This window comes from Apostichopus japonicus, chromosome 9 (genome assembly GCF_037975245.1).
Source record: "Apostichopus japonicus isolate 1M-3 chromosome 9, ASM3797524v1, whole genome shotgun sequence".
Taxonomy (NCBI): domain Eukaryota; kingdom Metazoa; phylum Echinodermata; class Holothuroidea; order Aspidochirotida; family Stichopodidae; genus Apostichopus; species Apostichopus japonicus.
Window position 1 is genome coordinate 26,110,252 of NC_092569.1, and position 246,916 is coordinate 26,357,167.

Here is a 246,916-nt window from a genome sequence, read left to right on the forward strand (position 1 = left end):
TTTCTACAGAACACGTGTTTTTTTCAAACGTGTTTGCATGGTTACGCATGTGTCCTTGTTTGTTTTGTAGAATTTCAAAAGCCGGGAAAACTGATAACGCATCAGAAATCGAGGCACTCAACCATATTAAAGTATTCAAACATGATAAAAAAATATTAAAAAAAAAATTGTTAATAGGTTGAAAGGTACTTGGTAGGTTTTAGTATGGCAACGTCCACCTTAGTTTATGTAAACCGTATTAAATTTCATCCTCATTTTTGTTTGTTTTTGTACTTGACACTGTTTCGAGAGTCATGCAATGGGGAAAATAACTAACTTATATAGCCTTAAAGTTAGAAAACATTACAAAACAAACATTTCTCAATATCAGTGTAATATTTTGGTCGCAGTGCACGTGTTGTTATATTGTGCAACCATGAAGTAAGAAACTATATGGTCAACTCTCTGATTGAAGTTATAGTTAAAAAAACTTGATCCAGATGAATAGTTTTGTCTCGAACAACAAAGAAATACTGTCGATGTATGTTTAGTGGAATTGGTGGTTCAAGGGAGGGGGGGGGGGTTGGGTAAGTTGGAAAGGGGCTTATCCTAAAAGAGACTACTAATGCGTCTTGGATATGCTTAACTTACCATCAGAACTTAAAGAAAATGTTGCAACAGAATCATAAACCTCTCTTTTGAAAATTGTTAAAACTGTTTATCAACCATTATGAATGAATTATATTCATAATATGTTATACAACCCTTTTTTAATAACCATACAGTGGCAAAGATTAAATAGTAGACTTTGATTGAGGTTTTATAACATTAAGGGACATTTTCTTTCAAGAAATTTAGGTTCCAACTTATTTTTCTCCCTGAAAGAAATCAAAGAATTCGACAAAATCATGTACCTTCATTGCAGTACCTCCTTTGGTCCACCCCCTCACTATCTCCCCACCCCTTCACTACATTTCCCGCCCCCTCCCTATCAGGTTCGATATTGTCGTTCGATTTTGTATGCATATACTTTAAGCCATCTAACATCAAAGAAAGACAGACGTCATAGAATTATATTGACCCTTTTTTTCTTTTAAATAAAACTTAAAACATAAAGAAAACAGTTTCGGTTTACTCTTTGATCGGCTTCCAATCTAAGGTTATAATTGAGATTCAAAAGTAGGCTATTACAACATCGAACTGAAAGGAACTATTTAACCGATGGTTTGTTACAACAATGAACTTGATGTAATTAACTATATCTTAATAATAGTGGAATGTTTTCATAGGTATTTTAAATCAAGTTTTATGAAGGTTTTGTTTTCAAAGTATAAATTAAAAGTAAAAGTAATAATGTGGGAGAACAAAACGAGACAGCGAAAACAGAGATGGACATTTTAACTATTACCAAACTGTTTCCCAAACTTAAAATTTCGACAGAATTGACGCATTTGTTTTTGTAGGTCGGGGCGAAGGGGTGGCAAAGGCGTAGCGTGGGACCGCGCAAACTTCTTCGTAAGTTTTAGTGTGCAACATGTGACTTCATTGCATAATAACACACTTCGCCCTAGTTTTAGTAATGACTTTGGGAATACACGATCTTTTCCAAGCATTTCCATTTTTCATATAGTTAACTATCAGTAGGGAATAACCTTAAAGAAAAAATTCAAACCCCAGTAGTAATTTCGGGAAAACCTCTCTTTTTACATCATCGCCCAGAGCAACCACCCACACCTACCCCTACCCTATCCCCACTAAGCACCATAATACATTTTACGCCATTAAAGGGATGTATAATAATTGTTCAAATAGATAACAGTGATAAACCACATTTTGCCATTACGGGAACCACAATTGCACGTGTCATTCACACCACACCACAGCACACACTTCATCAAATAAAAAAATAAAATAAAAACACCCAGACAAATACGCATTTTGATAGAAGGTTACATATTTTCCACTTCTTCTGAAAGTGCCATTCACTAGTACTTATATTTACGGAAGCAAAAAAAAAAAAGAACACTAAAAAGTCCCCCTTAAAAAGTATGATTTATGCGTTATCGTGTATCATTTCATTCAAATGAGATGTGTAATTCATTTATTTGTTTTATTGCCAAATTGTGTACAATGGGAAAGGAAGTCTCCCATAAAGTCTTAAAAAAGACTTTACAGTAGGAGACTCCCTGGAAGAAAAGGAAAAAAATGTACAACATGTTAAGCTTGTTTTGTTAAATTTCCGGTGGAATAGGAACACCCTATATATAGTGTGGAAAAGAAGGGGGAATTTATTGCGACCAAATACTTCCACAGAGGCCTGACAAAGGTCTACCTTGTGTCCGGGTTAATATCCCCACCTAGAAATAGTTATTGCATTACAACAAAAAACAAAAAACAAAAAATAAAATATACAAATACACAAGTATGCAATCCGCGGAGTTGGAGATATCGTATGGTAATTTGACTTTTAAATTAAAATTAAAAATGTATCTGTTATCACTGCTGATATATTGTCATTCCCCACTAAACAAAGTAACACATATATACATATAAAATTAAGTGGTTAATTCGGGATTTAAAAAAAAACATGTCGCAACACAATTTTCATTGATATGGTTTTTTTTTCACAGTTTTGGAACTTCTTTTAGCCTACAGTTTTCAAAATATTGTGACAATCTTTTTGATCACAACATTTTATTGTGTTAATAACTAAACGTGGGCTTCATCACTGAAGTTTAGTATCATCATATATGTGCGGAAGCAAGGGCAGGGGAAGGGGGAGAGGGAAATTAAGTAGTAAAACAATGAAAGACAGGAACCGTTAATTGTGATGTCTCATTAAAAATACGGTTAACCTGTTAATTATTGACTGTTAACCGGTGAAAAGGGTACTTCATTATTATTGTTATAAACCCGTTCACCGGTTAATTTTCCGGACGGTTAACCGATTAATGAAATATGAATCTTGCTTGCCACCAACCCACCGCTCCCCCCCCCCCCCCCCGTGTTATTTACCTCCATGACATCTAAAGCGATGTCTCTTTTATCTTTAATTTTACTGTCCTTTATCACAATGTATCACAAGATAAACGTTACACACCTTGATGTTACATAAGTAAGTAAACAACAATAGTGATATGTACATCTACCATGTGTGTTCTTTAAACAAGTAAAGATAAAAACCAACAAAGATCAAAGGTAAAACTTTAGTTCTTAAAGTTGGACATTCTTTCTGTCAAGACAGTTGATCTCTTATATTTTCATACAAACACGCACACACACACGTGCAAAGGTAAAGACCACAAGAAATTTGAAATTCCCAAATGAAGTTAAAATTAGTAACATTATTCTGTTGAAATAACTGACTAATGAAAATGTTAACTATACTTATTTTTTTTAATGATTATGCAACGACAAATCTGGAATTTTTGATTTCTAAGTACGGGAAGTTTATTGTTGTGACATGTTGACCAATAATTAAGTGACCACAATACTTGATAATAGAGAAAATAAAGGCGACTTTGAACTAAGTTGTGTTCTGTATTGTAAAAATAAGTTCCTGGTCAACTGTTACACTCCAAGGACGAAGTCATTGTTAAGGACAATGAAGAACAGACAAAACAACAACTAAGATATTGTTTTTTTTTTGTATTACCTGTATGGGTGCGTTTACGTATGAAAACACTATAACTCTATCATAATATATCCTCTGCCTTTTAAAAGAGCTCCTAGCTGTAGGAATACATACGAGCAAATGCATTTTGATGTTCTCTTGTTTAATGTCATAATAACGTATTTGTAGACTATTTGAAAAACAAAAACAAAACAAAAATCATTTGGGGTAATTGGTTGTTTCATTTATTTTTCATTTATTTTTCCATTTCCTCACAATGTTTATATAATAATAGGACTGTGAAGACAATACCATGCAAAGAAAATAATAAGTAATAAATCATATAAAAGAAAAATAATGGAAATTACGGAGAGAAAATGGTGGAAGGGATTGGAAGCCGTAGCTTGTACAAGAAGCCCACCAAAAATAAAGATAACAAGTATAAAGTATATGGGCATGATAATAAAGCCCCTTACAAAGAAGACCTATACCCCCCCCCCACCCCTAAATTAAACAAAAAAGGCATTTTGATAATGTGGGAAATTCTTAAATTCTTTATTCTTATACAACCTGAGAATTAATTGTCTTGATTAATAATTCTTTTATTCTTCCAATTTATATTCGGCTTGATATTGCCGCTTGTTTTATTTACTCTCACTTCTAAACCAACGAACCAATTTAAGAAAGGTTGGCATATTTGTTCTTTCCCAGACATTCGCTCATATATTCGCTCATAATTAATTAATTCAATCATTCATCTATTCATTCATTTAATTCTTCGTTCGTTCATTCATTTATTTATTTATTCATTCATTCATTCATTCATTTATTCATTCATTCATTCATTCATTCATTCATTCATTTATTCATTCATTCATTCATTCATTTATTTGCTCATTCCTTCCAGTTTCAACATCAATTACAATGTTGCTTAGAGTGATAATTTATTACTTTTAGATAAAAAAAAAACAAATGCCGACCATATCCTACTAAAAAGTCTGCTTTGTCATTAATTATTTCCCTTTACATTTTTTCTTAGTAGACAGTAAACTCCGAACAAAGAAGCCCTCCCCACCCTCACCCCACCCCTACACAGACCGTGACACGCACCACCTATTGTATTGGGTACAACATATGACGTTTCCCTTTATTCTGTATATATATATCCCTTTGCCTAAACAACCGATAACCAATGATTCTATATTGCTTGACAACTGGTGACAGGAATTTCCATTCGGCGTGCCATGATATCACTTGTGAGCATTCAACATGTAAACATCACACACCTAGGTAAGCTTATAAGTAAACATGTTGTTTCGTTATTTAAATCATTCAATACACTCCTTTAAAATTCGGAGACATATATGAACTTTGGACGTGCATACTCCAATTATATGAACGATCAGAGTTCTTATAATGGGGATATTCGCTTCTGTGTTACACGTGTGTTCGTTTTCTTGCAAGTGGTTACGCCGTAAGCTCGGGGGAAATCCCACCGCCTGTTTATAAATACAAAAGTGTGCATTCAACCATCCCATCTCTCTCTCTTTCTTCATATTTGTCTTTTAAATGATATTTAGGTCTCATATAAGGTTATACTTTTAATGACCTTATTAAACTGTCTTAAAAGTGTATACAAATTTGACGTCAGAGGTGGCATATGGGAGCGATTTAGGGCGTATTTTGTATGTGTTTTTGTGTATGAATATTCAAACAGGCGGTAAAAAGAAAAGAAAAAAAAGGGTTTTTTTTCTTCGAAAGGAAATGATCTGCAAATTCCCTTATATTATTATTGAAAAGAAAAAAAAACGTGAATTTCTTGAAATGAAAATCTTGTGGCTATGAAAACTTTTAAAAGGCATGAGGTCATTTCCGGTAACGGAAATCAAGTTACGGCTTTGATCAATAGTGATTTGGTCATTTGGTACCGCCATTGTCTGTCGTCATGGGCTACCATCTTACATGTAACCTTATTGTTATACCGTGTCATCCCACAATACCGTCATACTCTGTCGTCATGGGCTACCATCTTACATGTAACCTTATTGTTATACCGTGTCATCACACAATACCGTCATACTCTGTCGTCATGGGATACCACTTTAAATGTAACCTTATTGTTATACCGTGTCATCACACACTACCGTCATACTCTGTCGTCATGGGATACCGTCTTACATGTAACCTTATTGTTATACCGTGTCATCACACAATACCGTCATACTCTGTCGTCATGGGCTACCATCTTACATGTAACCTTCTTGTTATACCGTGTCATCACACAATACCGTCATACTCTGTCGTCATGGGATACCACTTTAAATGTAACCTTATTCTTATACCGTGTCGTCACACACTACCGTGGTCGTACACTAATGTAATACTCTGCTATTATTAACTACCACTATACTTATACTCTGTCATTTAATGCTCTACCATCAAACGATACCGCCGTATACTGCAGCCATACACTGAAGTCGTTGATTGCCTAATGCATTTACCTTGTGTTGTTCATATGTTACCGTGTCACACTCTGTCACTAGTAATGCACTACCATGGTATATCCCTCGACACCTACGTGGTTTCTATCTTGCGAATGCCTTCATTCATCAATGAATTTGAATAAAAGCGTCATGTTTGTATTCAGTAAGACCTGATTTAATAATCACCGCATGCGTCCCATGTTCAACCCACACACTCCATTTTCACCTTGTATCTGTTGCAGAAAAGCCTATATAGGCTATGTTACTTAAGTCGACTGACGGTTCACGTGGTACGGAATACGGTAACGGAGCTAAGATTGAACATGCACCTGGTTTTCAATTGAGTCATGAACTACTATACTATTTTGCAACTGCTTCCGCCAAAATTTTCAAATTTCCCTCCTATTGAAGAGTTCATATGCAACTCTCTTATGACGATTAAAGTTTGCATGCAACACTATGTACACATGCTAGGAGCAAAGCTAGGGCATATGAGGATGTGCTACTACAACTCCCCCCTCCCCTCCCCTCCCCTCCCCACAAACACACCCACCTCCACCGCCATCTGCGGTAACACCATCATTTGTATAAATCCTACTGAGGTTACAGGTTACAAGGTATTTGCTTTGCACCCCTCCGACAACTGTTTGTACCCCTCCATTAAACTGCTGGTGCCTCTCCTCAAGTTGTTGGTGCCCCTCCAACCTCTGAATTCCTGGCTACGCGCCTGCATGAATACCTTAAACCTAAGTGTCTCTTTGTCACCGTGTTCAACAAGAATTGTATGTAATACAATAGATCTTCATTCAGTAAATTGTCCTCAAAATATGGTAGAAGAAATAAACAAATTCTTTCATGAAATTGCAGTAAAGCTTAATCAAATCAAGTACATTTAGCTGCATTGGTAGGCTTTATGACTTTTGGCGTCGAATGAATGACATCCAAAATCAACCATTGAAAATAGAAACCCAGAAACTAAAGATGCTATGTCTCGTCTCAGCGGAATCCAACAATATACAGTAGATTTATTTTAGAAGGTATATCCAATGTTTGGTTATGAGGAAAGCTAACAAATAAGGAAACTTATTGACGTTTGTGATATTGTGGGATGGAGTGTGGTGGCACGCACCGAATGGTATAGGATAAGATGAGAGCACAGCCTATTGGCTATGAATATGGCGCAGAATATGCCGCTAGAATGTGGCGCTGAAATATATGAAGAGGGTATACATATTGGACCTTAACACTGGATGCCTCGTGAGCGCCCAGGCCGAACAAGCACCGACTAGAATTATCTCAGTCGTTTTGTGAATCTCCTAGGAGTAAATATCCGTAACTAGCCAACCCCTCCATCATACACTTTCTTTGAAAATTATAATAAATATGTTAAATTAAAAAAACAAAGAGTGACAAAATGATTAAAATATTATTAACAGTAAAAATTATCTCAACCGTTTAAGGACAACCAGGAAAGAATATTTCCGAAATGCGCAGCAAAAGGGGACTTCTTTGATTTTACCAACATTCAGGGAAGATTGTACTGCTTAGTATATGCCACTTTGAAGAATTTTTGGGTACAAAACATGTCACAGATTAATGCATATTATTCAAATAGAAACAGAGCCTGGAAGCGTGCCTCAAACACCCCCCCCCCCTTTCCTCCCTCTTCTCCAACTTCCAGTTTTTGAGAAAACCTCAAGGTGCAAAGTATATATATATATATATATAAATGAAAATCGTAATGAGTTGGAGAATCAAGAAGAGTGTAAAAAACTTCCAGCCTCCACCGGGATTCGAGCCCGGGCCTCCCGCTTTGTACGCGGACACCCTAACCAACTAGGCCATGGACGCTGATTGTATGTCCAGAGGTTCTAAACCGGTAAGGAAGGTCATAATTCCACTGTAGCGTTTCTCACCTGTATCGAACAATACTAGTTCTGTTTTTGGTGACAAAGTTTGCCTTACTCTAGAGATCAAACATGATGCTAACCAACTCGAAAATCATTTGTGATTCCTAAAGCCGGATCTCGAAAGATATACTTTGAACAGACTTAATGTTAATGAAATGGAGGTAAACGACAAAGGCAAATGAATATATATAAATGAAAATCGTAATGAGTTATATATATATATATATATATATATATACCAAACAAAATGGACTTTAAAGGTGCCATTTTTTGTGAACATTCAAATGTTAGAATTTGTGATACATACTGCACAACGGGACATTTTGAGGTGGCTGTGTGGACCCCCCCCCCCCCCGCCCCCAGGTCACATGTCCCACTGTTGCTAATAGTGTCAGAATCTATTTTTCATAATCTCTAACATAATAATTCTTAGATTTACTTGAATAAATTCGCTGAATCATTACACGTGGTCTCTTTTTTCTTGTGGGAAAAACGAGGGGAGCCTTGGCTAGTGACGTCATTTACGTTCTTCAAATGTTAAATTTCACACTTGCCATACCGATGCATAACTTGCAAACGGGAAGTACGACATAAGGAACTTGTAATAGAGGCGGTGCCTTTTGGTGCTGGGAATGATCAAGGTTGTGTATTGTCTTTCAGCATTAATTATATAACTGTTAGCTCAGGCACAAAATATATACAAAGTAATACAACTTAATGGTTAAGTTAGAGACCATTTCCAGAACGTACAACGGATTGTACACAAAGAACACAATTACCTTTTGATGTTTAAGAACAAGGGACAGAAACATGTACCGCGCGGGCAAGGAAGGACTAAAGTGAAAAGGAATTGGGGCATAATAGAGTTTTATCAGGCAGTTGTTAAGAAGTTCCGGGTTTAATTTAGTCTTGTTAAGACCCTATAGTATGAACAGCCTATTGCATCTTTTGTTTTTTCAGGCAAAGCTATTTTCCCCTATCTATTTGCTGTGCTGCCCAAAGAACGCCCCCGGCAACGCTTTCGATGTTACGGACAGTTTCCTTGGGCATGTAAAAAAGGCAGTAGGCAGACACATATTCCAGTTTGTGTCACCTAGGTCTTCAGGAATGAATAAACCTTTCTAATGGAGTGACTTCGTTACCGATCACCTGAAGCAAGCAATCTACTCAGTAGAAAAGGTATACATGATGTTACGTCATATGAAAACCCTCAACGGCAATTACAACCCCCCCCCCACCCCCGGCTCAAATTGATTGTCGTTTCATTTTACGAACTGGGAAGGGGTAAGGATGAAAGAATTACTTAAAAGTGTATTTTTTAACTTGTATTTGTTATCTTGATAAGTGTACCGTCTCTGTGAAGTCTGTTGGTGGGCTGAAAAGAAAAGTAGGTTGTTTTTCATTTCATCCTATGCTGTCATTATTGTATCACCATTTTACCTCCATGGCATTACTAATTATATTCATTGGCTTGACCAACTTGGTAAATATTTTCAATCGTTCGGTCTCAGACCAAACTGCAAATAACGAAGAAACTAAAAATAGAACGAATGAAAAGAGATAACCTGACAGACTGACAGACAGACAAAAAGATTGATGTGACAATGATGTAAAGATAGCGTGCTGGCTAGACAGACTCTACTGGCTCTACGCATGCGTATTCGAACCCCTTGAACGACCATCATAATCGTACAGCGTGCAGTCCTTCTCGCGTATCCGACCCTCCCCACCCCCTGTTACTGACCACAATGCATGGAGGGGGAACATACCACGTTAATGGAAGGGATGTGGAAGTGGGGGAAGGGGAGGGGGCTGAGACGTGTACACAGTGTATCAGCCTGTTGGCAAATACCAATTGATAGGATATACCAAATTAACTTAAAGAAATTTTATTAAGTATCGGTTAGACAATGCGTTTTGAATTCAAAAGTGACAATTCTCTTCAAAGAATATGCATTTTCATTTTTTTTTTATACAATTTTCTTAACACTGTCGTCTTTATCTCAATCTTACTTTGAATGCTTAAAATTAAATCTGAATGTTTACCTTGAAATCAGCGGAGTAACGTTAGGGGGTTAGGAGGGGTTAAGCTACCTGGCTAACTGGCATAGGGACTCCGACGGGCCCTGTCCCTTGGTTATTAAATTCCCCTTAAGTACTTGACCTCTGCGAGTAAAATGAGTTCAAGTTAGACATTTTACACAACAGAAAAAGTATTGGAAAGTGACGTTACAACAAACTTGTCACCTTAAACGATGGGTCTATTGTTAAAGGTGTTATATTTGTGTTCCACGAGTGTCCTTATAACTGACAGGTATAATCAGAAGAAAAAAAACAAGGGAAATAAATGCTGTTATTGTTGACTATCATCCCTTTAGTTAGAAACAAGTTGTCATTCAATTCTTAAATTAACAATACACCAGTCAAATGCAGTTAAAATAATTTCCACCGACTATTTCTACAGTGAAATGAATCAGGCTAAATAAATCAATAGATTTCGGGAAGTTAAAAACAAGTAACATTTAGTATAAGGGAATTTCCATGCAAAAGTGTACCTCGTGCAGGGGTATTGTTGCAGCAATCACGTGACGAAGTAGGAAATGAGGTACGATCTTTATGTTCACACGGTAGCTGATTTGAATCCCCCCTTCCCCTCCCTCCATATTCATGTGATGATGGTCTTGGATGAGCACGGCTTGTATAGTCAACCATCTGTTCGCAAGTTCAGAGAATAACGAGGCGGTCCTGTAGTTACCACAACCTTTCCTGCTTCTGGATCGCTACGTAATCTCCCCCCCCCCGACCCCCAGCCTCAATTCGAGGGCTGAGAGTATTAACATCAGCAAATCAACATCTGCTCTCTCAAATACTGACTGCAGTTTAAAGTGAAGGCAACTCATTAATATCATCACTGCAGTGTAGACACTGTGAACGAAGTTATTTCTCAGTTTCCATATTTATCACTGAAGTTGATATGGTCTGATCGAAGTGACGCACATTGCTGACCAATACAATAGCCCCCCCCCCCTACCCTCCACCCCACCTCTACCGCACCCCGTACAAACAAATTCAACCGGTTTGATCATTGAAGAACCAACTTATTTTGTTAGAAGGCGTGCCTCTATACTTGTTTATACTGTTTCTTTATATATAGTGCAACCCCCTCCCTCACCCCCCCCCCCTCAAGTGGTACATAGCTACTTGATCAAGAAAACAAACATCGTAACTAAAAAAGACATAAGCGTCATCACTTACGACAAAACTGGTGAGTTTTAAGTAATAAATTAACTGAAAATGCTTTGTATTATATGACAAAATTACGTAAATTATATAGGTAAAGGGCCAACGTATATTAATTGTAAATATAGAATAACGACGGTAAATTAATCAACAAGTACATCCTTGCATTAATTTAAAACTTCATATACCGATATCTATTTTAATATTTTGATTATTAAATCAATATTATTTCTGCATAACACTTTAAGGTAAACTAATTTATAATATCATTTTATATCCAGAATGCCAAAATGCCATCAGCTTTCCTTGTTCTGGATGATTAATTAATCTTAACCCCCCCTCACTTGACGTCATAGTATTCGCATTGTCCATATGAATGACGTCACACACACATATATATATGTATATAAATTATGTATATATATATATATACATATACATATATATATATATATTATATAAATATATATATATATTTATATATATATACATATATATATATATTTATATATATATACATTTATATATATATATATTTATATATATATATTTATAAATATATATATATTTATTTATATATATATATATATATATATATATATATTTATATATATATATATTTATATATATATATATATATATATATATATATATATATATATTTAAATATCTATATGAGCGTATGTATGTATATGTTTACATGACACGGTATTCCCAATTAACGGACAATACGTTTATGTTGCAACATATAGTCTTTGCTAAAACAATACAAGTATCGAGTTAGTCTCGATTGGAAACAATCATTTCCCCTGCATTGCTCCTCAAGAGATGTTAATGAACGCCCACTGTGACGTTGAAATATTTCTCTTTATAATTAGCCAAAACATACCACGCCGTTATTTGTTTTAGTTGTCAATTCCTGTATCTAATTACACTATTGAGAGGGAGATGTTAAAGACTATACTTTTAATGACCTTGAAATTTCATGTCTAAATTCCAGTTGTCATAACTTCAGATATTACCCTCATAATTATAGATAACGGTTTAACCAATCATATTATTTGAGATAAAGTTAGCTTAACTTGATGCTGGAAAAATGTCTTCCTCTAAATTCCGTACTACTAATAGGTTAAGGCTGATGTATGACCACGGTAACTGAGTAAGACGGAACTACCTAACTCGTAGGATATATATGATGAAGTGAGATAAACGATCGACCTGCAGTTACTGTACACACAGCGAATCCTGGTGGAGGCTGGAAGTTTTTTCACTGTTCTTGATTTTCCAACTCACTACGATTTCAATATATATATTCATTTGCCTTTGTCGTTTACCTCCATTTCATTAACAAAGTCTGTTCAAAGTATCTCTTTCGAGATCCGGCTTGAGGAATCACAAATGATTTCGAGTTGGTTTGATCTCTAGAATAAGGCAAATATGTCACCAAAACAGAACTAGTATGTTCGATACAGGTGACAAACGCCTACAGTGGAATTACGACCTTCCATACCGGTTTAGAACCTCTGGACATACAATCAGCGTCCATGGCCTAGTTGGTTAGGGTGTCCGCGTACAAAGCGGGAGGCCCGGGTTCGAATCCCGGTATGGAGGCTGGAAGTTGTTTCCCTGTTCTTAATTTTCCAACTCATTACGATTTTCATTTATATATATATATATATATATATATATATATATATATATATATATATATATCGTTATGGATACAGAATAACAACGAACAACCAAAATATACGTTATTCGGACTACAGCTCATCTTAAATTGGCAACTCGCTACCCTTCCACCCCTTTTCTCCTCCTCATCATCCTCACCCACCCACCCCTCTCCTTACAATATCTGCATATATTCTCAAAATTCAACTCTTGATTGACTAAGTCATTTCGAGTATCTTATGACGTAATTCTGCTGGAAATAAGTTTTGAAATGTCTAACAATTGGTTAGCGTACAAGTAGCCTACTACTACTGTCACACTTCAAGCGGGTACCTTAACATTGTTGTTTGTGATCTCGCTTCCAAACTGGGTTTTATTTTTGAGATTTTCTACGAATAGTTATAAACTCTGGTACAAAATCTATTTCTTGAAATATCAAATTGATCTCGATCCTCTGTTTTTCTTTAGCTCATTTTTCATTTATGTTTGTATATAATGTCATGTATCGCCCCCCCCCCCTCTCCCTCTCTCTCTCTTCTTTTGCACTTTAAAAGTTCGTGCAAATATCCGGTTCCTGTTGACACTTCTATCTGTAGATCTACAAAAAAAAAAAAAAAAAAAAAAAAATACGCGAAAGTGGCAATTAAACAACATTTGTCATAGCTTTTATTGATAATTAACTTTCGGTTGCTTTATTTAGATTTGGTTTAATAAGGTTGTTTTCCCTTTTACAGAGAGAATGAGCCCAGCATTAAACTCTGTTCTTTCTGGAATTATAATAAGACCAAAAGACGAAAAAGAAGTAACGGACTCATTGAAATAAATAATTTAAAAAACAAAATGTCCATTTAGGCCCTTACCGCGGAACCTAGATGTACGTTTTGGATGTTTTTATTATTTTTTTATTGATGTTTTTTATTTGCAATGTCTTAATTCAAATATAAAGAGTTCGTTTTAATGTGTAATTGTGCATCCTTCGCTTATCGAAGGAGAGATAGGCCTAAGTTTACAACATACCTAACTTTACACAGTGTGTTGCTGTTTGTTTTTATTTACAACACAACCAGAGGTCGATAACTGGTACAGCTACATATAGCCATTGGTGAGCTTTATTTGTCAACATTGCTGCCACGACCTTCGGTTGTTTAATTAGACGGAATCTTTTATGATCGTAAAAACAAATACACTTTGACAATATAAGGTGTACCCAGACAAAACAGTTTGAAAAGAACCAACTTAAAGTACTTGTATGCCACTGATGTTCTCTTTGCGAATGAATTATCAAAAATATGATTTGTCAGGCTGTTATTTTCTGTCATTTTTCTTGAAATATTTGAAAGGCAGTGAAGTTGTAACACTTTGGATGTGTTACGTTATCGATCGATGAGATAAAAATTAGTTCTAATCGAGTTATTTCTAGCACTTCTTAAACTCGCTGGCTGAAATAATTTGGTTTTGGGTAAAGTTTTCTTCGTTACTATAGTTCATCGACTTTTGGTTTTTCACAACAACAAAAAACATATTAATAATAATAATATTGTTCTAAGATCCTTTCTCAAGAATATGAAACCAAAACAAATTAACCACATAAAAATAGATGAAAAATATTTAAAGAGAGGAAAAGTCGACATATTAACATCATTCTTTTAGGTGATAACGTGCGATTTTTAATATGTAACGAAAACTACACAATGCGGTTGCAACTATATCTATTTCAAAACTGTGAATATCGCGAAATTGTGAAATTGAAAGTCTCAAAGAATTAAACAGTTGACTGGTACATGAAAGTTTAACTCACACACAAAGTGCGTTCAACCGTGGAAAGCTCGGATGATTCGTACCTGCTTTAGAAGTGTTCGACTGGTCTTAACGTCATCAAATCGCAGCAATTAGACACGGCCAAACGTAATCAATTCTCGGCTGAGTTCGGCAAACATAACGCTACCTACGTCACGCAGACGCAGTGATCATGCCTACCGTTTTTGTAATGATAGGAGTGGGAGGTTGGGGGGGGGGGGAGTTGGGCGGGACGTACGAGCTATTAAAATTGTTCAACTATACGGTCCCTTTACTTACCTACACCTCACTTGTCATTTTCCATTCATTCATATACATAAAATATTCTGCGACTTTTGCCGATGGCACTGTAGTAATTATATAATGGTATATGACGTGGTTTTATTTGTGTGTGTGTGCGTGAGAAGGCGGTGGAGTGGGGAGGAGGAGTGATCATTAAAGAGAAAAACAGGATTGCCCAGATTGCTCCCAGGCGCAACGAAGTGGGTGCAAATAGCAAATAACCAGGGTACAATTACAAATCCACGACAAAAACAATTTCGTCCCGATGCATAAATTACAATTAAAGTAAGATAATTAATATGCCTAGACCCATTTACTGTAAAGATGTGGTGTGGGCAGGGGATGATTAGCCTACTGGTTTACTCACTCGCAACCGGCGCCACGCGGGCATGCTGGGGTGACGGAGGTGAGGAGTCTTTCCTCTCGATCGCAACAGATACTTGTTTCCTCCGAGAGGATTATACATACGCACTCCGCGTTGCCTGTTGCAGGATCATTGCGCATACCGCTAGCGATTTAGGTATATAGGCAGTTCGAACCTGTGTATATTGGTGGAGGTCAACAACCTGATATTGTTCTCAAATTGAGCCAACGCTCTACTTTCTTTGCATTTCTTTGTTTTACAAGTTATTAAACACATGAATATGGCAGGTACCGTAAATTATTTTACCCCCCAAAAAAAAAAAAATTGAAGTCTATAACTTCAAAATCCACATTCAACAGACATTTGAAAAAGGAATTTATTAACTCGTACTAGTATTATATAATCTATTCACGTATCCATCTGAGCATCATTAAGATATTATTACTGTATATTTAATCCTTACGTATATTCTGTATTATATATATTTGTACATTTTGCTTTTCTTTTCTCCCAGGGAGTCTCCTACCTTGTTAAGTCTTTTTAAGACTCTATAGGAGACTTCCTTTCCCATTGTACACAATTAGCGATAAAACAAATAAATAAATGAAAACAAAGAGAAGACAAACAAAATTATTGACAAGAATGAGATTTAAATAAGTTACCTAGCTCGCGATCCTTCCATGGTATGAGAGGTGTTCTGTTTATTGATTGGCAGCAACCTTCTCACCATCCCCTCAGTAAAGAGATGGTTATATAGGGAGAGAATTGGGCGCACAAAAGGAAAGTCTACATTCATATTTAATATGGTGAGCAATGTTGTGATATGTAATTAGTACCTCTAAACCACCGCATATCATACTGCACTCAAATAAATGACATCATCTGATTTCTTAAACCTATTTCTTAATGATTCAAAGGGACCTTAAACAGGAGCCTATACATCGACAGCAGTTTAGATCAGACATTTTATCTAGGTATCAAGATGAATAAACAATTGAGCCCTAAAGGATATAAGCGGGGACCTATTTTGCTCACTGACCGGGATGCGGTCGGCGACCGGCTACAGCGGAAGAGTGTTCCCCCCCAAACCCACCCACCCCCACACACACCCTACCCACCCCAATCCCATCACACCCCTGCCCTTTATTTTCTTGCCAACGGACCTCCTGGGCTACGTTCCTCTTTCCCCCGGGTTGAGGCAGTACATACTTGAGGTCAAAGGATCAAATCCAGCGCTAGTCAATCATGTTTTGGCTCTTTTAAGTACAGGTTTAGCTCAAATTATATGTTTGTTGCAAACCATTCGGTTGGAAATTCACCGCTGTTTTAATTAGCAGTATTTATAACACACACGCTATCGTTTTTAATGAATAACTGAGTATTTATTTTTATTCTCCCATGACAAATTCTGTATTATTGAATGTGTTCTGTTTCAGAAACGATTTTGTTTTATCATACAGCCGCTATACTTACTCAGAATTTGGCTTGAACAAAATATATCCGCAGTTCATTGTTCATTTATGAACGACAAATTTAGGCCATTGCCATTTCGAGCATTTTGTTTTTCTTTGTCTGTTTCTTTGCAAAAACATGTTAAAGGGAATTATCAATTTGAGCGTTCGTGAGAAAACGAACGGCAATTGTATTAAGAATCTAAACCAGAAGCAACTATCTTCAAATGAACCCGTTCCCAATTACCTGAGGGTTTGGTTTCAAAATCCACGGTGTCACCAAAACTAGACTACATTGTAATTAATTATTACCTTGAAATTAGTCAATCTTTAAGTCTTCGAGTGGGTTTATCTATTGAGGAATGAACCAGGTAGTTAAAACTGAAACTATAACTATTACACTTTGTACCTAAAAGTCAGGTTGATTTTGTAGCCTTATTACGAAATAGGCAATGATATAAGTGTTACATTAATTGCACCATCATTAACCAAGGAAAACATTTTCTTGTTCACACCAGATTAAAATAGACTTTAGTTGAACCGGGAAAGACGATAATAATAACATCACGTAAATCTTCTTTCTTTCAACTTGGGGTTTGAAACTACGTCTTATTATTATTAGTATAGTTATGTCATATTTAACGTCCTGTAACCGACCTTAAGCTATGTATACAATGAAAACCAGAGCTGAAACTGACCACAGTAATTACCACATGTGCAGGTTGTCAAACAATGCTTATTGGTTTCCGCTTTGATGAGCTTTGTGGTAGTCATTCTCTTATTGCAACTTTTGTGTTGAACTGTATGTTTGACCCCGGAAAGAAAACCTTTCTATGTTGAAACTTAATTGGATATTTAGTTTAATGTTTTATGGTTCTGGTGAAATCTTAGTGCACAGCTAAAGACAATACGAGGAACCTTATAATCCATCGGGTGCCGGTGACTTATAGCAAACAATTCAAACGATTGAAACTCGAACAATGCAATCAAGTCTACCATCAAACAAAGCGTACAATTCTATTGTTTGCTGATTTTTTTTGTCTACCTTTAACTATGTGTTTTAAATAAAGGTTAAAATTCTGTTCTGAAGCGCTCACCTTTAATTAAACTGTGTTTGTTGCTAGTGACTTTTTGAACTCCAATTAAGAAAAGAATTTTATAAATTAAGAAGCAATGTTACCTGTCCATGTAAAATAGTTTATATTCTTGAGCGTGTGTCTTTGGATTGGGTATGGGAAGGGTAAGTGGAGGGGAGGAGGTGACAGGCGCGTAGCCAAGGGGGGGGGGGGGGAGGAGGGGGGCCAAGGGGACGACCGCCCCAAACCCCTTGAGCATATTTTTGTTCTATGTTTTTATGATATCGCTAGTAATTTCAAAAGAGAAAATGCTAAGCTGCGAAGTGCCATTTCCAGCGATCTGGGAGGCATTTTAGGCCAATTTTTTTTTTGGTACGCTTCGCGCTCACTTATGGTGGCGCTACGCTTAGATAGTTTGCAATGCCATATCTACGGCTCCGATAGTTTGCCTACATGTTCGCAAATTCCAAGCGCCTGGGACGTGGGGAATTCGAGGACTCTTCACAGTTTTAGTACTGCCGCTGATGGCGCTATGACCGTTTTTGTCAGGACTCAGATCACCGGCCGCCAGCCGTCCGCTACTGATTACCATCGAAACCAATCTGCAACTTTACACTACAACGAAGATAATACTGGCATTTTGACAGCATACATCAGAGAAATGAAACGAAAATAGCTGATGACATTTTCTAAGAAGCCGCATATTCTTAAAATAACTTGAATTTAAATGATTAGGAAATTTGTGTGATCTGTAAAACCAAGCCGTACAATTTTCCAATATCTTTGTAAGTAATATTCGGTTTACATTTTGCCAGTATTCGACTTATTAGTCACAGTTAAAGGTAACCAGAGCAAGCATTTACCTTACTTTCAATGCACCCCCACACTTTTTTTCCAATCAGTATAGACGTAATATCACGTTGCCACAAACAACCGAGGAAGATCTCAGGGGCAAGGAGTGTGGTATAAGGTACGGGACCACAATTAGAGTAGTGTTCATCCGCTCAAAAGGTTAACCATTGTTAGAGAAAAGAGGTAAAAGTACCTAAGGTAAAGCTTGTTTAAGCATGTTATCAGTTACTGTCATCGTTTGTTCTACGTGCCTTTATACGAAAGAGCATAATTTAAAAGACAGATGGTGTGAAAATAGGGAGGATCGAAGGTGATATAAACCATTTTAGAAAATCTTTGGTTAAATGTTGATATTACTCCGAGCGAGCAGATGGAAGGGCTCAGTATGCTAAACTTGCTCCTCTTCTAGCTCAAAATCTAAACGGTCATGATATAAAAGTTTGCAACTGCCAAGATCTCAGCTATCATGTGGTGGGTAGCATATACCAGTTGAAAACTTTTATCTATGCTTTGGTAGGTCTTGAAAGTGACGAGTATAGTGTGTAAGTCAATGGAACAATTAATTGTGGTGCGAGACCATAAGCCTCCACATGTGATGACATCACGAAGTGGTACGGTAGAATTATAAGAACTATTAACATGACATGACTCCTATGCTTGTCATTAAGAGGTTTGAGCAAGGGAGGTGTAACACTCCCCTGCATGTTTGTTCCAAGCAGTAGCGGCACGGGACTCCTCAACTTCCATAAATTTTACTTTTCTCTTAACGTGTTTTCCTTTTTTAGACAATAACATAAATATGACAGGTTAGGTTACGATTAAAATTCGATTGTTACTAAATATATATTATTGTCTGATTGTTTTCTATAAATAACGTTTTAATAATATTTTAGCACGGCTGTTTATTTTTGATAGTTTGTTCGTCGAGCTTTTCTATTAAGTTTCTACGCGAGTATTGAACCCAATATGAGTAGTGTCGATCACACTTTGACACCTATTTAGAGGCTTTTACCTTTATGAATATTCATGAGCGAGTAACTAATAATTACCTGTAGTATCACATGTAATTACAATCAAAATAAAAACATTCTGACTTTAATATCATTTTTTGAAATGAAAGTAGATTCAAGCTAAAGACATTGTTATGACATTTAAGTACGATCAAATATGGTTAAAAAATCATTAATATAAAATCTGCCCTTCCCATCCCTCACCCCTCTTTTTCCCAATAACATTGATCAATAAATTGACACATTTTTTTAAAAGTAAAATTACGACATTTGAACCAGTCTAATTGCCAATGAAAGTCAAGAAAATTGATCACAATGCTCTACAATATCTTTCAATTACATTTCTTCAATAAACACTGTCTTCTAGTATTTTATTATTAGCTAATGTTTGTAGCTTAAAATGTGATATATATTTCTCAGTTCTCTGAGCTGTCTGATGATCGCTCAATGCGTGAAACTCTGAAACAATTGCTAGTGTTCCACTAGTCTCAACTAATTCTCATCTATACTTCGCTCTGTCCACCGGACATAGAGCACTCTGCGCCAAGATAGACGCCACCCAACCAAACGTATATATATATATATATATAAAATATATAAAAATATATATATATGTGTATATGTATATATATATATATATATATATATATATATATACATCTATACAGTGACAAAACGTCCAGCCTCCACCGGGGTTCGAACCCAGGCCTCTCGCTTTATACGCGGACCCCCTAACCACTAGGCTATGAACGCTGATTGTATGTCCATTGGTTCGAAACCGGTTAGGAAGATCGTAATTCCACTGTAGGCGTTTGTCACCTGTATCGAACAATACTAGTTCTGTTTTGTTGACATGTTTGCCTTACTCTAGAGATCAAACATGATGCTAACCAACTCGAATATATATAGAGTATGACAAGTAAACTCAACAAAAGTGATGGCGCTACTTTGATACTACATCCATGGAGTTCCGTTATAGAGATACTACGTCATAGATAAGTTATAATTTGTCTACGTACTACGCATATAGTTTATTACAGCGGCTCTGATACAGTAAACAGTTTATACAACAATACCTAATTATAGTTATATATTGCAATTATCCCTTTATATATTACATATTTTGTTGTTGTTGTTGTAGTATTCCGATGGGGTTACCGAATTTCCATTTGAAGATATGGAAGAGATTGGAGAACGTTGTCTCTCTTAACAGAGTGAATATTACCCGGAAATGGGTTATCCACCTGGACACTCTGCAAAAGGGCATTCTCACTCTAAGCATGGAATTAAAAGTGAACAATACAACACAAAAGATCACAAAAGACTTGAATCAGAGGACACACATACTACTGTAGATCGAAGTCGGCTTCTGCGACCCAGCGCTACACCCCTCCCAGGGCTACAACTCTCCAAGGGCTACAACCCTCCCAGGGCTACAACCCTCCAAGGGAAACACCCATCCAATGGCTACACATCCATAGGGATTCACCCCTCCCAGGGATACAACCCTCCCATGCCTACACCCCTCCCAAGCTACACCCATCCCAAGGCTTCACAACTCTGAAGGGCAACATCCCCATACCTACACCCCTCCCAGGGCTTCACGACTCCGAAGGGCAACATCCCCATACCTACACCACTCCCAGGGCTACATTCCCCATGCCTAAGCCTCTCCCAGTGCTACAGCCCTCCCAGGGCTAACACCTCCCAGGGATACAACCCTCCTATGCCTACACCCCTCCCAAGCTACACCTCTCCCAGTGCTACACTCCACCCAGGGCTAACCTCTTCCATGGCGACACTTCCTTTGAACTTCATTGTCCATGTAACTAGGCAAACTCGGTGCAGTATCTATTCCTATTCAAACACTATGCTTACCCCATATTTTCCTAGGCCCCTAAATATTTACTGGCCATCTTTACTTCTGGACCACCCTGCTACCCTACGAAGACCCGGGACACGTAGGTGAAGCCATGAGAACATGAAGGTGTGAGACATTTTACCCCTCGCATGAACTTGAAGGAATGACAACAATACAAAGATAATCATTAATTTTAATTGCATATATTTTTTACTTCCGTTTTCTTTTTTTGAGACTGTCAATAAGTCTTTACAATTGAGCAAAAATACTACAGCATCTTTTGTCACATTTTACTTCAAAAAAAGGAGAAAAGAATATTAGAAAGACTGCACCCTCAGTGGAATAATTCCTGGAACAAACTTATTGATATCCACATGTAATCGCACCCCCCTCCCCCTCCTTCCCACCAAAGAAAGAATGAGATATTTAGATATTTCAAAAGAAACTAAACAAAGATTGATTATAAATTCATACAGTATACAATAAGAAGTGACAAACATCGTTGTAATCAATTTTGAAAAATACACCAACTTTTTATCAAAAAACTCTAAATCTACATATTAACAAATTTGCAAACGCTGTTAAAAAATATGCATCTATTTCTACATGAATCTATCCTTACCCCCCACCCCCCCCCCCACCAACCGTACGAAAAAAAAACCCCAGAAGAAATGAGATATTTATATGTTTCAAGATACACTAAACAAGGATTAATTATAAACTCATAGAAATATATTAGTTATATAACATATATAAACATTCTTGTTATAAACCTCGCATTTTGGTCATTTTGTTACAAAAATACACCAAAAATAAAGCTAAACTAACATTTAGTAACAGATATCGAAAGTACAAATAATGAAAGCATTTATCCATTTCACGTCAAGTCATAGTCCGATATTTAGTGACAGGTCACTCGAATTATAAAAGGAATTTGTAATAAGGCACAAGGCTATTTGAATAATACAAAGGGATTGGTCATGTGACCACCAATTTGACTAATCCATTTGCCTCACCACTATTGTACATAATATCAGTTTGACAGATTGGTGGCTTATACCTTGTAGAGAAACGTAACCATGAACTCATATACAATCGGATTATGCAAATCCATTCAAGTATATCAATATATATCTATATATATTGGAATTTTGGAGCTTAAGTATAACCGATATTGCTATATTATAAAGTACTGATACTCACGATTAGATCCTTGTACTCATACCAAGGAGAATTCTACTTGTACTCATACCCATGCTGTTGTACTTGTACTCATACCAAGGAGAATTCTACTTGTACTCATACCCATGCTGTTCTACTTGAATACCAAGGAGAATTCTACTTGTACTCATACCCATGCTGTTCTACTTGAATACCAAGGAGAATTCTACTTGTACTCATACCCATGCTGTTGTAGTTGTACTCATACCAAGGAGAATTCTACTTGTACTCATACCCATGCTGTTGTACTCATACCAAGGAGAATTCTACTTGTACTCATACCCATGCTGTTGTACTTGTACTCATACCAAGGAGAATTCTACTTGTACTCATACCCATGCTGCTGTACTTGAATACCAAGGGGAATTCTACTTGTACTCATACCCATGCTGTTGTACTCATACCAAGGAGAATTCTACTTGTACTCATACCCATGCTGTTGTACTTGTACTCATACCAAGGAGAATTCTACTTGTACTCATACCCATGCTGCTGTACTTGAATACCAAGGGGAATTCTACTTGTACTCATACCCATGCTGTTGTACTTGAATACCAAGGAGAATTCTACTTGTACTCATACCCATGCTGTTGTAGTTGTACTCATACCAAGGAGAATTCTACTTGTACTCATACCCATGCTGTTGTACTCATACCAAGGAGAATTCTACTTGTACTCATACCCATGCTGTTGTACTTGTACTCATACCAAGGAGAATTCTACTTGTACTCATACCCATGCTGTTCTACTTGAATACCAAGGGGAATTCTACTTGTACTCATACCCATGCTGTTGTACTTGAATACCAAGGAGAATTCTACTTGTACTCATACCCATGCTGTTGTACTTGAATACCAAGGAGAATTCTACTTGTACTCATACCCATGCTGTTGTACTTGAATACCAAGGAGAATTCTACTTGTACTCATACCCATGCTGTTCTACTTGAATACCAAGGGGAATTCTACTTGTACTCATACCAAGGAGAATTCTACTTGTACACTATTTTTGCTGTTGTACTCCACCTGAAAGTCTGTTAGCAGTATTTTCCCGAATACACTACCAGCTCAAATCATGCCCTTTCATTGCTTGTTTTCTTAGATTTTAAGTGCCACCCACAAACTATATATATATATATATATACATTCCCCCCCCCTCTTGCAGACATCGTATGGTCTATTTGTCACACTTCGCAACGTCTAGGAATAATTCAGAATATCTCAAAACCAGTACTTGGGAAAGCACTTAAGCAAATGTTTGGCATTCTCAAATTTGCTGATAGTACTGATGACATTTATGATATTTTTTTTATGATGAATTATTAAATTGTTCATATCTGAGATGAAGTTAAACAATTTCTATTCTAATATCAATTGTGATGAAAGACAGAAAGGGACTGTCAAAAAAAAAAAAAACAAGAAAAAAACTCCATAGCAAGCACCACTGACTTACAAGACAGGTTTACATTGAAAGCACGACACAAAGGCTACATAAGTACTGGGATGATAAAAACAATCAATTTACAAGCCCCATTTGATTTAATAAAACATCACTATATATATATATATATATATATATATAGTCTGGTTTCTAAGCCGACATTTCAAGAGCCTCAACGTAAATAGCCTGATTATTTTAAGCCTCAGTTGATCTAGCCTCTACCAACCATTCCCTCGATTACATTTTTATCTATAAAATTAGCCATCTTTTCTTTTAAATTCCATTTAAAGTTAAATTGTCACTGAAACACTACAAAGCCCAAATTTTGAAACACTGATTCCTCATATTTGACAAACAGTTTACTCTTGCTTTCCAAGCATGTACCCCCCCTTCTTATGCCCACCCCTCCACCCCACCCCTTCACTCTCTCCCTATCACCGAGACACGGAACGAACACACTCTTACATCAACATCAAGGAAAGCATCAACGAACGCACAAGAAAAAAAATGGAGTTAATCTTGAAAGACTACAATTTGAGGCCAATAATGACATCTCTTACATGATTTAGCAATATATATATATATATATATAAAAATATGAAAAAAAATTTGTTTCGTATATCTATGAATTCGGGTTGCCATGCACTAGCGATCTGTGCAATTTCTTTACAGAGTTGCGTCGTCATCAGACCACGTACATAGCGTCTTGGTCGAAGGCAGGATTGATGTGACCACCCAAGCTGGATGTACTGCTTGTATCATCATCGTCATTATCATCACAAATCTCTTTCTGCCTCTTGGCAAAGTTGACAAAAACCTGCAAGACGAGAGACGTAATAGAATGGTTGGTGCTATCCCATTAAACTGGCAGGGATTATAAGTTTTTTCTGCCGAGGAGATTTATCGGTTTTCCGACCACTTCATCGCATCATTCCCTGAGTGATACAGAGCGAGGGTGACCTTTTGGGACGCACCCACAAAAACATAAAATTTAAATACAAATATGGCAACAAATGGAAATCGGGAAAATTTGAGGTATATTAATGCCACAGACATTGAGACAGACACACAGCAGGTTTGTTTCATAAACACACGGATGGGCGTATATTTGAATTTCTAAAAAAGTTTGGATTTGAGATGTGTGCGCTATATCGTGAATGCGTTTTTAACTTGACGTGCAAACATGAAAATGTGTTTGAAAAACAGTTACCACACCATCCCTTCCCCACAAGAGAAAACAGAAGAAAAGGCTTCAATATCCTCTATCAAAACAGAGAATAATTTATACGGTATTTGCATGGCGAAATGCGATGCAAAATGGTCAAATTGCTACACAAGTCCATAGATGTATAGCAGTTTTGCTACCCAAGAACCGTAGTATTTTATAAGAGACCAAAGTTCTGCAACTTCAAAACTGCTACACAAAATTTGAACTTTAAATTACTCCCCGGCAACTATTTCTCATGATCCTATTAACAGAACAATTAGATACAATATGAAATATTGTTTTCGCTTCATAAATACCTGGTCCAACGTCGTTTGTGTGACGGAATAATCTTCGATGCCCAAGACGTCTCGCTTGTTTTCGATGGCTTCGTAAATGTCGGCTACGGTCAGCCCTGTCATCCTTAACTGGTACCGCAGCATTGTTAAATGATGTTCCTAGACAAATAACAATAGACAAATAACAATGCAACCATTGTCCTATTGATGACAATAGACAATTTACAATAACAATGAAACCATTGTCTTTTATTGCTCTACCGACACGCTATTCAGAAACATTTCAAAAACAGGTGGGTAGAACATACGGTGCCTGTCAATTTTGGGTCAGAGAGATCGAGATAACAAATATGAAAGACATATTTTGCAGGCGCACTCAACTCTTAGATAAAAGTAGGACAAGATTGGTCACAACTAGTTGGTGATCAAGACTTTCTTTGTTCACTTAATTCCTCTTGTAAGATACCTGAAAGTTTCAAATTTTATCAATCTGGAAGTTTTGTTTATTAATTTACAGGATACAATCCATTCAGATGAGCACCCTACAAGACAAAAACCTTTTTTTTTTCAAATCAGCGAGACTTATCCGGTTAAAGCTCCAGTTAATACGTACCTTCAGGACGTTATTTGGGAATGTGGCATCCATAAATGCAGAGATGGCCGCAGGGTCGGCAGGTTTGGAACCCGACAGGAGATGTAATATCAGAGTGTAGCCGTCGCCGTGGCGATGTTTGACATGCTGCGGGCTTCCCAGACAGCGGAATCGACCGTTGACCATGATTGCCAGTCTCGTGCAGAGGTTCTCGCATTCTTCCATGCTGTGACCGATTAAGAAACAAACAAGGTTTGGGGTTGAGAACTTTTTTGGCAGTCCTTAAATTGATACTACATTTTATTAAACTCAATGTTTTAAGAATAATTTAATGACGAAAACCCCTTAAATCGAATCAAACCAGTAATCGTGATTATTGTAGCTTCCCTGGGTGAATTTTTTGAGAAGTTATTTTAGTTGGATCATAAAGCAATTTCAAAATTTGAGAAAATTATCATCAATTGGGTGAATGGCCTCAGAAATATGTTTCAATAATCATCTAAATAACATTTTTTGATGTTCAACAGTTTTTGATGTTCAACCTTTAATTTGTGCATGTAAGCTACCAGGGTATATGCTAAGGCCTTGGTGTGCAAACTTTTAGCTTGGTGACACTAATTTTCACCCTCATCATCCGCCCTCTCTATTGAGAAATTCCTTATTATATTAAGGGTTCTGAATTACAAAATGGTGTTACATTTTGACATTTGTAGTAACGGACGTTCATCATTTTCTCCATTTCTTTTTTTTTCACAAATACCACCAATATTTTTTTCATACTTCTAACTTTTTAATCTGACCCCCTCCCCCCACCCCCCCTCCCTCACTTTGAATACCAGGGTGCTGAGATACATTTCACTTTTGCTCAAAGAAATTAGTTGCAGGGAGAATTGTAGGTGATTTGATGATGCTCCTTTCTAACCTGTGTGACGTTACGATAACTGATCGCCCTTCCATTATCGTGGCTTGGATTCCTCTCCAGACAGCTTGCTTGCTGATCGGGTCCATCCCTGCGGTTGGTTCATCCTGTAAACGAGGATGTACCAAGAAGGACATGTAGGGTATGTATTACAGTGAAAACATGTACTGTTCAAGTTATGTGTGGCAGCTTGTAAGGCTCAGTAGGGACCTGCCTCCTATATAAAATGTTATGGTTCTTGCGTACGTAAAAGTGCTATACATCTTTGCAATTGTATAGCAAATTTGTCAAGTATTGCATAGCATTACACGATATCGGATAAATTGATCCCTGTAACAACTGGACCGGTATATCACAAACTGTACAACACACTGTACCATCGGTGGGAGTTTAGTGGGGGACATTGGGTTGGTGGGTTGGGTGTAGGATACAGCAGAATATTACATCAGAATACATCACATCAATTTATCTCTCTGTCACGTTGCTTTCTTCTCGTGACAATTTCAGCTTTATCTGTTAAGCTACGACAAACAAGACTTCATATATCTGTTTCAAGATTTAACAGTTTTGCCTAAAAAGACTTCTTCCAAGATGTTTACACACTCAGTTTTAAATTGAATTTCCGTCCCTTCAAACCGAATAAAGGTATGGTTAAACCTAATAAAGGTATGGTTAAACCTAATAACGGTATGGTTAAACCTAATAAAGGTATGGTTAAACCTAATAAAGGTATGGTTAAACCTAATAACGGTATGGTTAAACCTTATAAAGGTGTGGTTAAACCTAATAACGGTATGGTTAAACCTAATAAAGGTATGGTCAAACCTTATAAAGGTATAGTTAAATTTAAAAGAGGTATGGTTAAACCTTATAAATGTATGGTTAAACCTAATAAAGGCATGGTTAAACCTAATAAAGACATGGTTAAACCTAATAAAGGTATGGTTAAACCTAATAAAGGTATGGTCAAACCTTACCATAAGGACTAGCTGTGGGTTACCCAGCAGAGCTATGGCCACCGAGAGGGTCCTCTTCATCCCTCCGCTGTAGGTTGAGATGACGGTCCCGACGAATCCCTGCATCTTTAATCTAGCGATGATGTCTTCCACAACATCCCCCACATACTTTTCCTTGATTCCTTTCAGTCTGGCGTAGCAATAGAGGATCTCCTCACCGGTCATCTGATCGTACACCGCATCTACTTGAGGGCAGTATCCGATGCTGAAACAGAGATAACATATAAGATTAAAAAATTAATAAATATTAATATTTGAAAATTGCTCCTCCCACAGATTATTAAAGTAAACTCTTCCTCTACCCTCTCAAATGCCCCTCCCACTTCCTGGAACCCTACTGTACCAACCCTCCCCCTACCCTCTTAACTCCCCTCCCCCTCCTGGAACCCTACTGGACCAACCCTCCCCCTCCCCCTACCCTCTTAACTCCCCTCCCCCTCCTGGAACCCTACTGGACCAACCCTCCCCCTCCCTTTCAATGCCCCTCTCCCTCCCTGGAACCCTACTGGACCAACCCTCCCCCGCCCTTTCAATGACCCTCCCCCTCCCTGGAACCCTACTGTACCAACCCTCCCCCTACCCTCTTAACTCCCCTCCCCCTCCTGGAACCCTACTGGACCAACCCTCCTCTCCCTTTCAATGCCCCTACCCTCCCTGGAACCCTACTGGACCAACCCTCCCCTCCCTTTCAATGCCCCTACCCTCCCTGGAACCCTATTGGACCAACCCTCTCCCTCCCTTTCAATGCCCCTCTCCCCCCCTGGAACCCTACTGGACCAACCCTCCCCCTCCCTTTCAATGCCCCTCTCCCTCCCTGGAACCTTACTGGATCAATCCTCCCCCTATCCTCTCAATGCACCTCCCCCTCCCTGGAACCCTACTGTACCAACCCTCCCCCTACCCTCTAAACTCCCCTCCCCCTCCTGGAACCCTACTGGACCAACCCTCCCCCTCCCTTTCAATGCCCCTACCCTCCCTGGAACCATACTGGACCAACCCTCCCCCGCCCTTTCAATGCCCCTACCCTCCCTGGAACCCTACTGGACCAACCCTCCCCCTCCCTTTCAATGCCCCTCCCCCTCCCTTTCAATGCCCCTCCCCCTCCCTGGAACCCTACTGGACCAACCCTCCCCCTCCCTTTTAATGCCCCTACCCTCCCTGGAACCCTACTGGACCAACCCCCTATCCTCTCAATGCCCCTCTCCCTCCCTGGAACCCTACTGGACCAACCCTCCCCCTCCCTTTCAATGCCCCTCCCCCCTCTCCCCAGAACCCTACTGGAGCATACTACTGTTGCTTAAACCTTTGCAGTTTTCATATGTAATCCTGATATGATATTCTGGACTCTATAGTTCTTGCTCAAAGATATAGACAATAAGGCTATTAGAGGTATTAAAGTTCTCTTTTACCTTTCTGCATTTAGCGTGATGCTACCATCAGTGGGAGGTATATCTGAGGTGATCGTCCGGAATAAAGTCGTCTTACCGGCACCGTTTACACCCAAGAGTCCAAAGCACTGAAAGATTGCAAACATTTTGACAGTTATTACATCTAAAAGGACATATCACAACATCCTTTTAAAAGATGCTCAAAAGGCTAACAGGCACAGGTTATATCCACAAACAGGACTCCAGGGTCAGTCCGTGAATGTAAGGTCCTTGCTGGACCCCACCCCCATCCACTCCCCCAGGTTTACACACATTTAGAAATTATGCTTACCACTATTTTACTCTTAAAAGTGAAGTGTATAATTCTCGATGCAAAAATTAATTTGCTATGCCATCTTAATTTGTGATTTTTAAACCTTTTAAATTTGTCAAAGTCTGCTGTTACAATTACTTTAACAACCATGATCATGCTAAATAACTTCATGTTGACATAAACAAGCCAGTCTTTTGATAAATCACATTACAGCATCTTAGAATGTTATCTACGTATCTACCTCTCCTCGTGGGACTCCTAGACTGATGTTATCTACGGCTGTAATTCTCCTGTTGCCCGTCTGGTAGACCTGATAAAAAAATAAAAAAATGAATAAATGAATAAATAAATAAATGAATGAATGAATGAATGAATGAATGAATGAATGAATGAATGAATGAATGAATGAATGAATGAATGAATGAATGAATAAATATTCAGATATATGTAAATATGTTCATAAAATTCAGAGAGTTTGGGATCCCCATCCTAGCAGCGTCTTCTTCAGAGGTAAAGTACTGAGTTGTACACATAGGAAACATCTAGGCTGAATACGGTGATTGACACAGTGAACATTGGAAATTGACAGACCAATAGGCAGACATGAAAGAAAGCAGGGGATGAACGGACTGTTTGAGACGCTCACTAACTCCTTTGTTACAACCATCTGCACAGTTTATCTCCTGCAGTCCTTTAAGTAAGATTCTAACTTAATACGAAATCTGGTGAGATGTGGACACAGTAGTAAGTATGAAAAATTTCATTAAATGAAAAGTACTCCAGCAAGCTAAGCTGCCTTGACAAATCAAATCATTTTTGATTTGCCTGGTCTTCAACTTTTGAATCTAAGATTTAGGGACTAAGGTGGACTAAGTCTACTGACCTTGGTTATGTCCTTGAGTGATATGATGTCATCATCTCCTCCTGACTTGCCTACTCTCTGCCTCTCTTCTTCAACGTCTTCATCTTCTCTCTGGTTGACCCTGCTTTCATACGGAGTACTAGCAAAAATAAAATCAAACAATCAATCAATCATCGATGGTTAGTAATTTCTTTGGTCATTCATCTCGCCAAATTTCATTAAACGTCCGACAATGACTAGATTATCTTGTACGTCACAGCGAAACTGATCATGAAAATTCACAACATGGAATAGAACTTCTTGCACACTCCAACCTTAGTATTCTCAGAAAATGTTATGACTGACAGACTTCAGAAACATTAAAAGCGTTCCCATGAAAAATATATTAATTTAGCTGTTGATTGTTTGTTTTTAGTAGCAAGAATGATGATTTGTGTGAGAATAAATCTTAACATTCTTAATATTCAAATCAGTGTAACTATAATACAATATATCAATAAGCAATCAAAGAATAGCTTTTGCTTTGGACAAACTAACGTATACGTCCGAGCAGGGGGGGGTGGGTGGGAGGGGGGAATAAAATATTTTGAAATATTTATTTACAACTTATGCTCTGTCTAGTACAAAGCATAGCATTATGTTGACTCGTGGTCACAGTGGAACTACAAAAATAGAAAAAAAATGATTACACAACATAGAAAACTTTGTAGGTTAGTACAACCAAAGGTATATTGGTGTATCATTTATTGGAAAATGAGTACCAACTGAAGGTATCTTGGTGTACCATTTAGGGAAAAATTAGTACCCACTGAAGGTTACTTGGTGAACCATTTAGGGGAAAAAGAGTACCCATTGAAGGTATCTTGGTGTACCATATAGGGGTAAATGAGTACCCACTGAAGGTATCTTGGTGTACCATATAGGGGTAAATGAGTACCCTGCTGAAGGTATCTTGGTGAACCATTTAGGGGAAAATGAGTACCCATTGAAGGTATCTTGGTGTACCATATAGGGGTAAATGAGTACCCATTGAAGGTATCTTGGTGTACCATTTATGGGAAAATGAGTACCCGCTGAAGGTTACTTGGTGAACCATTTAGGGGAAAAAGAGTACCCATTGAAGGTATCTTGGTGTACCATATAGGGGTAAATGAGTACCCACTGAAGGTATCTTGGTGTACCATATAGGGGAAAATGAGTGCCCACTGAAGGTATCTTGGTGTACCATTTAGGGGAAAATGAGTACCCACTGAAGGTATCTTGGTGAACCATTTAGGGGAAAAAGAGTACCCATTGAAGGTATCTTGGTGTACCATATAGGGGTAAATGAGTACCCACTGAAGGTATCTTGGTGTACCATATAGGGGTAAATGAGTACCCACTGAAGGTATCTTGGTGTACCATATAGGGGAAAATGAGTGCCCACTGAAGGTATCTTGGTGTACCATATAGGGGAAAATGAGTACCCACTGAAGGTATCTTGGTGTACCATATAGGGGTAAATGAGTACCCACTGAAGGTATCTTGGTGTACCATATAGGGGAAAATGAGTGCCCACTGAAGGTATCTTGGTGTACCATTTAGGGGAAAATGAGTGCCCACTGAAGGTATCTTGGTGTACCATTTAGGGGAAAATGAGTGCCCACTGAAGGTATCTTGGTGTACCATATAGGGGTAAATGAGTGCCCACTGAAGGTATCTTGGTGTACCATATAGGGGTAAATGAGTACCCACTGAAGGTATCTTGGTGTACCATATAGGGGTAAATGAGTGCCCACTGAAGGTATCTTGGTGTACCATTTAGGGGAAAATGAGTGCCCACTGAAGGTATCTTGGTGTACCATTTAGGGGAAAATGAGTGCCCACTGAAGGTATCTTGGTGTACCATATAGGGGTAAATGAGTGCCCACTGAAGGTATCTTGGTGTACCATATAGGGGTAAATGAGTACCCACTGAAGGTATCTTGGTGTACCATATAGGGGTAAATGAGTACCCACTGAAGGTATCTTGGTGTACCATATAGGGGTAAATGAGTGCCCATTGAAGGTATCTTGGTGAACCATTGAGGAAGAAATCAATGGGGGACGTAAACATAATGTTAGAAATATTATACAAAAGCAGACCAAAAAAAAGTGGGCTGGGGGGGGGAAAAATGAAATAATATAAATTTGATAGTAAAGTTGATATACAAACCTGCATTTATTCCTGCGGTTTCTCCGATGCTCAACGAGCATGAGTAACAAGAAGGCTATGGTACCCTGGCAAAACATGGAGAAGATGTTCCATCTGAGCAGCTCGAAACGGTTGACGAGTCGGGTGACACCGTAACCAGTAAAGAAGTCCACCTCCAGTTGGGTGTAGAGTAGATTGAGAAGGGCAGATGAGATGCTGTACGGTGTGAAGACCAGGGAGCAGTAACCCAGGATCGAAGTCCATTCGCTCGGTTCCCTTCCGCCCAACTAAGAGACCAAAAGAGAAAAGAGACCCTTTATTGGTATTTGTGAGGTTTGAAGTTTTGTCTCGGTTATCATGACAAAGTTTGTACTGACATCCCATTGGGAAATAAATTAATTTAAAGGTGGGGGGGGGTTTCAACTTTCTAAGGTGCGGAGTACAACTCTTCATGGTGTGGTGTACAACTTTCCAATGGTGTGGGGTACAACTGTACAATGGTGTTGGGTAATTTTCCACAGGTGCAGGGTACAACCTCATAATGGTGTGGAGTACAACATTGCTATGGTGTGGAGTACAACTTTATAATGGTGTGTGGTACAACTTTTCAAAGTGTTTTACGCTATATAAACTGAATGATTATTTCGTCCTGAATATTTTCCCTGAATAGTTTATATATTTTCTATTTTTATATATATATATATATATATATATATATATATATATATATATGTATATATATGCACACACAGAAATTTATTCAATACTGGGAGATTTGGAAATTGGGGGTGACATTTAGGGATGGTCTAGGTTCTGATAAGTATGAAATGGTGTCCATTTATCTTCAAGTATCAGTTCGAAAGGCAACAAAAAAAGAATTTGGTAACAATTAACAAAAAAATATTCTGTATTTCAATGTAATAGTACTAGGTGAAACTAAAGCAATATAAATACTACTAGATGACACTATAAAAGCATTATATATAATAATAGGTGGAATGTTTTAAATTGTTTCTACTGACCTGCAAATAATCCAAGAATTTCGGAAGACTGGTCAGGATAAAGAGGAGGAAGTTGGAACAGAAGTAAACCACAAAGGCAGTCCCCGCATCCAAAAAGAATGGTGCGAACAGGTAGTACTGGCAAAATATGGCATATCTGAAAAAAAGTGTTGTCAAAAAGGAGTAAAAAAAGTATTGCCTACTAAATCAATTTCAGGTCAAAGCCCATCATTTTGCCCACCTTTGTCCAGTGACCTTAGAACTAGTTTACTTTGAGTAGCTCCTGTAAACTAGTCTATCACAAATAGAAAACTTGCAATAACAAATAAGATCATTCTCATCAGACTAAGGTCAACTTAGAGTTATGAATAAGTTTAATACTATAGCATTTAAACTGTGAGTGACCTGAAATGATTCTGAAAAAAAAGATGAAAAACAGAAGATATTTCAATAAGTGAAGAATAAAATTGGATATAATCCTCTAATTCATTGCCCTGAGCTTCATTATATTTGACACTTAAACTTTCTTCAATTCTTAAATTAAAAAAAAAAAGAAGGTTTCAGGCATGATGATTACAATGTTATGACCAGTGTTAGACGGAAAGTACTTCTTTAACCTCCGGTTCTCATTTGCATATCAGATCTCCTTTGCATATCAGATCTCATTTGCATATCGCAGGAAAAGTACTAAGCTTAACTGAAACTCACCCATACAACAGAAGTAGCATGATAAATGCTCCGATGTTATCTGCAGAAGTCAGGGCATGGACATTGAAGAGAACTAGGACTACCACCATCATAGCCGCAGGTATGAGGTACATCAGCTGAAAAAAACATTAAATAAACAATTAAAAACAAAGATAGGTGAAAATTAACTTCCCAAATTTATTAGAAATATTGAAAATGTAATATTGAAAAGATCTATTGACGAGTGAATCCAACTCGAAGTGTTTGGGCAGTTAATAGCTGATTGACTGAAAAACTCTGCTGTAACAACAACATCCAAGCGCATCGTGGCGCAATTATAGAATAACTCTATGGCGACAATAGCGACAACTATACAGCTAGGATAAAAAGCAAACATTAAAAGTGAATTAAACATTTCATGGCAATATAAACAGACTGCAGACTTTATTTAACATGCAGATCTCATTTGCATATCAGATCTCATTTGCATATAAAAAGCAAACAGTCAAAGTGAATTAAACATTTCATGGCAATATAAACAGACTACAAACTTATTTAAACATGTGGATTCATTTGCATATCAGATCTCATTTGCATATCAAACAAGATTTCTACCATGCTGAAAGGTGTCTCAAGAAACTTACCCAGTCCCACAGAAGGTTGGTAAGCCAATAGTTCAGAGGGGAGGCTCCACTCACAAAATGAAGCCTTTTGGCACCGTTAATGTTTTCCTGGACCATCAGTGTAGACATGATGGACGGAATCAAGGCCAGAGATGACATGATGAACAGGATCATACCAAACTGAGCGGATGCTATCAACCATCTGCAAACAGAAGACAAATAATCATAGTAATAAGATAAACTTGTCCGAATTCCTGCTGTCGGTGATGGATAGATACAAGAGCAAAATCCAGGCTTTTTACATCACCCGATGTAAGACGTGATTGCATCGTCCTTTAAGGCTACGCAACAGCTCCTCGGTGCAGAACTACATGACAATTGGTAATTCTTTATTTTATGAATAATACTTCACAACAAAACCATGGCATGTTCTGCACACTTTCATGCCTGTATACACAACTTTGCGATGCACTGTTAAGAGGTCATTTGAGGTCATAGGGTAGGCCGTTGTTTTCCTATTGTTGACTTTTGTGTTACATCTGTGGAATTAGTAGTAGACTGACAAGTCCAGCCATTTTATATTATATGCCACCTATTATCAGCTATGATAGGATTCATGCAATTTATTGCTGTGCACCTATTCTTTTTATCCATCCGGTGGATGTAAAAAATATCTCAGTTCCCCCTGAAACTGGACGGTTGGGTCCACCTGCCAGGAACCATATGATTTCTGCTTTAGAGATGGCGGTGGTTGCAACAGCTAGCACTGAATGAGATGAGGTTGATAGCATAGATATTGCTTAGTTTGTAACAACATCATACCCCCCACACCCCCCCCCCCCCCATCAGATTCAATTTACATTACTTGGAGGAGTGTTTAGCTCAGTGGTTAATGCTGGTGCCTTTCAATCATAAGGTCCCCGGTTCGAGTCACTCCCAGATTAATGTATGTCGTCCAGTTACAGAGTTGTTGACAATTAACAATTCATAATCATGGACATTAAATATGAATGTAAGAGACTGACTTCGGTCAGCTTGCGGCTTTGATAAGCCAATGTGGCTTCTTTGCTAGTTCCTGCCTGCAGGAGGATCTAAAATACATACATACACCCATACTTGCATCATGATGGTTAGCTCACAAAAAAAACTCACCCAGTCACATCTGGAGAACCCTCTGCTAAATCAAGTGGATTGTTATAAGCTGTGATTCCTGCAAAATGAAAACATAGGACTTTTATTAGAAGCCCCTAATTGGTCAAAATGACCTTCATCTGAACTTTCCTGTAATAAAATGCTGCCAAAAAAAAGGTAGAGACATGCTACACATTTTTGACCTCTGGAAACAATGCTGAGATTAATTTTGCTACAGAATTAAAATAGTAAACGTGTTGGCACACATTATCAAAAGTAAAATAACTTTATACCGTGAGCTCTCTGCTAACAGTAAATCTATCCAATAATTATGCTATGCACGGAACAGAATTTTTCAAAAACAATCAATGTTTACACCAAAGGACTATAACCTTTGTGGCTGAAATGTGAACTTGCATCTAGAGGTCACTGGACCCGAAAGTTACCAAATGGGTACATGCTTGCTTGTTTAAGAATTACTGCTGAATTCTTAATGACCACCTTATTTGAATGCTTCGCTTTCTGACCGCTTTTCATTTAAACTTTCTTGACTTCCTACAAATCACATACCATATTCCGCAGGATCGGCCTGGGTTCCTAAGGATGCTCTCAGGAGGACGTTGTTCGCTACGTTGACGTAAGTCGGCAGTGCATGGTACCCGATGTTGCTATACCAGGCTTTCATAATGGTCTTGTTAATAGTCCCTTCTCTTGTATCCACCAAGGTGAGACCACCATATCTTACAAGAGAAATAAATAACACAATAAAGAAGTATTTAGCAGAACTGCTACCAATATAAAGAAGACTGAACTAAACTATCAAAAATGTCATGTCAACACCTTTTCTTTTCTTTTGTCTTTTCATATTTCCATTTTCATTTTTTTTAGCAGTACAGGGAAGTTGTTGTTAATTCCTCTTATCTCCATCTCAACAAGAAAGAAAGTTTTGGCTATTGCAACAGCTTTCTCATGTGCTTATAAATTATACTAAATGTTGATAAATCATGAAAGATCATGATAAATCACCACAAAATGTTGTGTTAAAGAACTGCTATCATAATAGAATACAAAATCATGCAACAAAACAAATTCGCTTTTGACATTGTGCTTTTTTTTTTTTTTTTTTTTGACTCTTCTGAAGAAATGGTAATATTTCAAAGATCGATCATATTTACCTCTCTTGCTGGTAGATGTGTCTGGTGTTCAATATGTATTGACCGATGTCCGTCTTCAGAGTCAGGTCTTGTATGATGGCCGAGGTGTTGGTCACCCACTGGGGTGGCTCGAGTCCACCACTTCCTCGAGGGCAAACAGAGACGCTGTCCGTACATTCACACTTGGGACTACCAAAGTCGTCTTGGAGAATACTCTGCCTCTCCTGAGATGTGAGATGGTTAATCGGGTCTGGAAAGAATGCCTCCGTGAATGAACATGGGTACAAGTCTCTGAAGTAGGAAGGTAAGAATATACTGACATGACACATTGATGACACTATTGGCTATTGAATTTTACTGTTTAACTTTCTATGGATGATGAATAAGTACCTGCTTGCTTATACTACGAAGAGAAACGTAGAAGATCAGAATACTTTCTTTCGATCTTACAGAAGATATAGAATTCTCTCACCCTGACGGGCTGGTGGAAAGTGATTCCAAATGGAATTTCAAGTACAAGTGCCCAAGAAATAAACCAAACGGTACAGAGTTATTCTATAATACAAATTTCCCATCAATTCCATCAATCAATATATTATCCAATTGGGTCGCAGCACGACTGAATGACAACTACTGTACATGTAAAGGTTACCACGGCAACCCCTGAGTGCAGCAGATGGGTTAACTCTCTGTGAGAGAGGGAGAGTTGGCTGATACTAATATACCAGGGCTGCCCAATGAACCTTCCGCAAGGACCAGAGAGTAATATATATCTGTTAAAGCAAAGGGACTGTCAGATGGAATCAACCTCACACTGTAAAACTTCATTGTGCCAAGTAGGCTGTTAGGGAACTCAAGCCCAATGCCTTTAACCACCTGCACCATCCTGATAATGAACAATTAATGTGGGATCATCTGACTTTGTGGGGCCAGATTGAAATTGTTCGGGCAATGGGTAAATGGGCCAGGGCCGCTTAATGACACCCCCTGATCTGTGTGGACTGAAGGGAGGCATGTCCCAAGCTGACATACATCATACATAACTGACAGATTTCATTTGAATGGGTATTTGTATAGGCCATGTATCATTCATGTTACTAATGATGAACATTACTACTGGTGACAACAGAGACAAAAATTGTGCATAGTTTAAGATGCCAAACATAGTAAATAATTACTCCTCCATGCTTTTGTTTTAAGTCAATCTAACTTTGATTGAATTCAATGATATATTGGTCAACAAATCTTTGGTCGGTTTCGAAAAAACCGGTGAAAGCTACAGATATAACACATTTTGGACTTACTGCTGATCGGCGTCGGCCATGCAAGTGGTTCCGATGCCTGGTGCACCGAACAGGGCGTCTGTCAGTCTGTGGCCAACAATGGAGTCTGTCTCACCGTTGCTAAGAAGTTGAAAGAATAAGAAATACCAAATGAAATCAATCGGTCATTACAAGAACAAGTCGTTGCATTGTGTTTTATCGGTATTGGTAAATGTTTTGGCAATTAGGAGGCTGCATAAGTCCAGCAGAATTGTGGTTGAGCCTATCATACTATGCGACAAGATAATTGTCTGATGTTTGGGAACTATAGACAACTGGTGTAAAAGTAACTTGATTCAGGACAAACAAAGTAGTGTCAACAATTCATAGAAATAGATCTTGATATTAAGATCAACAAATAAAAAAAAAGAATTAAAAAAAAAGGATACTACTTATTATAATTTCAAATGGAATTTTTTTTGGCCACAAATGGTTATCAGCAACGATAAAATCTCTTAATGCAGTTATCACCACTTGAGTAGTTTCTTGCAATTCAGGAACATGACCTGTTTTACCACGAAGAGCAAAACGGATGAAATTTATCCTGTCTTTCGATCCTACAGAGATATAGCATTCTGATCCTGCCAGATTGGTTGAAAGTGATTCAAACTAGAATTACTAGTACAAGTACAAGAAAAATAACATTTTGCTATTTTTATCGTCCTTCAATGTTAAATCGTCGGTTGCCGGTAACGACCACAGGAACAATCACAAAACTGCTGCTAGAAAACTACTGTCCGATTTGAAAATAATATTTTACCCTAACACTTTTCTCTGCCGATAAATATTTCCTCGGCAGTTATATCTCACTTTGGTTTTATTGTTACGATTTTTTACACCAAAACATTTGGAAGACAGTTTAAAACTGTTGCAAGTTATCTGACGCATTAATAGGAATCAATTCCCAGATGGTGAAAATGTTTCAAAAAAGATTAGATGATTGAAAGAGATGTTAGTCTCTCTGAGAGACTCTCTCACCTAAAGAACATGTAAGTAGGATTTCTGAACATTGCTGGTGTCAACTGGAGCTGAGGGTAGACCTCCTTTGGTGCTACCTGCACCATGAGTGTACCCAGCGCCACAAACACCACCGGCATGATGACAGACCACAGAAAGCTACGCCAATCCCGACGAGTGATGTGGAAGCGTTTTAAAATAACTCCGTGGAACTGCTGGAAAGCTGTGGACGATAGATCAATCCAAATTCAGATCATGAACGAGGATTTGTGAAGACCAAAAAACCAAAGTTAAACATAATCAGAATTGCCCCCTCCCTCCCTCCCTCCCCTGCCCCCCACCTTCTGCAAATTATGATTCAAGGTCAAAAATATTTTGCACTCAAGACATATCTTCCAACTCTGACCAGCTCAAACCAACTTCTAACTGGGTAATGACCACGATCCTCAACAACCAATTTGGTGAATAAAGTGAGAAATATAAAGTTCTGTCCAATTTTAATCTTTGGAATAAACGATGGAATTTCTGCTGAAGCCTTTTTGCTTTTTCTTAATCATTTGCAATTCTTTAACTATGGTAACAGCTTGATGAGCTTAATAAAACAACAAAAGACATAATTTCTTTTTTTTCTTCTTCTTCCACGAAAACAAAACTATTTCAACCCCATCTGCAAAGTACAAATTACTGTGATACTCTTATTAATAGTAATAATGTCCAAAAAATATATTTCAACACCTAACAGGTTAGACCACAACTGCCAATATCTCTCCCAAATATTAACTTTCATATTCTGCTTAAAAATAGAATAGTTAAGTTTCAAATAATATTTTAAAAGATATAATGCTGAAAAACTGCTGACTAACTTCAAAAAGCTATCGAGACTGGACAGAATCTGCATGATGGAGGGATATAACATACAGTGATAATGCACACAACCTTTGTAGACGTACAAAAAGTGGAAACATTCATAATAATATCGATACTGTTTCAACTGTTTACCTTTCGAAAGGGAGCTCCCATACAGGTTTTTTGGGTTGGGTGTATTATCAGATCTCTCCTGGAAGGTGTCGTCTAGCGGTTGGTCAATGTTGCTCTCCTGGTAGCTATCAGAGTGTGTAGAGACTTTCAAGAATACCTGTAGTTGTAGAAAAGAAAAAAAAAGTTATGAATAGAGAAGGTTTTAAAAATTAGATTAAACTGACTGAACTCACTGTAACAGGGGAAGGAGAATGCTATAAATGAGTTGGGCCTTGTATTAAAAAGACTACAAGAGGTCTTCAGTTCCGATGAGAGAGATTTGTACACGTCGCAGGATAGGAATGACCAAATCACGGCACCGGAACTAGCTAGAGGTGGGCTAGGTCGGGAGTTGCGTGATCATATTCCCCATTTATTGGTAGAGAGAAACTTGTAAGTTGTGTGCCAATGGCGCGGGGAAATGCATGAGCATATTGTCCAAGAGGTAAAGGAGTTCCCAAAGTAAGAACACCAAGGATACAGATCCCAAAGTAGGAACACCAAGGATACAGATCATAATTCCCGATCATTGTTGGAACTTACCTCTTCGAGCTTGGTGTCCGAGACACCGTAACTCCTGATGTGTAGCTCTTCGAGTTGTTGATCCAAGTCTCGGAATAACTGGGGATATTTAGCCTTCTCTACTAGGGAGGATGACAGCTGGTATACCAGCTCGGAACCGACTTCCTTGATCAGGGTTATGCTGCTGACCTTTGACGTCAGGAACTCTGTCACCTTGGCGCTGTCACAGAGATCTGTCGACCGGGAAAGAATAGGAAAAAAAAGCTTTTTTGGTGATGCCCTTCACAAAATACTAACAGTATCATAAAATACCAACAGAATCAACATGAATCACTTGATAGAAAACATTATAAAGCAATCAAACTGTCCCGTGCCCCTTGCCAGATGCCTTCCATAGGTTGGAGCAGCCAGCTGATGGGCAGGTATAAGGCTGTGATTCTGGAGGGTCTCATGTCTCCACCATCTTATAATGCCCGTCTAGGTTGCTCATTCCACTCTCTGTGGCAGAGCATCATCAAGAATGGAAGAGTATGTATGTATGTATGTATTTTAGATCCTCCTGCAAGCAGGAACTCGCGAAGAAGCCACATTGGCTTATCAAAGCCGCAAGCCGACCAAAGTCAGTCTCTTACATTCATATGTAACGTGCATGATTATGAATTGTCAACAAATCTGTAACTGGACGACATAAATTAAGCGACTCGAACTCGGGACCTTATGATTGAAAGGCACCAGCATTAACCACTGAGCTAACACTCCTCCGTATTGGAAACAGTGGAAAAGAGTTTTAAGGTGGAAAGAGCGGGAAACAGTTTTACGGACATATCCACTGCGAGTGGAAGGGAGGGCGTGTGCTTTTGTTACCTCTTTTTGATGACGTGCTACTGGATGAAGTGCTAGCTCTCTTCTCAAGTTCCCCGGTCTCCTCAGCAGAATGGACCGGGAGGTCTGAATATTCATTTCCTAGAGCTACGTCGATCAGCGGTAACTTCTTGGCACTGTCGGGTGTGGAGTTTCCGCTGGGTCTCTCTTTAGCGAGGGTCAGTTTCATGCCGGTGGTGAACTTTGACTTGAGGTACGCGGAGGAGCCACAGCAACGGAGCTTTCCACGGTCCAAGATGGCAATCCGGTCACCGAGGAGATCGGCCTCATCCATGAAATGAGTGCAGAGGACAATTGTGCGGCCTAAAAGAGGCAAACAAGAAAGACCAACAAATTTTCAGGATGAGAATAATAAATCAAATAGTTGTCGTGGTCAGGGGCTGTAAACCTGGAAGATGGGGGTGCGGGGGGTGGGAAGGAGGTAGAGGACAATGGGTTGCCCCACGGTCAGTTTTGTTTAAAAATCCTCAAAAGTGCCGCTTTTGATTAACCAGATACACCTCTATTACCTAAATAATATTTTTGTTATTGAAACGTGCCAGTGCCATTTAGTTATGTTAACCGTGCCATTGTATTAGAAAATGATAAAAGATTGTAAAAGTTAAAAAAAAAAAAAAAGGATTGATGCAAAATGAAGAAACAGAATGGAATGAAAACTTGTACTATCGTCACAATGCGTTCAAAGAGAGGAAAGCTGTGGTTTGGAATGCACAGAGAGTCCACTTTGTTGGTTACGTCTTGAGATAACGTACTCCATGTCTCACTCTGCCATATTTAACCCTTCTACGCTACCCAGTCTGGTTGTTAAATATTCATGATCCTTACATACTCTGTGACAATTACCTCTCTTGCTCCTGATGATCAGGTCCCACACTGCCCTCCTGGCGTGAGGGTCGACACCGCTGGTGGGTTCGTCCAAGATGACGGTCTTGGGGTCTCCGATCAGGGAGATGGCCACGCAGAGCTTCCGTTTCATTCCGCCAGAGAGATTGCGGACGGGAACCTCCAACATGTCCATCATCCGTAGGTCCTCTAAGAGACTGGAGTATAAAAACAAGGAATAGATCAAATAAAACCGGTGCTGTTATCCAGTGGATAAAGGCGGTGGCATTTGAAGCAATGAGGCTTAGCAATCGGGAGCTTCATGGTTTGATACCCGGCCGGGTCCTAGTAAGGTGTGTTTTTTCATCCAAGAGCAATCTACGGTTTTACCATCTGAAATGACCCTCTAACTTGAAAAGATTCCAAATTTGAGTTCAAATGTTGCCCGACGTGTAAGTTGTAATCCATAAGCCCTTGCGGGTTTCTCCAACATTTGTGGTTACTTATAAAGCGACAGAAAAAAATGCCTGCTGACTATTATTATTATTACTATCAAAGTGACAAGAAAAAGATGAGATAAACCTGAAATTTAGCATTGAAATGTCAATGGAATTGCAATCCAATATTTAGCAAAATGGAATATAAACAGGATAAAAACAGATTGAAAAGGACCATGCTGTGATGGTTCCCACAAAAAAAACCTGAACGTTTACACCCCCCCGCCCACTCCCATCAGGGCTGTACAGGTTGGGCATAAGAATCCCTGATAACAGATTCAAAGTTACCCTTCAATGGTCAGAATACCTTTTTTAGATTTGTTTTGCCCCTTCATTTTTTCCTGACCACACAGTAAACTGTTTAACATATGCTATTGGAATCAACCAAAATGGGCCCTGGCCACTTTTTAAATCATATTTCCAAATTGAATTGTATTGAATGAACATGCCCACTCTGCTAGTGCTAAATGTGCTTTGTGAAAACATCTCTTTACATTTAGCAACTTATGACTTTGTCCTAAAAGCATGCTTGTCACGATGTGAAGTTTATTTTGCCGGTGGCGAACAGAGAAAAACAATGTTTATCACACGGTGGAAGAAGCCTGGCAACAATAGTATCACATCTATAAAGAAGTCTTCTAATACTTACATGACTCCTTGGTCTCTGATAGCCTGTGAGTCAAGTCCCTGTAAGGTGCCATAGATCTCCAAGTGTTCATTCACTGTCAGTCTGAGGAGAAACGAAAAAAAAACACATTTAACGCAGTCCACAGGGAATCATTTATGCAGGAATCTCATCGCAAATTGCTACTAATAATGCACAGATATGTAGTAGTTTGCTACACAGGAACCATAGGGCTTATACCATGGAGGGACAAAATTCAGCCACATCAAGACTGCTACACAAGATTAGCAGTAGTAAGTTGAGTCTCGTCTATCCGACATGCTCAGTGATTAACCGCCGCCACGTATCCCGATCTTGCGCAAGGTTTATTGCTTCCTCGAAATTGTTAATATTAACGTCCTTAATCTGCGACTTTATTTTTCCAAGCAAGGTAGTCACGTGCCTTCCTACTGGTTTAGCAGTATGTCTCAGTGCTTCTCTTAATGCAACCTTTGCTGGAGCGTCCTCCTGGAGTCTTGCTACATGACTGAAAAATCTCAATCTTCTATGTGCGACTATGGATGACCAAGGTGTTTGGTTGGTTTCATTGTAAAGCTCATCGTTTGATAACCAATTGTTATTGGTCCATCTAATGTTGAGAATATTACGAAATAGTCTCCTTTGAAAAGTGTCAATTTTGAGATCAAGATCATGCGTTGTGCCCCACAGGAAGATTCAAACGCTAAATTATTCAAACGCTAAATTATTCCTTGCAGTCACCAGAACTAGTCTTGCATTTAATGGATGATTTTCAAAATGAAATTTGTGACACGTTTTCACATAATCTTGCCCATGCATCACCTAGCAGTTTTGACCCAGAATCAAAACAGTACAGAAATGTACTGCCTTCTCTCCCTTTATGAGCCAAGGAAACCATTTTCACTTCATATTTTTCACATTTCTTAGAAACTACAGGAGTAAGAGAAATTGAAACCAATTCCTGTTACCACTGATATAAGTTGGCAGCCTACAGCTACTGGGAATTAGAGTCCCTTGCTTATTCCCATCTCCCTCCCTCCCCTCCCTCCACCCCCCTATTCCCTTCACCTCTCCCAAAATTCAGCAACTGAAGAACACGAGCAACTAAAATATTAATTTGCAATAAATAACAGAACCATGAACTTGAAATGAAACTTGTAGATCTCCCAAAGACTTTGTGCTATTAATTTTAACGAGAGTTTGACGTTTATCGTTGTTTTGATTGTTTTATACTCACTCATCATAGAGGGCGTTGTGCTGCGGGCACAATCCCAGGTCATTCCTTTGCCCTCCTGCCTGGCCAACTTTCTTTCCATAGATGCTCACAGCACCACTCGATGCTTGAAACATGCCAGTAATAATGGAACTGGGAAGAAGAGAATAAAACATTTAAAAAAAAATGAAATTGGTTGATTTATGCTCATAATGGAATCTGGTGGGAAAAGTGAAATTAAGATTAAAAAGGGGTTTGTTTTGTTTTAGATGGTAACGCTTTACATATCAAAGGAAACAAATGGTTAAATGTCTTAATTTTTGTTTCATGATCTCCAATAAAGCGAGTCTTTCAAATCAAAAGCATTTAACTACCAAAGATGAACATGTAATTTCTCAAACATACCAGAGGGTACTGTACATATTAAACCCACTGTAATTGGGGGTAAACATTAAGTTATATGAGTGTATTTCCTTTGCGAATATCAAAGAGCCCTTGCAAGCAAATTTCGGTTGAACTATTTTCCACTTTCACCTCGTCACAATGCTACTACAACAGTCTGTATTTAATGACAAGCAGTTAGGAAACAGTATTTGAAAACAAGACTAGGCCGCCTGCGATATACTGCATCAGTGGCGTAGCGTCCATACAGTCAGGGGGGGGGCGGATGCCCCCCTGACGGACTCAAATGGACTGCTGGCACCCTTTTCAGTTTTTTACCACTTTTACTTATTCGCGGATATTGACTCTTTATTGCGCTTTCATCTACCTTTTGACATTTGTCACATGTTGTTGGTGTAATTTGGCGATGACACCTATTTATTCTTTGTTTATCTGCAAATTAGCAAGGCCTGGAAAGGGTCATTTCCGGCGATCTAGGGAGTATCTTTACTCAAAAAAATTTCTGTACGCTCCGCGCCAACCTGTGGTGGCGCTCCGCATAGATAGTGTCGAAAGTGCCCCTACAGACCACTCTCGCCCCTTCTGACCAATACCCCTAGCTCCTCCACTGTACTGCATAACCCCTATCCCACGATACCAACGACTGCCGCTAGGGACTCCAAATGAAATTGACCCAACCACGTAAATTGCTATTTAATTGACTTACATTGCGGTCGTTTTCCCGGCACCGTTGCAACCCAACAAGGCCGTGACCTGATCCTCAAAGACATTCAAGGTCATTTCGTCCAGGGCCCTGTTACTGAATGACGAGCATCTGCTATCGTAGACCTTGCTGAGGTTCTCGATTGCGATACCGACTGGATGGTCTCGCGGTTCAGCCTCCACTTGTGGACCTATAACAACAACATTATGAGAAGAGATAAACAATGATAGTTGGCTCTGTGTTTTATGAATACTTGTTGATAATACCATTGAGACAAAATGAAAAAAATGATTCTATGTTACATCTCCATTAAATTTATAGCTCAATGTATGCATCTAATTATAAAATTTTATAAATCATAGCATAAGTACATAAAACAAATGAAAAATCTCAATTGAATATAATAGGGAAACTGTTAATAATTTGACTAGAAAAGTTTCAAAATAATAATTTTTATTTTGCTTTAGCAGTACACAAATCATGGTCGTCACATGTAGTAAAGAAAGTCTAATCCAGAAACATAAGCCCCCCCCCCACACCAAAAAAACAAAACATGAGGAAAGTTGAAAATATCATATACGATAAAATGTTTGGTAATGTCAATGAATAACATACAGACTGTTGCATTTACTATAAAATAAACAGTCCTTCCACACAGCTAGCGCACAGACAAGGTACAAAATTGAAAAAGTAAGAAAAATAAGAGAACGCAAACACAAAACTTTTCTGGTTTTTATCAAGTTGTTTAAGCAAAGGGGTTGTTTTTACTTGTTTTATGAGTTTACTATTGTACCTATAACCAACAGATGTAAAGCGAAATGAATAAAATGATAGGACAAAAAAATGCTGGACCATGCAGTTAGTGAAAGTGGGTAATCTTACTCAAATCTGAGAGTGGTGTGGCGTCGTTGAATGCTTCGTTAACGGCATCGTGGGACGGAACGTGTCCGTCGGGAGGGGGCCTTATACACCTGAGCCAATAGCTTGGTTGTAGAAAGAAATGCCATTTCCTGGGAACGCCGTATTTACCTGTAATTATTTAAAAGGCGGGTTATTTATGCATAACAAACGAAACAGAAACAGACAAGATTAAAACGCTTTAAACCGAGGTATAGTCCAAAACAAAGGACTTTTAACATCATTAATAACATTTGAGTAATATTTATATATGAGGTTCATTGATAAACAATGACCTGTCAAATTTAAACTCATCATTAAGCCTTGTGAAATTTGGTACATTGGAGGGGTATTGAAGAGCATTATTGTCCCTTGCAACCTCTTCAAGGTGACAAAAAAATGAGGAGTTTAATATGCACATTACTTATAAATATGACCAATTGCTTCTAAAACGTTCTCATACTCCGTCCCTCACCCTTGCTTCCAGTTTCAATCTATGAAAGAACTGTTATTACAAACCTTTCACAATCCATGTAAATTTTCGCTACCTGCAATTTTACCAACTATAACTACTTATCTACATATGACTTCAGAATTAATCATTTACTATGACTATATTCAAATATCTTTTCATTGGTAAAATTACATCATTACACAATGATCCGACGCCACTCACCGGGGAAGACCGTTCGGACATACCAGCCGATGATGAAGTAGAGTATGCCGTCTATCACCAGCATGATACAGGAGCCCCCCAGGCTGGAGTCATCCCCTGGTCTAGGGTTGTCCCAGACGTTATCCCACGTGGAACCCACACCCTGGTGCTCATAGCGGGTCAGGACCAGAGATCCAAAACAGAACGCAGACGGAGCTGCGAGGCTCTGTATACCAAGGATTCAATTTAAAACACACATGGTATATTAATAGCTGGCAATATTACACTGCAGAGATCAAGAGCTGATTACATTTTTGGCTGAGCAGGGAGAAGGGGAGCGGCAAGCAGTTTGTCTCAGGGAGGAGAAGGAGAGGGGAGGGGCAAGCATTTTATCTTAGGAGGGAGAAGGGGAGGGGCAAACATTTTGTCTTATGATACTGCATATATCATATAGGTAGGGCAGGGCAGTTTCAGATGATTTGCATGTGACATTTGGAGATCCAGCCATAAGACGATACATGACATCATGAATCTCACAGTAAAATCGTGGGATGTAGAGACACCGGTGGGATAGTCACTGTGTACAAGCAGTAATACAGGTAAACACAAACTACAGACTGATGGTTTCTAATGAAATATATATAAACCATAAATGGAGAGTAGTTTCCTAAAGGATAGAGTAATCAAATATGCAAGACATCTGGATGCAAGTGAGGAAAGTCAAGCTAAAATGGGAATGTTGATGAGGTTCGATGTGATATAACTTTGAATGATACAGTCATGAGTGACTCATTAATTTATTCGTCAATCAATTCAAACTCACCACGGCGTAGCTGCCTGCCCGCGATACATTCCCACCCATGACGAATATGAAGCCAAACGGAAGGTAAAGGAAAAAGTATAACAGAACGGATCCAAGGCTGGCAATGTTAGCTGTCTGGAAGAATGAACTGGACATGTAACTGGGTATCAAAGAAAGAAAGATAAAAGAAAGAAAGAATTAATTAATTAATTAATTAATTACATAGGTGTCTGGAAGAAGGAACTGGACATGTAACTGGGTATCAAAGAAAGAAAGATAAAAGAAAGAATTAATTAATTAATTAATTAGTTAATTAATTAATTACAGAAAACGTAGCTGTCTGGAAGAAGGAACTAGACATGTAACTGGGTATCAAAGAAGGAAAGATGAAAGAAAGAATTAATTAATTAATTAAAGAAAACATATATGTCTGGAAGAAGGAACTAGACATGTAACTGGGTATCAAAGAAGGAAAGATGAAAGAAACAATTAATTAATTAATTACAGAAAACATAGCTGTCTGGAAGAATGAGCTGGACATGTAACTGGGTATCAGAGAAGGAAAGATAAAAGTATGAATTCATTAATTAATTAATTAGTTAATTAATTAATTACAGAAAACATAGCTGTCTGGAAGAAGGAACTAGACATGTAACTGGGTATCAAAGAAGGAAAGATGAAAGAAAGAATTAATAACAGAAAACAACCTTTAACATTTTGACAAAGATCTTACTACTTGGAACTTAAAAACGATTGATTCTTACTGCTATAAACGAAAACTCATCATATATTCAAATTAAGCAAAACACAGCAAGAGCAGCAAACGACGAATCGTATTTACAGAATATTGTCGGCGATGACGAGAAAATATCTTGCCGTTAAGTGGAAAACTTTTATAGCAGATATTTATTCTTTTCCTCTCTCTCAAGTCTCAAGTAGAAATGAACTTATCGGGAAAAATCTTCTGGCGTGGAAGCAGAATTGGTTAACAATTGCAAGGGTCCTCTTTGCATTCTCCTACACGGCCAATCATTTCATATCCAATTGCATATCCAGATACTTAATACCATGACCGAGGATTTAGTGGTTTACTATCACATGACTTTGGAAACTTTGTATTAAACACACACCCACTATTTAACTTACTATGACATCAATGGCATAGCAATGGTAACATATGAATCATTTTGTGTCTTTTAAGACATGACAAACTTTTCATCTGTCCCCCACTCCCCTTGTTCCCGCCCCCCCCCAATCACTCCTCTTCTCATAGCTCTCTTCCACGTTTTTTTCTACACTCCTTTCTGTCTTTGTCCTTCTCCAATTAATTCCCCAACCCCTCCCCTTAATCCTCTCTTTGTCCCTCCACTGTTTATCTCCTACCTCTCCTCTTCCCCTGTTGGTTTCTTTCTTTCTTCTCTCCATCCCTTGTCTACTAATCCCCTTACATCTATCTCTTTGTGTTCACCATGCTCATTAACCTGTCTGTATTCTGTGCGTGTTTTTGTCCCTACTGTTACTGTTATTTGTCATTTAGCCTCTGCAGAAGATCCTGCTAGGATCGAAACGTCAGGTCAACTTACTTTTGCACATTTTAAGACAACCGTTAGAACAACGTCAAAATCAAACCGGCTGTTGCCGATGAAAAAAAAAAGAGTCTACAGACAAATTATCCTCACGAGCAATTACCTCATCATGATCACAGCAAACACGTAGCAGATGAAGAAGATGAAGATGACCATGACCTTGCTGTGACTGAGAATTCCTCCGATGTAGATGATGAGGATAATGATCAACATGAGGACTGTCAGAACTATTGCATTGATGATGAACCAAGCCAACCAGTTTACACCACCATGTAACCCCATCACCTTCATCAGCTGAAGAAAACAACAGAAAAATAAAGAATAAAGTAGACATCTCATTTCTATGAGCTTAATACCCGGATGTGTCTTTGCATGTGACTTGATTCGAGAAAAGTGACTTAAAAGAAGAAGTTTGTGAGGTTTTTTTGTTCCCATTGAGATAAATACAGTGATTCGACTGGATGAGAATAGAGTTTGGAAGATGACAACTCTGACAAATGGGGAACTTTTTTCGACAGTTTTGCCTCTGAAGAAGAATTCTGCTAGGTTCAAATGGTTAATGACACTCTTAAAAAGGTTCTAAACAAACGGCAATAAAAAGTTATCAATTTTCTTCGTTCGATACAAATTTCCTCTTGCTCAATAGTTGCTCTATTGATCAAATAAGATATATGTCGAACCTAGCATGAGTTTTTGTATTTTATAAGGGTTTACAAGGTCTTAACTGATTCACTGTTAAGATTGAAACAAACTTTTCAATTTCCAATTATTGGTAATTCTCACTTTGTTTAGGGCTTCCCTTTTCTCTTTATCAAGGTTTGTGAATGCAACTTTTCACTTCATGCTCTTTGCGCTGAGAATTTTTTCTCCGATTTTAACTTTCCCAACTGATACAACCCAAGTTGATTGATAAAGGATTACTTAAACCTAAAATCGACATCACATTCTCTGAACGCTTTTGGACGGAGGATGGCGGCTAAATGGGCTGCCGATGGGACTCGTTTGTTGCTGGACTAATTTTGCACACATTTTCTCTGCCAGGAATGAGCTGTTAAATTTCCAACCTCAAATGGGATTATAAAGGAACGACTCCTTAACGGAAATATTTCATAGTTATGTAACACCTGCTAGATAAATTTAACATTAATACTTCTATTACAATCATTCTGTCCAGTCTTTCTTAATCTCTCTCGACATATTTCTGTCTGATTTCTTTACCTCTTCAATTCCTCGTTCCTTTTCGTAAACCAGTTGGTGAGTCATGATGGCTATGAGGACCAAGAAACCCACGATAAACAATAGAGGGAAGATGATGGTTGCTATGAAGAGGAACCTGTCAGAAAAGAAAATCAGAGTTTACAAATTACTTCAGTTATACATGCCCTAACGACGAGTATAAATACAGGTTTACGATACCAAAATAAGTACAGACTGTCAGCCAACCACAGGTCTACAATATGACGAGTACAGACTGTCAGCCAACTACAGGTCTATAATATGACTGATTACAGACTGTCAGCCAACTACAGGTCTATAATGTGACTGAGTACAGACTGTCAGCCAACAACAGGTCTACAATATGACTGAGTACAGACTGTCAGCCAACAACAGGTCTAGAATACCCTGATTACAGACTGTCAGCCAATACCAGGTCTTTAATATGACTGAATACAGACTGGCAGCCAACAACAGGTCTATAATATGACTGAGTACAGACTGTCAGCCGACTACAGGTCTAGAATACCCTGATTACAGACTGTCAGCCAATACCAGGTCTTTAATATGACTGAGTACAGACTGTCAGCCAACAACAGGTCTATAATATGACTGAGAACAGACTGTCAGCCAACTACAGGTCTAGAATACCCTGATTACAGACTGTCAGCCAATACCAGGTCTTTAATATGACTGAATACAGACTGGCAGCCAACAACAGGTCTATAATATGACTGAGTACAGACTGTCAGCCGACTACAGGTCTAGAATACCCTGATTACAGACTGTCAGCCAATACCAGGTCTTTAATATGACTGAGTACAGACTGTCAGCCAACAACAGGTCTATAATATGACTGAGAACAGACTGTCAGCTAACAACAGGTCTATAATATGACTGAGTACAGACTGTCAGCCAACAGCAGGTCTATAATATGACTGAGTACAGACTGTCAGCCATCTACAGTCTAGAATACCCTGATTACAGACTGTCAGCCGACTACAGGTCTAGAATACCCTGATTACAGACTGTCAGCCAATACCAGGTCTTTAATATGACTGAGTACAGACTGTCAGCCAACAGCAGGTCTATAATATGACTTATGACCGAGTACAGACTGTCAGCCATCTACAGGTCTAGAATACCCTGATTACACACTGTCAGCCAACTACAGGTCTACAATGCCAATATGAGTACAGACTGTCAGCCAATTACAGGTCTACTATTCCACTATGAGTACAGACTGTCAGCCAACTACAGGTCTAGAATACCACTATGAGTACAGACTGTCAGCCAACTACAGGTCTACAATGCCACTATGAGTACAGACTGTCAGCCAACTACAGGTCTACAATGCCACTATGAGTACAGACTGTCAGCCAACTACAGGTCTACAATGCCACTATGAGTACAGACTGTCAGCCAATTACAGGTCTAGAATACCACTATAAGTACAGACTGTCAGCTACCTACAGGTCTACAATGCCACTATGAGTAGACTCCATGATAAAGACTCCATGATAAAGGTGATCCCCAAAAAATAGATGTAAAAATATACTCTGACTCTAAGTTAGAAACAAAAGAGACTGATTGGTTAAGATTCATTTCAAATTCTTAATTTCAATAAACACTATCCTACCAGAGACTATTATAGGAATGTTATAACATAGTCCTACTTGCCTTCAAAATATGCAATTAGCTCATACATCACATAATCAATTAAATGCACATTATAATAAAATTCTGCCCTGACTCTTATATGCAAATTAGGAGGCTAGGCATATTTACTACAAATTAGTGTTGCAATAAGGTCTCATAAAAATGCAGCAAATGATTTTGGACAAAGAGAATTTTTCACATTTATATCGTCCGTAGCAGTTTGCCTATTCTGCATAATTTATGAATTTTGCTATGAGGTACCAGATAAGTTTATAATCCCGGATAATCATCCCATCCTATGACTAACCGGTCATTCTGGTGGCATGGGTAAGGCATCTGTTGTATGTACACATCGGAGAGTTCAAGGCCGTTATCGGCATGGAGCTGGATGATTGCTCTCTCCACCAGGTCCTGGAGGAACACGTACCCATGGAGGTACTGCTCCTGGGTAGCAAAGTCACTTCTAGAAGTTGGGTACCAGTAGCTGACAGAGGGAAAAATGGAGATTTGTATTAAATGGTGAATAACTTGTACTATATAGCTGTGTTATATTGCACTGAGTTATGTTGCATGCATTGTAGTGCACAGCATTGCATTATATGGGAGTAATTCTTTATTTTGACTTTTTTTTTTTTAATTTTTAAAAATTTTTTAAATTTATTTTTTATAAATTTTGTTTTTTATTTCACCTGATCTTAAAGTGATATTACGACTTACAGCTCTAACAGATCCCTAGTAGTCGGAGTCCTGGCGGAGTCCATCCTTAAAGCATACTTCATGTGCTTCGGTATCTCACTGTCATCGCTTAAATCGTCGACACCGAAAAATTGGATAGCTGAATAAAAGAAAGGCCAAAATATGAATATTGTCATACCTAAGGAAGCTGCTTAATAACCTGAATCAGTTTTGGAGACTTATGTAAGATAAAAGCCAATTATTCAATGGGTTGACAATTTTACCAAAACCAACCAAAAAGCAGCTAATCAAAAAGCAGTCAATGCTATTAACTGAACAAAGAATGACCTCTTAAATTTTGATCAAGGTTACTGAGAAAGTACTAATTAGGAATTCCATGTTGGTTCTCAACAATTTTTGTCACTCAGACATGTTACTTTTAATCACAGGTAAAGAGCAAAATTGGAACGTTTTAATGTTTTTTTCCATTTTTACTTAAAAGAAAGATCACCAGTCAAGCTCACGAACAAAATTTGTTATGAAATTTCGTTGTCAATAACATCAAAAAGATTTATGGATATCAAGTCAGAATTAAACTTTTAGCAAAATAACTGAATAATTTAAATTTATCAAATTGCTATGTTGACCTTGATCAATGGTGAACCAGGTTCTTGTTTATTGGAGATATCAATTCACCTGACATAAAATTGGTGAGAGCATTGTGGTCAAGTGGTTAAGGGCAGTGGACTGGTGATCTAAGGATTACAGGTTCGAGCCCTGGCCAGATCATTGCATTGTGTCATTGGGCAATGCACTTTATCTCCATTGCCTCTCTTCACCCAGGAGTATTAATGGGGACTTGCGAGGTAACTTGTAAATATAGTTGTGTGCACCGGTTTGTGGCTGCACCCTATGGGAAGTCCCCCGGGGGGCACGTGGTTGTGGTGCACTGTGGTGCCCCAGGAGAGATTGATTGAATTATGCACACTTTGGTGTGTAGGTGTGACAAGTTACCAATGACCAGGGTTAAGTTGTACATTCTATGGTAATAGCGCCTTTGAACAATTTCTGTCGATTTTGGCACTAAATAAATGTCTTCTGATTGATTGATTGAAAATTGCTACACCTAACATTACTAAGGCCATGTCCTACTCAGCAGATCTTTTGTCAAAAATTGTTCTCACTAAATTTTGGTTTGAAATTTGTCTACACAAACAAAAGGGATTTACCAGCCAAAAAGTGATTTTCTGAATGCAAGAAGGATGCTTCTTCCGCAAGCAGTTCATCGGATTGAAAACCCTTGAATCTGTCCAACTCTATACAACTGGTCAGATTGAAGACGAGTTCTGCCAACACAGTGATCTGGTCGATGCTCTCCGTGGGTAATGAGGTGAGGTCGCCCTGGAGTGCGGACCGCATGGAACCAGAATCCACCTCTAGCTCCGATTCCAACAGTTGACGGATGTATGCATTATCCAAGAGGGTCTGGGTTTAAGATAAAGAGTACATGAAATGAATTCTATGGTGTCCGTGGTCAACCCAGTCACATTTTATCCACAACTACAGGTCTAGAATACCTCTATAAGTACAGACTGTCAGCCAATTACAGGTCTAGAATACCACTATAAGTACAGACTGTCAGCCAATTACAGGTCTAGCATTCCACCATAAGTACAGACTGTCAGCCAATGTACCACTGTAAGTACAGACTGTCAGCCAACTACAGGTCTAGAATACCACTATAAGTACAGACTGTCAGCCAATTACAGGTCTACAATGCCACTATGAGTACAGACTGTCAGCCAAATACAGGTCTAGAATATCACTATTAGTACAGACTCTCAGCCAATTACAGGTCTAGAATACCACTATAAGTACAGACTGTCAGCCAATTACAGGTCTAGAATACCACTATAAATACAGACTGTCAGCCAATTACAGGTCTACAATGCCACTATGAGTACAGACTGTCAGCCAATTACAGGTCTACAATGCCACTATGAGTACAGACTGTCAGCCAATTACAGGTCTAGAATACCACTATAAATACAGACTGTCAGCCAATTACAGGTCTAGAATACAACTGTGAGACTCCATGATAAAAGTCAGATTCGATCCACGATGGCGGTTTCTATAAAGACTCGTAGAAAGTCAATAGTTACTGAAACTTTAATAATTTGGTTTCTGCGAGCATTTAAACAATGATTAATGACAATGGCTGAATATCTAAATTAAATACTAACAAGACGGTATTACAAAGTAATTCCAATAGAAATCTTCTCAAAAAAAGATGATCTGAAAGTACTTATCAAAATTAGTCAAAAAATACACAAAATGATTATCAGAGAGTGAACAATGACCAATGAACAATGACCAAACATTAATCAGAAACGACGTAAACATCTTGCTTGTAATAAAATTTCATGTTTTTTATTTGCTGTTTTTTTTTTTTTTGGTACCTGAATATCCTTAAATCCCTGAGAAGACAGAAGATCTGTTAGCTGTCCCACTCCACTCAGCCATGCTTTTGCTGTATCATGAATATCCAGTATATCTTGAAATGGACGGTTAGCCTGAAACGATGAAAACGTAACGATTAAATGTAGCAACTTTATAGATTTGAGACCAAGCAACCAGGGATGAGCCTGGGGTAAAAAAAAAATCACAGAACTTTGCAAAAATTGCGGTATAGGCTCCAGTTTGCGTATGCTACAGTGTGTTAGGATAATAGCTTTTGTCCCCGAAGGTAGAAAAGAAAAATCACGGATATTCCGCGAATTCGAGGAAAAAGCACACGCCTGAGCAACATCATAAAGATCACAAAACTTTAAGCAATTCCGGTTTGAAATCAAAGAAAACTTTAGAAAGATAAGAGATAAGAGAAAGTGACCTGGTCTTGCAGTAAAATCTTTTCATCAAAGTATAAATAAAAACCTGTTTTCCACTGTATACCTCAGGTCTGGGTTAGGTCAACATAAGGGCAATTTTTTATTAGTATGACCTCAAATCAATTTATCGATTCATCCAACGATCAATCAATCTATTTCAGGATAATTTCATTTCTCATGTTTACTTGACAATCTTGCAATACATAATCAGGATAAGACAAATTTCTGCATACTTTTTCAATGATCTTTCGTGTCACGGGAGTATCTGGTGTGTAGAATATCTTTCCATGGAGTATAGGCTGAAAGAATGCCCACTGAAGATCACCAAACTCGCCATCTTGTAGAGATGCATAAAGATCCTCGCAGAAGCCATCTAAGAAAAGAAATATTATATTATATTATAGAATTAGTGCACAAAAGCAGCTCTGGATGGATAGTAATAAACTGAGGTAAATCATGGCGAATAAAATCTGATCAAAGATTCAACCCGTGCATTATCCTGTCGACTTCAGAATCAAAATGTGGACCATTGGACCGATCCATTTTTATTTCACTGATATATTCATTTCATCAATCAATTCAATTGATCGATTTATATATCCATCAACCAATGTTTGATGATATCAAACCCAACGATCAATCAAACATTTTTCATTACTAAAACAAATCGATCGACTGGTTCGACCTCTCGACGAAATATAGTTTAATCCATGTGGTAAACTACACCTCGGGTTTAATTTGTTGAATTCATTTCTCTCCTTAACAACACCTCTCCCACTGTACTCACCCGAAGAATCACTCGAAGAACCACTCGGAGCCTGTCTTCGCCTCCTCTTTTTCGACGTCCCCGCCGAACCGCAGAATAAGTCGGGATTGTCTTCAAAGAGAGCAGATGTCTCGCCCCTGGAGATTCTTTCGATTGTGTCGTCGTCAAAGATCTCTTCCAGGGAGGATGTCGAGGCGAGAAGTTGAGGGAGGGCTCCCTGAAGGTTCTGGACGTCGTTCAATGCCAAGGAGATGTTTTGGAGAGAACCGGTCATATTTGTAAAAAGATCTGTAAGGCCATTGGATGTAAGCTGATGACGGAAAAAAATGCAACAGAAGTACAGATTAATGGTACAGTACCGTAGTGGATAAAACCTTACAATGGTATCTTTACAAACGGTGCCCCTAAAAACTCAAGAATAATGGAAATATCTCTTGAAAGGAAACTTCAAAACTTCACATTATCTGTGCCACATATACATAATATTTTCAGCCCTTCAAAAAATAACAAATGTTTCCAAATGTTTTTGCTATACACAAAATTATATTTCAAATACTTCAAACAAAACCTTCTCCACGGCCATCCTTACCAAAAAAAAAAAAAAAAAAATTATTAGTCACAAATAACAATTTTTCATCCTGTGAAACAGACCTAATGATAATTCACGTTCTGTCATTTCATACAGGGAATTAGCCGGTCCCAATGATTCTTATTAAATATCATAATTAGGACAGATATTCTCATGTATGGAAACAAGAATATTTTAATGTAGGCCCTAAGATCAAAGGACATACTATGAAACCACAGAATTCTCAATTTCCTCTATACATAATGAATTATGTCCCTGTTGTGATTATACCTGCTTCTTAGGAAAATTCTAGGATGACACGATTGGACAAACGCTTGACAAATGACACAGAGATTGAAGCAAAACTGTCTTTTGAGTTGAAAATGACAACAGATGAGAAAAGAGGAAGGCAACTTAAAACTTATTATTAGTTTGTGACTACAGACCATCCACTTAAAAAAGCCTAGGTTGGATTTATCAAATTTTTTTTTTTCTATAAACAGATGTTCTTCATTTTAGCCGAGTTCACTTACCGCATCAATAGAGCCTGTCAGGTCCAGCTGGGTCAATAGTACGCGCGCTATGTTGACCACATCCCTCGTGCCTTGTCCGCAGAGAGTCTCGACCACTGCTGTGAGGTTAGTGCCGTCTGCGAACACCAGGTACCGACTGAAGAAATCCACGCTGCAGACGTTCTCTTTGAATTCAGATGCATTGAACGACAGGAGCTGTTCAAAACAGAATAATCGAATAACATCTCAAAACACACTCGTTCAAAAACTGTTAAAGAATAACACCTGGTCAACATGACAGTTGCACCAAACTTCACTGCTTTTTGCTCTGCAGACCAGTGGAGTCCCTTAAACCTGGAGGGTAAGAAGGCTTCGCCCAACAACCGTTTCGCCCAACCAATACCATTTCGCCCAACCAGCCTGGTCATTTCGCCCAACCAGCCTGGTCATTTCGCCCAACCAGCCGGGTTATTTCGGCAGTTGGGCAAATGGTTGTTGGGCGAAGTGACCAGCTTCTGTAAGAAGCAATATGAGAGAAGCTTCCTTCTTCAGTTCCAGCCGGATGTATGTTAAAGTATGTTAACTGTAGCAGTGACTAGAAGAGACAGAATGAACCTTTTTACAAACACACATGTTTGTTTTACATTCAGACCGAGGACCCCATTGTATTTTCCATTGTTCAAATCCACCTACCCTAACCTTAACAATACCCCATACAATAGAATTCTTCCGAGGACGTGGTGATTCTTTAGAAATCACAACCGAGGACTGGGAATTCTTTTGTTCAAGCCCTCGGTGAGATAGAAAAGCAAATGCACACAAACACACAGGTTTCTTTTTGTTATAAACTCTGTCAGCTCATTAAAAGTGTAATTAATAAAAGCTGCATTTATGGGAATATTAAATTAAATGTTTCATATTTTTAGAAAGAGGGACATTTGTTCCAGCTTACACAGCTGTCCTTTTCTGAAGCCATAAACTTCTGAGAACTATTTTTTTTTGTATCTTGTAGAAATTGTGGGTGTTTCTGTGCAAGAATAATAATGTAATAGAGACATGTCACTGAAAGACCATCAAAGTTGACTAACAGATCTATGTAGAAACAAACAGTCATGGAACATGTGAGTTTGCATGCTAAATGAGAAGAGCATTTTCAATTTAATAACTTGTCCATAGCAAACAAATTTTATAGTGGTGTGGATGGGAGGAGAGGGGAGGGGGAATGGTGGAGGGGGTAAGGTAGGGGGTAAGGATACATATTTTATACTATCATATATGATATTATATATAGTTATACATGATAATAATATATATGATTATATTGTCCGTAATAAATTATTACATACATTTCAATTGTGATATGAGAAGTCATTTAAAACTATACAATCCATACCACTATAATTCTAAAATCTAATTCTACAATCACCAAGTGACCCCCAAACATATACTTACACGTAATCTGAGCAAAACATAATAATACGTACTGATTCGAATCTTATTTGGGAATCCAAGATACTCCTTGCTACTGTTGGGTCGATTCCAAGCTCATTCTCTAGGAAGGCTTGGAATGCATCAGGGTCTTGAATAATCTTCCTGAGTGTCAAATCTGAGCAAAAATTAATGAGAAAAAAAAACATGAACAAGAAGAGTGAAAAATATGCAGTTGTTAGTCTGTTGCATCTTACAATCACAGAGGATGCTTTAAAACTTTGAAAAATGAATGTTAAACACTTTATAGTCTAGACCGGGATTGTGTGCACAAAAAAAAATGGATCTTGCGGCCCACAGTGTACCTGATCCACTGCACGGCGATGACACCTCATAAATCAAGAGATGGAAAACTTCTACAAGCACATGCATTTGTTCATCTCTTCTGTTGCAATATTCAATCAAATGTATGCCCTACACCAGTATAGTTTTTAGCATTCAAATTGTAGATTTTGTAGTCATTCTGTTTTATCGCTTTACTCTTCACCAGTGCTTTTAATAGTTTTTCGATCTCATATTCTCGTAGATGGTATATGTATTTACTGTTTTTTGTATTCAATGTTTTTTGTCATTGTATTTTCTAGATTGTTTGTAAAGTGCACAGATGCATCGTGCGTAGTGAGCTATATAAGATTTTATTTACATTACATACAGATTTGCCAAAGTGTACACATTTCACGTCATTCCTTGCCATGAGGTTCTGTGTGTTGCATTTAATAGATTTTTGAACACCGAGTGTCTCAGACAGCAACCCTCTGAGTGTCTCAGACAGATGTCCGTGAGCCGTACGTGACTTGCAGTCTGCACTTTGCCAACATGTGGTCTATACCTATCAAAGCTTCATTGTAGAGGTCCATAGCCTTACTTTGAATACGAGCAAGCAGCGCTGAAAACTTTATTGTCAGGAACTGCTGACTCTTACCATCAGGCTACTTGTAATTTGTTGGATGGAAAGAGAATGGGTTTACTTCACAGAGTAACAGATTGCTCACAGTGAGGTGAATGAATCTGGTGGGAGATGGAGATCTGGTCATAAAGTTGCCAACCGAAAGACCGACCCCGTTCTTCCCAAACCGTGGGTTGCGACCCCAGAAATGGGTCGCCAGGCTCGCGAGTCCCGAGCCAGACAGTGAACAACCTGATTGGCACACAATTTCATCCCTGTCATAAAGTGATCCTGTCACCAAGCTTCTAAAATGTGCATTAGTTATTCACTACTTTCATTCAGTGTGAAATCGCTTGCGGTCAAATTTAATCAGATGTGTGGGCTTAATCGTCAATCACAAGGGAGTTTTATATTGGGTGATTTCAGGCAATGTATGGGTTATGATTACCCCTAAGTAAATTACAACATGGTTCACCAATTAAAGCAGGTGGAAAAGAACAGATATAAAGTTTTAAATTATTTAAAAATCTAAAATGTGAAGTAGAAGATTAAACCAAGACAAACTATAAGATTGAGTATCTCCCCCCTCCCCTCCCCCCTCTTGTAAAGCTACATGTATATGGTGTCTGAGAGAGACACTGTTTTTAACTTGTTAAATTCTTCCTACAAATGATTTTTTTCTCTGTTACTCTTACCTGGTAATTCTCTCAATACATCCACTATGTATTTATTCTCTATCAACAGTTCAAGAAGTTCTCTAACTTGTTGGAAAACCGGACTGCCTCCAAATACAGGTTCCAAATTGTTGAGGAGTTGTTCAACACTGTCGAGAGGGGGATTGCATTGATATTCCAATTACCACAAACGTCGATAAATATGTATATTTAGATGCATTTATAGTATATAATATAATAACTTTTCTTTGTAGTAAAACCAATGATTTGAGAGGTCCCGAGGTAAAGTCTATAATTATGCATAGTTATGCTGCATGTCACCTCAGAAAAATATTATCTATCACAAACAGTAGTTCCGTTATAAAGGAAATTCTACAAGTTAATCCAAGATAAAAAGTCATCAAATATTATTCATTATGTATAGACAACTTGAGTAACATTATCAAGGAGAGGTAACAATGTCATCACACATTCCTTACCTATTGAGGACTTGAGTAATATTATCAAGGAGAGGTAACAATGTCATCACTCATTCCTTACCTATTGAGGACTTGAGTAATATTATCAAGGAGAGGTAACAATGTCATCACACATTTATTACCTATTGAGGACTTGAGTAACATTATCAAGGAGAGGTAACAATGTCATCACACATTTATTACCTATTGAGGACTTGAGTAACATTATCAAGGACAGGTAACAACATCATCACACATTCCTTACCTATTGAGGACTTGAGTAATATTATCAAGGAGAGGTAACAATGTCATCACACATTTATTACCTATTGAGGACTTGAGTAATATTATCAAGGAGAGGTAACAATGTCATCACACATTCCTTACCTATTGAGGACTTGAGTAATATTATCAAGGAGAGGTAACAAGGTCACCACACATTCCTTACATATTGAGGACTTGAGTAACATTATCAAGGAGAGGTAACAAGGTCATCACACATTTCTTACCTATTGAGGACTTGAGTAATATACTCAAGGAGAGGTAACAACATAATCACACATTTATTACCTATTGAGGACTTGAGTAATATTATCAAGGAGAGGTAACAACTTCATCACACATTCCTTACCTATTGAGGACTTGAGTAATATTATCAAGGAGAGGTAACAACTTCATCACACATTCCTTACCTATTGAGGACTTGAGTAACATTATCAAGGAGAGGTAACAACACCATCAACATATTCTCACCTATTGAGGACTTGAGTAATATTATTAAGGAGAGGTAACAACGTCATCACACATTCCTTACCTATTGAGGACTTGAGTAATATTATCAAGGAGAGGTAATAATGTCACCACATCCGAGAGATCATCAATTTCTTGCAGCGCAGGTAATGTGCTTTCCAAGAAGTTTTCGATTACTGAAGTGTTGAGAATGTCGATCCTTGTCACAATCTCAAACAGATATTCTGTAAAAGATGGGGTCGGCACATTTGACTTGGCGGTCTGTAAATGGAGAAGGAAAATATTTAAACTTCTGAAAGAACGAAAAGAACCGTTTAGACCAAAGCAACTTTCTCTCCCCAATTTTTAACTTTAACTTAGACAAATACAGTATGAACTAATTTGATAAATTCAACATATCTATGAAAAATGAAGTTTCATTTTAAAAAATGGAGTCTCATAACCAAGCTCAAAAGTTCATGTTTCATTACGGTTGCCAAACTCACAAGCCCTTTGCAATAATATTGCTCTGTGGTTCCAACTTTCGTGTAATAATTGACATGAGTTACACCACAGAGAGCATCATTATTAATTGCAAATATGTAAAAAATAACAAACAAAACTGCTCATCTTGAAGAGAAGAAATACTTGGTATTTCCCCCAAAATTATTTGTTCCAAACCAAAAATGATTTATGCTCTTAGACAAAATTGAAGAGTAAATAAACAGCTCTGCCAAATGGGCCATGTTGCTACATTAAATAACTTGCATCAAGCATGCTAATCATTTCTATACCTTGACTTGTTCGAATATTTACGACTGATAAAAAAAAAAAAAATTCTGAACATAATTATTTCCTTCCTCAGAAAATCAGCCTCACCTCTCTTAGGAAGTTGAATAAACTGAACATCTGCTGCAGTTCGCCAAAGAGACGTTCCTTTTCTGGATGTTGGCACAGTTCTGTGTGGACTAGATCCACGAGTTCGTCAGACGGTAGAATGAGTAACCTACCAAAAACGTCCTCTTCACAGACGACCCTGCTCCAAGTGAGGACCGTCAAATTTGATAGCTCTGATATCTGGGAAAGGAAACAGATTTTGTTTTTTCATTATTTAAATATCGAGAATGATCAATTTGTGAATAGAGATGACAATCTCATGATATTTAAATATCGAAAATGGTCAATGTGTGAATAGGGATGACAATCTCATGATATTTAAATATCGAGAATGGTCAATTTATGAAAAGGGATGACAATCTCATGATATTTAAATATCGAAAATGGTCAATTTGTGAATAGGGATGACAATCTCATGATATTTAAATATCGAGAATGGTCAGTTTGTGAATAGGGATGACAATCTCATGATATTTAAATATCGAGAATGGTCAATTTGTGAATAGGGATGACAATCTCATGATATTTAAATATCGAGAATGGTCAATTTGTGAATAGGGATGACAATCTCATGATATTTAAATATCGAGAATGGTCAATTTGTGAATAGGGATGACAATCTCATGATATTTAAATATCGAGAATGGTCAATTTGTGAATAGGGATGACAATCTCATGATATTTAAATATCGAGAATGGTCAATTTGTGAATAGGGATGACAATCTCATGATATTTAATATCTAGAATGGTCAATTTGTGAATAGGGATGACAATCTCATGATATTTAAATATTGAGAATGGTCAATTTGTGAATAGGGATGACAATCTTGTGATATGTTCACAAAAAGTAACACAAATATTAATATCCACATCTTACCTTGTCTAACATTATATTCCATTGGATATTCATCTCCACATATAACAGCATTAAATATTATGAACATTGAAAAAAGCAATAATATTCAGCTACTGCATTATGTTCATCATGTAGCCAGATGCAAAGATGTGTTCAGAACTATTACTAGTATATTAGTTCAAGAAAACTGCTATTGTATTAATTTAAAAGTATAAATAGTTTGAAAGAAAATTGTTGAGCTATTTTTAACCAAACATTATTGTTTGGAATCATTTTAATGGCTAAACTATTGGTCCTACATGAATAGACAAATATTATTGTATGGAATCATTTTAATGGCTAAACTATTGGTCCTACATGAATAGTCAAATATTTTTGTATGGAATCATTTAAATGTTTACACTATTGGTCCTATATGAATAGACTAATGATAACAAAACCGGAATTGTTTTATGTAGAGTGGACAAAAGCTACATGGAGACCTGGTATTAAGAATTAAACTCACCTCAGTTGAATTAAGGTATCCGTTCATCAGCATGCTGACGTTTTGAATCGATAATCCTGTCTCTCTAATGAGCAGGTAACCTACATCAGATGAGTTAAACCACATGCTGTAGATCGGTATCAGTCCTGTTGAGAGGTAATTTCAAAGCCACAATGAAATACAGAAATAAAAAAGCTGTTTTTTAATGGATGACTTGAGGCAGAATTTTTGTTCTTTGTATGACAAGGAATAAAAAAGAAAAAAATTTGAGTACTATTAACGATGCGCTTGTAGCTAATTCTGACTTCCAAAATATTTAGCTTTGAAAGTATTTGATCTCTAGAAAGCTCCTTCATAAAAAGATAATATAAGGTATGATATTAAATTTGACATGTTTTAATCCATATTACAAAAACACAGACTGCTATAAGTCCAGATTGAAATTTTCATACCACTTTTGATTATTGAGTAATGACCCTTTAATTAGCTGAGGTTCATCAATGAAAGTGACTGGACTAAAGAGTCTAATGTACAGAGCATTGAGGTCAGTTCCTCAGATGTGACACATGAACTCAACGGGGAAAACAAGACTGTTACGGCCTCAAATGACAGACTGTTAACAATCTGTGTTACAACTTTGTAAAGGACAAAATGATGTTGAATGTCGTGTGATTGGTTATGTATGCTTGTGATTGGTTATGTAGGCTTATGATTGATTATTCCAAGCTTGTGATTGGTTATGTATGCTTGTGATTGGTTATTCCAAGCTTGTGATTGGTTATGTATGCTTGTGATTGGTTATTCCAGGCTTGTGATTGGTTATGTATGCTTGTGATTGGTTATTCCAGGCTTGTGATTGGTTATGTATGCTTGTCTGCTGGTTATCTGGGCTTCTTGTGATTGGTTATTATATGCTTAAGATTGGATATTATAGGCTAACGATTGGTTATCTAAGCTTGCGATTGGTTATCTAGTCTTGTGTTTGGTTATGTATAGACTGAGACTCTCACCTGTCTGTGGATTGGTTATGTAGGCTTATGATTGCTTATTCCAGGCTTGTGATTGGTTATCTTGGCTTCTTGTGATTGGTTATTATATGCTTGATTGGTTATTATAGGCTTACGATTGGTTATCTAGGCTTGTGATTGGTTATCTAGGCTTGTGATTGGTTATCTAGGCTTGTGATTGGCTATCTAGGCTTGTGATTGGTTATCTAGGCCTACGATTGGTTATCCAGGCTTGCAATTGCTTATCTAGGCTTGTGTTTAGTAATGTATAGACTCTCACCTGTCTGTCGATTCAATGTCTGAAGATACAAGTTGTAGAGGTTTAAGAGCTCCTCTATCACCACAGTGTCTGTCTCATCGAAGAAATCTTCCCCGATGAAGATCTCCAGCAGTTCCAAAAGAGTCTCGAGTCTGCAGAGTAAAAAAGTTTGCATTCGAGAATGACTCAACGGTACCAACGGACAACGGAATTCAGGGAATGCTTACGGATACCGTGTACAGGTATGACGTATAATTATGGTGTTTTGATTTATGTCCGTGTTCAATAGTCGGACCTCAAAAGAAGGACGTCACCCCCATAATCAGTTCTATCCCTTCAACAATCTCCTCTAATTATAGCCTCTCTTTTCCTGCAAACTTTTTAACCCCTTCTCGGTTATCTCCTCTCTTCCTCCTCGGGTGAAAACATTTTGTCGATTCCACTGACTGCCATTCGTACATTTCCAATCCCTTACTGCCGTACATTGACAAACATCTGCCAGGTATAGCTGACTAGGTCTAGACTTTTACTTATTTAGTGGTGCAGCAGGATGAGAAGAGAGGGGATGGGGTGCGGGGAGGGGGGTAGAGAGTAACACTTGAGAAGAAAGACCAATCTATCTGAAATATTTTACAACCGGTTCTTTCAAAGCCAAAATAAAATGATGGAATGAAAATATTTTAATTTTACTCTCATCTGAATTTTCACATCACTTCTGTAAGATATACTTTCGGGGTTGGGGGGGTGGGTGATGGGGCCTACTGAGCAAGAGGACACACAGATTAGATTGAGTTTATTAATTGGAAAATGGAAGGATTGGATATAATTAACTTAACAAGATAGGGAAAACAGGAAGAGGAGGAAGGGAGAACACTAGAAGGGTCAGAGGACTGCAAGAGGTTGTACCACCACCGATCATAAACTGAGTTGGTAAGATGCCCTTTGACTTACTCCTGAAGATCTCCTTGCGTTACGTTCTCTAACATGGAGAAGATGTCGTCTACGAGCTCCGCTAATCCAGGAATCTCCAAATTTAGCTGGAAGGCGGTCGGATCGGTGATCAACGTTATCACGTTCGAGGTGAACTCTTGGCCGTTGCCAATGAAAGAGCTACACGAGAACTCTTCTAGAGGATTGGTATTACTGTCGCCCAGTTGTCGAATCTGAGGAGAAAATATGAAGCTTAATTTAGGAGTGTCAGCTCAGTGGTTAACGCCAGTTCCTTCCAACATAAGGTCCCTGATTCGAGGCACTCCAAGATTAATGTATGTCGTCCAGTTACAGAGTTATTGACAATTGACAATTCATAATCATGTATGTTAAATATGAATGTAAGAGACTGACTTTGGTCAGCTTGCGGCTTTGATAAGCCAATGAGGCTTCTTCGCGAGTTCCTGCTTGCAGGAGGATCTAACATACATACATACACACATACATAATTGTAAACAATATGGATATCTGTCGACATCTGAAATAAGATGATTAACATATTTACTTCATTACCAGCCTTCTATGTTTATGGTACCAAATTCAAGATGTTTCTTAAACAGTAGAACTTTATATACTGTAAGTCTCATCATTGTTACCAAAAGAATCTTTATCAATGTTAGTCCTGAGAGAATTTTTCCATCACTAGCTCCAGAGATGAATAAATTACTTTTTGTACAGCAACATATGCTGCCGCCCGTTACGAAGCTAGGCCAGCATCCAAGATAAAAAGGCAATGCTTTTTCCCTACTCTACCACGGTCAAAATAAAACCACATATATATTACTTTTTGTCAAAATTGTTACCAATGTGGGCATATTAGGCGGGAAAGTTTTCAAACCAGTAAAACCAGGCAGTCTCGGCTCGTACATTTATTAGGGCGTGTCATGTATTGAAGGAATATATGCACCAGCAGAGTTGTATAAAGGACTGCCCTGGGATGTATGTAAACTTAACCCCCTACTGATTACCATGCTATTAATTTTATCAATAACCCTATACCGTTATCAGCTGATATTAAACGAAAATAAAAACATGGAGATTATTTCATTAAGTGAACCTAATTGTAGTGGAACCTGTTGTTCGTTCATGACCTTGCCATTGAAAGATAAGGTACGTGTGTTATGACGGCAGCTAGAATATACAGGAATTAAATGTAAATGTATTGATATCCCATATAATGGTTTGAGGCAAAACAAGTGACCAACCAAGATATAAATACTTGTAGAAATATTTTGCAACTTACTTCCACTTTTAAAACTAGGTCTTTTTATATCAAATCATAGATATGGATCTACAAAGGAACCTCAATTATCAAAGGCTTATTAAAACAAAGTTTAAGTTGGGGAGCTTGCTTTGTTACCTTACTGGCTGCACTTTCAAAGTCAATAATGATGAGAACTCGCTGAATCAATTCTGTCCGAATCACAGCATCCATGGAGCAGATGAGAGACGAGAGGGCCGCAATATCCTCCGAATCGGACAGCTCTAGCAATGCTCTGAGATTCTCTTCACTGCATGTAGCATCTCCTAGGTTTCCTTCAATTATATCTACTGACAGGGCCCTCAGCTGTATCAAAAGACAATCAACAAGGATATTAAGTAATAAGGGAATTTTATCAGTCTTAAGATATCTGGGTATGCTTCATTGCTATTAGTCTATATTACTCAGTTTTCTGGTATAGACTAGATCACACCATTATATATTATGCTATACACTGCCCAGCCCTAGACAGCATTAGTCTATATAACACAATACACTGTTCTAGTCTAGACCACACCAGTATTTACTATGCGATACCCTGCTGAGCCCTGGACTTTACTAGTCTATATTACACAATACACTGGTCTAGACTAGACAACACCTAGTATAACTATGCTATACCCTGCCTAGCCCTGGACTTCACTAGTCTATATAATACAATACACTGGTATATAGCCCTAGACTTCAGTAGTCTATATACCACAACCCACTGGTATAGACTAGACCACATCAGTATATACTATGCCATACACTGCCTAGCCCTGGATTTCACTAGTCTATATAACACAATGCACTGGTCCATACTACACTATACACTGGTCCATGATAGAATTAACCAGTCTAGACTGCATTATACACTGGCCTAGACTACACTGCACTCACAAGCACTAGTTGTAAATATTCTTCCGAGACACCTTCCCAGGATGTCACGATGTCTGGTGATACCGAGAGTAATGTCATGAATAATTCAGTGACCAGGGTTTGGTTGCGTAATAGCTCTTGGATTTGTCCCTCGTACTCTGAGGAAAGTGAAGATGACAAAATAAAGATCACCATACTGAGACATGTTTCTGTAAGTTTGTTGTTGATGGCATATGAATAAATATCTCAAACAGCTGGGTGCATCTTTTTCAGACTACAACCACTTCACGGACTGATCCACTTCACGGACTGTTCCACTTCCAAACAAGTTCACCGGCCAGCTATCAGACTGTTATATATTAGTTGTAGTTACTGTAGTCCCAGGTGCAATTTAGCTGGTATTGTAGACTTTGCCATTTATGGACAGGTCACTCCCCCATCGTTCTATGAAATCATGTTATCTCCTTTCTATTTTCCCTTAAATGCCTAACAAAATTGTTGCCCCTTTATTACGAGTGTCACTTGGTACATCAAAACTTGACCTTCATTCTACTGGCTTAGGTAGGGACTGTTGGACTACATGTAGCTACTCATGGATGATGCAACATATTTTGAAGCTTGTAATGCCATATACTTCTTGTGGCAGTGAAGGGATGGCAGTGGGACAGGGGTATTAGTTACCCGTAGAAGGTATGTAAGGCTGGTCCCCAGGTATAATCCTATAAGTGGTGTTCCCCCAGCCCCACCATCACCCCTCCACCCTCGGCCCTTTCCTAAAGTAAAAAAGATGAAACTATATTATTCTAGCTTTGGTCTTTCATTGCATTTCACAAGTTGTGAGTGATAAGTTGTAAAGAACTCCAGCTATACTAGTATTCTCCAGCTAGTGATGTGACTATAAATAAATATGCAAAGAGTGACTTACCTGGGAGATCAAAGTACAGTTGATTTACAAGTTGAATGAAGAGGTCAGAGTTCATGAGCAAAGGACCAATGAAAGTTTGGCGAATAACGGGTGCCATCAACTCACAAACAGCTATCGGTGATAGTCTGATAAAAAAAAAAAAATTAAGGATAAACAAATGTTTACAGTGCCATTTGCTAAGACAGCAGTTGATGTTAAGTACTCAAATATCTCCCTTCAATGGTTAAATCATTTCTCTTAATTAAAGATTAACGTAAATATTGTTGATTAAGTGAAACAAAGAACAGAGAGAATGATCAAACATTGGTGGTTAGACAAAATGACAAACCAAGCAATTAATGAAATGTATAGTATGCAATTAACAAGGCTAATTAATAAATGGAATAGATTAATTAATAATGAATGAATAAATGAATAAATGAATGAATATATAAATGAACAATAGAATTAATTAATGAATGAATAATAAAATGAATGAATGAATGGAATGAATGAAAGGATGCATGAATAATAAAATGAATGAATGAATAATTTAATGGAATGAATGAATATACAAATGAATGAATGCATGAAAGAATGAATAAATGGGATTAATATGTAAATGAAGGAAATATGATAAATGGCTGGGATGGAGCGTAAGAAATAAATTCAGTAATTAAAGTGCATGGAATGGAGCAGCTTGAATGAATATTTAGATTTATGGAATAAAATAAATCCATGGATGACTTACCAGAATGATGGAATAATTAAATATTAAATGATGATAGCGAAAAAGTTAAACACATGAATGAATATTAACACACGAAATGGATAAAGCAGAGTAAACCAACAAATGAATACACTAACAAAAGAACAAGCAAATTGGCTAATGAATGGACGTATGAAAAAAAGCAATGAATGAATGAACGAACACAAGATGAACAAACAAATACACAAATGGGCAAATGAATGAACACACGAATCAACCAATGAATGAACGGACAAATCAACCAATGAATGAACGAACAAAATATGAAGGAACAAATCAATGAACAAATGAATACAGGATTGAACCAATGAATGAATATAAATAGAATTCATAGATATTCACAACATCAGTAGCAGCCTGCTATGCTTGACTAGATGATCAAAGAATTGATGTTTTCACTCACTTTCCAATTGTCATATTGATGGATGGTTCCATATTCATCCATTTGTTGAAGGCCTCTATTTCAGCTCTGATGCCCTCGATAAGTTGCACTGGTAGTCCATCCTCATTGAAGAAGCTGACGATAGGCTCCAATGATTTCATGACACTACAATTTAATGAGATGAAGGAAAAACGACATTTAAACCTTTAAATGTCTACGGACACCTTTGAACAGTATTGTTTTAATGACTCTAAATAGGCATTAGAAATCATGAAAAGCCTTTCCTTTATTCTAGTTTTATCTAGGAATAAACATTTGCTAATTATATGCATACTGATGATGCAAAGGGAGTGACTGCCTAATTTTCTGTTAATGTTATCCCTTTGTTTTACAATTCAAGGACCCTGGTTTGTGGCCTAAGGTGATTATTTGCAATATTTTAGTTTTATCATTGAAAAGAGGAACATTACATTTATTCGAATGATATATGTGGGCTTGTAATTAGAGGTTAACTTCTGAAGGGCTAAAATAAGACATTTTGATGAGCGCAACACTCCACGTCATAGTTTCCACATACTTAATGAGATTCCCAGATTCATCAAATCTTCAAATGAGTGTATTTTGTAAACAAAAAGAGCTTTTAACAAATTTCAACAGATTTTGCATCAGATTATCACAAACAACAAATGTACTGAACATGGAGCAAATTGGCTAGGTTTCTGTAGTACATTAAATTATGCGTGAACACTAGGTCGAGTAACACTATGAATATTCATGGCCAATGTTCTTGTTTACTTTAATGCGAGTATTCGAGAGATATTTAATGTGACGCGGTACTCTGTAAATAACAAATGTCAATTCAAGTCATAATGTTAACAAGTTTTCCTACCGAGATATTAAGTCCTCACACATAGAGAAAACTGTCATAAAAGTAAATTTATGCATTTTTTGTTTTTTTTTGTTTCAAACAACATTTCTTTACCACCTCTATATGATAGAACAACTAAACACTGAATCTAACCAGGTTGTAAACTTGCATAGAAGAGCAAAGTTTAACTGTATCATAATGGACCTTGACAGTGTATACAATATCACATTGTAGCAAGGAAGTGTGTAACAACATTAACTGAAACAGTTGCACTGCTTAAAATTGAAACTTAAGTTTTTGGGGGCCAATATTGTACTTCAGTTGCACAATAACAGTACACAACTTGAAAATGACATTCTGTACCGAGCATCTCTACTCAAGTTTAGTATACCACAACCAAAAAATTGGACTGCCTTTCAAAATTTTTTGGGAAAAATTTATCAAAAAAAATGGAGACTTTCTTGCCTGTCTATATCCTTTTGAAGAGTCGCAAGTTGAACTTCGTTAAGTCTTTCGAGAATAGTCACAAAATCAGTGTCCTGCAGGTGTGTTGCTGGCAATGCGGCTATTTCCTCGAATAGAGTAATGGCCTCCTCGGTGAGATTCAAAAGCCGATCCCAATCATAATCCTCCGTCGGTGATCCATAGGAGGCGCGATTCAGCTAAAACGAAAGAGCGCAGGAAGACAAATTTTTAACTTCTGTCAAAATAGACTATCAATTTGAGCAACATTTCAGTCACGACGGGATGGAACACGCTGGAATTTTTTGGAAAGCGCCGAAGGCACGACTTCCGTTTCATCTCTTATGAAAGGGGGGAGGGCAGAGAGGGTAGCACTGGGGTCTGATGTGCAGCAAGCTCTTATGTACAGAGAAAGCAAATTAACAGTTCCGACATCAAATGATGCATGTTTAGGCACATTTAGACTAGACACAAGAATTAATCGGCTGGAATTGTACAAAATTCCCCATCTGAATATTTATTTGTTCAACAATTGATGGAGGTGGGGTGTGGGGTGGGTTGCAGGGTGTCTTGGCCTGTTGGTGACCTCTGTATAATTTCTGTTATTAGCAAAAGAACACCTATTAAACTAAATGCCCCAAAACTATTACATTATAATATGATCTTATAATATAATACTATATTATCAACTCTAATCACTACATAAGATTTCTAAAAATACCTCTGAAGTAAACTCCAACATATTAAAACCATAATATGACTCTAGATCTTTGAAGTACTGCTCTGGTCCGAGGTCACAGAGGTATTTGTTGATGACCGTATCATTAATGTCTGGAGGATAATATATCCAAATCGTTGCGTTGTCGTTATTAATCTCCTCGCCGCAGAAGGCCGTATCCCATAATCCATATTTGTGTAAGTAGAGGAGCTGCCAAAAAATGGAAAGGGTATTCAATAGTTATATCATATTGATGGTTCCCCCAAGAAACATATAGAAAGTTGAAGGCTTTTGTGTCGAGTGCTTGTCACACAACTCAACACACTTAATTAGTGGCCACTGGTTACTTGTCACTGCTCTGGTCCACACCCAGGGATGTGCTCACACTGGGCGGCACCGGGCGGCTGCGCCCAGCAGTTCTGAATGCCGCCCAGCACAAACAGTATTTTAAACATTTCCGCCTGGCACTATTTTGATGATAATTTAACAAATTTTACCGTAACCAAAACTTGGTAGAATACATGGCACAGAATAGGAAAAATAGCACCACCTAAGCATACTTCATGTGCAAAATTTGTCCAGTGGGGAGGGGGTACCCCACCCATGAGATCCCTCTCCCAGGGTGTGGATCACACTACCGCACAACCTGCCCGGCACTCAACTATTCCTGAGCACATCCCTGTACACCCATATATCAAAGTGTCAACAATTCAAACAAGGGCTTCTCACACAACTTGAGAACACTTTAACTAGTGGCCACTGGTAACTTGAAACATCTATATAGCAAAGTGAGAACAATTCAAACAGTCGCTCGTGGAGCACTGCAGCGAATCTATGTGACCCCTGGGGGACTTTCCTTAATAGGGTGCGTCCACAAACCGGCGTGTGCAACAATATTTGCGAGTAACCTGGCAGGTACCCATTAATACATGTACCTGGTTGAAGAGAGGACGATGGAGATAAATATGCCTTGCCCAAGGAACACGATAAATGGATCTGGTTATGACTTGAACCTGCAGTACTTATGATCACAAGTCCATTGCCTTAACCACTTGACCACAATGCTCTCATATAAAAGACAGACACCTCCTTCCCGCCCCCTGCCCCCCCCTCCCCAAAAAAAACATTCAAAGAATAGTCGGTTACAAATGCTTTCTAGTTGAATACCGACCATTTAGTACATTTATTATTGATGATTTTTTTTGTGAAACGGAAAAAAACAAAACAATTAAACATGTAAAATTTTCATAATGAGCAAGCATGGCAAACAATCTTCTCAAACTAAACAAAGAAGTCATGAAAGAAAAGAAAATTAAAAAGTAGAAATTTAAGCAGTTTCTATTTCCTTTTGGGTGGAGGGAGGGAGGGAGGGGGGAGATTGCCGAGTTGTATCTTTGGCAAACCCTCCGCGCATTCTTGCCCCTCAATAGACAAGTTGCGTTCTAGATACTAAAATGAGGGTCTCTCCTTTATGGAAGGTATTTTGTTACTTTGACAGCCAAATCTTCCGCCAACGATCAAACATCTCTTTCATGTATTACTAAAGATTATTAATACATCAAAATGAATCATTCATGATCATTAAGTTCCTCTTCTGCCGAGTGTCTTGGATATGGTTACGACTACAGGGATGTAAGTGCAGCCAAAAAAAAAACCGGAAGACTATTCGGAGAAACCGGGGGAATGTCGTCCTAACGCATCCTACTCCTAGCTCTGAATACTTACGCACTATCGTTATGTTAGGCTAGCTCAAAAGTATTAGTGCTAACACATCATACCCCTAGTTCTGACTACTTACACACTATCGTTATGTTAGGCTAGCTCCAAGTAACGAATACGTCGCAGCGAAATCCGGAATAAAAAACAGTCTCACATTTGAAAGCGATCACGAATATCGACTATCATATGCGTATCCCGTAGATTTAGCCGCTCACAAATATCACAAGCGTTATTTCCAAAACTTACGTGGAGCACCCACAGTTACGAATCAACGTGAATTAGGCAAGGTTTTTCAACGACAGAAATGAGCTATGGCGATTTGAAGTTCGCACGTACGCAACGATGTTCACATGGCACACACAATGTTGTACAGTGCAATGCGATGTGTAACAGGAAATGGTATTTTGGTTGATCGATGAGTGAAAATTGAAGTTAGCTTGCTGCAACGGGCCAGGCATTTTTGCCGCGTTGTGTCTTTGATATTTGTACAATTTTGTGGAGCTTTATTGGAATTAAAAAACAAACGGATTTCCGTAAAAATACGGAAGACTTACATCCCTGCGACTATAATTCATCTTGAAAACTGAATAAAGTTAACTTTGCACCAGAGGAATAACCGAATGATAAACTGTCTTCTCCTATCCCTTCACTCTTTACGGTGAGAAATCACTTTATTAATTTAATTATTTATTTATTTGTTTGTTTTATCACCAATTGTGTATAATGGGAAAGGAAGTCTCATACTTTGGATTTCATCAATGCTTGCAAGAATCGTCAGCAGTGATACGGACCGAAACATGTTCGTCTACCAATTTAAATCTCTTCTCCCCAAATTCTACGGTATTGAAGACTTTTTAGTCTCTTACATTTAATCATTTTTAGGAACTCACCTCGCCAGCTTGCAATATTCCAAGATCAATCACCAAGGTCTGTATCTCTTCAGGAGAATAACCCAAGAGTTCTCCTGCAAGTTCAGGAGGAATATTTACATCCAGAGTAATCTGTAGGTCATCCACTGCAGAGAGCCAAAAAAAAATAATGAAAATTTAAGAGATTTCCATCATCTAGTTAGTGTCAAAATAAAACAAAACTGTTAGCAAACTACTTATCCACTAAAGAGCCTGTGTAAGAGTAAAAAGTGTAAAAGTAAGAGGGCCTGTCGTTTCGATCCTAGCAGGATCTTCTTCAGAGGCTGAATGAAGAAGGTTCAGCCTCTGAAGAAGATCCTGCTAGGATCGAAATGACAGGCCCACTTACTTTTACACATCTATTTAGTGTGCATACAACTGGGAAGGAAAAAAATGGTATTTAGGATCTTTTTTTCATTTTTAATAACCACAAATTTGTTGTTGTATGCTGTAGCCTGTTGTTAGTTTCTTTTCTTTTCTTTCAGTGTTGTTTGCATGTCCCTATCAAAAAACAGAGATGTCCATCGTTGTTTGACAAAGCTGAATTCAAGTTAACTATTAAGATGTACACAAATCCCAATAAGAAAACCTTCCACCAGGGGAGGTGGTAAAACAGTAGTCTGTGGACCACTCAATATATTAATCATCTACAAACCGTAGGTATACGTTTGTTAATAAACCATATCCATAACATGTGGGATTAAAGTCGGAACCATAAAGAGTCCTTGGGACAGACCAAATATGGACATATTTTGCATATATTATTCAATTTACTATCATGCAGACATTAACTCATTTATACAACAAATCTTGTGAACATTTTAGTAGTACACCTGTACAACCACATAAAAAATTTCTTCATTACGAAAGAACCGGAATCGGTCACTCCGTTAACCGCTCTTTTTTCATGGATTTTGTGGATATCACGTGAGGTTAAAGCGAGACGCAGGGAACTACTCTCTTGTTTAGAATGCTGTTGCAGGGACCTGTGTTATTTACCTTGGCCCTGTCCGATGGCCAGACTCAGGTGGGCGTAAGCCAGGAATACATCCAGGGATGGCTGAACTCGATCCCAGATCCCAGCCTGGCGCAAGGACTCTTCCAGCTGCAGCAGACCACCTTCCAAACTGTTTGGTGTGGAAGTTGACATAAGAATGAAGAAGAAATATATGTATTAGTAACATAGTAGTAATAACAGGATATGTCATCATGTACTAAATTAATAGCAATATCAATTTTGATTTTGACAGCCGACAATTTCACAATTTTCACATCTTGAAAAGGGCAAAGGGCATTTGTTTCTTTGTAGGTGGGGTGGTGGAGGGGGGAAGGGAGGGCTAGAGCAAGATTTGAACCATTGACCTCAGGATTAAAAAATCAATCCTTTGATCTAACAATAGAGCTGGTTTGAATCCTACTCTAGCCAAATATTTCTTTGATCTTTTTTGAAAATTCATTTATGTATTTTCATTTTCTTATGTTTTAATTTAATAGTCAGTCTTAAAATCTTCATACAAAAAATTAAATTACAGCTTTTTTTTTTTTTAAAAGTCATAATTTCAAGTATATTTCTGTTTATTTATCTCTCCTCCCCCTACCCCTCCCCCTCAAATTTCTTTTATACCTCATTGGAGCACCTCCCTGATTCACTTCATCCATTAGCGTTGCTGACCACCGACTGAAGGTACTCCTGAGACCAGACAAGGTGTCGTTCAACCAAATAGGGTCCAATTCAAGCAGAGGTGGGCCTGAGAAGAGATCTGAGAAAGCCTCTTGGACTTGTTGACTCAGAATGAATGAAGCCGTCCAGTTGTAGGGCCCCAGTGATGGATCGTTGTACAGGATTGGCAGAATCTGTTTGAGGAGTGAAATAAAAGCAAACAATCAGCAAAGATCAATGTATGAAAGATCAACGTATGAATGGACGAACTAAGATCACATGCCCCACAGATTTCAGGCAATTAGAGATCACTGTAAGGACAATATTGATTGATAGATTGATGGATTGATTGATTGACTGATTCATTCATTCATGCATTGATTCATTTATTCAGTCATACATTCATTCATTTATTGACTCACTTAATTACTCATTCACTTATTCTCGCACTCACTCATTCATTCATTCATACATTGATTCATTCATCCATTGAATGACTTATTCATTCACTCACTCACTCATTCAATCATTCACTCATTCATTGATTCATTCATTTATTGACTCACTTACTTGTTCACTTACTCACTCACTCACTATTGATTGATTGATTGATTCAGTCATACATTCAGTCATACATTCATTCATTCACCCACTCACTCACTGATTCATTTATTAATTCATTCATTCACTCACTCACACACTCTCTATTCACTCATTGATTCATTCAGTCATAAATTCATTCATTCTTTCACTCACTCACTCACGCATTCATTCAGTCATACATGCATTCACTCATTCATTCATTCATCTCACCCTCAGAATGATATCATCCAGATTGATCAGATGACTGAGCTCTATTTCCACGGCGGTCAAGTTGACGGAACAAAGGGCAGACTGAAACACCGAAACGTCAACGTTACTGTCAGGAGGCAGATCGAAATATTCCGCAATTGAACCATTTTTGCAGACGGTGAGGAGAGGTTGATCCATCTCAAAGAAGGCTGCAAACTGTAGGACATAAAAGAAAAGAAATTTAACATCGTGAGAATATTTATATTGGCAACAATTTCAAGAGTAGGACACTAAGGTGAATATGTAGCGTCGTTGCAACCAAGCAACATAGGACATAAAATCTTAAAATTTTGTAGATTTGTTTATCGTTTCACATAAATTCAGTACCTTATCCGGTTGCATAGAAAGAGACATCACAATTTCGATCAATTCTGGAGTAAGATCCTGTAGGGCAAGAAGTTCCCTTACATTGGTGGCGTTGTCCAATAGACCGTCAAAATGAGGCAGGACAATAGTAGTCCCTGTTATGAAAAGAAGAGATACATAAAAGTTATGGAAATTTAGTTACTCAATACATTACCTCTTACAGTATATGGTCTTAACATACCACCCCTACCAGACGAGATACCATAAAACCATTTAACATTACCATTTAACATTACCTTCCATGGTACATCATCTTCACATACTACCCCTACCAGACGAGAGACCATAAAACCATTTAACATTACCTTCCATGGTACATCATCTTAACATACCACCCCTACCAGACGAGAGACCATAAAACCATTTAACATTACCTTCCATGGTACATCATCTTAACATACCACCCCTACCAGACGAGAGACCATAAAACCATTTAACATTACCTTCCATGGTACATCATCTTAACATACCACCCCTACCAGACGAAAGACCATAAAACCATTTAACATTACCTTCCATGGTACATTATCTTAATATACAAACCCCTACCAGACGAGAGACCATAAAACCATTTAACATTACCTTCCATGGTACATTATCTTCACATACTACCCCTACCAGACGAGAGACCATAAAACCATTTAACATTACCTTCCATGGTACATCATCTTAACATACCACCCCTACCAGACAAGAGACCATAAAACCATTTAACATTACCTTCCATGGTACATTATCTTAATATACAAACCCCTACCAGACGAGAGACCATGAAACCATTTAACATTACCTTCCATGGTACATCATCTTAACATACCACCCCTACCAGACGAGAGACCATAAAACCATTTCACATTAACTTCCATGGTACATCATCTTAACATACCACCCCTACCAGACGAGAGACCATAAAACCATTTAACATTACCTTCCGTGGTACATCATCTTAACATACCACCCCTACCAGACGAGAGACCATAAAACCATCTAACATTATCTTCAATGGTACATCGTCTTAACATACCCTTTAATTCTCTGGTCCAGTGCAGTATGATTTGGTTGACTTCATCCATGATTCTCATCTGTTGTACTACTCCTTGATACCAGCTGGAATTGCTGATCGATGGTAAAACTGAGCTTTCGATCAAATCAAATATCCTAAAACAGATGCAAGAATAATATTCACATATCAATGGTAAAACATCACACTGATGGTGTAGGTAACATGATGACAACAATAGTGTAGCCTTGACAGACCATTAGAATACCGTTAATACATCAATGGTGTATCCACCAGGTCACCAACAGGTCACCAATGGTTCACCATCAAGTCAACATCTGTTAACCAAGACAGCAACTACATTAATTTATTCAGATACCAGTGGTGTAACACCAACTAAATAATTGTATTCAGATACCAGTAACGTAACACCAAGACAGCAACGACATTATTGTATTCAGATACCAGTGGTGTAACACCAAGACAGAAACTAAATTATTGTATTCAGATACTTGTGGTGTAACACCAAGACAGAAACTAAATTATTGTATTCAGATACCAGTGGTGTTACACCAAGACAGCAACTAAATTATTGTATTCAGATACCAGTGGTGTAACACCAACACATCAACTATATTATTGTATTTAGATACCAGTGGTGTAACACCAAGACAGCAACTAAATTATTGTATTCAGATACCAGTGGTGTAACACTAAGACAGCAACTAGTTTATTATATTCAGATACTAGTGGTGTAACACTAAGACAGCAAATAAATTATTATATTCAGATACCAGTGGTGTAACACCAAGGCAACAACTAAACTATTATATTCAGATACCAGTGTTTTAACACCAAGACAGCAACTAAATTAATATTCAGTTACCAGTGGTGTAACACCATGACAGCAACTAAATTAATATTCAGATACCAGTGATGTAACACCAAGACTGCAACTAAATTATTGTATTTAGATACCAGTGATAAAATAATTGGAAAAAATAATTGTATTTAGATACCAGTGGTGTTACACCAAGACAGCAACTATCTGTTCAAACCAAAAATACATCTCACATCTTTGATGTTAAACTGAAAGTACAACTTCTGAGGATTGAGACTAGAATCGTCCCAAATACAGTCGGTGCGAGACCGTGCAAACCCAAACAAATTAGAAAACTGAAATCTAACGAGGTAATCTTACCCGACGAACTGGCTGACGGGATCTGGGTTTCCCGTCTGCTCCGAGAAGGCATTCCACCAACTCTCGATCACCGCCAGCAGGTCCGATCTGGTTCGATTCAGCCACGTCGGATCCGCCTCAAAGTTAGGGGGATTCAGGATCAGGTCGTTGATAGCGTCCTGAACTTCCAGGGCGAGCTGGTAGGAGGCGGTCCAGTTGTACGGGCCGACTGCTTGCTGTCCGTTGTATATGATGAGCGCCAGCTACAATCAGACAGAAAAAACAATAAAAAATATGTACGATTTATACATTTATTATTATTATATTATTAATATCATGCACTCATCAATATTAATGTCATATAACTTCACATTAACATCACCTTCATTTGAAGGCAATAATACTACTCTTGATCATTTCCGGTATGCAAGTTAATAGCAACATTTTCAAACAATTTGACATCACTTCCGATGACGGAAGATGAAATTCTACCTGACTAAACGTATTGTCGAGCATGAAGAGTTTGTTAAGTTCTTTGTCTACGGCCGTGAGATTGACCGAGCAGAGAGCTGCGGCCACTGCGGTGATGTTTGAGGTACTGTCGGGAGATAACTGGAAGAAACTCTCAAAGTCACCCGAGGCACAAGCATTAGCAATGGGATTCTCAGCAGCCCAGAAATCATTCCACTAAGCAAGGAAAAAAGAAAGGGTTAAAAGCATCGGTTTAATTGAATTAGCCTTCTTTATCTTAAAACATGGAAAATCTTCAAGAAAGGCTGTGATATATTAGAATATTAACATCATCATCGTTTTTTTTTTTTTTTTCAATATTAGTTTTTATCAAGTACTAAATAAGATAACTGGGGTGATACGATGATACCTAAATATCATGAAACAATGATGTCATATCTCACATATTTTTCCTTAATGCATTCTTAATTCATCTCTATCTTTCTCCTTTCATGTATCCCTTTTTCTTCTTAATTATTTTCCCGCACTTTTTCAAGTTTTCTCGCATCCTCCCTCTAACGTTTTCCATTTTCCATTTCCTATTTCCATCTCTTGGATTTGAAGATGTTTGATTTATCGCTATATGCAGTCACTGACTTTGGTAACAATTTTTCTGTGTTTTCTATTGCCTTTTATAATTATGTTATGTTTGGCTACAAAATGGTAGAGAAAAATTGGATGCTCTGGTGAAAGGGCTCAAACTCTAAACATACAGTATCAGGAAAAAACAATAAGGTATTTTTTGGGCAATTCTGGCAGAACTCAACAAATGACGTTTTACTGCAATTTTTGTTGTGATGAGACAAGGTCCTTTTTCATGGCTTCTGAGAAGTACACCAAGTTGAAGCAAGTCAACATTCTCATCACACTATGACAATAAGGTAAGTGTTATAGAAACCTTTTCTTCTTCTAAAGTGAGGCTTAAGAAGGCCTCCACGATGTCTGGAGTAATGCTGGATAGACCCAGCAACTGCTTAACGTAGGTTGTGTTCCCAAATACTTCATCCAGGGTTGGCAAAGTCAAGGTTTGTCCTATCAAATAAAAAAGATAGCTGTTAGCAGCACCATATCTCATGAATATGTGCAAAATTATCAGCATATATAATAAACTTGGCTATTAATTCACATTGCACAGTAATTCATAAAAACAATGAAGGACATAAGCTTGTTTGGGCAGTGTACCAATAATTTGTGTCTTGGTTATTATCTTTGAATATTTAAAAGAGAATTGAAAGCATAATCCTATAAGACATAAAGTTTAGCGATGACAGTTTGTAAAGGTTTGAAGACATCATAACCATTGAAGTAAATCTACATTCAAAGGCGGATGGTACCAACTCTTAATCGCTGATATCTATTTTAAGAACAGCAATTACGAGTGAGTCACGCATTCAGAACATAACATCTTAATCAATTTTTGTTTAAGTTTTCAAGCTCCAGCTGTAGCAAAATGTAATCCAAAATGGCTGTCCTCAAAGACATAAATATTCATAACTCAATAACATATCCACAATGGCTGTCTTCAAATACATAAATATTCATAACTCATTAACATATCCACAATGGCTGTCTTCAAAGACATAAATATTCATAACTCATTAACATATCCACAATGGCTGTCTTCAAATACATAAATATTCATAACTCAACAACATATCCACAATGTCTGTCTTCTAATACATAAATATTCATTAACTCATTAACATTCCTAGCTCATGAATATTTACAAGATGTACCTTCAAGTCGATTGGCCCAGTCTATGACTATCTGGTTGATCAGATCCATTGCTTGCAAGGAAGAGGTTAGTTCAAGGTACCAGGTCTCATTCTGATATATCGCCAGCTGTTCCTCGATGCTTCTGATCAGACCTGCCAGGTCATCTGGGGTCGTCATATTCAGACCGCTGATTGGCACACCGTTGCCATTGACCAGTGAGGACCACTGCTGGAGGACCGCCTCTAGCTCTGTGACAGTCTCGGTCCACCATATGGGATCGACTCCGATGATCGGTGGATTTGTTATCAGTCCTGCGACGGCCTCGTTGATCTTCTGACTGAGCAGGTAGGACGCAGTCCAGTTGTACGGCCCTGAGGATGCATTGTTGTATAAGATTCTTGTGAACTGAAAAAAAAAAAAATAGTAAAAGAAATAAAACATTTTGTAAGTTAAGGAAATCAGATGGCGAGGATTCCAGCATATGTCGTCCAGAACATCACAACACTTCTGATTATTTGAATAATCAATGCTGTCCAATCCTGAAAAGAACGAAATGAACAAACAAGGTTTTCATCCATGTATGGAGACCGACGCGAGTCGGTAACTCCTGTTGTGTATTGGTCTTGTATCATCGTATTCTGTTCCAAATTGAATCTGAAGGGTTAACGCTACTTCAAGTATTGAATTGTCTCCCATTTTATAAAAAAATATAAAAAAAAAGTTTCTTGAACCAGCAAGTCAATTATGCAAGATATTTCTAGGTTACAATTTTGTTCAAGCTGTCTCTAGTTTGTATATTGCGCCATTGCCAGACACAACATGCGATGGCACCTGCCATCACGGCGTGGCATATGCCACATACTGGAAGATGAACATTCACAAATGTCATGAAAACAATGATGATATAAGAATTACCTCGGAAAGTATTTCATTGAGGTTGAATATGTCAAAGAGTTCTTTGTCCACAGCGGTGATGTTCACAGAACAAACGGCGTAGGCCACAGCATGGATGTCTGATGTACTGTCGGGGGGTAGCTCAAAGAAAGCGGTGAAGTTACCATAGGCACAGAGGGTGGCGATGGGGTTAGGCATGCCCCAAAATACATTCCACTGGGGAGAAAAGGGTGACAGTTTTGGAAAAGGTTATCATACATGAGGACATATGTCTTGGTAAACCATGGCATTTATAGCATAAATTTAACAAGAAGTGAATAGTGTGGACATATAGTCACTGTTGTAAACATATCATTATGTGAGTCAAAAACCTCAGTCAACAACTGGAATCTAGTTGACAAATATTGCTACCAATAATTCGATCGACAATTCATACATCTAGCCCCGTTGTAACAGATCATTATGTGAGTCAACAACGTCAGTTCAGCAACTGGAATCTGGTCAACAAATATTGCTACGAATAATTTGATCAACCATTCATGAATATAGCCCTGTTGTAACAGATCATTATGTGAGTCAACAACGTCAGTTCAACAACTGGAATCTAGTCAACAAATATTGGTAGGAATAATTCCATTGACCATTCATAGATCTAGCCTCGTTATAAACATATCATTATATGAGTCAACAACCTCAGTTCAACAACTGGAATATAGTCAACAAATATTGGTAGGAATAATTCCATTGACCATTCATGCATATAGTCACTGTTGTAGCAGATCATTATGTGAGTCAACAACCTCAGTCAACAACTGGAATCTAGTTGACAAATATTGCTACAAACAATTTGATTGACCCATGAATGTAATGACTCATTAATAACTAGCGTGAATATGCATTAACAGAGAGACTAAGATGATGAGTCTTTCTTCATTATTACAAGATATACCACTACATTATGATTATGGTATGAACTGACATTGGAACATTTACAATTTTTTTGAGAAAAAGGAAAAAGATTTCATGAACTGACAATGTTTTGCATCAGATGATATTAATTATTGCCTTTCAGAAATTGACATATTACAGACCAATTCTCCGAATTTTTCTGGAATATTCAGCCTTTATTTGCATGACATTATCTCTACCATGTTGTGGTCATTATAAACTATGATCAGGGATTTATTTACCTTGTCCGTTTGTAGAGAGAGAGTTAGGAATGCATCCACAATGTCTGGTGCGACGTCGGATAATGCCAACAGATCTCTGATGTAAGTAGTGTTCTCAAAAATCTCCTCGAGTCGAGGGAGGGTCAGAGTCTGACCTAAAGAGGATCAAACAAGTTTTGATGTTAACCAACTTAGAACTTTCACCAACCAAAGTGATGCTTAGGTGTAATATGCAGGACATATGCGTTAATGACTACCGATGCTACAGAAACAAAATAGTAGACTGAACACAGAGAGGTTGGTTAAATCCCTCCTAATTCATGAAATATGGCAGTTCAAAGTATTTATATGTCGCTTGCAATTCTTGACGATAAATAGTCATAGATCATGAAATAAATCAACTGATTAGCATGTTAATTTGCAGACAATCATCATGGATAGGCTTATGTTTCAAGCAGTGTTAGTGCTTAAATGTTAAAAATGGGGGGATTTTCCATTTTTGCAGCACTAATGAAGCCAGTGTTTTCTGTTGGAAAGATTTGACCAATCACATTACTCCTTACAAAACTCAAAAAAACTTTATAACATGTTATTGGCAAGTTTTGTAACTGCAGAAACGGTGCAAGTTGAGGGAAGTACCGATAAATGTTGCGTGAAAGCCCCCCCCCCAGAGAAAATACTTTGAGGAGAGTGAAGTAAAGGATCATCATTGTCATCATCTTCACTTCCTCTCCTCTGCATTTTTTATACCCAACAGTTTTTTTGTCGGTTCTGCTTTATCCTCAGACTTCTACCGAACAGTATTTCACGGCTAAATGGAAAAGTTTTGCAAAGAGGTAAGTTGGAAAACCAGTAATATCTAAAAAGCTTAGAATTAACATAGGCTCAAAGTGTAAATATTTCATCAAATTTGGCCGAGTGAGAAATTGAATTTTAAATTTAAATTTTCCAACCTTGTAGGCGTGTCGTCCACTCTGCAGCCAAGGTGTTTACATAGTCCATCAACCGCATATTTCTGACCATCTCTTGATACCAGGTTTCATTTTCAAAATTGGCGAGTTGTCCCTCAAGCATTCCTAAAAGACTGTTGAATGTTGATTTAAAAAAAGACCAACAAAATATATGTAAGTCTTGTGCTTTGTTAGTATTATCTTCTGTTTCACTGTCAAGGTTAAACTTGTTTGTTGTTTTTCATTTGAGTTCAAATGCAACTTAAGGTTCTTAAACTTTTGACAAGTATTAAGTAATGTATGGTCAACAATTCAATTTACTTTGAATCCAATCTGATTTTCAATCATTTGCATAAAACAACACAGAAAATGTGTGAAATAACATAAAGTTATGTATGTAACAATAGATAAAATACACAGTATGGCAAGCAGGCAATGAGCCAAAGAAAAAAAATTATTTGAGGAAACTTCTGGGGATGTATAGCAAAAAAAACTTAACTTTTGAAGAAACCCATAGCAATTGAAATTACAAGGGAAAAAAATAGATGAAACACAAATCAAAAGTAAGAGATGAGAGGTTTGTCAAAGAACCCCAACAGATGTAATGATCCCCCTCCCCCAACCATACCATGAACCCCATTGGTGCAATCAACCGGACAATTATGTTCCACAGATAACAGGTGGCACTCAAACATTACATCCATTGTCACTGAAGATCAACTGAACTGCATTCACTGTAGCCAACCTTCCTTTCCGTAATCTAGATAACCAACATGTAGACAATACTACGTAATTAATATGCAGTGGTGAATATTGAAAATTAACAACAATCATATTACACAAAAAAAGAGGGAAAAAAACAGACGGTTCAACACCTCAGGCATTCCACGACTCTTACCTTGAGATGTCACCGATTGCAGTCGCCGGATTCATGAGGTTGTTCATTTCTTTCTGCCAGAGCGCTAGAACCACATTGAGTTCCATCCTGGTTTGGCGCCACAATTCTTCGTCGATGGTGATCGCGGGAGGATTGCGGACGAGTTCCTCGATGACGGCCTCCAGTTGAGCATCTCGCAGGAACACGGCGGTGAAGTCAACTGGAGGAAGGCTGGAATTGTCCGCCAAGATTCTGGCGATCTAGACGAGAGAGATAATCAAACTTGAGAGTGTTTTTTCTAATTAAGTTACACCTTACAGGTAGATTGAAATACTCAGACTGGACTCGTTGGAGGTCATGTGATCATCTTACTGCTCAATGAATATCCAATCTGTACAGGATTTATCCATTGAGGGTAGAAAAGGAACAAAAAATAGAAGACATTTCTCAAGAAGGTCCTGCTGCAAATATTCTTCCGAAGACATCTCAGGCAAGAAGAATTCTCACTTGGATAAAAGGCAGGGCCAAGGGTAGAATGCCTCTTCCCCCCTCCCTCCCCACCCATATTATGCCAAACAGCCTCCTGAGTAGTCCCTAAGAAAGTTATGACTAGAGATGTTCACTGATGATGAGTAATGTCCAGTCAATAAACCACTCTCAGACACAATTTTGTTGGTTTCAAAGCAATATATAAATGGTATAATAATAACACTACACATGGAAACATATCTAGCTGCAGGATAGAATTGTACTGCACATCAAAAGGCATATAGTAGCTGATATATCAGAAAACACCAAATGGATGCTGGGAATCCACCAGAAAGAACAATTGTGAACCTGTGTGGGACCTCTAATAACAGAAAGTTGCTCCTTTATCTAAGATACTGTAATTTCACCCTTGCTTGCCACAATTTTTCATCAGAGGAAATCACACACAAGATAAGAATTCATCAAGGACAGACAATGCTAAGGCAGAAAGAGAACAAATTGTTCATTTTGCTCCTTAGAAAAACTTCCGATTACTGCTGGATCCAGCTATTAACACAATTGTCAACACACGATGATCTCAAAAATGTCATTCTCAAGAAAGACATTTTCTAACATCAGAGGTAACATCTATTTTTGTCCTTAGAAGAAGAAACAAAAAACCTTACAGATCATTCACACTTTTTCACATCTGAAGAAGAATTCCTGCATTACGGTTAAAGGCATTGAAGACTCGCCCCAAACCGGGTGCTGCCCTGTGTGAAAGTTAACTTTCCCTTGCTTGCAAGTGAAGTTCTGCTCTTGTCGCTACAAAATGCAGACAGTAACAAAACGTGACACCTTGTTATCTTTAGCTGGACCTGAGATGTCCATCGCTGTATCATTTGTACACTGTGCGTGCTGTGGGTATTGACCGCAGCTGTATGTACTGACTGTACACTAGTGTATAATTACAGACGGTAGCAAGCTGTGTCCGTATTTTCTGGGATCGATGGTGGTGTCTAACACTTCTGTTACACCTCATTTGAAACTAGGTCAGATTACCGGCATTTAATAGACGTTTCTTTTTTTACGTCGAGTATAACAACAGAACATCTTACCTCGTTTTGAATTTGGCTTATCCCCAAGTACCGATCCAGCTCCATGAATAGGGCTGATTGGTTCAGGCCACAGATCCTGGTCTCCAACGCTGCCACATCGGTCGTGGAGTTCTCTGGAACTTCAAAGAAGTACTGAAATGTTCCTGATGCGCAGGCTGTTGCAAAGGGGTTTGGTGAGCTAAAGAACTGAGTCGACTGGAAGTAGTAACGGTGTTAAACAAAAACAATTTAAAAAACCATAAGACATCATCAATGACTAATTAATTGACTTAATTAAGTCTTTCATTTGACCTCAAATGTCTTATTGGTGAGAAAGTTGTGAATTCAATTCAATTAGTTGTCCCATAACATCATCCACAATGAACAAAGTTGCCAGATTTGTACACTATAAAGTTTTGCAGCAAATCATTTGGAAGAAGTAGCAGAATTTCAACATGTGACCAACCCCCCCCCCCCCACCCTGCTCTCTTCACCATACCCTGGTCACATAGACCAATCTACAGGACCTCATTAAGAATCACCACAAAATAACAAGACTCTAAATTGGAAAAATAAAAGTCGGATTACAAACCTTCTCTTGGTCGGAGGACAAGGACAGAAGGACATCGACCATCTCGGGGATGACTTCTCGAAATGTCAACGCTTCTTGCAAAGTTGGCAGGCCCTGGAGACTCTCGTCCAATGTCTCATAGGAAATGTTCTTCCCTGGAGAGGAGCGAATAGATTGAACAATTACAGTGACTGTCACCGCTAGATGAATCAATGTTATATATGCAGATTGGAAATACTTGCCTATATTTAGGTTAATTAATTCAATTAACTGATTCTAAAAGCCAGAGGGCTAATTGTAGAGAAGAGTTAAATAAAAGTTGTTTTCTCCAATGACAGAACTGAGAGAAAAGAGTTGCACTATAATGATGCTGAAAGTATTAGTCTTTGGGTTCCAAACTATAAAATACATCTGGGCTCTTTGGGCTGGGTTAGTTCGATAACATCCTTGGGTTGATAAAGATAAATCCCATTGCGTAAAGTTAAAATCTATCGTTCTAATTCGTAACTTTAAAACACAAATGCTTGAGATGCACAAAATTCCTGTAAAATATACCTTTAGGATTAACATTGTTTTGGACTTAGGCAGACCTCTACTCACAGCTGATTTTTATAATTGTTGTTGATAAATTCTGCGATTCTAGTTTGAGTTTCATGTCCCTTAATAATGTAATTCACTAGATTCAATATTCTGTGTTCTTTGTAAATAAATTCAAGTAAAACCTAGTTTTGGTATATTAATTTGCAATAGTTCTATTTGCATGTAATAAATACCACTATCAAAAAAAGATTCTGGGTGATAAAATATCACAAATTCAGTAATAACCTAAAACTTAATTTTAATTGCCTTCCACTTGATGATATATCATTTAGAGTGCCTAACTTTGATCAAAGCTCGTTAATTATGTTCTTATTATATCAATATCTAAGACTTCACCAATGAAAGCGACAGTTTTTCCTGATATTTCTTTGTACCTACCTTGAAGGTCGGTCAGGGTTTCTATGAGGATAGAGACGATATAATCCTCAAGCCTGATCTGAATCAGCCAAGACTGGAATCCTGGATCATCCTTTAGAGCTTCCTGGAGGAAATTAAAGAGCATCTCCATGCCAAAGTCATTCCTGAGATTTAATAAAAGAGGACACATGGATAAAGGATGTATTCATGCATATAGGTGGTACTTAATACCATGGTTCATAGATGGTATTCAATATCTCCATGGGGCATATATGGTACACAATATCATGCATAGGTGGTACTATCTACAATGCATAAGATGGTACCATTCATAGGTGGTACTTAAAACCATGGCTCATAGATGGTATTCAATATCTCCATGGTGCATATATGGTACACAATATCATGCATAGGTGGTACTATCTACAATGCATTAGATGGTACCATTCATAGGTGGTACTTAAAACCATGGTTCATAGATGGTATTCAATATCTCCATGGTGCATAGGTGGTACACAATATCATGCATAGGCGGTACTATCTACAATGCATTAGATGGTACCATTCATAGGTGGTACTTAAAACCATGGTTCATAGATGCTATTCAATATCTCCATGGTGCATAGGTGGTACACAATATCATGCATAGGTGGTACTATCTACAATGCATTAGATGGTACCATTCATAGGTGGTACTTAAAACCATGGTTCATAGATGGTATTCAATATCTCCATGGTGCATAGGTGGTACACAATATCATGCATAGGCGGTACTATCTACAATGCATTAGATGGTACCATTCATAGGTGGTACTTAAAACCATGGTTCATAGATGGTATTCAATATCTCCATGGTGCATAGGTGGTACACAATATCATGCATAGGTGGTACTATCTACTATGCATTAGGAATTAGAAATTCCCACAATGACCATCAAAGTTAACAAAGAGTGCATTTCAAGACTTACTGTCAGCGTAATTAGTTAAGCACTACTATGCAGTAAAAAATTCAGCTCTTGAACCCCCAAAAAAAACCCCCAAAAATCGACTACACCCTACCAGAAATAACCAAAAAGGCATGTTTCACTTCTTTACTTTCCTTTTTCCTTTTCTTTCTTAAGACATCACCAACGGAATCAATATTGTAAACCAACCTACCAAACATAACGGCTACACAGAAATTGTCTGAATTAGTTTATACCCGACCAGCCAGATAGAAGATACTTACATATTTTCCTGCAGGGTTTTGTTGTAAGTGGCCTCCAAAGATATAAATACCGCCTCCCACTTGAGAGCGTTACTATTGATCCATACCTCATCAAATCGGATAAAGTCTGGAGGTACTTGAGATAGAGTGATGATGTTTTCAATGAATTCCTCGACCACGGCCATGGACTCCGCGATATCGGTTTCGACCTGAGCCTGTGGCGAGATGACGAGATATACATAATAATAATTTATTTTATAAAGCGTTAAGTCCACAAAAGTGCTCTAAAATGCTATGTAACAGTAAATAAAAAAATATATGACACAAAATATGTAGTAAAACTGCAGAATAAAATACAAAATAAATGAGTATGAAGAATAAAAAACATGCACGTTTGAGTTTGTTGGAGTGATGCACATGAATGGAATTGAATGCACAGTTTATATATTGCAGTAATGCTGTCTAAATAGGTAGGTTTTCAGCTTTGACTTGAATGTTGTAAGACTAGAAACAGTTCTGAGTTCAGCTGGCAGCTGGCAGCTCATTCCAGAGGCGTGGCCCAGCCTCGCAAAAAGCTCTGTTCCCATAGCTGTTGTCTTGGTGATCGGCACTTCCGATGACGAGAAATACATTCACTGACGCTGGTTAAAGCTAACTCTTTTAGGCTGGTCTTCATATTTATAACTCAGAGCATTTTACTGTTATTATATTACCCTTCTCCTTACCCTAGCTTCACCTTTACAATCTGTCAGCTAGTAGCACAGACGGGAAGTTCTCCTACATCACACTTCCAAGAAAGATTACTAACAGTTTCTATTAACAAGATTAGTTAACAGTTTCTATTTACATGCCATCAACGTAATAATATCCTTTTACAACTTCTTAAGTCCCAGTAGATCACTTACACTTTCACCTCCCACAGTAACTCTCTACAACAGACAACCCTACATCTGTGTGTGCACCTAATATCAGACCTCTCCACTAATAAAGTAACCTTTGGTATGATGTCATTGCCAATGATGTCATAGTGTTGTCATTTCATAGTTCATAACTTAACCTCTGTTTAGGTAGAAAGGTAAATAAATATGTGGACAGAGTAACTTCCTGTCCCATCCTCTGTAATCCGTGTCCGCAAGTATATAAGATGAAACTTTCACCTTTCAATTGCATGCAGTGTGATTCAACCTGCAGGAGCTGTGCGTGGCTCGTTCCCCCCCCCCCCACCCACCCACCCCGACACAGTCTTTGTATCCAGTAAATATCTAGCCAGATGAAGATCTAATATACCGTTTAATTCAACTATTTTTTCGTGTCCTCATTTCCCGTTCCCACGACGCTGTGACAATATGAACATGGGCTTACAAGTGGTTATCCTACCTGCTCATCTGATTATTAAAATACCCCCGGATGGCCGACTCTTGTATTATCGCAACCACAAACGTCTCTATCGACGTCTTGTTTTTGTGCAAAAGAATAATCAAATTTTAAAGGAAGGCCACTGTGACAGTAACAACTAACAATACCAAGGCTTGTGTTTATACACTGTGGTTAGTAACAGTTCAAGGCTAGTTTTCAAATCTTTAATGTCACATCACCTGATTATATACAAGTCAAAGAGTCAAAATGAACCTACATTGTACAAAAACACTGGTTTTTGTTAGACACGAAACTTCCCAAACCCCTTTCTGACGAATCTCGCCTATGTCAAGATTTATTGCAAGGGATCTTTGCATCTGAATTGAGAAATGGTTCAAGTTTGACATCCTTCCTTCGACTAGTTGCTAGGTAAATTTATTCAACAGCTATCGTAGCACAGAAACTCTTCCCACCATTACACACACAAAGCCATATCAAGACGACCACAATTACCAAATGAATTAAAAGTTTAAAGTTATACCCTGCAGAGAAAGAAGAGTGAGATGGATAAATGTCAGAATATGAATAATTATACCTTTTCCACAATCTTTCCGACCTCTCTCATCACTTCTATTCCGATCGCTGTCTCATTGAAAGAACAAATCACTACGTGTGCTGCGGTCAGATTCACTTCGGGTGGCACCACCAGTAAACTGTCCAAACTGGAAACATTTCCACAGATTGCTCCGAGCACATCGCCACCCATCGCCATCGCCAGCAGCTGGGAGGGAAAGAAGAAATCAATTGACACCAGGATATCTTGCAAAATTGGGAGAAAAGATCCAAGAAACTGCACGCAAAGACACTCGACAGGCAAACGATTTGCCTTATTAAAGGCATTGAAGACTCGCCCCAAACTGCGCGCCACGCTCTGAAAAAGTTAACTTTCTGTTGCTTGCAAGTGAAGTTTTCTGCTTGTCGCTACAAAATGCAGACAGTAATGAAACGTGATACCTTGTCATCTTTAGATGGACATGAGATGTCCATCGCTGTATCGTTTGTACACCGTGCTGTGGGTATTGACCGCAGCTGTATGTAATGACTGTACACTAGTGTCTAATTACCGACGGTAGCAAGCTGTGTGTGTACTTTCTGGGAATCGATGGTGGTGTCTAACACTCTGTTACACCTCATTCGAAACTAGGTCAGATTACCGGCATTAGACGTTTCTTTTTGCGCGAGTCTTCACACCCTTTAATTGGATACAATTCATGTTACTGGTAAAGTGGCCAACACAATCCAGCAAGTTGTGAAGAAAAATGGTAGTGTTGGTAATCTTCCATGTTCTCTCACGAATGAGAATTCTTGGGATGGCCCTCGACTTATCTTACTTGTTTGTTATCTCGGACGTTGTGATAAATGACAAAAACCTTATCAGGTTCATTGAGAAATTAGAATGAGTTTTGGACAATGCTTCAAGTAAGCAGGTACAAATGAATTGGATAGCTAAAAAGTAAAAATTTAAAAATGCATATAGCACTGTAGCTTTTCAAACAGTCACAGAAGAGCAGAAAATTTGTGTTTATTTTGGATATTGTAAGACAAATGAAGAAAAAAAAAAGAAGTTGTCAGGTTGATTGAAGGGTTGGAATAAGTGTTTTGTTTTTAAGGAAGCATGTATAAATAAAGTGGAAAGCTGGAAGCTGGAAAGTGGAATAAAGTGGAAAATACAAAAACCGTGTCCTTAAGAGCAGAAAGTCTATTTTAAGGTAAACCAATTCCTCTTACTTGTTCCTGGTTGACTAATGCCTGCAGTTGAAGTACATTGATATCCACACCATAGTATATGCTGTTGGAGACGTACTCGGCCAGGTTGGCTGGTAATATGTCGGCAAAGGTGATGTTTTGTCCTGTGAGAAACAAAAAGCATACATTTACAAAACTGAAGCATAATGAAAACAAATGCTCTAGAATAATAATTGGATTAACCTGTAAATGCTCCCACTGCTGTTGAAAAATCTCAAGCGAGTGTTTAGATTACAAATTATTCAATATTAATTACCATAAAAAACTTGCAAGAAACAATATCTGTGTTATGAAAGGTCACATCCCCAAACCACCACCATCCCCCCCCCCCCCTGCCTTTTGATGTACTTATGTTTCACAACTGCAGTCATCAATCTGACAACACCATTATAGAATTGCTATGGATAATTGTTTCATTCAAAGGCTTAAATTGCATCTAATTAGCAAGTTGTTAACCATTTCAATAGAAAACAGTTTGTGTCCCACAACTTCATTGTACTATTTCCCTTGGTTTGCAAACCACATATTGTTAATTTAATCATTCCTGATGCAATTTTTGTTGACTAAAGTAACACATCGTTTTCTGTGCTTTTTGTTTGTTTTTTGTTTTGCCTTTACTGGTTCATTTTGGGTACCAGCAGTCCAAAGCACATTAAACAGTCATATAAAGCATCTTGCAAATATCTACCAGAGTTTTTATTCTATTGTACCACACAAGGGGTGACAGAAAGGTATATTTACATTACACCCTGTGACTTATTTATGTAATAAACACAATTTAATCTTCCTTCAATAGGAAAAGTCAGATATTTTGTTTACCATAATAGAGAAAACTAAGTTTTCTTTGAGGAAATCAAACTAAATCTAATAAAAGCTTTAATTAAAGAGGCCACACTTGCGAATTTCTACGACTTCCACAAACCACCTCGGTGTATAATGGAATACCAAAGCGCTATAGGATTAAAAAACTCCATTAGGGAAAGATATATGCTTTTCTTTAATGAAATTTCAATTTTTTTATATTAAAAAGTAGACTGATTTCAGACTAACCTGGTAGGACTTTCAGAATGTCGTTGGCATAGCTAAGTGAAGCAATCGCTGTCTGTACTGCCATCCTCACATCTTCTGCCCACGTCACATTGGCCATGTCTTCCATCATCAGCTCATTTAAGTATTGCAGAAGGCTACGACCAAGGAACGAAACATAAAACACCCGTTTGCAGATTCAAGTACATTTCAAAATTATGAAATATGAAAATGCCAGGAATGACCTGTATTAATATGAAAACCGACCTCTATTATCGCCATCTTGGGATATATGGATGTTATACCTCAGTCATTATTCATTATTGTACATACAGCGCTGGAATTATCACCCATCAGCTTAAAAGTATTTTGTACATCTGAGTTAGATTCAAATAAAAGTATACAGCCAATGAGAGATGGGCACAACCACACTGAGAGTGAAGCACATTAAAGTTGCCTAGCAACTAATATCTTATCATTTGAAACACATGTTATCTACAGTTTAAGGAATTAACAAACTTTGTTATCATGGCAAAGATAGGGTTAATACTCAATTATCACATATTGGTTTTTATATATTGTTTCTTTTTATAGTGTTTTGTTGTAAATTGTTATTTTATACTTTTTTTATATTGTTTTTTGTGTATTTTCACATATTGTTTTTATATATTGTTTTTTTTTAAGTGTATTGTTGTATATTGTTTTTTCATATATTGTTTTTCATATATTGTTTTTTGTATACTTTCACATATTGTTCTTTTCTCATCTTACTAATCTCCGATGCTGACAGTTTAAAAAAGAATGTTAAGAAAGTATCTAGTCAACAAAATGTGTGTAGAACTGGACAGCATCGTTAATTACTCACTCACTCATTCTGCGTTTGGTGAAAATCTATAGAAAACTACTCCAGATATTAATATGATTTTTGGTTAAGAATATAGTTTTGAAAATCCCTTTACACAAATACAAATTACAAAATTTGAAAGTTACACAGCGTTGCATATAAGTCATTCCACCGTTTTTTTTTTCCCTACAATCAATCAATCAATCAATCAATCAGAAGACATTTATATAGCGCCAAAGTCAACATAAATTGTTCAAAGGCGCTATTAGCCTTGGTCATTGGTAACTTGTCACACCCACACACCAAAGTGTGCGCAATTCAATCAATCTCTCCAGGGGCACCACAGTGCACCACAACCACGTGTCCCCCGGGGGACTTCCCATAGGGTGCAGCCAGAAACCGGCGCACGCAACTATATTTACAAGTTACCTCGCAAGTCCCCATTTATACACCTGGGTGAAGTGAGGCAATGGAGATAAAGTGCCTTGCCCAAGGACACAACGCAATGATCTGGCCAGGGCTCGAACCTGTAATCCTTAGATCACCAGTCCACTGCCTTAACCACTTGACCACAACGCCCTCCCACAAACATAGACGTTGAATTTTGCAACGTTATTGGTCACAAGCTTCCAACATTTTATATATTAATCAAGTGCAAGAACAAAATGCTACGAGAGGTATTTCTATTTTTTTAAATTTATTTAAACTTTATTTTAAGAGGGTAGCTCGTTTAGCAATAGCTTATCTTCCACGAGGCCCTCTAATAAGACATATAATCATATAAAATGTATGAAAATTTAAGAGGTCATAAATACAAAATATCCAAAAAAAATAAGATGTTACCTCATTGCTTAATTCAATAGTTAAAATGTGTACAGAGCAAAGAAAATTAAGAAATTTGGAAAAAAATAAAAGTGTGTGAATGACGTGTCCTAACGATGACTTTTGAATGTTGACACTTTCTTAGCACTCACCTTTCCAGGTCTTGGAGACGTGCAGGGTCGGTCTGGTAGCTGTTATAATTAATTAAGACTTGAAGCAAGTCTGCCTTTGTATCGTTCAGCCACAATTGACTGACTTCTATCTCGATCGGTGTCTGGATAAAGTCTTGAATTGCCCGGTTTAATTCCTCTTGATGAATGGTGTAGGCGGTCAAATTGAATCCAGACGGCACAGGCGGGTTGCCAAGACGATACAACTAAAATGGAGTGAAATAAGTCAAATCATTGAATTATTATTTTTCGATACATTCAAAACATGTATAACGTTTTGAAAATTGTAGTCAATTTCAAACGTTTGGGCAGAATTGGATACTACTACACAACATTTGTACAGAACGATACAAAAGATACATATTTAATTTTTAATTTAATTTTGTTTACTGGACTTTCAAAATGGTTTTGGATATGTTAGAAATGGTATGAGGAGGTACATTTGTAATGCGTCTTGGATCTTTCAGTACAAATTAGTATAAATTTGTACTATTAACCTATTTGTATTATAAACTAATTTGTACTCGTAACTATAACTAGTACATATAACTTACACTTCCAAAAAAAAGAAAAAAAAAAAAATTTCGCAACTACTTTTGGTATTTTAAGTGTTTTAGCAATGTATCAGTATAAACAAAGTTAAGTCAAATTATCGCATACATTCTTCTCTGTATTTTTGGCCACCAATTAAATTTGAAGAATAAACCTGCTTCGAGTCAACTTACATTCTGGACCGCAGGCAAGCTGCTCGCTTCTGCTGCGATGGCAAGAAGATCAACATCACACATCACAGACTGTAGACCCGCAAGGTCAACACCGGCAGAAAAAGACGAATTGAGGAAGTCCAGGGAAGTGTTGGAGCAGAAGATGGACCGAACATCGGGGGATGAAAATAACTGCATCACCTGCAAGGATATGAAAAAAAGACTTTTCTAAATTATTAAACGTTCAATGGAATGTGTACCGAAAATTTGTAAACAGATATTGAAAAGAGCGAGGAACGATTTGGTCTAGAAGAATGTCACAGGATGAGAATAACTGCAACGCCTGCAAGGATAGGAAAATGCTTTTCTAAATTATTAAACGTCTAATGGATCATTTATAAACAGATATTCTAAAGAGCAAGGAAAGACTTTGTCTAGAACAGCATTCAGCTGCCGATGGAATCCCAAGGTCGAGGTCTGAATCCTGTTCTAGACAAAAGATTTATTTCCTCTGTAAAAATAAGAACAAAATGGATGATATGAAATAACAAATCCAGATGCCTCGTTATCTTTTCTGTTTCTTTCAGCTTTCCATCTTAATGCATTATTATAAAAAATGTCTATAAAAATTGTCTACAAAACTTGAAAAATTGATATTAGTTTGGAATGTTACAAATGTATCTATTTAAATTGGAAGCATTCAAATTTCCTTCCTAACTCTTTTCCAACTATTTACTTAAATTGGTGAACACTGAAATATTGTATGAATTTATTACATAATTAACAAAACCAAATTGATTCCATAGTTACATCTTTATCTAAATTGATTACACTGAATTGCTTCTCTGATCTCCCTCCCACATTGTTTCATTTAATTATATTTTAATTGGTCTCCTCATTAATAACCCTAGCTTGTCACCTTCTGTTCATCATTAAGGACACCCAGCATGACCTGGACTACATCGTTTAATTCATCATTTCATTATATTTTAATTGGTCTCCACATTAATAGCCCTAGCTTGTCACCTTCTGCTCATCATTAAGGACACCCAGCATGACCTGGACTACATCGTTTAATTCATCATTTCATTATATTTTAATTGGTCTCCTCATTAACAGCCCTAGCTTGTCACCTTCTGCTCATCATTTAGGACACCCAGCATGACCTGGACTACATCATTTAATTCATCATTTCATTATATTTTAATTGGTCTCCACATTAATGGCCCTAGCTTGTCACCTTCTGCTCATCACTAAGGACACCCAGCATGACCTGGACTACATCGGGGAGACTGTACACCAGCGGGATCAGCTTCTCGATGTCATCGGGAGATGTCGCTGATCCTAGGTCGTCTGGAAAGACGTAAACCTTACCTACGAGACGAGGGAGAGAAAAAGATCAAGAGATTCGGAAAAGAGAGATCCAATATTCAAGCATATCTGAGATCAGCGCTGTCTGTTATTCATCTAAAGGATAAAATATGACTAGGAGATGCAGAAAAAAAATAATTATAAAAAATTTTAAAAAGTGGGCAATTTCCCCTGATCTTTTGGAATTTTCCCTCTTTCCTGCTACAAAATAAGACAAGTTGTTAAATCCTTATGTCTGACTCTAAATCTTCTGATCACGTAACAATATATTTCTTTCTCAGAATGTGAGATGAACAATTGCTCTTTCTCAGAGCATCCATATCCGTTTCTTTGAAAACTTGTATTTCAAATCAAAATTTACTGAAACGAACATCTGACCGTAGCACTTTAGGGCTCGGCATGGTATCTACGACCAATATACCACAGAGTTTACAGAGATCTCGATAAAAAAAGCCTTAAGTTCACGAAACTCTCAATTAGATTTAGTAGGTTTTGTTTACCAAAATTTGCTATTAGTTTAGGGGTGGATAATTTATGTATGACCCAAGAGAGAAGTAAAACATTTAAATTTATACTCTCTGTTTTGCTCACAGAATAAGTTTGTCTGACATAACATAAAACAAGAACACAAAATGTTATTTATTACATTCTAACAGCCAAATGCAGAAAGCTTTCATTAATAAACATTAAACCTTGATTGCTGCTTCCAGTAACTTGATGGAACTTACAAAGCAACTCAAGAAGAAAATCTACAAATCGTTGTTTGCTCATTATCATTAAATGATACACAGCCATTGTTTTACGAAAGTAACGGTTTTCTTTGATCCGAAGAGACTGAAGAGACAAGGAGTAGCAGGGTGCTACACACTAATATGCAAATTTGCTACACGAATGCCAAGACGTAATGCAGTCAGTTTGTACACACTGAACCATAGTAATTTTTTATTTTTATTTTAGCATTTTATGAGAACCCAAATTTCTATACTTCCAAACTGCTACATTAAAGTGCAAAGACCCAAATTATCTTCTGAATCGGTGCCCGAGGGCGGCAAATAGATTCATACCGGTGATTGCTCTGAAAATATCTCGTAGTGTAACTGTGACCAGGTCATTTGTCAGCATGTTGCTAAGTATGGGTTCGAGAAGCGTGGAATTTCCAGCGAGTTGGAAAATGTCGGCCATGCTTTCCAGTAATCTGTAGTGAAAGATGGAAAAAGCTATAGTTTAACATCTGTGCTTTGAAATAGATGGTTAATGATGTACTAAACACGATGACAAAATATTCCTCTTCCTCCTCTGACATCGACAGTAGCAAGAACGATAACTTTAAAACTTTCAACGAACGAAGTCTGCATCGCAACGTTGGCAATGCTGAGCACTACAACACTGCAGAGACGTGGCATCGATGACAGAATCTCTCGTAAGTGACAACTGATTTTTCAAAAAAATCAAAACAAAGAATGAACGATGGATTTATTGTTCTTGTCATATTGTGAGATATATCTCTGAGAATATTAAACAAAGAAATTCCCATAACAGGGGTACTTCACCATACACACCATCAATCAAAAGAAGAGAAAGCTTCACCCATGAGGCGTATCCTTCATTTCCATAATAATATAGTAATTGTTCTGGAAGGCAGCTATGTTTACGGTCGCTAAGCAATCACTCGACGATAGCACTGTTCATGAGCGATCCATGAATTGATTTGATTATTCCAGTCGCTGTTTGACAACTCACTTTTAAGGAAAGTTACCCAAGATAGTGCCTGGGCATAAATATCAAATAACTTGATCTACCTTTGAACCCCAGTCCACCTTTAAATTGAGACTTCAGTCATGAGAAAAGGAAGCAGATGCTGAAACTGATCTTGGGTGAAGAAAGAAGAGTGATCTAAACTCACCATAAGGTACTGTGTCAAAAGTAAAATGCTGCAGCCAGGCTGTGCAGAATGCAAATCTTTTGTGCTATGTAGTTTCACACAATAGGCACCACCACTGGTCTGCAGAGATAATCTCTATTCTTCGATACTGATTCAGCTTAGCTGCAGGGGGATTTGCAGCTGGTGCAGCTTTTCATTTCGACACAGTGCCTAAAAACTACAAACTTTTCAAGCCATTTCAAAACATATTCAGTAATAAAAGGGAAAAAACTGACCTATTAGCAGAGTTGGCATCCCATGGTACTGTTATATTGATGATATATTCAACCAATCTGATGGTCTCCTCATCCAGACCAAGAGAGGTAAGGAGTGGTCCTAGTTCAGCCAGGTTATCCATGACACTAGGCAAAAGTTCAAAAATAATACAGAATAGCTTTCATTTAATTCACCATATCTTGAGTTAGGGGAAAAGATATTTGAGATGGGGGGGGGGGGGGTTCAACAAGCAATGTGGAATATTTCTCTCTTCATTATAAGATGCACATTGTTTTGTCGGCAGCACCTAGCATCGCTTTTTGCAACAAACCATGCTTTTTGTATCACTGCTCCAAAAAATACAATTATATTCTTCCAAACATTTACTGATGGCATTTTCATGGACGTCTTGCCCGCAAGAAACGTGACAATTAAAATCAGTCACCACCACCTACCTGGTAAAGTTCATATTCAACGGCATCGTCGGCAAGCCATCAACAAACGTTAAATTGTAGGTTACGATAAACTGCTGCATAACCTCATCAATATTCATGAGATTAACGATAAACTCCTCCCACAGCTCTTGTGTGTACTGTTGATCAGGAATAGGGAACAGCTCAGAGGCAGCACTATCGATGATGTAGAAGGTGATCTGAATTAAGCAAAAGATGTGGAAACATTGTCAAGGTCGAATATTTTATATAATATTAATGAAAATGTTATTCTTCAAGTATTGCTTTTACATGTCAATTTCACCAAATATGGTCACTAACAATGACATAACTAATAATAAGTCTTCCTATAAACACTGTTTTAAGATCTGATGAAATGAAAACTCACTAGGGGTATTTTATTAAACTTGGGAAAAACTGTATGGTAAGAAAAGATCATATGAAATAAACCACCTTGTTTGAAATATGTGATGGTACAACTGAATACAGAAACATTTTATAGTATTTAGAAAACATAAATTTACAAATTTATCAAAAGTTTCATAATTCATTGACATATGGCAAAGCTACAAGCCAACTAAGTCTGTGAAAAAAAAAATTTGAATAAATGCGGAACACATAAGACATATGAAGCAAACCAAAGATGATATGCCATTTTGGTACAGCAGTTTTGAGCTTGATAACATGTTACAGCTGACCACAGGTTTCGCTCATGAAACGTCTGAAAACTCATCTTATGCGTCAAGCATTCATCAATGCTAACCAATAATTCTTGAGCACCCTTCTCCGGGTGGATAAGCACATATTATAAATCACCATAATAATTTATTATTATTATTATTATTAGAAGCTTGTATGCTATCTAAAAATGCTAATTCACTCACTAGATAGTCAATTTGTGGAACTTGAAGCAGAACAGCCAACTCCTGAGCAAGGACACCGTAGTCAACGTCACAGATGTAATCATCGAATGCCTTCTGACTCTGTTCGGACAGGGTCAGAAGAGCGCTCCTCGCGGCCGGGTTGCAGAACAGGTTATCTGAGGCGAGGGCGCTGTAGTATTGCGACGACTGTAAAATTGTCAGAATGAGAAGCGGAGAAGATGATCATACTGTAAAATTAACTTCACATCCATTTCATTACAAAATTTCATCTTTTTTTTTGTGTGTGTGTTTGTGTGTAACTTACGATCGATACTCAAGAACCTTAGAGAAATTTAGGGTGATTTCCTTTCTATACTGCCATTTTTTTTTTAAACCGGACCGCTGGAAATGGACTTCTCTGTTAAAATGAGGTCAATTAAATATGATCATATATGCTCCGTTTTGCGAATAAAAAGGACATCAATATCCCCTTAATATTGCATCCATATCCATCACATTTCCCCTCCTACCCTACCCCCACCCCCTCTGCATCCACCCCCATCCACACCCGCACACTTCATTACACCCTCTTTTAGAGAAATAAACACAACAACAAGGGCAAAAATTTGACAACGATATCTATCGACTAAGTTTTCCGATATTTCCGAAGAGTTGCTTCCATATTTGAGTGGCCAAGATGCTTTTCCAGACCCTTACCTTTAGAGGATCAAGCATGGTCTCCATAATAGCAGTCTGAATATCCCTAGACTGTTTCAGCATCAGCTGAACACCAGAGAGAAATTTGACAGTTTCTGGGCCTTTGGCTGCGATGTTACCGACACTCAAATCTAAGAAAAAAAGGAATTCGAAGAAACATTGTGCGATTCTGCAAAGGTATGAATGTCTTTGACCTTTGAAAGGATTCTTCAGGCCAAAATAAAATAAAATGGCTTTGGTCAATGAAAGAGGAACATATCATAAGCATCCTGACAAAATTTGTAAATCAACTTCTGCATAGCATATTTAAGATGAAATTGGTAAGGTTGTAACCTTTAGTGGACTTGAAGCAAACAGGTGTGATGTCATAGCTGCACACTGAAAGCAAATGCCCTTTGTTTATTTTTCTTCCAACAGTAATTTGGTTTGACCCTTGAATTGGGGGTACCATTTCAACTTTAAGGGGTGTATTAAGGTCAAATAAAGACAACCACATACGCCAATTTATTTGCTGTTATTCATTTAATGATGCTAATCCTAGTTTCAAGGTACAAACCTGGATGTAACTTTTTGAAGATGAACAGAAATTAAATTTTGTCAGTGCGCATCTATGACATCACAAGTTTTGGCTTCAACTTTTTTCAAAATAAGTACAAAATGTATCGACTTCATGATTTTAATCTTCAAAACAAATTTTTTGGGAACCTCTCATCTGTCACAAATCAATTTATCCATGGGCTATATTTTGCTAATCCAAGTACATGAATCTTTCCTTTAAGAGACACCAAAGTCTCAACTGCTGGAACTCATGAAATAATTCAGTTTTATTTAGTTTTTGTGTAATGCTTTTTGATGGCTCTCAAGTATGTCTCTTACCAAAATATAATCTTTGGTTTCTGTGTACAAACACTGCTATCATACAGTAATACTGTAATAGCAGTATATTACTGTAATATGGAGCATTATATTACTGTAATATGGAGCATTATATTACTGAAATATGGAGCAATATATTACTGTATATATGGAGCAGGAGCAGTATATTAACTGTAAACCATACAGTAATATGGAGCATTATGTTACTGTAAATCATACAGTAATATGGAGCAGAATATTACTGGAGCAGTATATTACTGTATACATGGAGCAGTATATTATTGTAAACCATACAGTAATATGGAGCATTCTATTACTGTAAATCATACAGTAATATGGAGCAGAATATTACTTTAAATCATACAGTAATATGGAGCAGAATATTACTTTAAATCATACAGTAATATGGAGCAGAATATTACTTTTAATCATACAGTAATATGGAGCAGTATATTACTTTAAATCATACAGTAATATGGAGCAGAATATTACGAGAGCAGTATATTACTGTAATATGGAGCAGTATATGACTGTAAATCATACAGTAATATGGAGCAGTATATGACTGTAAATCATACAGTAATATGGAGCAGTATATGACTGTAAATCATACAGTAATATGGAGCAGTATATGACTGTAAATTATACAGTAATATGGAGCAGTATATGACTGTAAATCATACAGTAATATGGAGCAGTACTTTCCTGGAGCAGTATATACTGTAATATAGAGCATTATATTACTGTAAATCATACAGTAATATGGAGCACTTGGTATCCATTTCATTACATTCTTCATTGTAATACCAGACAAATAATTCCCTGAAACTACATATTATGTAAATATAAAGTGAGCAAAATGAAACAGTAATGTAACAAAATCGTGACAAGCTCTCAAAGAGAAATCTGAACCATACACTTAGTATCTATAAGCCTAGGGAGAATACTTCAAACAGGTTTACCTTCTACAAGATCATAGACCGCAATGCTTGCTTCCACCAACAGGTTTGTGACCTCTTGGATAGCAAACTGCTGCTGGACGCTTGGATCAGACAAAAGTTCACCAAAGAGACCATCACGGTTTCCACTCCTATAAAAAGTGAGGATAAGAATTATCACAGAGATATTATTAACTGTGGTTAGTTAAGTTTCAGTTAAGAGATCCAAGGATTAGGAAGCCTTACAGTAGATTATTTGAGACCCTATCTGTGTTAGATCCTGGATGAACACCAGCTTATTTCAAGCCTTCTCTTTTCGATCAGTGTTCAGAGGATACTGAGGCAGGGGTGTGAATTCGCTCCCATTCCTGCTCCCGGGACCGCTGTTTGATGTCCCCATCCGAAAGTGGATACCCCGGCGAGAGTGGATACCCCTGCATCTGACCACATCCTTAAATACTGAGGTTGGCGAAGGCACCCCATTCCACATTACTTCAGTGCAGCAATGACAAACAATCAGTGGAAACATTCCAGCTCTAATTGAGACAACTACACAAAACATGTGATAATAAATTAACAAGAAAAAATTCCAGTCTTAGATGGACTGAAAAGGGTTTATATTTGCCTCAAAAAGCATGTTTTACAATGAATTATATATTTTGGTGAAGGACAAATGGTGATTAAATGTCATCCCATAGGTATTGTCTTTTTTGGAGATGGAGTTTTAGACAAAGTTTAAAGACTATTTTCTGATTGTGGAAATTAGAATTTATGACACAGTGGGTTAACATTAACATGTAGGCCTGCAATAAAGGAGCACTCCAGAGATATTAAAGCTAACAATTTTAACATATGGAACAGCTAACTATCTACCATGAACACTCAAAGTTAGATTTTTGCTTGGACTATGGTATACCAAGATTGGCATTCTTGCCTAAAACTTTGAATAACAATTCATAGATCTTAAGGACAAATACTGAAAAACTAATCTTTACCAATCTTTCTGACATTTCATTCACCCCCCACCCCCATATGTGCCTGTTGTTCTATGATATTCTTCCATTCTAACATATTCCCCCCCCCCCCACTAGTATGTCTTTGAAATACTCACATCTGATCTGCAAGTTGTTGCAACATTTGCACGTTCAAGTAGTTTCCGAGCCTCTCAAAGGCAGCTGCCCACTCCTCCGGAGTTCCGGTGACGTCCACATCTGTACTGAGCGTGGCTGGGTCAAACGGGACCAGCAACGATGAGGCAATGGCGTCCTGATACTCAATCTGCTTCAGGATCAGAGAGTTAAAGCTGGCGAGCTCTAGGACTGACCGGTCAATATCACTCGGATCTGTGATACTGACCGAAACAATGTCCAAAAACTGAAAAGAAAAAACAAAGAATTGCCATTGAACAACAGAAAAAAAGTGACGCAGGGAAAGAGCCAGAAATTGATTTGATATCGCATGGTAAATTTAGTTACAAAATTGTTGCATGAATGTAGAGCAAACTGCATAATTTCAAATTTATGTCTTTTACAACCAATGATGGGAGGCTTAAAGTTTATGGGGCCAGAGATGGTAATATGTTGACATCTTTACACCTAGAACTAAGAAAAGGTTACAAATCTGTTATCAAAAAATAATTCAGCACAAAATATTTCAGTACCTTCCACATCCTATTACACAATTAGACATTACACATATTTCAATCCTTTATTTGGGAAATATTTCCAGTAATCATAAATTCCTACCCTATGAACACTGTTACTCAATGGATACACTCTTACCAACAACACATCTCTACCCAAAATACAATCACATTTTCCATTTGAAGTAATTCTTACCAAATAATCACATTTCTTACCAAATGGAACACATTATCACCCTATGAACACAGTTACCCTATGAATAGATTCTGACCCTTAAAACACTTTCTCATCCTACATTATTACACTGTGAACACATTCATACGTATTAAATTAACCATATTCTCACCCAATTAAAATCCTCAAACTGAAATAATATACCTTGGTGTGATGAACATACTCATTGTTTACTAACACACTTATTCTTAATACCCAAAGCAAGACAATCAAATCAAAGTTAACAGATTTCTTAGAAACTAAGAAAAGATTACAGATCTTAGATCTGTTTGCAACTAAATAAGTCATGTGAGCTCTTGCCATCAAAATACCTTCTTTTCGATCTCGGGAAACTTCCAGTATGCTCTCTGCCTTTCCCAGAATGCAACAGGGTCAAACATACATATCTCCACGAGCTGGTCGGTTGTGACGAGTGGAGTGATTGCAGCAAGGAAGGACTCCGAGCAGAGTTCAAAGGTCACGTTAGAAAAAGTTGAATTGATCACCGACTGTGGAGATTAAATAGGAAGGCATCAGACGTTTACTCGATCTTATAAATATGGCAACAAAACAATGGAAATGTTACAACCTCTCTGGACCATGTTTTTAAGTTTTAAAATTTGCTGCCATTGCATAACGTGGTTTATAACTGTTTGCCATTGTGATCGGATGATTTGATAAGATCTACTTATTTACAAAGAAATCTCTAAATTGATATTAATATGGCTGAACATAAGGTATTCTCTTTAAACATAGACTTGACCATGAAGTTTGTCCAATTTAGACAAATGGACTGCTGATAACATGATTGCAAATTTATCCCATAAACTACGTTATGTTTTTATGTTTTTAACTTTTTGCCATTTCTGTTCGATATACAATCTTGTGTAAAAGTAAGTTGGACTGACGTTTCGATCCTAGCAGGATCTTCTTCAAAGGCTAAATGACAAGTAACAGTAACAGAAGGGACAAAAACACGCACAGAATACAGACAGGTTAACGAGCATGGTGAACACAAAGAGATCAATGTAAGGGGATAAGTAGACAAGGGATGGAGAGAAGAAAGAAACCAACAGGGGAAGAGGAGAGGTAGGGCCAACCTACTTTTACACATTCTCTTACACAGGCTCTCTAGTGGATAAGCAGTTTGCTAACAGTTTTATTTTATTTTGATATAAAATCTTGACAGAAGTTGAATCGTCGAAACCCACTATTACAGAAATTGAGTAAAGATCGTAACATTAGCTAAAATTTAACAGAAGCAACACCAAAGGCTTTCTTTAAAGTGTTTAACATTATTCAGGCCAAAAGTGTTCACATATTTAGCATAATAGCTAAACAAACCAGCTTACCTCGATGAACAAGGGACTTAGAATATTCTTAAGGAGAATCTCAGTGGCATCTGGTCCAATCTGTAAAATGAGCCCATTCAAGTCATCCTGAGGGCTGTTTCTAAGTAGCGTGATTAAGGCGTGCTCTGTAAACGAAGCAAGAATCAAGAGTTTCTAGATATTTAGCTTGAATATTTCATCAGACTAATGTTTATGAGTACAAGAAGACTTCCCCATGGGAATGGGTACACCAGTAGGAGTACAAGGCTCCAAAAATGAGTATCAGTACTCAAATTTGCAATAGTATTTGTACAGACTTCTCCTTGGAATGAGTACACCAGTACAAGGCTCTGAGAATAAATAGGAGTACTTAAGTTTGCACTAGTGTCTACAGAGTTCCCCTTGGGATGGGTACACCAATACGAGTACAAGACTTGAAGCATGAGTATGAATACTGAATTTCTACGCTAGCATCTCTACTAGCTACATTCAAACTTCCAGATATCCATGAGCACAAGCCCATGAGGATGAGTACAAAAGTACAAGTACAGGCAACAATGATAGAATATGAGTAAGTACTCACTAAAACACTACTATTTAATGAAACCTGACAGAATGAAAGCATTTACATTCAGATTTTCCTTCAAGTTGTGTCACTCACTTGGAATGACTACAACTGGACCTGCTAACTTGAGAGGAGAAAAAAAGAGATAAATCATTTACTCCCACATTGCTTCTTTGGGAGGTGAAGAATTATCCAAGATTATCAAGAGTATGATCCTCCAGCCCCCCATCCTCATAAGAGTGATCCGTTGAGTCGACTCGCAGCATCTCCTGTTACTACCATTCATAAAAACCATTTCAAGAATTAAAACTGTCAAACTCACCTTGTGGAACCTCACACAGGATACTTGCAATGTCATTATTACACTCCGTGGTATACCAGAGGCCACTGTTACCAAAGTTGGCCACCCCGCATCCCTCCTGCCCTTCACCTTTGTCCCAGTTGGTGTAATAGACTTGGCTGCCATCCAACCATATCTTATCAGGTATGTCGATTCCGAGCCAGGTGGGTAAGTCCTCACTGGGAGAGAAACAGATTATAGAGCTCACTCACTCCAAGATGACAATTGATTGTGGTATTCAATTGATACAAACATAACTTCTCCCATGAAGCAAGAACACTTAATAAATATAACATCCACTGTTGTTTTGAATGAATTTTTATAACATTTCTGCTGTAGTACAAATCATTTCAGTACCATTCACATATATCCTGTTCATATCATGTGACTACATGGTTTTTTTCTTCTATGAAACAATACCTACAAAGCTTATTATTTTTTTTCCCTACGCTGACAGGCACAAGTCCAATCCGACCATATGTGCCTAAGCAGTCGGGTCCAAACATATTAGATACCTACTGGGCATGGTAGGCTGTATACGTACGTTTGTGATATCCATAATAATCATTAAAAAAATGGGCTTTCCGGTTATCTGGACGTGTTCAAGAAAGCACCTCAAACGTTATACTGTATGTATGCGGATCTACGCAGGCAGCTACACTGTGTACTACTCAACTATGCCTTACGTAATTCCTTCATTCTCACTGCATCGGTCCTTTGTACACACAACCAATTTTAGAAGATACAACACAGTTTATGTCGATACTGAAATAAGCAAGCGGCGGACACCACAACTGATAAAATCCATTGTATCTTTTACACCCCAAGGCAATTGTTTATTTACATTTGTCAACGTTTAACCGGGCTTCATGCTGTTATCTTCGACCACATGGTAGCCTAACACCACACTTAGTCAATGGGAAATCAGCCTAACCATCGGTTAACAACAACAAAAAATCACACTTTGTGTAGGATTTGGGGTAACCCATGCATACACTAAACGTAAACGTTTTTGACTAACACACTCATTCTTAATACCCAACGCAACAGGACAATCCATACAGCACTTAACAGATTCTTACCCAATCTCCTCAAGGAATCTTTGTTCTTCTTCATGATTGACGACCACAGGATGACTGAGTCCGTGTAACTTCGTGCATGCATCTATAGACGATCCAAAATTGACCCATCCGTTCTCATATCGGTAGCAGGATGGAGTTTGGCTGCTCCATCCCTCAGGACAATTGCCACCTGGGAAGAAAGAGACGGATATAATCTCAATCACACTCAATATTTATAACATGTAAAAGTTAGAGGGCCTGAGGAATACACACACAGAATACAGACAGGTTAATGAGCTGGGTGAACACAAAGGAGACAGATGAAGTAAGAGGATTAGTAGACAAGGGATGGAGAGAAGAAAGAAGAAAGAAATGGAATGAATTATCACCCTATGAACACACTGTTACGTTACAAAGAGATTCTTACCCAACAAACACATTATCACCCTATGAACACACTGTTACGTTACAAAGAGATTCTTACCCAACAAACACATTATCACCCTATGAACACACTGTTACATTACAAAGAGATTCTTACCCGACAAACACATTATCACCCTATGAACACACTGTTACGTTACAAAGAGATTCTTACCCGACAAACACATTATCACCCAATGAACACACTGTTACGTTACAAAGAGATTCTTACCCAACAAACACATTATCACCCAATGAACACACTGTTACGTTACAAAGAGATTCTTACCCAACAAACACATTATCACCCTATGAACACACTGTTACATTACAAAGAGATTCTTACCCAACAAACACATTATCACCCTATGAACACACTGTTACGTTACAAAGAGATTCTTACCCAACAAACACATTATCACCCTATGAACACACTGTTACGTTACAAAGAGATTCTTACCCAACAAACACATTATCACCCTATGAACACACTGTTACGTTACAAAGAGATTCTTACTCAACAAACACATTATCACCCTATGAACACACTGTTACGTTACAAAGAGATTCTTACCCAACGAACACAATCTCATCCTACATTATGACACTATTAACACGTTCATACTAATACTAAAGAACAGTTTTGTTTTATTTTAATATTTCTAATAGGATATTTAGGTACACAGGGCATCCCAAGTCTAGTTTCAAATTTATGAAAGGAATATCGAAAGGAAGAAGGATTGTGTCAAAAATATAGCCCGGCTTACAGCCTAAATGTGCAGCTATGAACGGAATTGAAGGTCAACAAATTATACCTGCAATCTGCTGAATAATGTTCCGATGTCGACCGAAACTGTAACAAAGACGGGACAAACTATTTTGTTTTCTGTCTTTAAAACTTTTCATCGGATCAATCCATGCCAATGGGGGGGGGGGCCTAACATTTTGGCCGAAAGTTATACTTTCATTCGTTGTGTAAATATCTACTACACGCTATTACCAGAAAAGGATTGTAGAGTTGGTGACCGGGTAGCTTGTGTAAAACTATTACAGGATTATGTAACGAGACCTTCGATATTATCTCTGACATCACGAGAGGTACGGATGGTACTTACTGGCAAATGTGTTGACAATCTCCAGCTGAAGATCAATGGACAGATAATGTATGAGGAGTTGTTTCTGAACGTGCGGCCAAATCGAAGTCTGCATTACTTCAACCTGAAGCAGGGTCAACAACGGTTGAAGGAAGGTGTCAAGTAGTGTCAAACTGGAAGAGTGTAAAAAGAAAACAAAATCAAACAAGATAGTTTTCTTGGAGCTGTTTGCTGACGGTTAAAAAGGAAACAAAGACTGAATGATTTCGACGTGGGACTTCATAAAGGGACCAGTGTTTAAAGAAAAGGGTCGGTGAGGAGAGGACATACTGAAAGGGGAAAACAATATCGAAAAGTTGCCATTTTTTATTTGTAAAATAACCTCACCCGCATAACCTGGGGAAAGCAATTCTGCACACAAGCTGAATATCCCTAGCTTCGCAGCTTAAGTTTGTGTCACACTCATATAATACTTTAAGTAGCAATTACTTTGGTCATTTGCAGTATTAATATCACTTTAGATTATTATTAAAATCTGTATTAAAATCTTTATAAGTAAAATGAACAATGGAAACATTCGGGGAAATTGACAAAGAAGTTTTTTGAAAAGAGGCCATGAAAATCAAAGAGGGAAGATGGGACTCACAGAGAGACATCCGGATTAGAGGTCCTAGCTGTCTTCTTTCGTTGGTGGCGATACCACAAAAATCTTTAGAATAGCTGTTTATTATTAGCCTTCCAAGACAAACATCACAGCATAGTGAAAGGTCAACTACACAATAAGAATCAGAGGTACAACCTAGCCTACTGTGAATATATTAATCAGGGCTGAAACTGTTATTTGTCGCTAAACTGCCAAAAGTCTAAACTTTCAAACGGGCGTCGTCATCACCAAGTGGTGACCTACACATCCTCACCTGTTACCTCCCAGGGTTCCATTGCCCAAGAGTCCACCCATTGATCCATCGAGAAGGAAATCCAACCATGGATTCAATTCGTAAAGGTCCAAATCGTCCAGGTTTTCCAGAAGATCGCGGGCGAGTTCGAAAACCGAGGTATTTTGCACCATCCTCAGTACCTCTACCAAGTCGATAGCCTGACTGAAGAACTCTTGCCAGTCGGTGGTCTGGTTTAATTGATTCCTGTTGTCCTCTACCAGGCTCTGAAGCTGTAAAAATTAAGCAAAATTCAAAGAATATTAAAGAAATTGACTAAGGAATGAGAAAGCAATGTGGGCATGTGTACATATCACCATGATGTGTATAAAAATTAGACGTATATGTTTCAGTCGGTGTGAATCAAGCCCAAACATAATTTCAAAGACAGTCACAGTAAATGCTTTGAAATTAGTTTTGTGTAGTGTTGCGGCGATTTTAAGAGCATGTCTAGCAATTTATGGGGGCTCTGTGGTGTCTCTTGGAAAGAATACACAATTTTTTATGAAACATTCATGAAATCAGATTGGCACGCATTTGGCTTTATATTGTAAACAACTAGTGTGTTGTAATACCAAAACAGAGCAACTCATACGGTAAAACTGTGTCAACTTCTATGAAACTGTTCATTAGTGTTCATAGGTTGTTAGAACAGTAGCATCAATTTCTAGGTGTTAAGGAGACACACAGCCAACCATTGTCATTCATCTATGTGATATACAGAGACAAGTGTAGTGAAAAACTTTCCACTTGAAGAGGGGGAGGGGGAGGTGGGGGGGGTGAGATATGAGAGCTTTAATTGTCCCTTCACAAATAAAGGTTGAAGACTTGATCAAGTTTAAACATGACATCATTGAGCCACTGTCGAGCTTAATGTTTTTCTTTTTAGTTATTACACTCATATTTATTTTCTGATAATGGAGATGGGGTTTTTTTTGGCGAATGCTGGATCTAAAATATTGAAGCATTTTACATTGACCTAATAATGTCATTGGTTTCAGTGTAATATTCAACATTCTACCTTGAAAATATTGTGAATCACAGAAAGAGAAAGTACAAGAGTTTAGATCTTTATTGCACTGTGACATCACAGATTTTACATTAATGACAACACCCAGACTTGTAAACCATGATATCTCCCAAAAAGAGTCAGATTTTTCTAACCTCAGCTGTTTGGGGTGGGAGGTAGGGGGGAGGGGGGTTGTCCTTCACAAAGATCTGTCCATATATAAGCTAAAGATGAAAACTGGATTTGTTTTCTCTGTTAAAGAAAACAAAGTTAAGGCCAGTGTAGTTTACCAACCTCACGTAGGAACGCAGTCACGTTCAGTTCCTTGCCGATTGCCGCTACTATGTCATTGATGTCATACGAGCAAAGAACCGCCAACGACTCCACCAGAGTCGACTCGGAAGAAACTGATGCATCTTGGGAAATATTTTTGTAACAGATCAAATCTGCTGTACGGTTCGGATATTCCAACAGATCGAGGAGAAGTGGAAGCTATTCAGGACAAGGAAAAGAGAAACAAAGAGATCTGAGGATTTTGACTAAAATTTGATCTCAAGAATTAAACAAAGATGATACGTGATTAACAAATTTCATCATCTCTTGAGGTTAGAAACTTGCATTGGGTGAAAGTTGGAATAGCAGAGGGAATAGAGGGAGCTATGAAAGTATAAACCTATAACGTATTCATAAAGAAGATCGGATAATTAATTTGAGAACATTAATTACTTCCATACATACTTTACAAACCGATTGATAGTCTGATGAACAAAACTAGCCACACTTCATTCATAAATTTGTAAATCTAAACCCTAAATTCATCTCAGTATTAATTCAGTGAAAATTTCCAAAAAAAACCATTCATGATCAGCCTTGACATGGACATACAGCACTGCCGACTAGTACGCATTTTCCATATTTCGTACTGTAAATAATTACAAAAGTGAGGGTTTTCACCAAAAAATACAATTTTGCTCGGCCCTCACAGCTAGCGGCGATGAAATTGTTACCATGTTTCCAAGTTTGGAAGGGATGTAAATTAGCCGGCCCTCAACTTGGCCTAGCTAGAACCCTGTTCAAAATACATTCAGTCTAGCATTAGGAGTACTCACAAATTGAGTGTGTTTTAACAGTTACTAAATAGTGTTAGTAATAGCTAGAACAAAAGTTGTTAGAAAAGTGATTCCAAACATCTGCTCTATACCCAGACAGGAAGATAAAATGCAATCTTCTATACTGGATGTCCTGTTCGGTAGCTTGGATACTATATACTGTACCACATAACATAGAAATACTGATCAGAATGCTCTAAATGAAAGAGAAATTTTACATTTAATTTTAAAAATGAAACATTTGAAAACCTATCTGAGGCTATGATCTAATAAACAATGCAGCTTTACATTTGTTTTACTTCATAAAATGAGGAAATTTTAATAATGTTCCCATTTGCATATTGCATGTTATCAAATCACACGTTAAATATTAAAAGATTGTCCAGGTGATGATTTATTTCGAATCCAATTGAACGACTGCTTTGAAAGAAGATCATTCGTGTTCTTTTAATCATTTGGTGAACAAATCCAGCGGAGGGTCCGATTTTTGGTCGAGAATTGAAATGTTATTTTGAGTAACACTTTATAGTTTATTTAACAAACTATAAACTGTTGGACGCTACTCAAAAGTTGGGTCATGCAAATATGTGGTCAAGATAGGGGGCGGGGTCTCGAGAATTTTTAGTAAGAGAGCCAGAAATTTATCCACATTTTTCAGAGCTTATTGACAGGGATTGATTGAGTTATTCTTTTCAACATTTAGCTTTTATGCATTCAGTATCCAGTTTGCTCGGGTTATGATAAATCATGGCACATGCCTCCTCAAAAGTTTTTCCTAAAAGTTTGCGGAACCTTGATTTATAGTATAACAAACACCGCGAGCAAATCGCATGTTTTTTATTGGGGAGGGGGGGATATTATAATTATTTTTCTTACATCCGAAGGCAAAATTTCTTGCGAAAGTAGACTCTCCAGCACGTCCTGGGTGAGGTTCAACCTCTGAGCCAGCCCTGTCGCATTCTGGATGAATTCATTGAAAAGAATCCCACGATCTGTCGAGATATAGTATACACAACTGTTACAGCATATATGTTTATGGCATAAAAAAAATTGTCATTAGCTTAACTATGAAAAAGCATTCCCTTTTTTTTTCTTTACAAATTTCATTCTTTCAAAAGTATTCTTTGTGTAAGCATAAGTTGGCCTGATGTTTTGATCCTAGCAGGATCTGATTCAGAGGCTAAATGACAAAAGAATTCTTTGTTAACATGGACGCATGCTTGAGGTGCAGGAATGTACAATCAACAGAAAACATATTTCACACTCTAGCCCTTTGTCACCCACCACAATAGAGTTCCCAAAAGTTTCCAGATATAATTACTTAAAACTCCCACGCACGTTCTCATACAATTACATTCCAGTTATTAAAGGGCTATTGTAGCGCCCATCCGCCTACAAGAGTTGCCTTTATTCTTAAAACCATAACTTGTAAGTCAATCAGTTCACCAGTCAATAAGGTTCTACAATTTCACAATTTTTTTCACCACTTGTTAACTAAAAGGTATACAAACAGTGCTTAAAAACTAAACTACAAGTCCTGACTGGCATCTTCCAGAACTACTGCACGCATCAGCTACTGTACTGCACGCTTGGTTGTTGAGATCAGCTGGATAAATTTGGCTGCTCTCAAAAGACCTGTGCAGTAGTATTTGATGATTGATGATAATAAGAGGTAACCATGGTAATTACCTCTGCTGCCACCCCCTGCCACTGCATCCATAAATGCCTCTACCTGTCTGACAATCTCTGTGATGTCTTGCCACCATGGCAAGCCTTCCAAGTACTCGTCGAGTCGCTCAAGAACTGGTGCAATCCTTGAGAAGTGCAGATAGAGAAAGCAATTTAATCTCTTATAACCATAGGCCTAGGAGCCTAATTTGATTTGGGGGGGGGGGGGTGTAACGACTTGCCCGGGAAATATTACCAAAATTTTTCGCAAGCTCCGCACGCGTTCAACACGTTCATGTGCATATCCTATAGGCATGTGTCGATTATTACATCGCATGCCAATAACATACAATCATTTGCCGTGTTATAACCCTTCCATATTGGTTATAATTATTGGGAAAGTCGTTACAATAATAATGATCATAATAATATCAGTTTAACCATTGAAAACACATAGAAAAGTATTTTTCTTTCAGTAGGTGCCCGAAAGTTCTCAGCATATTGCCCAAATTTTCACAAACAAAATTTCGTTGGGGTGGGGGGCTGCAGCCCCCCACAGCCCACCGTCTCCTACGCCTATGCTTATAACTGATATCAATTCACTATTTAGTCCAGCTCTTGAAGGTGATTTTATTTTAGTTTCAAATTTAAAAGAAATGTTTTTCTGCACTTTTCATCAAGATCAAACCACCTTGGATTTTTAAATAATTAAGAATCTTGCTTACACTATTAATTGATCTTTTTCTAGTGGTATCGTATCCCTCAACAAAACCCAATATTAATGTACTATCCATTTCTTTGATCTGAAATACTGCCATCTATCTACTAACAATCCACTTACTCATCTAGAATGCGTTCAAGTTGGCCTTTCTGGTACTCTTCAAAAATTCTCTTGAAAGCCGGTGCGAGCTTGGACAGCTCCACAAGCTGGGGGAGGATGTTGATAAGACCATCCAGTTCTCCAACCTCTTCTAACTCCTCTTGGAGGTTGGTTAGGTCCTCTACAAATTCCTCTAGAGTGTAGGGTTCAATGACCCTAGCAAATTCTTCCAGCTGAAATGACACCCCAAAAAAATACATTCATTTATATATTCTTGCTTTTTCTTCTCCTTCTGGTATTATAAATTTAGATGATCATAAACTACCACAACTACAATGATTCTGTAGAAAACCAGAGACCAGCTGCATAACTTGCATCTTCAGCACTGCGGCATTACTTGTACAAAAAAATACACAAGGTGAATTTATCTATTCAAGTATCGCAAGCAACTAATTGCATACAAAATCACGGATACGGAATTTTGTTCCGACTTTATTAGCTTAATACAGAATTATGTTGTAACTTCTCATTTTTTTGTAATTTTTTATGTTTTTGGTAACTTTGTAAACAGGGTCATAAATTGACTCTGTTTGAGTCAATAAATACCCTGCCATGTTGTAAGGGCCATTTTTAGGCCATAAATACTAGACAGTTTTTTACAACGCAGCATTTCCTGTTTGCTGGGGGTGTATTTCAATACAAGGCTTTTAGGTCAAGCATCGCAGCATTTTTAAGAGTTAAGTCGAACAATAGCATAAAACAAACAGTACCAGGGACTCGTTGTAAGGATTTGTGTACGAAGAAAAATTGAAAATGTTACAGCTACTCTTGAACTTTGAATGCTAAGATATAGCTCATACAATTCCACACATAAAACAACATGTTGTTGTTGTAAGGATTTGTAAAAAAAAGTGTAAAAAAAAAAAACTATGGAAAATGTTACAGCTACTCTCAAACTTAACAAAGCATGCTAAGAGATGGCTTACAACAATTCCACACATAAACAACATGGAATTGTTGTGAGAATTTGTAAAGAAATTGTAAAAAATTGAAAATGATATAGAACTTTACATCTTAATTGTCAATTTGTCTTTAAACCGGGCAAATTTCAAAGGCATTCTTTTCCGGTTGTTGTCTCCCGGACAACCAGGTCTGTCCTCTCTGGTTGTCCGAATAGCAAATTTGGATTGCCGGCAAAACGAAGTCACAAAATAACAAAGAATTACCAACACTGTATTGTACACTATAAGAGTGACGTAGGTCACGGCTCAGTGATTCTTATTACCAGCGTTGGGTCAATAAAAAAACTGCCCCATTTAGCTGGATCAGAGTCCTATCGTTCCATTGATGGTCTCATATCTCAGTATCTCCAAAGTGATTGAGGGTGATATAAAAATGAATCACTTTTGATAAATTAGGAGTAGTTATAGTGGCATCAATAAACTCCGAGTTTGTACACTCTAGGACGGAAGAAATTCAAAGCTGGTCGGCAAAGTCATCGCCGATGACAAACTTCTGAATATCGATAAGCTAACGGATGCATCGCTCATATGAAGTAGGAACGCAAGCAATCCACACAACGATTCAAATAAATATTGACTCTAGTCAAGTACTACTCTCTTTATGCACAACAAGAGTGGTGCAAAGTTTCACAGGAAGTGGTTGACTCAAGGAAAGCCATATATCCCATGTGCTTGTACAACACTTGAACCTTTGGTATGCAGCCACACCAACTTTGTTCAGTTTAATACTTATTAGATCAACTAAAACATCACCCTACAACTACTGCAAACATGACCTTAATTCCCACCCCACCCCCCCCCCCCTCTCTCCAATTTTCACCTCATCCTCATAACAGTGATAAAAAAAAAAACCTGTATAAAAATCATCCTTTTTTTTGACTACCTACATGCCAGGTAAGTTGTTATCAGCTGAAAAGGTTTTTGACCAAAAAAAATAGAAAGTTTGTTAACCCTGTTTTATGATTGGCAATGACCATCACAATTGAATGCGTTCAGGCTTAACGGAGTGAACTGTTTGCTAAGGTTTAGAATATCAGCCTATTCTATGTGAGACTGGTTGTATCTTTGTGAGTGTTCAATGCTTCAGTAACTACCTAAATTCCACATGTATTGATAATTTACCACAAAACAGATGGAAACTTTTGTTATCACCCTGTTTTATGATTGACAATGACCACTAAGTTCAAAGGATTAGAATATCAGCCAACTCTATATGGTGCTGGTCTAAATTTGTTAAATTGTTCAATGCTTCAGTGACTACCTAAATTCCACATTGATATTACCATGAAACAGATGGAAACTTTGTTAACCCTGTTTTATGATTGACAATGACCAGGAAGTTCAAAAGGTAAGAATATCAGCCAACTCTATATGGTATTATGGTGCAGGCGCGTAGCCAGGAATTCTGCCAAGGGAGGGGCGAACCTGTAGACAAACTATCAGAGCCGTAGATTCTTCATTGAAAACTATCTAAGTTTAGCGCCACCATGAGTTGGCGCTATGCGTAAGAGAAAATTTTGGCTGAAAATGCCTCCCAGTAAGTTGCATCTAAGCTTGAAATAACTAGCGATATCATAAAAACATACCAAAAAAATATGCTCAAGGGGGGGTGGCCGCCCCCTTCCCCCCCCTGGCTACGTGCTTGATATGGTTGTGGCTTTGTCTTTGTTAAAATATCCAATGTGATCTGCAGTGTACAGAATTCAGCCAAGTTTTCATATATGTACCTTCAGGGAAGGACAGGGATAACATAGCCATTTCATAATTTGTACAGAAACAGGGAATTATGGGAATAATTAGAGCAATTTCACAATTGGTTCGGTATTTTGGAGATTTATGGATTTTGTTTCTCATAAAATACGAGGCATACTTGTAAGCATCTGTGGCCAAGAAAAAAAAAAGAAAAAAAAATTATTTGAATAACTTCTTTTGTGTATCATTCCTACCAATAATTTGTATGACAATGGACGAGATAAATTATTTTCCCTGAACAATATTATTTTAAAGACTTCTGAGTGACATTAAAATTCGGAGTTCAAAGTAGTAGTTTTTTCTTTTTCGACTTGTCTGACTGCAAATATTTATGCAAGAAAAATGAATTTTGCAACGTGTAATGACTGGCTTTCCTTGAACTTTCAATGCAAGAAATTCTGCTACTTTATGAAACATCTCAACTCTGAATATTCAATTGGTATACCTTCGACTAACGCATACATCTCTACGAAGCGTCCGCCCGCCCCCCGACTAAAAATGGTTAAACCGAAACTTGTACAACTTGTATTCAAAGTTAATTTGCAGGCTGCAGGTAACACACCACGATTAGAGTAGTGCAGGTCCACCTGAGAGGTTAACCATTGTCGGAAAATATCCCCTAAAGTGACCAACTCTATTGATTTTTTGGGCATTTTCTGAGTCATCACCATTCTTTTTGATGCTTGGAATGTTGAAGAGGACAAAATAAACTACTGATGGTTCAAAAATCTGGAGGATTTGAAGGTGATTTCAGGTATTTTAGAAAAGTCTGATGGGTAGGACATGTGTCAGTTGAAAACTTCTATCTATGGGCTATCGGCCTTGGAAAGTGACCAGTTTAGTGTGTAAGTCAATGGGAGCAATTAATAGTGGCACGACACCTGCAAAGAAGTTACTGCAAACACCTTCGGGCTTTATACAACAATACATGAGACCGTTCAAACTGTTATTGAAGGTTATTTGAAAAGACGGGATAACACAGAGCAGTACGAAAAAACAGTTTGTGAGCGATAAACGGAACCATCACACTTACAACAAATACACTACACTACAAGACACTATTATCTCCTGTATGTAAAATCTCTCAGCCCTGGATGGGACATTACATGGACTTGTGCAGTATCGTTGTACCAATCCCAAGAACTATATCGACAGTGACTGGGTGGTCACGTACTGAGAATCAATGGCGATGAAAGAAGTAGACACACAGGTGCTACGCAAAATATACATTATTAAAGCGTAAGTTGCAGAATGTCTACTTGTGAGTTTGCATTCTTGTATGTTCAATTGTGTAGAAAAAACACTTGATTCCTGATTTACCAACAACAAAAAAACAAAAAAAAGTTGGGGGGGGGGGGAGGGTAAGCTATCAAAACAACAATAGACAGTTCTGGAGGGCAGAAAAGGTACAATGAACTGCTTTTTGCAACTACAAGCCATGAAAACTCCAATTCCAGCTGTTTCAGCTAGAAAAACATACTCACATGGCATATTTAGAGAACCTAAAAAGGCTATAGGATCATGGTGTTCAACTCTAGAATAATATGATGTAAAGTACAAAATGCTCTACACATGTATGTTAAAAACATTTCTAGCTAATTAAAATCTCTAAAATTCTCTGAAAGTTCTACCCTCAGCAGAAACCAGTATCGACTTTTATGCCAAAGTCTGTGGCTTGCTGTCATTTTAAGTTCATCATGACTTAAATTGCTATTAAACTATCTAGGATGCTCATACCTCATTCGCTATGTAGTCGACATCAAGAACCTCTGGAAGAAGACTGGCAAAGGCTTGCCTCTGGTCAGCGGTGAGATCGCAGAGGATGGTAGACACCGCGGTGATGTTTGCACCCAGGGGAAAAGTCAGATACTGTCCCAAGAAGGTTTCGTTGCAAACGGTGTTGACGACGTCCAAGGACCCGTAGAAATCGAGAACCTGCAGGAGAGATGGAGGGGTGAGAAATGGGTGTGTGTGTGTGTGTGAGGGGGGCATGCATGTACATAAAGTTGAAAGGAGAAGCACACAAAACAATAGAAATCAATTAGCAAATAACTAATTTGGCACAATTGTTGATGCATGTACAATTGTTGATGCATGTACATAAAGTTGGAAGGAGAAGCACACAAAACAATAGAAATCAATTAGCAAATAATTAATTTGGCACAATTGTTGATGGCAGTACAGTACATAACGGTAGCTTAAGTCACTCATTATCCACAAGTATCATGATTTAGAGTTAGTTGTTGAATCAAGCCTGTCAGATCAACACCAGGAAACAGTCAAGAACTTGTTTAACAAACTAGTTTGCCACAAGAGAACAAAAAAACTAGAAGGAAAGGTTGGCGGAAAAAACAAACTAGTTTGCCACAAGGGAACAAAAAAACCCCGGAAGGAAAGGTTAGGGGGAAAAAAACAAAAAACCCTCCAAGCAGAAGTTTGTTGAAGAAAAGAAAGCAAATGTGACAACACTTCTGATTGGGGCTTATAGTGCCTATAACTATTTACATGATAGGACTAGTCACCAGCTTATATCTCAGATAACTTCACCCAACGCTTTTTACCAGGTTGGGTTAAAGCTTTCCTTACTCGTCCAAAATGCACTATAAATCCTAAACTGAGTAGTAAAAGTTAAAGCCCAAAGCTGTTGATTTGTTGATGCATGTACATAAAGTTGAAAGGAGAAGCACACAAAACAATAGAAATCAATTAGCAAATAATTAATTTGGCACAATTGTTGATGGCAGTACAGTACATAACGGTAGCTTAAGTCACTCATTATCCACAAGTATCATGATTTAGAGTTAGTTGTTGAATCAAGCCTGTCAGATCAACACCAGGAAACAGTCAAGAACTTGTTTAACAAACTAGTTTGCCACAAGAGAACAAAAAAACTAGAAGGAAAGGTTGGCGGAAAAAACAAACTAGTTTGCCACAAGGGAACAAAAAAACCCCGGAAGGAAAGGTTGGGGGGAAAAAAACAAAAAACCCTCCAAGCGGAAGTTTGTTGAAGAAAAGAAAGCAAATGTGACAACACTTCTGATTGGGGCTTATAGTGCCTATAACTATTTACATGATAGGACTAGTCACCAGCTTATATCTCAGATAACTTCACCCAACGCTTTTTACCAGGTTGGGTTAAAGCTTTCCTTACTCGTCCAAAATGCACTATAAATCCTAAACTGACTAGTAAAAGTTAAAGCCCAAAGCTCTAGTTAAAATATCTCATATATTTATATATATATAGGCAAGGTACGTCCCACGCTTTGCAATGATTTCTGTTTGCCTTTAAAAGCAATGTTATTTATCAAATCTTTTAATGTGACCAAAATTACAAGCAATTTTTTGTTTCTGTTCAAGTATTAATTCTTAGGTCGAGAGCAAATTTTATTGTAGACAAAACCAAATCAGTTCCTTTAAATCATACGACTAGTACGTACACTACATGGCTATGTAGCTAAAGATGAAGTTTTAGGATGAAAGAAAAGGATTAAAAAACCAAGGGAATGAAGAGGTTAAACTAAACAAAATGGTAGTACTGTAGGCATATATATAATACCTGACATCTTAGCTTTCATGTTTTTGGGGGGTTTTTTTCACTATTTTTTTCCCATTCTTTTCACTGTTCATTAACTTCTGTTCTTTTACACTACTTCCATGTTTCTTCTAACATGTAGCTTCCACCATTCAGAAGTTTTACAAAATAATTCCCACTCAACAATTTTCAAGCAAACAATGTGTGGAAACAAATTAAAATCTTCAAAACCAGAGTTAGAACTAGCTCATTAAGTTATTAAAAAAAAACACATCCCTCCGTCCATTAATCATGTAGCCAGTAATGAATGACCTTTAGAAAGTGCAAACTATTCTGACCCATGTAAGATACTTTGCCATGTCTATCGGGATTTTTTTTTTTGAATTCCTTTCTTGGTGTTCGGTATTAAATTGAAACCGCGACATTTGCCATTTCTGTGAGCTGTTGGTGACTGTTTGCAAGTTCAACAACTACCACAACTGTGACACAACACCGTACAATGGAGTATTTACACACGATTTCAACAAAACACTCTGTCAAAGAATTTCAATGAATCAGCAAAATAGGCCAACATTCTGTGTGAACAAAAATTCCTGGCAATCAATCTTTGTCAATTACTGATACTTTTTGCCTTTGAGAAAGATCCTGCTAGGTACAAAACACCACACCCACAAAAATTACATACATTCACCAACAGGAGACCAGTAACTTAGAGTTCAAACTTTGTGTAGCAAGTTTGTAGGTTTTCACCTTTGTCTCTAGTAGTAAAATATTATGGTTCCTGTGTTTAAAAACTGCTATATATATACATCTTTGCACCTGTATAGCAATTTGCATAGCAATTTGCCCATTTTGCATAGCAAATTTCCCATTTTAAATAGCTATTTATTTTGCATAGCAATTTTCCCATTTTGCATAGCAATTTACCCAGGTTGCAGAGCAAATTTCCCATTTTGCATAGCAATTAATACCCGTTTTGCATAGCAATTTACCCATGTTGCATAGCAAATTATTTGACCATTTTGCGATGCAATAGCAGATAAAGTATTCCATGTACCTACACACTGGCTTTTAACTATATAGATTTATTTATAAGCAATTTGTTACCCATTTTTTTTTCCCTCTTCCTTTACCTTTGACATTGCCTGAAAATTGTACTATGCACAGATGAGAATGTTTTTTTTCCTTCATTATCTTGTGAATTTTGCATGAATTCCTCAAAAAAGAACAGGACTTTGTGATACTAATGTAAACAGTTGGCTCAGCATGAAGATAACATCATTTAGGCTAATTTGTGTAGTTATAGCACATGCTATTTCTATCTTTATTTCTCTGTGGGTGTTTTTTAAAACAGCTAAGAAAATACCTTATTCCATTTAGGGAGTTATCCCATATTTAAATGTTTCTTCACATGCAAGGCTGAGAAGTAGTTGGGGGAGATAAATTGGAGACTAAATCTCTGTGAGGTATTAAAATGCTCTATGGAGGGGTATGTTTGAAAACGATTGACCATTATTTGACTCCCTCTATTTTAATGCTATAGAAAGAGGTGGCCTTGAACCATATATGAAATACAAAATGCTGTTTTATTTATTGTATTTAGACTACACTGCTATAAGACTGACTTAAATGCCTTCAACCAGTATTAAACATGAAAAAAAAATATTCATATAAAAAAAAATGAGGAAGTAAAGAAGGTACATCAGTTGTCGTTGGGTTAACAGTGACTTCTAACCTCCAATATGTCGAGGCTGGCATTGAAGATGACGTCCGACACTTCCGTTGGAATGCCGATGGTCTCAAGTACGTCCTTGACTTTGCTGACATTTTGGAAGAGATCGGCAACCGTCGGCTGTTTGGCTGCAAGAATAAGTAACAGATAAAAGATACTGTTAGAAGAGACTCTTTTGGCATAGTCATTATGGAAACTACAGTGCAATACTCATTCACTTCCAAACAGTTGATCAACATGTTTCTTTTCTTCTGCTGTCTTTTTTCCATCATTACCACTACGAGTGTTTATTAGTTCTGTTAGTAAATAGAGTTATTCATTTAAATAGAACAATTAAAGCGAATTCTTGTTGCCCAAATGTCGCATAATTTAGTTGGACTGGAGATAAGTGTTATCCTGCCACAATTGCAACCAACAGCCTGCGCGCAAACTCACAGATTTAGCTATAGACATGTGAATATTAGGCTGCACATGGCTTAGTTCATCTTTTGACTAATTGTGCAAGCTAATAGACATATGTGTTCATTTATTCACCATGCCTAGGTTCATCTTCTGTGCAAGGTCACAGACCATACCTATATGCCCATCTGCTGTGCATTGACTGAAGATGTATAAGCTATGTAATTGAGACCGTGGCTAGAACATCTGCTGCAAAAGGAACATACTATGTACACATTTAATGTTGTAACTTTCTATACATATAGATTTTCAATTACATATACAGGGATATATAAATATATATATATATATATATATATATATATATATATATATATATATAAATATAAATATATATATATATATATATAAATAAATATATATATATATATATATATATATATATATATATATATATATAAATATTTATATTCTTGATTTTCCAACTCATTTATGATTTTCAATTATATATAGATATATATTTTTATTTTATGTTTTTTATGTTTTACTTTGTCAAATCTGTGAAAAACAATAATAGCAATTTATGGAGCCTACATGAATGTCACTGGAAATTTTGGATCAAAGCTCTCAAACTTGCATTCAGTTGTACTTTACTTTAACAATATATCATATGTAAACCATAGGCAGGGAATAATTATATGATATCACATGGGCAAAATCTTATATGCAAGTTGGGCAAATTGGTACACTATTGCACAGATGTAAAGCAATTTTAAGTTTGTTTCTTTATTTTCTTTTTGCACCTTTTTGTATGTATCTTATTACTTTTAACCAAATTCATAAACCCCAGAACTTCAACTACTACAAAATGATTTCTAAATTATTACTAAATTATTTTTCTGATATGCCCATCGTGAATACAAGATATGGGATTTAACAAATGGAAATTAATACCTAAAAAATCCAACTTTTTTCCTTAGATATCTTCATATCTAGAGAAGCCATACAAAAACCCTACAGATGATACTTGTTCTTGTAATGAAATTATATGCAAAATTTATATTTATATATGTATTTCAACATTTTTCCAGCTCCAATGTTCTTCAATTGCCGACAAATTCAACAGAAACATGTACGATATTTGAAACGTATACCATCCTACACATTTATATCACTGTAACCTGCACACATAATTGCAAAATAATCAATATTCATATCATATGAATTTCAAGAGAAAAGCATACATCTACAGACTATATTTTTTTTTGGGGGGGAGGGGGATTGTTGTCTACATCATAAGTGAATAATATGTACCGGTCTGGAACTATTTGAAGCTTGACCCAATCTACTTGGTTCTATATGGATCATGATTTAACCTTGATATTGAGAAAGTATTAACAGAGATATCAAAGAAAGAAAAGAGTGTGTATAAAGGGGTTGAAATTGAGAAAAGTCCTTGTCATTCTTTGCTAACCAAATGTAGGTGTGAAAACAAACACATTTAGTGAATAATTAGGCCAAGCAGTAGGTTTTAGGAACAAGCCTGCTAGGTTCTTTTTCCTTTTCTCATTCCCGTACACCCCGTTACTTTCCCTTTTGTGACATAATTCAAGCGTGGGAGATTCAAAAAGATTATGTGTGAAGTGTACATACAATTTCACAGCCTGGGGTCAGTTTACAAACTGATAATGTGAACCAGGACTTCTTTACAATTTTTGCTCTGTCATACTCAGGTGTCAGTGACAGGTACGCTGGCAATGTTAACCGTTCGTGATGTTCATAATGAGTAAACGTTTGACAGAATATAGAAGAAAAAAGTCCAGGAAAAATCCTGCTAGGATCGAAACGTCAGGCCAACTTTCTTTTATACAATATATAAACTGTTCTTGAACAGAATTAAATGACACTTATTATTTTGTCACAAATATACATTCATATTCGAAACCCATCCTCGGTGATATGAAGCAGTCCAGTTTTATCCGAACCAATGATTACAAAGGGTCACCCCCATAACCATTTATTGTTCATCAGTGGACATTTATGATGTTATTAAACGGTCAAAGACACGAGGCTTTATTTATTTCGTGTGCGTAGAAATTCATGTAACATGCTGCATGGGTTCAGTTTATACAAATTTATAATGGCAACGGAATTTATTTTCAATTTGGTCTTGGTCAATCTCTTAACATAAAAAGGAACTCGGAAATTGACAATATCTAATCTGCAAGTATTAAAAATGTTTTGTTCTGATGTGTCGACATAATGTGACAGGCCTTATACTGCAAGGGTATCCGTATTTTACTGAATACAAAGTTCACAACAGGGCAAAAGTTCCTCACAGAATAGCAATCAAAATCAAGTTTTGTCAGAACAGAATTAACTGGCACATTTAGCTTTAAATCAGTAATTGATCAGAATATTAGAAAAGTGTCTTTAATGAAATTCAAGTCCATTTTAATCCATCCAATATTTAAACATGGGACACATTAAGGGACATATAGATTGTCAGTTGTTTAACGTAGGCTCAAATCCTTTGGGTCTTGGGTAAAGTACCCTAGAAAGATTGTCTTGACCCTCTCAATGCTTACTATAGGGCCCTAGCTGCTGTATACATACCTGTCAGGTTCTTGACCGCAACCTCCACCACTTTGGCCAGCTCTGTGATTGGGTTTAAAGTGTTTGGGAGTGTCCTCACAGAATTCAAAATGGTATCATTTTGAAACAAGGGATCCAAATCCTTGACCACTTTGCCAATTCTGAAAAGTGATCAAAGTCGAATGTCATTTGTAGCCAACTGCATACAATTCCAACATCACTATAATAGCAACCAAATTTCACATGATTATTTGGGAGGAGGGAGGAGGGAGGGAGTGAGGGACTTTATTGTGGGTGGGCATGCTTTTTTGTTGTCTTAGACAATGAAGACAACTGAACTGAACACTAATTTGTATAATATTGGTTTGCTGTCATAAACAGAAGCGTGTACATGAATTAGGTTTCATTTCCTGACATATATGAAAATCATTGGGGAACCAGACAACAAAACAAATAAGTTTGGGATAAAAGTATTTTATGGTACAAATTTTCATGTCTTTTCATCATAAAGTAGGCAAAATAATACCACCCGTTCATCAGTGGGACAAAAGCACACACCATCGTGCATTATGCATTTTATCATAATTCACAGAACTATCAAAGAGAACAAGTGTAACATATTATTTGCATTAAATTGCTGTTGGAAGATGCACATGTCATATTCATGACTATTTAGTTTGGTGCTAAAATAACCCAATGTGTAATGCACTCACATGGTCTTTTTGACCTAATAATTAGTCAACAATTGACTTTGTGAGACACCACTGATTTACATTGCTTTGTGTAAACTTTGTAATCAGCTCGCTTGTAAATTCCCCTAATGAGAATTACTGTTTCACTCCTTATATCTGTGATTTATTGCTTTATAATAAGACAAGTTATGTCAACATATTTGCCACTTAGATATTATGAGTGGATTTAGTCTATCTGCAAATAAACTAGGTCATTTATTATCAACTTTTATAAGTTTATTGCAGCCAAATGGGATAAGGTTTTTGTAACTAAATAGAACAACACTGTTTTTTACTAAACCAAACTGGTATTTTGAAGTCCAGGGAACAATATACTGAATGGGTTGGGGGGGGGAGGTTAATAAATTCCTAAAGAAGATGGGAAGGAAATACATACTATAAATGGTATCTTTGTCAATATGTTTAGTCAGTACTCCCGACTTGGTTATTAATTGTGCATCATCGATGCATTTAATTTAAAAAGACCAGATGCAGGGTTACTTAATTGCCAATATTTGAACTATTGTCTTAATCCTTTTAACTTTTTCTTTCTTTGTTTTCTTCTATTTGTTTCTTCTCCAACCGCTGTAGAGTTTAATCCTCTGAAATTTGTTTCAGCAATGACTTACTGAAGAAGAACCGAAGAAGACATTCACCGAAGAATTGGTATAACCAACGGTGCTTTCAACACACTGTCAAGCATTTTCTAAAAGCAAAAACATAAGCCGGAACATTAAGCTTAGGATTTTTGAGACTTTATTAAAGAGTATTTTTTTATACAATTGCGAACTGTAGGGCACAACGAATGATCTTGATCGCAAAATTGACACTTTTCAAAGGAGACTACTTCGAAATATTCTCAACATTAGATGGACCAATAATAATTGGTTATCAAATGATGAGCTCTACAACGAAACCAACCAAACACCTTGGTCATCCATAGTCGCACATAGAAGATTGAGATTTTTCGGTTACGTAGTAAGACTCCAGGAGGACGCTCCAGCAAAAGTTGCTTTAAGGGAAGCCCTGAGACATACTGCTAAACCAGTAGGAAGGCACGTGACTACCTTGCTTGGAAAAATAAAGTCGCAATTTAAGGACGTTAACAATTAACAATTTCGAGGAAGCAATAAACCTTGCGCAAGATCGTGATACGTGGCGGAGGTTAATCACTGAGCATGTCGGATAGATGAGACTCAACTTACTACTACTACTACTAATGACTTACTGTGCATCTGCTAATGTAGGTACTTCATTACTCGGTATGGAATCTGTCATACATGGTGAATCATAATCACAGACCATAGACTGCATGAAGGGTAGAACACCAGCACTGGGCACAGCTCTGGCATTGAAATGACCTGAAAATAATCATGAAATATTTAGGAATGCTTCATAATTGTATAAATGAATGATCATTAAAAGTATATTATAGGTTATTATTAATGTTCAAAGTAGGCCTAGGCTACAGCATTTGATTAAAATGTGATCCCGGAAAAAATAGAAAAAAAAAAAAATACATTCTTTTAAGCATGAACTGCTTTATACTGTATAAAGCAGTACCACAAAGGATCCTGTTGTGGGCCAGTGTAATCCCATGCTTATAAGCCTTTTAGACAATTTGATGGACCTATTATGACATGGGAACTAGTAATTATGAAGCACTAGAAATTGCAACAATTGTTCAACTTTTCAGTTCAAAAGTCTTATTCTGAAGTACGTTATATAGTTGGACCCATCATGCTACATTAGTACCAGGTAACTAGTAGTCTGCGCTGCCCATTAATTCCTGCAAACAAGATCGAAATGTGTTGGACTACTTCTTAGGGAAAGCTATGCCAATGCATCCAACTATATATAGCTAAGTTAGTACTACAGTAGGCCTAACTGCCCCTTACTCCTTAGTAACATGACCATTTGACAATTACTGCAGTCTACTCAAATTGGGGGCCTAACGTAAATTAGGCTACGCTAGTTAATGGAAAAACTAAATCAAAAGGGCATCGAACGAAATAAAAAAGATAACAAAAACAGAAAAATTTAGCTAAGGATATTAAAATCGTTCATGTTGTACAACACACGCATTCACATTAACATTATGAACCATGTTCGTAATCTGCCGAACTGTTAGGCTAATCCACAACGATGTGCCTGATTCCAAGTTTCCACTGTCAAGAGTTAGGTCAAAGACAGAACAAATTTCGATAGGAACATAACAGAGAATGGATCCACTTCTCCGCTTGTTCAGCATAATGGACCAAAGGAAATTATATGGCAGGCCAAATGCCTTATAATAAAATACATTGGATTATGATCGATAAACCAAACTTCAAGTTATCAAAGTAGGCTATAGATTAGTATGCGAAAAGGAAAATAGTTTTATGGACCGAAAAGGCCGGTTTGTCAGTTATAAACTCTGGGTTTTCGACAGACAGACCAAAATTATCAATCAGGCGGAAACCGAGTTTATCATGTGTATAAACCACGGACATTATTTACTGATACCATTTATAATATTAACCAGTATTATAGACGAATATATTCCGATAAGTATGTCGAGTGAAAACCGTGACGTTAAAATTTGAACATAGCTGGTATCATGATTCAAAGGGTTGCATTGAATTACCCAGAAACTCCGTGCAGCATGCATCTCTACATAGCTTGGAAATAAAAAAATATGGGTCGAAAGCGTTCATGCACTCAACCAATCCCCTATCCCCTCCCCCGTGCCCATCATCCCAAACATTCATCCATTCATCCAGGCTAGGATCATATAGGCTACGCATATATTCTGAATTCTAAAAAAAAAGTGAACTATTTTGGCTGGATTACTTCAGATAGGTCTACAGGAGAGCATTATCATGCCACATTATAAGTTTGGGAGATTGAGGTCGGATCAAGAACGTGTATAGGAGTTTAGTTTTGGCATATCGATCGATTGACGTGTGTGAAAATCACTTTCATGCTGTGTGACTGTCAGAGCCCCATGGACCCACCGACATTGACGTTTCTCACTACTAAAGTTTGTTCACCTCTACAAAGCAGACTAGCTTCAACTTCGACAAATAGTTCACAAAGCATTGTTGTCAATGGATTAAGTCTGCAGTGTATGCCGACAGGCTATACATGGATGCATTACGTAACCTGGACAATGCCGTGTGGGGAAAGGTTTTTGGGATTATATTACGCGTGAGTATAGCAACGCCTCAAGCCTGCACTGTGTTGACTATAGACATTCCATCTCCCGTTTGTTTGTATTTTTACGTTTTCTTTCCTTTTCTTTCATTTCTTCTTCTTTTCTTTTCTTTCCATGTTTGGTGGACGCTTTAAATGTAAAGGCATGTTGTATGGGTGTCTCTATACGGTATTAATTGGTCTATTTTCTATTTAACTGGTATATGTAGCAGATGGTTGACATGAATGACCACATGCATGTCCAGTCAAGCTACAATTGTTATATAATGGTGTTCACTGAGGTCTTTTCTTGGCCCATTATTCTTCTCCCTGGATTATGCTAATGACATTTATAATGTTGTTTCCAGCAGACGTGCTACTTTATGCCGATGACACAGCACTATTTTTTTCTGGCATGGATTTTTAAACCATTGAAACTATTCTTAATGCTTGATCCCTTTGTACAGTGGCGTAGCTAGGATTTTTTGAGTGGGGGGCCATGGGGGGCTGTTCTTTCTTGTGGGGGGCCGGAGGTTACTATCTAAGCGGAGCGCCACCTTGGTTGGCGAGGAGCGTACAGAGAAAATTTGAGATTTCAGCACCCCCCAGATCGCAGGAGATGGCACCTGTGAGGCAAAATAGCAACCAAAAAGATGTGCAACTTTGGTGACAGAAATGCAAAAAAAGTTTTTTCTCTTTCATGCTGACTGGCCTTGCCAACTCAGCCAGGCTTTTAACTTGAGGGAAGTTGGCGCCAGGTTCTTGGCGACTACGTTGCGTTAGATAGTGTAAAACCGCCTACACCTCCATTTCATTTAAAACAAAGCACTTATGTGAAAGACACAAATCACATTCTGCAAATTTTGGAAGCCACCCCGTTACCAAAAACGGTAGTACTTGCTACACTCGATGTCGTCGCCATGTATACCAATACTCCCCAAGAGGAGGCATTAGATATATGTCAAGAAGTCTATGAAAAGACGGAAAAAAGCGAATATGGACTAAATAAAATATCTTCCATATCCATGCGCAAACTAATTGAACTCATCTTAACAAGAAACTGTTTCGAGTTCAATAACCAATTCTATCTACAAAAGATCGGTTGCGCCATGGGTAGCCAAGCCTCTCCGGAAATCTGCGATATCGTCATGCATAGACTTGAAAACCAGATTTTACCGACAGATAATAAAATCTTAAAATGGCTATAGAGATGACATTCTATTGCTCTACGACGGTACACATCAGGAACTTGAACAACTAGTAAAAAGGTTGAATGAAATCACCGCTTCTTAAAGTTTACGGTAGAAATATCACACACCGAGGTAACATACCTAGATTTGAAAATCTTCAAAGGTCCAAGGTTCGAAACCAATGGGTTATTAGACACTAAAGTCTACACCAAACCCACGGAACCTTCCAATACCTCGACAGAAACTCTGCACACCCACTTGCCACTTTTAAAGGCTTCATTAAAGGGGAAATATTACGATACCCACGTCTCTGTAACAACGAGACTGATTTCTTACAGAAAAAGAACGCGTTCACAGAGAAACTGTTACTCCGTAACTATAAGTAAGAGGAAATTGCCTCAGCCACGAAAGGCATAAAATTTGAAAACCGTAGGCATTACCTCACTTCCAAACCTAAACAAAAGGAACCACCACTGGTGTTCAAGCTTACCTATACACCTCATATCAAAACCACGCATTTGAAAGAAGCACTTTTGAAACATTGGCACTTAATTTCGCAACACGCGGAATTATCCAAACTGTTTCCAAAAGGAACCGATTCTTGCCTACGAAAGGGCCCAAAATCTCAAAGATTTACTTGTTAACTCAAGGTTTCGTACTAACGAAGAATCAGCTGACTCTCAAGGTTCACACGAAGCTCTTTTAGATGCTCTTATAGCTGCACTATGAGTCCATAAAAACTCGTGCACAGAAAATAGATGCATTTTGAGAACGAGACGCTCATGCCGAATATAAAATATTCAAAGGCTTACTACTGATGAAGCTCCTCCTATAAAGTTTGAGAGCAGAAACCGGTCTAGTTGGTCATAAGAACCTACGCTAGTCTTTCCTACTATTAAACGTACACTTAATTCCCCTAATAGGTGCAATTATGTTTCACCATGAGGAGCATGCTATAAGTTCATGTTCCTCGGGCCCTCCCTTAAAAATACTTCAGATTCTTGGCGACAACGTTGCGTTAGCTAGTGTAAAACCGCCTACACCCCCATTTCATCTCGACATATATTCATTTGACTCGAGGCAATATATGAATACCTGATACCTCGGCTCAGTACAAACGGAGCCAATCTTTTGATAGATTGTTGCACTAGGTGGAAGCACTGAACATATTTTCAGCAGATATCGATATCGCGCAGCACATGCACAAGGTTCGTGGTGTATGGTCGCAATCGTCGCATCGACCATTGCCATGCCATGCTGTGTGACCATTCTCATGATTACTACAGATATTGTATTATTCTTATTCTGCCAGATGCAGACGAGAAAATTGTGTAACTCTATTTCCCAAATTATTCAACAAAAAATATTAGTGAATCGCACTGATGAGTGTTTTTTTATTTTTATGTCAACATTTTTTTACCCCATTCCCAGTGGGGGGGGGGCAGCCGATATCATGGGGGGCCCAGGCCCCCCAGGCCCCCCGTAGCTACGCCACTGCCTTTGCAGTTTGGTTTACTGAAAACATATGTAAACCCGGTATCACGGGAAGACAAACTGTAATGTTTTGAAGCCTCACCTAATTGTTACTTTCAACAAACAAAAAACAAAAAAAGAATCTGGGTACGAACATCCAAACAGTCGAACGACTGAAGTCCGTTAGTTCCAACCCCAGTCCCCTTGCATCGAGACTATGATTGTGTGGTCATCTTTAGGTATAGACAGAGTATGACACGAAATGCAAATCCACGTAGTGTAATATGTAACAAGAATTCTTAACAAGAATTCTAATTTATGTTAAGTAGGCCTACCCAGGTGCCAAACTTCATGCTTTCCTCATTTTTTCCGGTTAAAAATTCTGTGAAGGTGTTATGAAGGGGACAAATGTCCAGCCCAAATTTTTTGTACAGAAAGGAGCCGTTCTAAGTCTTTTCGCAAAGAAACTTCTTGCCAGCCTGCCCTATACAGTGCAGTCATATATGATTATGTGTGCTGTGTTTGTACAGTAGTCTCACTAACAAATCTTAATCAAAATAAAACAAAATTGGGGGGGGGGGACATCCGATGATTCTGAGAATTTTATATATCCTATGAACCATGTTTAGTGTCTTGCTTGTTTTAGGGATTTGGACATTTAGGCCATGTTGTTTAAGTGTTTCATCTTTACTTGTTTGTTTTTTTCCATGTACAAGGACCCGTGACAGTGGAAATGAGGCTGTTTGGACAGACTTTTCTGTGTTATCCCTACACCATGCAATCGTTCTCCAAGAAGGCCTATTGAAGAATACAATAGCTGAAAGTTTGTTCACCCATCCGGGAGTTATAGCTCCATGGTTCACCAAATATATGTCTTTGTGTTAGCACAATTGCTAGAGGTGTATAGCGAACCTATTCATCAACTCTGACGTCCTGTTGTAATAACGTCTCAGTCATGATCGACATTGTAAACGGACTTGAATGCCTATTTGCTGTCCCCGTGCTTCCACAAACAATTGAAAGATAATAACTTGTTTAAAGAGGGAAAAAAGAAGAAATATTTGCTGAACGACGTAACTTCCGTTGCAGAGATGGATTCAAGTGTCATTCATATGGTAATATTGAATCAACTTGGTGTCTGTATGCGAACGGCAAATATATCATTCATGATCTTGACACGCCGTTCAAAGACCGTGCGTTCCAATTTCACCACAGACAATTTGCTGACAACTCCCTGATTTAACTTGGGCTCATATATGATTCAAGTATACGTGTACGGCAATGATATTCACGCAGAAGCTGCAAGTATCATGATTATAACAAAACTGGAAGATTTCATGACAAATATTAAATATGACTTACACTCGCTGGTATCCTTAGGTGGAAAGCTTACTCTGAGCAGAGCAATCACGATGAAAATCAGAATTGGCCAACCGAGTTGAGTAACTGTCAATATCTGAAAAACGATAAATTTCATAGAAGTGTTTACTATATATGATGTCAGGGAATAGTTTAGAAAACCAGAAAGCCAGTTGGCTTTGTGATTCCTTGCCATACAGTTTGCTCAAAATTCTACATATAGCTATGTACCTAATGTAGAGCAAGTGAGTTACATATTTTGTCCAAGAACTAAGTGAAAAACCAGACAAGATCAGAGATTTACAGCTCTTATTTTGTAGCACTCCCTTGTGGGTATCCACCAGTTCATTCACTGGTAAGGATTTAACAGTCTAGAAAATTTTGATTCCAATATATGTCAATATCCAGAAAGAACAGACTTTCTATCAGTGTGAAATATATGGACAACTAGATGCATGAATATAAGGACACTTTATTTTACCAATTTGGAACTATAGCGAATCATCGACCATCCATCAAATATTTTCCGACCTACTGCTAAAGCAAAAGTCAAAGATTTTTTTTAAATTTTTTATTTAAACTTTATTTTAAGAGGGTGCCTCGTTTAGCAATAGCTAATCTTCCACGAGGCTCTCTAATATTATATCATAATATTAAATGTACGAAAACTTAAGAAGTCATAAATACAAAATATTAAAAATAATAAAATGGCCAATATTAAGACCAGTTGAGATAACCTGTTGCCCTCTTCAAGCTCAGAGGGTGAAAACCCTCGGATAGGTTCTTTCTGCCCCGGCAAAGAATAACAAAACAAGATCATACACTTTATCGATTTATGAAGTTCATTTGTATAAGAGCAGTCTGTGACAACAGCATACATGAACTCCATTACTATACGACCGGAGACCGGGTCGAGACCCTAGAAAGAAACCCCCTTTCTAAAAACGGATTTGACCCGGGCCACGCCAGACTTTAGTCCCACCTGATCTACCCTCGGCGCCTGACCTAACTATATACGTTCAGACTAAATAATGCATCATGGAGGTCCGCTGAAGTCATGTCATTTGCATATAAATATTTTATTGCGAAGTATTATACAACTATTAGACAAATGTTTACAGAGGAACGTACAGAAAATCTCGTTATATTTATAAATATTTGTTGTTATTATTGTTATGGCAATATTAGTCTAAATACGAAATGCAAGTGTGTTACTATGAAGAAAAAATTGATTCAAATTAAAATGATTTTTTTTCTGTATTCACGAATCAGTACATAAAATTGGGCAAAACAATGACGCGGCCTTATATTTTTGTCCCCTTATTTCGAATATGAATTATATAATTACTTATCGTCGTATTCCTTCTTTCTTTTAAGGAAAAGTCGCCCAGGAAAGAACATGGGCACGGAACCAAACTACCGAACGACTGATCCTCTCTTTACCCCAGTCCCCTTGCATCGGGAGTGTGACTGTGTGATCATCGTCGGGTGTGCATCACCATTCCCCTCGAAAGGGAGCAGATATTACACGTATTCCTTGCTACATATAATTACATGAACACTGGATAACCGTATATCAACATGCACACTTGACCACGAAGACTGTTGTTTGGATTGTCAATATATAGACTAACCCAGCCACTGTGTTGTTGACATTACCAATTAACGTTATTGACATGGACATTGTGTGTCTGTTAGGGAATTAATCGATCGTATATGTAGGCGACCATCTTTAGACCTGTTGGACACACTGGTGGATTAACCGGTTACATAACAATCTAACAATCGATTGCGGTTACCCCAGCTTTCTGTTCTTTCCATTGTAAATGTCTTGAAGTGAAAGGTTATTATTACAGCTTTCAAATATGCTAAGAGGTCAAATAATGGTCACACATGTTCCAAACTGCAGCACACAGTGCAGTGTGTATATGCTACCTTAAGATTGTTAGTTTTTACTGTTATTAGTTTTTTTTTTTCATCAGTCTAATGATATATAGATACTTCTCAAATAATTTCGAATTAAGGCCTATATATCATCCCAACCAAGAGAGCCAGTTGGCTTTGTGATATCCTTGCCATACAATTTTGCTCAAAATTCCAAATAACTATCTGACTTATACTATTATAGAGAGCAAGTGAGGTTAATTTATCCAAGAATTAAGTTAAAAATTACCAGAACAGATCAGAGATGGTCATCTCTTATTTGTAACAGTACTCACCCGTGGGCGCTCACCAGTCCATCCCTTAAAAATTGTTATTAATGAATGGGAATCACATGACATTGTTTATACACTGTGAACTATTTTCAAAACTTATAGCCCAAGGACAAAGTCATCTAGTATAAATCACGGAGAATAAGGCCATTTGAGATAAATTGTTAATCATGGCACTTGAAGCTCAGAGTGTGGAAATTGATGAATGTAGGCTATTTTTTGTTACTGCCCTAATGCACAAATGGGCAGTGGCGCACCCCCCCCCCCCCCATCGCCCACCTAACCCATCGTCAGTTGGAAGAAAAACCTTCTAGTTAGGAATCTAATTATCTATTTATCTTCAGACTTTATAAACTAAATATGCTACAGAATGCTCATTTCCCATCTTAAATATGAATGTCTTTTCTGCAATACGCCACATTCGTAGACATTATGAGACCCCATTCCCACAAACCAAACCAAAGCCCATGCCCACATTTTGTAATCGTTACTGCATGAATAATCATTATCGTAACTTCGAATCATAAAATGACTATATATACTCTTCTTTCTGTTGAGAAATATATTGTTTCTCACATTAAAACCATTAACATTTCAATTGTCTATACTAATGCCGAATGAAAGTTAAGTATTTACCGGTCTTCTTTGACGTAATTTGACGTTTTTCCACAACAACAGCCCTAATTGGCTGAGAATCCCCATCCTTCCGAATGTATGGCCAATCAGCTGCGACGTACAACCATAAAGTTTGCTTTTAGCTCTTTAGGTTTGAGTTAGACAACAGTGACTGGCGTTTTCCTCCTGCAGATCAAATAGAAGAAAAGGTTTCTCAAAATATATGTGAATTTTTTATTCCCTGGCATAAAGTGGAGAACATGCAAAGAAGTCAATAACACATGGTTCGCGACACATTAGGATCAACCATGACTCTTACGTATAAGAAGGACTTGTGACGTCATCCGTGGAGACTGACATATCACCTTTTATAGTGTCAAACAGGTCCTCGATATCAACTGACATTAATCATCTCACTTTTATCAAAACTTTTCACAGAAACTGATCGTGTATTTTAACAATGGCCGTATAACTACGACCGGTTGTCCGCGCTGACCTCAGAGAGCGGGCTGTTGTTTTTCTCGGCTGCAGCGGCATCCATTAAAAATAAAATAAAGAGAGAACGGGCTATCCTCCTTAGTTTGAAACCATCATTTACTGAGGCCAACGATGAGTGATGCCAACGATGAGATGATGAGTGTCTATATCAATCCGCCAACATGTTCAGGAAAGATGCAAAATCACATCAGGAGAACATATTTTTGTTAACATTTTTTTCGAATAAAATCTTTTTTTTTTTTTTTAACATTTATATGGGGCTTGGATGTTGGAGTTCGAAGCTGTAATTACATGTGGTGCAAACACTTGGTCAATTGAGGCAATTTTAGGGGGGTCCAATATTAAAAAAAAATATATATATATATATTTATGTATATTTTGTTGTCGCAGAAAATCAACTTCGTGTCATTTCATTTGTATATTGCTCTATATAATCCTAGATCTGTGTTCTCATGCCATGATCCAAGGTGAGATGCTGTCGATTAAAGGTGAAGTATTAAATATATTGATTGACGTATTGGACCGTGGAACATTGTATAGTCCTTTGCTATAGCTGCCATATCGCAGCTTGGACCCAGTAGCTAACATAATGTTGAAACTCAAAATGGGTTAGAATGTATTCACTTTATATCATGGTGTCACTGTCTGATATTTAGGCGGGGGGGGGGGGGTATGTAATATATATGAGGTATGCCTTAAATGATTCAGACAATGTATACAAGTCTACGATCTGCAGGCGTCGGGGTTTTTTTTTTCTCTTTTTTTTTCTGTTACCTAAAACGTACAGATATATACACATACATCATGAAACACTTGCTAAACAGTGAAAGGAAGTTCCCACTAGCATTCAGATTGATAAATGACCGTCAATTAGTTACTGTACAGGCAAGGTATGGGAGACACTCAATAATATTTGCTGACCAATATGCAGTAATATATTCAAGGCTTATTTCAGGGACGACTGACGATTGTTAGCCTGCACTTATCACGTGTCTGTTCTTTACGTCTACTGCCCAAGAAAATGAACAAGAAAAAGAGAGTGTTTTGTTGTCTTTCTTACTGACAAACAGCGAAATCCAGCAGTCTAGTATTTAAACAGTAAATAGCCTGAATTTCGAGGCCTGATATATTACGTAATAATGTATGGCGTGTCAGGCTTATGCTAATTTGTGTTTTTATATTTCGTTTTTCACTGATTGCAACGGTCGTGTTCTGCTATAGGCAACTAATTAAGGACACACAAGATAGTGTTAGTCTAAAGCCATTGAATCTGCGTGTACAGTATAATAATTATAGATAAGGGGGTATGCTAGTGCTCTCTTCAGCCACTGGAGCTGTACGTATGTACTGTATAATAATTATAGGTAAGGGGGTATGATAATGCTCTGTACAGCTCGTTCCTTAGCAGCAGTCTCTCTCTCTCTCTCTTTCTGATTATTTCATTTCATTTATTCAATCCAGTATATATATAAAATATTTATAAAAAGGAACACAAAAATAAATATATTAAAGGGTGTGAAGACTCGCGCAAAAAGAAACGTCTAATGCCGGTAATCTGACCTAGTTTCGAATGAGGTGTAACAGAAGTTTTAAACACCACCATCGATCCCAGAAAAAAAAAACACACATAGCTTGCTACCGTCGGTAATTAGACACTAGTGTACAGTCAGTACATACAGCTGCAGTTGAATACGCACAGGTCCAGCTAAAGATGACAAATAAGGTATCACGTTTCAATACTGTCTGCATTTTGTATTGCGACACGAACAAAACGTCACTTGCAAGCAACAGAAAGTTAACTTTTTCAGATGGCCGCACGCGGTTTGGGGCGAGTCTTCAATGCCTTTAATAATAAACATTAAGATGTTATAAGATGTTAAGATGATATAGGATTAAAAAAATTACTATAAATCAAAGGATCAAAAAGCTTAGATTGAAAGAATATTGCAGCTGAGAGGATGTACAAACATACATCGATACTACATGCTCATATACGGGTCACCCAATAGCTCCATGTAATGACCAGAGAGATTATTATAAAATAATTATGATATCACAGCAGATGGTTCTGCACGACAATGTGCTTTGATAAGACACTCAGCATGAGGAGAAAAGGACAAAATTACCATATTAAACGATGATCTATTTGAATTGTGGAAACTTCAAAATATCATGGTTTGATAGTAATATTGATCTAAATATCGTGGTTTTCGTTAAATTGCTTATTAGATAATATTTCGGTCCACATTGAATTTGACCAACTTCTTTTAGTGTAGTGTAATCTGTAGCCTACCATGTAAAATGAGCCCCTACATTCTAACTACCATGTATGTCCAGAGGTTCGAACCGGTTAGGAAGGTCGTAATTCCAACGTAGGCGTGTGTCACCTGTATCAAACAATACTAATTCTGTTTTTGGTGACATATTTGCCTTACTCTAGAGATGTAAGGGATGTTATAGGCCTATATATATATATATATATATATATATATATATAGTTTATATATATATATATATATATATAGTTTATATATATAGTTTATATATATAGTTACAGTATAGGCTTAGAAAGACGTATATGATCAGTTTAAAAGCAAAACTTCTGAAAGTTATAAGATCACGATAAATATTCCCAACACAGTTGATTGAACGTACGGTATACAAATATTGAATCTGTCTGCCGAATAATAAACAACAACAAAAGATAGAAATAAGGAAAACAGCGACCTTAGAACGTGGGCGAGATTGTACTTCTCGATTGTTATATTAAGCTGAATATAAAAGAACGCATGTAGAAACGGTAGAGTTACAAAAGGCTAATTTAGTACAAAACCAACAAAAATTGTTGCATACCTCTGTTTGGTCATATCAAGTATTAGGATGAATGGGTCTGACGAGGAGGGAGAGGGAATGGTCAGGGGTTACAGCCAACGATATTCTAAAAGTCATCTAATGTATATCATGCATGTGTGCCACCCTCATGTATTGCATCACTTCCCCAGGCCACGACATCCGCTACTGACTGGGGGAGGGGGGGTCCTTCCTCCCCGTACTCCCCTTCCCCAGGCCACAGAACCCTCTCTGGGGTTGAATCGCCAAGATGATAACGTTGAATATTGGGGTCACCAAGGGAAACACTTAGAAATCGAGGGCTTTACGTTCGACCATCCACTTACAGCATTCCCCTCCTCTTTCAAGTAACCTGGGGTATACCTTCTTCTTCTTTATATCATTCATTTGTCAAATTAATAAAATGACTGCCTAAGTAACAAAAATCAAGTTCTAGCACTGATATTACAAATCACCCAGGAAGTTCAACATCAAGTTCGAGGAACTTGGGTTGGGAGTCTTAAATTGTCCGCCGAAGCAGACAATTCCGATGGGAAAGAATTGCACAGAATTGCAGTCACTGAAAATGGCACAGGAGCAAGTTCTTACTGACGAGTACTGCTTTCAACCTAGCTTAGACGTTTTGTGAATAAGCGCGGAGGCATACGTACCTCCGTGTGCGTAGATCAGGTGCGTAGATATACAGTATCCAACGATGTTAAATGTTAGACGTTAGAAGTATACAGTATCCCATGGCGCCGGGGATATAGCCTCACCATGCACTGGCAGACATAAGGTTACAACCAAATTCTGGTGTATACAGTATACATATTAAAATATATAACGTTTTCTGAAGAGGCCTTGCAGAGGTATCAGGCGCGGATCCAGGGGGGTCCAGGGGGTCCGGACCCCCCTGCTCTTGGCCAAAAAAAAAAGAGAAAAAAAAAGAGAAAAAAAAAGAGAGAGAAAAAAAGAGAGAGAAAAAAAATAACTAAATTAAACGCCAATTTTAAACATGTAGGACGTCAGAAGGGCGGTTAGGGCTTACAAGTCAGCCAGGTGTGTCTTTTCCGTCAAATGAACTATAGTGTGCACGCGTGCTACACGTGCAAAAAATGCCTAAAAATTGTTCTCCGATCAACAATGGGCAAGGAACGTCTCACAGCTCTTGTTCTCATGAACACGTATTATAGCACTCCTATCGACACTGACGAAGTGGTCCGAAAGTTCATTGAGGAACATCCACGGCGTTTGTTCTCTCCAATCTACCATGAATAGATCATCAATAAAACTAGCTAACTCGTACTGATGCAGATACATTTTCGAGTGAGTTTTTGTAGGTGCTTTGAATGGCTAAATTGAAGGGGGTTCCCTGTTGTACTTAAATATCCAAGAATTTCACAATGGATAGAGGGAAACCCACTCCCCTTAGACCCTAGGATCACTGGAGGCCAAACCCCTCACCCTTCCAGAATCCTGGATCCCGCCCTGCATCAAACAGTGGTGATGGAACGGGAGAGGGATTGGTGGCTAAAGGCATTATGATTTTTGTATCATCTCAACTCATCTGATATGTATTACCATATTTCATAGATTGTTTTTTCTCATCAATTGAGAAATTGCAGACATGAGATCCATATTTTCAGGCTAGGTACATGCAGCTTAGAATACTCGGGAAGTGCCGTTTCCGGCCATCTGGGGGGGTTTGTAAAGCCAAAAATGTTCTGGTACGCTCCGCGCCAACCGATGGTGGCGCTCCGCTTAGATAGTCTTTCGATCAGGCGCGGCTGGACCAGTCAGACCCCCCCCTGTCAAAAATCCTGCATCCGCCCCTGGGTATACGCACAGAAGTGTATAGGCACCTAGATGCACAGTAACCTGTGGAACCGGGGATTCAGTCCCACCCCCACCCCACCTCTACTGGCAGACAGAATATATCGAAATCCTAACTTAAAGATACATTACATAAGTATATAACATGTAGGTGCATGATTCCTAGAGTAAAACTGAAATATGCAAAGGCGCAACCACGCATACTTCAGTAACGTAACGTATAGCAGGGTGGGGGTGGGGTGGTGGGGTGTGATTACTTCCAGAGCAAAATCAGGGGGATCATCCCCTCCCCTACCCGACTGGCAGATAGAATACACAAAACAATCCTAGTGTATAGTACATCAATAAATAACATATATGAGCATGACAACCTAAACAGTCGAAAATTCTTCAACAATGTTTCAAAAGTAGCAAAATATGGCACCATCATTTGTATGTAAGCACCCTCCAGTTACCAATTCTAACAGTGGAGGAACCACCCCACCTCTGGACGACATAATATTTTATCCCGTCCCTCCCGCCCCCCACCCCCATTGGGGAGAAGTACTTGTTTCGAGTCTGCCATTGACACTTTCTAGAGTCCTATAAAAAGCACTATTTTCTTATCGACCTCTTATTACGTTTTGCAGGTACAGTACGGCACCAAGTTTGTATGCATTGCTTGGGAGTATTCGCGGCACTCCAAAGTAAAGTAATGACTCTTGGGTTAGTTCAATTTAGTTTCCGCATAGATTAAAGGAAGACAAAATGGTAAACACAGAAATCTGCATGCATTCCTATCGTCATTATACAAACGACCGTTAAAAGCCAACCTCTTAAAACCTTATAAAGCATTTCTTAAGCACCCCAAAAACTGGCATTCTTAGAATCTCAGATGTTGACGTATGTAAGTCACCTGTTGTAGAAAGTTGCTACGTAAAAGTTTGGGTAATACGAACTGTATGGAAATTGAAGATGTTATTTCACACTACCAACTGATCAAATTACAATGTTTATTACGGTATAAACAATAAATTGACCGCCTCGGTACCCATGTGATACCAATTTCCCTTTTAGTTGCGAAACTTAAATTTCCTCAGTAACCTGCCAAATTCGCCCCTTTTTTCAAGGACCCAGCGCCGCCGGTTGGAACTTTGAAGGCGGTAACATCATGACCCAGTCCGCCGGCCCTTGTATATAGAACCACAACAGTAGGGCGACATAAAGCCAGACCTATAATGGTAGGCTGTATGTTAAATATGCAACGATTTTAAATGTAACAATAATGAAACGAGAAGAATAAACCTCAACACAAAATCATCACTGCATGGCCAGCCGTAGAATTATACAGTACGCATATCTTCGAACTGATGCATCCAATTCTTAAAATTCGCGCGTAAGTATTCATAGACAAGAGAAATGCCAATTACACATAATTAACACACAATTAATGCACGCATAATTATTGCATTCACCGTATACTCACATAAGGCAACGGCGTCCCTGCGGATGGTGTACGTAATTCCTACGAAATTCCAAATTCCCTGACCAATTTTTGGCATGAAAAGGACAAATACGTTAAAAGAAAATCCCGGACTTCTACTAAATCTTTGATAATCCTCTTTCAGATCTGTAAATTCCAGACAATCTTTTCTCCTTTTTAGAATCCTATTTACATACAGCAGGTGCAATATAAAATGACTGGTAGGTCCATCCAATCATGCATGTGGGACCAAGTTTACATACGTGGCTGTAATATATTGTATCGGTACCTTGGAGCTAGCCGCAGACATGGTATGCATCATACTTGATTACCTTATGCCATTTGCACGCTTGTTCTTTTCCTCTCTATTCAACGTTTGCTACCGTGCCTATTCATGCGTATCGGTACACAGTGCCAACTTTTATCGACCGAGTGATATGGTTCAGCCTAAACGTATAATGATACAATACTTTAGAAAAAGCGGGAGAGGAGAGGAGGGGGGGGGGGTGATAGATAAAGCATCAGGACAAAGTATCATGAGTGGGGGGAGGGGGATGCATACAAAAACGTACAAGTGATTTATCTTAAAGCAAGTGTTTTTCTAAACCTTTTAAAACAGGTCATGTATTTGCAGATTGTATATTTATGTCAGTCATTTCCATGGTTTGGACCCAGCTATAAAATCAACGTCTTTTAAAAGGTCTTTTATAACGTTTTGTTTCACGTGAATATTGCTACTAGCAACATTAAAACAACCTTAATCACTTTATTCGCTTTACACTCGACTTCGTGAATATAGTGATCTGACTTGAAAGTTATATTAAAAAAAGTTGAAAAGAGCAAAATTATGAGGCTTTTTGGGGGGGGGGGGATGTGGAATGTTATCCCATCCAGTGACATCAGAATTAGTAGCCTTCCGCTTATAAGTTTTTCATTTTGAGAAATGCGTAAGATGCAGGCCTCAGAATGCATCATGCATTTAACTTTTTTTTCTTTATTTTATTTTTAAAGGGGCTTAGCTAGACTTCTTTTCTTAATGAGGTTGGGGTGTGGGGGGGGGGGGGAGGACAGGCATAACTTATCTTCTAAACTACTTGGGGAAGTTGTTTATCATGAGGCTCTCTATATGACATAAGCTAAAGATGGTATTTCGGTTTGAGTCTCTAGCTTTTTAATACAACTACTTCTGGTTGGATCAGAGGAATACAACTAAAATCAACACTAACATATACGGCACTTTCTCAAAATATGATCGCAATTGGCCAAACCAAAGATATCTTCATAAGGCATATAGATGAACCGACTAAATGTGCTTGAATGAACAATTGTTTGATACATTTACAATTGGATTTCGATAGTATTTTCAACCAAAACACGTCTTTTTACATCAGTATTTCTATTACAACTACATCATTATAATATATATTATAGCTGGCTAATGAACATACAATACAAAGTCCTACAACATGAGTGTAGCGTCGAGCGAAGTTCACCGAAACAAGTTCTAAGCAGGGGGAAGATGAACAGCCGAAAAATTGAATAAGTCTCAACTTGTCTTCGAACACAGGCGAGAGGCTATCTGAACATACATGGCTCCCGGCTTCGTAAAATAAAGTGTAGTCTGTAGAGGGGAATAGATGGCAAATGATACCGCGAGTACCGGTATAAAAGTACAGAATTTCTCCTCTTGATGTGAGTACCGGTACGAGTAGAACTGTGGCTCTAAGCAAGGGTAAGTAATTCTGCATTAGTTCCTGTTAAACTTCTCATTGAAAATGTCTTGAGAACGAGTATACAAAACCACAAGCAAGCCTTATATGAGTACAGGAAACTATATATGCATGCAAGACCATGAGTACACCGATATGGGTATACTCAACACAAGTCAGGAGTTTAGTACCGCTTCGAATGTAGATCAACCCTACCCCCCTACCCCCTACCCCACCAACGCCCCTCTCCCCAACTTGCATATTAGCAGTGATGTAAGCAACGTACCTTGTGTCCTTTCAAGTAAAGCCTTTGCAACTTGAAAGAAGTCTTGTAAAAGTTGCCTTTTACCGCTCGCCGGCTCCAGAATCTCGTCACTTTCCCTTGCACGTGTATAGGCTGGTCTTTTGGTAACAATTTTTTTTTGATGTACGCCAATTAACAATTATAAAGAAGTAATACAGTTACTATATCGCTTATATACAGTTAGTCTTGTCTCGATCCGCGACGGAACAGGTAGGTCAAAATGTTAAGTTTGTAACACATTTTAAATACAGTATCACTTCCGGACGAAATGGAAGATGACCGTACTTCCATATCTATCTGCACGGTATATATATTGTACGGTATACTGTTGGAGGTTCCAAAAATAAATATGACAGAACAAATAGCAAGGATACACAAAGCAGATATCAAGCGGAACTAGATATTCAGCATTGTTTGACCCGATGTGAGTTTAACAACAAAACACTATATTAGAAGAACTTTAAGCCATGGCTACAGCACATGTATAACCATGGTACGGGGCGTATACATGAATTTAATAAAGAGCGGATGTTGTCCTGTGGGATTGAGGGCGACTTTCTTGTAGAGGCTTTGCGCCAGAGGAGCGGGAGGGGGTCGGGGTGGGGTGCGGGTGGGGAGGGGTGTGTGGCCTCTTGCCCAGAATTGGTGCACCCTGGTGAATATTTAGACTACAAAGTAGGTCTTAAATTGCAAGGTTGCGCACCCTTATAACCACACTTACTTTTTATATATATTTTTATTTGATGTTGTAAATGGGCTGACGGGCAGGGGAGGGGGGGGGGGGGAGTCAAGCTGTACAACACACCAATCCCCTCCGGGATTCGCGCCTATACATGGTTACTGGATATGGATAGAGTATACAGTTCATATGAAAATTCGTTCTGCTTAATTGCATTACTATCTATTATTTATGGGTACCGGTGCTCGAGTGTTATCATTGTGGAAAACTCCGTCTATAATTCCGTTCAAGACCCAAATGAAATAAACCTACTTAAATTACTGTCATCGCTATAATAAAAACTGAAAGCGTCTCTTATGACGTCAATAGGGTGAATGCATGATGTATACTGCCTTTTGGAACAATAGCAGTTTGTTATTCACTTCGGATCACTGCCGTAAATAGACTGAGCTGTCACTAAATACGGCTCTGGACTGGTTGATGTTCTTACACGGCGCCACCATTTTCTTTTTTTTGCTGTAAGTATTGTGGCCTTCTCATGCAAAAATCTTGAGTTTGATTCCATAACAATTTGAATCGAAACTTGTGATATCTAAATGATAAATTAAAAATCATAATTTCAAAGGTTCAAATTAAGAGCGTTTCAAATAAAAGAGACGCCCACCCAAAAGAAAACAAAGAAGCAAATTAAGATACCTGGAATAAAGATCCATGTTATAGGCAATATAAAAAAGAGACACAAAATTATTCACTTCTTGGGGTATGAGCGGGTGTGGTGGGGGGGGGGGGGGGGGTTAGTTAGTCAACCCCTCTAACCACTGGCAGACAGACTATACAGACAATCCAAATATACAATGCATCAATATATAACATGTATAGTGGTACAACCTAAACAGTCAAACATTCTTCAACTCTGTTTCTAATGTTGCAAAATATAATACAAATTTGCATCTTAACACATTGAATTTAACAGAATTTCTCAAAGTGGGGGGAGCTACTCACCCCTCCATACCATCATCGGCCCCTACCCCCCCCCCCCCCCCCACCCCGAACTGTCAAAAGGTTCTTTGTACTCCTTTCTAGTGTGCACTCAAATATTATCTTTTATTCTCAACCAAATTAATTATTTCATTATTATATCATATTCGTTTGTTATTCGATTTTTTTAACTTAACTTCTTTGTTTAGTATTTGCTTATACATGATAAAACATGAATTAAATATTTATTGTATACGGGAGCAAAACCAGAAAAGTTATGCTTATTTTTGGTTCCCTCTACCATGCATTCAGATACTCTATTGCTTTATTTCGATTTCTTTATTGTTACTTTCACATTATTTGTTATTGTATGTATATTTTTGTTTTTGAATTGGTAGAAATAAATCAATCAAATCACACTGTACAAAAAAGGTGCCTGCGTCCTGATCTAAAAGAATATCGAAAGATCCTATTGTGTATGTAATTATATGGCTTAAAGCTCAACTGCGTTAAATGTTCCCAAAAGTAAACCATCATTGACGTTTTAACTATTCTCTTTGAGTCGCTCGCGAAAGTCTATATTGACATTTAGATGAGTAAATGTCTCTCAAAGGGTAACCAACAGGTGACATATTAGGGTCCTTGTGGCAAATTAAATGCGTCAAACAAGTACCCCATCACAGATTTGATTTTGTATGGGGGTGGGGCAGGGGAGGGAACTGGGTGGGGCGTGCTGGCTTAGGCAGGAGTAAAAACCAGTGCTGAGGAAAGTACCACGTTTGTCTATACACCACGTCCGCATAGGACCCATTGTTCTGTAAAGAATTCGGGGAGGGGTTGCTCTGTAATACCACGAAGTAGTCTCGCAGCAAGGGACTTGGGCACGGAGGATCAGTCGTTTGGTTTTCGTGGACAGGTTCTCCTTTAGGTGACTTGGGCGAACATCCCCTGATATTTTATGTGTGAGAAGCTCCCGCCCTTCCCAGAAGAACTCTGGGTTGCACCCTTGACCAGTAGAAAACCATTGACGAACAAATATATACATCCCTTGCGATATTTTGACAAGTAGCGACAAGCTGAGGGCGCTATTTCACTAAAACTTCTCTGTCAGTCAGTTATGGGTTTAAATGGGGGCGCTATAAAGAATTTTTCTTCATTCTCGCCATATGAATCTTGACCAGGACCAAACCAAGAGTTTTGACATTACGTGGTCACATATATGCATTCATCTTGTTTAAGCTTTGAAGCCGTCAAATAGAGATTGCGCAGGGTTTACGCTCCCCGTTGATTGGCTGAAACAGTCAACGAATGTTTCATGGTTACCTTATCGAGATGCGAGGCAACTTCACAGTGGTGTGTGTCCGAGGGTAGGTGGGTACTACCGAAAAGAACAGGGTCAACAGGGATTATGAAAATTACACTACTTCATCTTCACAACAAGTCAGAATACCCCCTCAAGACTCCCAAAATGACCCATGTATGCTGAATACTCTATGTCTCGTTTCATGTTACAAGTTTCTACAAATATCATGGAAACTAAGACTTGGTCCTACGTTGTTCTCTGTCAAAATCAACAGAATAACTGTCTAGAAATAAACCATATTTAACTAAATTTTGACCGAGACAATTTGCATGATTAATGCCTTGCGTTACTACCAATTGTCCAATGAAACAGACCAGTTAAGCTGTCACAAGATGTAAACATAACAAAATGTAACCTTGCAAACTACTGCAGTAAGACTAAATAGGGTAACCCTTTTTTTCACTTTCACGCGTATGATTTATTCTGTTCTAATTAAAGTGTTATTTATGGGCAATTTTTTTTGTAAGAACATTAATTGCAAACATGAAGATATTTGTTAATAGTTCAATGAACTATAATAAAAATAAATGTCTTTCACAGTAAAGAAGCTACCTGGAAAAATTCTCGCCTGCAGGTGCAGAACACTTTCATGATTTTTGTTGTTGTTGTTGACAAGTTAGGAAGATTTACTGGAATATCCACTTAAAGGCAAAAAAAAAAGAAAAGAAAAGAAAATCACAAGATCCAAGTTTCGCTCATTTTATTATCTGTGTTTGAAAAACAGGCAGAAATAAATTTCTGAAAATGTCAAACATTATCAGGGACAACTGGATGCCTTCAGTCATATGGCGGCTGATGGTTCCAGTCTATGCATCAGCGATGGTGACCTCAACCTCGACGCCAGGTTCGATGCTGATCGATGTCTGGTCAAACAGATAATTAAGGAAAGTAGAAGATGTAATTAAATCAAATAGAGGTGTGTGTAAATCCCCTAACTACCCCCCCCCCCCCCCCACATCTAACAGAGACAACACCTGACCAATTTATCTTTGGCATACATACATGAATAATTTGATGGACGTCCCAGACGGCAAAGAACAAATCTTGCTCCATTTGGGAGATATATCTAAGATTTAAAAGTCACCGTCTGGGGGCCGGGGCTACCATTTACTAAATCTGTGATGTCATACTGCCACAGGCATCTGTAACCTTTGACCTCCTCTGATCGGACTTCATGCAAATCTTTTCTCTGGACCTACCCCTTGTAAAACAAGACCTGCTCCAGTCGTAAGCTTTGAGACCTTATGCCATGTATAGAGATCACACTCCCATGCAGCTTTCCTGCCCCTTTCTTGGCAAATGCCTAAGGACTTTTTTCCCCCCGGTTGTCTCCCAGTAAGCTGGGCCTTACTATTTGGTTGTCTGAACAGCAAATTTGGTTCTCGTAGGAGGGGCGGGCCCGGCAGCCCCTGAAAAACAGCGAAGCTAAGGCACTGAGCATTTCTGCCCTATATATTGTGTATAAGTACATTCACAAAGTATAGGCTGTGATACTACACTAGTAATAGTAACAGTAGGTCATACGATAAATAGGTTTTTCGATCGAGACGCAAGCTTTTTTGCGGGACGCAAACTTTTTCTGGGGCTTGCATTAATAACATTACTGAATATAAATTAATCGGAAATTTCCCGCCATTTTGTAACTAGACAGACTGCATGGTCGTTACTACGACGCAAAACTTTTTCCTCCTGCCTTTTCAGGTATATAAGGAAAACATCGCAGGAGCTATCAATACTAGCTCACTCTTTCCACAGTACCGTGATACACAACACCTAGCTAGGAGGAAAAAAATACAAATACACGGGTGTGCTAAAATAATCACGCGACGAAACGATATTTTCTTTAGCTAGCTAGGAGGTTTGCTATTGAGTGTGGGTTTTCATATTGTGTTGTTGACTGGACTGCATTAATTAGTGTGTGAGCGAACGTACAAACCAAGTAGCTGTTATAACAAAAGGATCGACTGTCAGGGTTTTTTCAGTGATGTATTTCACAGTGTTGTGTCATTATTTTAAACGTGCGGCGCCCGTTGACTGAGCAGTACATGCAAATAACTAAAAGTTACAGCAGGGAGTTGTAACAACTCCCTGGTTACAGTATGTTAAATTGGGAGGCTGGACCAGAGCCATTTATTGGCGTCTCAAAAGCCGTCCCACTCAATTTCGGCCGTCTTTCATTTCGATCTAGCCGTCTCAAAGACGGCGAGACGCATCGCTAGCTAAGACCCTGCTCACATGATAAGTGTCAGAATTGCTTTAAACTAGAGCACCAATGGTGCAGAAGCTCATACCTTTTCGAGCTGAAAATGTAGGGCCCACAAAACCAATTTTGGGCCCATGAGGGATACCCCCCCCCCCTCTGTTAGCAGAATCCTGGCCACACCACTGGCTATAATTCCTATTTTCCCCTTTAAATCCTATTTTACCCACTCTCTCAAACAATACCACTGACCTACCCTATTAAACTTTCTCCCCTCTACCTTAGCAGACATAACTTCACAAGCACTCCCTACAAGACATAACTTCACAAGCTGCCTACATACCTCAGGCTCAAAGACTTCTAAGAATCGACAAGTGCTGATTGGCTATAGGGCTCTCATGCTTACAGTTCAACAGTTAATAACAACTCCCAGTCCTGCTTTAATTCCACTAACCGCCTCTGCAGAGCTTAACCACAAATGTAAACAAACATTGTAGAGACTGGGAGACAAATTAAAGGAGCTTTGGCAAAAAGTGAAGGCTCAGATTTTTTTAAACAATGGGGATTAATTGTAATTAATTAACTTTTGACCAACATAACCTTTTTTAGGCATCACCTTATTCATACACAATCCAACAATCATCAGTTCAACTTTGAATATGATCCATCAAATTCTTGAGGAGATTGAGATATTTGAAAATATTACAAAGAATGACCCCCGATGACCCCCTAATGACATTTGACCTCAATTTTCATTTTACAAGGGTTTCACAATTTCACTTCTGATGACCCCAAATGACCTTTGACATCCACCAAAAACAATAGGCTTCTTTAACTCAATGTGGTACTTCTATCGAAACCAAAACCAGTCACCATTGTAATCATGTGATCGTTTACTACACAATAGCCAATGTTTCCCCCCCCCCCCTTTCTTTAGACCATTGAAATTGAATGGCAACCCACCAAACCTATCCCCTAAAACACTGATCCATCCTACCGAATAACAATTCCCGAACGTTTCCTTACAAAAGTTATACAAACTAAAGGACTTCAAGATTCCTCCATATTTGGTTCGTATCCTATAACGTTAACAATTCCCAAACGTTTCCTTATCAAGAATAATATTTCATCAAGGTTGGGCGAAATGACCAGGCTGGTTGGGCTAAATGACCAGGCTGGTTGGGCGAAATGGTAAGGTTGGGCAAAATGGCAGATGGGCGAAGTGACCAGCTTCCTTAGCTACTGCCAGACTGAGGCTTGACTCTTCAAAGAAAAAGGATACAATCTGCTTGACAATCTCTGACGGGCTCTGGAGATCAATAATCCTTTTATGGATCCTCATCTGAAACCTGTCCCATGTCTTGGATCCTTCACCACACGGTGTCTTCCTGGTGGTGATCCGGAGGGTCTTGGTGGGCATCCTGACGGGTCCTTTGACCTTCAGGTTCTTGGCGAGAGCACCTGCTTTCAAGTCAGCACATACTGAATGGAAAAAAAAAATGACAATACACAATTTTCAAGTATTCGGAACAAAAAGTGTAACAAATGAAAGGAAAGTATACCATGATAGTGTTAGAGTATAATAGTGACATCACAGACCATTGTATAAGAGACATCACAGACTATAATCAAGGAAAGAAACACAAAAGGTACTTTGGGAGTTGAATAACTAAATTTAAATGCATCTTTATTTCACTCTGTGGTAACTGTCTTCAGGAAATAGCGGAAAGGGTTGGATTAACATTTAGAAAGATAAGACCAGTTACAATAGAAATGACAAAGAAAAACAAAGCCTGCTGCCTCACTAGGACTTATGGGTATCTAATCTGGTCTATTAGAGCAAAGTGCTATGCAAAATTACCATACAAGCGCACAGATATATAAAATGACGTACACAGGAACCAAGGAACAGTATCTAATTAGAGACAAAATTCAGAATCTTATACAGAAACTGCACTTAACTAAATTCTTCCCTGTATTGCACATGTTCAAATTAAAAGCATTTCCTTGTGTCAAGGGTTTTCAAAATTCCACTGCTTGAAACGATCTCATTTTTACAATTCTACAGCTTGCTACCTACTTACCTCCCCCAACCCCCCCCCCCCCCCCCCCAAATCAGGGACAAACTTTGTTATCCAGACATGTCAAATTTACTTTGAGGTTTACAAAGTTATTTTTCTGATATTAATAAATATTCTGAAATCACTTAAGTGTACAAAACATTTTTCGTTAAAAGCATCTATTTGGTAACTAATAAATATTGCCAGTTTCCAATCATTTTGAAATATATATCATACCTTTCTCCAAGCTCTTGACATTCCTACTGGTGAGGGTGATCCTGATTCTGTGGGCCTGCGACTCTTCAGCTGGTCCCCCTTTACCTGGTTCTTTGTAGGTGGCCTGAAGATCAAACATGAAGTGTTAGACTGCAGGTCTGATAAAAATGTTGCTGGTTGTAATTCTGACAACTTGGAATTTCTCTTGCAGTTACTATCTTCATTGAATATGTCACAATCTGACGGGAACCCAACCCCATCATGGCTGGAAAGATAAAAGCCTAGCAAGACTGTCTTGTGACAAGAAACAATGAAATTGTGCCTTATATCTTCAGAAAATCGTGTTACACATATGGAGCACAGGTTTTATTGGAACATGAAACAGGCCTAGTAACAGCCATACTCCAGAACAAACTGAAATTAAGGTGTGTAAATTTCTTGCAGAAATTTCTGGTTTGCCAAAGTCGAAAGTATCTTTCACTGCAGATTTTCTGTTATTGCATACATGTCTTAAACCCAGCAAATAATAATTTCACTAGTTGTAGATGATTCAAGCTGTCATTGGATGCTTATACTGAAGGCTTTGCTTAATGTTCACATCAGCCTGATTCAATATGTAAAGATAGTGCTCATGGAGGACATTAGTTTCAAGACACAGAACTTTAGTTTCCACCATTATTTTGAACAGCCACGGTGGTACCACACATTTTTTGTACAACACAGCATCTTTCTTTGCAAATATAAGTTTACACAGAACTGTAAGTAAAATAACTTCTTTTGTGCTGTCAATCAACTTATCACTGTTACTGCTCGCTTAGTTTAGTAGAAATAAAATCAACTTCCCATCAATGATCCCATAGGAGAGAGAAAAAAACTGAAGACACCAAAAATCAGACCTGATTAAAATTCTTAAAGTGCTTGTCCAAAGCATTCTTAAAACCTTTCACACTACTTGCAAGTACAACCTTCTCAGGCAAACCGTTCCACTCATTCACAACCCTATTAGAAAAAAAAAGACAATGACCTCTGGTACAACCACTATTAGCAAACATGAAAGAGTCAGTGGCCGATAAATGGTCAAAACCATACACAATCTTGAAAACCTGAATCAAGTCACCATGTAACCTAACCAGGCTATCAGGCCCACTCTGATACACCCTATCCACCTACTGTATGCATGCTCATCAAGGAGGGGGTGTGGGTCAATCCATGCCAAATCAACAGATTTTTGGGTCGATTCCACGTCAACCCTCTCAGAATCGCCTGAAATTGATATGGTGTCTTGCCAAATGTCTCAATGGATGAATTTGGCCACTGTTGATTTGGCATGGACTGACCTGTGGGGTTAGTGGCTACAGTACTGTGATCGCTTAACGATCGTACAATTTCGAAGAAACGATATTCTGCGATTTTTTACGATTTTATTCGACGTTATTCGAAATTATGCGATTTTGCGCGATTTAAAAAATCGTTGAAAAATTCGGCCGAAATTTTTTGTACGAAATTCGCACAATTATTCGCGGTTTTTGCGGTCAGTTTTACAACGTACAAAATCGCACAAAATCGTTGAATAGGCCTTTTAGAATTACAACAGTCGTTTTTTGATATTACGTGTGTTCAAAGTATACAACACAACTTTCATCTATGGTTCAAAGCACTTAGACTCAATATCATACATTCAATATGCACAGTCTATAGTACCGCTCACGTATATTAAACTGGTCATGTGTACGCGCACATGATCGTGTAAAGAGGTATATAAACAAGTACAATCGCGATTTAACTCGTTGACAAATAAATTGCCGTGTAGACACCTCGTATAATCCATGTTCGAGTTTCTACGCAGGAAATGCTATTGTGCTTAATGAATAGGATTGAAGTCGCCGAAAGAATTTGAAAACCTAGAAGAAAAAATAAAGTGTTACTAAGCGTTTCTTGTGTCAATTTTTTATATAATTTACCGTTGGCTCCAACTGAATGAAAAAGAAAAATATTCCACCCAACCACTGAAAAGAAAGAAAAAATCCACCCAACAACTTTGAGTTTGAAGAAGGGCCGGTTAAAAACAAAACATGTTTCTCGTCCGCGCAATGGGCCTCCTTTTACATGATTCCCGTGTTTCTATTCGGATTACAAGAAATCTAAACTATCCTTAAAAATTATTTTGTAAAGGTTGCCATATATTCCAAACTAGTATGAGCGCATGAAAAGAAGAAAATGGCCGCCCGTTTTTTCAGATCTCAGTACGAGAAACATGTATTTTATTTGGATAATAGAACAATTTTCGTTAATGTGGTTAAGTTAATATTTTCCTACTCTAGCTATATGTCGATTTTATAAAACCTTCATGAAAACAGACTTTTTTGAAAATGGATTTTGAAGCTGTCAAAAATTTAACAAATGCTTACCGTTAAGTACTGACGTCAAACAATACATTTCGTATATATTCCGATAAAGATCCACAAAGGATAACAATGTTAAGTAGAGCTTACTACTGTAAAGAGAGATAGAAACTGCATGTACATGGTCATTTTAAGTATCCAAGTACTATACAAAGAGATTGAGTTCACCGAATCACCCCTTTTCCCTACCACCTGAGGAAAACCGTCTTCTATAAAATATAGTACCATACAGTACTTAACATTTGATACAAAAGTTACTTCTACAACAGTATGTGTCCCAATAAGTTTTAACCGCACAGAAAAGTACCATTAATAATTTGCATGTTACACTAAAAGTTACACTGGGCGTCAAGATGGCGGGAAAATGTTACATCGTGTTCAATGTATTGAGTCGTTCCCACGGTGCAATGAACTTGGGCAAGTTGCCAAGTTCGAATGTCGATGACCTACTTATCCTCCGTGACCAATGTCAATGGGAATTATGTGTGTAAAATCTCGGGTTTTCCACGTGTTATATATATATATATATACATAAATAGAAGTTTTAAGTAAGCGGAGCGAATTTCGGGCGGCTCGTTATTGTGAGGAAGCACTTATCTAAGCATCAATATTTGTGAAAAGTATCGAACGGTTTTTCTTCAGAAAATATTTTTGACTAGTAATTGGAAACTCAATGTATTAAGAAGTACTGGGTCTAAACATTATCATTGCATTTTGGGGGAAGCCAGATCTTCAAGTGCAAATATTGTTTTTTCATTTAATATTATCGTAGTTTTCTTGCGAGGTGTATACGGCGTAACTTTCAATGTAGGCTTTTTGATCATATAGCCTACCCTGTATGTCATTCTGCGTAATCTCGTTATCGAATGAGTTACGGTATTGTCTTAGTGGAGAAACATTCAGACTGTCTCCGAATATGTTCGTCATTTTTGGGGGGGGGGAAGGGGGGTGGCACAACAATTCTTGTGTGGGTGGGGCCCGTTCCCCGTGCCATCCCGTTTTACAGTGCCGTAATTTAATAACGTCGTACGTGGTCTCATTTCGTGAACAAGAATTTTTTACCATTTTGGTAAACAATGTCCCAAAGACTCCCAGGGTCCCTATAACCACCTGTTAGCTCATCCTGCTGCAGTGATCCTACCTCCGTAGGCATTCTGGGGAAAACAAACATTCTGGACGTCAGTAGTATATATTAGCTAGTCATAGCAAGATCCATGCAAGGAAGACCGTGCTGTAATGTGTACAGGGCTAGCGCTGTTCACTATACTTATTGGCGTAGTAGGTAGTTTTAGTCGCAAGGTCGTTTTATTTTGGGGACGGGTGAAGGGAAGTGATGGTCACTCTGTTGAGGCGATTGGTAGTTGGTAAATATCGGTAACGTATGAGAAAATATCGGTCTGAAGATGGGAATAAGGATAGTGGAATTCCAAGCCCGAGCTTGATCAAGCCCCTCGTGAGAGGTGGGGTTATAACAGCTAAGCCCGGGTAAACGTTGACCAATGTAAATAAACTATTGCCTTTGGGTGTAAAAGATACGATGGATATTATCAGTTTTGGTTTCCGCCGCTTGCTTATTTCTGTATCAACATAAACTGTGTCTATTTTCATGCTGGTTGTGCATGTGTATAATGGACCAATGCAGCGAGAATGAAGGAATTACGTAAGGCATTGCTGAGTAGTACACAGTGTATAGCTGTCCGTGAATATCCGCATACATATATGTATAAAGTTTGAGTTGCTTTCTTGAAGACGTCCAGATAACCGGAAAGGCCATTATTATTATTATTATTATTATTATCGATATTTTCCTGTACAATATGTCGTAGAAGTTGACAGAGTAGAGTATGTGGTCGGAAAATGAAGTATTCGCATTGCTTGGCATTTGGTGCGACGAAAATAATATGTCGAAAACGCTCCAGACATCTGTATGTATGGGAAAGAAAAGCGTTTAACCTACACACCATGCAATACTAGCAAAATACACTGCAGTGGAATTTCTTGTTGGCAACTTGCCAAGAAAAGTTTTTACATCTATGTCTAGTCCAATGGTACAGTACAATGGTACGGACATCGAGCCCAGCCCAACCATTTTGTGTTAGGGGTCAAATATTTCTTTTGGGTAGGGTGGGCGAACAAATTTTTTTCCAGAGTTGTTGGAACATTGTACGCACACAAAGTCGGCATATCTGCTAGATATAATTGATATGATTATATTTAGGTTTTATCCATTGATTTTTTTTTTCATTTTGGAAACTATGAACGATTTTTTTTTTACTTAACCCCCGCGAAAAGTCGTACCACTCAAAATATTGCGCTTCAGATACGAACAATGATTTCCCTGCCCAGTGCATTGACTTTTTCAAAGGTGGTAAACGTTGGCCGCATCGGGAAAGCCCCGGTAGAAAATAGCGTGTGTGTGCGCTGCTTGGATGATATATGCACCCGCGAAAATCTCACTGCATAGCTGTCAATCGCTGCTCGTATTCTCTATTGCAATAACCTGGTTCGGACGTTTTCCAAGGTTTGCCGCTATGCCCGTGGGAACGGGGTATTTGTGCATGAGTCATGAGTGACCTTTTTCAGTCGGTAATTGTGATCAACACAACGGACAGCCATTCCGTATCAACTCGAGAACTGCTTACAGCCATAGAGGTTGTTGCGGGGGAGGGGGGGGGGATCAACCCAGGCCCCGCGCCCATAACTCGTTATGGTTTAGACTTTAAAAAAATGCAATGTTTCAACTAAACAAAAGGCTGCGTCTTTCTGTAACAAAGCAACTGTCAATCACCCCCAACAAACATTGCATGTCGGCCGTCCGTCCAGGGTATTTTAACTGTGCACCTGTTGTTAGCCAGCTACATCTGATACAAGGCTAAGGAATTCCGCCTTTTGGTGTAATATGCAAATGATGTCTGGTGCAGTACTGTACTGTCTGGAGACACACATGTAAACAATCTGTGTAGAGCTAGCTGTTATTAAATAACTTTTGTGTCAATGCACTGTGAGCCTATATGGAACATTTCAAGACGTTTCTTCTTTTTTTCTGAGGTGGTCGGGAAGGGGGATTGTTTGGGTGTTCTAAATCTTTTGTATCCTCCTAAATATAAAAGATCGTATTTTCAACATCTAAAACGTTAATGTACATGTAGTTTCTAATTTTCATCTGTAAGTGTAAATGAGCGATTAATACGATAGGCGTATTCTTGTGTGGGCGTACATGTATATAGTGTAGCGTTAGGCTATGGTGCGCTTGTATCGATGCATCGCTGTTTAATTGCGTACGGAGGTTTTTAAATGTATCGGGCGCGGCGCGCTGATTGTGTTGCGTGCGTGTAACTTGTGTGAGTGTGTGCGTGTGGTGTGAGAGAACTTTCTTGTGTTTGAAAATGTTTGGCAGAGCTTATGAATGAGGGAGTGAATACGGATGGTTGACCGGTCAACACTTGTGAGCGAGTGAGTACGTTTGAGTTATATGTGTGTGTGTGTGAAGTGAGCTTGTTGTAAGTAAATTATATTTTATATTTAGTTTGCTTCAGTTAATTGTTATTAAATTAATTAAGTTTACCGTTAATCTTTTGTTCCTGCGTTATCTTTACAACTTCTCTCCCCTGAGTCATCATACTTTTGGGAGGGCACGCCAGTACGGAAAACCCCTAAACTTACATTGGTGTCAGAAGTGTTGGAGTACTGGCTTAGTTTTAAAGATTTCGCAGAGGCACGTACGTAATTTTAGTTAAAAGAAAAGTAAACAAGTAAAGTTGTTAGCGAATTTTATTCAAGATTTTATTTCAATATCGTATTAAATTATTAAATCATATTAAAAGGAATTAAACAAAATGGAAAAAGGAAAGTCAGGGGGAGATGCAAAATCCAAGATAAGTGGGAGGAAGATGTCTACATCATAGCTAAACAACCTAACCCGGACATACCAGTATATGTGATATTTCCTGAAAATGGAAAAGGAAAGAAACGAGTAATCCACAGAAACGAGCTGAAATTGTGCACCTTGCAGGAAGACATGAAACCGGATGATGATAGAAAATTAAACGTCCCCAACCTGAAAGAAAAAGTCATGCATCCACTATATACTTGGAGGAGGCCAATCAAGAAATCGAAGAGAAAAAGCCACAAGAAAATGCGGTTGAGAAAAAAACAAATTCTACTCAAATAAGAAGATCCGAAAGGAGTAATAAAGGATTTCCGCCGCCTCGTTTTGGAACTAATGCAATCACAACGGACACCACTGTCTTTGACCTGGGGTGGGTTTAATTAGCTCATTGATTAGTTTATTCCGAATGTGTGACAATTTTTAAGACAATTACAAATTTTAGGATGATTTTCTGATGCATTGATGCAAATTTGCCATAGACCTGTAAAGCTGTTCATATGTGTGCGCCCATACACGATGCATGTGGTGTTGTGGTTATTTATGAAAATTTTAGTTTATTTTTTTATTCTAAGTAGTCCTTTTATGTGGAGTTTGATAAGAAGTGGCTGATCTCGATTACTACAAATGTTACGGACTCGAGCTCCGTTTGAGAGAGAAGGACTTTGAGTCAAACTGGCTGTCTAAGCCTAGGCATAAGTACCTACCACCTTCTAGGTAGCGAGGAATGTGACTATTTTTAGTCTGTGTTTTAGGTGGAAAGAGAGTGTAAATGAGCGATTATAACGATTGATTAGTTTTAGACTTCAGGAGAAGTCTGCGTTTCAGGTGGAAAGAGTGTAAATGAGCGATTAATACGATAGGCGTATTCTTGTGTGGGCGTACATGTATATAGTGTAGCGTTAGGCTATGGTGCGCTTGTATCGATGCATCGCTGTTTAATTGCGTACGGAGGTTTTTAAATGTATCGGGCGCGGCGCGCTGATTGTGTTGCGTGCGTGTAACTTGTGTGAGTGTGTGCGTTTGAGTTATATGTGTGTGTGTGTGAAGTGAGCTTGTTGTAAGTAAATTATATTTTATATTTAGTTGGTTAAGTTATTAAATGATTCCAGTAAGCCGTTGTTCTAGTTAATTGTTGTTAAACTATTCAAGTATATCGTTGTTCTAGTTAATTGTTGTTAAACTATTCAAGTATACCGTTGTTCCAGTTAATTGTTATTACATCCTTCAAGTTACCGTTAATCTTTTGTTCCTGCGTTATCTTTACAACTTCTCTCCCCTGAGTCATCATACTTTTGGGAGGGCACGCCAGTACAGAAAACCCCTAAACTTACATTGGTGTCAGAAGTGTTGGAGTACTGGCTTAGTTTTAAAGATTTCGCAGAGGCACGTACGTAATTTTAGTTAAAAGAAAAGTAAACAAGTAAAGTTGTTAGCGAATTTTATTCAAGATTTTATTTCAATATCGTATTAAATTATTAAATCATATTAAAAGGAATTAAACAAAATGGAAAAAGGAAAGTCAGGGGGAGATGCAAAATCCAAGATAAGTGGGAGGAAGATGTCTACATCATAGCTAAACAACCTAACCCGGACATACCAGTATATGTGATATTTCCTGAAAATGGAAAAGGAAAGAAACGAGTAATCCACAGAAACGAGCTGAAATTGTGCACCTTGCAGGAAGACATGAAACCGGATGATGATAGAAAATTAAACGTCCCCAACCTGAAAGAAAAAGTCATGCATCCACTATATACTTGGAGGAGGCCAATCAAGAAATCGAAGAGAAAAAGCCACAAGAAAATGCGGTTGAGAAAAAAACAAATTCTACTCAAATAAGAAGATCCGAAAGGAGTAATAAAGGATTTCCGCCGCCTCGTTTTGGAACTAATGCAATCACAACGGACACCACTGTCTTTGACCTGGGGTGGGTTTAATTAGCTCATTGATTAGTTTATTCAGAATGTGTGACAATTTTCAAGACAAATTACAAATTATATATATAGGATTATTTTCTGATGCATCGATGCAGATTTGCCATAGACCTGAAGAGCTGTTCATATGTGTGCGCCCATACACGACGCATGCGGTGTTGTGGTTATTTATGAAATTTTGAATTTTTTTATTTTAAGTAGTCCTTTTAGGTGGAGTTTGATAAGAAGTGGCTGATCTCGATTACTACAATTGTTACGGACTCGAGCTCCGTTTGAGAGAGAAGGACTTTGAGTCAAACTGGCTGTCTAAGTCTAGGCATAAGTACCTACCACCTTCTAGGTAGTGAGGAATGTGACTATGTTTAGTCTGTGTTTCAGGTGGAAAGAGTGTAAATGAGCGATTAATAAAGATTGACTATTTTTTAGACTTCAGGAGAAGTCTGCGTTTCAGGTGGAAAGAGTGTAAATGAGCGATTAATACGATAGGCGTATTCTTGTGTGGGCGTACATGTATATAGTGTAGCGTTAGGCTATGGTGCGCTTGTATCGATGCATCGCTGCTTAATTACGTACGGAGGTTTTTAAATGTATCGGGCGCGGCGCGCTGATTGTGTTGCGTGCGTGTAACTTGTGTGAGTGTGTGCGTGTGGTGTGAGAGAACTTTCTTGTATTTGAAAATGTTTGGGAGAGCGAATGAATGAGGCAGTGAATAAGGATGTATGGTTGACCGGCCAACACTTGTGAGTACGTTTGAGTTATACTGTATGTGGGAAGTGAGCTTGTAAGTAAATTATATTTTATATTTAGTTGGTTAAGTTATTAAATGATTCCAGTAAGCCGTTGTTCTAGTTAATTGTTGTTAAACTATTCAAGTATATCGTTGTTCTAGTTAATTGTTGTTAAACTATTCAAGTATACCGTTGTTCCAGTTAATTGTTATTACATCCTTCAAGTTACCGTTAATCTTTTGTTCCTGCGTTATCTTTACAACTTCTCTCCCCTGAGTCATCATACTTTTGGGAGGGCACGCCAGTACAGAAAACCCCTAAACTTACATTGGTGTCAGAAGTGTTGGAGTACTGGCTTAGTTTTAAAGATTTCGCAGAGGCACGTACGTAATTTTAGTTAAAAGAAAAGTAAACAAGTAAAGTTGTTAGCGAATTTTATTCAAGATTTTATTTCAATATCGTATTAAATTATTAAATCATATTAAAAGGAATTAAACAAAATGGAAAAAGGAAAGGAAAGAACAAAATATAAAATATAATTTACTTACAACAAGCTCACTTCACACACACACACATATAACTCAAACGTACTCACTCGCTCACAAGTGTTGACCGGTCAACCATCCGTATTCACTCCCTCATTCATAAGCTCTGTAAGTATCCTTGACCTAGACTGCTGAAAAGCCTCTGTTGTAAATGCCTGATAACATTCAAACCTAGTAAGCATGGTGTCTGTGGTGTAGTTGATTCCTTTACAATTAAAATTCCAGCCTTTGGTAAGTCAATGCCCATCACTTTCACGCCAACCTCCATATAAGCTGAATATGGAAGTGACAGTCCATTTGCCGCTTTTAGTTTCAGCCAGGTGATGTCTTCTTTGGGCCTTTTTGAATCTCTGAAGTGTCTGTTTGCATATTTTTCATCAATTGTCGTGACTTGCGATCCGGTGTCTAGAACGCATTTCGTTTTGACGCCCGCAATTTCTATATACATTGTCACATAGTCTCCTACAAAGTTCTGCTCATTATGTTTATGATCCTGTTGAGCACTGGACCCTTGTTGCAAACATTTAAATTCCATTGTTTGGTCCTCAACAATGGACTCAACTAGTTTAAATGATGTGTCGTGGGTGCTTGTTGTCTGCTATCTCCGGTTGGGTATCGGTTTCTGGATCTATATTGATCGTTGGGATAGTATCTTGGTCTAGGCGGTATCATTGGTCTGCTGAGTCTGGGTGAATCCCTTGGCTGATGATAATGTCCGGTAGGACAATTTCTGGCAAAATGCCCCTTTTCTTGGCAGGTCCAGCAGGTAATGTCAAGGTGTCTGTGCTGCGGCTGATTTGATGCATTTTGCAAACCATTCATCTCTGTCACTTGTTGTTGAATAGAGGTCAGTCCCAGTCTTATTTCTTTTATTTCTTCCCACAAGATCTTTCTTTCCTGGTCATCTCTCTCCTTCTGTGTTCTGTCAATGCTAGATGTCTTTTGTAGGTTTACCAGCGCCATCGTCTCTTCATTTACGGACAGTTCGCTTTCAATGGCGATGCTTTCGTTCTTTAGTTCGGAAAAAGTCACAGTGGGTTTTTTTCTTATCTCTCTTTTCATCTCCGAACGAATGGAGGGGCTCCTGATGCCTTCCACAAATTTATCCCGTAGCATGTTTTCTTGTACTAACTCTGGCGACCGGCCTTTAACCTTTCTTTCCAACATTTGGAGTGTTAGAGCATAGTTCCTAATGCTCTCGCTCCGTTCTTGCGTCAAGGCATAAAACTTTGCCAGCAAACTTGTAACTGGAGTTTTATCCCCGTATATATCGCGTAATATATCCAGCATCTCTTTAGCCGTGATCCCCCCTCCCATAACCAGGATCTCTCTACGCGCTTCCCCACCCAGGTATCGCAATAAAATAATTGATTTGTGGTCTTCTGGAGTATTCCACGTTTTCCATGCCATCTTCAACTCTAATTCCCAGTCCCCAAAAGAAATGTCATTTGCATTCCCCTTGAAAACTGGAATTTTTACGTCCATCGGGACGTATGACAGGGGCATGATAATGCGGTCACCACTGTCTTCAGGGGGGCCGCTAGGGGAATTTTCCATTTTCGACACCAATGTAAGTTTATGTAAATGAGCGATTAATACGATAGGCGTATTCTTGTGTGGGCGTACATGTATATAGTGTAGCGTTAGGCTATGGTGCGCTTGTATCGATGCATCGCTGCTTAATTACGTACGGAGGTTTTTAAATGTATCGGGCGCGGCGCGCTGATTGTGTTGCGTGCGTGTAACTTGTGTGAGTGTGTGCGTGTGGTGTGAGAGAACTTTCTTGTATTTGAAAATGTTTGGGAGAGCGAATGAATGAGGCAGTGAATAAGGATGTATGGTTGACCGGCCAACACTTGTGAGTACGTTTGAGTTATACTGTATGTGGGAAGTGAGCTTGTAAGTAAATTATATTTTATATTTAGTTGGTTAAGTTATTAAATGATTCCAGTAAGCCGTTGTTCTAGTTAATTGTTGTTAAACTATTCAAGTATACCGTTGTTCCAGTTAATTGTTATTACATCCTTCAAGTTACCGTTAATCTTTTGTTCCTGCGTTATCTTTACAACTTCTCTCCCCTGAGTCATCATACTTTTGGGAGGGCACGCCAGTACGGAAAACCCCTAAACTTACATAAGGCTTACTGAGTGAGAATAAAACTTGTCTAAATTTGCCAGTTTTACCATCATCGTAGTTCGTACGCACTTCCGTTTATCCTCCGTCACGGATCTTTATTGGAATATATACGAAATGTGTTGTTTGAACATCATCTGCATTTTACGGTAAGCATTTTAATAATCGTTGAGCTTCAAAATTCATCATTTGAAACACGATTTCTTGTGCTTGAAATACAAATCCAACAAAGGGCTAGGCTATTGGCGAAATTAAACTGTCAAATGTTTGAACCTAAGCACTGTAGCGACAGGTGATATAGACCAAGCAAAATACCTGTTGATCTCGTTCAATACTTTACAGAAAAAAGGACGACAAAAACCTACACAAAAAAAGCGGATGCAGACGAGGAACATGTTTTCCACCTAGCACTGCATCAAACGCCCTTTATAAGTTTATCATTTCTTCAAAATCTTCCCAACAGTTTAAAAATGAATTTAAGCTGAATTTTTCCTTCATGGACCACAACCTTTATGTTAGAAAAGGGGAATAAAGACCATTGAACAGTTTCCTTATTAAAACATTATATGGGAAAACACTGTACCATCGTCCTCTTTCCTTCTAGATATATATCATTAACAGTTATCACAGCATCATGCGCTAAGTACGATGTAGGAAATGGCTGTTTCAAACATCTCACTAATTCTTTCGGCCACTTTAATCCCATTCATCGAGCACAAAAATAGCATTTCCTTTTATCAACGAGTTAATGCTCTGTTGTACTTGTTTAAATACGCTTTTATACGATCCTTATACGGGAGCGGTACTGTAAATGTTTGCATGCTGACTGGATGAATTGACTGTTTTGAACTTCGATTTTTATTTTTACCGATAAATTACTTTCATGCCCGTTTTTGAAGTGAATTGATTCACACATGAAAATACATTTTTAAAGAAGCATCGGTGGGAAAAACAAATTCCGTGTTTTTCGCTTTTCAAGATTTCATGAATTCCGCATTTTACCGCGATATTCCGGGAACGCGGAAAACCACTGGCCCTCGACCAGTGAGCGCCTATATGCTTTTCATTTCATTGATTCTTTTTCGACATCTTTATTGGAACGGCTCCGAAAATTCTAATCTTTCACCTCGCCCGTTCACAGTTAATTCTCTGCTTCATTAAGCACACATTCCTGTGGTCAAATGTACGATTTTTACATGCGTAGAATTGTGCGAAATTTCGTTGAAAGTTTCGTGTACGAACTTGTGCGAAATTGTGCGATATTACGCGATATTATTCGAAATTCTGCGATCGTTGAAAATTTTTGTACGATAGTTAAGCGATCACAGTACTGTATCTGTCCCCTAAATTACAGTAATGAAACATAAAAAAGAATATATTTTGTTTAGTTAGTTGTTATGCTAGGCCTAGTATGACTCGCAAGCTTATTGAAGAGGCCTCAGTATGCTGTGAGAATTCTTGATTCCTGCGAGATATAATAACACTGTTGTTCTAGTGCTACTAGGCTAGGCTGGTATAGACTAGGCTAAATGAGTGTACATTAACGGTACAATTATAGAATACAGGGCCATTCATTAACTCTTCCCAGCATCCGGATGCGCGGTGTGTCTGTACATGTCCGTCAGAGCCGTATATAGAGCTCTATATACGGCTCTGATGTCCGTACACGTATGACGTCCTCTAAAATTCCATCACGTATTTCATTTTGACTCAGCATCCGCGCATCCACCCCAGGAGTACTAGGAATGGACTTAAATAATTTTCGAAAAGTTTCAACATATACCATCATGTATTTCCAATACTGAAAGTCCCGTATGTACGAAGATATTCCACATCAATAGTGTGTCGTTCTTAAAAGGTATCCGTACATGTGCGACACCCTCTAAAATTCCACTACAGAAGTACTAGGAAAGGACTTAATTTTTGACTCCGCATCCAAGCATCCACGCATCCACTCAAAAAGAAAGAACAGGGACTTTGACATTTTTTACTCACATACGTACTAGGGTGAGACTGAGCATCCACGCATCCGGATGCTCAGATAGAATCATCGAGTGGCCCTGTATTCTATAATTACTCCACATTAACTTAGGCTTTCATTGCATCAAGTCTCCTATTTTGACCAGTGATTCATACCATGTGTAGCCTAAAGTTAAAATACTACTAATAGGACTTATACTATGTATGATGGTGTATAGTAACTCCGCCATAGAAAGGGCAATAATGTTTGTTAAAGGACAGTGGTGATGACGATCTCGCTGATTATAAGTTTTAATTAACAGATTAGGCCATAGGCCTAGTTCTATTCTTTATGATTTCATAGATAGTTCGACCTGATTGTGCCAGAAATAGAAAGAACTAAACTTGCAAGGTCAGGAGTTTAACTGCACGAAGCAGGGTAAACTTCCCTAACTACATACTGGCCTGGAAATTTACTGACTGTAATTCCATTTAGTGGGTGAGATTATCAATAAAGGTGTCTCAAAATATGAAATTGATGTTTCTTAGTTTTACTGTGGGAATTAGTTTTACTGGCTCTGTTGGTTAAACTGAGGGATTTGTAGAATAAAATTGCGACTGAAAAGTGGTTTGAATTCGACCAACGAACACAACTACAGGGCTGTGTCTGTTTACCAGTACAGCTACATACGTATAACTCTAATTAAGGAAACGCGCGAAATTACCGTTTTCTACCACACAGCCCACGTTAGGCTAGGCTATGTATTGTCACGTTGACTTTCATGCAAACGTGCTGATAGGCTGACATTGGTTGCACATGTATATTTGTATGTCAACCATCATAATGTATTTGTCATTTTATCTTTCATGAAGGAACCATATTACTCAAATTTACGGCAAGGAATATAAAGGAACATTACCATTGTTTCTTATTGCTGACCGACGTAATCAAAGTCTGATGTGTGGCAGAATTTGAACAGCGGTGAGCCAGCAAAATTCTGCAGTTCTTCGGAACGTGTTGGGTTGATCGAAAAGAAAGAATAACGGGAAAGATTGTGATATAGCGCCACTACTTTTTATACCAAAATAACAACGTATGGCAATGAGAGAGAGCTTTAAGTTAAGGTTCCCAATATTTTCTTTCTCAGAGGGATGTGAATGAAAGAAATGACTTGCCTGTGTCAACTGTCCTTCTAAAAGTGTCAATGGTTCATAGAATGGTTTTTTAAGAGTTACAATAGGGTTTGAGGTTTCTGTCATTATGCAGTGGCGGCGGAACCGGGGGGGGGGGGGGGCTTGGGGGGCTCAGCCCCCCCAATGAAAAAGTTGAGGGGGCAAATGCATGATAAGCCCCCCTAATATTTACCAAGGCTCCGAAACGTGCATCTGCCCATTTTTCAATGCATACTTGTCGATCTGTCCGATGCACACGTATACTATATAGGTGTAATAATTTTAGTAATTGCTGGGGGACCCTGGTCCCTCGGCCCGTCCCCTGGCTATAGACCACATTGTCACCCCAACCGCGTCTTCACGCCCCGTGAAAAGTGGAAGCAGTTAGTGTGAGTACCGGTAAGCGTAACACAACTTCGTCTTAGGCCAATGACTTGCCTCATTTCAGCCAGTTCTCCAACATCCCCTTACTTAGTGGCGGAGCGTCCATATGTACAGTCAGGGGCGGATCCCCCCCCCCCTCCTGACGGACTCAAATGGACTGCTGGCGCCCTTTTCAGCTTTTCACTACTTTTAACTTATTCGCGATTATTGACTATTTTATTGCGCTCTCATATACCTATTGACATTTGTCATATTCTGTTGGTGTAATTTTCCGACAAAATGGCGACGACACCTATTTATTCTCCGTTTATCTGCAAATTAGCAAGGCCCGGAAAGGGTCATTTCCTGCAATCTAGGGAGTAACTTTACTCAAAAATTTTCTGTACGCTCCGCGCCAACCTGTGGTGGCGCTCCGCTTAGATAGTGTCGAAAGCGCTCCTACAGGCCATTCTTGCCCCCCCCCCTGACCAATACCCCTAGCTCCGCCACTGCCCTTCCTACACTCAAAAACGTCTTTGCGAGTACACTACGAGTAATAGCTACTCTCTTAAAACACCATCGAATATACAAATTACAATGTTTTTACAGACTTTTACGTGCAATCTGAGAAATTGCAGGCTTGAGACCCATATTTTAGGGCTAGGTATTCGCAGCATAAAACACTCGAAAAGTGCCGTTTCCGGCCATCTGGGGGTTTGAAAAAACCCAAAATTTTCTTGTACGCTCCGCGCCAACCGATGGTGGCGCTCCGCTTAGATAGTCTCCACACATTAGCCCGCCCCCCCAATAATTTTTCCGTTCCGCCGCGCCTGTCATTATGTGATACTGTTTTTCATAGGGAACATGATATCCCTCCTGAACCCTTTTCCTCACTAAACTACTAATCTAACTAATAAACACAGTAGTCCTAAATCATTCATTTTTATTAGCAAAAGCAAGTGCCACGCCGTAAAATCATCTTTTATTTGTTTCATTGAAATTTGGACATAAGATAGTTGAGATATTCAATGACTCGTCTAGGCCACCGTAACATCTACAACAACAACAAAAAAACTAAAATTCGTCTGGTGACCCCTCAGATCCAACCCTTTAAAGGGTGTGAAGACTCGCGCAAAAAGAACTTCTCATGCCGGTAATCTGACCTAGTTTCGAATGAGGTGTAACAGAAGTGTTAGACACCACCATCGGTCCCAGAAAATACACGCACAGCTTGCTACTGTCGGTAATTAGACACAAGTGTATACAGTCAATACATGCAGCTACGGTCAATACCCACAACACAGTCTACATAGCAGCGATGGACATCTCAGGTCCAGATAAAAGATAACAAGGTATCACGTTTCACTATTGTCTGCATTTTGTAGCGACAAGAAGAAAACTTCACCTGCAAGCAACAGAAAGTTAACTTTTTCAGAGCGCGGCACGTGGTTTGGGGCGAGTCTGAATGCCTTTAAGCGGAATGGTATGCCTGAACTATAGACAATTAATTGTCAACGCGACAAACTCAGCAAAGTGAGACTCAATGTAAGTATAGGTTGGGGTTGAGATCAGCTAGTTTGGTTTGAATAGTATCGCCCTGCATCTTTCTTGACTACTAGAGCAATATATAGACAATTACCTCCGAATAAATCAAAAGGATTAAAGGCTGGGAAGCGCGAGGTATAACTTCAGTCTTGGTATCTCGCCTATAGGGCAAAAAAATATAAAAGAAGTGAGTGGTTTAGAAATGTTTTTTCTAGCTATTCGGTTTTCAAAACTATTCAGCTTTGAAATATGCAATATATCTGGTTCTGACCATATCATAACGTTGGGTCCTTCGGCAAGGCATAATCTCCATTGCCTCTCTTCACCCAGGTGTATTAATGGGGACTTGCGAGGTAAATTGTAAATATAGTTGCGTGCGCCGGTTTGTGCCTGAACCCTATGTACTGTGTGGGAAGTCTCCGAGGGACAAGTAGTGGGGGTGTGACGAGTTACCAGTGACCAGGGCTTAAGTTGTTAAGTCGTGTGACGGGGCCTTGGCCTTGAACAAGACTGTGAACCTTTAAACTTAATTTGGCAATGATGGCGTCGGCTCCTATATGCCCAGGTTGATCCCTTGTTTGATATATTCTGATATCTTATTCACCGATGTTCTGTTGTTCTGCATATGAAAAACACACACCACTGAATGACATTGAGCACCATGTTCTAGATATCGGGCCTCCCGCTTTGTACGCGGACACCCTAACCAACTAGGCCATGGACGCTGATTGTATGTCCAAAGGTTCAAAACCGGTAAGGAAGGTCGTAATTCCACTGTAGGCGTTTGTCACCTGTATCGAACAATACTAGTTCTGTTTTTGGTGACATATTTTGTCTTACTCTAGAGATCAAACATGATGCTAACCAACTCGAAAATCATTTGTGAATCCTAAAGCCGGATCTCGATATGTATATATATATATATATATATATATATATATATATATATATATATATATATATATATACTATGGATCATACCTTAGGTCGACAGTTACATTGACTTACACACTACATATCATGGGTATATATATATATATATATATATATATGCATATATATATGCATATATATATGCATATATTTATATGCATATATATATATATATATATATATATATATATATATATATATATGCATATATAAATTTTTAATAATAATAAAAAGTAAGATTTAGCATATACATCAGTAGTAAACAGAGATGTTTCTTGAAATTCTCCCTGACCTTTCAACTCAATTTTAATGCAGCGGACGGATATTGTAATGGTATCGGTACTGGAGCAATGGTGACCTCTGGAAGATTACAAATTCTTGATCCCTGGTTCGAGATCAAGGTGAAACAATGTATTATTATTTCATATAATTTACGATTATCAACTATAGGCCCTTTACAGGTCTGACAAAATGAACCAACATATTATATTTATGTTATTGCGTTATATCTAAGGTTATATACACTGAAATACATGGCTTCGTGGAAACTACACGTTAAATTTGGGAGAAAACATCAAATTTTCTTAATTAATGAATAATTTGCCACGGTACACACATTAAGTGCGGAAGCTTAGATAGAAGGGTCATCCGTTTATTTAAGAATGTCCAAATTGCAAATGTAAGAATTCATTTAATGATTAGTATCCGTTTCTACTTTTTCGTAGACAAATTTGCTTAGAAAAGCTGGTAATCTATTTGCTGAAGGTGGATATCTGTGGGTAGGAATCACCGACGATCCTGTGGAAGGTCACTTACGGTGGGTGTCAGATGAGAGCCCAATTGAGCAATCAGAAGGGTAAGTTAGGCAAAGTTGTCTACTGACAACAACATAATAGTAGTAAGAAGGAGTGAGGGCGCCATCATTAAATGTACCATTCGGTTTTTTTTTCTGGGGTGGCGATGACGAACAGGGCTGCATGATGCATTATTTGCATTTTGATTTGCCAACATGGATGGCTAGAGACTCGTTCAGCAGTTATTAGGCTAAACTTATAAGTAAACTAGATTATGAGAAATACCTTAATAAAATAAAATAAAAATCTGACAAATACCCTTCATCAAGCAGGTAACCATAGTAACGAAAATATACAGCTGTTTCCAGTTCTCCAAGATTTGATTAGTCCAGAACAAACTTAGTTTTTAAAAGGGAGATTTATAGGTGAAAATATCCGTCTTAACTTAGACCTCATTGATTACTGAGACGACCACTCTACCCCAGGTGCCCTCCTATTGTAAGATTATGAGAAAGCTCTTGACTGCCTTGATTGGGATTTTATGCTTAAAACGCATTCTTTCTTTAACTTCTGACCGATTTTTATACAGCTGGATCCGAACCTTGTTTAGCAACATTTTGTCCGGCATTTCAAACAATAGACGTTTGGCGAATTATTCCAAGGTTTCTTATGCAAGGGTGTCCGTTAACCCCCTACATCTATTCTATATATATATTCTTTTCCAACTGATTACGATTTTCATTTATTCATTTATATAAATATATATATATATATATATATATTTATATATCTATATATATATATATATATATATATATATATATATATATATATATATATATATAATAATAGTAATATCACTACTTATGCTTCAAATAATGGTTTCTTGTCAAGGTATTTCGGTGTTGGCGAGGTGTCCGTCAAGGGTGTCCTCTCAACCCTAACCTTTTTATCACGTATACTGAAATATTAAACTCATTAATTAAGACTGAATCCTCTCATCAATGGGATAGATATTTCTGGTGTCTCCTTTAATATCTCCCAGTGTGCGGATAACACGGTCGTCATCACAGACTTTATTTATATATAAGTCTCTCTCAGAGGCATATCAAATATCAAATCTAATTTCGAGTGTGTCAGGGCTTACTATTAATATCGATAAATCAAATGTGTTTCTCATTGGTCCTTTTGTTAATCTCTACAGAGATATTAAGCTTTCAAAGTTGTTGACAATTGACAATTTATAATCATGGACGTTAAATATGAATCTAAGAGACTGACTTCGGTGAGCTTGCGGCATTGATAAGCCAATGATGGCTTCTTCGCGAGTTCCCGAGGATCTAACATACATACAAACATACCCTGATTACATTATTTGACGACACATTTTGACGATACCATGTCTTTTCGGCATCAAATCTGTTCACTTAAATCCAGGTGCTTTAAGAATCTCAGAAATATTTCTAAAATGCGGTCTATCTTACTAAGTCTGAGTTAAGCACTATTGTCCAATCCATGGTTATTTCGCATATTTATTATTGTAACTCACTTTATTTTGGTTTCAACCAATATTTATATGATCAACTCCAATCTGTTCAAAATTTTGCTGCAAGAATGATATATGATATATATATAAATCAAGGAGAGGGGTGTACTTTAAAATAATATTGATTGTGTTAAAGTCTGTTAGAGGACTGGGTCCTAAATATATCCATGATATATTGGTAACCTCTGATCGTAGCAGAAATACGTTATTGATAGAGCCTCGAGTTAAATCCTCGTATGGGTATCGCTCGTTTGCGAAGGCTGGACCTAAATTGTGGAAGAAGCTTCCTGACAGCCTTAAAGAAATCCAAAATGTTGTTACTTTTAAGAGGCAATTAAAACACTACTTATTTGTCAATGGTTCTGATTTCAGCCAGAATCTCGACCAGGTTTGAGTTTTGTATCGTTACTTTCAGATTTATTTAGTTGTTTTCCAGCACAGCAGTGCACGCAGTTTTCTGTAGTAGTTGTGCTTATAAGCCTGTATTATTATTTTTATAAATACATACATATATATATTTTAATAACAATAAAAAGTAAGATTTAGCAACAGCTGACATGTACTTTACTACTCTACTCGGTTTAATTTCACGATTCATAGAAAATGTCATAAAAGTTAACGCTGAATAACAAATCGCACCATAAAACCATTTTATCGCAGAGTAGGCCTACGCTTGTGTAATACAATAACAGAGATATATCAATCGTATACATGCATGCAACAAAGCAAAGATTAATGAAAGAATAGGATGATAAGAGAAGGTTGAAAAGAGGCAGAGTCGTCAGTGTGTTTACTTATGAATGTTCTTAGCAATCAATAAACGATGTTTTATAGAGATTCAAAATGATACATGAGTGATTGCTAAAGATAATAAAGAATATGATATCCCATCACTCATTCGTTGACAATATAACCGTTATATCATTAAAGATATAGATCAGGGTAAAGACAAAATCACACCTGCATATAGTACACTGAGAGGGTGAAATGAAAAGCTGTATTTTGAGCTGTATATGGTTAAGTTGATTTTGTTAGATTCTGACCAAGTCTCAGTTTAGTTGCACATAATTTGTTACCCCATAATATCTCACTAAGTAATCGATATGGTTGTCACGTCACCGCTGAATCGATCACAGTACAAGCAACACAACATCGTTCAACCGATCGCATCGCCGTACAATCGATCACATCACATTACAGTCGACCACAAAACCATACAATCGATCACATCACAGTACAAGCAACACAGCATCGTTCAACCGATCACATCACCGAATAGTCGACCACAACACCATACAATCGATCACATCACAGTACAAGCAACACAGCATCGTACAACCGATCACATCACCGAACAGTCGACCACAACACCATGCAATCGATCACATCACAGTACTATCGATCACATCACATTACAGTCGACCACAAAACCATACAATCGATCACATCACAGTACAAGCAACACAGCATCGTTCAACCGATCACATCACCGAATAGTCGACCACAACACCATGCAATCGATCACATCACAGGACAGTCGATCACATCACAGTACAGTCGATCACATCACATTACAATCGACCACAACACCATACAATCGATCACATCACAGTACAGTCGATCACATCACAGTACAGTCGATCACATCACATTACAATCGACCACAACACCATACAATCGACCACATCACAGTACAAGCAACACAGCATCGTACAACCGATCACATCACCGTACAGTCGACCACAACACCATACAATCGATCACATCACAGGACAGTCGATCACATATCCGTACAATCGATCACATATCCGTACAATCGATCACATAACCATACAATCGATCGCATTGCCGTGTGTGTGTGTAGGTCTGCATATCCATGTTACTCTGTAAATGAAATTTATTCCGCTTTAACTTTTCATATATTTTGTATGAAAAGCCCGTTCTGTTTTATGAGTGTATTTAAATATTATTATTATCATTTTTGTTATGAAAGGCCTATATAGTTGGAGCAATAAACCCAATGAACCGCGTTTGATTAATATGACATTTACTTACGGGGTTTTATTAATCATGAGTTTGTAAGGCTTATTATATATTCTATTTGAAAATTGCATTTCTTTTTAATATCGTCTACCATGTTCAAAACGTGATATCTGTGCTATTATCACAGGGACGTAGCTAAGGCCTGATGATTGGGGGGGTGTAGTGGCTGAAATTCCAACTGGATGGGTTTTGGAGTCAGAAAATTCCGACTGCTGCCTTGTACCCCCCCCCCCCCCGCACTCATCGTCAACGATACAGTCAGTGTCAGTCAAAAACCCCATCTTTCGCGACTGCACTTTTGTTCCGAACTTTTTTCAATACATTTGTACCTTATGGGGCAAAGTTTTTGCTTATGTTGATAGCACTTTTAAACTTCCGTAGATTAGCATTGAGTGTTTTAATTGTATACCATAGAGCAGGGAGTTGTTCTGGAACAACTCCCTGCATAGAGACAAAGTATATCTCAACGTCGTAGCCAGGAATTTGGAAGGGGAAGCACTTTTTCGATTGATATGGGGGAGGGGTCTAAGGGGAGGGGGTGTCCCCCTCCCCTTTGAGATTTTTTGAACAATTGAAGGTCCTTAGATGCGATCTGGTGCAATTTGTTGCCAGTTTCATCATTATCATATGATATCATATTATCAGCAGATTTTGTTTCCTGTTTGAATTCTTTTACATGTTCTTTTACATAATATATCAGAAAGACAAACATAGTGCTCTTTTACAATTTTTCCAGAAGGATGATTCTTGTTTATTGTCCAATGTCTGGACTTAAATACATTTGACGAATTAAATTGATGGACAATATAAACTTTCATATTTTGTAAGACAGCCAGATTTGCAGTGGCCTAAAAAAATATCGTTATCTCCGTGTATTAACAGTGTAATAATTATTTATAGGAAGTGCGTATCACGTACGATTGCTAGCTTAGCTTCATAACATGCTGTTCGTGCAACAACTTAGGACGAATCATAGAAAGGATGAGAACAAACGTTGTCGACGTTGTTGTGCATACGGTTCGTGACATTCCATCGAGTGAGGTTAGGTAGGCAATATGTATTTTATTACGCAGTGGCCAACTGTAGGTTTGAAATAGGCTATAGGCTAAATTTATCTAATTGCATCTGCCAAACTAAGTAAGCAGTTGAATCAGTAGGCCTGCATGTTATTACGATTATAATCGAGTTAACGGAGTTGACGAGTATTCAAGATCAAAAGAGCACTGACAAAATACCATGCTAAAAAACAACAGTTTTTAAACATTTTTTCGACACTCAAAGGGGGGGGGGGGCAGTCGCTCCCCTGCTCCCCCTGGCTACGTCCCTGATATATCCTGAACTTACTTTAAGCTAGCGAACAGGGTCGACCTACCCAATAGCAAAATTAATACATAAATTTTCCGAATTGAAGCTGGCGAACGTTGTATTTTTTTTTAGAGTATTCAAAATCATACGAAGTTTTGTATGGTGGAGTATAAGGATCGCGAGATACAATTTCTCAATGTGACCAGGAAAACGTGGTAAATATGACTGATTAAAGGTCAATTTTGATCGAAAATTTTATGTCACTCACAAATTACAAGAAAATATGAAAATAAGAGTGCGACAGTCAGAAAAATTAGAGCGCGACAGTCGGAAATTCCGAATTGAAGCTGGTGACAGTCGGAAATTCCGACAGTCGGAAATTCCGACTGTCGCACTCAAATTTTCCAAGTATCGTCATTTTTACCAAGATTGGGGGGGTGAGACACACCCCCACACCCCCCCACTAGCGACGTCCCTGTATTATCATAAGTAATTACCGCATCGCTGAGAATTAATATTCTCTTTATGATAACGAGAGCTTTTTCTTTCTGATTTTGAACAATGAGATGAGCCTATACAAAAAATTTTGATGTAGCTTTATGAGATATGAAAGACCACTGTTGTATATGTTCATGGATTTACAACTATATGATATAGTATAAAGGAAGTAATATCCAAAGATTAATCACTAATTCGTACATTGACGTTGCGTCCATTTTAGTTCACGAGTTGGTACAAAAATCCAATATTTTGTAGATATTTATTCGTTATTGGATGACTTTCATGGTTACCAACGAAAAACCCATTGTGACATAAACCAGTAGAGTTTGAGAAAGGAGCTTTCACAAATATTTTCTTGTGGAGTTTAATGCTGTCAGAGCTCAGCCGTCGCATAATAACTGTTCAAATAATATATTTAAAAAATATCGTGCAAAAGTGCTCCTTTCCATAAATTTTAGCGCAATTTTCTGAATGACATAGCAATTTCCCCCAGTGGCGTACTAAGCGGGTAGGGGTGGGGGGCCGCCCGGATTTCCGTCAGGGAGGTGCCATGCTACAGCCCCCATGCCCCCCCCCCCCAAATTCATTACTGTTTTTGTAAATCATTGTGTAATCAGTTCAAGGCTTTGCCAAAGATAGCATCATTTTGCATTTAAGTCACCTTACATTAAACACAATTTTCTCAAAGGGGAGGGGGAAGCCTTAGACCCCCAGGCCGGCATTCCCGGCACGGGGTGACAAGGAAGAATTCGCCACGGGTGTCAGCTATTCTAGGTACGCCACTGGATTTACCATATTGTTATATATATATATATATATATATATATATATATATATAGTATAACGAAAATCCACGTTTACTCCAAAAGAAAATATTATTAGAGAAAACCAGAGAAATAAGATATGACTCATAATTGACAAATAAGGAGTAAGTTTTAGGAAATATATTGAAAAAAAACTTACTCCTTATTTGTCAATTATGAGTCAATTATGTCAATTATGAGTCATATCTTATTTCTCTGGTTTTCTCTAATAATATATATATATATATATATATATATATATATATATATATATATATATATATATATATAGTTTCTTTTCTTGTTCCTTTATACTCTGTTGGCTATGCCTTGTCGTATTCCTATTCATTGGAGTCAAAGGTTACCGACCTACAACAGGCTCATTTTTTTCCGTTGGCACCATGGATGTACACGTAATCATGCAAGGTTTAACGGCCATGGCACCATTTCTTTTCTATTTACCCGTTGTGATACATCTGGTATCAATGGAGGCGTTAACGTTGGTCAAGACGATAATGAATTGAGGACCAGAGTGGGGGAGGGGAGGGGTGACTGACCGGTCGGCCAATCGGAGATGGGCACAGAGCAATGGGGTTGGGGTGGGGGAGGTTATTAGCCGCCAAATCATATCCGATATTCAGCAAGTGTAGTACAATATTTATTCCATAGTTCTACCTACGCGCGTTTTTATCACTTAGAGAGTAAAGGAAAGAAATAAAACGTCTACAAATATATATTTTTTAGCTTCACTCCCATTCAAGCAGGTTTGGTTATATTTAAGGATGAATTTAGTCTTAATACATCATATTGACTGTCCAAGAAATAGGAATGAGTTGAGTGTCGGTAATGTTTCTGTATATAGTCTGGTTTGCGAGATATTAATCTTTAAAGTATGCTCAAGTCCTGGAATGCTCCTTTAAGGATAAGTCGATGATGACGTCAGTTACTCAGTGTAGGCCTGAATGTTAATCCATTGTTTAACAAGAGAACAACATGCACTATGTTTCCTTGCTTAGTAGAATATTAAAGTGTTGTAATACATGTACCATTTACTAACCAACAACTGTATTCCATGTTTGGGTACAATCCGATTTAAGGTTGTGGAGTTATTGGAATTTCAATATTTTGGCCTATCTCCAAACAAGAGCTCAAAGGGCACAATAGTTCCTTGCTTAATGGAAATATTAAAGCGTTGTATGTCCTCACCCAATATCATCATATTTATGCCCACATGTACCAGATATTATAACCAACAACTGTATTCCATGTTTGGATACAATCTGATTTAAGTTTTTGGCTTTATTGGAATTTGAAAATTTTGTCCCCTCCCAAATACTTTGGCCCAATAAAATTTGCTTCTAAATGGCCCCAAAAATATTTGGCCCAAATAATGTGGCTAAAAGATATAATTGACCCCTCCCCCCAATATTGAATCCCAAAAACTGTGGACCCCAAAATATTGGGCCCCACAAATTCGTGCCGGAATGCATTGAGGTGTAAATTAAACATTTGGGCCCACTCAGCCCAAATATGGGCTCAGGAGTTTTTGGGGCCCAGATGGCCTGCATGTACCAACTATTAACCAAAAAGGTCTCAAGTTATTACAATGTAACTTTTTTACGTTTGACCCCATAACCTCATTAATATTCATAAGGTCAGTGCTAAAAACGATAGGGCACACCTCACTATAATACATACACATAAATCCAACACTCCGTTGTTGAGTTATCGTGAATCAAAGCAAGTGTCTCAGACGTAACTACACACACGCTAACCCGACTGCATAGGTTCCTTTGCTTCCAGCAAGAAACCAAACTGGCAATAACTCAACCAAAATATTGTTCATGTAAACTTATTATAAACGGCAGAGCACCATTGGTCGACATTCAACACTATTTGTCACTGATAAACTGTTAATGTTAATGTGAACAAATATTTCAGGCTATAGGTCTTGTTTTCCTATTGAGTTTTGTGTTGCATCTGAGAAACTGAACCAATGATAGTGTGTTAAACTAAGTAGTCCAGCCGCTTTAATTGATAGGCCTCGGATGTACTGAGGGTTGTTTCTCAAATATTAAAAGTTGTAACGAAGTACATCCTGGGGTGATAACAGAGTTGTTTAGCGGTCTATATACCAAAATTAATGTGGTGCTCTCAGCCAACCTTCAAGTTCTTTTCTGATGTTCACGCCATTGAATATTATAGTCTCTTCATAATGATCTCGTTAATGACTGTAAAAATGATAGTTGGAAAATATTGAATCAGTAGGCCTTATACATTTACGATAAAGTTGTATTCAGAACTTGGGATTAATCTAGTCACTTTGTCCTGGGAGAGGATGTGAGGAGGGGGGGGGGGGTGTGGTATGGGCAGTGGCGTAACTAGGTCAGTGCAGCTGGTGTGCCAGGGCCCTGTGGTGCGTATGACCGATAACAGCCTGAAGATAAGTGTTTAAAATCAGAGTATTTATCAGTTTTCTTAAATAATGTTCAGTTCGTTAAGTTCTCTCACGATAACCATTAAATTGGGAATCAAACCAAAACCTGTCCTCAACAGGGAAAGCCTGATAGTGCCATATCTAGATGTCAAGAGGTGACAAGTTTAGAAAGTTCTCAGCCAAAACCCAAACATGACTGGGCTTAGTTGAACGCAGACTCTCCTCTGTGGGCCCATTTCTATTGCTGCACCAAGGGTAGACTGCTCCATGCAGCACCACTGGTGGGACTGGGTCAGAGAGTTGGGGGGGGGGGAGAGAGAGGGGGGGATTGGTTGCATATCAGTTATTTATTTCTGGCTATGCTTCTGGTCGAGTTGGCATAATACAGAGTTGTAATGAGACACCTCATCCTAAGTACAAGCAATAATCAGTGATTTCCCTGGCACCAGTTTAATCATTGACTCAAGTCACTGTGTTATTTCTATGGGGGAAATTGTTTTACAATCTTCTTGGATTCGCTAACTACCTGACATTTTAGTGACTTGAGTGTTGCTTTTGCCATGCTGGCGCTAATGACAGTAGGTCATGGGCCAGTCTGCCCCTGATGATGACTCCCGGAAATGGATGGAACGAGTGACCAAAGAACATGGACAGAATTAGTGTTGATAATTATAACGCTATGTTTATTCGATGAATCTTGCACTAAGTAGCAAATAAATAAATACATAAATACATATATATGTATATATATATATATATATATGAAAATCGTAATGAGTTGGAAAATCAAGAACAGTGAAAAAACTTCCAGCCTCCACCGGGATTCGAACCCGGGCCTCCCGCTTTGTACGCGGACACCCTAACCAACTAGGCCATGAACGTTGATTGTATGTCCAGAGGTTCTAAACCGGTAAGGAAGGTCGTAATTCCACTGTATATATATATATATATATATATATATATATAAATATAAATATATATATCCAGTAAGGATTATAATATCTTAAATGAAAAAAATGCTGCACAGTGAAGATATATATGCTGCAGATGTGACCATTAAACCAACAATGAAACAATACGGCAAATTCTCATTCTAAACAAACAAATATATTATCACTAGTCTTATTAGGCCGTGGGCCGAAGTAGGAAAAGTGATCTAAAAATTAACTTTCGTTGCAAAGTCACGGGGTCTACATGAAACCCATTACATTTTATTAGCAATATGTATTATTTTCCAAAATCAGTTGTTCCCAAGTGTCAATGTTGCACATTAATGTTTTTTAGGCCAAAATGGCGGCAATTTCCCCATACATATCCTGCACAAAATAGAATAGACCACAAATACCATAAAATTGATCAGAAGGAGAATCTACCTTCATGCTGAGGTTCCACCGGCTATTTTGAACATATGTGAATGATAATTTGTTTAGTGGGGGGAGGGGGGTCTACTAAAAGGTCACAAAGCACTAAAAACCGAAATAGAGGGCGCTGTCCATTTCAGTATATGGGAGCATTGCATATTGCTATGCAAAAAATTATAATTAAAATTACTTCGCGATGCTTTTCATTGTAATTACATGGAAAATCTGTCTTATTTTGATCATGTGCCTAACATCATTCTCCCTAGCCCAATTCTTTGCACTGCAATTCCCATACCTGTTTGGTAGCTGGACATGGATATATTAAATGGTGATTACAATCCTACCCCTCTCCAAATTTTCAGAGATTGAAGCCTCTCTTGAATTGAAAATATTGAGGCAAAGTTAAGGGATTGGGAAGGTATGGGGAAGGGTGAGGTGGTGTAAGGAGGGGATATGTATGAATCTAGTTTATAAATGAGGAAAGCATATGGGAGTGAGGCTCCAATGTAAACCATTAAGTGTTATGTAAAGAAGGCGAGAAAGGTGTGTTAGTTTCAGTTCTGAATTATATTATTATTGCAAAAGATATTTTTTCATAATTTTTTTTGAAGCATTTCTTTTTTACACTTACTTTATAAAGGGCCAAAACATTATGAATAAAGAAGTGTAACTAAAAACAAGCATTTAGCATATTTGGTCAACAGCATATATGAACAGTGACAGTATTCTAGTTATTGTTACACTTTTTGAACAAGACATTCAACATGCACTGAGTGAGGACATTATGTGGTACAATGATATTACATTAATATAACCATTCAGAGAGTCAACTGAGTTGGAGATTCCTTGGAAAACAAAATTTTCAAAGCTCACACCACTTTTGACCAAAAGAGATGTAGTTGGTGTGCCTACATGCAAGTTTGAAAATGTACTTAAAATATTATATGTACAATCCAAGACATCACAGGCACACACCATCACCAGTGCATAAATTCCTACTTACAAATATTGTTAAACTGAAGTAACAATTGAAAACATTTACTATATCTAATAGCTACAGTATGTATACATTTTCATAGAACAGGACCTGTAACTGTAGCCGTCAAAAATTAGGACCGAGTCTTCTACGGAAGGTTGCTCTTTATTTATTCATCTGGTTTTCTTTGTTTACCTTCATGAAAACTACAAATAAAAATAATAATTATACAAACAACTACAATATGCACATTCTATCGAATACATATACAATAACAAGTGAATATATCATCTATGGTAGTAAGGCTACTCCATTCAGTGATATAGTCCCATCAAAACTGTCGCTAAGTTCTTACGAAAAGAATATTTACTATCTCTGTAATTGATGGATATACATATTACAATTGGACAGGAAGAAGCCTTTAGGTCCAGGGTAAACTTACATCTAAACCATAACATAAAATAACGTACCTCTTTGGACTCTTTACAAATGTCGGCTCAGTTAAGCACTCTGATAGGTGTGGCAAAGATAAATTGTGTCTTAAAAACATGCATGGTCGGCCTATATGTACAAGGCTGTGCACCCTCTCTCAAAAAATGCCGAGTGAGAGACATCTCGGCCTCGTACACAAAACAATTTAAAGTAACCATTGTGCGGTACTTTAATGTGACGAATTCCACATCTGGGAATATTTGCCATGCAGGACAGCACAGGATTGCTGCCGAGCTCACAAATTATGAATACGAACATGTTTAAATAACAATGAATAGATTTTACGTATAGAAATTGTGAATCAACTGTTACAGGACCTATGAAGTACATTGTACATTTTCATGAAAATTTGCAGGAATTTACACATGGCAACTTTCCATCATGTCGTCTCTCATGCAGAAATGCAAATTTGAAGGTCTTGAATAATATAACTACTGGAGACAGAATGTGGCAACTGTGTAGTGTGTGGACTGATCTCAGCAGCTTTGGGGCAGGTCCTTGATCCATTGATTCTGTTGACAGAGCAGATGAAGATTTATTTAATATGTATTTGTGATACACAAATGGGCTTCTTTACTTCACCTCAAGTAATTTAAAGTTGCTTTCAATCACTTTAATGTTGCATAGCTGATAGATAGTTTAAAAAGAGATATGCAACATTGCAATAAATGTCCACATTAATAAAAACAGTGACTGATAAAGCTCAAATAAAATATGCTTATTAACTTATGCTGCATACCATGAGTTTTGCAAAATTGATTATTCTACATTAATTTTTTACTTTACACTTCAATTATATCCTCCCTCCTCCTCCCTCCCTTATTTACTTTTAAACAGAACATGGACCTGAATTTCCATTGAAATACATTTAATAAGCAAGACAGTATGCATGTCTGTTTACTTACCGACCATGTTGTCGTTTTTTTCAATGATATGTTCACACATGGAACGGGACTTCAAGCAGTTAAGTATGTTAAAAGAGCAATGTTTTGCATCATTACAGTATCATATGTATTTGTATAGGCCTATATTCCAACACGTACATATTTGCACTCTATTTGAAGGCAACAGACAGAAATCTTACCTGATTGATCATTGTGTGTGAAGTCTCCAAAATCTGTGCAGTATCAGTTTTAGCTGGTAAATCCTCTGCAAGACAGAAAATAAAGAAAGAGATTTCAACAACAGTTTTGTTTAATTGAGCCTAGGATGACGATCATATATTTACTTGTGATTATGATTTACTTCAAGGCCTGTATTTAAGAGACGGGTTGTAACTGTTCAGTTGGTTTAACTCGCATTAGTTCAAAAAATATATAAACAAGGCATCTTCAACAAGAAATACAGCATATTTGAAAGACCATACCAAGGGGAAAAAACTTTGAACTTATTGCAAGTTTTACCTGATCCAGCAACCCTCTTCGTTCCCGTGACAAATTGTACACAGAACGTACATCTAGCCAACCTTTTGTTTCAGCATAGACTGGTCTATTGAATAACACTGGTTTAGTCAACGTTAGAACTTAGCTAGAGCTGTGTACATTTTTTACCGCGTAGGCCTAGGCTAGTTGAGAACGACTGTGGTTAATGTAACTGTACGAACTCGAATGACACAGTTTCCAGTCGAATAGAGCATTCATTTTCAATGTAATGTTTCAAGAATACTTAAATACAACTCACCAACTGATTGTGTAAGTTTAGATATAGCCCTGGAGATTTTGGAAAAGTCGGTAAACTTCATATAACATTGCCGATGATACCCGCACGTTGTTGTGTCCAACGTCAAGTTGAGTTCTGCATTGTCAGACAAAATAGTATTGGCAATATCCCCTAATTCTCCACCTAAAGCCTTCCATTCCTTAGCACATCTGATTACTCAAGCTTTGGAGACATTGGTAAATGCAGTCATTTTCCCTGAGGCTGTCTTTGAAACATGGATAATGCATTATAATTTCATTTTCGTTCGGCAGGCCGCCTTATCACTAGTTGACGCCATGTTCAAATGTTGCCAGATGTTAAAAAGTATTGCGCAATCCTGTAGACGCGATTGTGATTGGTTACTCGTGACATCATACGCTGTATTTTCGCCTTATAAACTCTCTCCAAATTTGATTACAATGGTAACGGTTATTAATAACAACTGCAAAAATGTGCACGTTAGACAACTGGGAACAATCGATAATGGTCATTTCATATTATTTTCATAATTATAATGGCATTTGTTGGTAGTCCTCTCTGTGTTGCAACGAACTTAAACGATTTTGGACTTCGGCCCACGGTCTATATATCCTTTACATAACCCAACCAATGTAATCATTTTACCAACCTCACATAATAATCAACTGATGTAATCATAAACTGTTTACCTTTCTTACATAATCACCATTATCATATACATGTAATCATACACTGTTTATCTCCCTTCGTAATCATCCTTACCAAACTGATGTAATCACAAACTGTTTACCAATCTTATGTAATCATCTTATCCAACTGATGTAATCATAAACTGTTTACCAATCTGATGTAATCATCCTTACCAAACTGATGTAATCATAAACTGTTTACCTATCTTACATAATCACCATTATCATATACATGTAATCATACACTGTTTACCTCCCTTCTGTAATCATCCTTACCAAACTGATGTAATCATAAACTATTTACCTCCATTCCGTAATCATCCTTACCAAACTGATGTAATCATAAACTGTTTACCAATCCTATGTAATCATCTTTATCAAACTGATGTAATCATAAACTGTTTGCCAATCTTATGTAATCATCCTTACCAAACTTATGTAATAATAAACTATTTACCAAATACCAATCTTATGTAATCATCCTTGCTAAACTGATATAATCATAAACTGTTTACATCCCTTCCGTTAGCATCATTACCAAACTGATGTAATCATAAAGTGTTTACCAATCTTATGTACAATCATCCTTACCAATCAGATGTAATCATACACAGTTTACCAATCTTATGAAGCACCTAAAGAAGCCCTAATAATCATTGCCTGCTTACCGTGTTTACACAAATTAACTTTGAACTAATCTCAACATCAAATTCATTTTCATTGAGCTAATCTCAACATGACCTAAACCGATGGTTACAATGAATGCATTATCATTCCTACCCATCCAGTTTGACTATTTCACAATTAACAGGTTACTTCTCAATGTGGCGCCCTCCAACCATCCCCGAGATCCAACAGAGGGTGCTGTCACAAGATCTTACCTAGTTTCGTGAACCTGACCAGCTACAGTCTCAGACCTATATCACATCGGTACTGTGAGCTGATCACTAATAGTATATATATATATATATATATATATATATATATATATATATATATATACAACTTCCTTTTAATTATTGAAGTAGACAGGTTTTTGAAACATATTTTCGAAGTTAGAAGTCAAACAAATTGTTTTAAACACCTTAACTTGTGCATTTTAAATCTTTTTTTTTTTAAACCTAGAACTAGTCAATGACCAAGCATGTGTGTATCCAAGCTTGTCTGGCGAGTGCTAACGTGATACCTTGATTCAGGAATAATATCACAGTCCCCTTTGTCAAAATGCTAGAGAGCCCCTTCCTCTGCTGGAAAGTCTCTACCAATCAATTCTCAATAAAAAGCGAACATCAATATGTACATAGTAATTCAAATGGAATACAGAGAATCAAGATAATAAGTAAAGTCTGTGTAAAAAAGTGTTATGCAATCTATTGTTTGGGTAAACTATGCACAAAGGCTAGGAAAATATTTCAGTGCAATTGATTCTGCAAAGCAACCTTTTAAGATGTTTCTTTTATGTGAGAAATGCATGTTGAGAATTCCAATAGGCTATCCCATCCATCCCATGACGTGATATGGGTAACTACTCTTATTGAGAACAAGTATCTGAACTTATACCTGCGCACATAATATTAGTATATATTCAGGGCTGACAACAATACATAAGAATTTGTGTGTGTCTGAACTTGTTTTGTATTCTGACTGAGGGCTTGAACAAAGATATTGCGATTCTTCAGACGGAAAGAATCACAAGGTCCTCAGAAAAATTATATTGTTAATAGATATCGTTAAAATTAGGTAGGGTACATGGACTTGAAGAGTGTAAAAAATCAACTGGATCCTCAGTCTGAATGTAAAACACGGCTGGCTGGTCTGTGTCTGTTTAGAGTAGTTTTGAGAAGGCTGTGTACATGGAGGGGGGGGGGGGGATGAAATTTGGGTTATCTGTGACATTTCTGTTTGCTGATATGGATGATATATTTGCTGAACTCCAGTGTGTTTGTTAGTTTTGATCCTCTTATCAAGTACTTATTGGAAAGAACCGTATCTAGACGGGTCTTATCTTCATTTCTGTGTATTTGATGTTATAGTCACCTCCAGGTAGCTCAAGCCAGCGTATGCTTGATTTATCATTATCTGCTGCCATGTAGTCACCATTGAGGTTAGATTCTGCACAGCTCTTGTACCACCAGGCACCATGGTTAGTAGCAGCACAGTTAGTACTGCCAGCTGCTATATCATTGTCCCTGTCAAAGGTACTGAAGGCATAGTTAAGATGAGAACTCAAAGCATAACCACCAGGGGCACCTCCATCTGTGTCTGTGAATTAAACAAGTAAAGATATTACCTTAAACTACAATCCATCACAATTAAGGTACCTATCACAATATAGACACATTAAACAATTAGTAAATATGATTGGATATATGTTGCATCTGCAGAGTGATATCTCTACATATCACTACACAACAGAACATTTGTGCTTAATCTCTGTGACAGTCTACATCACATATCACTGTTGTATTTGAGTTATGTTATATATCAGCATATCACTATTAGGAAGTTATGCTTGTCTTTGTGTGATGTCTTAGGACCAGGTTACTCAACCTGGAGTCCGCGGACCCCTAGGGGGTCCGTGAAATTTATTTGGGGGTCCGTGAGGGCAAAGGGGTCCGCAGGGGGTCCGTGAAAAAAAATAAGGGTCCGCGAAAGCCGAAGAGGTTCGTGAAAAACGGAATGAGAGATATAGTCGAAGGAAGAAGTATGTATGCCTCTAGAAATCTAGGCTAGGCTAGCCGTCAATACGTCGGACCCTGATGATCAGACCGTATCGTCAGTAGTCGATAAATGTTGAATCGTGAGTTCCCCAATGAAAACAAGTAATATAGTTTCTCACTGTACAGAAGTGAGGTGGCTCTCAAGGGAAAGAATGCTTGCGCGGTTATTCGAACTGCGGGTCAGCGTTCTTGAAATGCTCAGAGATGTTATCAAGAGTAATCACGCCGAGGCATTTTTGAATGCTGACTTTCAACCAAGTTAGCTTACCTTGTCGACATATTTGACCAGTATAAAAATCTGAACATGAAGCTGCAGGGAGAATCTGCGAACATCATAACATGTAAACAGGCAGTCGATGCTTTTACCCGGAAACTCTCACTCTGGAGTGACAAGATACAAAGGGATGACTACAGTATGTTCCAGGAGTTGTCGGAACTTTTCATAGACAGATCACTAACACCTAAAATGAAGACTGTTATATTGACACACTTGAATGCTCTTCGAATTGAGATGTTGGAACGATTAAAAGATATTGCCGATGCAGATGAACATAGTTTTGTGCTCGACCCGTTTAGTGCCAAACTTGAAGATGTTCCTGATGCTGAGGAACTCATCGAAATTCAATCCTCGATCAACAAAAGAAGATATTTTGAAAGGCATGGCTATGCTAAATTCTGGATTGCTGAAGGAGCATTGATAGCCCCAAATTTAACGAAGATCGCTTTGGAGAAAGCAATAATCCCTTTCGCAACTACATACTTGGCAGAATCTACTTTCTAGTTCCGGAACAAACTCACAATTCATAATGACAAACGGATGGCCGTAACAAAGGTGAAGCCAGTCGTACAAAAACTGGTCTCTGATGTACAGGCTCAAGGGAGCCACTTTTCATTTATTTCATTTATTGAAACCAGTATAAATATAGTATATTTATAAAAAGGAGCACACATGTCAAACTAAAAATAAATAAATATGAAAACCATGATAGATAAGATGTTCAAATGATTGCACAACAAGAAAGCGTTAAAACAATGTACATTACTAGAACTAGGTGAAACAATTAAAGAATATGAAAACCGTGATAGATAAGATGTTCAAAAGATTGCACAACAAGAAAGCGTTAAAACAATATACATTACTAGAACTAGGTGAAACAATTAAAGAATATGAAAACCGTGATAGATAAGATGTTCAAAAGATTGCACAACAAGAAAGCGTTAAAACAATATACATTACTAGAACTAGGTGAAACAATTAAAGAATATGAAAACCGTGATAGATAAGATATTCAAAAGATTGCACAACAAGAAAGCGTTAAAACAATGTACATTACTAGAACTAGGTGAAACAATTAAAGAATATGAAAACCGTGATAGATAAGATATTCAAAAGATTGCACAACAAGAAAGCGTTAAAACAATATACATTACTAGAACTAGGTGAAACAATTAAAGAATATGAAAACCGTGATAGATAAGATGTTCAAAAGATTGCACAACAAGAAAGCGTTAAAACAATATACATTACTAGAACTAGGTGAAACAATTAAAGAATGTGAAAACCGTGATAGATAAGATGTTCAAAAGATTGCACAACAAGAAAGCGTTAAAACAATATACATTACTAGAACTAGGTGAAACAATTAAAGAATATGAAAACCGTGATAGATAAGATGTTCAAAAGATTGCACAACAAGAAAGCGTTAAAACAATGTACATTACTAGAACTAGGTGAAACAATTAAAGAATGTGAAAACCGTGATAGATAAGATATTCAAAAGATTGCACATCAAGAAAGCGTTAAAACTATATACATTACTAGAACTAGGTGAAACAATGAGTAAAATTAAATGAAAGGTTCCAAAATACCAAATTGAATGTAAATTGCAGCACGGTAGATGAAAGAGTTCTTATAAAGTTGAATTCTATATTTTGGCAAGATATGAGGGTTCCTAAGATTCCTGGTAGCTTTCACCAACAGACAATTAAGTGGCCCATGTAGTGGGTGATCTTTGTCATCTCTAATTTTATTTGTCATCCTTACAAATTCATTCTTTGCAGCTGTGTTTACTTGATCCTTCAGTAATAGCTGGCTTACATTCAATATACGTGAAGTATACTTAAGGAATCTCATCAGTCTATGCTTGTCAGAAGATGATATAAAGTGATACCATGTATACAGGAACAGCATAAAGTAAATGTGGCAGAATAAAGGAGCTGAACACATTTTTCCTTGCACCTTCATTAAAGAATGACACAATATAGGCAAGACTTGAAACATAATAATACACTTTTTTCAAGATTTTCGAGATATGCGGCGTGAACGTTAGATTATCATCAATGCATACTCCTAGGTATTCAGTTCTTGATGTTCGTTCTACCTCAGATTCATGTATGGTGACACCTTGTGATCTTGCAGACAGAAGACCTTGATGTTTTATATTGATGTTAGCAAAGCACATTTCCTTCGACTTCTTAGCATTTAGCAACAAATTCTTTCTATCACATGTTGAAACCACGTCGTTGACTGATTGCTGATAGTTCAGCTGATCATTGACACATGAACTCTTGGATATTTTGCATAATATAGCAGTGTCATCGGCATATTTTGTGATTGAGATATGACCACCAGACTTGATTTCATCCGTATATAATGTGAAGAGTAAAGCAGACAATGGACCACCCTGAGGCACTCCAACTTTAATCTCTGACCTATCAGACAACCCATTCTCCAATTTAACGTGTCTTGACCACCCAGTTAAGAACTGAGCAAGCCAGTGTAGGAGCCATGGTTCAGTGATAAAACCTGACAGATCTGTAATTAATTGATTTGGTAGGACGGTATTGAAAGCACTTGAGAAATCTAAGAAAAGCACCTTTGCTATTGTGGTTTCCTTGCAATTTAATTCTGACACAACCTCGTGGATAAGTAACAGCACAGCATCTACACATGATACACCTTTTCTGTAGGCGAATTGACGCTTGTCCCCAAATTGATTGATACTGTCAGTTAGTCGTGGCAGGAGGATCCTTTGCATGCTGTTAAAAGCAATACTTGCTAGGTCAATTGGTCTAAAATCATTCACATCTTTGGGATTCGCCACTTTTGGTACAGGTGATGTTAGTGCTGTTTTCCACAGGTTAGGGATCTGACTATGTTGTAAGCTTTCTTGGAAGAGTGATGTGTATATTGGAGCTAATTCAAAAGAAAAGAATTTAAAAACCCACCACGGAATTTTATCTGACCCACAAGCAACACCCCTTTTGACCTTCCCAAACTGTTTCCTTACCACATTGACATCAAGTTCATGACAACCCTCATTTTTCTCAGGTAGGTATAACGGTATATCTTTACATATTGAGTCATTAAACCGTCCAAAATAGTCGGATAGTTCCTTCCCAAAATCTGCATCAACCCGCCTAGGCTGGTCATCTTTAGTAGGGTCTCTTATGGATTTGACGACATCCCAGAATGCACGAGAGTTTCCTTTTATTCCTCCAAAGGTGTCACTTCGCAGATTGTTTACGTGCTTATTGATTTCCCTCTGCATCCTGTTCCTGGAGATGTTGTCTTTGTCCTCGATGGCCTTCTGTTTTTCCTTTTCCAGTTGTTTGATCTTGTTGTCTGGGGGGATTCGCTTCATCATCTCAGCAGGTGTTATTTGCTTCATTGGTATGCATACATCGCTGACGAATCCAATGTAACTTGAAATGGCGTCAGTTAATTCGTCTGGGTCATCGCAGCCTTCACGAAATACATTCCAGTCGGTCGTTTGAAGCATCTCTTGCATGCTCCTGACGTTATCAAATGACAAGTCCTTCTGTGATCTACTTCGTCGTTGCTTCTTAGCACGATGCTTCTCTGTGTACTTCGGGATGAGTAGGACACTGCTGTGGTCGGATGTGGATATCGGGTGGGATTTCTTTACATGGTAGACGTCACCCGTGACATACACGGCGTCCAGGACAGAATTGGACGAAGGGAAAGTAGCAAAATTCACCAGATTCTTGAAACCCATTGTCTCAATACATGCGATGCTTTCTCGATTGACATCTCCAGCAATTATGAAGTGAGTTCGTGGGTTTTCCTTCTGGAGCTTAGTAATTGCTGATTTCAGTTCTTTATCTGCAGTTGAGAAATTTGATGACGGCCTGGTGTATACATTCACGATCGTTACATTCGACATGTCGCTGGGGAGGTATCGTGGCCTGGCTCTCACGGCAAGAAGCTCAATATCCGGGATTGAAATACTACAACATACCTTTGGGTAGCTCACTGCCCAGTCTTTCGAGATATACGTTATCAATCCACCGCCATTTGCCGAAAATTGTCTGTCATGGCGAAACATAAAGTAATTTGCCATGCGTAACGCTTCATCTGGCACACAGTGCTGAGGGATTTCATTTAGCCACTCTTTATTCGGTGATTGCAGTTTCGTCTCTTGCAATGTAATGAAACATAGATTTCGCATGTTTGTAACAGTTTGCTCCAGGTGTAAAAACTTTCCCTGAATACTGTTTACATTTGCTGTCAGTCCATAAGGAAAGCTGAAATTATGAGATTGAGTGTTTCTAATCCGATTCTGTATACCGGCCCGCGTACCTCTGTGCTTGCGAAGAATCGATTGTTCTTTCAATATGTCCACCAACCGTGACTCTATTGTGTGGGTCTGCATACTCCTTCGAATATTGTGAAGTGTCTCCGAGCTATAGTGTAGGCTTCGAGCAGCTCCCACGATATCGGTATTGTTAGGGTTCATCCTACTATCCTATGTCAATAGCAGAAGGCCTATACTATTGGCCCAAAAAAAAAATAAGTAACGTAGAACACTGTGTCCTAAATTGACAGTTGTATGTCTCACCCGTTCCGTAAAAACCTTCGAAAATGGCATGAAGAGTGTTAGTAGTCCCACAACACGACAACGAATAACTTCAGAACGAAGGAAAGGTTCGTTAACACATACAAAACGTGAAAAAACGTGAAAAATACGACACTACTCATTTCAACTGTGGCAGCTCGATGCAAGCGCCCACTGACTCTTGAGCAGAATAAGGACTTGAATCCAAGAGCTAGGTTTCTTTCATTCGGCTGACTATATTATTTTTGCCAATGTTTTCTTAGAGTTCCGTTTGTTATATTCATTATGCATTTTTAAGTCTCAAGAATAAAGACTTTGATTACAGAATCACGATGAAGCTATTGAGCAATGCACTGAACGAGGACTGGAGTTCAATAGTAGCCCACTTTTGGTAATTTCCAAGACTATACACTTACAATTTTTCATTTTGATGTAACAAAGATGAAAGGCAGTAGCACAGATCAAGTCAGATTTTTGCCTATGCCCACCTAGTCCCGCAGGCGAAATTATTTTTCCCACTTCGACGCGGCCATATTAGCATAATGGGCGTGGACTATCGGTCGTTGTTACGGCTTATTGGTCCACGTCACAGACTATGCAGTGATATCTCTCGGGTGTTTGTTTGGGTGCTGAAAGTTCTCAATTAAGTTACATGTCAGGGATTCTAGTACACGTACCAGTGTAATAAATAGTATAGTACAGAGGGACATTGCTATTTAGGCATAGTTATAGCAGGGAGCTGCTACTCTAACAGTAACAGCTCCCTGGTTATAGTTAATACAGACGCAAGTGACAACTGTTTAATAAAATGGGTAGAATATTTCAAGTCCGTAACAATACCCAGTAGCGTACGTAAACTAATGATGAAAGCACGTAGGCTCCTTACTGCAGTTTAAAAGGGGGTTCATTTATAAATGAACAAATAATTTAGAATGATGGATAAAACAATATGGGGCACAATACAATACATGTATCTTTGTAGGTTTTTAGCATTGAAAGGTCAGTGGGCCTACCTGGTGTAATATGAAGTGTAATAATCAATACCACGGGAGGTTCATTTATAACTTTTCCAGACCCTGCTGTCACGGGAGGTTCTTTTCCAAACTTTTCCTGACACGGGAGGTTCATAACACATCTAATAAACAAACACAGTTTGATTTTGTGATGGAATTTACCTCAAGAGCTCCAAGAAGACCCGATTGACTGGGAGAAGCAGTCGCACATCATCATGGATCTCATGAAGTCATGTCTTAGGCCTGAGTATATTGGGCCTGAGTATATTAGCTGAGTATATAATTAAAGAGCTATATACGTAAGAGCTCGAAGTCGAAGTCACAAACTTGCCGGCCTCTGACGTATTCATAAGCCACGCCCATGTGGCCGCGTCGAAGTGGGAAAAATAATTTCGCGTCCCGCAGGACTATATGGGCGGGTTGGTTCCAGGGGGAAGACTAGTATGGTTAAAAAGACTGGTGGTACATAATTGATGACTGAGTTGAAATTTGGTGGAGAGAAAGTTATAACTAACTTGGATTTGACACAATAAAAACGGTGCCATTTGCAGCTATCTCTGACAAAGAAAACCCATAATTTTCCTGACCTCATGCAGAATCAACCAGTTTGTATCTGACAACTCATCGCTTCCAAATTAAAATTTAATTGGGAAATATATAATTTGAAAGTAAGAATTTCCAAGTAGGCCTATGCCTAGCAATACTTGCAGGTCGAGGAAAACTGCATTCCAGGCCTAGAAAAAATGCATTTCTAAACATAAATTCTTGAACATAAATTTACTTCAAAAGTCACAAAATAATGCACCATTTCGCATCTAACTCTCAAATATTGAAAACATTTCAAAAGGAGAGGGGGACACCCCCTCCCCTTATACCCCTCCCCCAGGCCAGCTGTCACTGTCCGGGGGTCCTCCAAACATTTCAGTTTATCTCAAGGGGTCCTTGGATAGAAAAAGGTTGAGAACCTAGGTCTTAGGATGTCACTGTAAGAACATTATGCTTGGTGTCTTATCATATTATTGTCTGTCATTACGCTTTGTTTCTGTGGTGTACTAGCATATCACTGTCTGTCGTTATGCCTGGTTTATGTGATGTCTTATCATATCACTGCCAGTCAAATAATGCTGTGTTCATGTGATGTCTTAGCATATCACTGTCAGTCATAATGGTTTGTTTCAGTGATGTCTTAGCATATCACTGTCAGTCATTATGCTTGGTTTATGTGATGTCTTAGCATATCACTGTCAGTCATTATGCTTTTTTTCTGTGATGTCTTAGCATATCTCTGTCAGTCATAATGGTTTGTTTCTGTGATGTCTTAGCATATCTCTGTCAGTCAGTATGCTTTGTTTATGTGATGTCTTAGCATATCACTGTCTGTCGTTATGCTTGGTTTATGTGATGTCTTAGCATATCTCCGTCAGTCATAATGCTTGGTTTATGTGATGTCTTGGCATATCTCTGTCTGTCATTATGCTTTGTTTATGTGATGTCTTAGCATATCACTGTCTGTCGTTATGCTTGGTTTATGTGATGTCTTAGCATATCTCTGTCTGTCATTATGCTTGGTTTATGTGATGTCTTAGCATATCACTGTCTGTCGTTATGCTTGGTTTATGTGATGTCTTATCATATCACTGTCTGTCGTTATGCTTGGTTTATGTGATGTCTTAGCATACAGTATCTCTGCCAGTCATAATGCTTGGTTTATGTGATGTCTTGGCATATCTCCGTCTGTCGTTATGCTTGGTTTATGTGATGTCTTAGCATATCTCCGTCAGTCATAATGCTTGGTTTATGTGATGTCTTGGCATATCTCTGTCTGTCATTATGCTTTTTTTATGTGATGTCTTAGCATATCACTGTCTGTCGTTATGCTTGGTTTATGTGATGTCTTAGCATATCGATGTCAGTCGTTATGCTTTGTTCCTGTGATGTCTTAGCATATCACTGTCAGTCATTATGCTTTGTTTCTGTGATGTCTTAGCATATCTCTGTCAGTAATAATGCTTGGTTTATGTGATGTCTTAGCATATCACTGTCAGTCATAATGGTTTGTTTCTGTGATGTCTTAGCATATCTCTGTCAGTCAGTATGCTTGGTTTATGTGATGTTTTAGCATATCTCTGTCAGTCATAATGGTTTGTTTCTGTGATGTCTTAGCATATCTCTGTCAGTCAGTATGCTTGGTTTATGTGATGTCTTAGCATATCCCTGTCAGTAATAATGCTTGGTTTATGTGATGTCTTAGCATATCTCTGTCTGTTATTATGCTTGGTTTATGTGATGTCTTAGCATATCTCTGTCAGTCATAATGGTTTGTTTCTGTGATGTCTTAGCATATCTCTGTCAGTCAGTATGCTTGGTTTATGTGATGTTTCAGCATATCACTGTCTGTCGTTATGCTTGGTTTATGTGATGTCTTGGCATATCCCTGTAAGTCATTATGCTTGGTTTATGTGATGTCTTAGCATATCACTGTCTGTCATTATGCTTTGTTTCTGTAATGTCTTAGCATATCTCTGTCTGTTATTATGCTTGGTTTATGTGATGTCTTAGCATATCTCTGTCAGTCATAATGGTTTGTTTCTGTGATGTCTTAGCATATCTCTGTCAGTCAGTATGCTTGGTTTATGTGATGTTTCAGCATATCACTGTCTGTCGTTATGCTTGGTTTATGTGATGTCTTAGCATATCTCTGTCAGTCATAATGGTTTGCTTCTGTGATGTCTTAGCATATCTCTGTCAGTCAGTATGCTTGGTTTATGTGATGTTTCAGCATATCACTGTCTGTCGTTATGCTTGGTTGATGTGATGTCTTAGCATATCACTGTCTGTTATTATGCTTGGTTTCTGTGATGTCTTAGCATATCTCTGTCAGTGATTATGCTTGGTTTCTGTGATGTCTTAGCATATCACTGTCATTCATTATGCTTTGTTTCTGTGATTTCTTAGCATATAAGTGTTAGTCCTTGTATGTGATCTATGTGATATATCACAGTTCGTTACAACAATAAACTTAATAGTTTTGTTTTAACTCTAATTCTATATTTAAACATATTAATGTATGTATATGTATATTAGATCCTCATGCAAGCAGAAACTCGCAAAGAAGCCTAATTGGCTTATCAAAGCCGCAAGCTGACCGAAGTCAGTCTCTCACATTCATATTTAACGTCCATGATTATGAATTGTTAATTGTCAACAACCCTGTAACTGGACGACATACATTAATCTGGGAGTGACTCGAACCGGGGACCTTATGATTGAAAGGCACCGGTGTTAACCACTGAGCTAACACTCCATTACCCAGGAACCATAGTGTAAGTTAATCCAATAACTATTAATCCTGCTTCTTAGGACTAGTATAGACCAGCCAAGAGCCATTACCTTACTAATCACATTTTAATTATTATAATGATAGCAAATGATTTCTCACTGAATTATCTGGATTTTTATGTCTTGTTAATGTAGCAATGTAACAGGAAGGAATATTCTCAGGCAAATATAGTGGTGACTTGTCGACACCCACCCACTCTGGAGTGAAGATGGCAGCAGAAAGGAGTTGGGTTAATCCAATATGTTCAAGATTTGCTCCTACAAAGTACAAACTATGGCAGCAATTAATAGGATCTTTTCATGGATGATTGAAGCATTAGCTGAAAGTGTTGTGTATCTGGGGTCAATAACACATCCTCACAGCAATTTTTCTCATGAGGGTATTTTTTCTTTAAATTTGGTGCAATTGCAGACCTGCTAACTGCTGACTGAATGATGTCATCTGGGCAATTGAGCTGAGAATGTCTTTATTTATCTTTCATAATATTTCAATCATTCATCAAAACAGGAGGAAATTAAAAAAAAGTATTGCATGTAATGAAATCACAGACCACATACTGTGATCAACTTCAGATAGTAAGGAATGGCTTAGCTGTCCAAATAGGTCACATACAACCATATCTTGAGGTAGGTGCAATATGGCTTGGTTCCAGTGGGCCACACCTAGATAAATATGCATTCGGTCATCCCCTTTAATCCCGACGATACTGACCGTCTATTCATGAAGGGATTATATAGAGTTTGAATTCCCCTGAAAAGCGTCAGTAATCCTGAAGGTTTATGAACTAACAGACTGGAGAAGAAATGAAGCCCTGATAAAAGGCAAGCTTTGAACACTCACTCAAAATATGTTGAAGGTTTTAATGGAAAGATGCAGTAAGCCCAACCAAAATAACGAAAAGAACGACCAACCCAGCTCCCACCCTTTTTTATTTCAAACAGCTAATGATGCCACTTTTAAAACGAGTTTCCACCATAAGTATCATATTTTTAAAAATGGTCACAAAGGGAATATGTACAATAGAATAATGAATTAAAAGGCTTGTATAGACTTGTATTACTTCACGGCATGGTTCATGGTCGGAAATGGATTTCGTTTTACCTATAATAAGGCTTAAATTATTACCATGCGGAATAAAGAAACAAGACATAGACGCTTACTACAGAACTGGACAATTCACCATGTAGCAACACAAATTGTATTGAAAACCAAATAAAAATGTAATCCATATATTCCATAGCAGTGATAGCAGGATATTTTCATCCATGTGATAACGTATATAACCATTTGCAACCATCCCCATCCATAAAGTAACATACCCTGCCTCTCCACCCTCCCATTGCTACAATAACTGAAAAATGTTGCTTTAAACCAGAATGAAAACATTTCATGGTTCCTTGCTGCTGTTCATTAGTTCCATTCATAGGGAAATTTCTAACAAAGCCCTAATACAACAACAGTAATTTATGCTCACAAACTTTTGTTGCCAAAGTTATGCTAAGCCCTGATATCAATTGCAACACACATCAGTGTGTGAAGACTATCTACCATTATCATCATACCAAGTTTGACGAAATTCCGACTAGTAATAGTAGCCAAGTAATTGCAATTTGGAGTTTTTTACGTTTGACCCCATGACCTCATTAATATTCATATGAGCACCAAAATCAACAGGGTTAATCTACTTACTATGGGCCACCCACTCACTAAGTATGGTAATGATTGGTCATTCCCTTGTTGAGTTATTGTGCATACAAACTTTTCATAACAAAATAATGCTAGCCCCCCCCCCCCCCCCCTTATAAACATGCATGATATCAATTGCAACACACATCAGTGTGTGGAGACTATCTACCAATATCATCATACCAAGTTTGACGAAATTCCAATAAATAGTAGCCAAGTTATTGCAACTTGGGAGTTTTTCACGTTTGACCCGTGACCTCATTAATATTTTTTAACTTTGACCTCGTATAACTTCGCACACGAAGGTCACACGGGGGTCAACCTATTGACATTTATGATCAGAAGGTACCTTTGACATCTGAAAATAGCATCGAAACTGTACAAATCCCCAAAACACGAAAAGGTCACCAGAGGTCAAATTGAGGTCAAGGGTCACCCAGATGCGGGTCGACAACTGGATTACATTGAAGCAACTCCCAACCTTAACGGACAGTTCGTTCTCAAGTTATCACAAAAATACTAGTTTTTTATCATTAATTGACCTTTGGTGACCTCGGATCACATGACCGTTAAGTTTGAAAATATTCCCCTATACCATTTGCAACTTGTCCCAAAATATCAACCGTGTCACACCTTGGAACCGAGAGTTATTGCATTAAATGTCTGAAAATTAACTTTGACCTCGTATAACTCCGCACACGAAGGTCACACGGGGGTCAACCCATTGACATTTAAGATCAGAAGGTACCTTTGACATCTGAAAATAGCATCGAAACTGTAAAAATCCCCAAAACATGAAAAGGTCACCAGAGGTCAAATTGAGGTCAAGGGTCACCCAGATGCGGGTCGATAATTGGAGTAAATTGAAGCAACTCCCAACCCTAACGGACAATTCGTTCTCAAGTTATCGCAAAAATACTAGTTTTTTATCATTAATTGACCTTTGGTGACCTCGGATCACATGACCGTTAAGTTTGAAAATATTCCCCTATACCATTTGCAACTTGTCCCAAAATATCAACCGTGTCACACCTTGGAACTGGGAATTATTGCACTAAATGTCTGAAAATTTAATTTGACCTCATATAACTTCACACACAGAGGTCACCTGGGGAAAACCTATTGACATTTTTGATTGGTGAGACGTGAATATAGCATCAAAACTGTAAAAATTCAAAAAAATTTTTCTTTGCCCATTTTTTCACCCAAAATACTAGTTTTTTAACATTAATTGACCTTTGATGACCTCGGATCACATGACCGTTAAGTTTGAAAATATTCCTCTATACCATTTGCAACTTGTCCCAAAATATCAACCTTGTTACACCTTGGCACTGGGAGTTATTGCATTAAATGTCTGAAAATTAACTTTGACCTTGTATAACTTTACACACAAAGGTCACCCGGGTGTCAACCCATTGACATTTTTGATCGGAAGGTACCTTTGATATCCAAATCTAGCATCAAAACCAAACATTTTCTTTTTCGCCCGTTTTCTCCCAAACTAAGCACATTTTTTCTAATGTGACCTTTGACCTTTTGACCTTGGTTTCAAATGTAGTTTGATCTGCTGATTCCAAAAATCAACACGACAAGTCTGTCCAGCTATCCTTACTCCGACCGAAAACTTTGACCCCATGTAAGTTCGCACAAAGGTCACACGGGGGTCAACCTATCGATATTTATGATCGGAAGGTACCTTTGACATCTGAAAATAGCATCGAAACTGTAAAAATCCCCAAAACATGAAAAGGTCACCAGAGGTCAAATTGAGGTCAAGGGTCACCCAGATGTGGGTCGACAATTGGATTACACTGAAGCAACTCCCAACCCTAACGGACATTTCGTTCTCAAGTTATCGCAAAAATACTAGTTTTTTAACATTAATTGACCTTTGGTGACCTCGGATCACATGACCGTTAAGTTTGAAAATATTCCTCTATACCATTTGCAACTTGTCCCAAAATATCAACCTTGTTACACCTTGGCACTGGGAGTTATTGCATTAAATGTCTGAAAATTAACTTTGACCTTGTATAACTTTACACACAAAGGTCACCCGGGTGTCAACCCATTGACATTTTTGATCGGAAGGTACCTTTGATATCCAAATCTAGCATCAAAACCAAACATTTTCTTTTTCGCCCGTTTTCTCCCAAACTAAGCACATTTTTTCTAATGTGACCTTTGACCTTTTGACCTTGGTTTCAAATGTAGTTTGATCTGCTGATTCCAAAAATCAACACGACAAGTCTGTCCAGCTATCCTTACTCCGACCGAAAACTTTGACCCCATGTAAGTTCGCACAAAGGTCACACGGGGGTCAACCTATCGATATTTATGATCGGAAGGTACCTTTGACATCTGAAAATAGCATCGAAACTGTAAAAATCCCCAAAACATGAAAAGGTCACCAGAGGTCAAATTGAGGTCAAGGGTCACCCAGATGTGGGTCGACAATTGGATTACACTGAAGCAACTCCCAACCCTAACGGACATTTCGTTCTCAAGTTATCGCAAAAATACTAGTTTTTTAACATTAATTGACCTTTGGTGACCTCAGATCACATGACCGTTAAGTTTCAAAATGTTTCCCTAACCAGTTCACAACTTGTCCCAAAATATCAACCTTGTCGTACATTGGCACTGGGAGTTATTGCAATTTTAGTATTTTGGGTTTTTGGACCACAACTGACCTTTGGTGACCTTTGTGGGCACCAAAAACAATAGGGTTCATCTACTCACTATGGGCCACCCACCCACCAAGTTTGATCATGATCAGTCAATCCCTTGTTGAGTTATCGTGCATACAAACTAAAGCGTCACACACACACACACACACACACACACACATACACACACACACACGCCAACCTGAATGCATAGGTTCCTTTGCTTTTAGCAAGGAACCAAAAATGTATATCGCCTTAAAACTGTTACTGTATTTGTGACCTCTGTAAAATTCTTACCACAGCTATATATTAAGTTGCATGCCAATGAACTTCCCTGGTAATCAAGGTCCAGGGGTGACTTCTTGGGTTGCTTAAAAACAATGAAGGTCATGCAGCTGGCTGCCCTAAAGAATGAACATAACACGATAAAATATACTTACCGAGTATATTATGAAAGAAACAGAACATGACATTTAATAGTACAGTGAACTTGTATACAACAGACAGAGAGAGAAACCTATAATTTGGACAAACCTGCATTTCCACTGTAATTTCCCAGTTTAGACAGTTTGTAATTGTCACTTTCATCGTTGATCCTGAACAAGTTATACTTAGCGTAGTATGAAGCTCCATGACTGTTCACCATATCAATCCGAAGTTGATAGTCACCTTGATTGGTGAGGTAATACAACTTATCATTTCCCAACCAAAACTCATGGTCCAGCTCACCAAAGCCTTCTTTATAGCTCTGCCAGTTACGATAGAAGTCAACGGAACCATCAACACGACGTTGGAACACCTGTATAATGTAAAAACAAAGAGAATAATTTTAATAATAAATAAGAATAAATTTATTTCAATAACATTTTCACTGAGAAGTGGACTGTATTCCTTCTATTACATATAAGCAAAGGATGACCTCTGAATGAAGCAGTAATTGACAATGTTCCAAACTGAAGTCCTCCACTCTCACCTGTAATTTACCCTTCTGTCAGTGGTATGGGATTCCCACATAGTATCTACAGACTTGTTATTATCTGAAACAGTAGTCGACAACCTTTGAGACCCACATGCCAGGATCATCCATGAGGATTGAGCCAGCCCCCATCAGACCCCAATCCCCTATTCCCCTTCAGAATGGATGCTCAGAAATCTTTGTGTAGTTTGCCCCCCCCCCCCACCCCCAGAATAGATGCTCAGAAAGCTAGTTTGGTCTATGGACTTCATGTTTAGTAAAAGAAACAAAACTTAGATAAATCTTCTAACGTCTAGAAAAAACCAGCGACCCACCAAAACTGATTTTTGTGACCCACAATTTCATCATCTACTTTTCAATCAATACTTGGAAGGATTGGTAAAGGTGAGACCCTACCTTAAAATCAGAACGCATTGAAGTTTCCATGAGGCAGTTAGCTGTATATTTAGGGAATCTAGTACATGAAGCATTTCTTAGGATATCATGCTAACAAGGCCTCAGATTCCACACATTGTTGTATCTTTCACTGACATAAAAGGACCACTACATTAGACTAACTAACCTAGAATGTGTGTGACGTTGTACCTGAACTGACTTAAATTGCAAAGTGAATTTCACCCTCTACCATAGTTGATTGTACACACACCAGGACAGAAAACTGTAGAACTGCTGTCTGTGTGTGTAATGTAGACAATTAGACCACTGCTGGATATTGTTGCTTAAATATATTAACTCTGTCCCATTACAAATAATGGAATCTTATTGTCAAACTTCCACACTATTCATTTGGAAGAGAAACATTCTGAAAGATTTTGAGCTCAACTCTGGTTTGTATTGAAATGCCCAATTCTTCATTTCCCCTTTGATGATTACTTCAATAAATCTAAAATGACCTCATTATCTAAGAGAAAGAGCCTAATATCGTGACAGGCAGATTGCTTTTGTAATAAAACTCTAAATTTATATCAAGTGAGCAACACATCAACTCTGAAATTTCCCAATTTATAGATACTGTAATCAAACACTGTAATAACCACAAATGGACTGGAACTGTAGGTTCAAAATTAATCAAGAAAATTAAGATTCAAAGGAAGATGCAAAGTTCAATGGGAAGAATATCAATGTACTGCTACCATCTGCATGGTTTCATTAGTGTAACCATAAGTGTATTAAGTTGAAACTTGTTTCTAGAGGATGCTGAAAGGCTTTTTTTTGTTTGTGGCAAATTCACTGCCATTGAAAATGTAAAGGAAGGAACAGAACCCATCACCCTTGCGTGACAAACGAATGAGAATGTGTGTATTACTATTGTACAGAGCACACCTCTGGTGCTTAGAATCTGACAATATGCACAGAATTACTACATTTTGAGGCAAACGTATACGCCGTATTTATGAAACATAGGATATCATACTAATTAAAGTGTATCCTCCTCCGTCAGTCATATACAATATATCTTCTACACTATAGGATGTTATACTAGATCGACTTACCGTCCATCCACCTCCGTCAGTCATATTATACAATATATCGTCTATACTATAGGATGTCATACTAGACTTACCGTCCATCCTCCTCCGTCAGTCATATTATACATACAGTGTATAAATTTAAGAAATTTAAAGTGGTTGTCCCCAGGACAACCAGCACACCAATTTTTGGTTGTCCTGCTGAAATTTTGGTCGTCCTGTAAAGCTATATTAATTTATGTTCGGAAGAAAATACTTGTTTGGGACTCCTAAGAAACTGTGAATGTTGAGCGATTTCATGGATTCTAGATCAAATTCTGTGTTTCTTTCCACGGCCTTGCTGGATTTTATTTTCTAATAATGCTAACTGTAGCAAAGATTGTGTACATTAGTTAGGTACATGAAGTTTTGCTGCAGGGCGTAACGATACAATAACCATGTGGTAATCTGTAGGTGCGTCATAGTACTGGTCTAGTGTTTCAGTTTCAGTAATGTTATTATAGCGAAAAAAACTTTGGGTCCCAGGGACGCAAGCCCCTGAAAAAGTTTGCGTCCTGTAAAAAAAAAAGCTTGCGTCCCGATCGAACTCCAATTACGTTTATTGTATGACCTACTGTACTAACACTAGTGTAGTATTGTAGTGACCGCACTGCAAGCGAGCCTATATATTCCCTCTCGTAAAGTGGAACAGCCTACTTATTTTGTTTATAGACATTCTGTCGCCCAACTTTCTTGCTTATCTTTACTCCCATTTATAGTAAACTTGAACAAAGAGGACCAGTGTCCAACGAGAGAAAGTTTTGGGGTCATAAGTTCAAGTGTAGAGCGACATATTTTTATCAGTCACTTCGTTCATGGAATCGGTCAGCGAAGGTCGTTCCCTAAGCCGTAATACTACTTTATAACTACAATATATACCATTGCCTACACTACAGCGATAGCTGGCTAAAAAGGCCGATACTTCACATATATTTCGTATATTCTTCGGGAATCCACCGGACATTCATGTGTGGGATGTAGCAATGCAACCCACCAAGTACTAGCGGATTCAGTGATACATTTATTCATTTATAAGGATTTTCATATATACGGATCTATTCTGGAACTGACAGTTCAAGATCCCTGGACCGACGCAAGGAGGGTTAGACTAGACAGAACAATTATTAGAGGTTAGTAGTATTTATTATTATTATTTACAAGACCTCTAAATTGGTGACCCCGACGTGATAGTTTAATTCTTCCTTGTGAGTTTATCAGGATATTGACTGTGTGTAAACGAACAGTTCAGCCAGTACAGTTTGTGTAGTCACATGACATTTCATAATTTACTAGCTTATACACTCGCTTAGAATATCGGTCAAACCCGGCATGAACATTCATTTTCTATTCGTGGCGGATTCTCGTTCATATTCATTCGAGCGTTATTCATTACCAGCGAGTTACGACATAAACATAGACTATATTATTAAACGGGGAGCTACAGTCCAAGATTTATTATCACCGACACTATCCAGGCTCCGACATTATATCAGTGATAGTTGGGTAATAGTTAAAGTAGCTGCAGGCATCAACGATCTCACAGAATTTTCTAGTCGGGACTCCAGGGGAAAGCGCGCCCTCAAACCATCTCGCGTAACATCGCATGAGCTTTTCAACGAGTTAGAACGTTTCAAACATAGCGTACTCGCCACACACCCCAAGTCTATCGTATCATTCGCCACTATTCCACCTGCGTCGTTCTTAAAATTCCAACAGTATAGGAACTTACGATCGCCCATTTTCACGGCAGCCGAACTATCTACATTCCAACATCAGCACAATATAACAATTGACGCCATCAATCGGCAAATTAAGGAGTACAATCGTAACGCACCGAACATCATTCAGCCTTGGAATTTGTCTTGGCACACATCTATCCGCAAAGCCGACAAACGCCGATCTCGCTCCGGTCGTCCACTGCGTAGAATTCGAAACAATTTCACACACTTATATGACGGTCTACACGCGATTTCATCGATCAAGCGTAAGTGGCATATAGAGCTGGTCAAATCGTTCAGCAAGGAATTACAAGCACTTCAAGAGTTAAATTAAGCGTGTATATCCTTAATATTCTATAACATTTCATGTAACTAAATTGTTTATGTCATCATGACCGATCCAGAGAAAAAAACCGAAACCCAGTCAAGACTCGCTGCAGTTAGTTTGAAACTACCTCCCTTTTGGCCGAACGATCCGACCATTTGGTTCGCACAGGTCGAAGCGCAGTTTACCACGCGTGGCATTACGTCAGAGCAGACGCAATACGCATACGTTGTCGCTTCCCTTCAGCCCGAGATAGCACAGGAAGTTAGGGATTTATTGTTGCACACGCCCGCCAAACAACCGTATTCTACATTGAAGTCCGAGCTGATTAAGCGAACAAGTGCGTCGGAACAAAGGCGGCTACATCAACTACTCATATCAGAGGAACTCGGCGATCGCAAACCGTCACAACTATTACGGCGCATGCGCCAGCTTCTCGGGGATAGCAGATTAGATGACAATTTCCTCCGCCAGCTATTCTTACAGCGACTACCGACTAATGTGCAGCTTATTCTAGCAACCACTAGCGAGACAATCGACCTTGAGCAACTTGCAGTCATTGCAGACAAAATCATGGAAGTAACCCCGTCTGTCCATCAGGTCTCGGCCATTGCACCTACCCCTACGGTTAATTCTGTCAATGCACCTTCTACAGAGATGGCAGAATTGAGGGAAATGGTCGCAGCTCTCACACTGAAAGTCGAGGCCCTAGGTAGACAGCAAGGTAACCGAACCAATAGGAGCCGGTCTAAACCGAGGGATGGTAAGTCATCCCAACGACGAACAAGGTCTCCGTCTTCTGAGCGTTCCCATGCTGGATCTCAGTGTTGGTACCACTGGCAATATGGTGCTGCAGCGGAGAAATGTACACCACCATGTAACTTTCAGACATCCGGCAACCAAAACAAGTCCCCAAACTCAACAGCCAGCGATTAGGAACGACGAATCGTCATGGCGCATCATCCAGCAGTCGTTTATTTTATATCACTGACGGCCGGACAGGTTCCAGATTTTTAGTTGACACCGGGGCTGAGGTGAGCGTCTTTCCTGCGACAAAAGTGGAAAAAGGGAAACAGCCATTGTTTACCTTAAATGCCGCAAACCAGACACCCATCTCTGCCTTTGGTGAGAGGTCATTCACACTCGACATTGGTCTACGACGCGTTTATCGCTGGGTCTTCATACTAGCCGATGTAGCATCGCCATTACTAGGTGCTGATTTCCTCGCTCACTTTTCATTAGCCGTGGACGTCAAACATCGCAAGCTAATCGATCTCGAAACATCGCTCAGCGTAAACGTGCGCACTTCAACAGACACGTCGCCGAGTCCGTCTTATCGTATCTCCAATCTACAATCGCAGTATCACGCGTTACTCGACACATATCCGGACATCACCAGACCATGCTACAAGGAAACGGCAATCAAGCATAACATTACCCATCACATTATTACAAAGGGTACCCCTGTATTCGCACGGCCTCGTAGATTAGTGTCGGACAAATATCGGATTGCGAAAGACGAATTCGAACACATGATCCAACTAGGAATCGTCAGGCCCTCAGAGAGCTGTTGGTCTTCACCCCTTCACATGGTTCCTAAGAAGTCTGGTGACTGGCATCCATGTGGTGACTACCGGGCCCTCAACGATTCAACAGTGCCTGATAGGTACCCCATACCACATATTCATGACTTTACATCTTCTCTCCATGGTAAAACCATTTTCTCCAAGATTGACCTTGTAAGAGCTTATCATCAGATACCTGTCGAGCCAGATGACGTTCCCAAAACTGCCATCACTACCCCATTTGGCTTGTTCGAATTTGTGAGAATGCCATTCGGTCTCAGGAATAGTGCCCAGACATTTCAGTGTTTCATCGACCAAGTATTACGAGGCCTCCCATTCGTATATGCGTACATCGATGACCTGCTCATCGCTAGTTCTTCACATGAAGAGCACTACGATCATCTGCGACAACTCTTCGATCGCCTTCATGAACACGGAATAGTAATCAATCCTTCGAAGAGCATTTTCGGCGTTTCATCTCTGGATTTTCTAGGACATCACGTCGATGCAAGTGGCATTACTCCATTAACGGACAAAGTCAAAGCAATCACTGACTTTCCGCCACCTGATACACTCCGCAAGTTACGAGAGTTTCTGGGGCTTGTTAATTTCTATAGACGGTTCATTCCAAACTGTGCTATCATCATTCAACCTCTGACTGATCTCTTACGAACTAATCTTAAGAACATGCCTATCACCTTGACGGATATTCAGTTACAGGCATTTTCGAATGTCAAAGCTTCACTTGCACAATCTACACTTCTCAATCATCTACACCCTACCGCCCAGCTCTGTCTGATGGTGGACGCTTCGGACGTAGCTGTAGGTGGGGTTCTCCAGCAGTTAGTGGGAGGTAACTGGGAGCCAATCGCATTCTTTTCGAAGCGCCTACAGAAAGCGGAAACTCGTTACAGCACATTCGGTCGCGAGTTATTGGCTGTATATCTCACCATTCGCTACTTTCGTCATCTCCTAGAAGGTAGACAATTTCACGTCTTATCAGATCATAAGCCACTTACATATTCATTCTTGACTAGTCCTGACAAGTACTCACCACGAGAAATTCGTCATTTGGATTTCGTCTCACAGTTTACTACGGACATACGTCATATCAAAGGTAAAGATAACGTTGTAGCAGATGCCTTATCTCGAAGCACGATCAACACAGTCAGTGCTTCGAATATAGATTTTAAAGCGATATCAGCGGAACAGGAAGTCGACGAAGAGCTCAGCAAGCTACGTCAGTCGTCGACTTTGCAATTCAAAGAAGTTCCGTTACCGTCATCTCAAGGTACCATCACTTGTGACATCTCTACAGGCACATCCAGACCATATGTGCCACAAAGATTTCGTCGTGCAGTTTTCGACTCCCTGCATTCTTTATCTCATCCAGGCATTCGGGCAACACAACATCTCATCACTAAACGTTTCGTGTGGCCCGGTATCAATCGAGACGTTCGTGAATGGACTCGCTCATGCATCAGGTGTCAGCAGGCCAAGGTACATCGCCACAACGTGGCACCGGTAGGTACCTTCGTAACACCTAATGCACGTTTTGAACACATTCATATTGACATTGTAGGACCACTTCCACCATCAAACGGATATACGTACCTTCTTACTATAGTTGATCGTTTCTCTCGATGGCCGGAGGCTGTACCTATCAGTGACATCACAGCTGAAACAGTAGCCAAGGTATTCATTCAGCGATGGGTCACAATATTTGGAGTACCATCTGTAATCACCACAGACAGGGGATCGCAATTTGAATCATCACTATTCAGAGAGCTCAGTCGCATGCTCGGTTCGAAACGCATTCGCACAACTTCATACCATCCTGCAGCGAACGGTTTAGTAGAGCGCTTTCATCGACAGCTAAAAGCCTCGCTCAAAGCGCAGCCGGATTCTACAAACTGGACAGAAGCACTTCCGCTTGCACTCCTAGGTATCCGCGCCACGGTTAAAGCCGACATTAACTGCTCCGCTGCAGAATTAGTTTTTGGTGCTCCACTTACATTACCATGCGAACTAGTAACACCCATTGACACTCCTGCCCTGACGGACCCGAGCAAATATTCAGATCGCTTAAAGCAGCATATGGCAAATCTACGTCCAGCAATAACTAGGCCGTCACGTCACACCAGCCAGTTAGACAAGAATCTACAAACTTGTACACATGTGTGGGTTCGCACTGACGCAGTTCGTAAGTCGCTACAGTCCCCGTACAAAGGACCATATCGTGTAATTAGCAAAGGCGATAAGTTTTTCAAGCTAGATTACATCACCAGGGAAGAAATTGTTAGTATAGATCGCTTGAAGGTAGCATACTTAGATAAAGATTTCAGTGACGAACTACTATCAGATCAATCATCACGACCTAGTGAGCCACCTTCTAGGAAGCCACCATCTGGTAAGCCTCCAGTACGTTCATTGCCTACGCCTATTCTTCGTAAACAAAGTAATATTTCTTCTCCGCCTCAAGTTAATAGACCAGATAGAGTAACTCGTAGTGGCCGACATGTTCATTGGCCCAGCAGATTTATCCATGAAGTTAGTAGCTAGTCATTTTAGCTACGCAGTTCTAATCGATTGCCTTCCATTATTATTAGCAATCTAGGGGGGAGCTAGATGTAGTGACCGCACTGCAAGCGAGCCTATATATTCCCTCTCGTAAAGTGGAACAGCCTACTTATTTTGTTTATAGACATTCTGTCGCCCAACTTTCTTGCTTATCTTTACTCCCATTTATAGTAAACTTGAACAAAGAGGACCAGTGTCCAACGAGAGAAAGTTTTGGGGTCATAAGTTCAAGTGTAGAGCGACATATTTTTATCAGTCACTTCGTTCATGGAATCGGTCAGCAAAGGTCGTTCCCTAAGCCGTAATATTACTTTATAACTACAATATATACCATTGCCTACACTACAGCGATAGCTGGCTAAAAAGGCCGATACTTCACATATTTTTCGTATATTCTTCGGGAATCCACCGGACATTCATGTGTGGGATGTAGCAATGCAACCCACCAAGTACTAGCGGATTCAGTGATACATTTATTCATTTATAAGGATTTTCATATATACGGATCTATTCTGGAACTGACAGTTCAAGATCCCTGGACCGACGCAAGGAGGGTTAGACTAGACAGAACAATTATTAGAGGTTAGTAGTATTTATTATTATTATTTACAAGACCTCTAAAGTATCACTGCCTATACTTTGTGAATGATATACACAATATTATAGGGCAGATGGCTCAGTGTCTTAGCTTCGGTGTTTGACAGGGCGGCCCGGTCCACTCCTCCTTTCGCCCACCCTGCCGTTTTGAAATTTTTTACCCCTAGCCCCCTCCTTCATCCGCCCTTGTACTTCCCTACTCGCCAACTCTGTAGTAGCTCCATGCTTTGACCTTGCAGCGCTTCCAACAGCCAAACTCTTCAAAATCAATGTAGGTCTACAGTGTGTATATCTCTCATTAAATTCCACACTGTACTACTGAAGTTACATAGGCCTGTTCGAACTTCATTTTCAACTACACTTGCGCAAATCATCAAAACCTGATCCACATTTATCCTGGGCTCTTTGCAAACAATCATCTGTGCGAAATTACAGTAGGCCTATGTGAATAGATTTTTACGCAATGTCGATTAAAAATCAAACTTCAATGTTCTAAAGTACAGAAGTTTACACACGAATGTTGCTCCAAAATCAACTTTACTGAAGCACGTGGTCAATTGAGCCGCGAAAAAGTTTGCAACAGAAACTACTGTGGTATGGATGCACATTTCACATTAGCAACTCTTATTGCAGAGAAAAGAAACATACTGTGAGATAAAATATCCTTTCAGGATCAGATATGTAAGCTTCCCACAAAAGTCATAACATTTTCTGATCAAAACAATGATTAAAATATTACGTGATAGTCTCAGAAACAATTCAAGTGTATCTTCGTACCACCAGTGATTGTTGTCAAAATGTACGTTACAAATATGAGGCAAGGCCTAACGTTATGATCATTGAGTGCACACATATGATAGCCTTTACCACAAACTTTGTTATCTCTACACAAGGGAAAGTAAACGTTGCAAATTATTGTTGTTAAACAACTTACTTCGTGTTCATTGAGCACTGAAAATGCAAGAATGTTTGCAGACAATCGGTACGGACTACTAGCCAATCAAATCACGGGAATCTTGGTAAAGCATCATTATCTATTTTTAGCACGAAAATCTCTGTAATGAAGTTTTGGTAACCCTGTACCTTGCAGTTGATTGTTATGATATATTTATTTTCAAACAAATCCACTGATTTGTAGGAGTAGGAGAACTTTTGGGTCTTGACTGAAGAAGTTGTGGTTTTTGAAAAGAAATAATGAAAGATGTCGTTCAAAAATGTATTTTGTTATGTTTTCCGTTAACCTAGTAGTGAGTGTGTACTTCGTGTTTCTTTCTCAAAACAAGAGCATCAATGATGCAGTATCTCAATACTGGAAGTTCTAATTTCGATTCCTAGTTTCATATCTTTGCTCTGTCTCTACAATTATCAATATCAATATATATAATATTTTTGGTCATATAGTTTGACGTCAATCACAACAGTCAAATAATAAGAGGCGAACAACTCGACCATATTCTTGATGCCCACCTTGAGAAAGCTAGGCCTATCGACCTACTGTACGTTACTGTAGACTGTAGTGGTGACTACCATCAAAACTGTGTACACTTCCAAGTATCAAAACAACCCACGTTTTTCCTTCTCAATAATTTTGACATGAAGATTTCGTGGATTTATGACTTGGAAAAAATAATGTACAAGTAGATTACAAGTTTTTAATTGAAAGTGATTGGTGGCCTCCTCCTCTCCTTATAGCCACCCCAGTTCCTCTCCATTTTAGTATTTTCTTTTAATTCTTTGAATATTTGATGTCAAACATCACAGGTTCAAAAGAAAGCTAAACATACTTCTTATAACCTTATAGTTATACATCTTATATCCTTATAAATAAAACATAACCTTATTTAATTTTTATAGACTTATAAAAGTTGTGATGCTATGGCTGGCTCCTCTTTTATACATACTCCAGTGAAAATAAAATGTGATAGATTATAATTTTTGTTCTTAATTCTTTCTTCTTTTTTTTTTGGGGGGGGGGGGTTAAAGAAATATACCAAACAAGCTGTTAATTCATAATGATGCTTCATTCTAGAAATGCACAATATACACTCGATTCCAAATTAATAGTTGTTGTTTATACCATTCACATTATGTTAAATTTATGGAGTCACAGTTAAAATATAAGTTGGAAACTTAAGTTAAAATTAAAACACACTGTAAGGCAATCGAACAAACTTACTGCACCCTGCCCCAAAACTGCCTGAACACCACCAGTACAATGCTAATGTGGCCATTACTAAATGAAAGTCTAATATAGGATGCACTACTGTAGGCCTCTTAGAGCCTAAACTTGTAAACACAACAATGTGTATACGTAATTATACAAAAATACCTGATGGGCAATCAAACAAACTTATCATGACTCTTGCTCTGAAAAACTACCTGAACAACAGTACAATCCTTAAATTGATATTACTAAAACCATGGAGCTATAAACAGACGAAGTCCTAATATAAATTAAATGTAGTACGACAATGTGTATGAAATTAGTGTGCAATACACTACCAGTACCAGCAGCATATCTCACAACAGTATAGAAATTGGTCGCGAGGGTGGCCAATTTCGTATATCTAACATGTAGCTGCCATGAGTCCTAACCAATCTGCTACAAACCAGAATTGGAGGCGGGGCTTGAGTCATTGCCAATCTGCTACAAACCAGACTTGGAGGCGGGGCTTGAGTCATTGCCAATCTGCTACAAACCAAACTTGGAGGCGGGGCTTAATTATCAAAAACAAGGAAACAAACAAGTTTTGTAGCGTGTGCAAAAAAGCCATGGTTCAACGGTTTTTCAGAGGGATTTGGCCAAATTTGGACATAAATCGGTGAAAAAGTCATGGAATGAGATACAATTCTGGAATAAAAAATAGTAACTTTTGTTGGCCTATATGATATATGCTTGCTCTGGAAATTTCAGAGAAAAAGAACTTTGTATGAAGACGCTGAAAAATATTTAAGAGAAGAGAGAGTCCCACTTACTGTTACAATATCTCTATACATGTAATGTATTGAGATAAAAAAAAATGTGGTGGATGGGCGGGGTCTTTGCCCGTAGGGGTAAACCTGAACTCTGATTGGCCTTTGTTGACAAACGGACGGAACAGAAAATACCATGAATCTTGGTCTGAGTGGTCCATGTCAATGTGAGGGCATGCTACGTATATTATTTATGAGATGAAGGTGGAGTTTGGAATGAGTTTCCTCTTATGTGAAATGTCGTTTTACGTTTTTGGTTTCACGCTTGTTTCCGTGTCTTTTTCCGTTATTTTCACCGAACATTAACCAGCCTTTTCGATAGTTCTTGGTTGTCCGCCGGGCAACCAGTACTTCACGATTTGACAAGTTTTGGTTGTCCGGCAAGTAATTTGGTCGTCTCGGACGACCGCTAAATTTACACACTGATAATATATCGCACATACTCCATCCACCTCCGTCAGTCATATTATACATATACAATATATGGTCTATACTATAGGATGTCATACTAGACTTACCGTCCATCCTCCTCCGTCAGTCATATTATACATATACAATATATGGTCTATACTATAGGATGTCATACTAGACTTACCGTCCATCCTCCTCCGTCAGTCATATTATACATATACAATATATGGTCTATACTATAGGATGTCATACTAGACTTACCGTCCATCCTCCTCCGTCAGTCATATTATACATATACAATATATGGTCTATACTATAGGATGTCATACTAGACTTACCGTCCATCCTCCTCCGTCAGTCATATTATACATATACAATATATCGTCTATACTATAGGATGTCATACTAGACTTACCGTCCATCCTCCTCCGTCAGTCATATTATACATATACAATATATGGTCTATACTATAGGATGTCATACTAGACTTACCGTCCATCCTCCTCCGTCAGTCATATTATACATATACAATATATCGTCTATACTATAGGATGTCATACTAGACTTACCGTCCATCCTCCTCCGTCAGTCATATTATACATATACAATATATGGTCTATACTATAGGATGTCATACTAGACTTACCGTCCATCCTCCTCCGTCAGTCATATTATACATATACACTATATGGTCTATACTATAGGATGTCATACTAGACTTACCGTCCATCCTCCTCCGTCAGTCATATTATACATATACAATATATGGTCTATACTATAGGATGTCATACTAGACTTACCGTCCATCCTCCTCCGTCAGTCATATTATACATATACAATATATGGTCTATACTATAGGATGTCATACTAGACTTACCGTCCATCCTCCTCCGTCAGTCATATTATACATATACAATATATGGTCTATACTATAGGATGTCATACTAGACTTACCGTCCATCCTCCTCCGTCAGTCATATTATACATATACAATATATCGTCTGTACTATAGGATGTCATACTAGACTAACCGTCCATCCACCTCCGTCAGTCATGTTATACATATACAATATATGGTCTATACTATAGGATGTCATACTAGACTAACCGTCCATCCACCTCCGTCAGTCATATTATACATATACAATATATCGCACATACTATAGGATGTCATACTAGACTTACCGTCCATCCACCTCCGTCAGTCATATTATACATATACAATATATCGCACATACTATAGGATGTCATACTAGACTTACCGTCCATCCACCTCCGTCAGTCATGTTATACATATACAATATATCGTCTGCACTATAGGATGTCATACTAGACTAACCGTCCATCCACCTCCGTCAGTCATATTATACATATACAATATATTGTCTATACTATAGGATGTCATACTAGACTTACCGTCCATCCTCCTCCATCAGTCATATTATACAACATATCGTCTATACTATAGGATGTCATACTAGACTGACCGTCCATCCACCTCCGTCAGTCATGTTATACATATACAATATATGGTCTATACTATAGGATGTCATACTAGACTAACCGTCCATCCACCTCCGTCAGTCATATTATACATATACAATATATCGCACATACTATAGGATGTCATACTAGACTTACCGTCCATCCACCTCCGTCAGTCATATTATACATATACAATATATCGCACATACTATAGGATGTCATACTAGACTTACCGTCCATCCACCTCCGTCAGTCATGTTATACATATACAATATATCGTCTGCACTATAGGATGTCATACTAGACTAACCGTCCATCCACCTCCGTCAGTCATATTATACATATACAATATATTGTCTATACTATAGGATGTCATACTAGACTTACCGTCCATCCTCCTCCATCAGTCATATTATACAACATATCGTCTATACTATAGGATGTCATACTAGACTGACCGTCCATCCACCTCCGTCAGTCATATTATTCATATACAATATATCGCACATACTATAGGATGTCATACTAGACTTACCGTCCATCCACCTCCGTCAGTCATATTATACATATGTATCGCACATAATATAGGATGTCATACTAGACTCAACATCCATCCTCCTCCATCAGTCATATTATACATATACAATATATCGTCTATACTATAGGATGTCATACTAGACTAACCGTCCATCCACCTCCGTCAGTCATATTATACATATACAATATATCGTCTATACAATAGGATGTCATATTAGACTTACCGTCCATCCTCCTCCGTCAGTCATATTATACATATACAATATATGGTCTATACTATAGGATGTCATACTAGACTTACCGTCCATCCTCCTCCGTCAGTCATATTATACATATACAATATATGGTCTATACTATAGGATGTCATACTAGACTTACCGTCCATCCACCTCCGTCAGTCATATTATACATATACAATATATCGTCTATACTATAGGATGTCATACTAGACTTACCGTCCATCCTCCTCCGTCAGTCATATTATACATATACAATATATGGTCTATACTATAGGATGTCATACTAGACTTACCGTCCATCCTCCTCCGTCAGTCATATTATACATATACAATATATGGTCTATACTATAGGATGTCATACTAGACTTACCGTCCATCCTCCTCCGTCAGTCATATTATACATATACAATATATGGTCTATACTATAGGATGTCATACTAGACTTACCGTCCATCCTCCTCCGTCAGTCATATTATACATATACAATATATGGTCTATACTATAGGATGTCATACTAGACTTACCGTCCATCCTCCTCCGTCAGTCATATTATACATATACACTATATGGTCTATACTATAGGATGTCATACTAGACTTACCGTCCATCCTCCTCCGTCAGTCATATTATACATATACAATATATGGTCTATACTATAGGATGTCATACTAGACTTACCGTCCATCCTCCTCCGTCAGTCATATTATACATATACAATATATGGTCTATACTATAGGATGTCATACTAGACTTACCGTCCATCCTCCTCCGTCAGTCATATTATACATATACAATATATGGTCTATACTATAGGATGTCATACTAGACTTACCGTCCATCCTCCTCCGTCAGTCATATTATACATATACAATATATCGTCTGTACTATAGGATGTCATACTAGACTAACCGTCCATCCACCTCCGTCAGTCATGTTATACATATACAATATATGGTCTATACTATAGGATGTCATACTAGACTAACCGTCCATCCACCTCCGTCAGTCATATTATACATATACAATATATCGCACATACTATAGGATGTCATACTAGACTTACCGTCCATCCACCTCCGTCAGTCATATTATACATATACAATATATCGCACATACTATAGGATGTCATACTAGACTTACCGTCCATCCACCTCCGTCAGTCATGTTATACATATACAATATATCGTCTGCACTATAGGATGTCATACTAGACTAACCGTCCATCCACCTCCGTCAGTCATATTATACATATACAATATATTGTCTATACTATAGGATGTCATACTAGACTTACCGTCCATCCTCCTCCATCAGTCATATTATACAACATATCGTCTATACTATAGGATGTCATACTAGACTGACCGTCCATCCACCTCCGTCAGTCATATTATTCATATACAATATATCGCACATACTATAGGATGTCATACTAGACTTACCGTCCATCCACCTCCGTCAGTCATATTATACATATATATCGCACATAATATAGGATGTCATACTAGACTCAACATCCATCCTCCTCCATCAGTCATATTATACATATACAATATATCGTCTATACTATAGGATGTCATACTAGACTAACCGTCCATCCACCTCCGTCAGTCATATTATACATATACAATATATCGTCTATACAATAGGATGTCATATTAGACTTACCGTCCATCCTCCTCCGTCAGTCATATTATACATATACAATATATCGTCTATACAATAGGATGTCATATTAGACTCAACATCCATCCTCCTCCGTCAGTCATATTATACATATACAATATATCGTCTATACAATAGGATGTCATACTAGACTCAACATCGATCCTCCTCCGTCAGTCATATTATACATATACAATATATCGTCTATACAATAGGATGTCATACTAGACTCAACATCCATCCTCCTCCATCAGTCATATTATACATATACAATATATCGTCTATACTATAGGATGTCATACTAGACTTACCGTCCATCCTCCTCCATCAGTCATATTATACAACATATCGTCTATACTATAGGATGTCATACTAGACTGACCGTCCATCCACCTCCGTCAGTCATATTATTCATATACAATATATCGCACATACTATAGGATGTCATACTAGACTTACCGTCCATCCACCTCCGTCAGTCATATTATACATATATATCGCACATACTATAGGATGTCATACTAGACTCAACATCCATCCTCCTCCATCAGTCATATTATACATATACAATATATCGCACATACTATAGGATGTCATACTAGACTTACCGTCCATCCACCTCCGTCAGTCATATTATACATATATATCGCACATACTATAGGATGTCATACTAGACTTACCGTCCATCCACCTCCGTCAGTCATATTATACATATATATCGCACATACTATAGGATGTCATACTAGACTTACCGTCCATCCACCTCCATCAGTCATATTATACATATACAATATATCGTCTATACTATAGGATGTCTTACTAGACTTACCGTTCATCCTTCTCCGTCAGTCATATTATACATATACAATATATTGTCTATACTATAGGATGTCATACTAGACATACCGTCCATCCTCCTCCGTCCGTCATATTATACATATAAAATACATCGTCTATACTATAGGATGTCATTCTAGACTTACCGTCCATCCTCCTCCGTCAGTCATGTTACAGAAGACATCAAATGAATCCCCAGTCCAGTTAGTTGGTTTGATTGTGTAGATGCCATCGATTGTATTACCAGCATTGAAGACATCCAAGCAGTCTTTTATCTAATAATAACATAACAAGTTACCTAATAGCAAGCAAGCAATCCATGAAGTGACATATCTTATCTTATTATGGAAAATATATGACCTTTGACAGCAGTACACGATCATTCAGCTTTTTCTTTATACTTTTATTGGAGTATTAAAATAGCTAACAAAGACCTACAGAACAATATGCTGAACGAGGAAGAAACATCAACGTCACATGGAAAGGTGGTTCCTCATCCTATATACACTCCATGCACAGACATTTTGTTTGGGAGTAATTCAGGCAATCTGGAAACATTGATGCCTTGATACTTTGTGTCATAGGCGTAGGAGGTCGGGGGGCTGCAGCCCCCCAACCAAACAGTTTGGTGAAAATTCGGGCAATATGCTGAGAATTTTTCGGGCAACTAATGAAAGAAGAATTTTTTTTTGTGTTTTTCAATTTTTTGGGTGAAAATTCGGGCAATATGCTAAGAATTTTTCAGGCCCCTACTGAAAGAATAATAATTTGCAATGTGTTTTTCATTTTTTTTGGGGGGGGGGGGTGAAAATTCGGGCAATATGCTGAGAATTTTTCAGGCACCTACTGAAAGAAGAATAATTTGCAATGCGTTTTTCATTTTTTTTTGTGGTGAAAATTCGGGCAATATGCTGAGAATTTTTCGGGCACCTACTGAAAGAAGAATAATTTGCAATGTGTTTTTCATTTTTTTTGTGGTGAAAATTCGGGCAATATGCTGAGAATTTTTCGGGCACCTACTGAAAAAAAGAATAACTTGTAATGTGTTTTTCAATGGTTAAACTGATATTATTATTATCGTTATTATTGTAACGACTTGCTCAATAATTATAACCAATATGGAAGGGTAATAACACGGGAAATATAACCAAAATTTTTCCTGCGCCCCGCGCGCGTTCAACATCTTAATTTGCATGTCATATAGGCGTTCATTCCTTTATACAGTATTCCAGGAATTGGTTCTTTTCTAGTGCTCTTGAGCATGTTTTATATCATGATAACAGCACTTTAATATTTGGTATTTATTTATATATTCATCACTTATCAGCATGTGATGTAATAACCGATAAATGCCTATATGATAGCACATTAAGATGTTGAACGCGGGCGAAGCGCGCAAAAAATGTTGGTTGTATTTTCCGGGCTAGTCGTTACAGCCCCCCAAAATCAGATTAGGCTCCTACGCCTATGCTTTGTGTCAAATTCATTGCAAATCTCTGACGATTCTAATTAAGCTATTACAAACCGAATGTTCTAATTGGTCCTACTGATAGTGTTGATGTTTCCAAGATTCATGGAATGTACTTTAAATGTCAATCACAACATCAAGCCTTCTCTCCTACAAAGAGTGACATCATAACCGAATAGTTTCATGGGTATCTTTACAATTTGGATGACAAAGGGGGAAAAATATCACAATTTCAGTATTTTTTTTCTATTTATTTACAGTATTCCAAGCTTATTTCTTTTCTTTTTCTGTGATATCTCTGTAGTCAACACTGTATGTGATAATTATAGACAACATACAATATTGTACAACAAAGTAATATCATAATTGCTCAGATCATCATCAGATTTTTTAATCTAAAATCTTACTCCCCAAACACAATATTCTCTTACTTCGAAACTGTATGTAATTAAGTATGTAATTCTCACCACGATAGAAGGATCATCACCAGTAGTGGTTTGCATTGGGGTGGTCTCCACTGATTTGCTGGCTATCGTTAAAACAAGAAAACCCAAAACAAATATCTCGTTTTGCTGACTCTTTACATCAGGTACGATAATACAATCATGCTGCACTATCTAAGTGTGCTCAAATTCGAAGTACTTCAGACAGATCCTTTTAGAGATCAGTTCTGATAAATACATACATCCATGTCAAGAGTAGGGCAACAGTAATATTGCTTGTCCATGCATACCAAAAGCTTACATGTATGTACGTCTCATGGCTTGTCTACCGTGCCAGCGTATTGACAAATTCTACCAACAATTCCAAGTATTATGGTATAATACGGTAAACTAAGGATGGTTAGGGCATTAACTGTTCTTTGATAGGATAGCTTTGATGAAGCCCTCGCTGATTTTGCTATCCTGCAGCTATGTGATTTTCATTGATGGTTTGACCACATTCCCCCAGAAATAGAGAGAATTATACTTGAAAAGGTCGGGAGAATCTAACTGCTCGAAACAAGGAAAAAGTTCTCTTACTTACGGCATGTGTTGAAGTTTACGGTGTGGTTCCCCTGAACAGGTGCAATAACCCACTAAAGTGTCTGAAGATACAAAACTGATGTTTACTCGATCACATGGCAATTTTGGCGGTTTCGGCTTTGTAGATTATAATTGGGATTGAAAAAGTGGTTACAATTTGACTAACGAGGACAGCGACTACAGTGTCTATCACTGCAACTACATATTTATAACACAGTAGCTAGGCGACATAAGGGAACACAGGGAGTTAATTACCGTACACCAACAAAACAAGAGGGCAATCTACTGTCTTTGCGTGAAGTTAGGGTGGTATGGTGATTACAGGGAACCAATGCATAGCTCTCTGTATCTATAATATTATAGGTCCAACAATACAGGCTAACTATATAGTTTACAATTTGGCAATGGTCGCAAAGAAAGAAGCTCAAGTACACTTGTAAGCATGAATCCTTCCTTCTTCCCTTGCATACCTAACATCTACATTTACTGTACCTTCCCTGACAGTCGAGCCAGATGCATCACCACTAGTAGTTTGCATTGGTATGGTGTCCACAGGTTTGCTTGCGAACAAATTGGTAGCTATCAGTTGGTGAAAATAAATGTGAAAGGAAATAAAATACTGATTAAGAGCTTTCAAAACTGTTATTGGAAAGGTTTGAAAGAGAAGGTTTGTGGGGATAATGACATGAAAGTTTATCTACATACCAGTACAGCTGTCTAGACATTGAACAGTTTTAACCAATGCAAAGTTATAAATGGAGAAATTAGTTTGAATGACACAAGTGACCTAACTTAACGAGGACGTCTTCACTCATCATTACATGATGTAGTTCAAATGTGCAGGGGTCAGTTGAAAGACAATATGATTCTTAACCACTATTGAAAATTGGTTCATAACAGCTGAGTTGGGTCAAGTCATGTACGTCAGTCAGTCGGGTCACGTCGGTCAGTGTGGTCATTGTCGGTCAGTCAGGTCACTTCAGTTAGTCGGGGCAGAGAGCAGCTAGCTTAACTCTTTGGTGGGGCTTATTCGCAGGGCAGCCCTGAGAATAGCCAGACACATACACTTTATCCGCAGGGCAGCCCTGCGAATAGCCAGACACATACACCTTATTCGCAGGGCAGCCCTGCGAATAGCTGGACATAAACATCTTATTCGCAGGGCAGCCCTGCGAATAGCCATACACGTACACCTTATTCGCAGGGCAGCCCTGTTAATAGCTGGACACAAACATCTTATTTGCAGGGCAGCCCTGCGAATAGCCGGACACAGACACCTTATTCACAGGGCAGCCTTAGGCTGGGTTAATGGGCTCAGTAACTTCGGGGCTATTCGAGTTTGCTTTTGAGCACCAGCTGGCTTTTTGAGAGTCTTAATTGGGAGGTCCTATATTTTGGGGAATTTATTAGCCTTTGGGATTCCTATCTTAATGCTGTTAGGATTGGTTTTGGGAGCCTAGGGCCTTAAGATTGAACCAGTCTAGCATCAGTACCGCCAACAGAAAAAATGTCATCCCTCATTTTCACCTTTGTTTTGCAGAGTGACTGCTCATTTGCATGTAAAGGTGTGGGAGGGGGGGGGGGGGAGAGTGTCACACCCTTGACCATATTGGCTTTCAGGCAATGTCGGCTTTTGGGGAATCCCAAGATTAGCTCCCTTAAAATAAGCTTTTAAAATTGAACTGCTGGGGTTCCAAAAATTAACTTATGAAGTGGCTAAGACTACAGTACGTATTTGGGCCCAAAAGGTTGGCTTTTTCAAGGCCCCTAAACTGACTGGTATCAATAGCAAAACCGGCCTTCCAAGCCCCTCAAATAAGGATTAAGTAGCTACAGTACCTATATTTGACGTTATGGGGTCATAAAGATTGGCATAATTGAGGACCCCAAAATTGACTTTTCAGAAGCCCTTTTTGCATCTCATAAATCTGATAACTTGCAAAAGATTCAATCTCATGATTTGGGGCCAACTGTTCTATCCTTTAATAGCCTTAATCACTGCCTACACCTAACGTTAGACTAACAAGACTAGGCAGTGGCTAACCGTTGGTCAGTCCATTTAGCCTAGCCTAACAGTAACGCTTATGACATGTATTTTAGGCCATATATAGCCTACCTACGTTAGAACTTACGTACAGACTTAGGCCTGGGGCCTAGGCCCCTAGGGCTGAATCGTAAATTTAGCGTGCAATGCAATTAAGTTCTTCTTATGTCAGTTGTTTCAAAAACCATATTTTTCTAATAATTCATGACATTTAAAATGTAGCATCTGTAACATGTAAAATGTAGAATCTGATTTTGTAAGTCTGGAACTGAAAGACATGAAAGAACTTTGGGTTTGCGCGCCGAGGTCAAATGAGTGACGTCACATCAAAAATGATGTCATTGAAAGCCAATAATATGCCTATTTCCAAAATCGTCACAGCCCTGCGAATAAGGTGTCTGTGTACGTTATTCGCCGGGCTGCCCTGCGAATAACCACTTCGTAACTCTTTATAGACAATTTTCCTGTCATATCATTGTCCCTTGGGGAAACTATTTACACATTGTAATTACTTAAAATCTGTTCATTTTTGTCAATAGGGACCCAAGTATTGACAGATAGGTATTGAAATGAGGTTTTAATTTTTATAATTTTTTCTTTAAAATTAAGCTAATTAGATATGTAAATATGCAAATGAGGTTATGATACAAACACTGTACTTTTTTGCCCATTTGAAATTATTTTGATGAAATCTTCTGGACTTTTGATAGTTTGATGAGTTCAAGACATGTTATTTTATAAGTAAAATATAATTTGATGTTTGAATGTGAGGAATATGACTGATTTTTCCCCCTCTACTTGACCTGTATGTATTATGTAATACAATGTTAATCAAGCGTAACGGCAAGTCATATATACCTATTGCGCTACGACAGTACATGCGTACACAATACATAGTACATACAGTGTGCAACTGTGCGGCTTACCATATCAGGATTTCATCGTCAGAATCTTCTTCCTCCAACGGCTGGATGGTCAAATTGCCCATAAAAAGAAAGTCTAACGCCTCTTAGAAGTATTTAGCCATGATAATATGTGCTAAATAGATACCGTTTCAATTACGTGATTGCATTGACCCTAACTACACGAAGCATATCAACTGTGGTTGACCGAAATTCTATACCGTAGAACTAGAAATGCTCGAGTTGAATTGCTAGGGATTACTCACAAAGTGGAGGCGCTATTGCTAAATCGTTTCTATGTAGACAGGCGTTTCAGTGTGGCGCTTCTGGAGAGCTAAAAATCTACTCTGTAGGGTGAGGCATTCTGGAAAAATGTCATTTTTGACATATTTCCCCCAAATATAGAGCCATCTCTCTACATATGCCTGTGAGGCTCCTGATTTGATTCCTTGTATGTATTAGCTAGTTGTATGAGATAGGGTCAGTTGACTTGAAAGTTTTCACTGTTCTCAAGATTTTTTGAATGTAAACAAATCTTTGAAGACAAAAAAAAAAAAAGGTCCATGTGACCCCCTCGGAAAAATGTTGTTTATTGATGTAGGCTGTCTTATGTGCAAAATAAAGCTATAGGAAGCTCCCTAGTGTATTCCTATCTCGAGTAATGATTTTCTAAACACATGGGGGTTTCAGTGCTCGAATTTGTACAGACATGGCTTTAGGTACAGAATTAATGTTGATATGTTGTAGACTATTTAAACATGTATATATTTCTATCAGTCAAGGTTGTACCCAGCAAACACAAAGCTTTATCATAACATTTTTAAAAGAGCCTCTAAAATATGTTTTTATAACGTTTAATGTGGTGTTATAAAAAACGTCAACATAACGTGTTTATGAGATATTAATGTTATATTAATGTTTTAACGAAAAATTGTTTGGAAATAATAGCCTGAAAACGTTTTTGTGACATATTTATTACACCACAAATAACGTTATCAAAACAAAAGACGAAACGTTTTAAAAACGTTTTTGTGTTTGCTGGGATAATTCAATTGCACAGTGGTAATCATCTGAGTGTCATTAATTTAAGTGGCTGGACTATGTAGTCTAATATGCAGAGACCATTGTTAAGTCAGCTCATGTTGAAATGCAATACAAAAACATGATAAAACACATGTACAATGTTGTGGCCTCTAATAATACGTAGTGAAACTTACAAGGAGTTAGAGTTTGTCATGGCAAAAATGGTGCTTAATAAAGACAACCAAGGATGCCATGCTGTTTTAATAAGCACATTTCAGATCCAAAAAGTGTAACACAATTCAATAAAAGACACTGTGGCAATGGTTTCAAAGAAAGAAGCTCAGGTGTACTTGTAAGCATGAATCCTTCCTTCTTCCCTTGCATACCAGTTGCGTGCGCCGGTTTGTGGCTGCACCCTATGGGAAGTCCCCCGGGGGACACGTGGTTGTGGTGCACTGTGGTGCCCCAGGAGAGATTCATTGAATTGTGCACACTTTGGTGTGTGGGTGTGACAAGTTACCAATGACCAGGGGTTAATAATCAGCGCATTGAGACTTAAGTGTGTATTTGCGCTTTATAAGAACTGCGTATTATTATTATTATTATTATTATTATTATTACCTAACATCTACATTTACTGTACCTTCCCTGACAGTCGAGCCAGATGCATCACCACTAGTAATTTGCTTTGGGGTGGTCTCCACAGGTTTGCTTGAGTGCATATTGGTAGCTATCAGTAGGTCAAAATAAATGTGACAGGAAATAAAATATTGATTTAGAGCTTTAAAAACTGTTATTGAAAAGGTTTGAAAGGGCAGGTTTGTGGCCTGTTGGATAATGACATGAAAGTATATATACATACCAGTACAGACATTGAACAGTTTTGATTTATTTGATTTTCCACAGATAATAAATATATACATGTGGATGGAAGTCCTCTAAAAAGCCAATTCAGGCTTAACAAGGTAAAGGACTCCTAAGAAAGAAAGAAAGAAAGAAAGAAAGAAAGAAAGAAAGAAAGAAAGAAAGAAAGAAAGAAAGAAAGAAAGAAAGAAAGAAAGAAAGAAAGAAAGAAAGAAAGAAAGAAAGAAAGAAAGAAAGAAAGAAAGAAAGAAAGAAAGAAAGAAAGAAAGAAAGAAAGAAAGAAAGAAAGAAAGAAAGAAAGAAAGAAAGAAAGAAAGAAAGAAAGAAAGAAAGAAAGAAAGAAAGAAAGAAAGAAAGAAAGAAAGAAAAATACATATATACATAAATGAAAATATAATTAATGTCTTAATAAGGAATAATTAATAACATACGATCTAAACGATGTATCAATACTGAGAAATAACTTCTTTTTCAGCATTTTTCTAAATGTTTCTTTAGATGGTTTAGATTTTATAGTAGCAGTTACATCATTCCATGTCCTTATAGCACGATTCGTACCGAATGTTGTATTACATAAGTTGTGGTGTGCTTGACCGGCACTTCTAGTGCTGTGACTATGTATGGCGCTGTTAATAGTAAAGAAGCCATGGAAGGCTGCAGGAAGTAAGCCATTCCAAGCACTGTAAAAGAATGTGGCTACAACAATATCGCTAAATTTTAATAAGTTGAGCAATTTGAAAAGTGAGCTGGTGTGTTCACGATATTCAGAATGAGTTATATGACGAATGAGTTTCTTTTGTAGGATTTCAAGAGGGTGAAGATAAACATTATGGGTGCCAGACCAAATTATAGAGCAATATGAAAAATGGGGGGGGGGGGGAAACTAATGTCTGGTAAAGCATTCTAAGAATATGCTGAGGAAAATAGTGTTTCAACTTAGAAATGATACCAACATTTTTCGCCACAGTGTTTGCAATATATGTTTTAACCAATGCAAAGGTATAAAAGGAGAAATTAGTTTTAATGACACAAGTGACCTAACTTAACGAGGACGTCTTCACTCATCATTACATGTAGTTTAAATATACAGGGGTCAGTTGAAAGACAATATGGTTCTTTACCACTATCGAAAATTAGGTTATAACAGTGGAGTAGGGTTAGGTCATGTCGGTCAGTGGGGTCACGTCGGTCAATGGGGTCATTGTCTGTCAGTGGGGTCACTTCGATCGGTCAGTCGGGACAGTGGGTAGCTAGCTTAAAGGATGGCTTTAGGTACAGAATTAGTTTTGATATGTTGTAGACCATTTAAACATGTGTATTTCTATCAGTCAAGGTTGTAATTCTATTGCACAGTGGTAATCATCTGAGTCTCATTTATTTAAGTGGCTGGACTATGTAGTCTAACATGTAGAGACCATTGTTAAGTCAGCTGATGTTGCGATGCAATACAAAAACGTGATAAAACACATGCATGTACAATGTTGTGGCCTCTACTAATACGTAGTGTAACTTACAAGGAGTTAGAGTTTGTCATGGCAAAAATGGTGCTTAATAAAGACAACCAAGGATGCGATGCTGTTTTTATAAACACATTTCAGATCCAAAAAGTGTAACACAATTAGAAAAGCAGACACTGTGGCAATGGTTTCAAAAAAAGAGGCTCAGGTGTACTTGTAAGCATGAATCCTTCCTTCTTCCCTTGCATACCTAACGTCTACATTTACTGTACCTTCCCTGACAGTCGAGCCAGTTGTTTCACTGCTAGTAGTTTGCATTTTAGTGGTCTCCACAGGTTTGCTTGAGTACATATTGGTAGCTATCAGTAGGTCAAAATACAGGCCATAAGTTTGTCTCAAGAAGAGATGATTTTTACCATGAATTAGCAAAGTCAATACAAATTAGGCCTAGGTGTTCAGTATGTACGTATGAAAGGTACAACATAATATGATCACAAACGAGTCATATATGTGCTTAAAGTGATTCAAAAGAGAAGCAATGTTGTGGCCTCAAATGATATGAAGAATAACTTACAAGGTGTATAGATGTTTGTCAAGGCAAAAATGTGATCTAATAATATCAACCAAGGATACAATGTTGTTTATATGAAGTCAAAGAACATGTTTTGGTCCAAAAATATTAACATTTAAGCCAGCACTGAGGAAGCAATGTCATCATCAATTTAGCTTTAACTGCGTTTTCCATAGCTTTTAAAGCGTACCTATATCTTATATAGCCAACCACCTTGGAAATTGAATAGCCAGAAACATCACAGTACTAGCCAAAAACTGTTTCCTTTTACTATAACTTTTCAAGATTAAAGGTCTGTTCGAAGTCATCCTTTCACTGACCCAACAGTCTTTCGTAGTTTTTGATATTTTCCTTACATCATTACGATTTAACGTCGTCACAAAAAAAAAAACCCTTTTCATCCTGAACTAACCTTATCAGATCAACCTCCAAAGGTGTAAACAACATTTCGATAAACGCAACTAGGCAGTTGGTTTGAGGGAAACTTGTCTCCAAAGAAGCTCATGTGAGCTTGTAAAAGCCTTCAATACTCTGTTACCTACAACTTCAAAACTTCTATTTTACCTCAACTTAAACGTATATAATCACCGACATTACCTTGCTCTTCGTTTGATTCGGAAGTCCCGTATTGACGGTTCGTGCATTTAAAGTGCCCCCGAACTCGAGAATCGTCAGCTGTTTAGATGAAACAAAACCAAAACTGAAAGTGACGATGTGAGGGAGATTTTAATTTGGCCGCAAACTTCATCAGAATACTAAGAAAATTTCGCTCAAAAAACAGATGAACAAGCTGACATCCAAATGTGCGGTAGATGACATCAACACTTTCACTTTAAAAACGATCGAACCTGATCAGTTTTCCACTACACAAAATGATTCATAGTACTCAGACTTTTAAACCAACACATCAAAAGCATAGACTATGACCATATATAATTGATAAACATGACTTTTCGCTCCCAAGTTTCATGAATGAGAAATCATTCTTCCAGAGTGTCCAGGAAGATCGCTCTTTTGAGTAGTGAATTTCACTAGATGGCAAAGGGTGGCTTAATTCAAACCAAAGTAACTGTAAACAACTGATATTTTCTCTACATTCGAAGATGATGTTTGAGGATTCCCTGGACACTCGAACAGTGGCATTTCCAAAATATCTATTGTTCCATTTGACATGATATCATCATATAAAAAGTCCTGTCTGGGAGCAGTTGTCGTATTGTAAATCTGTGATGTCATTATAATGCCACTAGGATCTTAAATCTGTGAAGTTTATAAAATACCAATACCTAGGGTACATTCACATTATGGATGCATCCAATTGTGAAGTATGAAATTAGAGTTAAATTTAAAGGAAAACAAAACATTATTTATCAGTGTGCAACAATGACGTCACACCTCCATGCTCCAAGTTAACTTTGGTACGAAAGGTGGCAACTTCAACTGTCAATATCTCAAAAACGGTACAGAGGAATTTAATGCAAATTTCACCAGAATGCTTAGATTATGTTCCTCTTTAACTTAATCTACATGATATTTCCCAAGAGGGATGATATTTTCTTGGCCGTCTGGGGGTATTTTTTCATGACTTTGACAGTATCTCTATCACATATGACATACATATTTATCATGATGATTGAGTTTGTGTCTACTTTTGTAAACTGTGCTGATTTTATGCATATTATTTGTCCTGTGAAATTGGACACTGAAACTTTGTATTTTGTAATGAAGTTTATATGCTTGAATACTTTACAAAGGTACCGTAGCATCAGAAGAACCACGTACATTGTAGATTCCAAAATTGTGAGGTGCCTTTGTATATAAATGGTACGCGTTTGTGTGACAAACTAGTCAGACAAATTTATTGAGTTGTTCATACATGCCAGTTAAGTATAACACATGGTGAAAGAACACACTAAATACAAACAGGTCAGTTTCTATGATGTATGCATTTACTGCAATATGGTGACATTTTTTTTGATTGAATTCAACATTAATTTGTGACATTGGCTACAATTTGCTGACATTCCCTGAGTCACAAAAGACCATTCTCTGCTCTGGGAATGTGGACCTTTGAAAATGATGGATGGGGGGGGGGGGGGTGTGAGGGATGTGCACTCACCCATTACACTCTCTGTATATGGGCCAAACAAAAGTGATGTCCACTCAAAAATAGTAATCTGAGGTTTGTATAGCAACTGGTTGATTTGTTAACCAAATTTAAATAGATGAACTCAATATAACTACCAAAAACTGAAACTGAAATATGGCAACATTTCTCACTTTCTTACAGCCCGACTGTGCATAAATTTGATCAAAATGTACAGTCTAAAGATTTTTGTTGGTACTTTTCTTTTTTAAATCATCACACATTCATTACGAGGTTATTTTTTTGCAAAAGATTTTGCCCATTTGTAGAGATGAAGCAAATGAAAAATGGTAACAGCAAACATCCAGTTCTGAGTCCCAAAATAGTCACCCGACTCACCAGGAGCACATGGCTTGACCTCAACATGGAGCTATACACAGTGAACAATTTTCTCTAAACTCAATGCAAGGGAAACTATTACAAGTCAAGGTTACTGGGGGAACATAAAGAGAGAGAGAGACACTATGGAATGGTGCTGGCATGGTAATTGAGTAGAACATGTAAACAGAGCATATTACCTGTACATACTTGTTTTAAAGTTCAGTAATGAACCGAAAGGTCAATACATGTTCTACGTACCAATGCATGCATCCGATTGATGTTTTGATTATCGAACAAAACTATAACAAAGACTGGACACCTTGCTTTAGCTTACATTTTTCATTTGCATGTAGTCAAGTACTTTTCCCCCCAAATTATCAAGTTCAAGGTATATTGGTGATAGCATTCGTACAGTGTATGACATTATTAGAAGAAGACCAAACGCCAGGGATTTTATTTGGGATTGATTTTGAAAAGGCTTTTGATAGTAGGCCTATTTCGATTAGGTTCATTAGAAATGTACTCCGCCTTTTTAAGTTCGGTCCTCCATAATCCAGTGGTTTGATACTTTTTATAGTGATATTTATTTCCTCTGTTCTTGTAAATGGTATTTCATTTCTATTGATCGTGGTTGCAGACAAGGAGACCCTTTGTCTCCATATCTCTTTATTTTAAGTGTAGAATGATTGAGCATTCTTATTAATAATGATAATTCTATCCAGGGTATTGATATAGGAGGAAGCTGTTATAAACTAGTTCAGTATGCTGATGAATCAACCTTTTTCATGCACGGGATGAAATATCTTTTATTAATATTATGAAACAGCTCGATTATTTTGGTTCTTTGTCTGGGCTAAAAATAAAGCCTAGCAAGTCTCTTCTTGTTGGGTTGGGGAGTTGAAAGGGTCTTTGTTTCCTTTCAATAAAAAATATCATATCTGTTGGAATAAAGATGATGATTTTACACTATTGGGGATTGTGTTTATAATACTAATCTAACAAGTATGATTAATAACTATGGTAATGCACTGACTAAAGTGTTTAATGCTTTAGAGATTTGGGCTAAACGTAAATCTTACAGTGCTGGGTCGCATTACCATTGTTAAATCTTTATTATTGCCTTGTTTTAATTACTATATTATGACGCTCCCATTACCCAGTGCAGAGTACATTAAAAAAGTGCCTTCCATGTTTTTCCGTTTTGTGTGGAAAATAACCAGACCGTATAAGTCGAAGACAATTAATACAAGGATATCCCGATGGGGGATTGAAAATGGTAGTTTTTGTAAACAATGTATTGCTCTTAAGATCTTTACGTTTGGTCGTTTGTTGAAGAGCAAGAGCTCTAGTTTTGTCTGCTGTATTTTACGTAGGTACAATATAAGTATTGACTCTTTCTTTGATAATGGGGATTTTTATGTAAAGTTAGTGAGTTCAAAATCTGTTATCCTTTTTGAAAGAACCATTTTTTGAAACTACACATAATTTTATTCATGATGTTATCTCTACTATTTACAATGATACTACTATGTTAACATTGCCAATTTGGAATAGCAGTTTATTTAAAGTTGGAAATAGCCCAGTATATTACAAGCGTTGGTATGACAAGGGTATACGTTTTATTGGCGATTTGATTAGTAATGGTACTTTTTATAATTTGATAATTTTACTCAAGAGTTTAACATATCAACCAATGTTTTGGAGTATTATGAGCTCTATTTAGGAAAAAATGGAAGGGTTTATCCAATGATATAATGTTAAGGGTTATTTTTCCTAAAAATAGTTATATAAATACTCTGCATGCAAGTGGTTCTTTTTGTTCTAAAGCAGTTTACAATAGATTGCTGGAGTTTTCAGGTTATGAGCACAAATCCTATATTAAGTGGTGTCAGACTATTGATATCAGTAGAAAGGATTGGTCTTTTTATTGTTTTGTCCCTTTTCGGTGTTCGAGTGACGTTAAACTTACATGGTTTCAATATAGACTGTTGCTAGGAATATTCCAACTAACAAGTATTTGCATTTCATAAAAGTTATCACTTCTGATAATTGTAATATTTGTCAAGCATATACTGAAACCATTGAACATTTATTTTATGATCGTGCTCACTCGGCTAAGATTTGGAATAATTTACAAAATTTTACCTAGTAATGCAGGTGTGAATATAATAGTTAGAGATATCTCCATAGTGTTATTTTGGTTCAAAGTTCGCTCATGAATTAAATTAAATTATGATATTAATCAAAAGTTACATCTTCAATTGCAAATGACAAAAAATGTGATCAATACTTTCCCCAAAAACTCTCTGATATTGAAATGGACAAAGCTATAATCACTGTATACAACATATGAATGTTAGATCAATAATTGCATTGTAATCATGCTTTATTTATTGTTCCATCAACTTGTAAGCTACATTCATTGCTCTTGCTCTCTTCATCCTTGTACAACATATAAGTACCAGGTAATACAGGCTGCATATATACTGCTGGAGCAGGGATGCAGTCCTGAACATAGCTGTAGCACTAATGTCAAGAAATACTGATTTCAAGAAAAATGTGTGAGTTCGCGACCCGCGAGCATGTCACAATTTATGTCTCTCAAAATTATACGATTTTTTTTCAGCCATTTGATAGTTTTGATTGGAGATTTGCTAGTTACCAGATTGCACATACGATTCATTTGATTTAATTGCTTGGTAAATTGAATTTGGAACACATTTTGAAAAGAAACTGTTATATAGAATTGGAGGCGGCTGCGTCTTTCGGCATAAGTCAGCCCTTCACTATACAGATATGAGTTCTGCTAATTCTAGCCACCGTAGACATGTTAGTATGGAGCAACGGCAGAAAATCAACAACCTGAAGGAGAATAGCATAGAAATAATTGATTGCTCGTTTAACGCTATTGATGTGATAAATGATATCTCAAGTGACGTCGGAAGGAAGAACCTTATCGGATTTGTTAAAGTTTCTGGGTAATGAATTGTCACACTTAAAACGTGAAGGATGCTGAATTGTTACAGGAGTCTGGCCTACAAATTGCGTCGTGATGGGTGTAACTTCAAGATATATATTGACTGTAAGGTGATTCAACGTCCCTGTTTTTATTGATGATTCTGAACTAACCGACAAATTAACTGAACTTGGCTGCAAAATTCGATCCGAATGGACCCCTTTAATTCTACAAAGACTTTACCAACATCCTAAACGGGACACGATTTGTAACGGCTTGAATTACCAAACAAGGTAAAAAGTCTACCATACACTATTGTTATTGGAGGCATTCATTAGGGTTTGCAACACTTGCTTGGGAGAGAATCATCTAATGAGAAACTATCCAAACTATAGATGTAAACAGACACTCCGAATTAAGATGCCCAACAATAGAGTGCTTTAACTTTCATCGCTTTGGCCAAAAGCTTCAACTGCACTGAATATGAAGGAGATTACGAGCAAGGGACCACGGAGGATCAGCAAGACAAAGAGACGACAAGAGAATCCGATCAAGGGAACAATGATCAGGCGCGTATCCAGGGGGGGTGTTGGGGGCGCTCGCTCCCCGGGTAAGAAAAAGAGGAGAGAAAAAAAAGAGAAGAAAAAAGGGAAAAAAGAGGGGGGAAAAAAGAGGAAGAGGAGAGGAAGGAAGGGAAAAGAAAAAGAAGAAAGAGAGAAAAAGGAGAAAAGGAGGGAGTAAAAGAAAAATGCCAAGACACCTGGAAGAGTAGGAGAAACAGTGACATCATTACAGCGCTGATCCCTATTATATACACAGGGTAGCCAGTGACTGATCAAGGATTTCGGAAGGGGCGTGCGCCTCACCCTACCCCTAACATCGTCAACTCCATTTTTGACGTTTCCATTTTGTCCTCTCTCAATAATGTATATGTACATATATACTATATATGGTCTATCATAACGCGTGTGTGTATATGAAACCTGCTATGAACCAACTGTGGCTGGTCTCGAACTCGACCGTGTCGTCGGGAACATGACGCATTTCGGGAAGGGGCGACTGCCCCCACCCCCCCCTTGAGCACATTTTGTTTATGATATCGTTAGTAATTTCAAAAAAAATGCTTAGATGCAACTAACAAGGCCGGGGAAGTGTCATTTCCAGCGATCTGGGAGGTATTTTCGGCCAAAATTTGTTTGTACGCTTCGCGCTAACAAATGGTCCTGGGTAGTGCCATTTCCAGCGATCTGGGAGGCATTTTCGGCCCAAAATTTTCTTGTACGCTTCGCGCCAACACATGGTGGCGCTACGCTTAGATAGTTTGCCAACAGGCTTCGCCCCTCATTTGGCAAACTCCTCGCTACGCGCCTGCTCAAATTTGTAAAGCAAACAGCAGATATCACCTTATATCAATGAGCATGAAAATGGTGTTCCAAGATGAACAGCCTCAAAACTGTCTATGTGTGAAGTCATGGGCGTAGGAGCCCAATTTGATTTGGGGCTGTAACGGCTTGCCCGAAAAAAATAACCAAAAATGTTCGTGTTAATGTCAATATCATATAAGCCAGTTTCGGTTTTCACATCGTATGCCATCGATCCGTGAAAGTTGCGCAGTATACCGCGGGATGCTAATGTAAACAACGAAATGTCTTATGTAGATGGGGAAAGCCTTTAAAAGTGGGGCTGACAGGCATTGTGGGCCGCGACGTAGAATCACCTTCACCAGCAATGATCCACAGGACTTGCGATGAGGTCGAACATGATTTGTGACTGGTGACAATCTTCAAAAAGGTTATGGATGGAAAAAAAACTATTGGGAAATACTTGGTTCTCAGGCAAAAGTGTACATCTGGTTGGTCATTTTTAAACCTGAGAAGTGCCATTTCCGGTGATCTAGGGGGTATCAAAACCAGAAAATTTTCTTGTACGCTGCGCGCCAACCGATGGTGAAAACCTACAATTTCCGCCCCCAAGTGGCAAGGACAGACAGGAACTGCTAATAAAGGAGGCCATAAAAACTAACTGAAATTACTATTGGACTTAATTAATCACAGTGAAAATGGCAATCAAACTTGACTTTCTACTATAGCCACTACGCTTTTTTAACACTAATTCCACGGAGGACATGAGCGAAAATAATATATCTTGTCAGTACTATGGCATCAATTCTTTTAATAACTCACCACCCAATAAGTGTTTATCATTACTTCATCACAATAGTCGTAGTCTAAGAAAACATTTTCCCGATATTGCTTCTTTTATCTCTTTGTTAAATCAAGATTTTTCCATAATTGGCTTTACTGAAACCTGGTTTACAAATGATATATCTCCTCATCTCGAGTCATACAAATTCATGTTTATTTGTTCTTATATTATATTACACCCTCCCTATATCAGTAGTTCACTTGCTCTTGCAATGTAAAATGCAGTTCAATAAAATGAATGGCTTTCAATAATGATTGAGTTCTCTCATATTTAGTGTCTTTACCCAAGTTTAGAGACATAATTTGTATGTTCCTTACACCAGTATATAACACTGGCGACGAAGATTTTCTTATGAAGAAACTTGGGTTCTATTTCTTAGTTGGTTCCAATGTATAGGCCTACATTTGTTATAGTATTGATTCAACCAATGAGGAGTTCGTTAGCTATGAAGTGAGATGTAAGCTTGACAAACAGTATAGTTCTTCTTGGCAAATAGTGTCAAAGACGATAACAATAATGGTTGTAGTATATTTTAGTCTTATTCCCTTTGCCTGTGAACTGGCAGAAAGGAAGGTTGATGAATTCAAAAGGGCAATTAGTAACGTTCAAGTGGTAAAAGTGGCGCAAAATGCAAAACAAACACTGCATACAGCGACCACAAAATAGGACAAACTGTTACCCGCGTTGTGGACTCGAAGGTAAGGCAATGTAGTACCAAACCAGTGCAAGTTGAAGACTTTTATAGATGTTACTGTGTCTTATGGATCTCAGACAAAAACATTACCAAGTAGATGTAAGAGCCACATTTACCAAACAATCTTTACAAAGGAAGCATTTAGCCTAACTTGAATGTACATAAACAGTGGCGGGCACAAGACCTATTTCCTAATCTAAATATGTCTCGGAATGCACCATTCGACGCTTATAAGGCTTTTGTGTTTATGGAGGAGGTGGTGCTGGGGGGGGGGGGGGATAACTTCAGACTCCTTCAATAGAGTCGACGTCAAAGACACCTGTGCTACCGCCCCCCCCCCCCCGTTCATAGTATTTTGGCTCTTATGCCTAGGAGGACGATGAAAAGTCATGAAGTAAACATAAACTTTTTTTTTTCCAGAATCTTTGCTGTTTATAAGTTTAGCCTAATATTATGTGTAACGCAAAGAATATTGTCTATACCAGGGATGACAGTTGATGACAAAAAACCCTGCTTGGCCGGGCTTTTCATTTTCCTACTGCTAATGAAATTTAAAAATCGAGAAATTTGTGATTTTGGGGGTGCCTAACTGGCAGCGCCGGCTAATATTCCTACAGTCCAGTTGGACTGGAAGTATAGCATGTATAGTTCACCTTTGCTCTTATACGAATATTACGGGTATGACCCTGGGGTCGTTGAAGGAAACTCTCATGTAGGGGGTTTGGAGGTCCGGACCCAGAAGAAGAAAAGATAAATGTGACATTATGCAGTTCTGAGGTATATACTTGTAGGCAATAAATTAGGTCTAAACTTATGTCGGCACGGTTGTTCTATTACAGAACACTTTTTTTATTGTACATTAATGGATACTCACTCACATATCATTATTAAAAATTATGCATGTAATGTAAAATTATGCCTACCTTGAGACCTTCCTCCAAGAAGCAAAATGACAACAAGCAGAAGATGAATAAGAAAAGGTGATCGACACTGCTTTAATCCTCCTTTCTCCATTTTGAACAAATCCAGAAGCGGAAAGGGAAAAACAATCTAAGTTCATCAAATGTGTCTTTTCCTGTGGTAAATTGGTATATATCATATATGTATGTCTTGCCGTCTCTGTGATACTAATGAAGATTAACTGACTTTGCCAGCACTTTTAACCATCTTCATAGAGTGATGTCCAATAAAGACACACATGTAGTGACTTTTCATTGGTCATTATGTGGCTGACGTATGTAATGTTTCATGCATATTCAAGATCAACGATTGTGATTATACAATGTGGAAGTTATGTACACATTTAGTGTTCAAATCATATCAAATATCAAGTGGTAACTCTGGAAGCCGCTGAGTGGTCGATTGGTAGACTATACCTATACAATATGAATATTCAATGAAATTTGCTTAATCTCAATTGGCTGTTTGTCCCTCCAATACCCAGTTAGATTGTGCCAGCTTGTTAGATGTCAAGGGTTAATTATCTTCTTTCATATGATACGTCTTGAAAAAAAATTTTGTTGTTGCTATGCAAAGCAAAGTCACATATTCCATACCCTTCGAGGTTTCTGCATTCTCCGATTGATCAATTTTCCTACTCCTCGGGTACCACGTTTCTCTTGAAAAGAGGACAAAAAATGTAAATGACGTTTTCAAAAACATTTGTATCCGCGTACTTCGTAAAGGGTTTCAGAGATGTTGTGATAATCCTTTATGGTAGCTTATATATGAAAGACTTCTGGTGATCAATAGGCAGGGGCGCAACAACTGTTTGTAGGCCTACTGGGGAGGGAAGCGGGGGGGGGGGATACGATGTTAAAGTTTACATAATATACAGTAATACCGCCTGAACATTGGAAATCAATATGAGTTTTCCGTAATTGTGTTACACTCGTAGCCCCAGTCCCCTGACATTGTGACTATGTAAGAGATGTTTGTTCACGAGGGTAAAACCAAACTACTTAGCTGATCCGCATACAACCCCGGTCCCCCTAGCAAGGAGACTGTGACTATGTGTGATCATACCGGTCTTACGTCAAAGCAGGAACTTGCTACAGACACCTTGGTCAAAGTTACTATCACGAATCCCTTGCAGAGGGAATAGATACTACACATGATCAGGTTAAAGGTTGGTGAACCACCTATACTGTTAAATATTTACTGGTGATCACATGATCTTAGCCAATAAGCTTACAGGTATATATGTAGCTAGTCGTGCACAAGATTTCAGAGGTGGAAGCCGGAGGGAGATGGGGAGTGGGAGGGGGTGGTTCTAAAATTCTTCCGACTGATTTAGGCAGGGGCATAAAAAGGAAACAGTGCTGCACTTGGTCTTAGCCAAAAGGTATGATAACCTCCAAAAACCTGAGCACAACTCCATTACGAAGGGAACAGTTCTTTTTCGTGTTTATTCAAGGGAATATTAACCAAAGCGACAGCTAGTTCGAGGTGGAAGTCTTCTTTGAACGTCTACGTCACAATGGTATTATAAATTATTAGCTGGGAAGATGAATAAACTGTGCGGATCTGAAAATGAGACAAATAGATTGTACACAATATGTTTGTAACCACTGTAATAGGATCCAATCGACAAATATGGTTCGTTCAATATCAATTTGAATATTCATATTATCGAAAATGATCAATTTAACGTCATTGACGGAGATATTATCAAGACCAGTGTAAGAAGTGGAGAGATCAAAGAATTACGTAAGCACAACGAGTAGAGGGGAAGTCTGGTGGACGACGGCTCAGTCCTCATGAGATATTAATCGGTCGTTGGCTGGTATGTTGGACGATTGTTGGTTTTTAAATATGTAGATTTTCGTGTTTGGTCGTCTACTGGTGATAATGCTATCCAAAATTGTGTACCGACTATAACTATCAATCAGCTAGCTAAACCGTTACAATTTTCTCTTGTTATTGAACAATAACGAAAATGAATTTAAAATCAACACCAAAATTGGCTTTTTAGGGAGTGTTTCCTTTTTAACAAAGGAGTTATTAACTATTGGTGGCGATATATGGTTTTCTTCTTTTCAAATTTAGAGACATCTATTTTGCAAAGAAGAGTTATATTTTGATGTTTTTTGCACAATTGGATATGAACAAGTAATGTTTTTCTGTTTTAATTTTTTATCTCTTTACGGTGGCCCTGAAGAGACATCCGAGTTGTAGACTCACTGTTTACCGCTTAACTTGACGAAAATTGTCAAATTATCGAGTTGGTGATTTGCATGTATACTTGTTAACATTTACAAAAAAATCGACATTTGTCGAGATGACACGTTACGATAACATGACATCTTGAAGAAAATTGTAAATTCGTAAATTGTCGAGCTGTGGCGTTAGATATGTAAAACTTGACAAACACGTCAATAAACAAGCTAATTGATGACTCGTCAAGTTACAGTTAACATGATATCTTGACATTACATATCAAATTGTTGCGATATCGCGTAACTCATACCAGGGAATTGTTCCCTGCTTATACTTTACACGATAGGACTATATACAACTCATTTGTCCTCTCAGAACTACCGTACTTTTCAGAATCACTTGAAGGCCTACGTGTGCAAACAATTAGAAAGCGGTGGCGATGACATTTATGTATTCATATACCTCTTTTGTGTTTGAATGTAGCTTAAAACAGTTGCACGTCAAATTGATCGAACACTAGGCCTATACTATTAAATGAAAGCTCTAAATTAATTTCTAGTAAAAAAGGGCAATTTAGTGTGTGTTAATGATCGCCACAAACGGTCGTAAAATATTCCATACTGATAAAAAATGAAAGGTTAATCAGAATTTGTTATTGATGTTTTTTGGAGGTTGTTATGGTAACGGATTTTATTTTCTCTGATACTCCAGTCGGCGATAGATTTAATATTAAATATTTCATATTTCATATTATAAATTAATAAAAAACAGAAAAAATAAGGCTATTCCAGTTGAATGATTATTTTGGACTGATGAAAAAGGAATAAATTATAAGTTTCCAGGTGAAGTTTGAATTCATTTCCTAGGCAACGTTTATCAGTTAACATCAAATTGATAGGACCAAAAGTGAACTTGAAGCAAGCAGATGTGATGTCAGAAGTACACTGATAAATTTGATTCAGGTTTATTGTTGTTGCTGTAGTTGAAAGTTACAAAATATTAACTTCAAAATTGTGTTGCATTTGAAAACGAATACAACACAGTCATTGGCATAATTGTTAACTTTACATCACTTAAGGTAAATTTGGAACCTCCTGTCTAATCCAAACTCAAAACAACAAAGTGAAATTATACAAAGGAGAAAAAAACAAACATTTTGAAGTCTGCAATTTACATGTTAGTCCTAGGCAAAGGCTTCTTGTAAGTATGTAGAATCAAATTATGAAAGAAACAAGCAGCCGCTTCTTTGTGGTGAAAAAACGGTAATTATTAAATTTTTAAATATTTTGGGTGTATATTTCGGCAATGTGATGTCCCTACTAAAAATTCCATACATATATAGCCGCTTACTTTGTTATTGTGATCTGCAACTGGTGGAGGAAGGGGGGGGGGGAGGGGTGACCCAAACTTCCATCGTATTTTAAGTGGTCTACTATATATATATCCTTGACTATTATCAGTGTATTTTTGTAACAGCATATCAAAATTAATTCTGTGCATAAAGTTACTCTTGCAACTTACGGACTGTAAGAAGTCCAGCAAATTTAATTAAAGAGCATAAACTGTTCAAATGATCACTTCTAAAAAAAAAAAAAAATGGCAAACTAAAAGTAGTATAGAAACACATCCTGCACTGAAAACCGTTTCTGTTGTAAAATTATCAAAAGTAATTTCATGCCTCATGTCAATAACAGTTATCGCAACAGTTTGAGGACAAATCCATGCGTTATCGTGTTCAAATTGAGACAGTACATGTTTTAAAGTAAACCTTTGTACATATAATAAGCAAACAACAATATTTTGTTCCCCAATCCTGATAACAGTTATAAGGGTCACGTGATTACTTTGATTTCTTGATGCGAAATTCCCTCTAAAAATAAAACAAATCGAGAGAATTCGAATATTTTATTCTCGATTGTTCAGCTTGAGATATAATACTCTACGTAGAATATCAGTTAGCAGGACCAGCCCTTCCCCTCAACAGGCAGAATTCTCCAGAAAAATATCTTAGTATGCCGGTATATATATATATATATATATATATATATATAAATAAACAACATGCATATGCGGTTAACCTAAACAGGTGGGAAATACTTCAACATTGTTTCAAAACTTTCAAACTATAACACTATTTTGAATCTAAGAACACACGGTCACCCTTTTACCGAAATTTCTCACACCCTTCTTCTTACACCCACCACTGAGCGACTTAGTATTTTACACCCCCACCCCCCGCTCCCCACCGTACAAGTAATGTGTTTACGTCCGTCAGACAAGATACTCATATTTACCATCTAGTAGTTCACAGGTTCTATATATATATACATCCGTGGCACACAATCCTTTCAAATATTCACCAAATATCTGATGCACGTGAAGGGCTTATAAACAATTGAAACTAAAGTAAATAGCTCTCGTCATGTATTCACGAAGACCTATTTATTAACTTTACGAAGGATTTTTAATGATATATCTGATATAAATGTTGATTAATGTTTACGATGGGTAAACCAAACGACTTACACAGCGAAAAACACAATGAACGTTTAATCCCCGTTACCAAGGAAATATGTTGTTAAACTGTGAACGAAGGAAATCATTGCAAATTATTAGCTGCATTGTATTTAAAGCCACACTTGTAGAATACCATTTGGTATCATTTTTCTGGCGGAAGATTGTATCGTTGCAAGGAACTTTGTAGTGACGACTCAAATTCTACCTTTTCCTAAGGCTTGAGTTATTCTTATATCTCAAGTGACAGTATCTCTCTGTGGACTTTATCATTATTACTGTAACAAGAAGAAATATGAAGCTTTCTAGAGCTACCATTATCAAGCTGTTGATGGTTCATCTTGTAACTACTGCTTTGACGAAAGGTGAGCATATTTCTTTATTTGTTTTATTTTTAATCGAACTTTCGCAAAGTAGAGTGTACCTCAGTAAGCCGGGCCTAAACTTCCCAGAAGTCATCAGTTGCAAAATGTATAAAAACATATATTGGTTGAAAATATGACAGAAAACGAGCAGTAAATACAAAAAAAAGCAATACTATAAAGCTTACAAAAGTTGACTTAAAATGGAGCAAAACATAAAGTAAGACCCCCCCCCCACCCAAAAAATGAAATAAAAACAGGTGAAGAGACAAACAACAATAAGATAAAATTAAAAGAGTCATATCATATCCTTAATTAAAACGGTTTATGGTTGCAGCACTCTTAACATTATTGGGAGATGGTTCCATTCTTTGGCCCCAATATAAGAAAACCGTCTTTTATTAAATTCGGTTCCCTCAACCGAAGAAAAAAGCAGCAAAAACGATAATCAACCTACACTCCCTACAAATACACACACACACATTTATATATATATATATATATTATATATTTTATATAACAATCGAGAAGTACAATCTCGCCCATGTTCTAAGGTCGCTGTTTTCCTTATTTCTATCTTTTTTTTGTTTATTGTTCGGCAGACAGATTCAATATTTGTATACCGTACCGTACGTTCAATCAACTGTGTTGGGAATATTTATCGTGATCTTATAACTTTCAGAAGTGTTGCTTTTTAAACTGATCATAAACGTCTGTTAAATAGGCCTATACTGTAACTATATATCAGCCGTTGTCAATCTTCAAAGATGCAAGAGCATATATATATATATATATATAAATATATATATATATATATATATTCATATAAATATATATATATATATATATATATATATATATATATATATATATTCATTTGCCTTTGTTGTTTACTTCCATTGCATTAACATAAAGTCTGTTCAAAGTATCTCTTTCGAGATCCGGCTTTAGGAATCACAAATGATTTCGAGTTGGTTAGCATCATGTTTGATCTCTAGAGTAAGACAAAATATGTCACCAAAAACAGAACTAGTATTGTTCGATACAGGTGACAAACGCCTACAGTGGAATTACGACCTTCCTTACCGGTTTCGAACCTCTGGACATACAATCAGCGTCCATAGCCTAGTGGTTAGGGTGTTCGTGTACAGAGCGGAAGGCCCGTGGTTCGAATCCCGATGGAGGCTGAA

The 246,916-nt window shown here is 38.0% G+C and overlaps 4 protein-coding genes and 1 long non-coding RNA gene across 7 annotated transcripts in view; 2 read left to right on the forward strand and 3 right to left on the reverse strand.

Moving 5' to 3' along the window:
- Positions 1–21,776: 21,776 nt before the first annotated feature.
- LOC139973228 (uncharacterized) lies at positions 21,777–148,926 on the reverse strand. 2 transcript variants are annotated; one of them, XM_071979763.1, is made up of 97 exons: positions 148,568–148,926; positions 139,972–140,136; positions 137,126–137,219; positions 131,155–131,287; positions 129,217–129,356; positions 126,205–126,329; positions 122,675–122,872; positions 118,185–118,396; positions 117,365–117,489; positions 116,552–116,667; positions 114,861–115,058; positions 113,540–113,790; positions 112,644–112,795; positions 111,127–111,295; positions 110,027–110,223; positions 109,161–109,285; positions 108,141–108,317; positions 107,064–107,326; positions 105,977–106,104; positions 104,139–104,269; positions 103,443–103,628; positions 102,562–102,758; positions 102,127–102,252; positions 101,034–101,164; positions 99,839–99,972; positions 98,620–98,799; positions 97,877–98,100; positions 96,083–96,216; positions 95,015–95,136; positions 93,822–94,007; positions 91,892–92,085; positions 90,685–90,827; positions 89,728–89,861; positions 89,157–89,351; positions 87,592–87,830; positions 86,697–86,827; positions 85,765–85,898; positions 84,596–84,790; positions 83,701–84,085; positions 82,863–82,996; positions 81,947–82,141; positions 81,476–81,717; positions 80,299–80,432; positions 79,236–79,369; positions 78,870–79,064; positions 78,021–78,250; positions 77,396–77,523; positions 76,379–76,503; positions 73,773–73,979; positions 73,055–73,251; positions 71,743–71,886; positions 70,592–70,716; positions 69,688–69,824; positions 68,905–69,111; positions 67,506–67,717; positions 66,576–66,706; positions 65,310–65,434; positions 63,930–64,127; positions 63,136–63,332; positions 61,885–62,012; positions 60,300–60,421; positions 58,837–59,031; positions 57,757–58,045; positions 57,203–57,342; positions 56,541–56,654; positions 55,311–55,566; positions 54,124–54,241; positions 53,714–53,890; positions 51,751–51,865; positions 50,636–50,826; positions 48,968–49,106; positions 48,166–48,370; positions 47,475–47,621; positions 46,596–46,782; positions 45,512–45,640; positions 44,281–44,361; positions 43,156–43,352; positions 42,295–42,615; positions 41,452–41,663; positions 40,891–41,026; positions 39,913–40,114; positions 38,917–39,015; positions 37,634–37,903; positions 37,029–37,198; positions 36,480–36,537; positions 35,349–35,529; positions 34,726–34,841; positions 34,039–34,174; positions 33,038–33,303; positions 30,865–30,982; positions 30,223–30,291; positions 29,690–29,796; positions 28,242–28,485; positions 27,268–27,371; positions 26,367–26,571; positions 25,775–25,912; positions 21,777–25,067 (listed from the first exon to the last, which is right to left on the reverse strand). In XM_071979763.1, the coding sequence occupies exons 2-97, from the start codon at positions 140,035–140,037 to the stop codon at positions 24,936–24,938; spliced, it is 15,981 nt and encodes a 5,326-aa protein (XP_071835864.1). In that variant the 5' UTR covers positions 140,038–140,136; positions 148,568–148,926; the 3' UTR covers positions 21,777–24,935. The 2 variants fall into 2 exon arrangements, with proteins under 2 accessions (XP_071835864.1, XP_071835863.1); XM_071979762.1 differs by lacking the exon at positions 148,568–148,926 and adding an exon at positions 146,576–146,929.
- A 3,362-nt stretch (positions 148,927–152,288) lies between these two features.
- Positions 152,289–170,751, reverse strand: LOC139974349 (small ribosomal subunit protein uS10-like). The gene is made up of 4 exons (XM_071981411.1): positions 170,592–170,751; positions 156,103–156,205; positions 155,088–155,287; positions 152,289–152,468 (listed from the first exon to the last, which is right to left on the reverse strand). The coding sequence occupies exons 1-4, from the start codon at positions 170,592–170,594 to the stop codon at positions 152,412–152,414; spliced, it is 363 nt and encodes a 120-aa protein (XP_071837512.1). The 5' UTR covers positions 170,595–170,751; the 3' UTR covers positions 152,289–152,411.
- Positions 170,752–185,023: 14,272 nt separating this feature from the next.
- LOC139974339 (fibrinogen-like protein A) lies at positions 185,024–240,845 on the reverse strand. Of its 2 annotated transcripts, XM_071981390.1 has the most exons (12): positions 240,615–240,845; positions 231,967–232,044; positions 231,071–231,157; positions 229,121–229,207; positions 225,001–225,087; positions 223,951–224,012; positions 222,162–222,290; positions 205,134–205,398; positions 188,512–190,571; positions 187,624–188,309; positions 187,028–187,092; positions 185,024–186,455 (listed from the first exon to the last, which is right to left on the reverse strand). In XM_071981390.1, exons 1-9 carry the CDS (start codon positions 240,703–240,705, stop codon positions 190,300–190,302), a joined length of 1,158 nt encoding a protein of 385 aa, XP_071837491.1. In that variant the 5' UTR covers positions 240,706–240,845; the 3' UTR covers positions 185,024–186,455; positions 187,028–187,092; positions 187,624–188,309; positions 188,512–190,299. The 2 variants fall into 2 exon arrangements, with proteins under 2 accessions (XP_071837491.1, XP_071837490.1); XM_071981389.1 differs by having other exon boundaries at positions 187,624–190,571.
- Positions 208,157–210,076, forward strand: LOC139974348 (uncharacterized). The gene has a single exon (XM_071981410.1). It carries the CDS (start codon positions 209,193–209,195, stop codon positions 210,060–210,062), a length of 870 nt encoding a protein of 289 aa, XP_071837511.1. The 5' UTR covers positions 208,157–209,192; the 3' UTR covers positions 210,063–210,076.
- A 4,605-nt stretch (positions 240,846–245,450) lies between the features above and the next one.
- Positions 245,451–246,916, forward strand: part of LOC139974350 (uncharacterized) — a 4,408-nt gene continuing 2,942 nt past the window's right edge. The window contains exon 1 of the long non-coding RNA XR_011795455.1: positions 245,451–245,729. This is a non-coding gene — a long non-coding RNA (uncharacterized lncRNA). The remainder of the gene's footprint in view (positions 245,730–246,916) is intronic.

Bases quoted from the DNA above. Each gene is read 5' to 3' on its own strand.
- LOC139973228 (XM_071979763.1), bottom strand. From the start codon at position 140,037: ATGGGGATTCTCAGCCAATTAGGGCTGTTGTTGTGGAAAAACGTCAAA. The intron at 71,887-73,054 runs GCAAGAAAGTCT...ATTAAATTGTAG, and splicing joins CTTCAAAAGGATATAGACAG to TGTCATGAAATCATTGGAGC. The intron at 27,372-28,241 runs GTAAGGTTTGAC...CCTCGTTTACAG, and splicing joins ACCCACAGCTAGTCCTTATG to GATGAACCAACCGCAGGGAT.
- LOC139974349 (XM_071981411.1), bottom strand. The intron at 155,288-156,102 runs GTATGATATATA...TTTTCCATTCAG, and splicing joins TGTCAAGAGCTTGGAGAAAG to TATGTGCTGACTTGAAAGCA. The intron at 152,469-155,087 runs GTATCCTTTTTC...CTGTTTGACCAG, and splicing joins CAGAGATTGTCAAGCAGATT to ACATCGATCAGCATCGAACC.
- LOC139974348 (XM_071981410.1), top strand. From the start codon at position 209,193: ATGACCGATCCAGAGAAAAAAACCGAAACCCAGTCAAGACTCGCTGCA.
- LOC139974339 (XM_071981390.1), bottom strand. From the start codon at position 240,705: ATGGAGAAAGGAGGATTAAAGCAGTGTCGATCACCTTTTCTTATTCAT. The intron at 225,088-229,120 runs GTACAGTAAATG...ACCAACTGATAG, and splicing joins TGGCTCGACTGTCAGGGAAG to CTACCAATTTGTTCGCAAGC. The intron at 224,013-225,000 runs GTACAGTAAATG...TTTTAACGATAG, and splicing joins TGGCTCGACTGTCAGGGAAG to CCAGCAAATCAGTGGAGACC.